The 288,358-nt window shown below is 39.3% G+C and overlaps 1 protein-coding gene across 1 annotated transcript; it reads left to right on the top strand.

Moving 5' to 3' along the window:
* The first annotated feature begins 45,643 nt into the window (after nt 1-45,643).
* On the top strand, nt 45,644-283,225 carry KCNMB2 (potassium calcium-activated channel subfamily M regulatory beta subunit 2). The gene is made up of 5 exons (XM_043594871.1): nt 45,644-46,130; nt 248,447-248,569; nt 264,397-264,567; nt 266,958-267,153; nt 281,422-283,225. Exons 2-5 carry the CDS (start codon nt 248,514-248,516, stop codon nt 281,704-281,706), a joined length of 708 nt encoding a protein of 235 aa, XP_043450806.1. The 5' UTR covers nt 45,644-46,130; nt 248,447-248,513; the 3' UTR covers nt 281,707-283,225.
* The last annotated feature ends 5,133 nt before the right edge of the window (nt 283,226-288,358 follow it).

Genomic DNA, 288,358 nt, shown 5'->3' with positions numbered 1-288,358 from the left:
GTCATTATCTAAAGGCCAAATGCCACTATTAGCATTGCAAGCAAATTCAAGATGCATACAAGCATGGCAATATCCCATCCCTTATTATTCACTTTGACTTTTGTGAATTGAGAGCAGGCAGTGGAACTGGATGGAGTAAGACTGATAACCCTGCCAAGTGAGAACCCCCTGCTTTCTACCATCCTGCAGACACTGCTCATTCCCAACCTCTCTCTTGCTGTGGAAACCCTTTCTCTTTCTGAGAGCCAGTTCCAATTACGACTGTCCCTAAGGTAGGATTTCTTACTCTGAAACTCACAAAGAAGCTTCCGGAAATCTGTGAACTTCCTGAACTGAAAATATATGTGCATGTTTCTGGAGAGAGGACACATAGTTTGCAACAGATCTTTAAAGACGTCCATGATCCCAAAAAACATCAACAATAATTAATGTTTGCTTCAGTATCACTCAAAGTACCCACTCCTCCAGACTATTCCCCCTAATCATTTTCTTTCAAGGCACCTATCACACTTTATAATTAATATCTGCACAATTATGTGACTTTTATCTTGCATTAGACTGTAAACTTCAGAAGAATATGAAACATGTCTGCCTTCATCATTTTATCAGAACCTGGAACATTGTATATAACTTACAATATTTGCTGTGTGAATGGAAAATGAATGGATAATATGTGAATTAATGAGTATCCCAAACACTACTTTCCATAAAGCCTCCTACAACTAAACTTATATATTCCTCTTAATTTTCTGAAATTCCTAATTCTCAAGCACTTACAGAGCAACGCCAGTCATTTGGGCACTAGTTTTTGTTACCTGGTTATTTCACCTAAATAATTCTCGTGTACCCAACTGGCCAAAGAGCTCTTGGGGGCAGGGATGGCTCCCATTTCACTGCACTCATCATTGAGCAAATATTATGAAAGAATCAGTGCCATCTAATACCCCATAGCAAATCAGCCACCTTTAGTTCAATCTGTTCTACACTAACTTACAAAAATTAATAAAGTGTTAAATATGTGATCTGCTTCCCAGATTAATCATCACCTCCCTGACAGCCTGGAGTTTTCCTTCCACCCCAGAACCAAAAGGGTGGTGCTGGATCCTTGGCAGATTCAATCAGCTTTATGGCTGACCATGACATGGAGCCCAGGGTTAGGCAGGCAGAGCCTGAAAAAAAATATGTAAATGGGAAAAATGTTAAGACTAGTCTGAGTTTTCTTATCTCTTTTGCTTTCCAACAGCTTGCAAATCCCCCACTATAGAGGGCTGAAGATCATCAAACTAATCACCCCTGGGCAACCTGAATTGGCATCCATTAGGGCTCCTTTCCCTACTCTTATAGCTGTACTTTGACGAGTTACTTTATATCACTTCATCCCAACAATGTTTTCTTCTCAGAAACATTCAATATTAACTACATTAACATTCAATATGGGTTGGTCCATATCTTTTTCATTTACTTCCCAACTGCTGTTCACCTTTAGGACAAGCCCATACACTCAATCAGGCATTTGGTCTGGCTGACAGGTAAATTTTGGACAAGTTAGGAAGAGGAGGACCAAGATGGATGGCTGTATCTGGATGCCCAGAAGCTCAGGCAATGGGCATATTTCATAACTCAATCAACAAAGACCTGAAGGCAGCATTTGTCCTGTATCATTATTTATGACCAAGAATGCAGGAGAAAAATGCATTAGCTTATGAACCAGAAGAGATCCTGTTTAATATCCTGGAAAGAAGCAGTATTATAGCAACTATAAAATTTGTATTGTTCTTGTGCCTTTGGATGCACCATGCTTTCAGAGTTAGAACATGGCAATGGTACAATTCCTTTGGGGAGGTCATGAAATTAAGCTGCATGTCTTTATATATATATAACCACAACTGTATCTAGAAAAGCAAATAACAGCACACATCTCCAGGTAGAACAGTGTGCTTTGCCACAAAACTGTCCTAGTGTTAACTCGTTGTGTCAGCTTGCTAGGGCTACCATAACAAAATACCACAGACCAGGTGACTCAAACAAAGGAAATTTATTTTCTCACAGGTCTGGAGATCTGTAGCTAGGAGACCAAGATCAAGGGGCCAGCAGATTTGGTTTGGTGAGGCCCCTCTTCCAGGGCTGCAGATGGCCACCTTCCTCACAGGGTCACCCCTTAGTCTGTATGTTGTTAGTGTTCTAATCTCCTCTTCTTTAAGGACACCATTCTATTGGATTAGGGCCATGTTACTTTAATTACCTTCTTAAAGGTCTTATATCCAAATAGTCACATTCTAAGGCACTGGGGTTCAAACTTCAACATATGAGTTTGGGGGACTCATAGTTCAAAACACTCCAGTTCTCTGGACTAACACTATCTCCTTTTAATCAGTCTCTCCACATTTCCAGTATGTTTTCCATCTAAATCATACCATGGCCATAAATCTTTCTTAAACACAGTTCTGATCCTGGAATCCTCCTGCTTAAAAACTAATTCCCAATTGCCTGTGGATTATAAAATGAAGTCCACATTCTAGCTAGCCACACAAAGCTCTTTCTGGTTCCAGGATTATGTGTGTCTCTTCTATTCCCAAACTAATTGAACCCCTCCTTCTTCCCTGTATAGGTCTCTCACTTTACAGACTATAAGCACAAGCTTCCTTCTGCCCACCTCCACCCCCATTCCAGACACATCTACTTCAACCTTCCCACACCTGCCACCACCCTCCAACACCACTACCATCATTTCAATCTTTCTAAATCCAATTCCTATGCATTTTTAAGAGAATTCTCAAATCATTCTTCCTCTAGTGAATATATCCAATATCTCCAACAGAAAGCAACCTCTTCTTATTCTAAACTCCTCACCAAACTTAAGGAACAATATAATGTAGAAAGAAATATGTTCTCTTTAGAGAAGGGATCTAGATTAGTTTCCTGAGGCTACTGTAACAAATTACTACAAATTTGATGACATAAGAAACATAAATTCATTCTGTCACAGTTCTGGAGATCTTAAGTTTAAAAGCAAGGTGTTGGCAGGACCACACGCCCTCTTGAGGCTCCAGGGTATAATTAACTTCCTTCCTCTTCCAACTTCTGGTGGCCACCAGCATCCCTTGACTCACAGCCACATCACTCCAATCTCTGTCTCCTCTGTGGCCACGTTACTTCCTCTTCCATCTGTGTCAAGTGCCCCTCTGCCTTTCTCACATAAAGACACATATTGGATTTAGGGCCCACCTGAATAACTGGGGATTGTTTCCTCATTTCAAGATTCTTAATTGTATTTGCAAAGACCCTTTTTCCAAATAAAGTAACACCACAGGTTTGGGGAGTTAGGGCATAGGCATTTCTTTTGCGGGGAGCATCATTCAACCTACTACGAATTCTCAAGTCTAAGCTATCTTTATATCCCCACAGTGTCTTACATAGTGGGTGTGCAACAAAATTGTGGAATGGATGAATAACAAGTAATGCTAATTCAAGCCTAACCATTCACAAATTATTCACTGAATGAACAGACTGTTAGTCTGAAATAACACAATCAGTGGATGCTTTGGTGTTGCCAAGATAAAGCTTTTAAGCATTGCTGATGTAAAAAAAAAAAAGCAAAGAAAATAATTGGTGGATTTCGGATATAAACCTGTCAGCCAGCTAAATTAAGAATTGATACTTTTCACATCCCTTTAAATTCTTTATTTAGAGACTTTTTGCTTTTCAATCAAAGGGAATTTTTCCTATGTTTCGATTAATATTTTTTCTCTTAGTTTCAGTGTTTTAACTCCTGCAGTGTCAGGAGTGCTACAGTGCCTGATGGCATTATTCTTATACTAAATAAAATGAAATGGACTCTTATTAAGTTTTAGTTCCATAGGTGTGTGAAAATCTCTTGCAAAGCATCAGATTTGTATATTTCTGGTAGTAAAGTGTAGATTACTAGTAAAGTGGTATAAGCGGGAAATGGGCAAAATGACTGAAGAGGAGTGGGAGGTACAGGCTTCCAGTTATGGAATGACTAAGTCATGGGGATGAAAGGTATAGTATAGGGAATATAGTCAGTGGTATTGTAACAGGGTTACATGGTGATAGACGGTAGCTATACTTGTGGTGAGTATGACCAGAGTTGTCCAATCGCTATGTTGTTCACCTGACACATTGTGTGTCAACTGTGCTTCAGTAAGAAATAAAATATCAAATTTAAAAATAAAAAAGAATAAAATATGGTATCCTTTTCCATGAAATAATCATTTATTTTATAGGCAGAGATTGTAAGCATCACATATCGCAGCTTGTGGTAAATGGTTTTTAAAAATACTTTTTTAAATACCTATTTTTATGCTAACATAGCTACATAGCAAATAGGAAAGGCCTGTTTAAAACAATACCTTTAGAGTGGTCAGCACTTCATACTCCAAACTGTATTCTTGTGCTGCATTATCTTATTAAACCACATAATAACCCTGAAAGGAAGGTAAAACCCACTTTATTCAAATATCTAATCACTGACAAGATTCTTTTCAGAATGCATTCTTGTAATGATCAATAAAATCCCTTTCACAGAGAACAAATATTCATCAGGGCCAATAAGGATAAAGAGCTTTCTCTCTCTCTCTCTCTCTCTCTCTCTCTTTCTACAGAGCTTGTTAAAATCCAAGGTCTCTCCATTCTGCCTCAAGATAAAAAGACTCGCAACCTAGAAAAAAGCAATGGAAAGGATGTATCTTTGAAATAATTGAATAATGACTTTTAGAGTTGGAAAGAGTCTTAGAAACTCTGCAGGGGTCAGACTTAGTTGAGGCTCAAAGGAGTTAAGTGGGACTTGCCCAAAGTCACAGGTTTTCCTGGACAGCCAGAACTGGAACCCAGGTCTCCTGATTCCCAGTCCTGTAAGGATGTGGCAACACTCAGATGTGTTGAGGTACATCACCAGAATGTACGGAACAGATGGTGTGATCCTGTAGCCCTTGTGTAGTATGAGAGCTCAGGAAGAGGGAAACCCCAGGGGTGTGCTGGAGGCAACAATAACAATAGCAAGCAAAGCCACTGATTACCACCTCTTCCCAGCTCTGTGCTTGCTGCTGTCACTTTAGTAGTGGGGGTGGCCAGGCTGGGAGAATCTACACCATGGACACCAGCAAATGCTACAAATTAGGTCTTTTTTGGAGAGGTAGACGGGTAAGGACAGCCAGTGGTTAATCATTCACCAGTATACCACTGGTGAAGCCCTCTCGCCTTCCTCAGAACAATGTTCCCCTTTGATTTCCCAGACATACCAGAAAGCAATAAGCCAAAATACTATTTTTCATTCTTTTAAAAAATTTTTTAATGTTTATTTTTGAGAGAGAAAGAGATAGAGTGCAAGTGGGGAAGGGGCAGAGAGAGAAGGAGACACAGAATCTGAAGCAGGCTCCACACTCTGAGCCATCAGCACAGAGCCCGACATGGGGCTTAAACCCATGAACTGTGAGATGGTGATCTGAGCCAAAGTTGGATGTTTAACCGACTGAGCCACCCAGGCACCCCTATTTTTCATTCTTTAAGATTTGGATATGAAAATAAACAACAACAAGGGCAGCAACTATTTATGATATACTTACCGCGTGCCAGGCATTATCCTCAGGGATTTACTTTTTACATGCCTTACCACTCTTTAAACCTGCAAAACGGCTCTTGAAGGTAGCTATGCTTATTATCCCATTTTAAAAATGAGGAATTTAAAGCCCAGAGTAGCTATGTAATATACCCACTTTGGTTGATGATAAATGGAAGAGCCAGAATTGAGAACCAGATCTTCCTCCAAAGCCTCTGTTCTGTCCCCAATATCATGCCACCTCTGAACCTGTCCCTGTAAGCCATATTCTTTGAAATAGTAATGATTAGCTCCTGTCAACTAGTACCAGATGTTGTGATAGGCCGTGCAGAAATACACATAATCATTTTGCAGAGTGTGTGTTATTCCCATCTTGCATGGTGCAGATACCTAAACTGACGATCAGAAAGATGAAATGATTTGCTCTCAGTCAGAAAGCGAGGAAGTGGTGGGGTGGGGTGCACCAGGCCTGCACATCCCAGATTCTTCGCTTCCCAAGCTGCCTTAAGCAGCCCTGTAAACAGCCATAAAATGTGATGACATTTGGGGAATGTGGCTAAGATGCCAGCGCTGTCACCTCGCCCCAAGTGTCACCTTTTGGCTATTGTTTTCTACATCACAGGCAGTTCTGATGCATTTTGGACTCCTACAAGACTGAGGAAGTTAATAACACATGTAATCCAGAGCTGTTGAAATAAAAGAGCTCAACAGATTGACCACTGACCATGACATTTACAACCCAAGGCTCCTAAAAGCCATCACTGTCATTCATAGACCTTTATTTTCACTTGGAATTATCATAAGAGAAACCTTTTTCTCTTACTTATTAGAGAAAGCCTCAGCTCTCAGACCAAGAGTGAGGATGCTTTTTAAATTCTTGGGCCCCCAAATGGCTTTTTAGGTTTGAATTGCATAACCCAGTGGAGTAAAGGCTTCAAACTAGAATAGCAAAATAAACTTTATACTTGTTATCTGTCATTGTTTCCTGCTTTACTCCAAACCTTCTGTTGTTGAAAATATTTTTAAAGTAAAATGAAAGTCCCAAACCCACACAAACTATACAAAGTGAAGCCAAAAATGGTTGTGATTAGTTTAAAAAAATCCTTCACAATAAACTATGAAAACTGATAGGACCAGTTAGAATGCAAACAAGGCTCTACCAATTTCAAAACCCAATATAAGGCATTAGGTGTCCAATGAAACTCAAATCCACCTCTCTAAACTACTTCAAGCACCTGGATAATTTGCTTGCCTGTATTTAGCTCCACATGGTGCCCCGGTATTGTACTCGTACTAAAAAATTTGCCGTAGTAACTCATCATCTATCTAAGAAGATAAAGCTAACATCTGCAAAACCATCACAGGACAGGCACACATTAAATGGTATAGTCCTGACTGCAAATGCTTCAGTATAGAAAACCAGTGTGTGTGTGTGGTCGATTTGGCTCGAGTAGACAGGAAATGTTTAGGGGGGAAAAACATGGGCAAGAAAAGGACCTGGGTCTTTCATGGTGAATGTCATTACCCAAATAATGGGGAAGCCATTCCAAGTGGAAGAAAAGGAAAAACCAAAATTCTAGAGATAGGATTGGGCCTACTGTAATCTGGGAACATTTTTCAGATGTTTTTTTCAAGGTGATAAATAAGAGTAAAAAGGGAACGTGGGGCCAATTGGAAGGTCACGCACAGGAGTTTGAGCTTCAAGTGGGAGGCATCTCTGACTTACTCTAAGACTTTATGAAGGAATCATATGATGGAAGTGGTGATATAAGAAAACTCCCCTCTGCCTCTGCCACCCCAGGCTCCACTTGGGGGTCTCTCATTGCTTCACTACCATGAGCCGATCCCAGCTGAGCCAGTTTACAGGCGCTTCAGCAGATAGAACAGCTGTACCCTTGGCCCAATCTATGGAAATTCCATCACATTCTCAGCACTCTGACACTGAATTTTCCAATTTTTCTCTAACCTGCCAAAAGAGGTGGGTATCTGCTGATGACGGTGGGTTCCCATGGGGCCTTCCATCCTTGGGCGCCCCCTAGATGTGATGCCTAAAGGCTTCAGTCTGCCTTGACAGCTCCCCTCGGCAGATGTAAGATGATATTTACCTTACAGATATTTTAGTGTTCAAGGTGTTACAGCTTAATGTGCTTCCCCTTGGGTGAAGACTGCCTGGATTCACCACCTCTGTTCTCCAACCACCCACTGAATCCCTGCCATTGGACTGTTAGTGCCTGTCATATACCTGTACCATGACTATAAATGTTGTGTCCTTGGAATTGTCCTACCCCATTCAGCTGCATCTCAACTATCATAGATCACTTGAGCTATCAGGTCAAGAATTCTAGATCCATCCCACCTGGAATGCCATTTTGTCACCTGGTTAGCCTGGTAAACGTCTATTCATCTCTCCAGTCTCAGTTCAAAAAGCCTTCTCCCACCCCTCCCTTGCTCTGCATGTTCTCTGTCTCTCTCTCAAAATAAATACTAAAAAAAAAAAAAAAAAAAAAAAAAAAGGAGGTAAACTGGGTGACTCAATTGGTTAAGCATCTGACTCTTGATTTCATCTCAGGTCATGATCTCACTGCTATTAAGATCAGTCCAGTGTTGGACTCTGCACTGACAGTGTGGAGCCTGCCTGGGATTCTCTCTTTCCTTCTCTCTCTGGCCCTGCCCCACTCATTCTCTCCCTCCCTTTCTCTCTCAAAATAAATAAACATTTAAAAAAAAAAAACCTTCTCCTTCTCTCCATCTCCTCCTCCCTTTCACTCATGTGCCCTCCAGTATAGACTTCTCCTGTCCTCACTATGCCCCATAATTATTTCCACCATGTCAAGAAAGGTTGGACTGCAAACATGTTATATATCTATCTCCCCCAGAAGACTGTGAGCTACTAGAGGGCAAGGCCATAAGAATCTCTTCCCTGTGGCATTGACACCTCACACACGTAGAGGACAGATGCCTCAGTAGTGGTTCCAGAGTCAAGTCACAGCTCTGTTTTCCTCTCTACCTGCTCTGGGTTAACTGCAACCAGTCACAAGATAGAATAGTTTGGTCCCAGCCTTGTGAAGGAACAAATGAAAAGAGGCATTCTAGGGCAGCAGGGGACCACATTCTACACACTGCACTCTGCTCTACTCTGGTGTCAAGAAGATAACAAATGGCATGAAAGAGTATGTGCTTACTCCTGTATTGTATTTTAATTGTATTGTGATTTAATTATCTGCTTCCCTATTAGATTGTAATCTTCATGGGGTTCAGAACCATGTCCTATTCATTTCTGTGTCCCCAGGCCCTCTCAATACCTAAACCTCTGGATGGGTCCTGAGTCATCAATGGCTCCATGCTGAGGACCAGTCTCCACCTCCTGCCATCATTATACACTTACTCCCACATCCCCAGAGAATTAGAGGGAGAAGGATGCAGAGGTTTTGAGGCGGAAAGGGGTAATATAGATTGACTAAAGTGTCAAACTTCCAGAACTGAGACCTCTGTACCCCCCTGAGGCATAAACTCCAGAAATGGCTGACCTCTTAACTATAGTCAGCATCTGGAAACTTACATTTGATTTTAAGAAGAAAACAGCATCTTGGAGATCTGCTAACTTCAGAAATCCCAGGTTTCTACTGAGCACTGAGACAGGAGGGTGGCACAAGAGGAGGGGGCAATCTAAGACATTGCCTAACAAAAAAGAATATTTGGCTCATCTCCCAACGTCAAGAAATACGAAACTCTATCAGCCTAAAGAAACATTAGAAGTTTATGATGCAGAAACAAGTAGCTTGTGCATGATGCATTTCCAACTTCTGGCAAGGCAGCTATTAGAATGGAATGCTCTCCAATGGATGGGACCAGATTAGACTCCATTGCTACCAGCCAAACACGACTCGGAAAATTGGCAATTGCATGCAAATGGGAAGTGATTAGTATTACCTCTGCTGTTAGACTCTTCCCAATGGGAAGGTGACAGAGCATTCATTTGCAATCGACTATTAGAAAAAGCAGACATGTGTCTGGGTTGTCTTTTAAAGATGTTGCTTTGTCTCTGCATCTTTCCCTGAATAGTGTTAAATTATTCATTCATTGATTCAGCAACATTAACTGAGTATCTCCTTGTGCCAAGCAAAGTGCCCAACCTTGCAATTCAAAAATAAATAAGACAACACTTACCCTCAAGGAGTTTATAGACTAGTAGGGGAGAAGGGTGAATAAACAATTAAAATTACAATAATGGAGATATGCTCAGATGCTAGAAAGTTAAAAAAGTGGGGGGTCAGCTAAATAAGACTTTTTGTTTTCTTTGGAAGTGGGAAATAAGGTGTCTGGAAGGGCAGGTTTCCTGGCAGAATCTGTTGTTATGGTGAGTCCTAGGGTTTAAGAGTCAGCCAGGCACAGGGAGGTCAGGGGCACCTGGTACCAAGATGAGGTAGAAGGCCATGCTGTGGGAACCACAGCTCTTCAGACAGGATTGGGGAGCAAAAAAGGCACAGGGCAGCAGGGAGACAGGGATGAGCTGGCTCAATAGTGCAGTTCAGGGCACATCTTAAGAGATCCTGTTAAGGGGCGCCTGGGTGGCGCAGTCGGTTAAGCGTCCGACTTCAGCCAGGTCACGATCTCGCGGTCCGTGAGTTTGAGCCCCGCGTCAGGCTCTGGGCTGATGGCTCAGAACCTGGAGCCTGTTTCGGATTCTGTGTCTCCCTCTCTCTCTGCCCCTCCCCCGTTCATGCTCTGTCTCTTTCTGTCCCAGAAATAAATAAAAACGTTGAAAAAAAAAAACATTAAAAAAAAGAGATCCTGTTAAGATTTCTTTTTTACCTAAAGACAAATAGAGTGTTTGAAGTATTTGCTAATAACTCATTAACAATCTAACCATCTGAGTATGGAATATCTATCAGGGTTATAGTCTATTTTTGTTTGTTTTTGTCGGGGAGAAGGGAAATGGATAGAGAACATTTTAATCCCTTTAATATCAGTGATTTTAATCTCCTAGATATCAGCACTGCAAGAGACCTTAAAGATTGTTTAATTCAATCCTTTTATTTTACAGATGAAGAAACTGATCTCTACAAAGGTTAAATGACTTGCTCAAGGTCACATAAATAATGAAAGCAATAGAAACCACTTCTCTTTAAGTCCTTTGAGTATGTGAGAGAAATTTAGGAACGAGCTTGGCTCTCTATGTGCATCACTTCCCAGAAACCTAACCTTTCCCATTAAATCTCAATTTACGAGCTTTCCCTTCCAGTGCTGCCCTTCCTAACGTCTTCTCAGTATTCCAGGATTACAGCCCCTGTTGGGCTGTGAAACACCTTCCTACCTTCTTACCCCCACTCCACCCTGCCAGACCCTTTTGGGTCAAATCCTTGACCACCCAGGCATGGCTCAAAGCTATCAAGATGTGGGGATATCATGGCTTTGTGTACTTTAGTCCTCATTAAATCATTTTGCTGGGTGGGTTTTGTTTTGTTTTGTTTTTTTAGTATTTAGGTAATTGTCTCTGATTTAAACATTCCCTGATTTAAACATTCAGAGACCTCAGAAGATTTCTGAACCATTCCCAGCACTAGCCAGGGATCTTACCCTTTTCTTTAGCCCTCACCTCTTTCAAACTAGAAATTCAGTCTAGCAAAAATGCCAACATCTCTTGATCTGGCGTTCTTCATTTCACAACTTTGGGGACATCCTTACTATTCCTTGTAAAATTTGGTACTATACCATGGTCATCACTAAAAGGGAATTTAGTTTTAGTTTTATAAACTATATTTTAAGGAAGTGAGTCAGATAATGGAAAAATTAGGCCAGGCTGGCTTCCTTTGACAAATCTCATGTCAGAACCATGTTCAATAATAGTCTAGCAGAAACCCTCCTAGAATGATATGAAACTGTCCTTGTTTCCCTCAAGAAAAATCACCAGAACTGTAGCATATACTCACACTCTAAAGACAGCAGCTGTGAAATTGACCATCAAAACCTGACCATTGCCTTCACATTATCCCAGTGAGTGAGGGCTGGAGCAGGCTTAAGAGTTATTCAAGTTTGTACAGCAACTTGGGTTGTTTCTTCAAGTGTTACCTAACACATAGTAATAATCAAAGACTGTTTGTAAAATAAATGAAGAGTAAAAAGGAGACTTGCCAGACTTGAATTCCCCTGACACAGAAGTACACTTGTAAGCCCAGCATTGCAAATGCGTTCCTCTGAGACTGTATTTCTGCAAAACCTGTCTCTCGAGATCAGGGCGTAAAGTTGTTGCCCTGAACTTCTTTGCCATATTCACATCAGATGTGGGAGTCAAACACCTGACATGGAAACTTGCCTCCAGTTGCCCTCCAGGAGGAAGTGTTTTGCAGAGAGCCCATGTGCTCGTGTTCCTCACCACTGAGACCTCACTCCCTGCTTTCAAAAAATCCTCCAGGGAAAACATTTGCCAGGGATTTGGATTGGTTAATAAAATGGAGTTCCTTAGCTTTTCCCTCAGGCACTATGCTCAGGAAATCAGGTACTGATGAGGCAGTTTCTTTAGAAATGTGACTCCCCAGAATTTTCAGTGAGGAAGTCCTCTCTTGCCTGGAAGATGCTAACCGTTTTTTCCCCACTGGTTTAAGGCTCAGCCAAGATCTAGGCTTCCTCCCAAGTTAGAGACAGTCCCAGGTCATCCTAAAATTCAAATAATGCAACTGTGAAGGAGCAACCAGAAAAATATAAGTTAATACAGGGTGGCAATGGATACAGTTTAATACACCATGGAGTACAGATGTGTACGTATGGAGGCTGGCAGTGGGGTGGGGAAAATGCGGAAGGATGAGGCTGAAGCATTAGGCTGTTGCAAGATCACAAAGTGCCTTGAATACCACATAAAAAATTGGGGATTAACTACCTCTGTCTTCAAACCTTCTGTCTACAGTGCCACCAGAGAATCCATAACACTTTATTACTCTCATTGGTCTTTCCCTACTAGACAATAAGCAACACAAAGGCAGAGCCTGTATCCAAGTTGTGTTTTGCTCTCCTGTGCTAACAAAGTAAGCAAGGTAACCATTTCACAAATACTAGCTGATAATCATTACTATTGCCAAAACTCAAAACAATGGTTGTTTTTGAATAAAATCAAGAGTGAATGAATGAAAAACCTGTCCCACCCCATGAGATACTCAGGTTTAAGTGTTTCTCATAGCACTGTACATACTCTATGTAAGTAAACCAGAAAAGGAAGTTTCATTGACCTCAGGATACCTTTGTCACCATAAGAAGTTCACTTTAGTCGTGTAGGACAGACAGCAAAATTTCAGTCAACACCATTTGTTCATTGACTTTTCCAGTACAATTAGATTAAAATGGGAGTTCATGGATTTTGCTGTGCAGCTTGTACTAACCAGCTCCTGGGAGAGTATTAATGAGGCTTATTAATCCTATGGGTCAGTATAAATCTAATGCATACAATATTTTAAATCAAATTTCACTCCATATACTGGTACAGGATTCTCTTCTACCTTGGAAAATAAGAACAGACCTTATAGACTCTCTCCATGCAGGAAATGTTTAATTTCCAACCCAGCCAAAACAGAAATAGCCACGTTCTATGATTTTCCCATATTTGGAATTTTAACTAATAACAAATAATCATAACAATAACATAATAATCACAATCACTTTTGCACATATGTTATGTATTAGAAACTGCTAGGTGCTGTTGAATGAGAATATTATTCCCATTTTCCAGACAGAAAAGCTGAGTCTCAAAAAAGTTCAAGTATTTGTAGAAAACAAGCTAGGAAATGATAGAGCCAGAAGTAAATCCCTTAATCTGTCCAGTCCCACAGCTTGAACTGTTTTTGTTATAGCACTTCCTTTTTTGCACACTTTTATGTTCTTTGTAACAATGGGCTGCATTCAAGTCAACAAATGTGGCCAGTATCTACTATGGTTCAAATTGCAGTGAGAATACAAGGAAATTCACAGGCTCCTGATAGCAAGGATTTGGGTATGACTGAGGAGTGAGTTTGTTTGCGATGATATCAGTATAACATTACATGAGTCATTTGGCTAAATTAAGTTTAAAGGAGAGTTGTAGTTTGAGAGAAACAAAGAAACACATGGAATCAGAACAGGTGCTTTCTTCTGTCCTATTTACAATTTACAAAAGATTACGATCTCATCAAAAGGAAAAGTCAACAGGTCTGCCATTAGGTATACAATAAATGGCAACCTGAGATACATGTTTCTTGTGACCAGCTCTGATATACTTCCCCTGACAGAGAGACAATAGGAACTGGTTACAGGACTGGGGGAAAGGGGTGAACCTGCGCGCATGCGTGTGACAGAGAATGTATATATGAATGAGGTTGGGGGGCTTCTGTGTGTCTCCAGTATGTCTACATGGTTAACAATAAATAAAAGAGCATGTCATCTATGAAAACCCGATCAGTTGAGGGTTTGAGGAGGTTTTTGTAAGTTAAGAAACCCAACCACAATAAAAATATTTTACATTTGTCCAAAATTTTGCAGTTTTTTAGTATTCCTTCAATTTCCTTACCATTAGAACCCATTACTTCTTACTCATATTTAAATTGTTTTAAGTAATTTAACCCAAAAATATAATTTTTGGAAAGAAATGTAAAATGTAGGCTAAAGAGCTTAGAACAGAAGGTCAAGAAACTTAGATTCAAATTCTTCCCCAGGATATTTTTGAGTTGGGACCTTGGGCAGTTAGCCTAACCACTCTACCCATAATTGTCCTCCTTTCCAAAATAAGGTTATTGTAAAGTGTAATAGACTCCTGGTTGATTAAATGAAAAGGTAATCAAATAAAACAAACCTATTAGACAACATTTTTCTGTCATAAAATACTAAATGACATTAGGGGACTAGGGTTTTTTTTATTTATTATTTAATATGGAAGATTTTAATCATGCCCAGATTAGAAATAGCTCTCATTCAATAAAAGGATTTAAATGATGCTATAAATCATTCATGAGGATTTCAGCTCGGTTTTCCATATCATTAGAACATTAGCCAAAAAGGCAAAATTAAAATATAAAAATATATCTATTTTACTGGCACTATATATTTCAGAAATTCTTCTCATCTACTACCCGAAAAGAGTAGGGTGGGCTGTAGTTATTTCTAATGAGACTCTTAATGTATTTATTAAATAGTGGTCAGAATTTTGATTTAAATTAAAAAAACATTTTAAATTTTAATTCAATTTCTTTAAAGCAATAGGAAAACTTTTAACTGTATGTTAGCAACTGGATTCCTTAGTTTTTTAAATTCCTTAGTTTTCTAAATGGAAGCTTTGAAAGGGAGATGGTACAGGGTGATATTTAAGGCATATGATTGGAAGGTTATCAATAAAGTCTCAACCATACATCTATCCTCACCCAAATTTTCTCTTCTGTTCTACTATCTCTTTATTGTCAGGAATTCATTATTTTTCACTAAATATTGTACCCTGCCATAGTCTTTTGCATATTTAAAAATATCTAGGAGGGCCTCACATTAGAGCTCAAGAAGGGGAGTTGGAAAGAACCAACCAGTCGTTCCACGGGGGTGAAAACCTGCATTTAATTAATCACTTGGAAATACTGTCTAAAGTCCCATATTAAGAGGAACGAGGGAGCCAGACTTCGGTCCTGTGGGCACTACAGCCATGCCTGACCCACACTGTCTAGCGCAGATGGTGGACAAGGGAGTGGTGAGGGACAGGTAAAGCTGCTTTGCTTAGACTAACAGTGGTTGCCCAATGTCGCTCAACCAATCTAGAAGACAAAGAAATGAAAAGCAAAGAATATCCATCTTTCTAAGCTGCAGATGCACTGTTCTTCTCCCCCTAATGTTTTTATCCACATCACATTTTCATTTCATTTCATCAGACCACTTTTTACTGTGACCATGGGAAAAGGGACACTAAGTAGCAGAAAGAAACGAGGGGGAAACGTACACCTCTGAAAGTTTGGCCAAAATAGTTTTGTCTTGAGTTGGTTGAACCAATCCATTATATTTTATTTCAAAAAAAGATGGCAATGAAACTCTAAGACAGACATATAAACTACAGATTCCTATAGAATTTCATATCCTGAAACAATGGAGCAGTCTCAGTAAATACAGAGAAGCGTCCTTATGGCATTTCCCATGCAATTGATCTATGTGATTAAGCCAGAGAATAAGTGAGAACTACTGCATACCTCCAATTTGTTGTCAGAGGTGGAACATATGGGAGGGACATGTTATGAGCAAAAGAAGAGGAAGCCCTGTATCTGCGTCTCATAAAAATGGCTTATTATTGATCTACACATAAAGGTTTCCTATCTCACTTCTGTGCGTGATTAGGTGCATTAGCTGATTTTGCAAGATAGACTCCTGTATCTCATTGAGGAGAATCAATTCGCTTGTCCTATTTATTTAACAATAGCAATCCACTTAATCATGTACAGGCCTGACTCAGAGCTTTTATAAGTGGCTCACATTTATTCTGCCTAAGAAAATCAAAAGTCCCCAGTTTCAAACAGTGTTTTATTTGCCTCCCAGAACCATTCCTTAAGACTTGCTAGAAAGAAAAACTGTCCCCTGTGGAGATGTTTGATTCGGATATTATACCAACCCTGAGTAATAAGTGACACAGGAAGAAGGCTCCTTTGAAAGCCCTTTAGGGGAGGTGCCCTGTGCTCGGCATGCCCAAGTCACCCCCGGGGAAGTACCTCACTTAACTACATGAAGAAGCCTTTCAAAAGGACACATAGTGGATTGACTGGAAGAAAATAAGTTCTCATATACAATGTCACATACAATCTTTTAGCATTTAAGCATAAGCATAGCAAACGTCGCAACAGCCCCAAATAAAGATCTGTTAACTTGAAATGTTAGGTGAAGAACAAATTACAGATAACATCATATCATAGTTTGGTAAGCTCTGATAGTAAAATATGGACTTGAATCCAGGTTCAGTCACTAATTAGCTGTGTGGGTATAGAGATATGGCTCAACTTCCAGGACACTATTTTTGCCTAGTATCTACCATGTGAAATAGTTATCAGCATAGAAGTAGTCTGTATGTAATGTGTAGCTCACGGTAGGTAATGAATGAATGAATGAATGGGCAGTATTGTCATTATGATCGCAGTAGGATTGCCAGTGCTTGTGTCCATTCCTAGAAGATAAGGGAGGCTCTGTATTGGTCTTGATGGGTCAGGACCCCTTTATTCTTTTCTTTTCCAGCTCTGTGCCTCCTTGAGTTGAATGGACCCTGTCTCAGCTTCAATCTGATACTGTTTGTAGTTCAGCGTTTACAGTTAAGCAATGTTTGACTTCAGCTATACAAGTGCATTTCTATTTTCAAAACCTTTATTTATAGGAATCTTCTCAAAAAAAATCTAAGTAATGTAAAACAGGTTGAAGTAGAGCTGTTCTGTGGACATCTCCACAACCCCAACTTGCTTTCCTCGGTGTTCTCTAAAACACATGCTAAACCTTTAGCGATATTTGAAGTATGTATTGTGGTTCTCAGCCAAGATGGTAGTAACCTTCAAGGGACATTTGGAACTATGTGTGGGCTATTATGGCTGAAATAGTGGTAGGCAAGGGCACTATTAGAAGTGGGAGGGGAGGGGCGCCTAGGTGGCTCAGTCAGTTAAGCGGCTGACTTCGGCTCAGGTCATGATCTCGCGGTTCATGGGTTTGAGCCCCTCATAGGCTCTGTGCTGACAGCTCAGACCTGGACTCTGCTTCAGATTCTGTGTCTCCATCTCTCTCTGCCCCTCCCCTGCTCATGCTCTATCTGTATCTTTCTCAAAAATAAATTTAAAAAATCACGTTAAAAAAAAAAAGAAGGGGGAGGGAAACAGAAAAGCCAAACATCTTACAAAGAGAGGGATACTCCCTCACCTCAAAGGACTATCACTTCCCAAATGTCGCTAACGCCCCAGTGAAAAGCACAAAGCTCTATCTGTTCCTCTTTCTTCTTGCCGGAGGTAGATGAATCACCCCCGTGATACCTTCCACACAATGTCCTCTGCTGAGCTCTCCTTTAGTGTGAGAACTGTTGCTTTAGCCTGGAACAAAAGTCTACTTCCTAGGTCAAGTTTTACCTGTAGACACTTGCAGCCTCAAAATTGTGACTGCCATAGCAGGGCTGAGCAAAAATCTGAGGCTGAGAGAGATTAGGTCTTTCTCAAGGTTATACATTTAAGACAGAGGACCTACATCTATTGGACTCCAAAGATCACTTTTCGACATTCCAACCAACTGCCTCTCAAGCAAGTGACACAGATCTCCAGGTCATCAACAGATACTTCATGCTAAACACTGTGGAAAATCCAAAATAAAATGAAGGCACAGTCTGTGCTCACAAGCTCACAATCTTGTTAGGGCTATGAGACTACAATTCTGACACCAGTTCTGATGTGTGGGTTTTTTCCCCTCCCACCGAACAATTCTCTGACACTAGGTGGAGGTGTCCTACAATTCAACTCAATTCTGACACTACCTGGACATAGCATCAAATTCTGCAGGTTAAGGGAGTCAGTCTCAGGAGAGGGCCCCCAGCACTGACTTCAGACACCCCTTGCAAATCCAGATTGTCACCTGCACTTCTGAATGATGGGCTATAAATTGGAGGTTCCATCTTCTGCCCCAACTCCCTGAGTTTGATTAACTTGTTAGAGTGGCTCACAGAACTAGACAAACATTTACTTACTACATTACCAGTTTGTTATAAAAGGATAGGACTCAGGCACTGCCAGGTGGAAGAGATGCATAGGGCGAGGTGTGGGGAAAGGGGACAGAGCTTCTGTATTCTTTGAGACACCACACTCCCCAAATCTCCACATGTTCACCATCCCAGAAGCTGTCCAATCCTGATCTTTGGAGTTTTTATGGAGGCTTCTTCACACAGACATAACTGATTAAATCATTGGCCATTGGCAATTGAACTCAATCTTCACGCCCCTTTCCATGGGGGTGGGGGAGAGCTGAAATTACAACCTTCTACTCACGTGATTGGTTTCCCTGGCAACCAGCCCTTAGGGAACCTAGGAGCTTTCCGAAAGTCAAAACAAAAGACCTTGATTCTTTCATCACTTGGAAATTCCAAAAATTTTAGAAGCTCTGTGCCAGAAACAGATAAAAACCAAATATATATGTTTCTTATTATAAATCACAAATTCACAGGGACACAGACCTTGGAAGCACAAATCCCAACCCTGGAAAACTGCTATATGCCTTATGAGCTTAAAGGTTGTAAAGATCAGTCTGAGCAGGAACCATCCTGAAAAAAGATACTTTTTCCACTACAAGAGAAGGCTTGGATTAAAGGGCCAGCAAACTTTTTCTGTAAATACCAGACAGTAAATATTTTAGGCTTTTGTTGGCTACACAGTATCTGTGATAACTACTCAGTTCTGTAGAATTAAAGGAATAACCACCATTGCTACATGTAAGAAAAAGGGCATGGCTGTGTTCCAATAAAACTTTATTTACGATAACAGATGGCAGACTGGATTTGATCTGCAGGCTATACTTTGTCAATTCTTGGATTAGACTATAGATTTAATTACCACTTTTTTAGTCTTGGCTTCAAGACCCTTCCAATTGGACTGAAATCTACCTTTTCAATATCTCTGTACTCCTCAATAGGTAAAAGATATTAAGGAAGAAGTTCTACTTGGGTTCCATGCCCTACATAGAGAAAAAGCAGCTTGGCTAGGACAGAGGATCCTGTTGAAGAGTAAAGAGACTGAAACATAAATTTGAGTCCAATGGCAGAGTGCCTTGAGAGTTAGATTAGGGGATTTATACCTTGACCTATAGGCCATAGGGAACATTCTAGGAATTTAAACAGGAAAAAGAGATATTTTATAAGATTAGTATTTTTTTGAGATCAAGGTTTTGCTTTAACCTCATAGAGGTCAGTAATACTTACTACATTTGTGACAGACATGGAGCTGCACTACCCAGATACCCGTCTATAGAAGCACTTGGTGTCCATTTGAGGAGAGTATTCTGCAGCCAGGCATCAACTGTCAGTCCCTCAGGGCCTGCCTTTACTCAGAGAGATGACTTACCGGAAGGAAGTCCTTCCCGGGAAATCCACACCGGATGACTGAGAGAGGCAGCGTATCAAGTCCTCTCAGAGAGACATGCTGAAGGGCATTCTTTGTTCCACAGCTTGCTGCCAGGTTGTCAGAGGCTTTGTGGGGCCTGCCCAGCGCTGCTTCTTGTACCACTCCCTTGAAGGTATACATTTTGTACCCTTTATGGGTCAAATCGAATACCCTTTAAATTCATGTGTTGAAGCCCTAACCCCTAGTACCTCCAAATGTGACTTTATCTGAAAATAGAATCATTGCTGACATAACTAGATCTGATGGGGTCATACTGAAGTAAGATGGGCTTTAAAGCCCACATGACAGGAGGACGTATAAAAGGGAAAAGTTGGACACAGAGACACACACGGGGAGAATGCTACATGAACCTGAAGGCAGAAATTGGGATAATCCTGTCACAAGCCAAGGAATGCCAACATTGCCAGAAAACTGCCAGAAGCTGAGACAGCATCCTGGAACAGGTGTTTCCCTCAGCCTCACAGGAACCAGCCCTGCCACACCTGGATCTCAGACTTAGAGTCTCCAGAACTGTGAGACAATACATTTGTATTATTTGAGCCACCCAGTTTGGGGTACTTTGTCATGGCAGGCCTAGGAAACGGATACACACCCCAAACTCCATCTCAGTGTTTACTGCCAGAGAGGCCACCTTGTGACAATATTATTTTAATACAAAAACAACCTGAAAATATTAAACAGAAAGGTAGCATGCCCTGAAATAAAGAGTAAAAAAAAAAAATCTTAACGAAGATTTCACATAAACTTTTACATTCATACATCAAGTATAAAAGTTTCCAATTATTTTCATTTATATTATGGAAAGGGTGTGTGTGTGTTAAAACAAATAAAACCAGAGGCCAGAGCAAAAGATGCAGAGTCAAGAATGTGGGAGTATAATTAGCAGCATAGTAACAGTATTTTCCTAAAATGTCAAAAGTATGAGTTAAGCAACATGAAATTGTTGATCATACTGAGTATCTATAGAGAGAAAATAAATGTTCCAGGTAAGAAATTCTGCATTTGTCTACTTATAGATAGAAACCACTGTGTTCCAAATTGTTTAATATATTTAAATTAAAACTTCCTACTAAGTTCATTCTGCTAGAGGCAATAGTGGAAAATACTTTGTTTGTTCTAATACATATTTAGAGAAAACCCAGTGCAACAAACTTTTTTCCCTATAACAAGACGATGTCTTCAAAAGTTTTGTATGTGACCCGTACTTGCACTTCTATTACCTGGCAGGGACAAAATCCTATTACCATGGCTCCAAAGGCCTAAGTTTACCCTATGGTCGCTCAGATCAAGGGCTAACATGGATGAAAAAAGTAAGTAATAGAATGCAGCAAATTAAATATAGCTGTCTGGATTCTATCTCAAGTCCACTTTAGACGAGCATGTGGCCTTGAGTATGTTACTTCCTTTCTGAGTGTCCTTGAAAATTGAAGCTTGAATCAGATAAGCTCCAAATTTAGGTGGTTCTCAGATTCTGAAACAGTGGACAATGGGCAAAAGAAAACCTTGAAAAACGTGTGTACAGGATTTAGGAGAAATGCTTATACCGCTGGTATAAATCAAGGTTTTGCTTTAACCTTCACAGTCCGTCACAAGCACCCACACGCTGGCTTGAGGACCTCCACCGCCAACATGCACAGAAGGAACTAGATGGCTAATCTTACATCTTGACCTCCCATGATCATGTTCTCTCCTTTGAAGGGAACATAATGGAAAACATTGCTTGTAACAAAATAGATTTGGGCTCCTGTAGTATTTTTATCATAAACAAGAGGTTCTTTTGAGCAGATAACAAATTCTGTAAGATTTTTTTTATCCTGGCCGATAAAAGGAAGAGGACAATGTGAATTACAGCTCAATAAAGCTGATTAGAAAAAATAGATGGTAATGCCTACCTAAAAAGGTCACCGTGGCAAGTGACCATGACAGATGTGAAGAATCTGGGCTTCAAAGGTACTCAACAAACCAGCAGCTACTACTATTTCTTCATGATAACATATGTTGATGTGAGCATTTTAGAGTTTTCATTTCTTTCACGAGCATTTGCTTCTTTAATTTTCTCAACAGAATTAATGAGTCTAGGAAGCAAATAATGAAGCTAGGGAGATTTCTAAGAATATCCACAGAGCACATAAAACCATGAAAGTATCTTCTCTTTCCCCCCCCTCATGCCTCAGCTGATTGGGGAAATAAATGCATCTTCAGTAAACACTTCTGGCAACAGATGATATTGCCAAGCATTGTATTATGCCTCCAAATGTCTGAGTAAGTTAATTATCTTCATGAATATTGGTAATTATTTGAAAAGCGTGCTTCTGAATCTACTCGTAGCATCACCGAAGACTCAATCAGGAGGGCAACAGTCTATCTGCACTCAAAGAGGACCTGAAATGGGTTATCTGCTATATGTGTACCCTAACCTTTCACATGAAAATAAAGTGGTTGGTAGGGAGTGCAAGTTCATGTTAGTGAAGGATTTTGAGGTCTTTTAAAAATCATGGAGTAGTAGACCTGAAAAAAAATTCAGACATATAGTCACTTAGTCCACTCCTCATTGTATTGAAGTAACTAGGGTCAGAGGGATTAAATGATTTACCCAAGGCCACAGCTTTATCGCAATGCAGCTCAGATGAAAATCTACATGGCCTCACTTCCAAAATAGTGTCCTTTCCACATACCACCTTGCTTCCATGTGGAAAAAAAGGAGGAAAAGATATTAATACATACTTCATGTTTTGGCACCACATTAAAATATGGATATAAAATCTTATCATATAACTATGTGTATTTCCTTTCATCCTCACCTTGATGCTAAAGAAAGTGAAAACAAGCCAGAAGCCATACATATGCCCTAAAGAACCCCGTGATATCATGTGAAGAATACAGGCTTTGGCTCCAAAAAGATATGGGCTTAATGACAGCTCAGTGTAACTTTGAGCTGGTTCCTCAGCCACTATGATCCTGTGGTTCAAATGCAGTGGAGATAATACCTATCTTGAGGGCTTAACAAGGGAGCAGAGATTGCACGGATCCTGATCCGTAGGTATCAGGTATAGTAGGTATTCAATAAGTCTCAGTTATTATCATGTTTGAGGCCCAGTCACGGTTCAGCCATTTGGTTCCCTGGTGCCTCCAGAGAGCAACGTAGAGAACACTTAGAGTGTAAGACTGAGAAAAAGTCTGGGCTCAGGTCTAACTCCCACCAGCTGCCATAGTTAAAAGACCTTGGCCTTGCTCTCACCTTGGCTCCTGTCTCCACCAGGCTGTGAGCTACCCTGGGGATACTTTTGTTTCCCCAGTGACTTTCCTAGGGGCTTAAAGGAGTTCAAATCAGTCTGTAAGTGATAAAAGGAGAACATACCACAGATGAGTCTAGAGCAAAGGCCACCTGTCTGTCCTGTTACTCTGTTCTGTCCCTGCAAGTCTCCTCAGGGAGGCATTCTCCTAACTACCCTAAAGACCCCTGCTCTGAGGTGTCAGGAATCTTGTCTTCATGTTGCTCTATTTCTGGCATATGCACCCCACACAGAATCCCACAGCCCTCATGTGTCCAATTTCACCTGAAAAAGTCACAATTTCTCAAAAAAACAAAGAAGTTCATGTGCTTAAGCAATAAAAATACCTGGCTTGCTCTCTCATTTCCTCCCCATTTCCAAATCCCAGATTGCATGCTTTGGTGTGATTTGAAAAAGCTGTTCTTAACAACTCCTCCCCCTGCCATCTCTTTATTCAAAATACAGCATAACATTACTAACCAAAAAGACATCTGCCATCTGGTGAAGTCCTATTTTTACTGTCAAGAAAACCAAAATATTAATTACCTTAAAATAGTAACACCTTTCCTTTCCCCACTGATTCTTTTGATCCTCTTTTGTAAACTTCTCCCAAATATTACTGTTTGTCAGAATCTGTGTCTTCACGGTATTAGAAAGTGACGGTCACCCAAATACAAATGGCCATGGATACTCCTGCAATTTAATTGTCACCCATGTGTTTAAATAAAGGCCCAAGACATGTATTGAGAGATTCAGAAAATAAATGGTAAATGCAGTGTCTAGATTCACATAGAATTGGCTTTCAATCTTCAGGGCTGCTATTACAAAGTAAAAACAGTGAAGCTTTCAGCTGTTTTGGGCTCTTCAAGAAATTTGACAATTAACACAGTGAAAACCTTTAAATGTTTCCCATCCTAAGAGGTGAAATTTGTTTTTAAGGATAAGGATTTAAATTCTCCAAAACAGGATGAACCCCACCTGCTAGAAAATGCCATCTTTGAGCTTCTCCATCATCACCATTGCTCATCACCATTTAACATTTACTACGTATCTCAAATTGTACTAAGAGATTTACGTGTAGTAACTCCTTTAACAATAACTCTACAAAGGAGATATAAAGTCAATCTTACTTCAGAAATGAGGAAACTGAAGCACAGAGCGGTTCATTCCCCGGTTATGAAGCTAGGACGTGGCAGAGCCATAATTCAGATTCAAGTGAGGCTGGTTCCCAAGCTTGAGCTCTAATCCCTACCACAGGCCTCATGAAGGTCTTGATGTCTCTGACTAACAAACTGTAGCTTCTAGACTCTTAAAAATTAAGATATAAGTTAAAATATCCATAACTCATTTGTTAATAAAAGAAACTAATAAAATCATGAGGCACTGTGGAAATCCTAACATTTTAAAGCAGACATTTAAAACATTTTAAAGCATTTTAAATCCTAACAATTAAATCAGAACGTTAATAAACTTGTTGAGATATCTAAGAGTCTAAGGTTTAAAAAAATTAACTAATCTGTGCTTTTGAAACTCACTGCTCAGAGGGGAGTCTTCTCTAACTGTCAGGGGCTGGAGGTTTCCTGCTGCTGATGTTTGCTAACACCCCAGTCAGCCTGCTTAGGAACATGTTGACAACACCGAAGACAGCTGAATGCACTCATGAAAAGATAAATATTAAAAACAGGTGGGAGGAAAGGAGGACGGTTTTTGTTTGTGTGTGTGTGTGTTTTTTAACACATACCATGAGGCAAACAAACGATGCGGTTTGTTGTTGCTCTATTTCCGAACCTAAAATGCTGGTGGATGGAGGGGATCGTGTCTTAGAGACCAATATCTTTCAGAGACAGGAACAGATCATTAAAATCCTCAACAGGCATCAAACGCTTCATTCAAATGACAGCAGCAGATCACCTGGAGACAATGCTATAGTAAAGATTTTTTGTTTCCCTCTGATCAAACTTACTATGAGAAAAGAGACTTACAGAATCAAAAAGACACATTTATGTATTACAGCCTTGAAAACCACAAGTGCTGGTGTCACATCGCTCTCCGTTATTAAATAAATATGTGACAGTATGAAAATTTCTTCACTCATTAAACTTTTGGATCATTTCAGCAGAGGAAGCCTCTAGCAGGGTACTGAAGGTGGAATCGTCTCCTTCATGCTGATTCTGTCTCCATCATGGACCCTCAGGAAACTGGTCCAAGCCAAAGAATAGTAAGGCCTAGAGTTGAGCATGAAGTAATTAAGTATCTTAGAGTTGAAAGGGACTCTGTGTAGCTCTTCCTCTGTAGGTAAAGAGAGGAAAGCCTCAGCCTAGGTGATACTGGCTAAGACTTCCTCCTTATAGCTCACTGGAAACTCTAAAAAATTCAACTTCGAATATAACTCCCTGAATCTGTAGGGTATACACGATAGGGCACGCAAAGTGGGAGAGGCTCCTTCTTCAGGCTAAATATCAGACTTTTTTTTTTAAACCTATTTACATAGATTTTGTGCCAATATACTTATCTTCCTTCCTTCGTTTAATCATCCAATAAATATTTATTGAGCAGTCACCATGAGTCGGGGCCCCTTCTAGGTAATGAAAATACGAAGATGAAAAAGATTTTATCCGTAACTTCAAGAAGCTCACATTTTAATTCTATCTGGTGTGATTAATGAGCCTTTAACAAAAAAAGGTACAAGACACAGAAGACGCAAGCACAGAAGACATAACTCTACCCTGGAGGGTCAAAAAGGGCTTAACACAACAGTGAGGACTCAACTGAGGCCTGAAGGGTGAGGAGCAGTTCGGCAGGCAGGCAGACAAAAGGGAACGGAAGTGTCCAGGAAGGGAGTGAGCTTGCACAAGTGGCACAATGCACAGCACCCTTACGTGTGGGAAACTTACAGATGCACGAATGCAAGAGATCACAGGGGCTGAAAACCAGATGTTCTTAAAATATTTTAAGTATTTCTAAACAACTCACAAATGCTTTTTTTAATAAAGTAGATTAAGATGGTTGGGTCTATAGAATTCACCTTTTAGATAACTGCACTGTCTCATATATAAATCATCTCCATGGCTCCCATCAGAAAGAGTAAAGGATCTTAATTAACCCATTGCAAACGTAATGAGGGTAAAGTGTCTTAAATAAATATTTACAGGTATTTAATCAGAGACAAACTCCTGAGCCAAGTTGTCCACAGGGCTCCCCAGCCTAGTCACCCAAATGTGGCCTGTCCAGGTGTTTCTGTAAAAGGAGCCACACCTTGGGGTTTCACTCCATGCCACCTTCCTGCCCTGCAGCGCTTGGCTTGCTCTGTAACTGCAGCACTGCATTGCTGACTCACAGGCAATCTGATAACTACCCAGGACCTCTCACTCTCTTCCTGCGTCCTCACACATAGCCAGGTCTTTCCCCGCCATAAACATGGGCACATTTGGGCCCTCCCTCCTCCCGTGTCTATCTCTGCTCCCAGTTAGATACAACTCTATTGTGTCTAAGTTCGTTTGTAAATCACCAAGGTCACTTTGGATTCTGAACCTATCTTTTGTCACAGAAGTAAAACCCAGTTTATACAATCTTGTCATCAGTATACTTAAGTAACTTAATAGTCACTGGAGTATTTACTGAGTCATTGACTGAAATGTGACTTACTCTGGTCCCCATACTTCTTCTTATTGAACATCACTTGTTCTGTCCCTGGACTACCATTTATTTTCAAGAATCATTCTCAGATTGTGCTTCTAGTCAGATGTTAGAAACATACTCAGGAGCTGCACCTCTGTTCTTAGCCATAATTCCATAGAGGTTAACATTATGTTACAAAGGTCAATTTAAAAACATTACTAAGATCAAGGGAAATGACATCTACAGGAAGCAAAACTATCCTCTTGCCTTCAATGAGATTAGGTTTTTCAGATAGTGCTTGATATTACTAAGCAATAACCATAATACTAACTATCATTTGTACAGTGCTTTAGAGTATTAAAAGGACTTTCACATAACTAACTTAAATGGTAACTCTGTGAGGTCCCATTTAATAGAGGAGAGACCAGAAGTTGACAGGCTGTTGTAATTCACAAGAAAGTGGCAAAACTCAGATTTGAAGGCAGGTATTCCTAGGCTAAATTCTACATCAGCTCAAGGGTTCTGGAGAAATAAATTTTATAATAGTTTCCTCTGTTAAAAAGGTTAAAGGTTAGGGCTATAATTTGCCATTTTATCTCACTCATGTTCCCATACTTCTATTAATTTTCGCTAATTGGGCTAATATCCCATCCACAACAGGTACCTATCCTAGTGTCCTAGGATATAAGTCAGCACAATTTTTCAGACAAGAAACATAACCAGAGAACAATCTTTGAAAATAATGCTAGGGTAGGGATATATTAAAGTGATGTTCAGTAGAATGAAATTTTATGATCAGAGTAACATTTGAATCAATGACATGCCAAAGAGTTCAGGGAAAAAATATGTAACATTTTTACAAATCTTTCTTTGGGTCCATCTTTACTCCATTTTTGTTTCTCCCCTTCAGTTGGCTCTCTCTATTCTTTTCCAAAGAACTGGTCTGTATTTTTTTTTATCATGTTCAGTTTTTAGTACATTGGTTATAAAACACCAAAGAATCGTAATTGAAAAATGACAAATGAGAATGAGATGTAAAAAAGATTTTTAAATTTTAAACAAAAAAATTTTAGAGAAGAATTAAGAAATGCTAATATTATAAATCTAGATTTTCATAACTTTGAAATGAATTCTTGGTTTCTCATATTTCTCCCAAAATCAGTTATGATTTGGGGTATAGTCATATAGCAAACCTAATTCAGTTGCCTGATGAAGGTCTTTTTCAAATTTTTAACTTTCCACCTTTTTTTCTGAAGCCAGTTTCTTGTTGGTTCCATCAATATCAAGGGTTCCTGTATAAAAGTTGCTGAGCAATTTTTGCCTAATGGTTCAACTTCCACTTGTCCTACTTTGTTTAGCTCTACAAGGACATTGGCAAATGCCAGACTCTTCTGGATGCTGTAACTCTAGCTTCCAGACATGATGTTCCCAACCACCTTGCCATCACTATTAAAGACCTTGACTCTTCTTCTCAGATTAAAAAAAATAAATTAGCCTCTATTACTTTGATAAGTTTTAACTAGTTGGCATAAAAGTTTTTAATATCATAGGCAAAAAAATGCCTGTCCTAGATGATGAAGAAAGTAGTATAGGGTCCCAATAAAGGTACCAGGTTTTCCAGAAGAGAGGTGAATAATTCAGTCTCTAAGCTGCTTTTGATAACCCCCAAAAAGGAACAGCAGCAATTGCTATGTGAAGGCTTTGGAGAAATTACCAAAACAGGTAGTGATTGTGGGACTCTCAAATAGAAGTAAAATTTGAAGTTTTCTAACTCATTCTAGGCCCTGTCAGAGAGATAGTGTTTAATCAGTAATCCATCCCTCAACAAATGGAAGGTCAGCAGGTCATTTGGAGCTCAGGAAAATGCACAACAGGTGGAGAAGGTGAGGTAACTTCCCAGTAGCCACATGAGTCTCTTTGAAGCCAAGTGGATTTTATGACCTCACATCAAGGAGAGCAAGAGTGTGACATTCCTTTGGAATTATTCTATAAAATTCTTTATAGACAGCCTGATTTGGTCAGATGCCTCCTGCATATATGAACGCCAAGGACTCCCATTTAGTCAGAACAAAAAGAGAGTCAACAACCAATTTTGCAAAGGAATGCTCCAATTATTTATTTGTTCTTAATTTTTTTGTAAACTGCCATATTTCCATCTTTGAGGGATTACTAAAGCCTTGGTTAGGCACAGAAGGCAAATCACTTTGATCATCTCTTTGGGAGTGCTGAATATAGCTTGTGTGACCAATAATTTTTGCTAATGATATTTAAATGTAAAAAATTAATATCATGTGACCTAAATGGGTACATTGAATATGTCAAAATGAGCAGAGGCTACAGCTTTCTTCTTCATATTGCTTCACACTTTATCAAATCCCCTCTTATTTGGTTCTCACACTTTATGAGGTGGCCACACTATGTTAGTACCTCCATATTACAGATAGGAAGGTTGAATGTACATGACTCTCCCAAGGAGCTGTAGCTCAAAAACGGGATCCATGACAATGAAACTCAGATTTTCCAACTACAAATCCAGTGCTCTTATATTGAACTAACCTTCTAAAGAAGGACTACTGAAAATTTATTATTAGAATATTCCCTGCCACTGCTTTCCTGCATTCTTTGAGGACTCACCACAGTGGATATAAGGAGTTCAAACTATGGTAGCTGGTCAGTCAGGCTGAATGTCTTTACTGAGATATATAAACAACTACAATGAAAGGTGGCACATAATAAAATAAGAATATGAGAAGAGGAAACCCTAACTCACTCTGGATGGAGTCAGATGAGACTTCCCTGAGAAAATGGTCCTTGAAATGAATTTTGAAGACAGAGGAGTATGATATTGATTTCCATATGATACATTTTACATACTCATAAACTGGATAACTGAGTCTGAATTACATAGATTAAAAATCATGCAAGTTGACTGGAACTAGACAAAAGCAATTAAACCTAAGCTACTAATTGCAAAGCATATTAGCTATTCTTCATTCCCCTTGGAGAAGTAGTATCTGGAGCAGATGCTTTGAGGAGTGGTCAGTCAAACCATCAACAATCTGATAACTAATGGCCAGACAAATAAAGGGGACGGCAAAGTCATGTTTACAGGAGAACAAGAAAATCCTGCACACCTGGGCCGTGCTAACAGATGGCAGAAGCTAGAATTAAAATAAATAAATAAATAAATAAAACCTACAAGAAGCAGCACTTCTAGCAGCTGTAGAGTCAAGCTCACCAACTGAACTTCCCTGAATCCATTCAGGATTAATTTCCCGTTAGACTGTTTCAGAAACTGAAGTTAAGTACTAAGGTGTATAGGCTACAGAGCAATGGTTGTCCAAATGTTCAAGAAGTCATCAGCCAAGGAAGGCATCTCAGCAGGACACCAGAAAATTTGTATGAAACACCATCTGCAAGGTAAAGACATCTTCTGGGTCACTGAACAGAGCTTCTGTAACATTTCTTCTGCCTCCACACACACCACCCCCCCCCCCCCAGTCAGCACAAAATGGCCAGAACAAAGGAACAAATAATTTTGCAGATATGGACACAACTGGCAGTTCAGGAAGCAGAACCTAAATAAAATGCATTCACAGCATCATTCACCAACTAGGCATGTGGGTCATAAGACAAAAGAGAAGCCATCTATATACAGAGACACAGGTTATGTCATCATCATGAGTGAGCCTCTCAGCAGGAAGTCACGCCCATCACTGTTACCAGGAAGAATAAAAGCAAAAGAAGCTAAGCAACAGAATCCATCATATTCATGGATGAGTTCATCTCTTCATACATGAGTTCAGTTCACTTTTATTGTGTATTTTCTAGGTGTCGAGCACAGTGCTATACACTGGATGCACAAAAGAAAACAGGGCCCCATTTCTTTGCCCACACATTATTTCTCAAGAGCAGTATTAGAGAAATGCATGGGCATTTATGGGATGGTAGGAGCTGGATCTTAAGCATGAGGACTTGCTCAGGTGAAAAATGAGACAAGGATGAGCTGGCACAGAACGCCAAAGAGGACAGCATGGGTGTACTTAATTTTGTATATGCAACCTGTCCAATTCTAAATTTTTTTAATGCTTATTTTTTTTTTGAGAGAGCATCAGCAGGGGAGGGTCAGAGAGAGAGAGAGAGAGAGAGAGAGAGAGAGAGAGAGAATCCAAAGCAGGCTCCAGGCTCTGAGCTTTCAGCACAGAGCACAATGCAGGGCTGGAACTCACAGAACTCACAAACTGTGAGATCATGACCTGAGCTGAAGTTAGATGCTTAACTGACTGAGCCACCCAGGTGCCCCAACCTGTCCAATTCTTAGAGGGTACTGTCATTCACTTAAAATAAGTTCTCCTAGGCATCACAATCCCAGACTTTAGCCTCTATTACAAAGCTCTAATCATCAAGACAGCATGGTATTGGCACAAAAACAGATGCATAGATCAATGGACTAGAACAGAGACTCCAGTATTGGACCCACAAAAGTATGGCCAACCAATCTTTGACAAAGCAGGAAGAATATCCAATGGAAAAAAGACAGTCTAACAAATGGTGCTGGGAGAACTGGACAGCAACGTGCAGAAGAATGAAACTAGACCACTTTCTTACACCATTCACAAAAATAAACTCAAAATGGATAAAGGACCTGAATGTGAGACAGGAAACCATCAAAACCCTAGAGGAGAAAGCAGGAAAAAACCTCTCTGATCTCAGCCGCAGCAATTTCTTACTTGACACATCCCCAAAAGCAAGGGAATTAAAAGCAAAAATTAACTATTGGGACCTCATGAAGATGAAAAGCTTCTGCACTGAAAAGGAAACAATCAACAAAACTAAAAGGCAACCGATGGAATGGGAAAAGATATTTGCAAATGACATATCAGACAAAGGGCCAGTATCCAAAATCTATAAAGAACTCACTAAATTCCACACTCGAAAAACAAATAATCCAGTGAAGAAATGGGCAGAAAACATGAATAGACACTTCTCTAAAGAAAACATCCAGATGGCCAACAGGCACATGAAAAGATGCTCAACGTCACTTCTCATCAGGGAAATACAAATCAAAACCACACTCAGATATCACCTCACGCCAGAGTGGCTAAAATGAACAAATCAGGAGACTATAGACGCTGGAGAGGATGTGGAGAAACGGCAACCCTCTTGCACTGTTGGTGGGAATGCAAACTGGTGCAGCCACTCTGGAAAACAGTGTGGAGGTTCCTCAAAAAATTAAAAAAAGATCTACCCTGTGACCCAACAATAGCACTGCTAGGAATTTACCCAAGGGATATAGGAGTGCGGATGCATAGGGGCACTTTTACCCCAATGTTTACAGCAGCACTTTCAACAATAGCCAAAGTATGGAAAGAGTCTAAATGTCCATCAGCTAATGAATGGATAAAGAAATTGTGGTTTAGGGGCGCCTGGGTGGCGCAGTCGGTTAAGCGTCCGACTTCAGCCAGGTCACGATCTCGCGGTCCGTGAGTTCGAGCCCCGCGTTGGGCTCTGGGCTGATGGCTCCGAGCCTGGAGCCTGTTTCCGATTCTGTGTCTCCCTCTCTCTCTGCCCCTCCCCCGTTCATGCTCTGTCTCTCTCTGTCCCAAAAATAAATAAAAACGTGGAAAAAAAATTAAAAAAAAAAAAAAAGAAATTGTGGTTTATATACACAATGGAATACTACTTGGCAATGAGGAAGAATGAAATACGGCCTTTTGTGGCAACGTGGATGGAACTGGAGAGTGTTATGCTAAGTGAAATAAGTCATACAAAGAATGACAGATACCATATGCTTTCACTCTTACATGGATCCTGAGAAACTTAACAGAAGACCATGGGTGAGGGGAAGGAAAAAAAAAGAGAGAGAGGGAGGGAGCCAAACCATAAAAGACTGTTTTAAAAACTGAGAATAAACTGAGGGTTGATGGGGGGTGGGAGGGAGGGGAAAGTGGGTGATGGGCATTGAGGAGGGCACCCGTTGGGATGAGCACTGGGTGTTGTATGGAAACCAATTTGATAATAAATTTCATTAAAAAAAATAATAAGGCTTCCTATTAAAACATTTAAAAGCTCACCTCTAGATTTCCAATAATTTTTGCTTTATGAATTTACTGATTTACATTTTTTACTTTGTAGGAGAGTAAATATAGGTTTATGACAATTATTCCTTCTTTATAAATTATCATCTTATTATAGAATTTTATCATTATCTAATGTTTCCTTTTATCCTGTGTACTGTTTCTAAGTTTAAATATATTGATTTTCATTAATATTGCACCCCCTACTTTCTTTTAGCTTGTATTTGCTTGGTATCTCTTTTTCAACCCTTTAATTTTCAAGCTTTATCACTTTGATTTTATTTTCCTATACATAAGATATATAGGGGGCACTTGAGTGGCTCAGTCAGATGAACGTCTGACTTTGGTTGAGGTCATGATCTCACAGTTTGTGGGTTAAACCCCTCATTGGACTCTCGGCTGATAGCTCAGAGCCTGGAACCTGCTTCGGATTCTGTGTCTCCCTCTCTCTCTGCCCCTCCCCGTTCTCACTCTGTCTCTTTCTCTCTCAAAATAAATAAAGGTAAAAAAAAAAGTCAAAAATAAATAAATAGGATATACAGAATTTGAATTTGTATTTAATCCGATCTGAAAATTTCAGTCTTTTAAAGAAAAACTTCTATTTACAAATAATAAAATAACCAGTATACTTAAAATTTATGTCTTCCTTTCCACTTTATCTTATTTATTTTATACTGGTGTTTCTCCCTTTGTCCTTTGCCATTTTTTGTTAGTTTAATCAAGCTGTCATGTAGTGTGATGGGTTTTTGTTGTTAATTTGGGAGTTTTACCGTACCATTCCATTCCATCAATGATTATTCTCTCCTCTCCACACTATTTTTATTTTTTTTTTAAGAACTTTATTTTTATTTTTGAGACAGAGAGAGACAGAGCATGAACGGGGGAGGGTCAGAGAGAGGGAGACACAGAATCTGAAACAGGCTCCGGGCTCTGAGCTGTCAGCACAGAGCCTGACGTGGGGCTCGAACTCACGGACCGCGAGATCATGACCTGAGCTGAAGTCGGACGCTTAACCGACTGAGCCACCCAGGCGCCCCTCCACACTATTTTTAAATACTAAATATTTTTCTCATCAGGACATTCTGTTTCCACCACCAAGATGCTAGGTTACTCATCCACATGGCTCCTCCTCTGTCCCCTGTAATAGGAGATTTAAAATACTTGACTCTCTCCTCGTTTCCTCAAGAAGGAGTCCTTTGGAATGCTTTTTACTTATCCTCTCGCTCTCCGTTCCAGGCTTTTATCAGAATTCCTTTTTCAGCATGACCATTCTGCTTCAAGTGTGCTCACAGAGCACTTTCACAGTGCATTGCTGGCCAGCCTTTCCCTAGCCAACTGTGCGGGTATGTTTGTGCAAGTGTGAATGTGTGTATCAGGTGTCACCGCTTACCAGGTCTTCTGCCTCCATTGGTCGTTTGGCTCTTTCAATGAATATTCATTTACAAAACAAAGATCCACAAGAGTACTACAATTTTAGGATGATCATGAGAAAATACTGTCAAGTCCAGCCTGCAACAGATTTCAAATCTTTCTTCTACTCAGGGAAAACACTTTCTTGGTACTTAAAAAAAAAAAAATCCCTCCTTTTCAACTTTTCCTTCTTCTGCCCCCGTAACATCTTTTGTTAACTGTTTGATTTGCTGGATTCAAGCCCCCAGGTCTCATATCTTTTTCTGCCTCTGTATTTTTTTTTCTGTGCCTCGAATATATCTTGCACTTACTTGATCTTCCATCATAATGGTGACCAGCCAAGCGTCTCTAATATCCAGCAAAATAGTTTAGATAGAAAATCATGTATTTAGTGTGCTCTTGCTTGCCTGCCTTCTCTCGCACACTGTATAAATATATTATCATTTATCTCCTCTGGAAGATGTATTTGACTTGGCATTATTCGGTTTGTTTGAAACTATCTTTTTCTAACTACTACATTCTCTTAGGGATTTGTTATTTTCTTTGTTGGCTGATTGGGGCTTACATATGATCCTTGGAGAACCCAAGTAGCAGCACTCCTGGGCATGTGGTCTCTACTCCCATAGGTCTTTGGTATATAAGTGGGCAGTGAGTGCCTCCTTGGGCACCTGAAGAAAACCTCCTTGCTTTCAGATACCTTGTACTCTCCCAGGCTCACGGCCAGAATGGAGTCAATGTGCACGTTTTGCTGTTTCTTTCCTTGGAATATAAAAAACAAAACATTCCAACAAGGACCTTCCCTAGGAATTCATAGATCCCCTGGGTCATGCCTTCCAGGATATGCTGTTTTCTTGCCCCCACCCCATGACTTCTAAAAGTCAGTTTTCAGTCATTTAAGCATTCCATGGAGTTTTCTCCACAGGACATCCAGCAGAGCTTAAGGCCATACCTGCATAGAACCATTAGCTGATTGGAGAAAGGAATGGAAAAGTGAGCTACATTCAGCTTACTGGAGTCTTAGAATCTCCTCTTCATCTATACATTTTTGTACTTGGTATTGCTTTTGCTAAGCACATTGCTTACTAAATGTGTGCTCACCATATATTTCACCATTAAGTAACTTTCAAATCAACATCACAGAAATTAATATCACTAATAATGAACTATCAAATAAAAATGAATAAGTATTAACATCCAAGTTACTATGAAAATAAAGAGAGTAGAGTTCACCACACACAAAAATAAACTCAAAATGGATTAAAGACTTGAATGTAAAACCTGAAACCATAAGACAACTAGAAAAAAACATAGATTTAAGCTCCTTGACATTGGTCTTGGCAACCATGTTTTGGATTTGACACCAAAAACAAAAGCAACAAGTACAAAAATAAACAAGTGAGACCACATTAAACTAAAAAGCTTTTGCACAGGAAACAAAATTGTCAACAGAATTAAAAGACAACCTACTTAGTGAGTGAAGATACTTGCAAATCATATATCTGATAAGGGGTTAATATCCAAAATATATAAAGAACTTCTACAACTCAATAACAAAAACAATCTGATTAAAAAAATGGGCAGAGGGTTTGAATAGATATTTTTTTTCCAAAAAATACATACAGATGGCCAACAGGCACGTGAAAAGATGCTGAACATCACTAATCATAAGGGAAATGCAAATCAAAACCACAAGGAAATCACCTCGTAACTATTAGAATAGCTATTATCAAAAAGATAAGAAGGGGCACCTGGGTGGCTCAGTCAATTAGACATCCAACTTCAGCTCAGGTCATGATCTCATGGTTTGTGGGTTAGAGCCCTGTGTTGGGCTCTGTGCTGATAGCTCAGAGCCTGGAGCCTGCTTTGAATTCTGTGTTTCCTTCTCTCTCTGTCCCTCCCCAGCTCATGCTCTGTCTGTCTGTCTGTCTCTCTCTCTCTCTCTCTCTCTCTCTCTCAAAAATAAACATTAACAAAAAAAATTTTTTAAGATGATAACAAATATTAGTGACTATGCAGAAAAAAGGGAACCCTTGTACACTGTTGGTGGGAATGTAAATTGGGACAACCACTATAGAGGTTCCTCAAAAGATTAAAAATTGAACCAGCATACAATCTAGCAATTCCACTTCTGGGTATTTTTCAGAAGAAAATCAAAAAAGATACATGCACCCCCATGTTCATTGTATCAGTATTTACAAGAGCCAAGACATGGAAACAACCTAAGTGTCCATCAATGGATGAATAGATAAAGAAGATGTGGTGTATATATACACAATGGACTACTACTCAGCTATAAAAAAAAAAAAAAAGGAATGAAATTTTGCCATTTGTGACAACACGGATGGACCTTAAGGGCATTATGTGCTAAATGAATAAGTCAGACACAGCAAGACAGATACCATACAATCTCACTTATATGTGGAAGCTTTAGATTCTCACACACAAAAGTTAGAATAGCAAATCTTACAGAAACAGATTGATGGTTGCTGGAGGTGGGGGAGTGGGGAGTGTAAAAATGGGTAAACAAGTCAAAAGGTATAAACTCCCAGCTATAAAATAAATAAGTCATTGGTGTGTAATGTACAGCATGGCAACTATAGTTATTAATATTGTATTGTATATTTGAAAGTTGCTAAGAAAGTAGATCTTAAATGTTCTCATCACAAGAAAAAAGTCCATAACTATGTGTGAGGGCAGCCGTTAACTAGACTTACTGTGGTAATCAGTTTGCAATATATACATATATTGAATCACGTTATACACTTAAAACTAATGTAATGACGTATATCAATTACAGCTTGATTTTTTTTTAAGTTAAAAAACAGCAGGGTTAATCTCAGTCTTTTGAAAACATAACTTTAGCAGCATTATATTTCCTTTGCTACCTCTTCTTGGTTCAGATATACAAAGCCACCACTTGTGGTCATACAGTTTTCCTACTTTACCATTCTGGGGCTACCATTCATTTCATAAAATCCTAGGTTGTTTCCCTTTTCTTTCTAAATATTGGTACAATTTTCTAGTAGGTGATTCACAAATGACCTGATGAAGGGGTAGTTTTTTTTTTCTAATTTTAACAAACAACCATCTGGCCATGTTCATAGTTAAGATTTTACCAAATTATCTTCTATCCCATGAGCTTCATCCTCCAAAGGAATGGAAAAGGTAATGTTTTGAACTTAAAGACAATGTCAAGCACTTTGGAATGGCTTGCTTGACTTTTACAATGCAATGCATTTTAGTAAATCTAACCAAAACTTTCTTTTTAGTTGGTGGAATTCTGGAGATTTTTTCCTTTAAAAATTGTATCATTGGTATTTAAATTTCCCTGAAGTGATGACTTCATGGAATGCTTATCCAGTGTTTTCTTGCACAAGAAAAAAAGGCATTTTCCATCTTTATAATAATAAACCCATATTTTAAACAAATTTTGGGTACAGTCTACACTTTGATTTTGACCGACTGCAGCTTTTCATTACACATTTACTAGACATAGTCGGGTAATGTTATCAGCCTTGTTGCTATCAAGTGCTTTGTGATGCACTTTAGGGATGTCAGTTCTGACACATGTCTCAGTGATTTCAGGTTATTCTGAATTTCCTTCATTTTCTTGCATATTTTCTGATATTTCAGGCTCACTTAAAAAGAATATACTGTTTTTAACTGTCAGTGATCCCGGTTGAAAACATAATTTTAGAATTGGTATACTTTTAAAAGATAAATTAGGAATAGCATTAAAACCTCTCTCTTTCGGGGTGCCTGGGTGGCTCAGTCAGTTAAATGTCTGACTTCAGCTCAGTTCATGATCTCTCAGTCCATGAGTTCAAAACCTGTGTTAGGTTCTGTGCTGACTGCTCAGAGCCTGGAGCTTGCTTTGGATTCTGTGTCTCCCTCTCTCTCTGCCCCTCCCCTGCTCATGCTCTGTCTCTCTCTGTCTCAAAAATAAATAAAAACAGGGGCGCCTGGGTGGTTCAGTCGGTTAAGCGTCCGACTTCGGCTCAGGTCATGATCTCACGGTCCGTGAGTTCGAGCCCCGCGTCGGGCTCTGTGCTGACAGCTCAGAGCCTGGAGCCTGTTTCAGATTCTGTGTCTCCCTCTCTCTCTCTGACCCTCCCCGACTCATGCTCTGTCTCTCTCTGTCTCAAAAATAAATAAACATTAAAAAAAAATTTTTAATAAATAAATAAATAAAATCATTAAAAAATTTTTTTTAAAAACCTCTCTCTTTCTGTCTACACACACACACACACACACACACACACAATCTGAGTTACTTCACTGGCAGGAATTAAAACATGAACTATGTAAATTTAAATTGAGATTTGGTTGAATGAAATTTTGGCAGGATGTTGATCTGATTTGTGTGGGGGTTATTTTTGTATGTGTGACATCCAAAAACTACCAATTCTTAGAAAGGTGACAAACTCCATTTTCATACAAGCCACAGAGATAGGCCTCTTCTTACTTACCAAGAAGTCATATGCTCACACCCTTCTGCATCAGCATCATCAGTTCTAAGGATATGTTCTCTGTTCATTCTGATGAATGCCTCCAAGAGGACTTCCTTAAACAAAGAAAATTCCAGATTTCCACTGATTTCCATTTCATAAAAATATTCTGTTTGCTAAGCTTATCTAAAACATTCCAGGTTTGATGATGTTGTGAAAGCAATTCTACTTACTCATACATGTGCTAAAAACTTGACAGAACACAAAAATTCAGGACTCCTGCCACCAAAATCTTTAAGAAAATTGATTTTCAGAAAGACACACCAGATTTAAATTGTGGATTTGTGAATACGACAGATTCGCCCGGGTGTAGCAATACCCCCAGGTTTCAAGGGCCACAGTTGGGGAGATTTTGCTCTGAGCAGTAAGAGCAACATGAGCGTAAGCCTTAGAATTTGCAAAATTCATTTTCCCTCTCATATCCCACGACGGGAATACAAACATGTCCACGTCAGGAAACTGAAACCGAAATTCTAACATTAGGAACTCTCGTCCTCCCCTCCTTTCTTTCCCGTCTTTTTATACGGCTCCTGGCTTCCAACCCAGTCCCAAAAGCAAAATGAAAGTGAAATAAACTTCTCTGTGTGAAAGAGAAGAACAAAGCCTCCTCGTCTCACCAGGAGGACTACCCTGCCATGGGGAGGGTATGACGTGGTAGAACCATGAAAACAGTACAACCTTTTAAGAGAACAGCTTAGCAATGCACACCAAGAGCATTTTAAATGTTCACATATTTCAGACAAATGATACAAATATGGAAATCTATCCTAAATACATACAACCAGAGGTGTTAGAGCAAAATTTATGTGAAAAGGCCTTCAGTAAAGTGTTATGCTAAAGAAAAATACTCCAAATAATCTGTGTGTTCAATGACAGGCTTTTTTTTTTTTAAATAAGGGAAGATCCACATGACAAAATACATGCATCCATTAAAAAAGATTTGAAGATTTCAAAGTAACATGGAAAATGTGATAATGTCAAAGAGAAAATTAACATAAAAGTACATATGTAATATAATCTTAGTTTTTAACTACTAATAATGGAAATTGGCAGGGTGTTCAGTGGGTGGATGGACTAAATGAGTGATGGGCATTAAGGAGGCCACTTGTTGGGATGAGCACTGGGTATTAAATGTAAGTGATGAATCACTAAGTTCTATTCTTAAAATCATTATTACACTATGTTAACTAACTTGGATTTAAGTTAGAAAAAATAATAGAAATTTTCTGTGGATTATAGGACCACAGGAGAATTTGATTTATATTTTCTATATGCGTAATTTGCAACCAGGAGCAAATGAGCATATGTCACTTTTTAAATCAGAGTTAAAACTGTATTTTGCATATAAGGAGAAAAAACGCAACATGCAGTGAAACCACTATCATATCCAACCTTGATAAGATACCCTTGCTAAAAGCAACCTCACAAATACATTTCAGTATACAAATGTATTTGTTGACATCCATTTTGCTCATTCTTTGTCTAAGTAAATTATGAAATACTGAAATAGTTAAAACTTTCCTAGAGGTCTAGCATGGAGTAAACACTTAGAAATTCTCCAGTCAACAAAGACGTAATAGATTTATTAGGATTTTCCTATAGTTCTGTACTGCAGGACCTTTTACAATCCATGTTTACACACTAGCTAAAAAGCAAGCATTTTTTTTTGTCAAGGGTTTCTTCCCCCACCCTAAGAATCTAGCAACATAAAGTGAATTAAAATATACAAATGAATATAAACACCAACATACATGTAAATCTTTGTCCTTTGTACCTAATCTCAGAGTCTTCTTCATATAAAGGATTTTTTTGTTTTGTTTTTAAGGAAGAGGTCTTTTTTTAATGTTTATTTATTTTGAGAGAGAGAGAGAGACCGAGCGAGCAACCACAACTGGGGGAGGAACAGAGAGAGAGGGTGAGCGAGAGAATCTCATACAGAGCCTGACGTGGGCCTCAAACTCACAAATTGTGAGGTCATAACCTGAGCTGAAGTCAAGAGTCAGTCAGACACTTAACCAATTGAGCCACCCAAGCAGTCCAAAGACAAAGGTCTTTTAATTAACTTACACTGAAAGCAGCAGGTATTTTATCTAATGCTATGTTACGTAGAAAGTACATATTACTGTAGCACATAAGTCGTCGTCGTCGTCGTCATCATCATCATCATCACAGCGACTAGCAATCAGCTTCTCATTGACTGCATATAGATCCACTGTGCCCTGAGTGCTACAATGCCATATAGAATACGTTTCCGGTAAGCAGGAAGACTGCAGCTACGCCCTGGGAAGTTGGAGAATCCAAATGAAATAAAACTCCAACAATTGTCAATGCTCTATTTTATGTTTTATTTTTAAGCTGATTTATGTCCACTACTCTGACAGGTTTCAGAAGGATGGAGACACGGCCCCAATAAACTGTCTGCCAAATGCAATGGCTCAGCCAAAGAATGATAGCCTCAAAAAGTTGGGTTAAACTAGCTGCTGCCAGTGGTCTTTCATGGGCATCCAAGCAAGGCTCCGGCATCTCTATCTGTGCTTGCTGGTGGGAGGGGGCATGCTAGACAGGAGTTTTCTACTCTTCTGGAAATTCAGATAAATTAATTGATGTGTGTATTATATAATTATCTACCTCCTTTTCCCGTTTCAACTGTAAGCATACAGAATGGTAATTCACTAGAGCCTGCAGAAAGTTCTAACTGCTGACAGGAAGGGGGAGGAGTTTCTGCAAGACCTTCCCTAATGTTTAAGTAGACAGAAACGCAATCAAAGAATCCAAGAAGAGGGGTGCCTGGGTGGCGCAGTCGGTTAAGCATCCGACTTCAGCCAGGTCACGATCTCGCGGTCCGTGAGTTCGAGCCCCGCGTCGGGCTCTGGGCTGATGGCTCAGAGCCTGGAGCCTGTTTCTGATTCTGTGTCTCCCTCTCTCTCTGCCCCTCCCCCATTCATGCTCTGTCTCTCTCTGTCCCAAAAAGAAATAAACGTTGAAAAAAAAAATTAAAAAAAAAAAAAAAAGAATCCAAGAAGATGATCCAACTCATTGCCTTACTAGGTGGGTTTGTGCTTCCAGGCCCATAGATCAAAGAGTCCTGTTCAGCTGCTGCCAAGAACATGAAATTATATTCAGTGTCAATTCTGTAATTAGCAGAATTGTGACAATCTATAGTTTACCTTTTAAAAAGGTTTACCCACTATATCTTAAAAATGGAAAGAGCTGTGATACAAAAAGCAAAAATCCAGGCATGAACATATGCCAGATGAAAAGAAAAAAAAAATACAGCAGGAAACTCTTAGGATTTTAATAGTTAAAAAAATTCTCCTAGTGCTCATATTTCTGAATATTTCTAGGAGAAATATCAGGAACTAGGTATAAATTTTCATGTAGTAAAAATTACACTGGATTATGAGTGAGAAGACATACGTACAGGTTATGTGATCTTGGAAAAACATTTCACCTCCCTCACCCTCAGGCGCTCCAAAAGGAAATGGGACTATTAAAATTGGCCCTGCCTCCCGATAACTTTGTTCTGACGATCGAATATGATGTATGGGAATATATATAAATGTGAAGTTTTCAAAACTATCATTTTACTACTAAATTTTTTTAACCTCTAATCGGAAGGAAAATCTTTATGAAAAGTGATGTAGACCAATGAAAGGCACCTTATTGTGTCCTGGAAATCAGACACTGTGCTTTAAATGTCACATTGTCTTCCACTGTTTTAATTTTTTTCTAGGGCTAAAATTTCACATTTATACTGGAGAATGCCTCTTGCATGGATCTAAACTTGGACTTCAGAGTGAGTCAGCTTCAGCATTCACAGGAATATAACAGGAAGGAAGTGGTTTCTAAAGTAACTTTCCTGTTGTTCCTAGAAAAAATAGTCACAACAGAGGAAAAGCAGTTACTCTATTATTCAGAGCATAAATTATATACTCCGAAATATAATTAGCACTTGTATCTGCAACAGATAGCTACACTTTCTGGTTATGTATCTATCAATTTTTTTTTATTTTAATAGTGATGACTCATAATGAAATTATGCATTCATCGTTCCATTCATTAAACTGTTTAACTTACAGGCTGTGCATGTAAACTGCAAATTCTCTGCATATGTGATCACAACACTCTCACCCAGGCTCCGGTTCTCAACCTAATATTTGTTAACATACACAAATTCTTTCCAGAACAAGTTTTTTTTTTAATGTGCATTCAGAAAGCAGATGCTGTTGAAAATGTTATCAAGTTACAGATGCACAAGGTACTCTTGCTGAATGTGTTTGGCAATATAGCTCTGAAATATCACTTCAGTTCCTGCCTTCTGCTGCCCCAAACTTCATTCTCCAGGGAACCATCCAAAACAGCAATGCTAAGAATTACTAAATTCAATCCTCAGATCAGCTGTTTCTGAAATGGTAGTACATGCTTTTCAACAAATTCAGCGTAAGTTTTTCTCTTGTTGAAAAAGGTGTGAATTCCGAACACTTTATTATCTGAAACTTCATTAAAGGGGGAGAACGATAAAGCAACAGTTATTGGAGTGGGATCCAGAAAACAAGCAGCAAGAAAGAAATTCTGTCTTACATGATTCAACAGGAGAAAGTCTCTTCCACTTACCCCTCTGTCTTCCCCAGCCCCACCTCCTTCTCTTCCTGCCCTTCCTTTACTCCTCTTCTGTCCCACTGTACCCCCTCCTTCCTGGTCACCCTCTTTCTTCCTGCTCATGTATAACTAGCACTTATTTTAGCATTCAGTTTACAAAGAGCTTCACTCCTCCCTTGTCACGTCTCATGCCATTGTCACTTCAGTCTTACAACAGACATGTTAGCATCCCATTTTACACAAGACCCCAACCAGGCTAACAGAACCGAGGGTCAAAAATCAGGGCTCCTTATTTCAAAGGCTGGGTCCTCTTCTGACACTATGCCACCTCTCAAGAAATTCCTTCCTTCCTCCCTCCCTCATAGATCGCTCTCCCTCTTCTTTCCCTCCATTCAGCTCCCTTTCCACATTCCCTGCTCCTCGTCCATTACCTCCACCAAACTGCCTTCCACCCCACCCCACCCCATACCCATCTGAGGAGTCCTTTCAGTAACCCCCCTCATCTTCAGAGAGATCGAGTGACCTTTGCTCTGACAGGGACAGAGTCTCCCCAAAGCACCACAAACTGTCTCTGTCCCAGACCCACCCTCTCCTTTCATCCCAGGAACCAAATCTTGTCTATTTGTCTCATGAAGGAGTATCAGCTATTTCCTGAATTAACCACACGTAGGATTTGGAGGGAAATATCCAACGGAGGGAGTTTTGTGACTCTCTCCCCACCGCTGCAAATCATACATGGTGTGGTTAATGGTGTTTAGATTGTCATATACAGTCATTAAATACTTTCCTACATTTGAAAAAGATATTTGGGATATTCAATTTATAATATTACTCTCTCATCATTTTTAAAGAGTATATCATAAATCCTTTCTCCCTGATATAATCCTTCTTCCATTGCAAATTTTTGGATGATATGCCTGCCTACATAAAAATGGGATTTTCATAAAATCCTGAAGAATTGCCTCCCAACAATTTTATTTTGGAAGTTTTGAGCTCTCCCTTCAAAGGTGTCAGTTACTCCAATTACGAACTATGAAGCTGAGGCACTCTAGATGATAATTTTGTATTCCCAGACTCCTTACAACTGTGAAATTTTAATTACTCTGGTAAGAAATAGTTTCTTGTGTATGATCATGAGGCTGGTGAAAGATGTTGGACATGGAATACAAAAAATATATATATATATTTTTCTCTATTTGAAGAACTGCAAATGTGGAAATGAAAAAATAAAATCTTCTCTGCCCCCCCCCAACATTATGGAAACAGTTATTTACTGAAATTCAACTTAGATTTTGGTTTTGCCTCAGAGAAACCACTACAAGGATGCTCATTCAGAATGAAACATGGCTATGGTTTGTGATGCAAGGAGATTTCCCCACTAAATCACGCTTTATTCCTGAGAAGAAATTGTGACCAGTCAAGTAATAACTAAAATTCACATACAACCAAGGCACATTCAAACTGACAACCAGGAATTTGAAAAAAAAAAAAAAAAGGGCAGAAAAAACAAAAAAGTATCTTTTTTTTTTCTTTTTTTTTTTTATCAGGCATCTAAGCAATTCAGGTATTCGGTTCTTACATATAATCAAATAATGGAAGCTGTGATCATAATAGCATTTCCAGATAACAGAACGACAAGTAATTAAATAATGGTGATTTACAATCACTCCCTTTGTGATTTTGTTTGGTAGTAGTTTTGTGTGTTCATTAATCACTCCTTATTTTCAATTCTATAGACCGACATAGTACATTTCCGTCAGTCCGTATTCCATCTGCCGCCCTTCCTCAGCCCCTCTGCTGGAGCGACCACTCGGTTTCCATAGCAACTACTACATAACTATTGCTCCTGGGATAGCAGGAGGGGAGAAAGAACACTATAAAAAAAGGACAAAATCTGGGTAGTTGAAGCATAACGCATTCTCTGTGTTACTGTGAACTACCAAGAACTTTTTTCTGTTTCCTTATTTGGAAAAGTACTTAGCAACTTTTCCGAGTAGCATTTCCAGCCTCATATCTGACCAATGGTAGGAAATCCTCCTTCCATCTTCCACGATCATGACTGCCCAATGTGGATCCCCCCCTTCCCCCCACCTTTCCTTCTTTGCACTTTGACAGGAGTGCACACATGATTGCTTCAAACTGTAACACAAAGCTCTGCAAATCCGCATGAAATAATGAATGTGCTCATTGATCCATTCAGTCCATTTGATACATCATTTGAGATTTTGCATATATGCATACCCTGACTCCTACCTCAGTAATAATGAGAGCATTTCCCATGGGGACTGATTCTTTCATCTGACTCCAGAGAACATTTATTTTTGTAACTGGGAAGAGCAGGAGTCCCTTGCTGGGAGTGAGAGAATTGTTTGGGGAATCCTAGAGTGTTTTTATCCCAACTCCACTTTCCATGTAAAAATATCTTTTGCACAAGGAATTCTTCCTCCTGCAGTTATAGAGGATCTGGAAATCTGATCCAGTAGGCAGGGTGGTGTCCCTCTCGGTCTCCCAAGGAAGTCTGAGTCCTCTCTCCCTTTTTAATATGAGAATTCGAAAGCAGTGGGAAGTGGTGTTGGACCTATCACAGCATTGCTAACAGACAGCCTATTACAGTATTTAATAAAAACAGAAACAGCATGCCTATCATAGGCTAATAAATCCTACCTCCTGCACGCTTTAAAAACAGTATGAAGCAGCTTTAACGGAGCTTCTGATAACTAATTTCAAGCATGGCTGTCTAGCGTGCCTGTCACTATTGTCCTCCCAAACTCTTTCAGACATTTTGAGCAGAGAGTATTAAAGCTATGAGTTAGCAAGGGTTGTGACATTAATGGTCCAGAAAAGCTTTAGGCACGAGAGGCAATGATGATTACCCGTGGCTATTTGGAGGACTGCACTGGATCGCTGTCATTAAAAATTAAGCGTGGCTTTTGAGGAAGATGTGACAACTACCGGAGGTAGGATTTGCATGTAAAACAAAGGAATCTGTTGCTGTTTTGGGCTTTTGTTTGCATTGTGCGGTGCGGGTCGTGAATTGCAGCCAGGTGCGGAGTGAGAGCAGGAAGGGGAGAGAGGGGAGTGGGGAACGGATGGGCTTAGAGCAAAACACAGTGGATAGTATTATATTTTATGGCAGAAATGCCTCGAGGACAAACTGGCTCCAGGCTCGTAGCCTGCTGAGTGTGCATTCCACGTTGATTTTGCCTTGGAGTAGAATGCTTAGAGGTCACGGAAAAAACAGTTTGTTTCTTATCTGTGGTGCCAGCTGGGCTGTTGGTAGGGTTGAGTGAAGACTTTGGTAGGTGGGAGGCATAAAGGTCTAAGAAAAATAAAGAATAGGAAGTGGTCGTTAAGACTGGAAACCTGTTAGATAAATATTTTATTCCCATGGCCAACATGCTTTGATAGCCAGAGTCTAATTTTTAAAAGGGGAAATTGAAAGATTACAACGGATTTCCCTGATAAAGAACTACTTCGGATTTATTATAAAAGAAAATTGGGTACCTTCGTCCATTTTGCATAGGGAAAGGCTGATCCACACTGTTTGTGTTAATGGTTTTTGCTAAAGCAGAGCAAGAGTTTTAGATTTAAAGAAGGGGCTTTTCTCTCTGTTCCTGCTCCTGCTTTTAGACTACTGCCGGGCTGCAGATGGAAATAGTGATTCGTTAGAGGTTATGGACTTGGCGTTTTACCTTTTTCCTTTCTTCTTCTTCTTCTTTTAATGAATAGCATAAAAGCATAATTCTCCTTGAAAGATGAGAGGGCAGTTGGGTTCCAAAGTCCAGCAGATAACGAGTGGATTTGCAGAGGAACTTACACTGCTTTGTACTTTATTATAGGACTGGTATAGATAGCTCAATCAGAAAAGGACTTGTCAGGAAATCATAGGTTGAGATTTTTAAAGCAAAAATATAATGGTCAGAAAATAATGTTTCACCAACTTGATCTCTGGTGCAAGTTTCAGTATTTGTCATTGCATATGACCCTCAACGTGAAGTGGCAGAAACGTAGTGAGTGAATTTCTCAGTGCTCTTGCGTTATTTCCCTGATGGACTTCACAAACTCCGAAATGTAAAGATGCTGCTTTAGATCTTGAAAAAGCCTATGTTCTGATGCATTGATTTGATTATAATGAATAACAGAGATACATAGAATAGTACATTCATAAAAGAATGTGATATTCTTCTAAAACTTTGCTATTGATGCAGTATTAACTAGGAAAAAAGTGAAAGACAATTATAGTATGCTTGTTTTCAGGTAAATATTGGAGTTAAGACTAAGTAGGGCTTTTCTCTTTTCTAATGCAATTGAGTTTGTACATTTGGGAGCTTCTGTGTATATACTGCCATTCACAAAGTTGAAATCATTGCCCTATAGTGTATGACAATACACTATAGCCTAAAGCATATAGCTTGAAGTTGTGTGTCTCTTTTTCCTGACGAATATGATTGAACCAGCCAAACTCTCTTGTCTAGTTATGTGACCAAGAGCATCAGTCCATGAAATGACTATATAGAATTTCTGATGCAGTTGATGACTGTGACATAGTTTTCTGCCTCTACGTGGCCAGTGGAATGTGTGACCTTGACCTTGTAAAGTCCCATTCTCTAGCCAATTGTGCTCCCCAGTCAAGAACCCATACATGAAAAGAGAGCTCGCAATACACAGAAACACACACACACACACACACACACACACACACACACACACACTTTACATACTGCTGTCAGAAGTATGACAACTGAATATTATTTCTATTGTTTGCATTATTTATTTGAAAGAGATTTTCACTGGCTCTGGTCTTAACCAATATCTTCTGAATCTAATCTCAAGTATTTATTTTAGAGGTAATCCATGCCATAAAACTTGTCAATAAGAGAAATTATTTTGCTATCATCATGCTCATAACACTTCACTGATTAACTAAAATATCCTTTCAAAATGTTCGCAGATATATGGGAAAAGTTCCTATATTAAATCTTGATGGTATATGTATCTAGAACTTCAAAAATATAGGGGAGATATGGAATTTATTTTCTTTGTAAGCTGTAGGGAAAGGCAAACCAAGTAATTTAGTCAAAACAACCTACTTTGTGTCACAAATTCATTTCATTACCTCTTTACATCGATAGATATCAGCCAAAGCATTTATACATATTTTCCCCTTTCAGTTTCTGCTACATCTAGCAATGAAAAAACCACCAATTCTCCAGCTGTCCAGGAAAACAAGTCCGAAATCCACCCTGAAGTAAAAAATAGGCAAAGCTTTAGTCAGCCTTGTCTTCTCAGCCCCCATGCATAGCACAACCAATGTATCCGTTACCAAGACACAACTCACCAAGTCCACAATCGCCCTTACTGTGTGTCTCTCTCATATACACATACAGCCATCATTTGACTTTATTGGTTGATACTGGACCAGACATTTCTCAACCTAGCACCATCTTCTCTTTGATCGTCTCTCTCCTCTCACCAAAACAGAATGACAAATGAACCTTCCAAGAATAGTTTTACTATTATATCCAATTCAAAGACAGACTATAATAATGTATCTACAATATAGTCCTCATTTATATATATATATATAAATATATAAATAAATATATATATAAATTAGGACTATATTGTGTGTGTGTGTGTGTGTACGAAAAAACTAGAAAAAAGTATACCAAAATGTTAGAAGTTATCTTGGTGTGTATTATTGGTGCATTCTATTCTCTTTATTCATTCGTTTAGAGTTCCTAATTTTTTTTCAAAAAGCAGGTATATTCATAGTCACAAGGAGACATATCATACAGGTTTCTTTATCTCCTTTTATAACCATGTTGCTCATTTTCCCCATTATCATACTTCATGTCATCTACTTTATCTTCACCCCAAATTCTAAAATCGTTTGTCAGTCCAACCAAAACCGAAGAGAAGTGCTATTCCCCTATCAGAGCCCTTTTCTCCTTCAGTTTCTTGGCATGTCATGAAAAACTCAGCATTATCCTTCCCAGTAGACTGACTTCTTAGCTCAGATTTACCAGAAAAAGAGTGTGTGTACGTGTGTGCCCGCGCGCACGTGTGTGTGTGTGTGTGTGTGTGTGTGTGTGTGTGTGTCTGTGTGTTTGATTTTCCCTACTTTACAGGCAGAGAATTTTCCAATCTCTTTTGCTGGCTCCTAATTATCTTCTAAATCTTTAAAGGTTGGAGCGCTCCATGGCTCAACTATACATCTCTTCTTTATCTCTACTTACTCCCGAAATGAGTCCAACCTCATGTCAGGACCTTAGAAACTATCCATACACAGGCACGTCACAGATTCTGATCCCTAACCTGGACTTACATATTCAACTATCTATATAACACTTCCACATACATGCCTTATAGGCACCTCACACTCAACATGTTCAAAATCAAATTCTGAATTTCCACACAAAATGCCATCCTCCCATATTTTTTCCCATGTATGTAAATGGAAACTCCATTTTGCCACTTGCTCAGAAGAAACATTTTGGAATCCTCTTCGAATCTTTTCTTCCCTTCACACGTAGCAGAAAATCCCATTGCTTCTACTTTCAAACTGTACCTGGAATGTAATTATTATCCCCACTGCTACTACTCTGGGCAGGTTACCACCAACTCTCAGATTATTGCAATATGTTCACCATTCTTGGCCTTTTGCTTCTGTCTCCCCAGATCCTATCTACACATTCCATTCTGTATCCAAGACCCGGTTTGTTTCCACATTGAACTTAAACCATAGTATCTTCTGCTCGAAAGTGTCCAACATCTTCCCATCTGACCACAGATAAAAGGCAGATCCTTACAGTGGTTCACAAGCTACGTGTGATCAGCCCTGGGTTCTTCCCTCACTCCCTCTGCTTCCATCCTCCCTTCAGCACTCTTTAGCCACACTGGCCTCCTGACTTTTCCTCAAACCTGCCACATCCTCTCAAACCTCAGAGCCTATGCCCACTGCCTGGAAAACTTTTTCCCTACACAGCTACATGACTCAGACCCTCACTTTCTTCAGGTTTCTGCCAAATGTCTCTTTATCAGAGAAGACTTTCCTGTAGGTCTTTTAAATCATACCCTCTCACAAGCTTCCTATTCCAAGTCCCAGGTTTTTCTCTGCAGCATACCAGATTATCCCCCAACATATTGTATGTTGAGTTTTTATTGTCCGTCTCTCTCCTGCTAGAATGTAAACTCTAGAACAGTGACTTTGTTGTGTTCCCGGATGTATCTATAGCATCGATTGTCATATGAATGAACAAGCTGCTGAATACAGGAACTGAATGTTTGTCCCCATCAAAATCTATCAGTAGCATTAGGCCCCAGGCATAAGCTTGTCAACCTCAGGGTCAAAGCTGTGTCATAACACCCTGTTGCTTTTTCCAAAGAGAAAGATACTGAACACCTTGAGGAAAGTCAAGGAGATTTATCAAGATGCTTTTCTTTCTTCTCTCTACACAGGAGGGAAAAAAATATCACTGATTCCAATCTATGTCAAAGCAAATAAAAATTCAATTTGCCTGAATTTGATCTTATCTGAAGATGACCTCTTTTTTGAAAAGACATCTTCACAGATCTGTACCTATAACTATGGACATAAACAGGGGTGCCTGGGTAGCTCAGTCGGTTAAGCATCCGACTTCGGCTCAGGTCATGATCTCACGGTGTGTGAGTTCGAGCCCCGTGTCGGGCTCTGTGCTGACAGCTCAGAGCCTGGAGCCTACTTCGGATTCTGTGTCTCCCCACCTCTCAGCCTCTCCCCTGATCATGCTCTGTCTCTCTCTGTCTCTCAGTAATAAATAATGTTTAAAAAAAGATTTTAACTATGGACATAAACATTATCTATATTTTCTCTGCCCTCTGTTGGTGATAAGGGAGAAGATGAAAAAACCAGGTTAGAAGATACAGGTGGGCTCAATACCCCTTTTTGAACATACAAGCCCCAGTAGTTTATTTGACACCAGGAATCAACTAACAATAACTAATGCTGGTACTAGTAACTTACATTCATTTATTGCTCTCAAAACAGCATGGTCAACCTCATGGTATCGTTAACAGTGACTTCCCTAGTATTCATAAAGTACATGTCTTGAAATAATTAAAGTATAATGAAATAATGTTATTGTCCAAATTGGGTGGAAATAATAATGCCCAATATTTCTAGAATGTCTGTAGTCTATAGAGGTAGAGTAATGTGAAAAGGGCACAGCATCTAAGACAAGCATAGGCTGTAGGAACAGATAGGCTTGATCTGGATCTAACCTCCTCCACTTCATGGCTATGTGACTACAGGCAGTTTTTAAAAATTGTACTGAGCCTCAGTTACATCACTGGTACCTCTATGGGTTAGAGATTAAACTCGACCATGTAAGTCAGTGCCTCATGAGAGTACTCTGGCGCAGAGGAGACGCTTAAAAAGTAATAGTGTTCTCATTGCTGTTGTCATTTTATCTTCACAGTATGCTTTAATAGTACATATTATCCTTTCCATTGAACAGACAGCAAAACTAAGCTGTAAAGTTAATCAAATGGCTCAAGGTCAAAGAACTAGTAAGCTATCAAAATTTACTCTTCCTTTAGCCACAGAGACTCTTCATAAACAGAATGTCAGATTAACCTTCTTTAATGTATTTAGTGCCCAAAGACTGCCAGTGATTAGAGGAGTTTTTTTTAAAGGTAGAACCTGAAAAAAAGCTTATTTTCTTTCCTCTGTGAACAATGTGAGTGGCTTCATGTATTCCTTCCCTAAACAAAAAGTAGACTTAAACTCCTGAGAAACAAGTTAAATGAACCCTAATGTGCTCATTAAGAAAACCTTAATCTTTAGACATGCTGCATAATGGAGTGTTGGTTGGAACACCAGCTTCACTGTCCTGAATACCTAGGTTTGAATCCCACTTCTGCCCACTGCCAGTTGTCCAAACCTTGCTGAGTCTCCTTTTCTGCAGCAGAAACATAGGTTGAAATAACATGTCATTCCTGGGGTTGTGAGGATTATATGAGGTAATCTATGCATAGCTGTTAGCCCCATGCACGTGCATAGTACAGATTACCTATATTCACTTCAACTATTATCTTAGATGAAACTGTAAACATTATATGTGTGTGTATACACACACACACACACACACACACACACAATGACCCTGACCCTGAGAGATTTGGCCTGAAGTATCTCCTTTAAGTCTTATTTCTTGGAATTGCAATGCCTCCGAAGTCATCCCGTAGCTATCATTTGAGAGACACTTGAGCACTAAGGCATCATGTAAAAGCTCAGGGTGTTTGAGCACCTGGCCAGCACCAGAAGCAGAATTTCCTGAAATGTTTGACATTTGCTTATTTCTGATTAGACCCAAAATCAAAGAGGAAATTCTGGACAAATCAAGAAAATATCTGCTTTTCTGAGATACCAAACCCAATTTTACAGATTCATGTTAAAAGAACTTTATCCAAGTGCCTTCCCTCAGCTTTGTCAGGCTCCATTTTCAATATCTCCCTTCTCCACTCTGTCTGTGACTACATGGGCTTTATTGTTGCTAAACTAACCTGATAAACACAACATTGTATAATAGGACTTCAGTGCAAGACATGCATGAAATTGGCAATTAGCATCATCAATTATTCTAGATTTAACATTACTAATTTCTTAATGCAAAGGAATTCGATTTTTTTAATTGCTTAATAAAAATTAGCACCTCCAATTAAACTATTGGAAGAAAGTCTTGAATACCAATCTACTACATAGGCTAAATTTTTCTTTAATCAGTTTTGAACTTCATCTGACATGAAACAACTTCTCCAATTTCAGATTCTTGAAGGTTGGTTTGTAACACTAATGATCAGATTTGTGTATTTGTGTTTCCTTTAATATTTTGTCATTTCTCAAATTCACCTCTTTAAATGTGACTAGTCCCAACAGTACTCTCTCTCTCCAACAGTGTGGATGTGCCGTTGTCATAAAAATGTCACAGATTTTCAAGCTTTGATTTTTTTAACTCTTCACAGGATATTGTTCCCTTTTGCTCCAAGAATACTCTGTGTATGGTTCTGCCACAACCCTTAGCACACTGTGCTGTGATCTTTCGTTCACTAATCTGCCCCCCTCTTCTCCAATTAGATTGTAAGTCCCTAGAGGTTAAGGACTGGGCTATAGTCACTGCACTATTTCCAGGGCCTGGTAGAGTTCTTGGCAGTAATTAATGCTCTATAAGTATTTTTTTTTTAAGTTTATTTATCTATTTATTTATTTTAAGAGACAGAGACAGCACAAGTGGGGGAAGGGCAGAGAGAGAGGGAGAGAGAATCCCAAGCAGGCTCCACGCTGCCTCTGCCAGTGCAGATCCCAATGTGGGGCTTGAACCCACAAAGCCAGATCATGACCTGCCCTGAAACCAAGAGTTGGACACTCAACCAACTGAGCCACGCAGGCGCCCTGCCCTGTAAATAATTCTTGAATGAATGAATGAATGAATGAATGAATGATGTCTATAGCATCCAGTTTGACCTAAGATGGGTTAATGACCAAAGGAACAAATAAACAATGCACCTCAGAAAGAGGGCTGCATGGAACTATTTTATAATAAGAAAGCCCTGGACCCACCTGTGCTTGCTAACTTCTCATTCACTTGCCCTCTCAACTCTTCTCTTCATATTCTCCAGCTTATATCAGATGTTTCTTTGACTGTTTCCCCATCCCTCCTCCTCTCTTATGTCTGCCCACAGCCACTACCTTATCTTTCTAAAGAGTATGGTGGAGCCTTTCATTTGAAGCCAACTTCAAGTCTGACAACCTCAGACAGCAAACACCTAAACCCTCTCCTCCTCAAAGCCAGGGTGACAGATGAGCCTGGGTGAGAATTTCAGCTCAGGGGGAGGGAAAAAAATAAATCAGCTGTCAAAATGTCAAGCGTGCTGACTTCCTAGGAAAGAAAGAGAAGATGCTTATGTGACCAGACAGCAGGGCTTTGGTTTACATTTGCCAGAATTTGTACTAAATAGGGAAAATGTCAAATGAATCCCACATGCAGGTTCCTTGTCACTTTGGTGTTTTCCTGAGTGTGAAATTAAAACTCCAGAATATTCTGGATATGGAAGTTCATTTTCAGTTTTCAACAAATCCACTCAATGAGTAAATCAGAACATTTAGGCAAGTAGTAAAATATGGAACTAACTTTTAAAGTATAATTTTTAGCCCAGATAATTAGGCTACAAACTCCTTGAGAGCAGGTACTACATTTTTATAATTCTTAGGTGAATAGAACTGTATGAAATATATAAGATTTTTTTTAATAACTTTTTGATTGTCTCCTCTTCACCCTATTCCCTGAGGTAAAGCTGCACTAGAGAAATCAGGTAAATGTCTTATCATTATTTACCAGGCTGCATGACTGGAGATGTAGAGTTCTAGAAACCACACAAATCTTAATTGCACTGAATCCCCTTTGTGCACTGTGGTGCAGACAGGGCTCTTCTGGAAGAGCAAGGAAAAGGGGGCTTGTGAGTTCTGATGTTGCCTGTTTATCCATAGAATCCTATTATTCACAGACATCTGTCATGGGAAATAATTTATAAAACCAATCCACGTAGGATCCTACCAAAGGAGGATTCAATTTGGAATTTTGTCAAAATAAAGCCCTGACTATACTACATGTGTCTGGGGAAATTCCACTGTACATGTGACATAGCTCAGGATATTATAAATAGTGAGTTTGGCTAGACTTTTTAAGTCTTTTTTTAATTATTAATTTTTTCACTGGAAATCTAATAAAGGTCAAGCATTAGACTCCATCACTGTTATCCACAAAAGTAAAATATCTTTCAAAGTGAAATTCTCAGGAAGTTAAAAAAAAAAACAGGTCATTCAAATGCAAATCTAGAATCTTTGTTGCTTCACAAAGATGCAGAGGGTCATTCTGGCTACACAGCACCCAGTACTTTATGAGGTAGAGAGAAGAAGCACATGGTAAATATTGCCCATGAGATAATTCTTGAATGTCTTGAGTTTGGCTTTGTACAAGCATTTGAAAATTTCTGACCATATGAAGTATTTGTAGCCTCATCAAACTGAACTGCAGTTTCCTCAGAGGGATTGTATTCTGTAGTAAATCTGGAGCCACTGATTGTCTCTGGATTTGTTTTTTTCATTTCCTGGTATATTCCAAATGAAGAAATTCAGGGAGAAAAACAACAACCTGATACCCGGAAGAAAATAATACCTAACTTTAGAGGCAAAACTCTACCAGGATTGATCCAGTTTCTTTTCTCTGTGGGGATAACCAATGACTGCTTTAACCTCACTTCCTAGTGGTTTTATTTGATCCTGTGTGGTGCTTGGCAACAGTCATGTGGGGCTTCTGTGTAGACAACTCAAGGTAACTATTTGCTTTAAAAACATAAAAATAGAACAGTACAGGACTCGATTCTCTGTTGGAATGAATAAAAAAAATGTTGAGAGAGAGAGAATGTTCATATCCAAAGTAGAAGGAAGGCTTGGATAATAGGTTACCAAATTTGAAAAAAATCTCTTTGGGTATATAAAAGGTAACAATAGCCTTGGTACAAAGAAAACTGGCCAAAGAATGGCTATTACAACCTGCTTCTCAATCTTCTCGGCCTATTTCTCCCCTGACAAGTGGATCTGGTGTCTGCTGAACAGAAACTGAGGAAAACATGGTATAAAAAAAGAAGAGATACGCTCTGTTTTATATGCCTTTACAAAAAGTTGCCTTGCATGTAACTTTGATATCATATGGTGTTTAGTTTATCGAGAAGAAGATTCTTACCCTAGACCAACATACTCAGGCGTCCACATTTAAAAATATATATCTACTCTCCATTCTGCTAGCCTTTAATTGATCAGTCCTCATTTCATGTTGGCATTGACTCAACAACTCATTAATTTATTCAACAAATATTTACTCAATATTCACTATGGACTAGGCACTACGATGGGTATTGGGGTCACAATGTTGAGCCAAATCAGAAATGACCCCATCCCCAACCATGGAGGTTACAGTCCTGAAATGAGAAAGATATTTTTCTAATAGTCACTCAAATAAATGTAAAATTACAAATGTAGTAAGTGCTAAGAGATTGTTTAATTAGAGAGATTAATGTAGTCAAGAATGTCAGGGAAAGCTTCTCTGAAGAAGAAAGGACTAAGATGCTAAATGAGGAAGCAAGGGAGTGAAAACAAGAAAAAGCAAGTGTGAAAACAGCAGGGATTAGAGCAAAAGCTTTCTAAGCAGAGCAAAGAATGTGCAAGGCAGAAGCACGACCCTTTCACTTAGTCAACATTTATCAGGTGCCACGCCTGTGTGCAGGAGAGGGAGGGAATTTCCTGCCCTAATGGAGCTTATGCTCCAGTGAAAGGCAATGAATTTTTAAAAATTAATGAATGAAACAAAAAAGGAAGCCTGTTACAGAGAGTAAATGGGGACTGTGCTCCAAGGAAGGGCCAGTGTGGCTGGAGGCAGGAATCAAGCAGCAGGTGGTTAAGATGAGGCAGAAGAGGCAAAAAAGAGTCTGGCTAGGTAAGCCCTCACAGGCCACGTGGAGAAGTTTGCTCATTAATGTTAAGAGCAGTGGAAAGCCACTCAAAGCATTAAGCAGGAGGCTGAGAAGATATTTGTGCTTTGCAAACATTATCTCGGCCATTGATCTGCTGCAATGTGCTGATCAAAATGGAGATGACCAAGTAGATACAGAGAAGCTAATTTAAAGGCCATTGTAATAATCCAGGTGAGGGTAGTTTAGACCAGGTAGCAGCAAAATGACAGACAAATGGCCAGAAGGATTCATCCATGTTCAAGAAGTCAGATCAGAGTTGGCGATGGGCTAAATCTGAGATGATATGAGTAAAGGAGTAAAGGAGGAGGTGTCAAGGACAATTTTAGATTCCTAATTTGAGTAACCCAATAGATGGGGAGGTTATAGAACCCTGGAACATAACTAGAACTCTCTTGGATCAAAGAACATTCTGAAATTATAGTCTATACTTACTTCCTCCATTTCTTTGCTCCCCATTTTTTTTAAAGCACTGGTGTATGAATTCTGACCACACAGCTTTCCTGTGACTGCCCTCTTTACCCTTTATCATCTAATTTGGCTTTTTCACAGACCTCCTGACCCTCAATTATTCTATAGTATTCTAATATATATTATATATTTATATATATTACATATATATTTATATACATTACATATATATATAATATATGTGTATAATATATATAAAATCTCTCTCCCTCCCTCCTTAAATAGATAGAGATAGAGATATGAGGGAGGGAGAGAGAGATTGCTTTTTCTCTTAAAATCCTCTTTCCTTGATTTTTTAAAATTTTTTTTAATGTTTATTTATTTTTGAGACAGAGAGAGACAGAGCATGAACGGGTGAGGGTCAGAGAGAGAGGGAGACACAGAATCTGAAACAGGCTCCAGGCTCTGAGCTGTCAGCACAGAGCCCGATGCGGGGCTCGAACTCAAACACCGTGAGATCATGACCTGAGCCAAAGACGCTTAACCGACCAAGCCACCCAAGCGCCCCTCTTTCCTTGATTTTAATTATGTTTTCACTTCCTAGGTCCCCTCTCACTTTATAGCTCTTTCCTAGCTTTCCTCTTTGCTGGATCCTCTTTTTCCTTTTCTTATTTTTTGTTATACTTTTTCAGTAATTGAAAATACTGTCTTTACTTTCATCCCAAACTATCTCTCTGGCTGTGACCCTGCTCCCCAACCCAGGTCCTACATTGCCTGTCGCCTGGTAGACCTTTCCCTGTGATGGCTGTCTACACTTCAAAACTCACTTAGCAGAGCTTAACTCACAGTAAGACCTAATGAATCTACTCTGCCTCATATATCTATTCATTGTGCTACTGATGGTCCAGGTTCTAAAGCCAACTATTCTTTGAATCCTTCTCCAACTATAGACTCAATTGGCCTGAGTCCTATTGATTCTTCCTTCAAAATTCTCTTGTGTATCTTTTTTCCTCCCTATACAAATAAAGCCCCTTTGTTCTCACACCTTGGTTATTATGATAGTTTGGCTAACCAACCTCCTAGCCTTTAGTCTGATTTATTTTTTCAAAGTGCTGTCCTTAAATCACTTCCATAAGAATTACCTGGGGAGCTTTTTAAAAATATCAATTCATGTGGCTACCTGTATTTAATCAGAATATTTCTGGGTAAGGCCTGCAACTTGAACAAACACCCTAAATAGATCTATCATATATAAATTTGGAAATAAAAATGCTCTAATCTCTTCCCACCTTGTTTTCTTCCTCATAGCCTTTCCTAATGAGTAGTTCCAAAGCCTGACCTTGATCATGGAACTTCCCTAATCACAGCTCTTCAGTGGCTCTCACTCAACCAAGCAAATCAAGTCTCCCAGGACAGGACATCACAGTCTTCCAGTTTTTGATGTCCACATAAAACACCGGCCTAATCTTTATCTCCCCTCTCTCACCCTGTGATAAAAGTGAATTGTACTATTGTACAATTGTACAATTGTACAATTTACCACCCCTCATGCCTCTGTCCTTTGGCCCACTGCACTTTGAACACCCAGGAAATGTCTCTCTTCCCTTCCATTTCCACCTGTCAGACTTCTACCAACTCCCCAATGACCCTTTCTCTCAACCCTTTCCATTTTCCTTTCTCTCTTTCCATTCCTTGTCCTCCAAGCTAGAAAGGACCTCTCCAGGCTTTGAGGTCTTCCAGCACGTTTTACATTTTGCTACTTACTCATTACACAGTTTTACATCATTTTTCTTTTAATTCTACTTACAAATTTCATGAAGAGAAGAATTAGATTTTTTTTTCAACGTTTTTTTTTTTAATTTTATTTTTGGGACAGAGAGAGACAGAGCATGAACGGGGGAGGGGCAGAGAGAGAGGGAGACACAGAATCGGAAACAGGCTCCAGGCTCTGAGCCATCAGCCCAGAGCTCGACGCGGGGCTCGAACTCACGGACCGCGAGATCGTGACCTGGCTGAAGTCGGACGCTTAACCGACTGCGCCACCCAGGCGCCCCAGAGAAGAATTAGATTTTATAAAAAGACACACTTCTGGAATAGGAAGAAAGTTGACCAGGGTTCAAGATCCATCTAGTGCACATACTTGGGAAAAATCATTTAACTTCTCTGAGCTTCGTCTCTGTTAAGTGGGATAGTGTCACTTACATTATAGGACTTGGGTCAGTGTAAGTTGAGGTGTCTTGTAAAAAGCTGAGCCATAGGAAATTGCTTATATTCAATTATTTTCACTTGCAAAAATGGAAATTTCATTGTATCTAGAAGTCCTCCTATGTTTTAGTACACTTCCCTTTAAAATATCATTGTAGGTGTACTTAGGTGGCTCAGGTGATTAAACGTCCTACTTCAGGTCACCATCTCAAGGTTTATGAGTTCAAGCCCTGCATCGGGCTCTGTGCTGACAGCTCAGAGTCTGGAGTCTGTTTTGGATTCTGTGTCTCCCTCTTTCTCTGCTCCTCCCCTGCTTGCTCACTCTCTCCCTTTCTCTCTCTCCCTCAAAAATAAATAAACATTAAACATTTTTTTAAATAAAATAACATTGTGTACCACACTGTGCTTTGCATCCACTTAATACATTAGCCCTTTTGCCCAACATATATGTGTATATTTGTATAATATTATATACATATTATATTTTCATTATATTCATATAATTACAATATTAAAGGAAAAAGAGCCCAAAAGGGCACTGCCCCAACACGGAGTTGGCAAACTCTTAACCTACCTCCAGGCTTACTCTTGCCCATTTCTTTTTCAAACCAGGTGAACAAACAGCAATTTTAAAAATAAGCTAAAGTAAGCTCTTTCCTAATAAGAGAGTGCTGTTAAATAAAGGTCAGCAGGAAAAGTAACAACACTCATTGTCTCTTGTTTATGGTCCTTCTGGGCATCACACAAACTTGCTCAAATTCCTCTCCTGAGCATGACCTTACCTAGAGTTGATTGGACTCACATTATGCTCCCCCTGACTGGGATCTTTTGTCATCAATCAGAACAGCAATGAGATTTTCAAATGCAACTTTTTTTTTAATGTTTATTTTTGAGAGAAAGAGAGTGAGCAGGGGAGGGGCAGAGAGAGACACACACACACAGAATCTGAAGCAGGCTCCAGGCTCTGTGCTGGCAACACAGAGCCTGACTTGGGGCTCAAACTCACAAGCCGTGAGATCATGACCTGAGCTGAAGTCAGAAGCTCAACTGACTGAGCCACCCAGGTGCTGCTCAAATGCAACTTCTAAACAAAGTATGCACTTTTGGTGTCTTTAGCTATCTTTCTCTACCCTTGCAAGAGTATGGAGAAACCTCTTGACCAATTAACCCTAAGGGAACTCTGAGCTTGAGAAGGTCAGTGTTATATTGGTTATAAATGAACCAGGAAGATGTTGATGTTTTCACATTCCAACTTAGTGTTAACTCTTCAGATTTATCAGCCCAAGGAAAGATTCTTTGTCTAATGCTCCCTTTGTTAAAAAGTAATTTGTCCCACAAGTCATTATGCTAAAGGATGTTCTCAAGGAGATTATAGATTATCCAGGTACTATATCAGGTTCCAGGGGCTAGGAGGAGACAAATGCCATCAGAAAGGTACGCAGTGCTTTGGGTATCTTCATACAGAAAGATTACAAATCAAAGCTAAGAAAAGGAAAAGCTCCAAGAAGAAGCGTCAGTATTAACTGGGTTCCAATCTACCTCTCTCTCTCTATTTTTTTTCTTTTTGACACTTATATGCCAGTTATGTCCCATTGAGCAAGTTAATTAACATCTCTGTGCCTCAGTTTCCTCCTTCATAAAATGAGGCCTTCATACCTGCCATGCACGGGCAGGTGGCTAGCGTGGTGGAGCAGGAAATAGCCTTTCAAGAAATGGTGCCTGTTGTTATTATTAAGGTGGGGGCCAGGTAATCATGTCAAATGCTACAGAGAATTCAAATAGGCAGGGCTTTGGATTTGTGATTTGCATTTGACTAATTCATTGGTGAAAGGAGAGATCACTTTCCAAAACAAGGTTAAGCATCAAAATTAGGTTCAGTATCATTAAAAGACTGAGCAGATGGTGAGGAAACAGGCCATTCTTTAAAAGAATTTTTCCCCAAAAAACAAAGCAAGAGTGAGGGCAGTTGACAAAGAGCCAGTAGGATGTAAGAGTGGTATAGACTCCTTTCTTTTGAGGAGGGCCATGAGGGCCTCTTGATAGCTGGTGAACTAGCATCTTACCTCATTTTGTGCATTACACATGGAATTCACACTCAATTAAGCTGAGTCCCATAACTGTGTGGTGGGCATCCTCATGAAATGGGAGTTTTAAGACAGGGAAACGGAAGCTCAAAGACACTAGATGTCCTGTCCCAAGTCCCACAGCAAGTAATGGCACAGCTAGCCTCTCAGCCAGTGCCTCTGACTCTAGATCCAAGGCCACACTGCCTCACCTAACTACGAATACATCACCTTTCCTTCTGGAGATTGGTTCACCGAGACATGTACATTTCCAGAGAGGATCTGGGGGCAACAACCATGGAGAAGTAGCTGTTCATTTCTCATATGGTTCCTGTTAACAAGACCTTTACATGATAGGCACTTGACATAATATCTTCTGTAGCTTGTGAACCCCTAGCAAGTTCAAGGTATTATGCTAGGCATTTGATATGCGTTTTCTCATTTTCAGCTCAGAACAGACCCTAGAAATGAGTGTTCCTCTTATTTCCATTTTATACTTGAGAAAACTGAGGCAACACGACTTGAGGTGGCAAAGCTGCGGTTCAAGAGAAAGCCAGACTGACTCCTCAATTTTCAAGCACTGAAGTTGACACCTGCTGGCCATTTGACACATTTTCTGCTCAGGCACCAATCTGCACAGGCCCCAGTTGTACAGGCCCAGACTGTGAGGTCCCAAAAGGGTCATGCCTAGAACCCCAGGAAACAGAGGGAAGCACATGACTCGCATACAAAGGTCTTGCCAGCAGCTGACCAGGGCAATCTGCTTTCCTGTGGATTAACATCTATCTCTGCTCTCTCTCCTTACCCATTAAGTAAACGCCTAACGCACGGTGCTGGCCCTCATCCAGATGCTGAGCAAGGTTTGCAGATAGGATTCTAAATGGTAACTATGGAAGACTGATTTGACAGTGTCCCCCCCACACGCTTCCACACTGAGAAGTAGTAAAAGGGAAAGGAGAGCCACGCAAATGAGCACAGTTTTGTAACAGACCTCACATATATTCCTTAACGTAACCTCAAATTGTTTCTCTATTTTTTCTGCAGTCTTATCCTTTGAATAACAAAACCAAAAAATGATTCCATTCTTCTGCCGCCGATTTCTAAGATAATTTGCGTTGACACCACATTTCAGATAAAATATAAATTATGTCCCAATTCTCTCTGCATAATACTCTCCACAACCCACTATAGATCAGTGGCATTATAAGCTCTATTTCCTTGCCATCCCATTTTCCCCAAATCGGCCTTGACCTCGTCAATGTAGTACATGGGCTACTTTCCTATATTATCACCTTTCCTCAGTCGAGGTAGAATTTGGATGACAGGTCCTTCCATTTCTAGAAGCTGTTGTTGCTGCTGCTGCTGCTGCTGTTTTGTTGTTGTTTGTAACTATTTTAACTCAAGAAAATATAGTAATTTTCCTGGGGTTTGCTCTCCTTAAATTGTAGATATTCAAACGCTCTATTACCAGGAAATTATTATAATTTGTATTCGAAAGCAATGACCTAATAAGTTACACGTTTTATGCCTCAGTAGTCTGCTAGATTTGTGAATAAATGCCACAGTCAATTCTGACAGCACCTTTAATGGTGTGCAGATTTCTTTCTTCTTTGCTAGGTAGTGCAGTTTGATGTGATCCATATTTCAAAGGCATAATAGGAGCTAAGGGGTTTCTTACTGGTAGTTCTTCAATAAAGATAAGCAGAAAAAAACTCTCCTATGCCCAAGTGTTCTCTTGGCTGGATCTTTATCACTGTTTGTCAACAAGCTTCCACTAATGTGACATTGAATTAATTCATATTTGCAAAAGCAAATCAATTTTAATAAAAATTTAAAGTGGAATTCAAACTGAAACTTCCACCTGAAACTTGAACTTCTAAATTTCAATTCAGCCAAAGTCAGTTAAGATTTATGACAGATATAGAAAATAGGAGGAAGAAAACAGATTTCCTTTATTATCCTAACCTAAGTGCCATCTGGCACCATGCTAGGAAAAACAAAACAAAACAAAAACAAGAAATCTAGTTTGGGGCTACTCTTGGTCTGGATGTGCTTATAGGATTTGATGAAAAAATTCTGCAAGATGAACTAGATACTGGCCAATGCTGACTTTTAGGAATACCTGTCAAAAGCAGAATAAGGAAGCAGAAGCATGGGCAGGCCACTCAGAGACAGAAAGGACAGAGCTCTTGGCTGCCAATAGGAATGTCACCCAGCACTGAGCATTTTCTGATCAGCTTCAGAGATTCTTTTGGTACCAAGAGATTGTTCAAATCAGTTTACCCAAGAGTAAATACTTGAGAGGGAGTAAGGGTAGGTGGAGAAGAAAGAGTAGATAATTGGAAGAAATCGTTGAAAAGGAATATGCCAGAGCCAAACTGTTTTATCAGAAATTATTAAAATTAATAGTGGCTAAAAAATTTTGATTACTTATTCATGAGTCAAGCACTGTTCTATGTTATCCCATTGACAAACTTACAAGTAGGTTTTATTATCTCTATTTTTCAGATAAAGAAACTGAGGCACAAAGAGGTCCAGCAATTTGTCCAAAGTCACACAGTTAGTGTTAAGGCCTTCATTCAACCTCAGATGATCCAGTCCTAATTCCGGAGTCTATACTCTTAATCACCATTGCCAAGAAATTCCAAAGCAATGTGCATTTAAAATAATAACTTTCAGACCATTAAGGTTGCAGGTAAATTTAAATGAACATCTTTTTAAATTTCTTTTAAATGTTTATTTATTTCTGAGACAGAGAGAGACAGAGCATGAGTGGGAGAGGGTCAGAGAGAGGGGGAGACACAGAATCCGAAGCTGGCTTCAGGCTCCGAGCTGTCAGCACAGAGCCCAACGCTGGGCTTGAACCCACAAACCGTGAGATCGTGACCTGGGCCGAAGTCGGTTGCTCAACCAATTGAGCCACCCAGGCGCCCCTAAATGAACTTCTAATAAGAATTCAAACCTGAAATATTTATCAGAACCAGATCTTGAAACTACAATTGGTAACAAAACACCATGCCTTTTCCTCATCTGTTGTTACAGTTACGAAATAGAACTTGAAATCATAATATGATTTGGAGAATATATAAAAATTTATGTTTAAAGAAAAATTTTTTTCTTATCAAGGTCGCATAGAATTTGTTAGAAAAAAACAATTCCTCAGGGCTCCTGGGTGACTCAGTTGGTTGAACATCCATCCGACTTTAGCTCAGGTCATGATCACATGGATTGAGGGTGTGAACCCTGGGTCGGGCTCTGTACTGACAGCTCGGAGCCTGGAGCCTGCTTCATATTCTGTGTCTCCTTCTCTCTCTACCCCTACCCTACCTTCCCCTCTCTCCCTCTCTCCCTTTCTCTCAAGAATAAACATTAAAAAAATTTTTAAAAAGAAAAAGAAAAAACAATTCCTTCCTTTTCGTCTGATTAAGAAGCGACCCAAATGCAAATCAGTTTAATTCAGTTCTTTTAAACAATCAATTATTGGGCCCCTTTTGAGAGAAGGCACTTAAGCTTTTGCTTCTCCTTAAAAATAAATAACTCAAATTCACACTATTTCCATGAAATAGGTATAATTTACATTCAGAGTCAGTAGCCTAGTAAGATAAAAAGATTAATAAAAAGACTAGAAGACATGCTCATTTGCCCTCAAATTGCTTGCAAACTAATACTGATTACCCCTTAAAAGAAAGTACTGCTCAGTTACCAATAGCATCTGGGGGTTGTATAAAGGACACACGTCCCTGCCCTCTGCATGTGACTTTAACATGGATGGGAGTTAGCTAGAGGGGACCTCACAAGGCCATCCAACAAATTCTTTCTCAGCACTTAGCTGATCAGAACATACAACCAAGTCCAAGGTTCTTGTCATTTTAATGGGTGTTTCTTGGATACAGTGCCTTCAGGGAGGAAAGAGAGGAAACGAGTGGTGGACTGACAGACCAGAGGAGCTGGCAGAGCATGGGAGTAACTTCCCACATGCCCACTGAAAGCCCTCCACACTGCCCGCTACTCAGGCTCACTCTACACCTGGGAAATTACAACAACAACGAGAGTCCAAACAAAGAACAAACAGAATGTTTTACTCTTTTTCAGCAATAAAATAGCTCTTTGCTATCTCTGAGCCTTTCTCTAGCCAAGGCTCTTCTTCTCTGGCCCACCATCTCCCAGCATGTGAACACAGGGTGGGACTTAATTGAGGGACTCATGTAGTGTGAGGATTCTGAGGTTCTCTATCTAGATTTGACCCCTGTTCTTCCATTACTAGCTGAGTTTCTTTGGCCAAGTCACTTAAGGTTTTCAGTATGTTTCTGCATGTGTCAAATGAATTCCCATAACATTGACCTTGCTTGTTTGTCGGGATTTTGAATGAAATGACATTTATAAAGTATGTGTTGGTATGATGAGTGATCAATCCAAACTAGTCATGGTGATAAAGGATCACCTGTGTTCACAAAGCCTCATGCCACATTAAACTTTATGGTGCATAACCATTTCCACTGTATTGTACGTGTGTGTGTGTATGTGTTCTTTACTCAGATAAATTGTAAGTCTGTTGTTTTAATATTAACTCCATCCAAAATGATATGGTCTCTGACAATGAGAGGTTATAATTAAGTAATGAAAACTTCACACACAGTGATGTATTAAAGAGAATTATGTGCTAAATCTCATACTAGACCCACAAAGTGCTTTGGGACCACCAAGAAAGGAAAGGCTAATTTTGACTGGGAATTTGGGACAGCAAATAGAAGACTGGATATTTGATCTGTGGCTTTAGACAAGAGCTTGGATAAGAATTAGAAGTGAAAAGGAGGAAACAGAGGTCTTAAAAATTACAAAGGTAAGAAAGACTCAATTTGGGGGGCGCCTGGGTGGCGCAGTCGGTTAAGCGTCCGACTTCAGCCAGGTCACGATCTCGCGGTCCGTGAGTTCGAGCCCCGCGTCAGGCTCTGGGCTGATGGCTCAGAGCCTGGAGCCTGTTTCCGATTCTGTGTCTCCCTCTCTCTCTGCCCCTCCCCCGTTAATGCTCTCTCTCTCTCTGTCCCAAAAAAAATAAAATAAAAAAAAAACGTTGAAAAAAGAAAGACTCAATTTGGGGATTCATGGGATATGAGGAGTGAATAAGAGAGAAAATTGACAGATAACCAGACTTTTTAAGCCCAGAAAAGTGGGAAGAGAGTGTTGGTTGGAGTTCAGTGGGGGATCACAGAGAAGGAAGGGAATTGGTGGAAGAGAAGGTCAGTTGGAACACATGAGTTCAAAATGGAGGAAAAACATCCAGATAAGAATGTCTCCTTGTGAAATATAAATTGCAACTCAGGAGAGGGATGCAGATTTTAGAGCTATTTTCACAAATGTGATCATTTAAACTTAGGTAATCACTTTGGGGGAAAGAACAAATCAAGAATTTAAAAGCAACTGGGATACAACTGTGAGAAGCAGCTACACTTCAGGGCCACTTTAGAGGTATAATTTTAAAGGAAACTTTGGGGACCTGGGAAAGAAACCAAGAGAATTCAGAATCACAGGAGCCAAGGGAAGACAGAATGTCACAGAGGCAATGATGATCAGGAATGTCAGGCCCTGCAGAGAGCCTGGGGACGGTGAAGACAGAGGGACTATTTTGGCCATTGTGGTGACCTCAAAGAAAGCTATTTCAGGACTGACCCGGAGCAGAACAATTGAGAGGGTGAAGTGGAAGGAAAGAGGATGCAAGGAATCATAGCTTGAGGGACAAGAGAAGGTGTTTTATTAAGATAACAGAAGGCTGAGCACATTTGCAGATTGACCAGAAGGAGCCAGTAAAATGGACTAAAGCTGAAGAATAAACAAAGGCTAATAAGTGTTTCAAAACCTGGGAGCACTGGGTTATCAACCCCTGTTGAATGTTAAACTCAGCTAGGACCCTTGCAATAATACTTAGGCCTAATTCTGATATGCAGAGATTCTGGTTAAATTGTTTTGGGCTAGAAAAGGTATCTGTATTATTTATTAGTTCTTCCAGGTGATTCTAATATGTATCCAGATAGAAAAACCACTGACTCCGAAGAACTGGACATTGGATTAAAGCCACAATAAACGTTGCTTTTGCTTGACAAAAGGCTCTTCTTCCTCTAAAATGAGTTATGGTACTATTGGGGTGGAGGAGTAAGGATTAATTAAGAGCAGTAAGGAAGGATTAATTAAGAGCAGAAACATTTTGAAGAAAGAACTTGGAAGAAATAATGGATGCTTTCAGTCTGAAAAAGTAGAATGTGAGACTTAGAGGAAAGGGTGGGAGTGACATTGCCATGAAAGAAACTTCAAACCCCAAAGAACAATAGGCTTCTACCAGGGATAAATGAGGTAATTGTCCATTTACTGCCTCCTCCTTTCTATCCCTATCGGTGGGCCACTTCCTGACACAAAAAAGGAATTACTCTTTCCTGTTCCTCTTAGGAAAAGGAGAAGAAAAAGAATTTGTAAACAGGAAAGATCTAGAAAAACAGTAAAGTTACAGAGCCTTAAGGAAAACTTGTTTAACCAGGGGTATCAAAAGTGAGAAAAGCTAAGCTGTGGACTCCAATCCCTGTGAAATCTCTTAGACTTTGCCATGAAGGCATCTTGGAAATCTCCTTGCCCAACTCCTCCCATTTAAATGAGTGAATTACAGGGCACCTGGATGGCTCAGGGAGCTAAGAGGCCGACTCTTGACTTTGGCTCAGGCCATCAGGTCATGATCTCACAGTTTGTGAGATTAAGCCCTGTGTAGGGCTCTGCACTAGCAGCACAGGGCCTGCTAAGGATTCACTCTCTCCCTCTCTCTCTGTCCCTCCCCCCCTCCCCCCCCCCCCGCTCCCTCCCTCTCTCTCTCAAAATAAATAAACATTTTTAAAAAAATGATGAAGGGGCGCCTGGGTGGCTCAGTTGGTTGAGCGTCCAAGTTCTGATCAGGTCATGATCTCACAGCTTGTGGGTTCGAGCCCCATGTCGGGTTCTGTGCTGACAGCTCGGAGCCTTGAGCCCACTTAGGATTCTGTGGCTCCCTCCCTCTCTGCCCCTAACTCATTCGCATTCTGTCCCTCTCAAAAATAAATAAACACTAAAAAAATTTTTTTTTAATGATAAATGAATGGAAATTCAGAGGGACCAGACCAAACAGCATATTAGTACCACCAAGGGACCCTGAAACAAAATCCTTTATTCCCACACCAGAGCCTGCTGTTCCTGTGCATTCTGCCTCGTGACCTCTGTGGTTGAGGTCTCCAGTGAGGAAAATGGTCACAGCTCTTCTGTGAGGATTAATAAGAAAATCTGTAAATTGTTTTTAGCTTGTTGGGAGAGAAAAAAAATGTTCAATTTCTACTTTATTGCTATTATTATGTGAACCAGATTGAATTGCTGTGTCTCTTAAGAGTTTCTTACGACTAGTGTGAAGTTTCCCATTTTAACCTAAGCCAATTTTAAACGGCCCATAGAATACAGACAGAACTGTAATAATTCAATTGCCACACTCAGTACATTGTTTGAAATACAACCGAAGAGGAGAATGGAAACTTGCAAGCTTGAAGCAGGAAGATGGAGCCTGTGAGTGTGTAAAAAGACATATCCTAGGTAATGAAGAAGGGGCGGTGTGTGGTGAGAAGGGTAGTGTTCACCTGCACTGCAGGGCCTCAGTACGTGGACCGTGGCCATAACATGCAAGGGCCAGTGTTGTTCATTTATAAAGCGAGAAGACTAAACTCAGCTACCTCTCAAGTCCTTTCCATTTCGGACTGTATTTTAATTGTTGCCATCATCTTCCACAAAAATATCCTGAAATAGTTTAAGACAAATTACATAGAATATCTCATGGATCATAGTTCCAGGGTTGTTTTTTTTTTTTTTTTAATTAATTTAATTAAATAAATGTATGTCTCAGCTTCAGATTTCTTTTGTAAGGCAGAGGAGCACTGGAGTAAATATTCTTCCCTCTCAGCTCTGTGCTTCAGGGGCCTCGTCACCACCTTTGGTTAGTTGCACCAGGCACTAGTCTAGTTGCTATTTACCCTGCACGGCTGAATGCTCTGTTCCCACTTCCCGCACAACCAGGGAGGGCACTGACCAATGAGCACTGTGTCTTGGTACAAACATCCCTGAGCACCTATCTCTTTTCCTCCTTTTCTTGGATCCTACCCCAGTGTGCGGTGTGCTCTTGGGTCATCTCAGGAGCCATCTGGGCCATGTTGGGGAGAACTGAGGGAGCAGAGTGCTGACTGAGTGGCATGCACTGTAGGTAAGCTAGAATCTCTCAGAGAACCGTATTTATTTTGCATTCACCCTTTTGAATTAGCAGAGGAATTGGTGATAGTTACTATGTAGAAAGAAGCATTAAAGAGAATGGTATCGGATTGGTTGTGTCAGAAAATAGCTAGAGGATGGAAAACTAGACAAGGCAATGCTTCCTGACTCTGGAAAGATTTGTAGGACCAAAAACTCCAGAGTACAGGGAGCTGATAACTTGTGGGAATGCTTCCTTTCATAGGGAAGTAATTTTTCTTCTCTCTTGAACTCAGGATGTTTCTAGATTCTAGTGTATATTTTCTCATTTTTTACAATGGTGTGGGGTTCATTCACAAGTCACAGTTGCAACTCTAATATAATGGAGTTGTGTGATTTTTCTCAGCCTTTTAAATTTTCAATTATTTTATTACCAGAATTCTCTTCTGTTTGATCAATTTTCTGAAAGAAGCTCCATCTAAACATGCAAACAGAATTGGGGAATAGTTGCAAACATCTGGACAACTCTAGAAAAGGTATCTTAATTGATTATTTTAGACAAGTCTTTGATCTTTACTAGTATTAATTATCCAAGAATGTGTTGAGATCTCTAATTTTGCATATGTGCAAATGGTCTCACACAAATATATTTGACAATAGTGTTACTTTACAGGAGATTTTCTTCCTCTGCAAACTAAATCAGAGTAATTTTAGTTATGAGAAAATATATACAAATTCAAACTGACAGCAATTCACGGATCCCTAATATTCCAGTGTGCTCTGGTATTTGTCACCAGCTTTGTAAAATGATTATTAATAGTCTGACTGCAAAGTTGTTTAAAAAACATTTCATTTCGGGGTGCCTGGGTGGCGCAGTCAGTTAAGCGTCCGACTTCAGCCAGGTCACGATCTCGTCGTCCGTGAGTTCAAGCCCCGTGTCAGGCTCTGGGCTGATGGCTCAGAGCCTGGAGCCTGCTTCCGATTCTGTGTCTCCCTCTCTCTCTGCCCCTCCCCCGTTCATGCTCTGTCTCTCTCTGTCCCAAAAATAAATAAACGTTGAAAAAAAAAATTTAAAAAAAAAAAGAAACATTTCATTTCAAATTAGGCATAATCTTTTTCTTTCAGATTATACAGATGCATTGTTAAAGCCCTTTCCTCCTTCCCTATATTTGGTTTATTTTCTCTGTTTAAAAAAAAAAAGGAGAAAAAAATATATAATGAGGAACAAAAGAACTTGGAAAGAAGCAAACAAAAGTTGGCAAGTAATTAGGAAGTTCATTTGACTATCTTAGATCAACAAACAATGCTTTAGGTCTTTCCAAAGCACTTTGTACCATTTGGTTCAAATGCATTCCTCTGAGTGGCTAATTTTTTAGCAACAACAGAGGGTGTTCAAGATAAGGCAGGGTGGCAACACCAGTAACTGACAACCGATTGGGAGGCCTTTGTCTAAGAACCTGCCGTGAACAGGAAACACTGACAGTCAAAGGAAGGAAGACTTCTATCTGAAGGACACTTCTCACAAAAACAAATAATTCAAAATTACATTGAAGATAATGCTCCAGGGAAGTGATTACTATTCCCAACTTTACTCTTAGGATTCTTCCTCAAAAATTTAGATTGCTGTTGTGGGCAAATGGGCTACACTGAGCCACACAAACAGAACTCAACCAATCAGTCAACCAGTAGTCAATCAACCAATAAAATCTAAATATTTCAGATCCAAAGCCTAAGTTTCCTTCCCCTAAATGTGTTGAGATACTTGGTTTTTCTAACGTGCTTTGAGCAAAGAGACTTCATTGGCATAAAATAATAAAGATTTTAAACATCGGCTCACATTTTTTTTTGTTTGTTTTTTTGTTTTGTTTTGCTTTGTTTTTCAATTTCCCAACCGTGGAGCACTGGTTTTAAGAGCTGTCAAAACCTACTCGTAGACTGGTTTACTCCCACTGGAGAATTCTGAAAACCTTTGACTGCTTGAAAGGATACCACCACCTATGGTATCCCTAATAAAGGCCCCGCCACAGTTATCCACAATTCACCAAGGGCAAGGCTCTCCCATGAACTCCTCCATCTTGACTCCACCTGCGTGAGTGATGGCCTTAGCTAACATTTTTGAGCAATATATGTGAGGCATGTGCTAAGTGATTTCAGTCTTGACTTTTAACAGAATCTTGGAAATAACTTTATGAAATAAGTGCTATTGTTATCCCCAGATGAAGACACTGAGAGTTAACTAAAATACCACAGCTAGTAAATAAAAAACCAAGGTGCAAACCCAACACTGCCTGACCTCGAGTCCATGCCTTTATCCATTACACTGTTTCACCTCCTTAAAAGAACATTATTCTCATGATGTTTCTGGATACCCAGACACCCACAACACAATATTAGTTCTCTGAGGCTAAAAGCCATGTGCAATATATTGCCTCTGAATTACCACAAAGGCCAAAGATAATGCTAGGGACACAGTAGGTACTTGCAAAATACTTACTGAATTCACAAATGAAAACTCTTTGTTCTAAAAACTCTGTCTCATTGTGCTATGAAATGGAGTATGAATCCATAAAATTTTAGTTATAAGGATAATGTTATTTGAACAGAACAAGATGGCATTATGAATAATAGATTTCAATCTATTAAGCACAGAGCTACAACCAGTTTAACAGGATAATGTAAGGATTATTATAAGATCTTAAGAGATTACTGTAAGTGGCACATGATCCCCTTTGCTATCAATCAACACAAAACAATGCTGAGAAGCAGGTTTTGTTGTTTATTTGTTTTTACCTGGAAGTTGTATGGAGTTGTATGACTGGACTAGTTAGGACAGCCTGGTTCTATTATTGGTTCTGAAACTAAATGATTCTATGGCTCTCAGAGAAGGCTGATCTCTTCAGGACCTAAATCTCCACATGGTTAAAAGCAGGGGAGGATCAGATTAGATGATAGATAAGGTCTCACAACTCTAAAATCCCATCATTCTGTAATATTGCTACATTAGATTCCACTGTTCGTGTAGCTGGAAATGCTCACATTGTAATTTTTACCTTTTGCAAAATGTTTTCAGGAAATCCAAAGACATTTTATGACAAAACTCAGTATGGAAAGGAATACAGCAGCCTTTTAGCCACAAGCTGGGATGCAGCAACTCGTGTGTGTGTGTGTAAGGGGAGAGGAAATGCAGTGATCCGCTCTGGTGTAGACAAGGTCAAATCTAAAATAATAGCCCCAAGACTCACTGTACATAGAATTAGTGACTGCTCATGTATAAATACAGAGTTTCTAGTAACATCATATATAGCATATATAGCACAATTTTATATATATAGACGTGCTGGCTTCCATGATCTACCTCCCTGTTAATTAGCTAAATTATGGTAGTTAACTAATGTGACCTTTCTGGATCTGGGTTTTTCCACCTGTAAGATGAGAGCACTGGATTGGACATGTTGCCTAGCTCTAAAACAAGTGGTCTTACTGCAGTAGGAAAAAATATATTTGGTTATGAGGGTCACTTGCTGCCTTCTTTGGAAAGTAGTTCCTGATAAGTAGAGGCTCTGATGTCGGCTTGGAAGACAATAGTTGTGAGCACCAAGTTTGGCACAGCTAGCCCAGGACTAAGTTGCTCTGTGTGATTAAGGAAAAAGATTGAGAAGCCCCAGAGAGGGGATTCTGGGAAAGGATGCAGGAAGCAGTCAAGTTAACCACTGGTGCTGAAAGAAGGGATAAGGAAATAGGAGACCCCAAGAGCTGTAAAGCTAAGAGAAGAGACCTGAAGGGGAAGCCTGGGTTTTGAAAACCATCTCTTTCCCCTCTATCTCTAAACTGCCAAGAAAGTATATACTCTTCAATAATGATTTGGTGCAAGTAAATTTTTTATTCTGAAAGTAAAAATGATTAAATCCAGCCTCGGAAGCGGTGTGGAGGAATGGCTGATATATGGGTTAAAAATGCATTTCAAGAAAATTTGTTGTAAGAGATATATCCAAGTTTACAATATTAATAGCACTGTAGGATGAAGGATCCCCTCTACTGTGCTGTGGCCAGATGGCATCTAAGTTCAGTTGTGGATATTGTATTTCAGCAGGGGTCTCAAACTCAGACAACTCTAGGGGCCAAGTTGAGTGAAGCCATAACTAAAACAATAGGTGCTACATAGAAACCTGGAGCTGGAGAATGCATATCCTGTGGAAAGGCAGTCCATTTTCTCTTGCTTTTTCTGTTTTATTGAAAAACAAAATAAATAAAAAAGTGTGCCAAGCAAAACACATCTGTGGGCCAGAACCAGACAGCTTGCAATCTCTGAGAGAGTCATTAACAAATCAGAGGACATTCAGAGGAGAGTGGTCAGGATATAAAATAATTCAAAATCGTGTGTTATGTGAACAAGTGAGTGATCTGGAATTCCTTAATTTGAAAAAGAGTAGGCCCTGGGGAACCTGGTATGTGAAGGCTGGTTTACAGACAAGGGATTAGAAATGTTTTATCTTTCCTTAAGAGCTGGAACCAGAAAAACAGGGGCAGCCATTAAGGATCAAATAAGTTAATATTTATAAAGCGCCCACAACAGTGTCTGCACAGAGTAAGCAATGCAGAAGTGTCTATTATAAAATAAAATGCACTGGATATTCAGAGCTGTCCAAAGCTTAACTGAGCTTAAATGAGGTGGGTGGCCGGAGGGTGGGCACCTTGTAGGGATGATTGAGGGCCAGCACACTGACAGACAGAAAATCCACTGAGACTTGAAGACTATCAGTATCCAGGTCTGGATGTTTCTCTAAGGTAAATTGTAAACTTGGATTCAGTTGTATGTGCATGAAATATGAAAGACATTTCTCCTCTACTGGATGGCCATGCATCACATCTCACTTCTCAGACAAATATACAAGCATCAACTGAAGTACAGGGGAGGTATATACAACCATATAAAGTGAAGGAGGTCTCAATGGAAGTGTGGGCGCTCTGGAACAGAATTGCCAGAATGCCCCCAGAGACCTCCTACAAATAAGTGAATGGCTTAGACACAATGAGAGCTTCAAAATTTAGCATCTACCAATCTCTCAAACCCTCCTTTATGACTTTTTGTCAAACCAAACAGATGTGAGCACTTTCATGTTTGATCACTCAAAATAGAATTCCAGGTCTCAAGACTCTAAATTACATGGAAACAAAGAGGCACAACAAAAGACCGAGGAGACATTTGCAAAATACTTTTAAAATACCTAAATTCTGATTACAATGGGCATCATGTGCAAAGAAGGATAATGACCAGTATAAAGACAATAGTGACCAGACCTCTTACTCAAGTAAGAAGCTCAGCACTGATGTAGGTATGAATACTGGAGTGCTGAGAACACCGGGTATGACCCAGGTGGGAAAATTGGACTTCTTTAATAATTGCTTCATTGTTGCTTTGTGCAAAATGGAGCATTTGGAGAAAATAAAGATTTCTGGAGTATCCACTTTTGGTCAGGCACAGTGCTAGCTACTTTACCTGTGTTATTTTATCTAATTCTCAGGTTAACCTTAACAAAAAGGTAATTTAGTGCCATTTTATACAAAAGAAAAATAGAGTTCAATTTAATAAATTCATTCAGCTCTTATATATACTTTTGAGGGATTATAAATCAATAAAAACTTTTTGAAGAGTAATTCAGCAGAATCTATCAAAATTTTTAAGGAGCAAAATTACTACCTTAGCAATTCCATTTGTAGCCATTTATTCCTCAGAAATACTTTCACAAGTGTGTAAGGATATTATGTGCAATTGTCTTCATTGTAGTATTATTAGTAATGTTGGACATCTGAGGACACCCAAGTATTTTCTAGTCAAATAACTTAGGATACAACTGTATTCTAGAACATTTTGAATGCAATAAGAACAATGAAAAAGATGACATTAAACTCATTCAGAAGGATATCTTAGAAATATTTTTGAGCATAAAGATCAAGATACAAAACGTATGTAGCAAAGTCAACTTTTTATTAATAAAAAGTATATAAACCTGTATGTACATAGTGGAAGGTCTGGAATCATATAAACCGAGTGACTGGTAGTCATTACATCTAGAGAAGGAGAATGAGGAGCTAGGGTGGAAGGGACCACTTTCTACTTCCTGCTCTTCTGTATTGTTTCCACTATTTATTTTTTTTATAATCTTTTAATGTTTATTTTTGAGAGAGAGAGAGTGTGTGAGGCAGGGAAGGGGCAGGGAGAGGGGGAGACAGAAGATCTGAAGCAGGCTCTGTGCCGACAACAGAGAGCCCAGTGTGGGTCTCGAACTCACGAACCGCGAGATCATGACCTGAGCTGAAGTCAGTCGCTTAACCGACTGAGCCACCCAGCCGCCCATATTGTTTCAACTATTTTAGACAAATATGTGCTGTTCCATTTTAAAAAAGAGGGAAAGTCATAATGAGCCCAAAGTCACACAAGCAGCAGCTGGCAGTCAGAATTCAGCACAGTGCTTCCTCCAGAATCAACTTCTAAGTTTACAATTTGGGAATTCTCCCTTCTTGAAATGAGTTTACTCTATCTAGGGCGGAAAATGATGCAAAGTAGAATTACCTGGGAGAAAAAGTGAAAAATTTCTAGGGAAAATCAATTCAAGCATGGATGGAGGCCATGGCAGCAACTATAAATGCACTTCCCTGCCAAAGAATACACCCTTCCAGACATGGAGAGCTATGCTAAACTGTATTGTGTCACATCAGCTTGTTCTCCCGAGAATGCAGCTCTTTATAGCAGCTCCAACTACTCTAATAAGTTGCCCAAGCAGACGTGGTCAGGGACACATAGCTCCCACTGATTACACCCCTTCCACATACTCTGTCAACATATTTATATCTCCAAATTTGAACCTTCAGCATCTCCTCTGGCTTTTCTCCGATAGCATCATGCTGAAAATCAGGGTTCTAGTAAATCACATCTCTATAGCATAAATTCCATGGCAGGCAGAAGAACTGGATTTTTAGAAATACAGTGTTTAACCACACTGTTGATTATAGATACTAATAAGATACAGATTTCTGAAACAAGGCAACCAGGACTGAGTAGGACATGAATATAAACACCCAAAAATATTTCCAAAGTTCCAAGGATACCAAGAGTGGACAAATAAAGTGGTAGTGAATGATCTCTTTAGAGCAGGGTGGGCTCCTACTAACAGGAAAATATCATGAGAATCACTCCATCATGAGAGTCACTCTTAGCTACTTGTCGATGTAGGTTCAAATACAGATGTAAGTCACTTCTGGAAAGTTCAATGGTCACAGCATTCAAGCAGGCAGCATCTAGATACACCACACAAATACACACGCATGCTTGTACACACAAACCTACCTGGCAATTTTAGCTCAGAGAAAATTCATAGAGAATAACATGTAAGTCACTTAAAAATATGTATCCAGGGGGACCTGAGTGGCTCAGTCGGTTAAGCACCCTACTTGGGCTCAGGTCCTGATCTCCCAGCTTGTTGAGTCTGAGCCCCGCATCAGGTTCTGTGCTGACAGCTCAGAGCCTGGGGCCTGCTTAGGATTCTGTGTCTCCATCTCTCTCTGCCCCTGCCCCTTTCACACTCTGTCTCTCTCTGTCTCAAAAATAAACAAACATTAAAAATGTGTTTTTAAATGTATCCAAACCCAAATGAAAACAAACAGGTCGGCCCAGCTGGCTAATACATCCTGTCTCCTCCCAGAAAAACACTGTCTCTCTGTTTTCTATTTTGAACCCAATGTCAGAGAGGAACAAAGTGTTGAATAATTAAGAAAAAAAAATCAGACAAACATCAAAACCCATGCCCTTGCCTTGTATTTAGATAAGAGTATACAAATTGAGAAACTTCATATGAATGTTCCTCAGGTGAGACGATTTCAGCAAAATCATTTTATTATAGATGCATTTACAATGCAAACTGCAGATGTCATCAAGCAGACTTGTACTTTAAGAGGTGTACTCATATTCTACAGATTAACCACCTAATGGCTCCACAGGAAAAATTATACCAAAACACATTGCTGTTTGCATAATTGAGAAGCATTCATTTAAAGATAAACTTCATGCCTCTTGTAGCTCTAGGTACTGAGGATGCATAATAACACGTAATCACATGAATTAATAAGATTACTTCAAACCTTTCAGCACTTAACAGAAGTAGTTAAGTCATTTTCCAACCAACACATCATGACTATATCGAAAATCTCCTTGGCATGTCACCATTCTGGGTTTTCTCATTCCCATCTTTACCCTTGCCAATATTTGACCAGAGGTAGAAAGGTCAATGTAAATAATCAGAGCTTCTGAGTGTGCATTTTTGTGAATATATATGTCTAAGTAGCTCACTTAAGCAAGGTATCGTTTACCCATTAGTCAATATTATCTGTTTGAAATTTACCTAAGACCTAGAAAATAAGTGGGAAAAGTCCTGAGCAACCAAAAGAAATGTCTACAAGTGAGGATAAAGTAGACCATATATGTAATACATCTAGTGGCTTATAGAAGGTATTTGATAAATGATCACCCTATTATCACCATTATCATCATTATTGCCTCTACATGGATACAGAGGGCCTGGGATCAGTTATCCTAGAAAGTGATTTAAAGCAGCTAAGAAGCAATCATCTGAAATGGAGGACAGACACATTTTGCCTCTGCCAGGCCTACTTAAAATAGTAAAAGAGAGTTAGCATTCTGACAATAAGGGAGAAAATTATAAATGTCAGACATAAATCAAAAGAAAGAACAGCATGAGGCCATTTGCACCAGGACAGATAGTATAGAGTATCTGAAGCCAGGGAGATCATCATTACATCTTTGCAAAGCACACCTTTGATGTTCTTAATCATGACATTGTGATAAGAATAACAGCCATGGAGTCAGATCTGAGTTCAAATTCCAGCTTGGCCTCCTTGTGGTTTTGTGATCTTGGTTAAGTTACTTAACCATTCTGATCCTCAGTCTACTCCTCTCTTACATAAGGAGTGTATCTCTTCCATCATAGGAGTAGTTCTAAAGGAGATGTTAAATATAAATGGCTAACAAAGGGATTGCCACACGGAATCCGCTTATTAAAAAAATAATAGCTATATTGTTATTATACTTTGCTTTGAAAAAAACATGGAAATATATAGTTAACTTTTAAAGATCCCTTTCAAGCAGTTTAATGCTATAAATCAACTGTGTCACTTAAGGGAATAATTTTCAGTTATCTAAAAAGTGAACATATGGAAAGCCTATATGATGCTGCTATGAATATGAAAACTTGGTTTATAACACAATATATAATCAGACACAGATGAAGAAGAAGATATGTAATCAAAAGGCAGAAAGAATAATGTCTTTTTTTTCCATTTTATCTGGGTCAAAGTAAGTTCACAAATGTCTCAGACTTAAAAAGCTGTTGAAAAATTATTGAAACTGGACCAATCACTACACTTCTGTAAGTGTAACTATGCTAGCTTGCAAGTATATTTCTGCTGTTTCTTCCATGACATTTCTCTGTTTATTCATTTGAAATCACAGACAAAATGTGAATCCCTCCAAATACACTCTTATAAATGCCAGTGAGACCTTGAGCATCCACAATGGCTGACAGAAAAGCTCCTCTTTGAAAGAGTACAAAACCTTCTGATGACATTCATGCTATGACCATGGGCATATTCAATCAGTTTAGTAGTCTTAAGAGACTTAAGAGAAATGGTAAAAGGGAGAAAAGTATGGAATAACCAGTGCCTCTCCAGCTTGAAAGACACTCAAGAAATCCCTATTGAACTAGTAAATATGTGAATCCTAACTGGAATGCACAGAGAAATCTTTATGATAGATAAAATTAGGACCTGATTCAAAAGAATGGAGTCTGTTATTCAGAACTCACAGTTCAAACACATCCAAGCAAATATAAAATGTATTGGCTCATATAAGTAAAAATGTCAGAGGTTGACTACTTTTGGCATACCTAGATCTGCTCAAAAATGTCCTCTATTCATTTCTTGGCTTTTCTTTCAGATTGGCTGCATCTTCTAGAAATTGCTCTCCATGTGTTAATAGATAGCCACCAGCAGCTTCTGACTTACATAGACTTTGCCCTCAGAAGATTTCAAACATCCAAATAATTACCCAGAAATAGGTTCCAAGTGACTCTGCTTAGATTTGACTGGCCCTGCACTGATCATGGCATTCTGATTTGCCACCTTGGTTCATGTGACCACATCAGGATGGGGTGTGTGTGTGGGGGGGGGGGGGGTAGTGCCAGAAACATATGATGAGAGAAAGGGGCAATCTCCAAAAGAAAGATGAAGGAAATCTAAAGTAATAGATGCCAACTAGAGTCCCTTACTGTAAATTATTTTAATATCCTCTGTTGGTTCCTTCCTTGAGCCTCAATAATATTATAGTCAGTGGTAGAGCACCTGAGTGGCTCAGTCAGTTAAGCATCCAATTCAGCTCAAGTCAAGATCTCGTGGTCCGTGAGTTTGAGCTCAGGCTCTTGGCTGACAGCACAGCCTGAAGGCTGCTTCAGATTCTGTGTCTCCCTCTCTCTCTGCCCCTCCCCCACTTGCTCTTTTGCTCGCTCTCTCTCTCTCTCTCTCAAAAATAAACATAAAAAAATTTTTAATATTATAGTCAGTGGTTTACATGCCCTAGACCTTATTAGGATTTCAGCTTTCTAAGCGTGGAGGATATGTTTTCCTCATAATATGGTACACTGAACATCATGAGTACTCATTAATTTAAAGGGATAACTTATACACAATTGTATAGTGTAAATAATTATATAATTGTATATTTGTATATATTTAAACTGTAAACTGTCAAGAATTATATAAGTATTTACAGCAGGAGACTTGTCTTTGACCTGATATAGTTAAAAACATCATGGGACACCTGGGTCAGTTAAGCATCCGACTTCAGCTCAGGTCATGATCTCAGTTTATGAGTTCGAGCCCCGCATTGGGCTCTGTGTTCAGAGCCTGGAGCCTGCTTTGGATTCTGTGTGTCTCTCTCTCTGCCACTCGCCTGCTCACACTCTGTCTGTCTCTCTGTCTCTCTCTCAAAAATAAATAAACATTAAAAACAAAATTTTTATATAAATAAATAAAAATAAAAACATCAGAACCTCTATCTTAAAATTCAGTGATTTTAGGAGATGATGCAGGACTGCTTCTGGCAATGGATTCTGCACCTATGCTTCCTTTAACTTGTATCTTTTTATTGCATGGCATTTTTCCTTATTCACACAATAATGGGGCTGAAGATAAAACAAAATATCATGTTATTACCTGGAACTATACCTCCTATAGTACCCATTGTAATATTGTCTCCCCTTCCTGACATTGAACAAGATACCCGAAATGTAGCCACATCTGTTTTCCTTTTTGGTAGTTATCACATCTAGGCTGGTTTGCATTGGTTCTTTCTCCAGTAGATGATGTTTCTTTAATATTCAGAGTGAAGTGGTTTGTGGCCCCTCAATTTATTTTCAGCCCTTTACAAGACATTACCATCTTGAAAGTTCAGTCTCTCACCAATTTTTGTAAAATTACATTCCTAAGATTCTCTCTCAAGGTTTTCTGGTTTTCATGTATTTACAATTATGGTAGGAAGACAAACTATAACCCTCCAAGGGAAGACGATGTTTTAATCATCATTTTTTAATCTCACACACACACACACACACACACACACACACACACACACGTTCCTAAAAGTGCATTTGTATTTAGTCTTAGAAAGGAAAAAGTGAGTGGAGAAAATGTGAAAATATTTCAGTAAAGATAAGACTGGAAAGTCAAGTTTCATTAAAATGAACACAGCTGCAATACAAGTTCACTATAATTAAAATATTTCCAAGTTCTCTCTGGACAGTGACCAATAGCAATGATGCGTTTTTGCTCTTGCTAAAATAAAAGTTTCTTTTGTTAACAACTCAGAATAACAAAGGCTTTATCCCTCAGTTCCTAATTGTCACTAGCTATTGTGGAGGAGAAAAAAAGCCTGAAAACTTGATTCTGGAGCAGAAAGTAAGGGAAAGAGGAGCAGAATACACCAGCTAATACAGCAGAACCCTCCTCGCAAAGAAGTAACAGTCAAGAGAAATATAAAATGCATCGGTTTTCTTGTTTACAAAAAGAGAAAGAAATAAGTAATAGAATCCAGGGACTCTGCCAAGAAGAAAAGGAGCTTTGACCAAAAAGATATGCTATCTTACAAGTTACACAAAAGTTTTACTTATATTACCTCAGACAGTGTAACTATTCAAGAAAGTTATGAAGTAGATATTATATTATCACTTTGCAGATTAGAAAATTGAAATTCAGACTTTAAGTGTTTTTCCCGAAAGAGAAAGACAGCCATCTTCTGATTTCAACATTTTGTACTCTTTCCATAACACCATTTCTGCCTCTGTTGCTTCAATAAATTAATCATATGCTTTAAAAATACTGAAGCCCTGTATACCCTTTGAATAAAATCTCTAATTTATTACACTTTCATTTTTCTACTTTTTAGTTGTCCCACATATATATGTCTAAGTTATAGTTATACTTCTCAATAATTTTTGCTATAGCTCCTCTTTTAACTGGAACAATCTAAAATGTAGAGGACATCTAATAAGTTGTATATTGAGGATTAGATTAGATATAAATTATGGTTATGCAATAAAATAACCCCAATCTTTTCATATGATAGGCATTTAGCACTATCATATAAGAACTGGAAAAAGTGTGCTATGCGGTGAAACGTGTCAGCATTGCCTACAATCAGATAATATAGATCTAACACAACTTTATCATCAATTTGCTGCATGGATGAGTAAGGCAGAAGGAAAATCTGTGTAAATATTCAAGCATGAAAGGCCTCATGAGTTTGCCTCCTAATTATAAAGGAAAGAAAGATCGACTTAAAATATTCAATAGATATCTCCATTTAAGTTCACCAAACTAGTGAGAAAATGGCCTCAAAACACGAGTTCCATTACTTCAATTATCTTTATGATACAGGCTATTCTGAACCTTTACTAAATTCAGTACATTGGACAGCATCTTGGTTTAAAAAAAAAAAAAAAAAAATAGAGAGCCATCTACTGGCCAGGAACTTAAGCGATCTTGGTACAGTAGTAGATGGAATTTTAAATCTTCAGATTCTAAGATGAAGAAGAAAAAGAAAATTCTTTGTGATCCTTTAGCCGAGAACAATTTTTTTCACCATAGTGGGGTCTCTCTGGATACTCATTCTAGTTTCCTCAAACAAAACAGCCAGTTCCCACAATCCTGAGCAAAGTTAACTGACAGAGCTCAACTATGCCTCTTTACTTGGGCTCTAATCAGGTCTATATTATCCTGCCATAGTGATTACTTTGTGGATAAAGAGAGCATAAAAAATAGCCAAGCTGGGGGCGCCTGGGTGGCGCAGTCGGTTAAGTGTCCGACTTCAGCCAGGTCACGATCTCGCGGTCCGTGAGTTCGAGCCCCGTGTCGGGCTCTGGGCTGATGGCTCAGAGCCTGGAGCCTGTTTCCGATTCTGTGTCTCCCTCTCTCTCTGCCCCTCCCCCGTTCATGCTCTGTCTCTCTCTGTCCCAAAAATAAATAAACGTTGAAAAAAAAAATAGCCAAGCTGTTGAGTTTTCCAGAGTTGCAGATGCTTTGAAGTTCTGCTGGAAATGCTTTGAAGTTCCAATTCTAATGTTGCTAATCTATCTTCCCAAACAACCTCTAATAATATGTTAAATAAATATTTGGTAGTTGAATATTTGTAAGTGAGTTGAACTATGCGGATATGTGAACCTACAATTTCCCTATGGATATAATTTATAGCCTAATTGAGCCTAAATGAACAAGTAATACAATTCCACCCAAAATTCTCTTTCCTCTGTACTAACCTATTATTCCTTAAAATTTTTAATTAAAAATAAACCATGTGTACTGACCCAACCACCCTTCCTTAGTATATATTCCACGTGGCTAGTCCTAGAATATGTCCTATTTGCTTGGAGAAATTGTCATTGTGTAACACTCATAACAGTAACATTTCCAATCCAAGCACCATCATTAATAATAATCAATTCTTACATTTGTATTACAGAGTGAAAAACAGAACAGAGAGAGGTAAGCCTGGAGATAGATAGTTTCTGGAGAGATATCTATAAGCATTTTCAAGAAAGTTTTTCTAATAATGATTTATGATCTCTTGCTTTGGTATCCCTCAGGATTCCTTGTTTTGAAAATATGTACAAATTAAATACTTTTGTACTTACAATATTATCTCAACAGATTCTTTTTTTTATTTAAAAAAATAAAAAACACAGATTCTTTATTTATTCTTGGGAGAGAGACAGAGCATGAGCAAGGGAGGGGCAGAGAGAGAGCAGGACACAGAATCCAAAGCAGGTTCCAGGCTCTGAGCTGTCAGCACAGAGCCCGACACAGGGCTCGAACCCACAAGCAGTGAGATCGTGACCTGAGCTGAAGTCAGACAATCAACTGAGCCACCCAGGCTCCCCATCAACAGATGCTGACAGTGACTTTATAAGATAGTCAAGGCAGGAATTTCTTACCCCATTTTAAGGATGAGCAAAGTGAGGATCAGAGAAGTCAATTAACTTTTCAAAGTCATACGGCTAACGTGTGTTAGAACTGGGTCTCAGGCTCAGTTCCTCTGACCACTATTCCTCATGTACCTATGGACACACATATTGAAAACACCTCTTCTGTGAAGGTAGATAATCCGCTTGCCTCTCTTTTCCCTTTTGTTCATGTGCTCTACAATGCATCTTTATTTTCTTCTGAAACAAGGAATAAAATAGGCAGCTAGAGAGGTAGGCATTAATGTGCTTTCTGGAAAGGTATTTAACCATGTGCTTAAACTTGTTTTAGCCAATACTTTCTGAACTTTAAAACTGCATGTGAATAATAATAGCAATTGATAGCAAAATATTATTTCACTTGCAATTGCTGTTTTCAAATGCTCTGACGTTTATCAACTTGAGAAATTATTTCACTAGCCCAGCCTTACTCCCCCAACCAATTATATTTTACATAGTTAAACTCCAGCCTTGCTATTACATTATTTTTTGTAAATTTTTTAATGTTTATTTATTTTTGAGAGTGAGATAGGGACAGAGCATGAATTGGAGCGGGAGGAGGGGGGCAGAGACAGAGGGAGACACAGAATCCAAAGCAGGTTCCAGGCTCTGAACTGTCAGCACAGAGCCCAATATTGGGCTCAAACCCACAAACCATAAGATCATGCCTGAGCTGAAGTCAGATGCTTAACCAACTGAGCCACCCAGGTGCCCCCTATTACATTTTTAACCCCTCTCTACTATTGCTCCCTACTACCCCCCCCAATAAACGATAAATTTCTCAGAATGACTTTATAAGCCATTCATTAGCTAAGTTTCCTTCCCTCTCCAAACTCCTTCCCCAACACTCTCCTTTCTCTTTCCAGGTAATTGAACAACTGTGCAGTTACCCAGTATAGCCCATATCATTGTACATTATCATGCCTTTGCCTATAATGTCCCTTCTTTCTAAAAGGTCTTATATGCCTTTTCTATCTGAAACTTAGTTCAAGCATGTGTCCATAAAATTCCTTGAGCAATCCTCCCACTCCTTTACAAAAGCAGGGTTGATAATGCTTTTTTTCCCCCTTCCTTCCTTCCTTCCTTCCTTCCTTCCTTCCTTCCTTCCTTCCTTCCTTCTCTCTCTCTCTCTCTCTCTCTCTCTCTCTCTCTCTCTCTCTCTTTTTGTGTGCATATCTCAATTATAGAAAACTATTAAGTTCTACTTTGGCACCTAACATAGGATTTTATAGTCGGTTGTTTGTGTGTCTTCTTCCACGTTTTATCTTATTGCTCCTGTTCCTAGCACAGTACATAGAAAGATACAGCAGGTGCTCAGTGTTTAGTGAATGATTAAAGAATGTGTAAATACCCCATTTAACAGAGTAGCTAAGGAAACAGATATTCACCGATTTTTTTTTCAAGGGCAGAACCATCCAAACACCTTATCTTGTCCTTCCTATATCCTATTTTAACTAATATTCATGTAAAAGTATTAAGGATATCAAACATAGGACCTCAGCATATAATAATATAGTTGTTTAGAACATTGTACCTAGTAAGAACAGAAGGGGAGATTTATTTATCTTATGCAAAATTCTGGTGCTATCATTATTGCCCTTGAGCAAAAATTGTAATCTTGTGCATTTTTGTTGTTGGTTTGCTTTTATTCCCCCCTCTTCAGTTCTGAATGTTTAAAAATGAAATAGGATGAAACCAAAGGGAAATCCTAGGATTTTTGAGACAAATGTGGATCCCATGGATGATAACCTTATTCACCCCAGACTCAGTCCTCAGAATACCACTTACATAGTAGGAAAAGCAATCACCAAATCTGAAGAACCTCATGCATAGTCGGAGAAGTTATAATTTTGAAGAATAAAAATCTAGACAAAGGCTTGGATTAACTAAAATAAATTTGTCTGGAACTAAGTTTACTAATTTTATAATACGTGTTCTAAATGTTCTTTTTTGATCATTTATTTAAAAACCAATATGGCAATTCTTATGGGATATTTTCCAGAAATTGTTGTGGACTCTATGGATTATAATACAAATAGAGTCATAAATATAAATATTTGAGAAAATATTTATATATAAATATATTTGAGGAAATAAATATTTAAAATAACTACTCCAAAGTTTATTTAAGATCTAAATCATTAGAATACTTAAGTGCAATCAGAGATCATGGAATGGATTTATAGTCAGTTTTAAAAACAGATCAATATTTGAACAAAGATTTTATTTAGCAACAATATTATATGAGGCAGGATACTAAACACTGTGAGGGATGAAATAAACAGGACGTAGTCTCTGCCTTCTAGATGCTTAGTACCTAGTAGCAAAGGTAAAGCATTTACACAGATAAAGACTGTGATGCATGCTGAGAATGAGATCAAAGTGGTAACAAAGTACTGAAGAGAGAATTTCCCACCTAGAGGAAATCAAGAACCACTTCATGGAGAGGAGTTGCTGTCAGGAAAAAATAGCAAAATACACATTAAAGCACTCCATAAACTGTAAAATCCTGTTCCATCATTAGATGTTTTTTTTTTTCTTTTTCCAAGAGCAGAACGGAACATGTTGCACTCTAAATCAGACATCAAGAAGGAAATTTGGATCAAGCACTTTTAGATGTAAAAACAGAGGTCTACTAAGGGCACAGGGACCAAGGAAACACATCATACCCTAGACAAGGAGATGCCAGACAAAGCCGGTCCTCCTGGAGGAAGATCTGGAAGCAGAAGCTTATTTGGAAATCCAGATAGCACTGAGGACCTGATCAGTAGGGCTTGTGCCTTTTCACTCCTTGTCTCCATCACTTTAATTTAGCTCTTTACAGGGCTTCTCTAACCACGTGAGCTTTCTTTCTCCCTTACATATCTTTTCTCTCTCTGCTTTGTAAGCATTTCCCTTCATCTTCTACTTGTCCGTGTATGTATGTGTGTGTGTGTATATATATATATATATATATATATATAGAGAGAGAGAGAGAGAGAGAGAGAGAGAGAGAGAGAAGAGAGAGAGAGAATATGCTTGCGTCTTTTCCATACCAGTCCATTCAGATATCCCTGTAGAGCTTAAGAATTGCACCCCACCTTTGAGTCAGGTTCCAACCATTGTCCAATCAGTTTTGGTCAGGGGGAAAGGAATAGGATTCAAAGGTGACCATTTAGTTCTCCTCTTTCATACATTTATTCTTCAATCTCCCATTGTTTTATGTATTTGATACAATGTAAACAATTTAAGTCTCTGTCCTCATGATGCTTTTATTCTAGTTGGATAATAAAAGTAAGAAAATAAGCAAGATCGATTCAGTTGGTGATAAATGCTATGGAAGTATTAACATATATAATAAGAATGACCAGGAGTGGGGTGGGTGAAGAGATGCTAATTTGAGCTGGGTGGTTACAGAAGGAGGTGATACCCCATGAGTGGAGGAGTATAGTCAGTAGTGTGGTCAGTAGTGAGTTATATCATAATACCATAAGAAAATTACACCAAGACTGCTAAGTTAATTATACCAGTCCTCCTCCCAACCAAGTTCAAAATTAACTTATCAAGTTTAAAATATATATACTAGCCATTAGGAGCTATGAAGAATCAACTTACAAATATATAGAAGCACAAACCAAGATAATAAAGTGACTACCCAGTGATATATTAGGTTAATCAGGTAGGATTCCTACTCCACAGGATTGGTTGATAGGGATGTAAAGTTAGTTTTAGATATAAGGGATAATGGCCTTACTATTATCAAGTAGAGAGAAGGAAAGGACAATGAATCCCAAGCCAGGTAGACATCGATCAATCCCACTTGGTGGAAACTGTGAGTAATCCAAAAATGTTTACAATATATACTCATGGTAGTCAATGGAGAGAACATTACCAAGACTGAACTTCACTGGGAAAAAAAACTTTATATGCATATATTTATGTTATCCCTGTTAGAAACATTATTTAAAATCAAAAGTGCCTTCACTTTACCATTTTTTTAGCCTAAGTGCACTGTAATTTCCACACCAGTATCTCATAAAAATATAATTTTTGTCAGAAATTTTTCCTCAATTTACAGGTTACATTCTCAGGTCATGCCACCATTTTACATCATCATAAACTCATATAAAAACAGGTAAGTAGCATGACTAAAATATTTTAATTGTTTTTTTATTATAAGCATGATCATGTAATTACCAGATCATGGCTTATCTATCTTTACAAATACTGGTAGAAATTGTTCAATAGGTCACTTTTTTTGACAGATCTTTTCCCACATCCATCACTAATTTCCCCTCACCAGTTAATTTATGTTGAGCTTTCCTCTGCAGAATAATATTTTTTTCTGCATCCATCCTTTACACCTTCCAGAATAGGACTTTTCATATGAGTTGGTTTATATTTACATTTATAAGAAGTAAACAATAATTTCTCTTGGGAAGCAATGTGATGCAGAGAAAGGACCTGGATTAAATATTTTTTACCATAAATTAGTTGAGTGGCTATAAGCAAATTATTTAACTTTTCTGAAGCTCAGCTCCTCAATGGTAAAGTTCATGATTGAAACAGATGCTGTATGTAAACTCTGGAGCACAAAATAAGAACTTAATGAACTTAGTCCTCTTTCAAGGTGGCATAATTTTCTATATGTCCAATTGATTATAGGAGGAAAAAGACATAATGTACTTTGAGTTTGATATAATATTGAAGCTCAGTATGAAGTTCAGAACATGAACAGTCTTAAAGTGCACATTATTTACATGGTGGATAAAATGGCTACCTTAGATATATTAAGACATATTAAAATGCATGTTTCAGAAATAAAAAAGTTATTCTAAAAATTGCTATTATATACTTACAGGTAATTGGCTGTTTAAATATGACCCATTTGCTATTTATATTTCACAAAATAACATAAGCAATTACATTATATTCTTTGGCTAATTTTATACTAATCATTGGCTAAACATTATTTTCTCATCTAAACCAGAATTAAATTATGTAAATATAAAAAAGTAACAATAATGGTAAGTTTCAGTCTCTTTTTGGCTAGGAATTTATCAAAAATATTATTTAATTCAGTAGTTGGAGATGATGTCAGAAATTTTTCCAGTCAGAAATTTGAACTATTATTTTCCAATATGACTGATTCACAAAATATCAAAACAATAACAATTTGCCTTTTTTTATTTTTTTAAAATTGTTTAAGTTTCTTCATTTTTGAGAGCAAGAGAGCATGAGCAGGAGAGGGGCAGAGAGAGAGAGGCCGACACAGAATCCAAAGCAGGCTCCAGACTCTGAGCCGTCAGCATAGAGCCTGACATGTGGCTCAAACTCACAAACCACAAGATCACCACCCAAGCCAAAGTTGGACGCTTAAGCGACTGAGCCACCCAGGTGCCCCACAGTTTGCCTTTGATCAGATCTCTCACCAGAATGACCTCAAGAGGCTAGATTTGGAAGCAGAAGATAAATTTCCTTCTTGAGGCTTAAATTTAGCAGCTATGTGATCCTGGAAAGTTACCTAACCTTTCTGAGGCACTCAATCATAAGAGTGGGCATAATGTCTGCTCTCCTCTCTTCAGTGCTATTTTGAGGAACAAATAAGATGATGCACATAAAAGCACTCAGAAAATTCGGAAACACTGAAACACAATGGAAGAACCTGGGCAGAGTCAGTGGCTCCTTTCTTTTTGTTACCATAGCAGACTGTTCACTGCACTCCATAGTATTAAAATTATCTGTTTTCATGCCTGAAAGTGATACAATAGCAGGAGGAGAGTAGAAACCTGGGGTCTGTGAAGCTCCAGACTAAACTGTCTGCCCCCAGCAGCCAGGAAAACCTGGGTCGAAATGACTTATTTTACCAAAACCAGTGTTATCTTTGTGATGTCCAACTTCTGCAAGGGAACTAACAAAGGAGATGCACACAAAACAAAAGGCAGCTAAGCCAACAGGTTGTCCTAGCTGATGGGGTTAGCACTTCTGCCTTAAGACAATGAAAGGGATAGCTCAGGATATTAACATCCCAACCAAAAGACAAGTTTAGTGGCTCCAATAGTAGCCCACTGTCCACCATAGAAATCCCTGAACAATAATGAAAAATTGGTCCAAGGCTGGAGTAGTAGAGGATTTTTACATTGATAGGCCAAGATAAATTGGTGAGGCTTAGTGGTAGACAATGCAGAGTACTTTGCCCCAGGCAATAGTTGTTCTGATGTTACAGGGGAGAGCCTGCTCAATCTCTCACACATTCTCTCTCCCTCCTTCGCTCCCCAAGAACCAAAGTCTCTATTTTTTTTTTTAAATCCCTATTTCCTGATTTGGGACCAATGGTCAGATTTCTACTGTATTAATATCAAGTAAGCAGGACCCACTCAAATGTACTCGACAGAAAGACCAATTGATTATTACACCTGCTCTTTTCCACTGTCAAAAGTTGCAATCCTCCCCCTCCAACCTCCTCAAAAAACAAACAGAAACCATCTGAGACAGAGCCATTGTGTATATATTGTATTTGTGTGCACCTATCTACAATGTTCTTACTTCTATTAAGGAATGTTTGTCGGCCAACATTTTCAGATTTAGCAGCAGGAACTCTTCTTGACAGACTAAGAAAGGGTCTGCAGAGGAAAATTCATCATCTGATTAAGGCTTTCAAGCCAATTAAAACTCTCTGGACAGGATCCTCTTTCCTTCACTTAGATTTCAGTGAACAGAAAGTAGATTATCTCTCCAGGCAATTATCAGCTCTGAAAGTGCTTGTGGTTTTAAGATTTTGGCAGAACTTATTGAAAACAGCATCCTCATAATACACTTGTTCAAACACCAATTTCAATGGCTCTTTTGTTCCACATGATGTATGATGAAATTTATAAAGGTCTGTTTTCCCCCCTCAGGGTCATTTTTTTTTTCCACAGAGCCAATCTGCATCACTTAAGTCCAAACTATTATATTAGTCATCCTTTTCACTAGAGAACTTCTTTTTAATTGCCCATATCATGGCCACCATGCATCAAAGGTAGGATCATTATTTTCCACTTATTTTCTCTTCTGGAGACCCAAATTCTTGGAGGAGGAGTTTTTTAGGGATGGGAAGAGGTGAGTGGCTGAGACTGGGAACAGATTCCAGCAGTAGCAGCGTGATCTGGGTCTTTAAATATGCCAAGCCGGGGACACTTCCTACAGTTCTGTATTCAGGGTTCAGTCTGACTTGTTCTCCTTACAGATGTAGGGTAGACTGACTGGGACTTGATCCAGACACTCAGGCATCTGATGGAAGCTGCCTGAATAATTTTGCATTTTTAGTATTAAAGCAATAGGATACTAGTTTTCTGGGGCGCTGTAGTCTCGCTTAAAACATGTATAAACTGCTTTATTAGCGATTATAGCACTATTGGGAGAGAAAACAAAAGTGATCGTTTATATGATAATGTGAGCTGATAATTTAGCAATGATTCATTCTCATAAATGCTCCAACACTTTCATGTACGTTTATTACTTAGTGTGTATGGTGGAACAGAATATCTATCCAGAAAGTAAAACCTTTTATACAACCATCTTTAATTGATTTTTTTTTCTCTATATGGGAGAGCAGTATATAAAACTTCTTCAGATTTTAGGGTCTAAGGACTGCCACAGCTCCCCTTCTCACTGTTTCTCTGCTGTGTGCCCTCTGCCTCATTCAGACTAAGGCAGCTGGCATAGGCACATTCATGGACCAAGAGGGGTTTGGGGAAGGGAACTCAAGTTTGGAATGGGGGATTTGACTAGATGGAACTAAGTTTCCTCCAACCCAGGCTTTCTCCTGCCCAGAGGGGTAGAAATAATTTCTAACTGCAAATACCAGCAAAGATCCAAATTAAAAGAGAATTTTATGATATGCCAATGGACAGGGCTGGGACTGGGGGAAGAAGTAATTGTGGTAACAGGTCAAACAGATTGAGGATGGACTATTTTAGCCAACATTTTATTTCATCTTTAAAAAAATCTGGGTTTTTAAAAATCAATTTCTGATTGATTACAACCTTTCTCAGAAGATGAGAAAGGGGTAGGGGGCGGGGGCTTTTTTAGAAGCACATGAAAAGAAAGATGAAAAACTACTGTCTACTAATGAAAGAAATAAGATTCATACAGGGTAAAATTGTGTAGTGAAAAACCTACCATATTTTTTTTTCAGATAGATCCATAGCCAAACACAAATATATTTTCTCTAAACATTTTTCTATTTAACGTTTTTCTAGTAGCCCAAATAATATATGACACGTCCTCTGTGTTATTTTCACAAAAGGTAACCATTGCCAACATGTTGAGTATGGTTTTTTTTTTTGCATTTACATATATTTTGTGTCATAGTTTTATTTATTTTTTTTGCAGTCAAATATGCCAATCTTTTCCCTTATGGTTTCCAGCTTTGATGTCAAAATTAAAATATTATTCCTTTATACCTTTTCTAGGACAACATAGTTTTTTTTTTTATGTTTAGAGTAGTAATCAATCTAGAATTTGTTTCGGATGATGTCAGAGGAATACTCTTTGTCTTTTTCTCCAAACAGGTCTAATAGTCTCCTCTCCCTTTCCTGATTTACAACGCCACATTTATCATATAAGCATAGTAGATGGTATGGAGGACATAATTTGCACCCTCTTCTACTCCATGGGTCTATTTTTCTGTTCCTCTACTATTATCATCTGGGTGTTAACTTCTTCAGTTTTTGTACCACATTTTTCTACTAGGGAAAATCTTCATTTAACCATTTTTAATAAATAACCTCTAATAAATTTTCTAATAGCGATGGATTATCCCAGGCTAAGCTAAGGCCTGGGAAGTGCTGGGAAATACAGAATGGAAGACAGAATCCTGGAATCCAAGGATCTTTCTTTCTCAAAAAACAGAATTCTGTGGGTTGACTAGATTCTCCAATGATCCTTTCTGTCTGAGGGTCCAGGTGACTCTGCCACTAGGACATAGCAAGGAACAGAACTCCTGCAGAAGCCAAGGAATGTAGTCTTCACCAGATTCAGTCCCTGCCTTTCAGGAGCTCATAGCCTAGCAAAAAAAAAAAAAAAGGCACACAGATAGAAGAGGGTCTCGTTCTAACAAGGAGCTGAAGGAGAGGTTAAAATCCCTGCCACCATCACCTGAGGTAAAAGCAGAAGTTTCCTATCAGTGAATAATTCATTTCACTAATGGAAGAGAGAAAGGACTTCCAGGAAGCTGCTCAGGGAGGTGACAGTAACTAAACCGACCCTAGGAGTGTGTTAGCCGACCCCAGATGAAAGCTTCTTTGTTCACTGCTCACCACACATTCCTCTACAGAAGCAACTTGGTCTTTGTAGAAAGGAGACTTCTGTTAAAATAATGCCATTTATTAAATGTTTATTAGGTACCAGATACATACACACATATATGTGTTACATACACACATATATGTGTGTACACATATAATTTTTCATTTTTGAATTTACATGTCATATAGTTTACACACGATTTATACGTGCATATCTTCGTTTATTCCTGATGAGCAGCCTAGAAGGCAGCTATTATGATTTTCATTTCACGTTTGAAGACGCGGAGGCTGAGCTGCCCCCAACATCATCGCACTACTTCTAGGCCCCTAAGCAATTACCGCACTACTCTCAGCCTCAGGATCCTCATGGAGAAAACATGAGGGTCTATGCAAAGGACTCCGGTGAGTAATTTATGAGATAACGGCGATAAAACATGCAGCGTAGGGTCTGGCACCTAGAAAGTGCTCAACAACTAATAACTGTTCAGGTCACACAACTAAGTGGCCAAACAGACCTATGCAAATAAAGTGATTCCCCTCAGGCTCTAAACACTAAATACGCATTAGGTTGTTTTGTTCTGTTCTCTAACCATTTTCTATAGCTTTAAAAAAAAAAAAAAGGCCCTTTATAAAAATAAAGGCAAGTTTATCTAAAAAGAAAATGATCCAGGTTGGTTAAGCGTCTGACTTCGGCTCAGGTCATGATCTTGCTCTTCGTGGTTCGAAAACCTTGCTTTTCGCAGGTTCGGGCCCCACCTCAGGCTCTGTGCTTACAGCTCAGAGCCTGGAGCCTACTTAGGATTCTGTGTCTCCTTCTCTCTCTGTCCTTCCCCCACTCGTGCTCTGTTTCTCTCTGTCTCTTAAATAAACATTAATTTTTTTAAAAAAATTTAAAATTAAAATTAAAAAAATGAGAAGAAAATGATTTAAAAGATAAGTTTTTTATAAACACATGTAATAGGTTTTTACTCCAACACTGCAACTGCTCAGCTTTCACCATCCAAGCCCTCCAGTCAGGTCAACAGCAGGTTTCCAGACCCCAGATTTCTGATAGAAGCACTAAAAAACCATTCAACTTTGCCAGCACACTTGGTTCTGCCTGAGCCCACATTCAAACATTGAAGCCTGTGTCAATCTAACTGGATGCCTCCTCCACAGCCCCCAGAAATCCCCCGCCCACAGACCCCACATCACACCCTGGGAACTCAGCCCATGGCCTTCATTCAGCGATCCCCATCAGGACCATTCACATCTGAAAAAGGACTGTGTGAGGCCTCCTGGAAAGGCAGGGACCCCTTCAATTCAGTTTTATAACCTCGGCCTGGAGTGGCCATTCCATAAATTATCCTGGTTAATTGGAGTGGCAGGGTGAGGTAAAAGCCTAGTCTCAGGCCATTCCCTAAAGCAAGATGCCCGAAGAAAGTCCTAACACATTAAGTTGTTCATTAGGAGCTACAATCTTTTGAATGATCTTTTTATCTAAATCTACAAAGAGGTGCAATCAAGTCAGATCTGCTTCCATGTCAATAACATACTAAAAGCGACTGGCAGACTGGCACCCCGCAAGTGTGACAATGAGAGAGGAGGGTTGGCTTGAGATTAAAATGCCATCCTCTTAGATTCAAACCTTGGGAGTGTTTAACCAAAAAGTACGCATCACCTTTCTCATTGTTCCCTCTCTTTCCTACTTCCCTCTCTTGTTTGGTGCTAGAAGGTCATAGAGACAAAGGGGCAGTTGAGAGGAAAGGGGGTGAAGGGATATTTTCAAGAAGATTGGGTGGGACAATTTTACCTGTCCATTTGCTCCATTTGTTTTTTTCTCCTCTTCATAAACACTATTACATTTAAAAACTAAGCATCAGTTTGGTTGACATTGAATTTGGGAAAGGAAGGAGCTTTCAAATTTTTGCATTTTTCAAAAATGGAAACTTTTTTTTTGTACTTATGATTTTGTTTTCTGTCATACCATACCATATAATATAATTGCATTGAATTACGGCAGGGGGGCAGAATTAAGGAAGAAAGTCACCCATTGTCCCACTATTAAGAACTAATAATAGCTGACCATTTACTGAGAATTTTCTATGTGCCAGACACTTCACCAAGAGCTTTATATGTTACCTTGTTTAAGCCTCACAACAACACTACAGAATAGGCACTATTATTATCTCCTATCTATAGTTGAAATTAAGGCACAGAGTAATTGAGTTGTTTGCCAGAGTCACACAGCTTACAATTGGTTAAAACAGTTTGCAGAGTCTGATTCCAATGCTTCAACCACCCTACTTTCATCTAATACTTTAATCACTTTTTAAAATAAAATTGTTCCTTGAACAACTCAGGAGTTAGGGGTACCAACCCCCTTGGCCCCATGCAGTTGAAAATCCACATATAAATTTGGATTCCCTAAAAATTTAACTACTAATAGCCTACTGTTGATCAGAAGCCTCACCACTAACATAAGCAATTAACACATACTTTGCATGTCATATGTATATATACAGTATTCTCACAATAAAGCTAAAGAAAATGTTAAGAAAATCATAAGAGAAAATACATTTACAGTAATGTACTGTTTTTATTTTAAAAAAATAAAATAAAAGCTATGTAGAACTGGACCTGTGCAGTTCAAACCCATGTTGTTCAAAGGTCAACTGTAGAGTTAACATCATACTACACTTATCGTTTTGGAACAGAACTAGTGCACTCTTTTTCCCCTGAACAGGCAAATTTCCTAATCTCTAACTGAAGGGGAAAAAAGGCAAGTCTACTAACTTTATTTCAATGTGTTGGGTGATGCTGCATGAGCACTGAAAAACAGCCTAAGATTAGTGACTGACAGCAAATTGCTATGGGATTTTGTAGAGGTAACTTATAAAACATGGTACATTCTAGAATGGAGAAGAAGCTAATGTCTCACAAAACCCCTCTGAGGAGTCTTTATTTAAAGTAATTCCCATCCTCTCACAGTTAGTCCCACACACCTGAGAACTGCTAGAGGAAAACTCTCAAACTTCCCCACATACCATCAATATGCAATGCTAAAATCAATAAAAATTCATTTGAGGGGTCAACAGAGGTACGGATCTGCCTAAAGGAAGAGCTGACTGTGATGTTTCACAACCTTGTCTTCAAATTGCAAGGATCACCAGGTTTTTACTGTTTTTCCCTTTTCCAGAGTTCATTCTTGTTGTAGAACCATAAACTCTACCCAGGGAGCTTCAGGGTATGCATAAATGAGGAGCTTATGGCTTCTCAACCACAGACTTTCTTAGGGGGAGGGAGCACTCCTATCTTCCTTGTTTTAGACCAGTTCCCTAAAGAAACCCAGGGAAGAAAGCAGCACTTAGCACTTCTTAGGAACACAAACAGACTGGGTGAGTTGTTAAAATCTGGCTCCACCCCTTCTTGCTATGGGCAAATCCCTAACCTTGGTCCCTCACTGCTCTCAAAAAAAGAAGGCATGGACTCAAATAGTGCTTTTCTTTTGAGGCCCCAGGGCTCTGATGTAGGATATCCAGTCAGCAGCTTGGGAAGATCAGGCCAGCCTTTCCCTGCACCCTGGCTTCATTCAGAATGGCTCTGCCTTTATCTTTTTATATCTGGGGGTTCTATATAAAACTTTGTTTGAAAAAAAAAAGTCTGTGGCTACAATTTTTTTTTGGTGGGGGTGGGGGGGTGGTCACCAAATTAGATGATTCCTAAAGTCTGTTTCAGTTCTATGCAATTTTTCTGTAATAACCCGGTTCAAGTTTGTGTATTTCATGTGAACCCAAAAGACTACATCTTTCTCATGTCTGTAGTATACATTGTTTTCCACAGGCTTTTTTTCGGGGGGGGGGGAGCATGGGGCTTATTGCTTTTACCGGCAATATTCATGGAGGGTCTGAATTATCTCAATCACACCCGCACCTATAGATCATGTTCAAGTTACACATTGGCGATCTTCCACTCAGTCCTCATACAAGCATTTCCAAAGTCATAGTTTGACCACATTATTTCAGACTCTGGAAAACCAAGAGTCCTAGGTGGCACACAAAGTTCAGACTGCCCAGCCTCTGCCTCCCCCAAAGAAGGAATCACATCTAGTTCCCGAAGACACAGGTTCATTGAGGACATGGACATTATTCAGTGTTTATCTTAGACTCTTTTAAGGAATGACACATATTTGAAATACATCAAAATTAGGAGAGCTTGATACTGAAATTGCTGGAAAGGAACAGCTAGATTTGCAATTATCATGTTATGTTGGCATCAGCCACAAAGAGCCCCGTGATGGTCTATGTGCATTTTCCATAACAATAGATGTTAGTAGAGATTTTTTTTAAAGCAGTATCGATCAGTCTAGAATCTGGGTAATATCATAATCCTAGATGGTGTATATGTCTGTGCCTACATATTTTGTTTAAGTCACTTTCAAACTGTAGTTCATAGACCAGCTCTACCAGCATCATGGCAGGGAGGTATTTTTGAAAAGCAAAGATTTCTATTGAATCAGAATCTTACAAGAAGGGCCTATATTGTTAGCATGTTCTCCAGGCCTTCTAGTGCATACAAAGTTCCTTTTATTTTGTGTGTGTGACTCCTTTGCTATAATATGGCCTCAGAAAACCTCATTCCTGTGTTCCAAATCATTGTCCACCGCAGTTATGAGGTTTGGCAAGTCTTCTTGCCACTCAATTTCTGTTTTCCTTTTAAATAACATATGGACAACAGGGTCTCTGGGGTGGGGGTGGGAGTGTTGTAGATGATCTCTAAGGTCTCTGCCAATTCAAACGTGCTATTCCTGATGCTATTTGGGTTAACTTAAGCTTAAAGGCCAGAGCAGTTTATTACCTTAGGTACTTTTCAGTTAGAGCTAATATCCATTAAATGGCACATATTCAACCTGGAAAAACAGAAACTTTTAAAATATTTATGTACATATTTATGATGTGTGAGATGGCAAATGATACATCTGGGAACAAGTACCAGAAATGAAAAAAGTGTCTGATAAAATAAGCAAACCAATAAAAAGTCATATATCACCTGACTCAGTTCCTCCTAGAGGGGCAATTGAATGAGATTTGTCTCGAAATCCATAATTAAATATACTATAGAGTCTAGCCAGAGAACACAGTTTCAAAAAAACATGAGTTGGTCCTTTATGAGTCTGCTTTTTTGTTGAATTAAGTTAAGGTCCCTAAACTGATTTCCAAGTAGTTTGTTGAGTCATTGATCTGAGTTTTTTGCATTAATATCTACTCTGAAAACCAATTGATGACAAACTTCTATTGATTTTTAGACAAAGCTTATTATTATTATTTTTTTAACCCGTGGTTATTTAATGTCTATAGTGTGTCAAGTTCTACTTCCTGAAATACTCTTGATCATCTTGCACCTACCATAGATTGGGTCTTTCACATCCCTTGTCTGGGGACACGTGGGTGGCTCAGTTGGTTAAGCATCCTACTTCAGCTCAAGATCTCATGGTACATGAGTTCGAGCCCTGTGTCAGGCTCTGTGCTGACAGCTCAGAGCCTATATCTTGCTTCATTCAGATCTGTGTCTCCCTCTCTCTCTGCCCCTCCCCTGGTGCGCTCTCTCTCAAAAATAAATATTTTTTAAAAATTTTTACTAAAAAAAAAAAATTCCTTATCTGGGCCATTGCCATATACTCCCCACAGGTGCCCACTTTCAGTACATCTTTCACTCTAAATTCCTACAATACAACTCTTATTATATCACTCTTCTGCCTAAAACTCTTTATGGGCTACCCATTACCTATTGGGAAAAAGTCTAACCTCTTGGACATTGCATACCAAACCACTGATTACCTGGCTAAGCCTATATCTTCATATAGGCTCACCCCCAGGGGCACTGAAATTCCAATAATACTAAGTTCTTTGAGGACCAAGACTTTGAAGTTGCTGTTCTCTCCTGGGATGCCCTTCCCCCTCCTTCCTTATGTACCCAACGTGTGAAATGTTTGATCAATAGTAGAGAGGCCACTGAGGCAAGAGCAGAGTGAACAAGGAAAAACATATTAGGAGATAGGGTGGGAGGCAGAAAATAGGGCACATCATGTAGGACCTTACATTCAAATTAGATGGAATGTAGTGGAAAGATCATAGCAAAGGAGTAGCATGATGTATTTTGTACTTCAACATAGAGTTCACTTTGGCTGCTATGGTGAGAATGGTCTGTGGAAGCAGGGAAGCATGAGAAGAACAGAAGCAGGGAGATTAATTAGGAAGAAATTATCTGAGCAAGAAATTAGTTTGGAAACAATGGAGACAGTGGAAAGTAGCCAGAGTCTGAATATATTTGGAAACCAGAGCCAATAGGACTTGCTGATGAATTCATGTAGAGTGTGACAAAAGATAAAATCAAGGAAGACCTCCAAGCATGAAATCAGAGAAACCGGAAAAATGGAGTAGCAATTTATTGAGATATAGCAAAAGGAGTACATTTTCAGGGGATGGTAGCAGTCTTAGAGATGTTGATTGTGAGATGGCTATTAGACACACAAGTGGGGATGTATTGTAGGAGGTGGGATATAGGAGTCTAGACTTCAAGGAAGAGGGTGCATCTAGAGAAATTAATATGTAAGTTGTCAATTGTAGGCATTATTTATAAGTGAGTATAGATATAAAAGAGGAATGTTGGGGTGCCTGGGTGGCTCTGTTGGTTGAGCATCTGACTTCGGCTCAGGTCATGATCTCACATTTCGCGAGTTCAAGCCCCACACTGGGCTCTGTTCTCACACCTCAGAGCCTGGAGCCTGCTTCGGATTCTGTCTCCCTCTATCTGTGCCACCCCCCCCCACCCCCCACCTCGTTCATGCTTTCTCTCTCAGAAACAAAAAAACATTAAAAAAAAAATAAAAGAGGAATGTTAACACATAAAAACACTTTAAAAAGTGAGATGAAGGGTACCTGGGTGGCTCAGTCAGTTAAGTGTCCAATTTTTTATTTTGGCTTAGGTCATGATCTCATAGTCGTGAGATCAAGCTCCGAGTTAGGCTTTGCCCTGAACATGGAGCCTGCTTAAGATTCTCTCTCCTTCCCCCTCTGCCTAATAAATTTTTTTTAATTGTTAAAGTGAGATGAATGGATAATTAATTATACTGAGTGAGATACCAACTTGCAGAGTAAAGTAAATAATACAAAAGTCTCATATCAGTATCATTCAAGAGATTTCATTTATTTTTTTCTCTTATGGAAAACTTGTTGGAGATTCTCATTTCCAAGACATAGAAGTAGTGGAATTATTTATTAGACTATTCATTATAGGTATGGTGAACACAATTATCTGTTTGAATATGGAATTACTGAGTCTTCTAATTCTATACCTTAGTGGTCATATGTTTGTAAAAAAGAAACAAAGATCAATGCATCTATATGATGAGGTGTTGAGTTTTAGATGAGTATCACACCCAAAAGACATGTTTGGGCACATTAAAAACTTCTCGTATCCTTACATGATGCTTTACAGTTCATAATCTGTATCAGTTTTTACAGTTTACAGTTATAAGCGTTATCATACATTATCTCTGTTTGAATCTGAACCTCATAAATCCATATAACTAGGCAGGTGGGAATTATTATCCTCTTTTTAAATTTGAAGAAACTAGGGCCAAAGAGGTAAAGTAATTTACTTGAGTTGAAAAATGGGTCAACCTGGTAATCCAACAAGTACCGACACCACTCTGTAGGTCACCTCCCTGAGGAGCCTGAGGTCTTCCCCAGATTTAACTGCAGGCCAATAAAACTTTCACAGGATGATAAGCAGGGGTCCTTTTCCATCTCATTGTGAAGACTAAACATAAATGGTCCTTACTGTATACCATCCAGCAGGTCAGCAACACTATGTATGTCTCAGATCTGGGTTAAATAATCTCCAGAACCACCCTCAGGCATGGAAACTTGGGCCTTCCAAAACAGCACCATGGGAGAGAAAAATGTGCCTGAAAATGTGTCTGGACCTGTCTTCCATTAAACTACCTCACCCTCTGGTCAAACCTTGCCACTTTTTTGCTTGGATTTGTACCCTCAGATGTTGAGGCATACATTTCCTTCCCACTCAGATTTGACATTGCTCCATTATTAGCTTCCCATCTTGGACACCTTCCCTTTATGAACTAAGTTTCTGAGTCCTACCCACACACTCGCCTGCATCCAGTTGCAGATTATCCATTTTAATAACCTCTCCTCAACAACAGTGCAGAATAAGAACAAAGTGCATTGATTTTACACTTGCTACACACTTGGCCTTTCCCATGTTAACTATACAATAATTCTAACCAGAAAGACACTTTCTATTTTACAAATGAGGAAACAAACTCAGAATTACATGACCAAACGCCAATGGTCACACAGCTGAAAATAACTGGAAGAATTGAGATAGGAACTCAAGTCTGTATTACTCCAAAGTCCAAGCTCTTTTCTTAATTCTGCACCACCACCTCCCCTCATCATGACGCTGTCCCACTCTCCAGGAGAAAACATCAACGCAAATTAAAATATGGTCTGTTTTTTCCTTCTTGATGAGGTTAATTGCTTCTCATTTCTCCCTTACAAGATCCCTGAAAATATTACATGCTCTTCTCCCATCCTCTTTCCTCTTGCCCTGCTGCTGCCACCACCACCCTGGAGATTGTCAAAACCTTGTTAGAACTACTGAAGTCCAGGAATGAATCAGATACCTTCAACAACGGCCAGATTGAAAAGAACTTCTATGTGTCTAAAAGACAAAAGATCCAATTTCGTATCAGGCTCCAAATCTGTTTCTCAAACAGCTCCCATAAATCTGCACCAAAATCAAAAGATGTGATTTATAAGAGAACCTCTTCCAGTTAACACATCTACTCCATTGTTTGCTTCAGATCAAGGTTTCTGTGTGGCTTATGGCTAGAGAGAAGAGGGTCAGTGGAGTTTCCAACCTGAGGCTTAGGCTTCACAGGTGTGCCTGCCAGTATTTTCTACACAGTGCCAGACATCCTGTGGACACTTGGCACTCAAAGGAACAGGGTTAGTCACACAGTCTCAGGCTACCTGCCCTAAACAGGCACCATGGGGAAGAGTTCAGGTCACAAGCTGACATTCTTATGCCTGTTGCCTATAATGGATTTTTATCACATCATAAAGGAGCTCCTTGGCCAGTTGGAAATCATTGCCTTGCTGAATCAATTATGACTGCAGAGCACTTTGGAATGTTATGTGGATTGTGATGTTAATAGGTACAAAGATATACAAGGTGAAGCTCAATAACCATTTCATTAGTGTCTAGTTTAAAGTTTGTTTCCAATATCATCACTATGACAGAGAAAATGACCCATAGGACACAGTACTGGAAAAAGTAAAGCTCACTTGTAAGTGTTCTGGCATCTAAAAGCCACTTGCCTCTCCTCAGCTTCATTCCTCATGAACTGTGCACAACACTGAGTTTGCACAGCCAGGCCCACAGAATAGTCAAAGGAAAAATTTCGATTGGGATAAAATTGGAATGCAAAGCATGAAAGTGAGGACAAAGTCACATTGTCATTTCCATTACTAACATAGTGATACAACAAACACAGCATTCACCATGAATTGCATAAGACTCCTGAAACAGAAATCTTGGAGGTACTCGAGTACCACCATGTCAGTAACTTCGCATAAATAATTTTGACTGATGTGCCATCCACGCTTCATTTTCCAGACTGCCATGGGGAGTGTTTTTCATGGTTATGGGCAAGGTATTTTGACACTGACTTTCATCTTTCCCCCTCTGACCAAGCTTTACTAGTAAAAAACTGACCCTTTTAATAATCTCCTTGACCACAATTCCCTGTTTTGTGTTGGCTCTGCAATATTTCCAATTTTAAATTCTAGGGACAGAAGAAAAGATATGGAAAGTAAATCATGAAGCCTTAACAAGAAATCAGATTTTTAAACTTTTGGAAGGTGGATAGTGTGATAAGGAATCTAGAAAAACTAGAAAACTATAAGGATAGTTTGACAAGGAATCTAGAAAAGTACAGAATAACAGATGAGGTGTAAGTTTCTCGTTGGAGTCTAACACCAGCCCCAAAAATCTCTACGGAGTACACAATCTTGAACTTACATTACCTGACCTTTTAGCTCCACTGTCTCCATCTGAACCCCGGAAATTGCTCCAGGCAGAAGAGGGTCTGGTGGGATGAGCTTTGGATTCATAGAGGACTCTGGGTTTGAGCCAAGAGATAACTACACAGCAACACTTTTCTGAGATGCAAAATATAGATAATGATAAGTCTGTAAAGCACTACAGAATTTGAGCTTGTATATAAAGGTAAAGTGAACAGGCTTTTTAGAAATCTGTTAGATGTTCTACTTATGCATTTGTCATTCATTCATTCTGGTAAGGAAACTTATCCAAGGGATACACATCAACAATAAGCCAAACATTTAGCAAGGGGGAGATCAAAAGAAAAAGCTTTAGTTGCAGTAGAGTTCATTCACTGATCAGTTGAGAGACAGAGGAAAGGGTAGGGGAAGGAAGAAATCAACATGAAATTAGTGATACTTGAGCTGTGTTTTACAAGGTGGAACACCAATCTGTCAGGGATAGAATGGAAAAAGCCAGAGTTACAGGGAGCAGCCCGAGAAGGAAGAAGGGATTAGAGTGTGCATGTGCCCAGGGAACCTCATGTGATCCAAAATGTGCAGGGCTATGTTGAAGTTAAGCATAATTGGGGAAAGATAAGATTCTCAGAATCTTGTCAGGCAATGTTAAGGAGTGTATCCACTTTCTTCTAAGTCAGTTGTTCTAAATTCTGGTTGCACATCACACTTGAGGAGCTTCTAAAATATACTCAGATCCATCCTAAGAGATTCAATTTATTTGGTTTGGGGAAGGTCCTGAAGTGGCATTTTTCAATGATATCCAGGTACAGCTGGGGCTGAGCACAACACTAGAGGGATGAAGTTATGCCAAGAATGTTTAAGCAGAGAAATGTCAAGGTCACTTCTGTGTTTTAGAAAGATAAGTCTAGCAGATGTGTGGAGAATTGGAGAGAGGTGGAAACTAGGTAAAAACTAACAGTCTGTTGGAGCAGTAGTGTTCAAACTGTGGTTCACCAAAATTCTAGGGATTATGGAGTTTTTGCAAAGGTTATAAAACATTTGCTTTCAATTTTTAAAAAAAAACATTTCTTTTATTACTGTTAAAAGAATAATTGACAAAAACGCAAACGTGACATAAATGAAATTTAAACACAACAATGGGTGAAATTATGTTTCAAATTTAATTCTGTATCCTCCTGAGATCTTTAATTAGTGAATAGCCTGGAATTATAAGGCAAGTTGTTTTAAAAGGTGGGTAGGGAGAGTCACCAGGTGATAGTATTTTTTTTTTAATATCATACAATCAAAACAGAACATACATTGAATGTTAAGAATGAATGGCCACCCAAGACCCCAGAGTTCAAATATCTGTGTTTCTCAAACTCATTCTTGTACATTGACTTTTTTTTCTTATGCATTTACTTTTTGAAAAATTGTGGCAAAATACACATACAATGAAAATTACCATCTTAACCTTTTTTAAATGTACAGTCCAGTAGTGTTAAGTATATTCTCATTGTTTGCAACCAATCTCAGAACTTTGTCATTTTGCAATTGAAACTCTATTCCCGTTAAACAGTAACTTCCTATTACCTGCTACCCCCAGCTCCTAGTTGCCCCCATTCTTTGTTTCCGTGAATTTGACTACTATAGATACTTCATGTAAGTAGTATCATACAGTATTTTTCTTCTTGTGACTAGCTTATTTCACTTAACATAATGTCCTATCCATATTGTAGCATGTGTTAGAATTTCCTTCCTTTTTGAGGATGAATAATAATCCTTTCTAGGTCATTCCACGTGTTGTTTATCCAGTCATCTATTGACGAACATTTGTCTGGCTTCCACCTCTTGGCTACTATGAATAGGGCTGCAGTCAACCAGGGTGCACAAATCTCTCTTCAGGACCCTGCTCTCAATTCTTTGGGATATATGCTCTGAAGTAGGATTGCTGGATCATATGGTATTTCTATTTTTAATTTTTTGAGGAATACATTGACTTTTAGTAAGTGAAATCTCCACACCCTTATAAAAAGCAACTTTGTCTATTTTATAAAATAGAGTTCTGCATAAGAATTTATTTAGAGAAGTTAATTGGGGAGGAATCTGTTGCTAGAGAGAGACAGAGAGACAGAGAGACAGAGAGAGCAGACCACAGGGCAGAAATGCCAGGAATAGAGAGGCAGTAGCAGGAAAAGAAAAGAAAGGTGAAGTAGGTGATTGTGTCAAGGTCTCTGGGTCTCCCTACCCCCTGCTACTCTTTAGTGATTGTGGCCCTGTTGGAGTTGGTGGGGGAAGGTTGGAGTTGGTGCGAGAAGGTTCTGGGTTGTGTTAAAGTAACACAAAACTCCTTGGATAGCATAAACTTCGGGTCAATGAATGTCCCTGTCCACAGCTGACTCAGAAGGAAAGCTGCTATAAGGATTATAGAAAAGTGAAAAACTGCATTATTTTCCTAGCCTTTTCTCAGTAGGCCCTCATTTTAAGTCACAGAGTAAAGAAAATATACAGAAAGTGTCCTCATTCTATTTTGCCTGGGGGCCTTGTCTCCTCCTCCGTTATTCTAAAATTGATAGCACCACCAGTAAATTCTGCACTGTGCTTTGAAAAGCAAGTTGCCTAAATTTTACACATCAGTAGAGAAGCTTCCTATCAGAAGAAGTGGAGAAGTAATAGTGGCACTCTCAAGCAATTAGTTGGGGCCAGATAAGAACAAAGGCAACAAAGGGAAAGCTATTATGCAAATATCTGGTCAGTAATTGCCTGCCTACCTTGAGTAGTCTTGGCAAAGAATGGAGAAGAGAGTGGCTGACTTGAAGGGTTTCTGCCAGACTGAATTATTAGATGTCTCTATAATTAATAACAGGGTTCTGCATACTTCTTCCTCAAGAGGCTTACTGACTGTTTTGATGTGGTTGGAGGGAGGAGGGTGTAAGAAGGATGGGTTGAGGATAACACCCTGTTCACCAGCTCAGATGCCTTGTCTGATATGGCAGAGGCCTGGAACACAGGGTAAAGTGCAGGTTTAGGGAGTCTGAAGAGATGGGCAATCTGGAGTAGGTACAACCTGTAACTATAGTGCAGAATGAAGCCACAGAGATCCAGGGTTCAAACCAGAATCATTTGTCCAAAAATCTTTTTTGTGGATCACCGACTATGCACTTGGAACGATCCTGGTTGCTAAGAGAGCTTTAGCGAATAGAACAAACATGGTGCAAATCCTCAGGGAGTTTCTAGAGGATGTGCCAGGCAAGTGACCAGCAATTATGGTAAAAAGGACAATGAAAAATAGATGTTGCCACAGAGTGCCATGGGACATTTAGGCCAAGCCCCTATAGAATTCTGGTGGAAGTGGTATCTAAGTAGAGCCTGAGAGGTAAGGAGGACTCGGCCAAGTAAAGAGGAGGAGTGGGTTTCAGGAAGAGGAAGCACCATATACAAAGGCCCTGTGGCAGGACAGAGGCCGACATAGTGGGTAAGTAGCTCAAGTAGGATAATCATGAAGTGAATCAGGCCATGAGGTTGGTGAAGTTCTCACACTTCAGTGAGCACCATAGCCACCTGGAGGGCTTATTAAAGCACAGACAGCTGGACCCACCCCCAGAGTTTCTGATGTTTTAGCTCTGGAGAATCTGCAGCTCAAACAAGCTCCCCGGTGATGCTGTTGCTGCTGGTCTGGGGGAACCGCATTCTGAGAACTAGTAATATATAAAATACAGTGGAATTGGCAATTGGCACATCGCCCTAGAAAGTAGCTCTTATGGTAAGAAATGATTGCAGCCTGGACCAGTGGTAGGCGTGGTGATAGGCAGGTATGGAAACTGTAGAATTGACAGTTCTGTGACTAACTGCTTATCAAGGGCAACGAGCTGTTGAGAACATGGAGCGGGAGGATCATGTACTTCCTGAGCCAGGGGAAAAAGAGGAGCAGATCTGAGGCAGAAAAAGGCATTTGGGTCTTGAGGGTGTTGCTTATGAGTTACATAAGTAGAAGTAATAACGGAATAGATGTTGTAGCAAAGGTTTGTCAAGTTGGTGGTCAAATATAGGTTGTTCAAGAGCTAAAAGGAATAGCAAAATAGGCTGGAGACACAGGCTAAGGTCCTGGGAAGGTATAGCATAAGCACAGAGACAGAGACTGAAGCTGTAAACATGGCCCAGAGAGAGCATGTAGATAAAAAGAGAATCCCAAGAACAAAATGCTGAAAGAAATTAAAATGATAATCTGAGGTATGAGCACAAAGAAAGCAAAAAAAAAAAAAAAGTCCAAAATGGTCAGAAAGAGGCAACCAGAACTGCCCAAGAAATGCACCAAATACAGAGCATTTCCAGGAGGGAGTGATCTACAAATGCAGAGAGGGCAAACAAGAGAGGGTCACCACATCCACTGGCTTTAGAAACAAGGAAGCGTGGTGACCTCGGAGAAGGCGCTTTAGGTGAATGATGAGAGAAGGAACTGGATGCAGTGCTGGCATGATGGCGTGTTCTGTGCGGTGGTGATCCTCTTGTAGATTGGAAATTCTACTGCAGGTTTAAGCACCTTAATTCTATGTACAGAGACCTTTGAAAATGTCATGCCTAGGACAAAACAAATTCAGAGGCTGGCAAATGAAACTGACATCATACATATATTGGTCTGAAAGGAAAGAGTGCTTGCAACATAGTTCAAAGCCCGAGAACCAGAGTTCTCACACCGAGGAAACCCAGAGCCATCCCAAGGTGACCATGGCAAGCCTTTTTCTGGAGAAGCCCATCAGACTAACCCAACAACTACAGCTTGGCACAATTCTCTCCCTTGAGGGCATCTTGTTTCTGGCTCTTTTCCTCTCACCACATCCTTAGCATGCCCTCCTCCCTGCCATCCCTGCCCAATAGTCTCCCCCTTCTGGGACCAGCCAATGGGAGTGCTGTTCCTTGCTAAGCATAAGCGCCACCATAGAAAATTAAACCATAGGGTGGACAAGCAGCTAGAGGGGAGTGTGAGAGTAGCATGGAGACGAGACAGGTGAAGTCAGATATGATCGAGAGAAATTACGAAATTCATTCCCAAATACAGAAGACTATGCCACAGACAGGCTAACTGAAATAATATCCAACACAGAAGCAGGCTGAGGAGAGGCCATTAAACCTGAGGAGACACAGCGTAAACCAGAAGCATGCATCTTTTATAGTGTATGGCCAGCACTTTGGAGTGTCTGAAATCCATATTCCCTTCTCTTCATGACCCAAGCTTACCCTATTGTTTTAGTTCAAAAACTAGAGTAGGATTTGTAATGTTTTATGGATATTTTAGCAAACTAAAATGTAAATGCAATGTATCAGTTTGGGCTGAGGAGATATGATTTTCAAACTCAGAGCAATCCAGAAAATCTCTTTTTAACCAATACCAGTTAGCATTCATTCCCTTTACTCAATCACTCCTTTGATTTGTTAGTGACTAATGATATTTATTTTGAAGTCACTTGCCTTCTATGAAAAAGCCCAAAATCTACCCTGTTGTGTCTAACCATTTAATCTATCAATTTCCGAGTATGTAAAATTACTCGATTTGATTAGATGCTGTCTAAGGTGCTGCCTTGTCTAAGAATGCTGGAAACAGGACATGGAATACTGAGAACTCTACAAGAATAGCTTATGACCAGCAGAATCCTAGGGTGATGAAAGCTTAGACATTATCAACCTCAAACTGTTTACTTATCTATAAAAAGAGGCCCTAAAAGATTTAATACCTTGCCCACTGTCAAGTAGCTTTCTGGGACCAGATCCAGAGTCAGATTTAAGACCAATACTGTTTCCACTTTATCATCTTCCTCTACAGCATATGTATCTTCACCTTAAAGCCATGAACAACACGAAGTATTGAACACAGAAACTCAAGGGTGAGTCAGGTGTGAGGAAAGGGACAATAAAATGGCAAATGGGATACATCTCCTAGAAGAAAGATCTTTGAATTCTAAAGAATATGAAATGTATGGTCCACTGAGGGGAAGTGGTTAAGATAAATGAAATCAAAAGACAGGAAGGATCACACATTGGGTATGTTACTGCCTGCTTAAACCCAATGTTTTTGTTTTTAAAATGCCTTTGAACCTCTTCAAACCTTTGGTTACAAGAGCCTGCTAGATACTTGTGCTTAAAGTGTCTAAACTTCAGGACTAAAATTAGAGCTGTGCATTTCTCATTCTCAGCAATGGAGGTATTTTATTACAGTTGAGAATTTATATATGGGATCGCCAAGGCAGAGAATAAAGTAAATGTCATTATCACTTCAGTTCAGATTAGTCCTTCAGAGTTCATGCAGAAAATGTGTGTGTTCATAGGTTTCAGCTTTGCTAATTGATTTATCAGCAAATGCTGAAGACAAAGAAATCATTCATAATTTCTGAGGGCAAACTAGTGAATATCTAACATGAGAAATTTCCTTCTGTGCTCTGGTTAAACTTGTTAAAACAGTTCTTTAAAACCATATTTTCTTTAAAAGCTTTAATGAAAGGGCCAATCAATGTGCATGGGACCCATTTTCCTACTCGCTTGCAGGAATGATATTTCTGTGGTAGCTCTATGGTTCTCCTTTAAATAAAATTTTAATATGGATATGGTAGGAGACCCAGGGAATATAAAGGGGGTAAGAGAGCTTAAAAATATAGGTCCATATTATGAATCACTTGAAACAAACATGAAAATACATATTGCAGAGAAATAAAATTATAGATAGTCATGGGATATAGAGGCTCAGAGGGAGGTAAGAGCAAAATAGAGAAGATAAGAAAATTAAATTCAAGCTTCTAAAGGAAAACAACAAACAGCATAAATTCTTTGGGAAAAAAAAAACTGGACTTCCAGGAGATTTTTAACCCAGGAAAGTGAACAACGATGTATAAGAGTTTACAGTTTCACTCGCAGGCTGATAAATGTCATTTGACCTGTCAGGACCTTGTGTACAAGTTGAAATGCTCAAATGACCTGTTATTATGTTGTTAAAACAGCTGTAAAATATATGTAGGGTTGGTTTTATAATTCCCATTTCACAAATGGAAAAATCAAAGAAGAGAGTAAGCTTTCAGGATATACCTACAAATTCATACCAAACCACATGTGAAAATGGAAAATGGGACCTAGATATCATATCTTCCAACTCATTCCTTCTTCCCTAGACCAGTCTAGAATGGATAACCAGCAAAATAATTCCATTTTATTCCCTAGAGAGATTTTGGGACTAGACAGACCCCCATCCATCTCACTGAGGAAATGTGGTATAGGGCAAGGGAGGAAACATGTTTTATTTTTTCTGTTTGTTTAGATACTGGCTTTCTTTAAGGTTATTTTATTGTATGTGTGTTATTTGTTTCTACATTACAAATATAACAATCATCCAAATTTCTATGATGCAGAATTAGCTATTACTAGGACATCAGAATTTTTACTTCTAATTGTGTTAGTTTTAAAAATCATTTTGTTATTCTAAAGAAATGTGATCACTATTTTTTAAAAAGTTAAATGCTTTCAAAAAATACAAGGGTGCAAGTTTTAAAGTAACCAAAGAGAAAACTGATTACCAAGAAGAAATTATCCTTGACATGAAGAAATCATCCTTGATGTTTTTATAAGAAATGTTGCTATACATTTCAATGTATACCAACAGAAAAAATGGTACATAGGTTTTAATAAAATTACAATCATTTTATAGGTAGTATTTTTAAAAGTAAATTTAGTTTTATTTCCTAGAGTTAATATGTAATCAAAAGCATAAAAAACTTTTAAACAATAGCAAATTATGTTCCACTAGTTCAAATTCTTACTTTTCCACATTTAAAAAGAAATAACCCCAAACTCAAGTTGTATACATTAAATACAAGTAACTTTTTGGACTTCTGGGTGGCTCAGTTGGTTAAGTATCCAACACTTGATTTCAGATCAGGTCATGATCTCATGGTTCGTGGGTTCAAGCCTCATGTCGGGCTCTGTGCTGACAGCATGGATCCTGCTTGGCATTCTCTCTCTCCCTCTCTCTCTGCCCCTTCCCCAATCTCCCTCTCAAAATAAACAAACATTTAAAAATAAATACAACTTTTTACATGTCAAACATGCCTCAATAAAGTGGTTTTTAAAAATTAGCAAAAATAATGTAATTTTTTTCACTTTGTGGGGCTTTCTTGCTAGCCATCATCATCATCATAAATATTGCTGTTATTTCAGGCTCACCATGTTTCAGATACCATGCTAAAGTTCTCTTTACATGAATTACGTTACTTTATCCTTACAACCTATCTGACCACAGCTGTGCACTGAGCCATCCTCCCAAATTCTTTTCTAACCTTACCTAGTTTCAAAAAAAAGGACAGACCAAGTACATAACTACCAAGACAGGCCTAAGGAGCCTCATTGTTGCATTCAGGGGACAAGCATGGAGAGTTTTGACACTTTCTGTCACTCTGTTCATGCCTCTTTCTCACTTATGACTCACAAGGGAGAAACAGGGAGGTTAAGAGAAGATAAGCTTTCTGACTGACAAACAAGAACATATTTTTGTAAAATTAAAGTTACTAAAATAAAAATCAGAAAAAAACATTGGAAAAATCTGAATGTCCTTGCCATTTTCCAATCTTCCTACTTCTTTTTACAGCCTTTCCCTTGCATATTTTGCTCTCTTCTAAATTTCATCACAGAGAGAAGAGAGGTAAAGAGAATTTAAAATGAAATTTAAATCGGGATGTCTCCTAAAGGAAAGGAAGTTCCTTTGACTGTGAGTGTACTAAGTGGCAAGCCCTCACACGCATATTATCTCCTTTAGTCCTATGGCAAGATGAGAAAAATTTTCCCACTGTTTGCATGAGAAGTTGGGGCAAGGGAAGATAAATGACCTGTCCAGGAGCACACAGCCAATGATGGAGCTGGCATTAAAACCTAGATCTGTTAGATCTTAAAGTCTATGTCCTAGAAGGATTTCTCTACTAAGAGGAGGAAGCAATAGTCATCATTAATTCTCTCAGCTAATACTTACTGTGCAGCTACCTCATATTAGACACAGTTTAGGTTCTGAGGATACAGGGTAGAGCATTCCATGGCCTCTGGCTTCAAAGAGTTTGCAGTCTAGTTAGGAAGGGAAGCAAGGTTTGAGGGCCTCATACACTATCCTCCACCCACTACAGAGATTACAGAATACTTAAGGTATGGAACTGCTCCTTTCCCCTAAGGATAAAAGGGGGGAATCATATGGATATTGAAATGCAGAGAACACAAGTGTCCTCAAGCAGCCTGCTCAGTTGTGGCCAAGGGACTAGAAAACTAAAAAGCATTCAAAGTACAGAACATGTAACTTGGTAGAAGATGGCTGCCAAGTGGAATTTCCAAAGATTTCCAGACTCTAAACACCAAGAGGACAGGATTACTCTTGGACTTGCACTCAAGTTGGGAGTAACAAGATGAATTAAGACCACCTCTAAGACATTTTATTCTGAAGTTTTTTTTTAGAGCATCAAACAACTAGGCCCAAAGGTATTTTTGCTTGCAACAATTAGGATAGAAAGGCCTGAGGTCTAGAGTCTACAATTATATATGGAAATAAGGGCCACAGAAAACAGAAGCCAATTTAATTGGCTATCCTTTTCAAACCCAACTTTTACTAAAACTTCCAAGCTCCTTCCTTGACCCAACAAATTGCTAAAAATGCAAATGTGCATTTCCTGCATTTTACTGAGTCTAAGGATCTTTTTCTTGGGGTGTGGGGGAATGGAAGCCTTTTGTTTTTCATACAAAGAACTATAATTTCCTTCAGGGGCAGAGAGAAGACCCTTTATGGGAACACTCCCTCCCTCCATCCATACTACACACTCTTTTCCTCAGATGAGAGCAGATGAATCATGGGAAAATTTTCTAGCAAAATAAAAGGAACAATCAGCATTTATTGAGCATCCACCATGTCCTAGGCACTGTTGAGAGAGCTTTAATGTATGTCTCAGTTAATCTTTACTATGACCCTAGGAAACAGGCATTCTTTATTTTTCAAATTTGTTTATTTTAAGAGAGCAAGTGCTAGCAGGAGAGGGGCAGAGAGAGAGAGAGAGAGAGAGAGAGAGAGAGAGAGAGAGAGAGAATCCCAAGCAGGCTCCACACTGTCAGTGCAGAGCCCAATATGGGGCTCAATCCCCCAAACCATGAGATCAGAACCTGAGGGGCAAGAGTCAGACAGACGCCTAAATGACTGAGCCACCCAGGCATCCCAGGCATTCTTCTTATGGATAAATAAACTGAAGTTCCCAGCAGGGAATGGTTACATGTATTATGTAGTATATTCCTACATGGGAATATTATGCAGCCTTTAAAATAACATTTTGAAAGAATTTTTATGGAAAGGATAGTATACTGAAAAGTATATAGGAATTAAGTTCTCAAGCTGTACAAAAAATATGGCAAAATCTAACAATAGTTAGACTGTGTGATGGTATTAGGGATGACTTTTGTACTTTTCTACATGCAGGTTTTTAAATTTAAAAAAAATGAATTTTTATTTCACTGAGTATTTTTAGAGGAAAAATTACATCCAGGAAACACAACCAAAAAACCATGGCGTCTCAAAGACAAGGACATAACTTCTGGCTGGCACAATGTAAGATGGTTTCATGGGAAAGAGAACATTTGTTACAGTCCTAAAATATAGATAGGACTTAACACAGGTCAGGACAGGAAACAAAGGGGCAAGAGAGATACATTCCAGGCAGGGAAGAGGAGGGCAAGGTTGCTAAGAGTTTGGGGCATGTGAAAGGTAGTTGTGAGAGAAAAGACCCAAAACAGGTAGATGCCACTGCATGCTTGGTGAAGGAATCTGGGGCAGGCAATGACAAATATGACAGGCAATGGCAAATGTTTGCAGGGGTTTTGGTAGGCCAATGCCATGATCAAATAAATGCTTGAAGACCTTCATCTGCCTCGTATCTGCCCACTCACTAAAAGACCACTCACTAAAGACCTTCATCTGCCCACTCACTAAATGGGAGGTGCAAGAGAGTACACACAGGAAGAATACTTACAAAGTCATCAAAATAATTTAGGCCTGAGATACTAGGCCTCAGATTAGCATGATGGCAGGGGGAATGACAAGGGAGGAACAGATGAAGAAGCTCTCCCTCCCACCTCTCCAGGCTAACTTCTACCCCTGGTTCTCTTGCTCCAACTGACCACCTCTCTGTTCCTGGAAGTCACTGACAGCCTTCTTGCCCAGGGTCCTTACACAGCAGCTCCCTCCACCCTTCTCCTTCTAACACTTTTGTTCTGAGACTTTGGGTCTCAGCTTGAATATTTCTTCCAGGAGTACTGGCCTACCAGCCCCCTCTGCCAGTCAAGACGAGACCTTCCTGTTTTACACCTTGCAGCACCCTGCTTTTTTTTTTCCATTGTAGTTATCAGAGTTAATGGCTAAAAGCTAACATTTATTGTGTATTTGTGATGTCAGTTACTGTGTTAATTCCTTTACAAGTATTATCTTCAAAATAACCCCATGAAGAAGGTATTAGTATTCTTCACTATTTTCTGATAAAGGAACTGAAGATCAGAGAAGTAGTTAACTGCGGAATTTGGAAGTGACTGCTCTCACCCACCAGATGTACCAGCTCATGTATGGGGGGATAGCTTGAAATAGTGATTGTTACCATCAACACAGAATTTAGAGCTGAGAGCCTGAGTAAGTTCTTTTCTTGGCTATACCACTTACTATCTGGGAGACCCTAGAACAAGTTGTTTACTCTCTTGACTTCAATTTCCTCATCTGTAAAATGGGATGACATTATTGCCTCTCTCCTAAAATTGTTGGGAGGATTAAATAAGTTAAAGGCTTAAAACAAGACTGGCACATAGTAAGTTTCATATATCTGGAAATTATTATTAGTTGTGTGATAATTTCTTTAAAATGTGCCTCCTCATCTATTCTGTAGAGCAGAATCTGCCCATAAGAATAAGAGGTTGTACTTATTGCTATATTGCCTCATGCCTAGCATAGCACCCAGACACAGTGAGCATTTGGTAAATATTTGAATGAATGAACAAATGAAAGGTTGAGATCAGACAGTGTACCACCTAACACCACCCCATGTGCAGAGTATTTTAAAACTTATGCATATTTCACTATTTTGTTTAATTCCAACCACAAACTCAAAGGCAGAGAAGGAACTGTTACTCCCATTTTACCTTTGAGAATGTTGAATCTCAGGAAGCTCTTTGCTCAAGTTCATATAGCTAATAAAGGGTAGAGCCAAAAGAAGAGCCTAGGCCCCTGACTGCATGAGGCCATGGAGTGCCTTAAAGACAACCCAAACGAGAATCATCATGCACAAGGTTAAACCAAACACCATGGATGACGCTTTCCTGGGTTGACCCAGGTCTGAACCCTGGCCTTGCCGTGACTCCTAATAACCTCTCCAACTGCTGCCTCAGCTTTGCTCTGTATCATCCTCTGAGGTACTTGCTGCTCCCTCCTTTTCCAAGCACCCATTATTGACTTCACTGCTCGCCTCAAATCTGAGTACAGCATCACAGACCAAGCCTGCCCCCAAGAGTGCTTTCATTGTCTCATAACAAGGTAGGGAGTTCTTTCTTTCTTGGCTGGATAGGAGAAGAAATAAATTAATGAATTAAGTAATGAATTAATGAGTTATAAGCCTGGTTAACTGGGAGAATAGTGGCCATGTTAACACAAACAGTCAACTTAAGAGGAACACAGAATCAGTTCAGCATAGACATGTCAAGTTTGGAATACCAGTAAGGACTCTAAGTGAACAATGGATAGCTAACAACTGGAAGTGGGACTAGCACTCAGGAGAGATGTCAAGATAGAACTGTAGGAATCATCTGTGCCAAAGGAATGGTTGAAGACAAAGAACCCAAATCCTGCACAATATCATTTAGTGCAGACCTTTTCAAACCATGTTCCATGGTGTCCTGGTATTCCTTAGAGGAAATAAGAGACCATCTATCTGCCTGGGCTTGGGGCCTCAGGGCTTGCTTCAAACAGCATAGGATCACATTTATCTGACTCATATTGACTTTCAGAGTCAGTATGGGAAGAAGGGAAGAAAGGAAAGAAGGAAATTTGTAGCTAAAAGTTTGAAACACTGACTTAGTATGTATTCTCTCTCCCCATTCTACATTCTACTACCAAGGCATCTAATAGCATCTCTGTCCTCACACAGATAGATACATAGCAGGGAAATTGTTAACTTGAATTTTAGTTCTGATAGTGAAGAAACCCTTGGTACAAGAACTCTAACTGAATAATATTCAGTGACTCATGTGTGATTTAGAAAATATTTTGATGTTCTAACCTGGTTCCAGTCTCATGAATCAGTTATAGGTTCAAACCAGTCCACTGGGGTATAATAAAAAAAAATTGTTTCATCCATCTCTCAGTTCAGTTGAAAATAAAGGTAATAATATTTGGATTTAAGATTCAGAAAGTGTATATAATTTATTTCAGGTTTTCTTTCATAGTTTCAATCTATACCCACCTCTGTTTTGCAAAAAGAAAAAAAAAGAAATGCCCTATAGATGACTACCAATCAATAACAGTGGACTGTATTCAAGACTTCCACTTAAAAAGTGACATATCAGATGGGGCATCTGCGTGACTTAGTCAGTTAAGCCTCCGACTTCAGCTCAGGTCATGATCTCATGGTTCCTGAGTTCGAGCCCCATGTCAGGCTCTGTGCTGACAGCTCAGAAACTAGAACCTGCTTCGGATTCTGTGCCTCCTTCTCTCCCTGCCCCTCCCCCTCTCGCACTCTGTCTCGCTCTCTCTCTTAAAAATAAACATTAAAAAAAATTTTAATGACCTGTCAGAGCCATCCATGATGTTGTGGGATAAACCCCAGCTAGCCCTTTCCTTGAGTGTTGGGTAAGACATGGGTCTAATTTCACAAGGGAGAACACCTGCCCAGAAGCTCTCCTGAGACAAGGTCTTACATCGCACAGATGAAAAATTACATCAGACACAGATGCCCACTTTAGAGCTTCAGGTTTCACGTGGGTGAGTACCTACTTGTTATTTCTGTCTAGGCCCAATTCCCAGAGATGTTAGCTCACCCAAGGCCCCTCCTCCACAGGAGACTTAAACCATGCAAGGGCAAATTTAAACTGCTTTCCTTTAATCAAGTCTCAGAGGGGGGGGAAAAACTTTCCAATGTATCTATTTCTCCTTACCCTTGATTGGTTGACACCAAATCCATGAACAGCTCAGTGTTTTTAAAAATGTTTCTCATTATTGCCTTGGATTTTTGAAAACACATAAATTCATTTTCGCAGCTGTAAAATGTCTGCACTAAAACATCTGACTAAAGAAAATAGCTGAATTCCACTGTGGAAAATGTGTAATGTTGCCTGGGATCAATTTCTCCATTTTAAACATATTCATTGAGACAATACATCATTTGTTCAGTGTGATCCATTTGACCTCTATGTTAGTAATTTGCATAATACCTTGAATTTGGGGGCTTTCAGAAGAATTCAAGTAGCTATCCATTTTCTAACCTATACTAATAGTTCTATCAGGAATATAGAGAACAGACATTGCCACAAAGGAGGCAGTGCATCACGGGGCCTCGAGCAGTGTGCAGCAGGGGAGAGGTGGGAGCTGGAATCAGACAGCCTTAGGTTCAAACCTCAGCTCTTTACCAACTTAGTTGGTAAACTTGGGCAGGTCCCTTAGTTTTTCTGAACCTTCTTTCTCCTCTGCAAAATGGACCATCATGAGGGTTTAAAAAGGTACTGTGCCTATCAACCTGGCACATTACATGTTCAATACACATTTGTTTACTTTTCTATCCTTCTTAGATAAATCAGGGGTCATCTGTTCATGTGCCTTGAAATGTATTAACTGCAAACAGTAAAAACTTGACATGACATAGTGAGACTTTAGTTTACCCAAGGATCCCACAAAGGAAGTAGAAAACTTCTATTCCTGGCAATATTCGCTCTGTACAAGATCTTGCAAAAACAGCAACAACAACAAAGGAAACCTGAAATCAGAGAGTCTTGAATTTGAACACCAGTTCCTCCAATGGCTAAACGTCAACCTGAACAAGTTATTTAACCTTCGCGAGCACTTGTCCCTCATTTATAGAGTGAAAATGGTAATGAAATCTCCCACAAAGGATTGTAGAAAGGATTAAATCATGTAAGTGTCTGGCACATGGTAAGCATTCAACAAGTGATCATTATTACTGTCCCTACATTACCTCACACTAGCCAAAGATAAAACCCAGGATTAGAAAAGCGATCTATAAATGCTTAGGTCTCCTTTTTAAATTAAGTACGATGAATATCATCTTATTGATTGCCTCACTATGGTTTAGAGCTCCAGTTAGCCAGGTTATTTACAAACTTTGATATTTGTTTCATTTTCTATTAAAAGCCTAAGCTTCTGAAGTGACCAGCAAGAAAAGTTGAAATTCTCATCTTTTGGTTACCAGATAATGCTTTCCCTTAAATGTATAACTCAAAGAAAATACCATAATCAATTTATGCTATGTCAAATCATCAATTTTGTCTTTGAAACTAGTTTGAGGTTTGATTGTGTGGCTTTGCCTATCTGTTTAGGGAATTATAATAGAAAGTCCTGGGAGGATATTTTTATGTCTGACCAGGGCTTCATCACTCAAGTGATACAGAAACCCAAAACCCCAGTCCTATTTTTAAAGGAACTTATCACATTTGTTCTCCTAAGAGTATCAGAAAAATGGTATCTCATTTTGACTTATTTCACTTTTATGATAACATTCGCCAGGAAACAACTTTTCCCCCAAATGTTCAGACACCTCAACTTTGTCCCTGAAAACTTTTGTTAACTTTCTTTCATCAGGGTGACCATTTGACTTACAGTCACAGGTGGAAAAGAACAGACCCGCAGCTGCTGATTATGCTCCCCTATCTCCACCTGTATTTCATGAGCCATTTCAACCCTGATTATGCTAATCTGATAACATTGTATTGGAATAAGCTGTTGCTTCTCAAAGACTACGAATGATATTATGGGGATAGTACCCAGTGCAATCAAATATTCTGCTCTTGTATTTCTGTCACTGATTTTCCAAAGAAAAGCCAAGAATATAAATTTTGACAGAGGAAGAAAAATGAAACCTGAACATCCAGAGGACAGCTGTAATTGTGTGGAAGCAGCTAGTGTGAACCTTCTGGCCAATGTCCATGAGTGTAAACTAACCATTTAGCTAGTTTTAATTAAGAAAACAGCTTAAGCCCAAATTAACTACATAAGATCTTCCTCCATATTTTTAATGCTTTCAAAATACATTCAAACTCATACTTCTAATGTGAGTGATTTTAGAGCTTAGCTATTATGTGTCTTATATGGAACTCTCGCTGGCACTGTCCCCACCCTTTCTCAACACCCTTCCTCCCTCAAATTCTCCTTTCTTGGATTCTGTGCTTAATGCCAAAAGAACACAAGAAGTCAAGAGCCCTTGGCTTTCCTTGTTAATACTAGACTCTATTCCCACCTCATCTTGTAAACAAATATTTCTTGAAAAGGAAACCTATGAACAAAAAAAAATGCTAATTCTGGTTTCTGTCAGTTAAAGTGCATTTATCATTTAGCTTTCTATAACACAGAACACAAATCAGAATAGATGTGGTCAAATGCTGGAGAAAGTATGTTAGAGCCATCATTGCTAAGATTAGAGAATGAGATTTGTGGGTTGTGATCTAGCAATATTCTCAGGGAATTACAGTTTAAAACCATAGAGAAAATGAGGAGTTTTTATAAGTGCCCAGTTCAGGGTATGGTTCAAATAAATCAAAGCATCATTATTGGGAGATATAATAGACTTTACCAGGGAAGGCAACTTTCTAACTTTTGTGTTAAGGAACATGATATAGTCTCCTGAGATTTGGGGAAGGGAAAATCATAATAGAGAAAGGGAGATGCTCAAATGCCTAAGTCTTTTGAACAATTTTAGTTGGGTTACCCTGGACGGAATACTTTCAACTATATGTATTTTTTAACCATTATATTTCTATCTAAGAAAACACTCCCAGTTTTAAATTGCTCATAGCCAAAAAATAATAACTACTTTCACTATAAGATCTGTCTACTTAAATACCTTCTCTTAAACCTTATTTCAACACATTGTTTATTAGCTGAAGTAAATTTAATTAGTTGCATTTAACATATGTGAAGAATATTTTCACTCAGATCACTCCTTATATCTTTTAAATGACTTCTAATTATCTACATTATAACCCCAACTTTCTTACTCCAAGCCCAGTTAGCTTTCCAAACTTTGACTCTTTGACTGCCTTCCTGTATTTTTGGTACCAGCCATATTGAGTTACTCACTGTTCTCTAGAGATGGTCCTAAATTTTCCTGCATTTATACATCTGTTCACACTACTTTCTCCCTCTGGATTTATCATAAATAGGTTCTGTGGTATAGAATAAGCAAGGGTGAACTAAAAGCAATTCTGTAGGAAAAATTTCCATAGGCAGAATGGCTAATTGCTCCTGAAAGGGAGGGTGGTGAAACACAAATACTGTATCAAAATTCTGAGAGTCTGCCTCAAATTCAAGAGGAAAGTGCCAGGCCTATCTGTAAGGTTTGATTTGATTGAAGTGAGTAGGGGAGTTTGGGGAGCATAAGAAACATTGAAGTCACACTGGGACTCTCTGTCAAGAATCAGAAAAGTGCAGAACCATATAAACAGGGTCCTTCTCTGAGGAATAAGGCTACTAATAGTCTGAGATCACAGTCATCTTTATACATTGCTATGTAACATTTATTGAGTAACTGCTACATGAACAGCTTTGTGATAGACACTGATACACAAATATAAATAAGACAAACTCCTTGACCTCAAAGAAATATGGAATGAACACAAATAATTCAAGAAGTAAATGAAAAGCCAAGAACTGTGAGGTTGATCTCTTGCAAACAGCCAATGGAATTCCAAATTGAATCTCCTCATTAAATTTGGGCCCATTTAGAGTAAGGCAAAATGCTCTACATATCTCTGTACTCTAAAAGGGCAGTTCTGCATTATAAGCCAGTATACAATAACCAGCATATGTGCATAATGGTTCTGAGAAATCTAGAAAGAGAAGATAACATTTATACAATACCTCCAATGTTACTTGGCATTACCAACAGATTCACATTTACAGTTAGGCCAAGTACAGTTCTGAATCTCCAGTGCTAAGAGAAGAGCTCACCCTATCCCAGTATCCACCATATTGCTTCTCGCCTGCTCTTATAACCATGTATGAATGACCACAATGTCCACTTCCCTGAAATTGCTTTTAAGAGACTACCTGCTACCATTGAACCATCTGTGCTCATGTTAAGACCATGACAACAAGGTGGTGTCAACAGATGGTTTGGGTGGGCTTTAGTTCCCTGACAATTTCCAGCAAAATTCTTCTGGAACCCACTGCCAACTAAACCTACAATCTAAATTAAAATGTATGTTTGAACATAAAATCAATTTCAAAAGAAGTGTCCTAGCACTCCAAACAAGATTGCTATCCCCAATCTCCTCCGCAAAGCGACTGTTAATTCCAAGATCATGGACTACTGAGTTACACTGATTCCAGTCACAGAAAGAACAACCTTTTTCAAATTCTTGGCTACACTTTGTCACCTGCACCCCAATCAGGCTTAGGCTGGGTGTAGAATATCACAAAATCTTTTTTTTAGTTCCATTATTTATTTTGAGAGAGAGAAAGAGCAGGGAAGGAGCAGAGAGAGGGGGAGAGGGAGAATCCCAAGCAGGCTCCACACAGTCAATGCAGAGCCCAACATAGGGCTTGATTCATGAATTGTGAGATCATGACCTGAGCCCATTACCAAGAGTTGGACAATTAACCGACTGAGTCATCCAGGTGCCTCTCACAGATTCTTTCTTAAAAATAGTTGTGCCCACTTTGGGGTCCTGATAACTATGCTATGAGCTCCAGATATTAGTTTGAGCTAAATTCAAGCAAGTGACGGTTAACACAGATATTATGTCATTTCCTCCATTCTTTTCCTTTCCGTAACTCTACCTTCCCAGATACAAACAGAAGCTATTATATGTATCAGTAGATGCAAATTGATGTTGTAGATGGGGGCCTGAGCTTCGATCTGCCAAGGAATATGTTCCATAGCATTAATGGTCTGTGCTCTTATAAGGTCAGAAATGCTACAATAGTTTTTAGAAAAAATTTCCATGAAAGCCTAACAAGCTCTAGTGTTTTAAGAAGCAAATTAAAATTACTTGAAAAAGTAAATTCTTTTTTGGTAATGCTGGATGTGAGGCATTATTTGGAAGCAAAGAAATGAACCAAAAAACTCAATAAGACTACACAGCATCTCTAAGACAGGGGAAGTATTTCCATTGTCTCCTAATAGAAGCTTAACTCTCAAAAGGATTCAGATAACTGAACTTGAAGAAAAGCTGAGACTATTTCTACTCTTCTTAACATGATCCTTGGAGGTGAAAATTACTTCTCACTCACAACCCAACCCTCTTGGCCATCTTCCCACTTGAGCTTCACTTCTCTCTGTGACTGATAAACGTCTCAGTACCTTCTGAGATTTCTGGTAAAGATGTCATTCACAATGATGCTTCCTGCCTCACCTGGGCCAAAAAGAAACTGACAAGTTATTAATGTTGTCAATCACAGCTACACTGAGAAAATGGGCTAGAGGACCCGAGTTTCTTAGCCAAAGGAGCCTGTATGCATTTTATCCCTTGACCCACAACAAGACAACAAAATACCCAGCTGTCTCTGCCTGTCCAGCTGGCATTCCTTGATTCCCTTTTGCTGCCCATGTTTAGGAACAAATAACACATGGTGGACACTGGATGGATGAATGGCCCTTCTGACTGGAGTCAGGGTATTTAAATAATGAGAAAGGGAAACTCAAATCTCAGCTACGAAACTTCAGCTATGCTATCTGTTGCAATTCAAATTAAAGGGTTTGGTGAGAAAAGGTGGGACCAAAGCTACAGACTAAAATTCAACTTAGGGATATCAGCTTCTCTTGCCACTCCCTTGGTGAACTAATTTGGATTTTACTAAGAGTTTATTGTTTTAATGTAATTTTCAATCCATGCAAGCACACCCAATGTAATATATCTAGATACTGACTCTCCTATGGAGAAAAGAGCAATTCTAGACACTGTGTCATGTTCATGCATGGTTTCCAGCTTTGCCTGGGAAATGTTTTCCTTTAAAATAAAAAATATGGCCTATTTGGTTTGCATTCACCACAACAGGTTGACAGTGCAACAGGTTTGGGAGCAATTTAATTGAAATCATAAATTATTCCGCATCACCTGGGAGGCAAGTCTTCCTCATTCTGATGCTTTTGTTTCCTTTGGAAACAAAACAGCACGATGCCTCAGGAAATGTACACACCTCAAAACAGAGGCTGAAAACATAGGACCCTGCTCTGACTCCTGGGTGTGTCCCTCTGCCTTTATGTCCATATTAAACAAGAACGTTGTAGCACCAAGAGTGCCTAGATCAAGGGGAAAGGCTGCACACAGAGTAGCTCTTAAACCCTTGGGAGCCAACTAAGACCCATAGTTTGGTCCAATGCTGCAAAACCCAATGGTAGTCTCCCTAAGAGGCAAAATGAACAGCTGCCATCTTTCTGACATGAAGTCCTAGGGAGAAATGTTGAGAAAGGCAGAAGAGGGGCAATTGAGATTAAATTTACAGGATGCCTGAGGCTCTGCAAACCTCTGTTTCATTGGTCTCATCAGGCTGTGTGAAATCAGAGATGGAGGCAGTGGAAGACACAGTGGCACAAGCCTGAGCCCAATGGAGAGGACCATCTTCCCCTCTCCTGCCCCCCTGTGAAATGGATTGAGGCTTTTGGACTATGGGGATCAAAAGGAATGGACCCGTTTTGGTGTGCGATTGGTCAGCTTTGGGACATAGCAGAAGACAGCAGTCTAGATATGGTAGTGGTCTTCTGCAGTAGAAAGCCTGGAAGAAAGCCAGCAGTACCCAGAGGACAAAGACTTGATTGGGCAAGTGCTCAGCAGCCTGGGAGATGGGCCAAAATACCTGCTTAAGGAAGGTACTTTGCCAGTGTGCTTGAACTGAGGAGAGCTAAAAGCCAGCACAATTTGGATACAAAATACTGATTTTTCTTCTCCCTACCAGTGGGCTGGTGAAGACTGGAGACAAACAGGTTACTAAGACAAGTCTCCAATAGACACGGGATTCTGGTTTTCTTTCATTAAAATCTCCCTTACACAGGTGCATATACAAAAACATATACAGATGGTACCCAATTACATTAGTTCAACTTACATTTTTTTTTTACTTTATGATGGTGCAAAAGCAGCATGCATTCAGTAGAAACCTCACTTTGAATGTTTATCTTTTCCCAGGTTAGCAGTATAGTGTATGATATTCTCCCACAATGCTGGGTCGTGGCAGCAAGCTGCAGTTCCCAGTCAGCCCCACAATCAGAAGGATAAACAATCGGTACAGTTACAATCACTCTGTACCCATACAGGCATTCAGTTTTTCACTTTCAGTACAGTATTCAGTACATTACAGGAGATTTTTGACACTTTATTGTAAAATAGGCTTTGTGCTAGACACCTTACCCAACTGTAGGCTAATGTAAGTGTTCTGAGCATGTTTAAGGTAGGCTAGGAAAAGCTATGGTGTTTGCTACATTGGGTGCATTAAGTGCATTTTGGACTTATGATATTTTCAACTTACGATGGGTTTATCAGGACATAACAGCACTGTTAGTAAAAGGAGATCTGCGTGCATGCTCACACACACACACACACACACACACACACACTCACCTACCTTCCTCACAATGAGCTCAGTTTTTATGCCACACAGAGGGAAAGGCGAAAGACAGCTTTAGATATAGCTATAGTGGAATAGCTTTGAGGAGCACTATTTCCCAGATTTCCATAAATTAATACAGGTATCATTTGGCAACTCGCAATATTTTCCACACCAGGTTCTCATCGCTCATGACAGCTCTTCCCAGTCTTCCTTGTCAAATTCCTTCTTCAACCAGGCTGTGAGATCAAGTTAGAGAGCTGGGAAAACTTTACGTCTAAATACACATTCTATGTCTCTTTCACACACCAGTCATTCGCCCAGAGTCCATATGACCACACTTAAAACATTTATATTTTGGCATGAAATTTTCTTTCAGTTTATAATCATTATAAATATCACTGAATGATAAATAACAAATTATTATAATTATAAAACTCAATACTTCAATTATTATTCATTACCTAATTCATGGTCTTAGCACCACAAATAATTGTTACTGCTAGAGTTTGATAATTTTGTTGGCATCATTGTTAATGAAATACAAAAAGGATATTCCACCTGCATACCTCATAGAGTTTATGTAATTTTTTTTACCAAGCTAATTTTGGACGTAAGATTTGGACTTTACATCCAAAATTAGATATAATTAGTTAATAGTTTGAGTATTTCATGAGGTTGGGATCTGTGACTCAGGTATGACATCAAGGATCTTATTTCTTCTCAGTTTTCCAGCCCCAACCCAGGGATTCACCACAAATTACTTCCCACACCAAACATCCCTTTTATTTCAATAAATTACGTTTTCCAGAAATATCATTCATAAATGCAAACCAAGGGACCGGTGTCCTAATTGTGAGAATATGGTGTGTTGGGGACTTTAAAAAACATATAAAAAAAAGTGCACTCCCTCAGCCTCTTGCTACCTTGAAGTTCCAGTGTTCTGTTCATCTTCATGTAGAATAAATATGCACAATTAGCTTTGTAAGTTGAGCAAGCCAGCTGGAGCCTCCTTTCAAGAATCATCTTTCTCCAACAGCGGGATCTCTTCTGAGCATTGCTGTTTCTTTTCCTGGGGTCAGGAGTTGCTTGTGATGTAGGGGTGGGCAGAGGTATCTTATGATACAGGGCAGCTTTGGAGAGGGGTATCACATGAAGCAGAACTCCACTGGCAGAGGGGGGGTGAGCAGATCTCTCATCAGTGTCTAATAACCTTCAGAGACTACTTAATTACATTGATCTTCAGTCTCCTCATCTTCACAGTGAAATTATAGAATGAGAAAACTTCTGAAGTCTCACACTGATTTTAATACTATATGGGTTGGTAAATGTAAATGATCTAGCATATGTAAAATGAAGGTCACACACAGAGAGATGGTTTATGAAGAAACCACTAGCAAACTCACAGAGGGAAGCTGGGGACACTAGTCACTCACAAGGATGACAGAAGAAATCCAAGGATCATAATGACCCTTGCATACAGTGTTTGTTTTCCATTTCTGATATTCTATTTTCCACTCCCCCCTTTCTAAAATATTACTAGACATTCTACTTGGAGGTGCTATAAGGTGAACTGCATCCTTGTTATGTCCCCCAGTGACTTCAGTATTTCTGTCAATGCCACGTATCCTACTGTTTCTATCAAGGGTTCCCAGCATTCTCTTACCCACATAGCCTTGAAATGTATCAGACTTGTCTCAGTCCCTGGAAACTCATCCAAATATGGCTCAATGCTGCCAGGTCTACTCCCACAATTTACTGCAGATATGTCCTTTTCACAGTGAGCACCTTATTTCAGACCTCCTTGTGGATTTCCACAATACCTAATTCACCTCCTCACCTCTTCGCTCTCTTGCAGTCCAGGCTATAATTGGCCACCAGAGTTATTTCCCAAAGGGCAGGTCAGAGCCTATTATTCTTAAACATATTCAACTGTACCCTTTACCTAGAGAATTCAAATTCTCTAGACTGCTTTTGATTCCCACAACTCGATTTCAACCAAACTTTGTTTCCTTCTAATCTCTTTCACATACACTACCTTACTGAACTCCCTCATCCTTCCTTTATATTTTCCCTGCTTTTATTCCCTTCTAGATCACCTTCACTATTATCTCTGAGTGTCTAAATGTACTCTTGGGTCAAGGCACCAATCAAACACTACCTTTTCTCTAAAGCTTTTCCACATCTACCTGCCAGAAGCAACCGTTTCTACCTCCCAACACCTACAGTATTGAATCTACACTTCTTATTGCACTTCTCACTTTTTATGTGAAAATATTTTTTAAAGAAAACTCTTGACAAGATTGTAAATTCCTTGTATCAATAATGTAGTACCTTGAATATGTTATGGCCCCAACTCATATATAGATTTAAGGTATTGAATGTCTCACCAGAGGAGACAGATATAAATAAATTATATTTTAGCCAGGAAGTATACCAGAAATAACATATAGATTAGAGGAGCAGTTTAGATAGGCTGTTCTGGTTTATGCTAACAGATTGTGGTGAAACTTCTTCCACACAAACCTCCTAAAATACCACTAGTCAGTCATTTATTTATGGACTTTCTAAGATTCAAGTTGTTGGTCAGATTTTTTTTTATGTCTATGAATCCAATAACACATTAAAATGTATTTTGCTGTTTTCAACAGAAGCAAGGTCATGTTGGAATAATTCTAGCTGACATGTATTGATCCTTTATTATGTACCATGTAATATGTTAAAAGCTCATAATTATCTCAATTCACACAGCACTCTGATACAATCATAGGATTTTCACTATTTTTCAGATGGTGACATTGAGGTATAGATATGTGAAATAAATTGTCCAAGATTAAATAACTAATAGAAATCCCAGAAAATGAGCCAAAGTAACCTGACACTGGAATCTACCCACTTAACCATTATACTATGCCACCACTAGAAGAGAAGAAAGAATATTAGCCTTGGAGTTAAGTGTTTAACTCTGCCTTTGCTATTGCTATTAGTTGTGTGATCTTGAAAAAATTACTTATTCTGAGACTCCCTTAACTATCTATAAAATGGCTAAAATACCACCTACCTGGCAGAGTTCTTAATAAATAAAGTAATATCTCTGTAACTCAATTCTAGGCTCCTTACCCTCACGAGTAACTCTCCCCTTTGGGAAAAAGAGCTCCTTTTCAGCCTGACCCTAAGTTGTCCATTCTCCTGCTGCATGTTCCTTCCTATATTTCTACTCTCTGTGAGTCCACATCACACTAAGGCCTTCTGGAACATTAAAAAAAGAGACCCACTAGAGCACATTTACATCTATATCTACCACTTCATTCTATAGATCAGAAGGACCTTTGAGGTTAAAAGTTTTCTCTATTGCACAGAACATTCTTCTATTACTTCCATATGGAATGAAGGATGCAATCAGTGAGCAGTGTGAGGATGTATGAACCTCATGGCTAAGAGTGGGAGAGATTTCCTCTTGCAGTTATATATGTAACTGTCTAGTACAATGCCTGACATAGAACAAGTGCTCAATAAATACAAGTTGGCTTCTCTTGCCCAGGAAGAAAAGTCCTTCACTCCTATGGACTTTATATATCACCACTTACTACAACCCAATGAAATGAGTACCAGATGTAATTTCTGTTGATAAGTCTTAAAACCTTGAAAAGTTTCCTCTTTTTGTTTATATATGCTCTAAAATTCACTTGGGTTAAATATTTACTATTACAACAAAAAATAATCTGAGTCACAGAGCCAAAGTTCTCATTTTTTAAATAAAGACCAACATATACGGGGTGCCTGGGTGGCTTGGTCAGTTAAGTGCCCAACTCTTGATATCAGCTCAGGTCATGATCTCATGGTTCATGAGTTCAAGCCCTGCATCAGGTTCTGAACTGACAGCATGGAGCCTGCTCAGAATTCTGTCTCCCTCTCTCTGCCCCTTCTCCTCTCCCACCCTCTCTCTAAAATAAACTAAAAAAAATAAAAATAAAGACCAACATATCAATTTTTCTTTCATGAAGTGTGCTTTAACTAATGTAGCTAAAAACTCAGCACCAAACCCAAGGTCACCTAGGTTTGCTCCTAAGCCCTCTTCTAGAAGTTTTATAATTTTGTCTTTGCATTAGGTCTATGATCCATTTTGAGTTTAATTTTTGTGAAAGATATAAAATCTGTGTCCAGGTTTGTTTGCATATGGATGTCCAATTAGTCCAACACCATTTGTTGTTAAGACTACCTTTTCTCCATTGCATATTCTTTTCTCCTTTGTCAAAGATCAGTTGACTATATTTGTTTAGGTCCATTTCTGGCTCCAATTCTGTTCTATTCTATGTATTCTATCTATGCTATGTATCTATCTATATATCTGTTCTATGTTCTGATCTATGAATATATTATTTCACCAATACCACACTGTCTTGATTAACTTTATAGTCAGTCTTAAAGTCAGGTAGTATAAATCCTTTTCTTCAGTATTATGTTATTGATTCTAGGCTTTCTGCCTTCCCAGATAAACTTCAGAATCATTTTATCAATATCTACAAAGTAGCTTTCTGGGATTTTAACTTGGATGGTGTTAAATCTAAAAATCAATTTGGGAAGAATTGACATCTTAACAATATTGAGTCTTCTAATCCATGAACATGGAATATCTATTTGTTTTTTTTTTTAATTTATTTCATCAGAGTTTGTAGTTTTCTACATATAGATCCTGTACATATTTTGTTAGATTTATACTTAAGTATTTCTTGGCAGGGGTGGGGTGGGGTGGGGGTGAGGGTGGGTACCATTTTAAATAGTACTATTTTTCTTTAATTTTAAATTCTATTTATTTATTGCTGGTATATAAGAAAGCAATTGACTTTTGTATTAATTTTGTGTCTTGTAACCTTGTTATAAACACTTGTTACAGGAGACCTTTTGTCAATTCCTTGGCATTTTCTTCACAATCATATTACCTGTGAACAAAGACAGTTTTATTTCTTCTTTCCCAAACTATATACCTTTTATTTTTTTGTTCTATTGCAGTAATTAAGATTTTCAGTATGATATTGAGTAGAAGTGATGAGAGAAAATGCTTGCCCTATTCCTGATATTAGAGGAAAGCATCCAGCTTCTAACCATTAAGTATGATGTTAACTGTGGGTTTTATATGCATATTCTTCATCAAGTTGATGAAGATAAACTATTCCTAGTTTGTTGAGTTTTTATCATAAGTGAAAAGATTTCATTTTTAAAAACTCAAGTTTTGCTTTAACTTTTATTTTTCATCACTGTATATTTCCAAATTGTGCTTATTTATCCATTTTATTTTTATATGCTTGGCTTTTAAAATGGTATAATTAAGCCATCTGGAGATTTGTAGAAAATTTACTGAACAGCTAGGATCTTGCTCCCAGGTAAAATAAATTACCGCAATCATCTGTAATATCATACAGCAGTTTATTCTAAGTACCTCTAAGATTTGTTTGAGGAAAAACAATTAAGATAGAGCTTCTTCTGGTTTGGGGGGGGGGGTTGTTTGTTTTTTTTGTTTTTTGTTTTTTTACAAACATGACTTTCAGCAAGTGAATGCTGTAGGAATACATACTTGGGATACTTTGACATTGAGATTTTGAGAGACAAATGATGAGAGACAAAAAAAAAAAAAGCAAAGATTTCTTGTGTTCTAAAAAAGGGTTTGCTTATCGATGAGCAACATCAGTCTGATACAATGGATGTTGAATGAATATCAGAGTTCTACCCAGGTTCATTCATTAAGTGTTTTTTCAGTCTTAGGCAAATCACCTGACACTTGCATAGTTTTGTAGTCTCATTTGTCAAGTGCAATGACAATAATAGTGTCACCACCACTGTGTGCTCCCCACACACCTCACAGTATTTATTCAGGAACAAGTAAGAATATGGAAAACTATCTTTTATAATTTTCAAGCACAATAGAAATGGAAAACATTATTATTATTGGAAGTTTAAGTTAGGAGGGAAAAGTTCTGACATTCATCAGATTTTTACACTTAAACCCCATGAATGCACTTTCGTTTTCTGTGATTTCGAGTTTTAATTGACCTTCACTGCCAGGTAAAAAAATCACATGAGGTTATCAAGCCACCAAAGGCTTAATTCACACATAGCACTAATTTCAAATCTGGCCTAATCATACCACATACAAATAAAGTTTCTTTATCAGTCTTATATAATCCAGTTCATCAGTCAAATGAAGTGACTGGTCATCTAGAGGGATTCATGGTGAATTTGAACCAGTAGGTCAGAATATTTGACTCTTCTAAATGCTATAGAAATAACCAACTTCAGCTTTCCACATTCACACAAAATATTTGACAAAGTTATCTGCAGAGTCAATTATTTCACATAGCTCATGCTGGATGGACTCCAACCATGTGCCAGATGCCATGCAGGAAATATAGAGATAAAAAATAAAGGTTTGGGGGTGCCTGGGTGGTTCAGTCAGTTAAGCATCTGACTCTTGGTTTCATCTCAGGTCATGATCTCACAGCTTCTGAGTTCGAGCCCCATGTCAGGCTCTGCGCTGACAGCACAGAGCCTGCTTGTGATTCTTTCTCCTTCTCTCTGCACCTCCCCTGCTCTCTCTCTCTCTCTCTCTCTCTCTCTCTAACAAATAAATAAACATAAAAAAATAAAGGTCCCTGTGGTACATACACACCATATAATACAACTCAGGATAAAAAGGAAAAAAAACTACTATAAATAACCTAGATGAACCTCAATTATGCTGAGTGGGGGGAAAACGCCAATCTTCAAAGGATACTACTACATTATTTTGTGTAACATTCATAAAATAAAATAATTATAGAGATGTAAAATGGACTAGTGGTTGCCAGGGTTAGAGATAGGAGTAGACAGAAGTGACTATAAAAAGGTAACCTGAGAAAGTCTTGTGATGATGGATAGTGCAGTTGAATGTCTTGATTGGAGGAGTGGTGGTGGAGCCTTCCATGTTTAAGGCTAAACATGTAATAAAGATGTACAGCACGATATAAACATATACAAGTGCATGTATAACTGATGACATCTGAATAAGTTCTAGTGATTATACCAATGTCAACTTCATTTTTTATACTGTATTATAGTTGTATAAAATGCTAACATTAGAAGAGACTAGGTGAAGGGTGCACAGTATGTCCCTGTACATTGATTTGCAACTTCCTATGAATCTATAATTATTTCAAAATGTAAAGTTTACAAAAGACAAGGTTTCCACAGAACGTACAACACCAAAAGTGAACCATAATGTCAACTATGGACTTTGAATAATGACAGTGTGTCAATCTAAGTTCAGCAATTCTAATAAATGTACCATTCTGGTGGGGGATATTGATAATGGGGGGTAGCTGTGCATGTGTGGGAGTAGGAGATTTATGAAAAACTCTGCACCTTTCCCTCAGTTTTTCTGTGAAGCTAAAACTGCTCTTAAAAGTCTTAATTTTAAAGAATCAGAAAAATTCATGATATATGAAAATCATATGAAATGTAAACAGTAGTGTACATAATAATAAAGTTATTGGCACACAGATAAGTTCCCTGCCCTTCAAAGAGCTAAAACTCTGATCTCTTTAACCTCTCCAGTCTGTAGGAACCAATAGGTTCAGATCACAGAAATGCCTCAAATTTCAGTCCTTCTAGCCTAACCCTCTTGGGTCTTGCCCTATTATTTCTGGGAGCCTTCAGCAACTCCTCACATGTGATGCCTCCTTTCTCCTCAAACTGCATTGCTCACCAAGTCACCACTGCCCAATTCTCAGAGCTGTCTTTTTCAAATATTATCATCCCTGAAGAGCTCAGACTTTGTTCATGAAGGTACTAGAGGAATAGGCAACTGTTTTCTCCACATCTCTTTGCCCTCTACACTTTTAGACATCTAAACAATAGCCTTCTCACAGACCAATGTCCCTCGGGACAAATGAGCATGTGAAATAGAACCTCAAGGGTCCACCCAGTCCTACCACCTCACCAAATGTGCCTGGTTGTCAGGAGTCCTTTAGGGTCTGACAGGAACGATAATGCCCAAGTCAAAAATAAAGTACTTAAGCAGAGTATCCAATCAGGGAAGGTGTCCAAGAAGGTAGTATTTGACTGAGACTTTAAGGTAAAGGAGAAACTCTCCAGATTGAAAGCCGGCAAGGTAGAATTCCTGGCAAAGGGAACCTCTGGACAAAGAAAGAGAAGTGGTTTATTACTGGAGTGTTGATTTGGGGGGTGGTGGGGGGGTGTTGGAGAGGAGGATTAAAACCCAGCCTGGCTGATTTCTGAGGCCCATGTTTCCTGTAGTACCATATGACTGAGGGGTGTGCTCAGACACAGCTACATGAAAACCACCATACTCTGTCACACCTAGAATGTACACCCCTCCTGACACACCTAGAACTCAGCCTATCTGGCATGGCAAGTTATTCTCAGCACTGGAGCAACAACGAGATGACTGGGACCAAGAAGGTGCTGCTTCTGCCCCAGAATGCTCACAGGCTGTCCCTAAGCTAAAATTACATGTGTATGCATCAACTTCTTCTCTTGGCTTTAGGTCAGTTTCTGCTGCAGACCCATCCTGCCTTCCTTTTGCATCCTATCCCAAACGGGAAGGCAGAGTAGCAGGCAACCATAGTGCTGTAGAAATACTAGACTTGGAACCAAAGTTCTGTATCCCTTACAGGCTATGTGCATTGAGCAAGTTCATTCTATTGAGTGTTAGTTTGCCCATGTGTAAAAGGGGGATAAGAATCTACCACATAAATCTCTTGTCAAGTTAAATGGAGAATTATATTGGAATATGCCTTTCACAGATCTTTGCCCCTAATAGATAAGCTCTTGGTTTTGTAATTTTCTTTTTTCTAATGGTAGTTCCCCTCTTGTTCAGGATCCAAGATTCTCTTGTGTTCTCTCACTGCCATTCATATTTGGAATTCTCCTAAAACAAACCCCCTGAACCAACAATTCTAGTACCAGTCATTTCTTCGCAAGGGGGAAGAAACACCTGTAGGAGAAAGGGAATTAAGACCAGAAATTAAGAACTCCAGCAATGAAGGGACAACATCAAACCAACTACCTCTTCAGGTCACTGATGAGGAATCACACCAAGAAAGCCCTAAAGGCCAGTGTAGAAGGACACTTCAGGGGAAGCGGGATTTTTTTTTATCCAGTCACTGGTTAGGAGGGCTCTTGGTGGAGCACAATATCACTTCTTAGTAGAACTCCTGTCCTGCTGGGCAGACCTGAGAAAACTTGTAGCCAAGATATATGGTTACTTCTGGCAGGCATTTGAGCATTGCTCACAGAGATGGGGAGGGAGGAAATAAGGCCAAGCACCAAGAATGAAAGCATCTGGAAACAGGTGTGTGTCAATAGGACCAATAAGCCTTTGTGTGTGTATTTACCTTTCAACAGAAGGAAAAGTATTAGATATTGAACAACTTTAAGAGAATTTCTGGCACTACTTGAGTGCAGAGACAGGTGTTTTATGGGGTCCTCCTGGAACCGCAAAAGGAGGACACTTATTTATTCCAGGTAGAAGGCAGGCTCTCCATTTGTGGCATCCATCTGCATGCATTTCTCTGAATCCAAAGCTATCATCACTTTCAAAACAGTTGCTGATATGAACACAAGAAAATGTGGTGTGTATCACAAAAGGTGACCACATCTAGAGGAGCAAGCCTGAGAACATTTGTTTCCTAAAGGCATCCATCTCCCTGACTAGATGATAGTCCTGGGAAGGCAGTTTCAAGATCACAGTGAAATCAAACAGCTGTAGGGCAGAGCCCATGGCACATTACCACCTGTTCTGGGCCATAGACTCCATTAAGGCTCTGGAAACAGACAGACAAGGATCTGGCAATGGCTCACTATCTGTGACACAGGTTGTAATTATAATCAGGCATGTTAATTTGTTTCCTCCAAATTATAAAGCTTGGTTTAACTCCTGGCTTCATTTTGGCCCAGACTTAGCATAATTTAGCTATGCAGGCCAGAAGAAAGTAGGCTAACTCTCCGAGGGGCAAATGGCATCTGTTCGTCTGACTTAGAGATGGATACAAAGGTAATAGTTGCAAGGCAGTGCGTGTTGATGCTGTAGCCCAGGGAAGACAGGACATTCCCTGGAAAGAAGTCAGGATCTACTATTATGAGCACCTCTGATGCCATTCCTTTAAGCCAGCAGATCTGAGAATTAGTCAGATAGAACTACAGAAGGGACAGTGGTAGAGGGCTCTCTGGCATCAATCTCCAAAACCACAATTCTAGATAGTAAGTTAACAGTGTATCATGCTGCTAATGAACTTGGTCTGGCCACGGTGACAAAGTTCATTAGAGAACATTTATCTTCCACTCAAGAAGGAGAAAAATGACTTCAATTAAAACTATGCCAGCACCACAGATATGTTATCTTTATTAAAAAGGCATTTTTCAGCAGAATTTATTACATATTCACCTAATTAATCTGGATCCACCTCTCCATATATATTATTGTTGGATAAATGCAAGTAAGCTCTAAGGAAAACAAATACAATCTTACAGCTATACTTTAATTCTAAGTAGAGATAATAAAGAACTATAAAGTATGTTTACATTTCAGTTCTTCCAGATCAATTCATAATCTATCCAAGATCAGCATTAAGGCCTGGCATGCCTTTTGGGTAATCGTTCTGAGTTGCATGTATAATGAGGTAGGTGGAAGAATAATCCAAAGGGAGAATATTCCTCTTGGGCAGCTGAAGTTTGTTACGGGTGTGCTTTTCCCATGTTTCCCCTTTTATATTCTAGAAATACACTCAAGGCAAAATTTGGAGACCAAAATGTATGGGGCGGGGGAGAGAAAGAACATAGCTACTTTCTATCACGATCTGGTCATGTCCTGTAATTAAGAGACCTCTGGAATCAAAACAATCTGAGTTAAAAATCCTAGTGCCATCACTTATAAACATGGAAAAGTTATTTAAACTCTCTGAGCCCAAGTTTTGTAATCTACAAAACACAAGTGAAAAAGCCTACTTCAGACTGCTTTGAGAATTGAGAATATGTGCTACTTACTAACACATAGTAAGTGCTTAAAAACTGTTAAGTAGGCTTCACTTCATGTTGTTTTTGATAAACAACTCAGTTTTATTTTATCAAACATCTCTCATGGGCAAGTCATAATGTTTTAGGGTCTGGGGATACAGAAATGACTAACAGTGACATTATCTGACTTCCTTAAAATAGGGAAGAGAATCATTAAATAAATCCTGACTAATAATTCATGAAGAAGATTGTTATTTTCAGCCAAATGATAAAAGACATAGTGATTTATTATTTTCAAACAAGAGGATCAGTAATGCCCCAATATGTAAAAATAATTCATTTCATTTATAGTATATTTTCCTTTTGTTTTTATTTTGATTTCAGGTGCACAAAATTGAATTAATACTATTTCTCAGCTCATGACAGACTCTCACCATGAGTTCATGCAAGGCTTTATTTTTTTCACCTCTCTTATCAACACCCCCACCCCCCTCCTCACCATAGGCACAGACTCCACTATTGATTATGTGTCCATTCACCCTGCTTCCACCCATCCACTTAGAGATATATGAATTCTTGAAATGTATAAAGTGTTCATATGTAATATACATATGTAATATACATAAAAAGTATTAGGTTATAAATAAGTTGTTTCTCTGTCCTCTTAACACTATTCTTAAATGAAATCTTCCTATTTTCATGTAGATCCTAGTGCTCTTAGTATTCCCTGGTATGTATAAATCACCTTTATCTGTTCTCCTAGCATTGGGCACCTAACTGCTTTACATCCTGCTGCTATAAGCAGTTTGACAATCATCACACATGTATCTTTATGAATCCGTTAAAGAGTTTTTTGGTAAATATACATACCGAGGCATTAAGTTTTTGCATACTTATGGTCACTGACATTTTTGTACCATTTTTCGATTCCATATCTTTGCCAAGGCATGGTATTATTTGATGTGCTAACATTTCTCATCTGATGGGTATAAAGTGGCATTTAGTTGTTTCAACTTGCATTTCTCTAAGTAAATGATATTGTGATATTGTTCATATCTCAATATGATTTTATTAGGTTAATTGTTTCCCTCAGTTCATGGCACATAGGTATCTCGTGTTCTAAATTGTCCATTTTTCTATTAGGTTTCCGCTATTTCTTATTGATTTGTAATTACGTGGCTTAGATATTAATGTTCTTTGTTTTACACAAATAACTTCTCTTGGCTTGTCATTTTTCACAGTTTTAACTATGCTCTCCTTCATTGAATACAATCTGTGTTTTGTTGTCATTAAACCCTTCACCTTTGATTTTTATGTTTTAAGCTCTTCTAGTCTTGTTCAAGAAATTCTCTCCAATCTAAAAGTTACAGATAATCTCAAACATACCCTTCCATTCTATTTTTCTTTGTACTCTGATTCAGAACTGATTTTAATTACAGACATTTTACATATGAATCAGATAGGGTTCAACTCCCCCCCCCCCATATGATGAATCAATTCTCCTGACATCATCTATAGAGTAATTGATCTTTTCTCTGCTGGTTTGTGAAGCTATTTATAACATACAACTGAGACCTTGTTAATACATTTTAAGTGTTTAAATTTAATAGTGTCATGTGTCTAATATTGGGTAAGAAAATCCCCCCGTTTCCTTTTTTAAAAATTAGCCTAGCTATTTCTAGACCTTTAGTTCTCCAGATACTATTTAGAGTCAACTTGTATATTCAGTTAAAATACCAGAAAACTTGACATCAGTAGATGAGAGATTAGTGACACCTTCACAAAAACATCCCATCTACAAACATAGTGCTATCACTCCATTTATTCAGATCTCTTTTATAATATTTTGTATCTTATCCATAGTAGCTCTATGCATTCTTTGTGAGAGTAATTTCTATGTAGATGATTTATATTCATAGCCCTTTGATAATGCTACATTTTCTCTACTTTTCTATTTGATTTTTGCTAACAAAACATACTAAATTATCCTTATACCCAGTAAATTTACTAACCATTCTTATTAGTTTTTATAGTTTATTTGCAGGTGCTTTTCCATTTGTTATGTAAATGATGTCATTTTCAAATAGCAACAGTCCTCTCTTCCTCTCCAATCCTGACTCCTCTTACACTCTTCTTAGTGCATAGCCAGAATACCTTTGTTCTGTATTGAGCACTAGCAGAGATGGTGGCCATCCTTATCTTGTGCCTGAAGGCATATCCATTAACTATGATGTTGGTCATAATCTTTTGGCATATAATTTTTTATAAAATTAGTAAATCTTGGTTCTCTAAAAGGTTTTTAAGTATCATTAATTTTTCGCCATTCATTAACCTATTAACTTACATTACTAAATTGTTCATGTCAACTCATCTTTATATTTCTAGAATTAAACCATGATTATGATTTTTTAAAACACAATGTTGGGTTTGGCTAATATTTCATCCCCAGTTTTTACATCAATGATAGTCAAATTGGCCTATAATTTTTGTGTGTGTGCTATGCATAGGTCTTGGGTCTCAGTAATACTAGCCTCATGAAATGTGTTTGACAATTTTCCCTTTTTCTATTTACTAAAATAAAAACTATCTATTTCTTATATAAGTTTGGTTCTCATCTGTGAGACAGGTTGAACCTGGAGGCTGTAGGTTATAGAACTAACCAATTCTTTTTTAAGCCAATTTTAACATTTTATTCATTTCTAGAAATGTATCCATTTTATTTCATTCAAATTTACTAACATGCAATGATTTACTATATTCTTTTTATTTTTTACTATTTTTCTCCTTTCATTCCAGACTTCAAGTATTCTCATCCTTTAAGTAGTCCTGCCATAAGTTGGTTTCTCTTATTTGTCTCTTCAAAGAAGCAGCTTTCGTTTTATTTATGCACACTTAAAAAATACTTCAAGCTGAGAGACAATAAAAGCATCTAATGTCAACACGTGAGGGACACTGCTAAAATAGTTGTAGGAAAATGCATAGTTTTGAATATATTTATCATAAAACAAGAAGAACCAAAAACTTAAACTGAATATTCAACTCAAAGGAGCAATGGAGCAAACCCCCCAAAATAAAAGAAAATAATGAGGTTAATGGCAAAAATAAATGAGATAGAGGAAAACAAGAAGTAGCTAAAATTGGCAATTTTTTAAAAGTGCTTTTAGATATATATATGACTTTAAGCTGTAGACCAAAAAAAAAGTTGTTTGCTTTCATTGTTTTGTTTTTACAATGTTGAGAATTTGGTGAGGAAAATCACAGAGGCAACCTGTTTCAATCAGCAAAAGGTGAAGTGGAGCTTTAATACCATACTTACTGAAAGATGTTGTGCCATACTCGTTGCGAGAGTAGCTCTATATTCAACCCAATGGGTTCAGTGTTTGACTCTGCCACTTTGCCGTGCAATCGCACTCAGGCTTTCGAAACCTGCTTTCTCATTTGCAAGTGGGGAGCATAATGGTTTCTACCTCAGAGAGCGGTCATAAGAACTAAATGGATAAAATAAAGTCTATCATGTGCTTAACATAATGTTCAGTAAATGTTAGCTCTTGGTGTATGGGTCTTAGTAAACTGTATTATATTTACATACCCCTTTCCATGGAAGAGAAAATCTTGGACAAACTAAGAAAGCATGCTCGAGTATTAATTTTAATTCTCCCATAAATGTGATAGCGCTGTGTAAATAAGATACCCAAATCCAGACTGGAAGTGGTATGATGTGGCTTCGGAGCACGAGTGAGAAATTCAGTGGCAAAGATCTGGTGCAGAATGATCTCTGGGTTTCACACGCACAGAAGTAGACAGTGGAATGGGGAAGAATATATCACAGCCCTAGCCCGGATGGAGTGCTGAGAAATCGAAAGAGAAAGCTTTTTAGAGTGACTGTGAAAGAACTACACACCTGACCAGGGCAGCAAAGCCCCTCCCTTGTTGATTTTCCCTGGAGCTTTTTCAGCCTCTTCTATTCTATACAGAATTCTCAGGAAAACACAAAATAAGACAGAGAGAAAATGAGGGAAGTGAGACAGCCCCCCAGAAGCAGTGACAGTACTGTTGTTTACTGATCTGAGGAGCGGGCTTTCCAGAGACGCAGGGAGGATATGAGTCCCTGGACTCCAGGCGTGCCAGGTATAGATGCCCTGCTGGGCCCTCAGTCCTGGGAGCCAACTTCCAAAGAAGCTGCCTTGGTCCTTTGAGGCTTTCCCCAGAGCCCCAGGCTGCAAAGTTATTTTTGTAAAGTGTGAGAGCTTCCTGAATTTCACAACCTGCCATCAGAATTCACGTTCCTCCAGGGAAAAACAGGAGGTCTGCATCCCAGCAGCTGTCGGCCCCCTTTAACAGGAGATGGAAGGGTAATGAAACCAAGGGGGACTGGTAGGTTCTCATAAAGGAGGCCCACAAAAGTACGTTGTTACCATTTTGAAACCGGTGGCAATGGTCTCCTATCCAGACATGCAAACGTGATAAAAGCAGGCTGACATGTAAACATGACCTAGAATGTTCCAACTAAGACCTCAATTATATTACATTAATATAAATTAGGGATCCATGTTTAATTTCTTCTGAGAGATCTTCACAGTCTACTAAATGCAAATGGAACTCTATTTCTGACAACTAAACTCCAGCAGGAATAAAAGCCAGGAGTTTCCAGAAGTGATTCTCTAGGAACCGTCAAGTTCTTTTCTTTAGTAGGTTAATAAGCATTAATGCTATTGAATGCGGAAATGAGAGGATACTGCTATAAAGTGGAAATTACCACCTGAGAATTCATCTTGAATAATGGCATTATAGCATATGTCAGGAATGTGTTCATCAGTCTAACAGAAAAGGTGACAGGGTGTTCTGGCACCCATCTCAAGGAATGCTGTACTCGCCTCAGCCCATATTCGAAGTCTCATGTGTGAGCTTTAAATAGCATATATCAAAATGATTAAAACGTGCCTTCCTTGGAGTGAAGGAGACAAGCAGCGTGCTCAGCTGAAGACATTTTAGAAGGAGCTCGGTAAAACCCAAATGCAGAGGCGAGCCTCTGAGGCTGCACTGGTTTCATACCTACTGCATGCTGGCCTCTGCTGTTTCCCTGCTAACTGCTCTCTGTCTCTCGGTTGTCACTCCATCTCTGCAAAATGCAAAACTAAGGCTCAAAGGGTAGAAGCAACTTGTCCAAGGCGACAGAGCCAGGGCCTGGCAGAGGCACTTACCCATTCTAGAGCCCTCCGGCTATGCTGCCCCAAAAGGGGCCCACACCACAAGGGACAAGGCCTCGGAATTCATTTGTGTGGGTTTGTGGAGTTCAGCCCTCATTGCTCTGCATCTTTGGAAGATGTGAGGGTTTGTCTTTAGTTGCAAGTTCTTAGTCACTCCAGCTTTGATTCCAGGTCTCTTGCTTTCAGCCTAGGGCTTACATTTTGGAGGTGGACTGACCTGGAAACAAACCCCACCCCTGCCCCATGTGACTTGGATCAAGCTAGGTCATCTCTCTAAGCCTTGGGTTTTCACCTGTGAAATAGGGATAGTCACCTACTCCACAGGAGTCCATTTTCAAATGGCGTAACACATAGCAAACTTTCCATCAATGAGTAAGGGCTGCTGTCATAGCTGTGGCCTGTCATCAGCGAGGCTGCTCACTTCATAATTAACATATTGTTCCACCCTCTCCCAAGTTCTTGACCTTGCCCTGGCCCCATTTTAACATTAATCCCATCTTGGAACTGGCATTTTAGAACCCCATCATTCATGGAAAGAGCCTAGGAAAGAGAAATAAGCAAAGCAAGAGAAAAGAGGGAATAGAAGGAAAGACAGCCACCATTGGCTCCAAAACTTAAAGCCTTGTCAAAAAGGTGCCATATTCCTAGCCCACTTCTCAAACTTCTCAAGTGCACACTTAAAGAAACAGGTTTTCCTCATGCTACCAAAGTGCTGGTGCAGTAAACTGCTAGTCTGCTCATCCCTGAGGAATTTCAAAGACGTCCATTCATGAATAACAAATAGACCTACATTATCACATCAAGGTAAAGTTACTTCATTATAGCCTCTCTTTCTTCTGACACCCAACTGGAAAACCTACCTTACCAAATACTCCAAGAACATTTTTCTAGCCTCTGTGCCAATCCCTTTCTTCCATTGTTTTCTCTTTCTTCTGAACATCTGTGTCACATTCTCTAGCAGTGGTTTAAAAGCTGAATCTCTTCACGGACTACTTGATGTGAGGTTGGTTGCCTCCCAGTCTAGATGGAATGCGTGCCAGACAATGGGAAACCAAAGGCCAGAGGGCCATTCCTTCTGCCTCTGTCCCTTCACCCCAAGCCTCCTGTAACCAGCGCTATACCATACACATAGCATATTACTCAGCAAATGCTGCCCAAAATAATAAGCTTAAAGGACTGCTCAGACAACTATACCAAAGCTTCGCATATGCCCAGAACGTTATCTTCCTGAATTAAGACACCTTCACTAAGTCCGGCTGGCATGCCCAGTACTGAGTGAGTAGGAGTCACATGCCGGGCAGACAGCTCTCACCCCATCAGACTATGTGAACGCCAAGTTACTTCATTAGGCAAATGCCTGAGCTTGGGCCTTGACAGAAATCCCATAGTGAAGTGAAGCAGCACTCAAAAGACACTCATTTCCTTCCAGCCCCTCCTGCTAAAGGATCTTTGCAAGGCAATAGACTAAGGATGTTTTTACCATTTCAAATAGCAAAGTCAGTTCATGCGTGAAGCACTCACTCTGGAATTCTGTGCATGTTTCCAGAATGGAGGCCAGATCTGATGTGACAACTGCCAGGTGAAAATCACAGAAGCATAATATTATGCAATTTGATTTCAAGGCAGAATGTTCTAAATCCTCAGGTTGCCAGCCAAACAAAACATCAGTGAATAACAAACCCTCATTTAGACATGGGTCCCTCACCTTTAAATGTTTAAATGAATGTTAAAGCTCTCAACATGTTTCTGAAAACTATAGTTCTTAAAAGTTCAAATTTCTCCAAATAACAATGTTAGTCAAGTTTAATGTAAATTTCATACAGCCTTAAAATGCTAGAGCTCAGATATCCACAAAATATTATTTGGTGAAATTCTCTCTGTTTACAGTAAAGAAATTGAGACTTAGAGGGACACATGGCTTGTCAAAGCTTACCACATCAGCTAATATCAGAGCTAAATGTGGCCTCAGAGTTGGTCAATACTATGCTCCACAGCTCAGTTTATCGGTCCACTCAGATCCATTGTGCATACCACATGGGCTTTGTGAACAAGCAAATCAATCTCTCTTGAAATGAGTAATTCCTATTTCATAGGGAAGTTATTTTAATTAAACACGACATGTGTATGTAGAAATGGTCCATCATAATACTTTATAAATGGTAGCCATTTCTAGGATCATTATCATTACTATTATTACTATCCAACCTGCTGCCCTCTAAGCTTCACATAATTTCCCATCAGATTAGTCAGGCTCACTGTGTTTTTAAGAATCCCCTTCTGAGCAGTGAACAAAGCCTAGAACTGATGTTCCCAAGATTAGCTAGGGTTCCAACAAGTTTAGGATAAGCCCCTGAGCACTAATATCTTTACCAAGTTACCTTCCCCTCTAGCCTATGGAAGCCTCATGGCCAAGTAGAAAGAGTATTTGGTTTTGAATCAGACAGTTCTGGGTCTTAATGTAGCTCTGTCACTTATTATGTGGTTGACCTTGGATTACTTAATTTTTCTGATCTTTAGTTTTCTCCTTAAGGGAGTAGTATCTACATTGCAGAGAATGTACAGAAGATTAAATAATGTAGTGACATCACCAAGATGGCAAAATAGGTCATTCCTGACTTCTCTTCCCCTTATAAGAACAACTAACAACTATTCAAGAACAACACACCTCTGAGAGAATCCTAGAAAATGAGACTGAAGCAAGCTACACACACATCCCACAAAGATCAAGACAGACTGCATTAGAAGGGTGAGAGAAGCGGCTATACATTGACCACACTGTCCCTCCATCAGGCCAGCACAGCACCAGAAGAGGTATCCCTTGAGCCTCCAGCTCTTCTAGTGAGAAAAAGAGAACCCACAGGAGGCGAACATTTCCCAAGCATTAGGGTCTTTATTGGGGAGCCCCTATTTTGATCTTGCACTACTGGGATTGCAGAGGAAGCTGCGAGACTCAACCACTGGGAATCACTGTGAGGGAAGTGGGGAGGGGCTTGCAACAGCTAGTACAGGGATCTTGCCAGAGCAAGTACAAACCTGCAGAGCCCAAGTGGTGATCCAGCAGCTTTGCTCATCTGAAGAACCAAATGGCAACTAGGGAAACTATCAGGGTACAGATCTGTCTAATTCATATCCTCAAATGGGGAGTTTTGGTGGCCCTAGAGCCCAGTTTGCCCATGCCCAGGTAAGGAGCAGAGTCACAGCCTCACTTGCCATGAAGAGTACCTTCCAGCCTCATCTGACCAGGAGAACTGGCAACAACTTCTGGAAGTTGTGTGCCTCAGCAACACAAGCCAAGAAGTGGATAGGCAGAGTTGATCACCCCACAGCAAAGCCAATTCTGGGTGTGGAGAATTCCAGTGTTATGCACAAGCAGAGGGATCAATTCATAGCCAAGGAGGAAGGTAGCTCCTACTCCCACCCCCCAGAATTGTAGCCAGTTTGGGAAAGAGAGTAGCCTAGAGCAGCCCCTCCCCTTTCTGCCCAGGCCTGGGAACTGAGCATAGCCACAACTGCTGTGGAAAGTGTCTTCTGACCCCATCTGACCAGAAAAGGTGGTGACAAGTCCTGGAAACTGTGTGGCCCAGCAGTACTCAAACTTAGAGAAGGGCAGCAGAGCCATTAGCTTGCAGAGCAAAGCCAGTGTATCTGTTTGGCCATAGAACTTGGAGTACAGGTCAGCATGAGTTGAGACAACAAAAAAGCTTTATTGGCTTTAGATTGCTTCTCCCACTATGCCCAGGCAGAGAACCTAATTCATAGACCTACTCATTGCTGAATATAGCCCCCTTAGCCTGTCTGATTGGGGAACCTAACCAGAGCATACAAGAAACTGTACAACTCGCCCAACAGCAATGCTTACAATGGCACTTGACACAGCTCATGGCTTCCCCCATCTACAGAGCAATACCAATGGCTTCACCTGACCAGGATATTCAGTATACACTCTGGCCCAACTTGGGCCCCCAAACAATAAGCTGTATAGGCGGCCCTGGATCCCCTCCTGCTACCCTGCCAGGGTAAGAGGCCAATTTATAGCCCCACCTACTACTAAATACAGTACTCTGTCACAACCATCTAGTAAGACTAACCAGAAAATCCAGGTAACTGTGAAACCCATCCTACAGCCTCACTTGGGTAGGGAAGCAAGCCAGCAGTCCTATCCCAATGTTCTCATACCCATCCTCCATTCCTGTCCTCAGAGCTCAAATAGTTCCCTTGCCCAAATATAGAGATCATAATAGCAGGTCTCACCCACCCAAAGACATTACCAGCAGACACACCCTGAATGGCATAAACCCTATCATGGTAATTGTTTCACAATATATGTCAATCAAACCATCATGCTCTATGCCTTAAACTTTTACAGTGATGTAGGTCAGTTGTTTCTCAATAAGACTGGGGTAAAAAAAGAAAACAATGTGTGCAAAATTCTTAGTACACCAACTGACAATGGTAGGCACTCAATAAAACCACCATTGTTTCCCTATTCCTGTGAGAAGACTTGATCTTGGGTTCTAAACTATTACCATCACCACTTGAGTGCTGACATGATGCCCAGCTCAGTTGTCTGAGAACAAGCTCTCACCAGGGCCCTTTCCCAAAAAGGACTGCATGGAAGCTGGAAACAGCTACCCACTTGACTCTGAGCATCACAAAAGCTTAGAAATTCTGGCAGCAAGCCTCTCATGGCTGACAAGACTTTCTCTCATCCTGGCCAATGCCGTAGGAACAGCGCGTCTTAGTTTGTTTGGGCCACTGTAACAACAGAAAGTTATTTCTCACAGTTCTGGAGGTTGGAAGTCTGAGATCAGGGTGCCACAACATGGTCAGGTGAGGATCCTTTTCCAGGGTTCAGACTTCTTGTTTTGTCCTCAACATAGTAAAAGCAACTAGGGAGCACTCTGGAGCCTCTTTTATAAGGGCACTAATTCCTAATCACCCCCCAAATGCCCCAACCTCTCAATAATATCACTTTAGGGGTTAAGTTTCAACATAAGAATTTGGGAGGACACATAGACCATAACACAGTTATTACCTATTCTAATGGAGGTTAAGTGTTAAATATCTTTTATATATAATCACGAATTCTCTAATAGAACCCATGGACTGGTTTGATGAATCTTATTTTACAGCTGAGCAAACTGAGGCACAGAGAAGTTAAAATGACTTCCTCAAGGTCAAAGAGGTAATAACTGGCAAGGCCAAGACTCCAAAGCCTGTTTGGAGTCTTATATGTCACCCAACCCTGTTGCATCTTATACACAATGCCTCACAATCATAGATCAAATCAAACCCACACCCAGCATCTGAGGACCCGGTGAGACCCATTACAATATTATGTTTCCTCAGACAGATCCTTCCATCTCCCTCAGTGGCATTCCATTGTCCCCTCAAAGTGTTATGAACTTACAGTGCTTTATATCAAGGATTGATGGTCTTTTTCTGTAAAGTGCCAGACACTAAATATTTTAGGCTTTGTGGGCCACACAACCTCTGTTGCAACCACTTTGCTTTCACAATGTAGTGTACAAGCAGGCATAAACAATACATGGACAAGTGAGCATGGCTGTGTTCCAGCAAAACTTCATTTACAAGAACAAGCAACTGCCGGATTTGGCCTATGGGCCATAATTTGCCAACCCCTGCTCTCCATGCTTGCTGCTCAAAGTATGGTCATAGACGGTAAACACCAGCATCATCTGGGAGCTTGTTGCAAAAGCAGAATTTTGGATCTCACCCCAAATCTACTGAATCAGAGTCTGACTTTTCAGATGATCCCCAGGTGATTCATGTAGGCATTAAAGTGTGCAACTCATTGAATACATCTTATCTTCAACTCATTGAATACATCCTATGGTCCAAGCACTATTCCAGGCACAAAGCATACTTGGTCTATAATGTTCACAATGTGGCAAGATGGCTGCTATCATCCCATTTTGCAGACCAAGAAACAGAAGTTCAGAGAAATTAAATAAGTCAAGAAGATAACAGCACTGAGATTTAGCTCAGAATTTTAAAAATCAATTATTGATATTCATCTCAGAAATGGTATGATCAAGGCCACACGGTATTTCAGAGACACTAACTCTGAATTATAATATTTTTTTCATCATTATAAACACAGGTTCTTATTCTAAAGGATTTAAAGTATTGCCTAGTCATAGAAATAAATTTTCACTCTCCTATAAAATCATAAAAATACAATACCCCTCACATACTGTCCTTTACTCAACTTTACCTAACATCAAACTCTGCAGAGGGCCATATTATTACTCAGATGGTATTTTTATATTTATTCCTTTTTAAATTCCTCTTCAAATTTTTTCTTAAAAATTTGAGGTAACTTATAAACACATAAAATATAAGATAAAAAATGAAATAAACAATGATATAGATTATTGAGGGCTATAAAATCTGCCCAAGGATGAGGACCATATACAAAATGTATATCAGAGTCTTATACCTTTTCTGTGGCATCTTACTCCAAAAGTGAAACCAGTGCTTTATTATCTGTTACATAATACAGAGAGGCCAAACTTGGGAAACACTTGCTTATCAAGCATATAATTTAATTTCTATTTGTTCACATATGAAAAGTAGATAATATCTCAGAAGTGGTATCAAGAAATATGAAAACATTATATCTCATGCCCAACATTAGTGAAATAAAATTATAATATTTCAATCACTATAATACTGATATGAAATATAATATTGTCATAATAACCAACATTTGTTGATCATTTGGTGTACTAAGACCTCTGCATTAACTATCTCATTTGATCTACACAACAACCCTAAGTTACTAAAACTAACCCTATTTAGAAATGATAAAAGGGGTCTAAGAGAAGTTAGGTTAACAAAATAGAAAATAAAGACAGATTACTTTTCATTCCTTAAGTTATTCATATTATTAGAAAGATTGATTTTATATAATTTCTCTCTAGGGACCTAACGGATACTTAAAGTGGCATCAGTGCATAAAAAGATAACACCATTACCTCACTGTGCATCACACAGGACTTTTAGAGTGGAAGAGCATTTGGGCTTTCCCTGTGGGCATCTGGGAATGCTAGTTATGGGAGAAGAGGGTCAACATCAGAAGAGCACTCTGGAGACAGTATATGGAGAGCTTTATAAGCCATACTAAGGAGTTAGAGAACTTTAATGTATGACATGATCAGATTGACATTTTAGGAAGATCTCTCAGGCCACAGAGAGAGGGTGGATTAAAGGAGCAGAAGATGAGTAAAGATACCAACTGAGAGGCTTTTGCACTACTCTGGGTGAAATGCTGTAAACGTTCAAGTACAAGGGATAGGAGGGATAGTTCTAAAGTCAAACAACCTGGACATTCACTCTTGTTTGCTACAGGATGGTTTTTTTCCTCTCGTCAAGAATGCCTGAATAACAGAATCATGGTAGTGGGGGGCATGGAAGTAGGATATAATGATTGGTCTATTTGTTCTGTAACTATCAGGGATCCTTTGCACCCAGAGGATTGAGAAAGGCTTCCCAAACCCTGAGATTTATTTCCTTTACTGCCCCTAATATAAACCTCCCACAGATGAAAGAAAACAAAAAGAAAGAAATTGCATTGTCATGTAAACAATAGTGGCTTCCTTCTTGGAAAAAATAATGGAAGAAAATTAATGTAGCATTAGATTAAGCTCTATTAGTATAATTATACAATGGCTGTCCTAAAGAGATATGTCATGCAGACAATCTTTATTGTCACAGAAAACAGTCTATACAAAAGAACAAAGGAGATGATTTTAATAAAACATTTTTCCCTAAGCAAGAAATGTGCTTCATGTATCATATATGAGAAAGGATAGCTGTTTGATATAAAATGGAACTGTGACCTTGCTGTAAGAGTGTTCATTACTTAATGCCACTGAAAATAAATTAATGGACTCCCAAAAGGTATGAAATGCATTCTGCTTTGTGGCATTTGTTTGCTTACAGAGAAGTTTAAGAGGGATCTTCTCGTGTGATTATTTAAACAAATTACTTCAAGGAATTCTCAGCCACCTTTGAGGTTTTGCCAAAGGACATTTCTCATAAAAAGAATCCATCTACTAGGGAAGTGATACAAGTGAAGTTCATGTGTGTCACTCACAAATTCAATAATTTGTGCTTTCAAATACAGCTATAGCTATTTTTTGATTTTTCTAATCAAATTCAACATTTTTTAAAAGCTGAGTTGTGAGTTGACAACCCAGCAAATGAATGGATTCCTTTTAAAGTTTTGATTTGTACTCCAAGTCTGAACTCCATACGTGACAGTAAAGCTCTTTATCATATAGAGTCTCCGTATCTCGTTTCTGGCCTTTCAAAATCACATACCTTATAGCTCCTTATCTTTACAAGCTACTTTATGGTTTATAAATTGCTTTTACATCTCATTAAGATGTTTTCAATGACCTTGAGGTTAGATAGAACAAATATTGGTATTATCATTAGGCACAGGAGCAATTTTAGTTTCAGAGTATCTAAGTGACTTGCTTAATAACAAAAACATATCTGATTGCTAGCAATAGAACAGCAAACAAAACAGGCAAAGTTCTTGCCCTCAGAGAGTTTGTCTTCTAGAGAATATTTGTCAATATATGAATGAATATTTAATCTAATGTCAAGACAATAATGATGAGACTGAAATCACACAAGTCATCTTTCTCAGATCTAAGCCTTTCTTAGCATCTTTCCATCAGTATAAGTCCAATTGAATAGCTGTCCTAGAACATTATTCCCCATTAAGCCTTTCAAGTAGGAGTCCAGCTAATCTTAATGGCCCATGGAGCAGCCATGTACATCTCTACAATTTAGCCCTACTTGTCTATTCAATGTAGATGTTCATGTGTCATTGGGGAGCTGCAGACCAGGGAAGTAGATGTCAGTGTTCCAGAAAGGTTACTTAAAAATGTGGTTTGTGGACTCAAGAGAATGGCAATTACCAGGCGCAAGCATGGTTCACTGAGAACAAGTCAGGCAAATCAGATCAACGTTACTGGCATCTGCAACAAGGTCATAAAAGGGGTAAGTGAAGATGATGCTCGAGACATATTATGTCTACGTTTTAAGAGCTACCTCAAGTCCTTTTTTAGGAATCAGGTGGTGATAAACCCGTCAATAAAAATTTCATAAAGAACATCAGTGAAATAAACATGTAAACACAACATCTTTGTGAAGAAACATGGCCTGCATGGCAATCTAGTTAGGTGGATTTCAAGTTAGCTAAATAAACCTACCTAAACATCATGGCCCATTGTTCAATTCACAGGAGGGAGGCACAAGGGAAGGCCTCAATCCTTGATCATGGTCAGTATTTTCCACAATTATTTAAATGAGAAGGTCAATAAAATCCTAATAAAATTCACACATGAAAAAAAAGTCTGAGAGGAAAAGCTCATGTACATGTTGGAGGGCCACCATCAGAAGCCTACTTCACTTCTAAGTGGAGGCTATAAGTCAGTTCCAAAACCTGTACCGAATGCCCACCGTAACTAAGCCACTGAAGAATGCTGAGGGTATCATCCCTGCCCTCCAGGCATTCCTGTGAGGAGACACTAAGGTCCCCATTATCATCCTCTCATGAGCTGACCTGTATCCCCCCCAAAAATCATATGAAGTTCTAACCCCCAGTACCTCAGAATGTGACTGCTTTTAGAGACAAGATCATTCATGAGATAATTAAGTTAAAATAGGTTATTAGGGTAGGTCCTAACCCAAGCTGACTGGTGTCCTTATAATAAGGGAAATTAACACACAGATGCACACAGAGGGAAGACCATGTGAAGATAAGGGAGAAGATGGCCATCTACAGGCCAAAGAGAGAGGCCTCAGAAGAAACCAACCCTGCTAGCATCTTGACTTCTGACTTCTAACCTCCAAAACTGTGAGAAAATTTCTGATATGTAAGCCACCCAGTCTGTGGTACTTTGTTATGGAAGCTCTAGCAAATTAATATAAACCTCTGTCAGAACCTCTACTATCCCAGGTCTCTGGTCCCCAAAGCCCCACTCGAGTATCAACCTTCCTGCCCAAAGTTCCCTTCCTTTCCCACTCCCAGGGTTGCTGCTCCCCCAGGCTGATAGAGCAGGGCAATAATTACTGTGAAAACTATTGAGGAAGAGGGTCCTCTTTTGCCATTGAGAGCTTTCAAGGAAGGAAAGAATGTATATATTCATATAAAAATAACATTATACATGGATCAGTCATGCTGAGTTAAATAGGACATAAATAGTTAAACTGACATAAATATCCAGAACATAACCCATTCATAAGACACAAATCTTCCCTTTGAATTTGCCAACTCAGGTGTCTATTCATTCACTGAATGTTTATTTACTGACCCCTTGCTCTGCACCAAGCCCTCTGCTAAGTCCTTTTCACATTTATCACTTCATAGAATGAAGTGTAGGGGCATATCAAGAGGAGATGGGGGCCTGGGGACAAGCAGAGCCTCCCAGGAAAATGGAAAGTTGTTGTTGAGGGAGTCAAAGGCATAGAAGGGTCCACAGTGTCTTCAAAGAAAGGACAGCAGCTTGCCATGGCTAGAGTAAAATGTGTATTGAACACTGGAGCAGGAGAGGAGGTAAAGAGATATATAGCAGTGGAGTGTAAGACCCGTTTCTGCCACACTAAGGAGTTTTGGACCTCATGCTGTACATAATGGAGAACTGACAGATGTTTTTTAAGGAAACAAGACCTGTGACTATCTTTAAAATTCTAACCCTGGCAGAAACAAGGTTAGATGGAAGTGGGAAAGGAGAAGTGTCAGGGGGCTGAGTTCAGAAGTCTTTAAAGACCTGAAATAATGAATCTCATTACTCATGAGGTCCTGAAGTTATGAATCTTCACAATCCAATAGTATTGCTCCAGTGTGTGTGTCTGAATCACAATTCCAACATACAGGTGTGTGAACACTGCATATTTAAAAGCTGGCCCAAATTTAATTCTGTTCACCAGTACTAAAAATAAAGCTACTATTACTATGTCTTCCACTCTTCAATAGCAAGTTATTAGAATATTAAATGGTTTACATATTACCAGGGTAAAAAAAATGCTTAAGATTTCATAAAATACCACCTTTCCATTACCAAATCACAGGAGCAGAGGTTCATTTTTCCCTTAGTAGTGAAGCTCTCCTCTCCAGGTCCAATTCATAAAAAGACATTTACATAGCTTAGTGGGGTTTTTCTCTCTTGCTTCTGCTTTTTATGAGAAGAGAGAAGAAATAGGAAAGAAATCCAAATCAAATAGAAAATTAAAGCCAAGTCAAAAATAAAATAAAAATCCCCAATGACTGGGGTAGTGAGTAGGGTGGGTGGTGTGATAGGAAAAAAGGAAACCACAAGGACTTGTAGGAAATATCTCTTTCAAATATAAATGAAGATGGATAGACACGTGACCCACAGGGGACTACAGACCACTTCCTACTTTATAAATAGCAGCTGCCACTTTGTGCTGCATTCCTAAAATAGCCTGCTCATCACTAAACAGAGGAGAGGAGAGAGGGAGGGTTAAGTGTGGAGGTTGTGAAGGCAATAAGTAGGAATGTTGAAACAGGAATCCTGTGAAGGCTGAGGGATGTCATGGGCACCTGCAGTGACCAGCGGGAGTGGAACTTAGTCATAGAGACAATACTGTAATTCAACTACTATTGCTTGAGCCCTTACTGTGTACAACATGGTGTGCTAAATTCTACAGGATTCAAAGAATGAGAAGCAATTCCTGCCTTCCAGGGACTTCTCATTTAAGAGGCATGACTAGGCAGGAACAGCAACACTTGAAATACCAGGCAGGATAGGATATCCGTCATGAGATATAAACCACTAGGTTCTGGGAGTCAGAGGGACAAAGGAAACACTTGAAGGATTTGGAAAACCATCATGGGAAAAATCATGTTTGAGTCCCTCCTATTTAAAGGATGAATAGGATTTTAAGAGGTAGGAACGATGAGGGCATGTGCAGTAAATGGATGCTGTGTCCCAAATGGAGGGCAAAGAGGCAACAAAGCACAGAGATAAGGCAAAGAGAGCACATATGGATACTGCTGAGAGAAGTTTTATTTTTTGATTTTTTTTGATTCTTCTAGACTTTCTGAGCTTTCCCACTGGAAAGTTAAGGACATAAAATGGGTATTACTCTATCCTCACTCACCTGGAGCCAAAAACATCACCACTACCAATACATACTTACTTGGCAAAGAAAAAGAAAATGCATCCCCAAGAGAGTCTCAAAGCAGCCTTTAAACCATTCCCTGCCCCAGTAATCCTCAAGGGCAGGGTAATTCTCTGTTGGTGGAGAGAAGTTCTGCCCTATGCATTATAGGATGTCTAGCAACATCTCTGGGCTCTACCCACCAGATAAAGAGAATGGGGACTAAAGAAGCAAGAGATGTTACATAAAAGAAAATTTTAAGGTAGAAGACATCTTAGAGGTAGAACAACAACAACAACAACTAACAATTTAATGCTACATGCTAGTGTTCTAAGGGCTTTATTATTTTTATGTTAGGTAGATTCAAAATTAGCTGAATAAATCTACCCAAAGATCATGGCCCACTGATGGTCATGGGAGGGCTACACAACAGAAGACCTCAGTCCTTATAAACTAGGTACAACTATTATCCCCATTTTACCGGTGATAAAACTAAAGATCAAAGTCCTATAGTTCTTAAGTTTTGAATCCGAGATTTGAACCAGGTCATCTGATTCCCAGTCAAAAAGCATAACCACTCTGCTGTATTGCTTCTAGTCTAAGGGCAGCTAATTTGCTAATCTGCTAAGAAGGAGGGGAAGCTTGAGGAGGTGATAGGACTTTCCCAAAGTCACCTGCCTATTGGGTAACTTCTCTGTGGTTAAAATCTAGGTCTTGTGGCTCACTCTTCAGATGTTTTTCTGCCTAGGGATGGATGCAAAGGAACCAGTTCCTCCTCCTGGGACAACTGTATGTAAAAGCAAGTAACAGGTGACAATGGAATTGCCTCTGGAATAAAAAGCAGTTTCAGATTCAATGTGATACTAGCATTAAAAGATTGGACCCCTGAAAGTCACCTGCCCACCACATACCCCCTCTCTCACACACACCTGTAAATACACAGGCTACACACACACACACACACACACACACACACACACACACACACAAGAAATAGAGCACTTGGCCAATGTCATCTTGAACCTGTAGAAACCTAAAGAGTATAAAAATGTCTGTGTTGGTTTCTAAAAATTTCTGGCCTGTTGAATGAAAATTTTCTTAGGATTCAAGTTTCCAATCCAGAGTAATTCTACTAAAATTCTAACTTCAAATACAAGAAGAGACACTTTTCAGTTGCTTTGAGGGCTGACATAAGATGTTTTGACTCTCTCTTAATTGTGCAACCTTGTGGCATTTAGAAAGAGAGAGGGTCCGAATACTCTACCGCTGCCCAACCTCTAGAGAGGCGGTCTGCCCACACATGACAGGTGTTCCCATCTGCTAGACAGAGAAAATGAGCAGTCTAGACTCATTATCGCATCCCCCAGTGTCTCAGAGCAGGAAGATCTGAGCTTAGGGAGAAAATACAGAATACAGACAGAAGGTGAAATTGATGATCCACAGCACAGTTTTCTGGTCAATCAAAAGGATGGGGGGTGCCTAATGAGGGACAGAAAAAAAGGCTATGCTAGCATGACAAAATATGCATTTTAGCTACTTCACCTTGCTCTGGGTCTGTCCTTGTTTCCCCGAAAACAAAAAGTATGAGAACGTTTCTTTAAGTGTGCCTTTGTGAAATAGTAGTTTTCATGCTTATATATGAGCATTTATCATATTTGTGTGCTCTAGTTTAGTCAACATGTGATTCAATAATGTAATCACTGACAACACAGAAGCAGGAACTGGCAACACCACTCAGTTCATTGAGTAGTTATGGAAACAAAGACCGTGCATTTCCCGGGTTGTATGTACAGAGAGGTGTACACCTTTGCTAAGAGAGCTCATGAAGTCTGCTCTATTAATAAAAAATACAATTATTCTTCCATCAATTTCTCCCTCAGTATGTTATCGGATCACTGGACAACATTCAGCTTGCTCCCCATACCGTTTTTCTCTGAAGGACTGTAGCCCAGGGTGGCTGATGTGAAAGTATACCACTCTGGAAACAATCCAGTCAAACATGAAGTTTTATTGCCTTCATGCATCGGTCACCAAGCGCATTCTATGTGCCAGGACTATACTGAGCACTTTACATGTAAAGCGCCATCTCATCAACTCCTTACCATATTGCCATAAGGGGGTGTTATTGTTGTCTCCATTTTATAGATGAGGAAATGGGCTTAAGTGTCTTTTCCAGGAGTATGTGGTTAATAAAATTAGAACCCAGTTGTGTCAGACTTCAGAATTCGTGTTCTTAGCCACCATATACTACATATAACAAATACATATTGTACACCCATTGAGCCACTATGCCAGCCTGCAAGGCTACTATGAGTAGTAATATCATCTTGGTCCTTAAAGAGTTTACAGTTGGGTTAGGAAAACCAATACATAAAAGAATGACTGCAATGTAACTGCTAGCCTAGAGGAACATAAAGACTCCTTATGGAAATGCAGAGCAGAGACACCAAATATGCACAAGGGTCTGTGCTAACATTGGTTTCATGAGTTCATATACCTATAGTGAAGTGCCTTTGTGAACAACATAAGATTTGTGCATGCTGAGGAAGATAACAGTGTATCTTAAATATTTTCAATATCATTAGCAAGATTTGGGAAATTCTTTAAATTCTTAGCAACTTTAATATTCATGTTGAGTCTTCACTTTCAGTTTCTGAAACTTCTCCACTCCCATGATATGGTCCTTCATCCAATCTCAGCCACTCATTCCTAGGGTCACACCTCCAGGCTTGTCCTTCCCCAAACCTGCAACATGTCCATAATCTAAATTTGAAGCATCCAACCCTCTGACCACCACCTCCCATCTCCCCAGCTCATTTCCTCTTGTATCTTGCCAAAAACCATTGATGATGGTTTGATACAGATGCCAAGATCTCCAATTCACTGATCATACTACCCTTTCATTGTCTCTTGCCTCCATGTCCTTATTTCACGTGACTTCTCTCTTACCAGCTGAAGTCCATCAACAATTTTTTTATCATTCTTTCGCCTGCATCCTCAATTACCCATTTCCATTACTACGTTATTTCATCACACTTGGCAAAACCTCAACCCTGATTTAACCCTGATTAATTCAACTTTCTACTTACTCTTCACTTCTACTCATGCAGTTGAAAATAGCTGAATACAAACATACAACAAAAGATGGCCTCACTTTTTAATTATGACCATAAACTTCAAGTGGCATTAGGGCAAGCATGTTATGTCTTCTCAGTCTATGCCCAAGTATAATATTCTTTCATTTGTTTTTTAATTTGAGAGAGAGATCACGCAGGTATGTGCACACATGTGTGGGAAGGGCAGAGAGAGAGAGAGAAAATCTTAAGCAGGCTCCACACTCAGCGCAAAGCCCAAGATAGAACTCTATCCCATGACTGTGGGATCATGACATGAACCGAAATCAAGAGTAGGAGGCTCAACCAATTTAGCCTCCCAGCCGCAAGTGTAATATTCTTCTATCCCATTTTATTATTTATCAACTCTCTCCCCCTACTGCTGCATCTTCACTCTCAGCTGATGATCTTACTTCTTACTTACTAAAAACAAAACAAAACAAACAAACAAAAAAAAAAACAGAAGCAACCATGAGAGAACTCCTTCAAGCTCCCACCATCATACTTCCCCATCTCCTAGCACCTGTACTCCTAAGTCCTGCCTTCCTTTCTCTTGCTACATATGAGCTGTTTAGGCTTCTATGAAAGGCTAACCTCCACCCGTGGGCACTAGATTCCATGCCCAACCAGGAAAGTGCTCCAACACTGCACCCTTAAGTTTTCTTCTCCATGGAACCTATACCATCACTTAAAGTCAGGCTACTCTTCTCCAACCCTTCAAGAACATTTCTTTGATTCCACTTCCCTATAGGAACCGCCTCATTTTCCTACTTTCCTTCAATTAAAGTTCCTCTCAAAGTTTGTCTGTACTCACTCTCTCCAATTATTTTCTTTCCTTTCTCTCTTAAATTCACTTCATTTAGACTTTGCCCAAATAATTCCACCAATTCTTCCTTCATCTGTTTGTTAGATCAAAATATCAACTCTCAGGCCTCACCTTACTTGCATCTCAGAAGTATTTGATAGCTGATTTCATACTTCACACCTTCTTTCTTTGCTTACTTAAAACCACCATTCTCTAATTTCCTCTTTGCCCCAGGGACCACTCCTTCCCAGTCTCCTTGGTCTATTCCACATCTCTACTACCACTCCTTTGCTCTTCTTCCATCCATTCCCTGGATGACTTAACCTAATATCACATCTTTCACATCTCACACATATCTGATGTGTATCTTCAACTTAACATTTTAAAACAAATGCCTGATTTTCTCCAAACCTATTTCATCCCCTTCTCAATCAATGCTAACTTCTCAGTTGCTCAAGCCAAAACTCTAGGAGACATTCTTGACCTTTTGCTGAGTTCCTGCATCTAAACCATCAGTAAATCTGGTTGACCTTACCTTCAAAAATGAGCCAGAATCTGACACCATCACTTCTACCACACTAATCCAAACTGCCTGCATCTGTCACCTCAGTTATTGCAAGGTTCCGTGTTTCTGCCTTCCCTCCCTGCATTACAGTCTACTCCCAACAAGACAGTGACCCTGTTAAAAGGCAAGTCAGCTCATGACACTCCTCAAAACCCTCCTCTCCCAGAGTAGAATCCCAAGTCCCTACATGGCCTCCCAGGTGCTTCACAAGCTGTCTGCCACAGCCTGAACTCATCTACTGCTCTCTCCTTTCTCAATCCAGTACATTCACCATGGTTTCTTTGCTATTCCTGGAATAGAGTGGCAGGCTCTGGCTTCATGACCCTTCTCACCTGATGCTCTCCTTACCAAGAATGCCCTCCTCCCAGAATTCCACATGGCTCAACTATTCTTGGAAAGACTCTAGCCCCTCACAATTGTGATTGCAGGTCCTAAATTTTCCTCCTTTCCTACCTACTATGTGCCTTGAACAATTATCTTTCAATAATACACAACTTATGTATTTATTTTACTAATAATTATAATAGAAGGCAATCTCCACAAGGGCAGAGAATTTTTTATTGTTTTGAATCCTAAGCAGAACAGGTCAGCATGTGGTAGGTATTCAGCAAATATTTCTTAAATGTTGAATGAAGGACAAAATAATTTTAAAATATGATTTTGATGTATTTTTAATTCATTCATCATGTCCTATTATAAAAGCTATTAGTACTTAAAAGCCTAATGAGCCTTTTAATAAGCATTGGTAAAAAGCCTGATGTATTTAAATTACTGATTAGTAAACACTAGCCAGACTTCTAGAACCTGCTGAGGTTTAAAATAATGGATTTTATTCTTCTAAGTTGAATCAAATTAGGAACCAACTACCATGTTTCTGAGGGCACTCCAAGGAGATCAAGGTGAAGTTAAGTTTAGAAGTATGAACTGCCAGTTTCCCACAGGGATTGATTTCTGTAGATGTCAGAACTTCTGCCACACCTGCTTGGGGTAGACTCAGGACAAAGCCTGAGCAAGGGCAAATGTGGGTAAGTAAAGACTGCAAGTTGGTATCTGAGCACTTTTTCCTTAGGTTTTTTTTTTTAAGTGTTTGTTTTAGTAAGTAGAAGTAATCTTTCATAGGTGCTCACACATTTTCTTGGAAAAGCTTATCTAAAAGTGGAATGGTCTGCTGTAGACCACTTCTGGAAACAAGAGAATAGACTCAGTTTAGGCACACCATGAACAATAGAGGCCAGGGTATAGAGAGTCCACAGCACCATTACAAAATGAAGAGTGATACTGAAAATTTCAGATCCAGTAGGTGGAGGAGGGTCTGGCCTCCTGTCAGGCAGGTAGGAGTGTGCTAGTTCTCAGAGGTTTCTCCGTGTGGAATAACAATAATCATAATATTGACCATTTATGGACCACATATTGTGTGTCAAGTCTATTAGGTTCTTTACGTGAATCATCTCACAGATGTTCAAAACACATATATTATCCCCATTCTAAACATAAGAACACTGAGACCCAGAAAGGATCATCAGCTGCCTAAATTCACCCAACTAGTATCTGATAGGATCAGTATGCAAACTCAAGTCTCTTTGATCCCAGACCCATGTTAATGCTCCTATACTAGGCTTCAGCAGAGGTTTAGAAAAAGTGCTCAGGCCTGGAAAGGGAGGTTAGGGTAAGCAGGCCAGCATCATGCTAGGGTTCAGTCCCCAGTAGGGAACTGGAAGCCTCTCAGGGCACAAGTCCAGCCCAACAGCTTGGACACACTGACATGAGTGACAAGAACTAGCCCAGTGGGCACACAGGACAAGGGCTTTACACCAGGCTTCGGGCTGCAGTCCAATTTTTGGCAGACAAATGTAGAAAGACCATGCAGACAGATGCACAGAGAGGTAAGGTTAGGGCTGAGGCTGATAGCAGGCTACCTCATGGGTTTCCTTTCTCCCTATCATCCTCCTCGTCCACCCATTTTTCTCCTCCAACCTCTACTGTTCTCTCCAAGCTCACCCTTTTGTCTCTTCAAAATGAGGGTCCTGGCATATTGTTCTTGGTTCTACCACCCCCTCCCTCCTGAGACCTCTCAGCTTCCCCTGATCACATCAAGTATCCTACCCCAAGTTTTTCATTAGCACCCAGGTAACAATAACCTATAGAGAGGCAAAACATAACCCATTTGAGGGTAAAGTAATCTCTCACAGCAAATGTCCTTCAGGCAGTCTGTGAGGTCTGACACAGCTCCTAGGTAGCAGAGTCAAAATGCTTATGCTTTAATCAATTTTCTCATGGTTTGTCTGACCCTCTTATTCCCGACCTTTCCATGCCAGGGAAAGATAATATCTCCCATTTGTTTAGCATGTTACAAAAACACTTCCAGCTGCATTATCTCACTGAATTTTTCCAAGAGTGCTGGAGGTGTTTTCCCTCAGGTCAGATGTAGAAATAGAGATTCAGAGAAGGTGAGTAGCTTAGTGTGGGCCATAGAGCTGTTCAGCATCAGGCAGCGGTCAGAGCCCAGATCCAACTGCCCCCTTCACTACAGCCAAAAGAGAATGACTCAACCTGCCAGAGATGAGTAGGCTTCTTTAGCCTAATTTTCATTTCCTCATGATAGGACCTTTGCTCCCATTAATAGACATAAAATCAAATTAAACAAAACCATTGCCAGAACTTAAGAGTAGGAAATCAAACTCTCTTGTGCTGACATCAATTCATAGAGGGCTTCTTGGCTCAGGGATTCTTCCCCATCCTCCATTTATTTGTAGTTTTATAAATGGTAGCACGTTTCCTGTGGATAAACACTGGAAGCTGTTAAGAAGAACATTTACATGGAGGACAACTTTAGACTTTGAACAATCAAAGAAATCAGAAGAATGGGGACAGTGGGATAGACAAGAGACAAGGAATGGGAAGGGGCTCTCACACAGAAACCCTGGCCCTGTAGGAAGTTAGGCCATGACTTCACCTGTTCTCTTCATGGGCAGCCTCTGTGTGGGACCAGATGAAGCACTACAGCCCCTCTCTCCTCCGGTGCCCATGGCCCCATGTGTTTGCTCTTCCCACCAGCTGCTCTGTGCTTCACTTCCCAGCCTTTTTCTTACAATCCTGGCCTATAGTCTATACACCATGTAGAGAGAACCAGGGTTTATAAGAAGTTATCCAAAAAGGCCTAAGAAAGAGGAAGAAGGTAGAAGAGAAGAAAACCTAGCAATACTACTCAAGAAAACCCAAACAGACTTTGTTTTGTTTATCTTCACAAAATGTGGCAGCCTAATAGGAATGATGGAGTAAAACAGGATTGCTTTGGGAAACATTTTGTGTAGGCTGAGCACCTCATTTTTGACATATACCTGACCACACAGAGCCAGCAATACATGAAGACTCTAAAGACTGCCCCACCAGGGATTCTTCTGACTGCCTATGTCAGAAGGAGAAAAGGAAGATATGCTAATTCTTTTTGTATTCTATGTATCAGGCACTTGAGGGATTGAGGAAGGGGAGACAGACATGTCCTGGAATAATGTGGAGACATACAATGTCCTGTTGCCACAGGATTCCCTCAATTACTGGCATGACTATGACTTTCTCGTCACCTTACAGGACTCAATTTAAATGGGACCTGGAGACCTTTCCTGACACCCTTCCTTTTTCTCTATTAATCACAGCACTGTTTACGCCTGTCTTAACACTTAATAATCTGTAATTGTTTTGTTCACTCATCAATTTATTTGTCTGTTGGCTGGCTCCCCCAAAAGACAGAAGCTACATTAGCATGTCTACTTTCATTACCATGGTGGGATATTATCGAGTAAGGGCTCAATTGTTATTAATACTCATTCATTCCACTGATATCTCTGCCATAGCACCTGATTTTCAGTAGATAATCCATAAATCCAACTGTTCTCAGAGCCTACAGTCCATCTGAATGTAAGGACACATGAAAATATATGATTCTACACAAGGCAGTATGAGAAACATGATTTAGATACATGCCCCACCTCACGCTGCCCCCCCCCAAAAAAAAGGAAAAAGCTGGTGAAGACTATGTTCAAGGATGTCTTGGGACTGGCAGGAGAGACCATACCACATTTCAGGATCTCTGGAAACAGGGGAGTTTTACCTAAGTTCATACCCATCTACTCTGTCCCCTTTGACCTCTAGGGTTGACAGTTAAAATAAAGAGGACTAAAAATCAGAACAAATGGTCTGACAAGTACCTACAAAGACATAGATTTGAAAACTCCCTGCTGCAATGAATCCTGGGCTATGACCTCACCATTCCAGAGCTCCTACCATTTTATTGTGATGTATATTTTCCTCATTTCTTTCCAACAAGGAATGGAGGCAGGGCAGTTTAAAACGTCCCTATTCACAAGATGCTCTGTCCTTAGAAATGTCATCTAAAGACATTATTCAGGGCTTTTCCCTCAAGTGGTTGGAAGAGAGCACAGAGTATGACTTTGGCATGAGACCATAGGAAAAGATGGACTGCGAGACCCCAAAGAGCTCTGAAGCATATCCATGCACACAAACCAGCAACTGATTGTTGGTCTCTCCCACTCCCACTTTTTTCTAAAGGAGACTGCACATATCCCCTAATCCCAATAAAGTCGAGGCAAAGCCTGTGGGAGAGAGATAAGGTTAGAGGGAGCTGGAGATGGAAGAAGGGTTGTGCCTTTTCTTTTAATCTAGCTCTACCAGTGCCTACCTAGTGAGGCCCCAGAGGTCTCTTTAAGGCCTGTCTGTCTAGAAGCACACTTATTCCAAGATTGCCCATGTCCTCCAGCTGTGTTGACAGCTTCTACACCTACTAGCCGGGCTGTCTGGAGGCTGGCTGTCACTCACTTTGGCTGTTCTTTATCCAAATATTTTTTTTCCCTTATTTTTGAAGAGTTTCTGTTTTATCACTTGGGGGAATCTAAAAGGCAGGAAAACAGAAACACAACTAAAATATTTAATATTAAATTTTACTGAAAAAGTATTAGAATCCAATTCTAATATCAGGAATTTCTAGTTTCTCTTGACTCTTGAAGCTACTGGGGTTATGTCTCTGACATCTCCCCCTAGGGCTCTCTATTGGCACTTATATATACCCAATCAAGGTGTCCAGAAAGGACCTACACTCTCCTCAACCAACTACCTCACCAGGGTCTTGCCTCTAATTCTCACCCCTATTCTCTCAGCAAAAAGTGTCCCAGTAAAGAAAAATTAACAGACTTGGAGTCTGAAAACTTTGTTAGACTATCTCTTCAGAAGGGGCCCCACATGCCTTCAACAGATACCCCCAAAGAACACCTGAAGTATCTGAAGTGTGTGTGTTAAAAGGTTTTCAGACTACTTGTGTGATCGTGCAGGATAGGATCAAGAAAATCAGTAGAAGCTCCAGGAATCAGACTGAGACTCTTCTAACAGTCCAAGCTCCCAGCTGCCTCACAAGACAATACTTGTCCCAAAGAGCTTGCCTGAGCAGGGTTCCTGAGCCTCAATGCCTACTGCAATCTCTAGAAGTTTTTAAAATATGCATACCTGGGCCCTACTCCAAATACAAAAGGATCAGACTCTGGGAATTGGAGGCAAGAGCACAGAACCTTGTGTGAGAGAACCTAGACTTAAGGCCATCCTCTCAAACCTACTAGACTTGCTGAATCTGAGCTTTGGTTTTCCCATTAGTAAAACGGGGCTAACAATACCAACTTTACAGAGTTGCTGTGAGAAGTAAAAATTAGTTATATATGCTTAATAAATGTTACTTTTTAAAATAGCTCACAGAGTCCATGGAATTCACACTCAGGTGTTACTGGGAATGAGTCAGAAGCCTAAAAACATCTGTAGATTTATTTTTTTTTTTTTTAATTTTTTTTTTCAACGTTTATTTATTTTTGGGACAGAGAGAGACAGAGCATGAAAGGGGGAGGGGCAGAGAGAGAGGGAGACACAGAATCGGAAACAGGCTCCAGGCTCTGAGCCATCAGCCCAGAGCCCGACGCGGGGCTCGAACTCACGGACTGCGAGATCGTGACCTGGCTGAAGTCGGACGCTTAACCGACTGCGCCACCCAGGCGCCCCACATCTGTAGATTTAACAAGGGTCCCCAAGAAATAGTGGTCCTATATCTGTCTAACCCAGTAATAGCTAATAAATGGATTTTCAAATATAGCACAATTCATAATGTATATGAATATGGATATTGGTTCTTACTCATTTGGATTTTGGTCCTGTTAACAGCCATGAAAATATAATGTTATGCCAACTTTATAGATAAGAAAACTGACCATTAAAAGAGTTAAGTAATTTACATAAGGTCACACTAATAGTTACCCAAAAATATAGGGTGAGAACCAACTTACACCTCCTACATCCTAGACAGGTACCATTATTTGCACTTACCCTGAGGTTTGTTACCAGTCAATGGTTTCAGAGGCTTATTTCTTGCCTTCCCATGTAAACAAGACTACAGACTGTATTTTATTTGCCTCTCATCCAGCTAGGCAGAGTCTTACAGTGGGAACCCAATTCATGTATGTTACTGCAATTAATTCATGTAATGGATTTTATAGAGAGCAACACTTTTTCCATCATCATAACCTCCAAGTTGGGACTTGGAACTTTACTTCTCCTCCCTTTACATCTCCAAGGCTCGTGATTCTAGTAGAAATAAATTGCAGGCCACAAATGTGAGCCATATATATAACTCTAAGTTTTATTAGTGGCCAAATTAAAGTGAAGTAAAAAGAAATAGCTAAAATTAATTTTTATTTTATTTAATGTATCTAAAATGTTGTCATTTTAACATGTTACCATGTGAAAATTATTAGTGAAATATTGACAATCTGTTTTAAGTATTAAAATTAAGTATTATTAAATTAAGTATTTTAATTTAAGTATTAATAAGTACTTAATAATTAAGTAACTTAAGTATTAAAATTAAGTAAAATTAAGAATTAAAATTCTGGTGTGTACTTTACACTTACAGTGTATCTTAATTCAGACTAGCCATATTTCAAGTACTTAATGGCCATATGTGACTAGTAACTATCATGGAACCACACAGCCTATATCGGTTTAAGCTTCACCCACCAACTGCTTCTCTTTGCTAATGACCCCAATTTTATGGGCTTATCAAACATTTATCAAAAATACTCATCTGCCATATTCTCCCATTCTTACCTAAAGAAATACACAAATCCTTCATTCATCTGGAAGGCTCTTGCTCCTTCCTCCTATACTTGTTTAGAACCTTGAATGCTGGACTGCTCCTCTAAGGACATTGTCTCTGCCTAATTCCACGTGGGTAGGAAGTCACAGACCATTGAAGAGAGGTCTAGTGATTAACAGGCAGAGGGATCTTGGTGAAGAGCAAGGATTGTGACATGAGGTAGGCCTGGGTTTACCTTCATGCCTAGGTTCTGCCATTAACTACCCTTGACATATGGGAGGGCAGGTGGGGCTAAAATCAGTAGCTATCAGGATTTTAAAAGCTCATTCAACAGACCACAATTAGCAATAACGATACTCTAGTTTAACCCGAGAAATCCATACTTGAAAATGCTTCTTTTAGTGGCTCTTTCATACACCCCATGGGATGATCATTTTCTTGTGACATTGAGGCATAGGATTAGCACCACAATATTAGCCTGTGAGTGTTAGTACCATCAAAAGGCAGTCAGAGATCAAGGCAGCTATTGCTCATCCTTGCCAAACCAGTCAGCCACATCAACACTGGCTCCATTTTTAAATGAAGAAATTAATATTTAATACTTCAGTAACCTCATTTTTACAGAACATCATCACACTGCCTTGCAGAGCTATTAGCATGCCGGTGGGATATTCTTGTCATAGAGTTATCAACTCCAAACCTAGGCAATTTTTATGTCCTTTCTATGAAGTTCATCAGTAGTATCCCCATAGTATGCCAAGTGCTGCCTCCTTTAAACGGTATCAGTCTGAAGGAACAAGCAGTGATAGGTAGAAACTGAAAGAAGAAAATTGAATTAAGCATTTAATAGTCCAGTCAATATTTTCTGAGTAAATTATCCTTTACCCTTTTAAATTACAAATAAGTGCCACTCAAGTTGCAAATTCTGGTTAAAGTGAACCCCCCCACCCCAAGCTTCGTGGAAAAAAACACTGACTACCACAACCGCATGTTCTTGTCAAGTTATTATGATATATGGCTTAAGACACCATTCTTAAAACCCATAACCCTAATAGGTTCTTCCATAACCCATTCCCATTTCATTATGTTAGAGAAAGAAATCTTGCTACTCCCACACTTTGCAAATACGAAACTATCACTTTTTAGTAATACCTTTTAAATATGTCCCTAGGTTCATATTTGTATATGGTATACAACTTTTAATTTGTTCATTTTTAATTGAAAGAACTTTCCCAAAACACAAAGAGAAAAGGCTAGTTACCAAGGAGATCCCCTGATGAATCAGAATGATAGCTAAACATACTATATCTGCTTAGTTCAGAAAACCTTCTGTTTAAAAGAGGAACAAATCATATCCCAAGCTATTCTGGATTGTGAATATCTACTGGCAAGAAGTACAGACAGCTTTTATTATTTTTTTTAAATGACAGAAGCAAATTAGCAAGTGCCTCTTATAGGAAATCTGAACAGATTTAGATAGACGGGGAACATCTCTTGAGCATGCTTGATTTAGGAAAACAAATACCATCCAAGGACAAAGTAGCCCAGTGGAGGAGACTAACAATAACACAAAGAGCTCTGCATTTCCATCCAGGAATCTGCACGAGGATGCTCTTGGAAATAGGAACTAAGGAAATCTCTACATCTTTGACTGCAGCAGTGAGATTTTCCAAAATCATGGCAGTGCCACTAAAAAGGGTTGACTCCTGATTTACCGCTCATGACGACAGTGAACTGCATGGATAATTGGGAAAGTCAGATCAGATTTTTTGGTTCATGGCTTGACAAAAGGAAGATTAATGTTCACATCCAAAAGTTTCTTCATTGGTTCTCATCATATTTTTGTAATAAGCCTCAGTCTGTGAGTCTGGAGTTTCTACATGGCCATACAATGGGAACCCAGTAGCTATTACTAAAGGAAGACTTCTGCAAAGAGAACATGAAAGGCAAGGCACATATCCAGTGGAATGCTCAATGCTGTTTGTGGAAATTAGAATAATGCCCAGGAATCATGTGAGTAAAACAATTATAGGAGGAGATATAAATAGCATTGCAGGTCAGGGAGGAAGTTTCAAAAACTGTAGAAGTGACTAGGGGTTTGTAACCTAAAGTCTGATTCAGAATCTCAATTTTTACTATTCAATTTATTTATTACTTTTTACTTTTATGACTATTTCTGTTCCTGAGCAACCACCAGAACATTAGGATAATGGTATAGTTTTGAAATTTTTAGTACGTATGTTATTCTTGCCATCTCTAAAAATCTAAATGAAGATAAAGGGAAAAAATCCAAAAATCCCTGTAAAAAGATTCTGAATAAATTACCTATTTTTAAATAGACTTTCTTCCTAAAGGTAAAACTACAGATGAATGTAATTGGAAGGAAAAATATCTTTGCCTGACACAATTGAAGTCTTACTGAGAACTTTGGGTCTACTGTTACTAAGGAAACTATCAATTAAAGTTTGGAGAATATTCCTAAACTTATTAATGAAATATGAGGGGAGAAAAGAGATGAGGTTTAGGGTGAGCAAAATTGGGAATCAAGAATTAAGTGGGCTACAAACTCTCTCTTTTGCTTTTGACATTTCAGATAAGAATTCTCAGAGCTTAGCAGTTTTGAAATGATAAAGAAACTAATGAGATTCTGCTCAAGTGAAAGATATTTTATAGGACAATAATTTGAGGGTTAGTCTTATGACATATATCTTGCTACGTCATCTCCAGAATAAAGCTGGTGGCAGCCGTTGTAGCCTGAATTTTTAAAATTCAAGCATATGATCCTATTTTTCAGACAACTTTATAACATTTGTCATCAAATCTTATTGATCTGTATCTATCACCTCAGACTTCAGATTGAGAACACACTAAATAACTTACCTTAATGAAAAGAAATAAGGAATTTATAGTGAGGACACACAGAAATAAAAGTCTTGGAGCACAAAAACAAGGAACTCTGAGGCTGAAAACTCCCTAACAATGTTTTTTCATTCATAACTGGTTACATTATACCTAAGAGTACCTGTCTCCGCAGTAATGCAGTTGTCCTATCTGCAATTCCAGGGACAATAAAAGGAGAATCCAAAAATAATAATAAATTACCTAAATGTGGAATTTGGAATGTTTTTTTTTCAACTACTGAACTTCCAACTCAAATTTCATGTCTATGTAAATTTGTTTGTTTATATTTGCATATTCTTTGATAAGGGAAAAAGGAAGTTGGCAAATATGAAACAATAGAGTATACTTAAATATAGTGAATTCCCTTTATATTCCCATCAAAAAATGTGAATACCAATGTCTATCAGCTTTTGCTATCAGTGCATATTCCTGTTTGAACAAACGTTTACATGTCTTTCACCTATTTAAAAAAATACTCTGTAAGTATTAAAAATACATGAAACAGAGAAAAAGAACTTTAAACTTCTCATTTTGGACTTAAGCTAAACAAAAGTCTTCAGAGCATTATTACATATCACAAAATTTTAAATGAAGGAACATTCACAAAATCCTAATATAAAAAAAATACTAAGTACTGCATATTATAATCTAAATTTCTGTTGTTCTAGTAAATCTGTGACATTCTCTCCTATAAAAGGGTAGTAAAAAATTCAGATTGACCTGATAGTGGCAAGTATCTTGGTAATTACAGATTCTTAAGATTATTTTTCTCCCATTTTATTGTGCTTGGAGTAGTGTTCAAAAGAGGAGATATTTCACCAGGAATAACATATAGAACTTATACAACACTTTAGAAGTCACAGGACACAGTCATCTAAATGATCTCATTTGATACCCAAATACTCTGAGAAATGCTTTACCTCTTCCTTTGTCTAAAGAAAGAAATATAGATTGAAGGCATGGTTAGGTGTCTATCCAAGGTCTTAAGGTTAGTTGAGTAGTGGGATCAGGACTTGAACTTGAGTCTTCTCCAGTCATATTCTTGCCACTACTCCACAATACCTCTATTGAAAAGATGAATTATTTCTAAATATTACTATGGAAACCTCACCAAAGGGAAAGGGGATATCAGGGGCCCCAGCAGCAGTTATGTGTAGCTGGATTTCATAAAGAAAACTCACGTGTTGACAGAGGTTGGAAATATTCAAGCACTTTCATTCTCTGTTGCTTTCTTTATAGCCTGTTGCACTTGCCATTTAAGTATTAAACTTAGCCAAACTGAGTTTCCTTGAATGGAAATGGAAATCTGTAGCATTCAGTGTTATGATTATATTCCCCTTTTTAAATACTATAGCAAAGTTTCTAATCATTAATCAAACCATGTTGCTAGTGCAAAAAACAAACTCCCAAAATAAACAACTTTGGAAGAAAGATCAGATATGCTAAAATACTTTAAAGAAGGCCAAACAAGTACCAAGAGACAATGGGCTGCTGATTTGGGGGAGAAAGCTCTAAAAATAATAGGTAATTCTGCATCTAATATAAAAGCATCTCTGAAGGAGGGGGAAGAGAGAAAAAGGAGAAAGAGAGAAAGAAGAAAAAGAAGAGGAAAAAGAAAATGGGGAGAACAGCAGAAAGAATAAGTGAGGAGGAAGAAGAAAGAGGAAGTAGGGAGGAATTGTCATAATGGCTGTAGATTTCTGTGTTCCAACAATGCACTCTCCTTTTTACTTACCAATTTGGGAAAATTAGCTTTCAGTTATCCAAATTATACACTATGCAAAATTTTAAGAACATATCATTGACATAAAATAGGATTTCCCATTAGAAAAAAATGTGGTCATATTCAATACTGAGGATAATTCACCCACAGGAAGATCCTCATGTGGTAGACTCAAGACTGGAATGAAGCTTAAGGGTCACAGCTTCAACCAATTTAAGGGCAGTATATGGAATTTCTGAAACATACCCCAAAAAAGGTGGAAGTGATTCAGGGATCTATTAAAGCCTTTGAGTTTGCAAAGTACTTGCATGTGTATAACCTCATTCAATCTTCATAATTCTGTGCAGGCATAATTATATTAATTTTACAGTGGAAAAACTAAAGCCCAAAGAGTTCATACTAATCACTTATGGCTGCAAGACTAGCTTAAAAAAAACAAAAACAAGAAAACAGGTCTTCTGGTACACAATTCAGTACTTCCATCAACTAAAGAATCCCATTTCACCGTCTAAAACATTTATCAGATTTAAAATTCTAGTTTGTGCCTAACCCCTTAAGAAGTAGGCAAATATTTTAGAAAGTGTATGGACAAACTTTCTTCCAGTTTACCATCCCCTGACTAGGATGGTTTGTTAAAGTACCTGAGCCCTGAAACTTCGATTCTTGAAAGGACTTTTCAGACCATACAGTGCTAGCCCAATGCCCTTCTTTCTCTAAAAAGGAATCATGGGTCCAAAGATGTGAAGAAATTTTCTGTCAATACACGGCTACTTCCTTCAAGAACATAATTATTCTCCAATTTCTTCCATTTCTAATGTAACAGATTTAAAAAGAGACCAGAGGAGGCACTTCCAGCCAACAGCACTAAAACAAAAGGAACGAGAGCTCATCTCTTTTCCCAACTCATCATCAATCACATCCTCCTGAGGAGTAATGTTTAAAAAGGAATGCAAGAAATTGCTTGTGTTTTTATTTATTTTTTTAACGTTTATTTATTTTTGAGACAGAGCATGAACAGGGGAGGGGCAGAGAGAGAGGGAGACATAGAATCTGAAACAGGCTCCAGGCTCTGAGCTGTCAGCACAGAGCCCGACGCAGGGCTCGAACTCACGGACCGTGAGATCATGACCTGAGCCAAAGTCAGACACTTAACTGACTGAACCACCCAGGCACCCCTGCTTGTGTTTTTAAAATACTCTTCAAATAGAGCCCTAAAGTCTTAGAGTGTCTGGCTATGTGAGTGTGAAACTGAGGCCCACTGAGCCATAGTATAAGAGCCAAAGGTCCTCCTCTTCTAGGATTTTACTGTAACAGCCAATCTAAACTCAATTAATGCTGCTTACATTCTAAGGTGGATTTTTTCCAAAGCAAAAACAGATCTAGTCTGATGATTTTCTTTAAAATTCTAATAGGATTCACTTCTATGTAACGACTAGTGCTGAAAATGGTGAAACAAGGGACAGAAACCTAGTCTGAGCCCATCACTGTCAAATCTCTATTCACGGAAGCCAATGGAGTTAGGGTACACAGACCACACACGCCTTCCTTACTGCAGGTGTCTAATCCCAGGGCCTGATATAAAGTGGGTACTTAATACATTTTTCCTTTACTCTTAAGTATCTTCAACCTAATGGGATCCTCAACTTTACCAGCTTTTTAAAAATATACTCTATAGATATACAGATAGTCATTCCTGCTCTATTTGCAGACTAAAGGAAATCTAGACAAAGAAAGGGATGAAGGTTACTTAATTATACATATAGTCTTATTCCTTTAAAGTTTTAGGATGGCTGAGAGGACTACGAAAAGGATGATTAAAATTAACAGAAAACAAAGAAGGAGAAAAAAGGAGGGAAACAAAAAAGGGACAGAGGACCAGAAAATAAAGAGGACAGTGAAGTCTGACCAATAATATTGATAAGCATTTACTAAGAGACTCCTAGTTTGCTAGGTACTGAATCCTTGATATTTTCATGTTTTTAACAGATATCCATACTCTCATTTTGTAGAGGAGGAAGCTGGAATGGAGCATAGGTCATAGATCTGGAAGGTTTTTGAAGTCGTGGTTTGTTTACATGCTTTCCACCATTCCATTATTCCTAAAGCTTTCAGAAAGCAAAGAGGATGTGGCTGGGGAGGAAAAAAGAAAAAAGAACAGGGAGATATTTAGCTCTCCATTTGTGTCCTTTTGGCTTCCAGATGGTCATTTTAGTGAGGTGGTCATGTAGAGACCCCAGTAAGTCCCTTTCAGATGCCCAGAAAAAAAAAAAAAAAGCAGTAGCTATTCAAGTCCATTATTCAGATTGAAAGTTACAAAGAATATAAATGTTTTAATCATGGGGAAAAACACTTATTCTTTAATTAATGGTACTCAGTTAATGTTGGACCAAAAGTTGTGGGGAGGAAAATACACACACACACACACACACACACACACACACACACACGAGCTCATTTATGAGCCATGAAAACTTTGAGAGTCACGCAAATGTATAAATGCTCTCCATATGTTTTGTTCCTGTGAACATGTATCTGCTTCCATGAATGTAGATCTTGGCTCTTCCATGTGGATCAATTCTGGCTATAGGCCCAAACTCTTTCTAAATACTGAATAATTCAAAGGACTTAATCTGTGAGTAATTTCAAGCATTTATTATAAGATGTTAAGATGAGAAATTGGGTGGTTTGAATGATGGTATAAATCAACACAATTCCCAGGGTTTTAAAAGCCCAAGGATATTCAGGAGGCAAGTCTAAGGTGTATTTCTTAAGCAATAAACGAAATGCCTTTTTTTTTTCATAGACCAATGAATGTCATGCCCTGGAGAAGAGAAGCCTCTCAATTTATAATGCTGGAATTGAGAAATACAGCTTTAGTAGTTGATGAAGTGCTTTTATGTTCAGATAATTTTATTTAAAATCTTCATCCTCCATGGAAAACAATTAAATTTCAAGTAGCATGGTAAAAAAAAATGGCATTTCCTGTATTTTTTATACAAATTACACTTTCATATAATCATCTCAGATGGTTCCAAACAGTGGTGGCAGTCCCCAAGGAGAAAGGTCACCTAATAAGAGATCATCTCTTCCCTGGTTTATGTCATTTGTAAAATGTTTCAGGCATCACCCAAAGGTGGGGTTCAGTTAACTGAATTAAATTTATAGTTCTGTATCCTAGACTCACTAGTCATATTTCAAGTGCTCAATTTGAGCCTTTTGTGTCTAGTGGCCCCATAATCGATCAGTGCAGGGTTATAGAACATTTCCATCATTGCAGGAAAAAAAATTCTCCTGGACAGAACTCTAAACAAATATTCTCCCTTTCATAGAGGCAAAACATTTATTTAAAAATACCTTGTCAGACAAGAGAAACAAGTGATCACTTTTCCTCTTCTCTTGCAATGTAACAACATGAGATACAAAAGGTTAACCGGCTTTCTCAAATTCATCATACCAGTTAATGTGAGGATCAAGACTCAACTCTGCCTCTCTTGCACGTGCTCAGTACCAGCCCATTCACAGGGTCTTTTAATTTAAGGCTAAGAATAAAGGGCATATTTGAGTGGCCACAGTGTTTTGCAATCATCATCAATTCCTAACTTCTAGAAAATGCAACTTCTGTGAGTCTCCAGCCTCTTCAGTTTCTGTTCTCCCCTCTCTGGGTACTGACCACCCTTTCGCCTTCTTCAAATTCAAATCCAAGTTACCATAAACCCTCCTTTGGCCACTTTTCCTAAGTCCTCTAAACCAAAACCCAGGCCCTTTCCCATAAATCTATGGTCCCAGGTCCCAGAGAACCCCATGCTCCCAGCCTCAGCCCTCAAGCTGGGATCCCAATCCAACCATTTCTGAGGAAAATGTACTGACTATATCCCTATACAATCCCTCTGGCAGCTTGACCTGATTTGAGCAGAGACCTAGCCTGAGTTTCTGACCTTCCTCTCGTGGTATCCATGCAGGAATGTGGACACACTCCCCGGTAATCACTGCTGAGTCACAGGCCTGTGACAGCCAGGCTGTCACTGTACAGCAGCACTTGGGCAGGTGGGAGATCTTAATCAGCCATTAGTAGAGACCTATCAAAAATCAAGCCTGGTTTGCCTCACAAGCCATCCCATTGGTGGGACTGGCCTAGCTGAGAACCCATATGAGATACTATGAATTGTGGATACATATTTCATTGCCTACATTGAAGTAATATAAATGGGAGGTTTTATTTTTGTAAAATGTAAAATTACCGGAATGTTAAAATTAGAGTTTAATCACACAGGAAAGAAGGTCTGAAAATAAGTTCCAGATACACACACCCATATAACATACACACACACTCAGAAGGGTTGATGTTTGTATTTGGGGAAAGACCAAAAACAAAACAAAACAAAAACTTTTTAGAGTTGTCTATAATAGTCTTATTTTTCTAACTTTTTAAAATTATTCATGCCTATGCTTTTGAACAGTTATTTAGATGTAGCATATCTAAAATAATTATTGTTAAAAGCAAACACCAAACTTAGAGTCAAAGCCATCTCTGCCAGGAAATAGAATGCCAAGTATCCTATAATCAAAGTTAAAAGGAATAAAATCCCATCCTCTTCTTCCAAAAAAGGTTTGCATAGAAAAGTAAACCCAGAAGCAGAAGGAGAAAAGTACCAACATGGAAGACACATTTGGACTTAGTACTACCACTAGGTACTGCTTCCCCTACCCCCAGTCAGACTACAGGAGACACCTTCAAGTGTTTAGGGGTAGGGGGAAACCTTGGCCCATCCGATCTCGTGACCAGCTGTTAGAGGTTTGATGTGAACATCCACTCCAAGACCCACACTGGTTAACGTCTATATTTCATGCCCCCACATCCTTGCCTTTGGTATCCATAGCCATAGACAGGAGGCATTTGCCTAGCTCTCAAATCACCAGCTGCTTGATCTTCAGCAAAAAACCTTTAGAGTACTAGAGATTCAATAAAACAAGTTAAACTTTTGATCAGTATAATTATCTGTAGCAAGATCATGATAATTCCAAGCTCATAGCATTTTTAGCAATGAAATGAGATAATATACACAAAGACCTTCCCCAAACAGCCCTTGACGTTCGTTTTGTGATTATACACCGTGCTTTGTATGTGTAAGGCCACATTAGCCACCCTCACTGACCTATCCCTTTCAGTGTATAGAAACAACCACACTTCAAAGGTCTACACTATTTCCAAATGAGTGCAGAGCAACTTTGACTAGACACATAGCTCTAGTCTGGTCTCCCCTGTCTTGTTAACCTCACAGCCTTCCACTCCCAATCCAGGCCAGGGCTACTGTACCATCAGGGACTTCAAGAAAGGAGAAAGTTGTTTTTCTCTGGCTGTGGTCACTATGGCAGCCCTAGACTTTTTCTTGTGATGAACAAGAACAGGTCTCTCTGCGGGCCCACCCCCACCCAGCTCTAATGCCTAATTTGCTCTCCTACCTCCCCAACCCCAGTCCTCCACAGGTTCACACTGCAGTCCACTCCAAAGCCCTGTGTCCCCAGGGTGACTCTGGGCTCCTCCCCACCAGGGTCCTCACAGCTAGCTTATTTAACATTTCAACACAAAACACAGCCACTGGAGTGCCACAGAGCAACCAGACCTCATTTTTTTTTCTATTTGCAAGTAGAAATGTAAGGAGAAAGGCCTGAGGGAGAATGTGAGTGGCCAGTAGCATTGATTTCCAGGGTCTAGTTTCAAGGTCTCTGGTAGACAGTGATAGCCTGTGGCTGAGTTGCAGGGAGCAGAGGCATCTGGCACTTACTAATCGTGAGACTCTGGGTAAACAAGGTCAATTTTTGATCATTAGTTTGCTCATCAATGCAAAGGAGAGAAAAGTCCCCTAACTCTTAGGGTTGTTGGGATGATTAAATGAGATACATTAGAAGCCCCCGGCACGGTGCCTGGCACACAGTGTGCTCCAAATAAACGATAGCAGTTACTGTCAGTATTAGTATTACTGCTAATACTACTACACGGAAGAACAGAGGAATTGCTACTGTTGCAGTTGTTACTCTGAAATGCTCGTGGCAAGATAGAGATAACAAGGGCAAAAACTTCACGGCTCCTCCCAGATACCTGTGCCAATTTTGCAGTAAATGTCATCGCTATCGACACTAGGCTGCACGTTAAAATCATCCAAGAGCTTTAAAACAATCCTTATTTAAAATGCCCAGGTTATATGCCCCATACCAATGGTCAGAATCTCTGGGAGGAGAATGCAGACATCAGTCATTTTTAAAGGTAGTTCTAATGTGTAGTCAAGTGCGAGAACCATTAGTTCCAATAGCTGCCTTAGGAGGGTTTCACCTGGCCTTGGGCTTCTACTGCCTTCTGTTTACACCTCTATTATCATTATCCCCATCTAGTTAATTCCTTATAAGTGTGCTCCGGCAAGTGCCTCTACCCCCACAAGACTACTTAAGACCATGGACCATGATTTATTCATCTTTGTAACTCCAGTGGCAAAGATACAGAATGATAAAGATGATAGCCAACGTTCATGAAATGCTAACCCTGTGTGCCTGCCATTGGGCTATGCTCTTTACAAATGGTCTCTTGTTCCATTCTCACAACGTGTGGAGTAAAATGCTATCATTAGCTTCACTTTATACCTGAGAAAATTGAGGCATTGAGAGGTTAAGAAACTTGCTTGATCAGGTAGTCAGACTCTGGAGCCTATACTCTTTTCCATTAAGTTAGAAACACCTCCGTATCATAGTGTGGACTTAGTGAATTTACCAACAAAAATAAAGGAGCAACAGTATCACCCACAATTTATTGACAGCTCCCTCTGTCCCATGATTTCGGCTGATCCCTTTACCAACTAGATTACATTATATTCTCACTAAAACAAACAAAAAAACCTACAAAGCAGGTCCTGTTATTCCCTTTTAGGAGGGGGGAAATTGAAACTTGGTAAGAGGTTAACTAATTGCAAATGGGGTCATTCACAGAGCAAGGTAGGGCACAGAACCCAAATGTGTGCGATTTCTGGCTATTACTAAACAATACTATATTATTTGTTAATCCACCAATGGATGAATGAAAGAATGGATGAAATCAGTGAATGATCTTTTCAAGTCTTTTTCTATTCTTGCCATCTTTATCAACATTCTTGGCAAGCATCCCTGATTTATAAGCAGCTTAACTCTTCTTACAGGTTAAAGGAGGGGGGAGAAAAAAGCAGTGTCCTAGTTCTATTTGGGAGAAATCAACACGAAGGAACGGAGTCTCTGCAATTCCCCAAGATTTGGTTCCTGAAGCCAGTTTGTTAGTTTGCAAATGGAAGTGCTGTCCCTGCTTTTCACTATGGTGTTTCATGTGTTTAAATTTTAAACGGGAGGCTTGACATCTGCTATGTGTATTGGAAAAACAGGAAGGCTGGGAACACTGAGCAGAAGATGTACTGGATATTTTCAAATGTTTCTGGTTGCTAGGCAACATACTTCCTGCTTTCCAGGCACCTTAGCTAAGTCACCTGCGCTTCAGCTCTGAAGCAGTCTTGAATTAAACTTGTAGCCATAGGCTGTGACACACAAAGTATTGAAACTGAACCACAGAAGAGGGCATTTGACTTTATACAGGTTTTCCGAGACTTGTCACTAGCAGCTGTCACAGTGCTAGATCAATAGCAAAAGACAAGTTAACACAATGTGTTTTTTTAACTCATTTTTTTAATACAGTAAGACTAACTCAATTAAACATCAGAAAGGGCACTTCTAAAGTAGTCAAAAGCATAAATTATGGATTCTAAATAATAGAATTCTGTTCATTAAGTTCGGTAATTTCAAATGAACAGACAGAATCAAATAGAGATTCTGTTTTAGTGGAAGTTGAGAATTCTTTTTAATTAACACATTGGTTTAATGAAGTTCTGGTACTTGTTTACCAGTCTCCCCAGGATTTTGTTTGTACTGTTCATCTAAGCAATTTCACGTAGCTCTTATTTCATCTCCAATGAGATTCTGGGAGAAAACTACTTCCACCATTTTTACAGATAAAGTAACAGATTATGCGGATAAGATGCTTGTTTAGAATTCATAGTTGGGTCTCAAAGACTTTCAGAGGAGCCCAGGAAAAAAAAAAAGCAGTTTCTGCCAGCACACTTAAATCCCAGCCTAGCCCTGGAAATGCATACTCCCCCTTTCTGATACTTGAAGCCTGCCCAAACCAGCCACTGGGGCCCCTGTCTATGCCTTGCTCTCAGATCCCCTGCCCTGGAAGGTGCCCCAGGGACCTGAAGTAATATAGTTAGACAAAACTACCATTGAATTACAGGGCACCCTCAGGCTATAGGAATCAAGGAGGGCCTCAGCTCCAGCTCCTTCTCAGAGCCCCAGATTACAAATTACAATCACTTCAAACGTCTCATTCCTGCCTTTCCCCACCGTCCTTTAACCGCACACATCCAAATTGGAGGAGGCAATGCACCACAGTCTGGGGCTCTGGAGAAAACCTTATCAGGACACAATTCTCAGGTGCCACATTCCAAAACTCAGTAATTCTAGATTCCAGATTTGCATGCCAGCTAGAGGAAAGCAGTTTTGTGTTTCTTCCCTGCTTGTGGGGCTATAACTCTGTGTGTGTGTGTGTGTGTGTGTGTGTGTGTGTGTAAGAGAAGCCATTTTGCATATGAAAGGTACTCAAAACATCCAAATTCTTCCTGGTACTAAATAGGGAGCAAAGTTTGGAAAGATTTCCATCTTCCCTAAGGATCTTGTTAATTTTCATATTAAACCATCTTATAGTATCAATATTATAATTCCCTCCAATGCTTCTGATGAGGCCCTGGCCATCACATGCTTCCTCTCTGGCTTCCATTCATGTATTCAACCCATATTTAATATTTGTTGAATGCCTAGTCTGCACAAAGAACTGGAGACAGAGTGATGAACTGCGTGGACGTTGGCCCTGCCTTTACCAAGATTCCTGTTAAAGAGACATTAATTGAGCACTTACTATATTCTAAGAACCAGGCTAGTCTCTTTACATCATTAGCTTATTTACAGTTCACTTACCCCTCACAGCTACCACATGAAGTAGATATCACGATAAATCCCTTTTCACACAAGGGAAAAGGGAGTCCATGAGAGGGAAGGAAACAGCACTTGCCAACATGGAATCAAAATTCAAATCCAGGTCTTCCAGAGCACAAACACTTCACCACCATGCCACAGTGCCTCTATTTTAATTGGGCACATTTGCATAGATTTTCACTGTGAAGATTAATGGCCACAATACAAACAAAACCCTTCACATCATTAACCCTTAACCTGGCATTTCATCTGCAGGCATTATTTTTATTCTCATTTTGCAGACAGAACTTAATCCTAAATTCCTGAAACTTCTATCATAGCCAGGTCCCCTCGATAAGTGCCAGACAGTCTTCCTCTTGCCCAGCCCTGCCTCTCCCCTGAAAACAGATTCCCCTACTATCTCCTAAAAACCAAGAGGCAAGACTTTGTCATTCCTCAAAGGAAAAGGAAGCCTGGTACATGGACACTGGGAGACCTGTTCTCATTCAGAGAAGCCCAGAGGAGGTCCCCATTCCCCAGTCTCTCTAGACTCAGTGTATAAAGCCTATCCCTGGGGTCCACCTGTTACAGTGTCCCCCCAAAGTCCTAGAATTGGTTTATAAAATTTTAAGATGCATCAGAATCGCCTAGAGGTTTTTTAATGTTTATTTATTTTTGAGACAGCGACAGAGTAGGAGCGGAAGAGGGGCAGAGAGAGAGGGAGACACAGAATCCAAAGCAGGCTGCAGGCTCCAAGTTGTCAGCACAGAGCCCCATGCAGGGCTTGAACTCATGAACTGTGAGATCATGACCTGAGCCAAAGCTGGAAGCTTATCCAACTGAGCCACCCAGGTGCCCCAGAGGTTTTTTAAATGCAGATCTACAGGCCTAACCCCTGAAGATTCTATTTTGGTAAACTGGTGGTAGGGGCAGGGCAGGATGCAAGCTTTCCATGAGGCATTCCATGGGCTTCTTGTGCAAGTTGTTGGAAGACCATAGAATAGGGCCCCGCTGCAAGATTAGCTTCACTTGGTGCTGCAAGGAATCTCTCAGTCAATAAAGCCCTTTCTTCCAGAGAGCCCGGGGTTCAACCCAAAATGCTAGAGAAGACTGAATCCTCAAAAAAAGGTTGAGAGTTCCACTTAAAATTAAGAATAGGCCCAGTATCACTTCCACTATCCTCTCCGGCCAGAAGAAATAAAGTTAACTTTTTTTTTTAATGTTTGCCATTTACTGAACCTTTTCTAAGTGCCAGGCTTGATTTAACAGAGAAAGCACTGGTTTTGGAATAAAAGGACCTCTTTCAAAACCATGTTATGTTTCCTTTAAGCCAATTGTTCGACTTCCCTGTCGAAACCTCTGATTTCACATTTGGAAAGTGGAAAATGTAAAATGCAGTGTAGTTATGAGGTCACTAAGATCAATTTCCTGGTCTACGGTGACATGCAACGAATGTTGGTTCCCTTGCTTCCACCTTCTCTCCATCAGACAAGGTGTTTGCTGCGGTCACTGTGACTAGGAAGTATTCAAATAGTCTGTGTGTCCCACCTTGAGGTTTGAGTGTAATTCTTCTATTGTGCCACTAAGTTTTAAAATGTTCCAGGGCGCCTGAGTGGCTCAGTCGGTTAAGCGTCCAACTTTGGCTCAGGTCATGATCTCACAGTTCATGGGTTCAAGCCCACATCTGGCTCTGTGCTGACAGCTCAGAGCCTGGAGCCTGCTTCAGATTCTGTATCTCTCTCTCTCTGCCCCTTCCCCATTCTCTCTCTCTCTCTCTCTCTCTCTCTCAAAAATAAACACTAAAAAAAAAAATTAAGAATTAAATGTTCCTACCATAGCATCCTTATTCAAACCAGGAGATTAATAGTGTATCTACTATCTCCAGGTCACTCTTCCCCAATAGAAAATAATAAGATTAGCATATTTATGAGGGGGGGTGGCTACCACCCAGAAGCTGTAATCTGTAGATGTGTATAATGGGTGGAACTTGGGACTGATTAAAAATTCACCTGTTGTTTTGGAAACCTATCCCAAAAGACTGTCTGAGTATTAATTAATAGCGTGTACAGTCTGCTAGAAGGAGGCTATGTTTGGGTGTTATATTGATTCAACAAATATTTATTAAATGTTACTCCAGTGCCAGCCACTGATCTGGGTGCTGAAGACATTATGTTGAAAGACAGAGACTTTGCTCTCATGGCATTTTAACCTACTGAGATAATGCAACTAACAAAAATGGACATTTATAAGATGTGTGCTATGTGTGAGGCCCTGCAATAGTAATTGTTCTATGTGCATGTTATTTTGTTAAGACTCTCATCAGCATTAGCTGCTTTCAGTATCTCCATTTTACAGAAGGGAATCTAAAGCACAGACAGGTTAAGTAACTTGCTCAAGGTCACACAGATGATAAATATCAGAGCCAGGATTCAGATTCACACGTGGTAAATATCAGAGGCAAAGATTGCTGCCTTAACCAGTGGGCAAACTGCTTCTTTAATCTGGAGTTTTAAATGGTATTTTATATTATTCAGAGAAATTTTATATTCTAGGCGCTTTAACACATCTATGAATTGGAAATAGCAAGTGGTAAAAAAAAAAATCACCATGTTTGAAATTAAAACCAAACAGAAGGGTAAAGCAGCTGTAAACCAGGAGGAAATAGACACAAGAACTCATTTTTTACATTTTTTGTCTTCAGTATTCCTTTTACTCTATATGCATATATTTCATTGGAAAAAAGAGGGAAGAGGTTGTTCAAATATGAACTCAGTACAAAAATAAAAAATAAATGAAAAGTGCAAATATGAACTCAGCCCATTGATCTTAGACAATGCTTAGTTTCCTCACTGTAAAATCAGGGTAAAATCGTAGCCTTGAGATAATTGTTGTAAGGACACATTGAGATAAAACATATATAGCGAGCAACATGCAATGATTACTCTGTAAATGTTAGAGCTTCTTCATCTTGCAGTTATAAATTTTTATTATTATTCTTTCCTGGTGGACATAGGCAAATACTCAAGAGAAACTGTATCTCATCCCCAAGAAATTTTTGAAGTCAAGTCACTATTCTAAAATTACAATACAAAATCAGCTTGTCTTATGAAGTTGGTCCACATGAATGTTTAAAGAGCATTCAAGATAAGAAAAATAGTATTATAGCTAAAAATGAAGAAAAGGACTTACCTACTCCTGAAGTCACCTACTCTTGTAGCAAAAATAGTCCTTGGAGCTCACTTTAGAGATCTGGTTGAACAAATCCAGAAACCAAACCGCAGACAGGAGTTGCCTTGTACAAAGTCCCACATCCTGCTGGAGGCAAAATACTTGGGACCAGACTCCGGCTGTGCCACACTCCCACCCTTCACCCTGCCTCCCACCCCCCCGACTCTCTACCCCACCCTCAGGAACATGATCTCTGCCACAGGGAAGGGCTTCCTCAAGGCTCATCAGCAGTGCCCTATAATGCCACCTGAGGAGCCATGCTCTGAGACCACCCTCATACAAACCCTAGGATAATTTAAAGGAAGGAGACTTTTTGATGTGTGTTTGTTTGCAAATTGGCCCCTATACACAGAGGGCAAAGAGAGACAAGGAAGAAAGCCACTCCAGCTTGGTAGGTGGCAGATTTCACAAGCAAGGGAACTTACAAGACGTATCCTGCACCCACAAACAAGATACATAGATTGCTACACTCACCCACAGGCCTCTTAAAAGCTTATATAGAGGCCTTAACTGGGTTCAGTCATGAATACCATCCACTTGGTCTCAAGAACCCATCATTATCTCAAAGCAGCCTTTTTAAAATGGCTCCAGCTGTAGAAATGGTGGGCAAGAACAGGTGCAGGGGAGGAGCCTCAAACTGCCCAGGTGGGCTTGTGGGTCAACTGGAGGTCACATCCTCTCCATGACCTCTTCCAATAGTGTGGTCTAAGATTGGCCATCATTAGAAAAATTTCAGCACCAAAGGGCAAACCTGTATAGAAGTCCCCAAGTAACAGAGACCCCAAAATGCACAAATGTCTGATCACTAACCTTGTAGAAGTATTTGTCTATATTGTCTTATTACAGTCTGCTTTTTTAAAAGAAATATAGAAATTCCCTCTAGATATGATAACCTTATAATTATTTTTATTTAACTCTCAAGGTCTCCACACGTTTTTGCATTACCCATGAGGAAATGGAAACCTTCAGAAAAATAGCTAGTAGACAGAAAAACGTGGTATTAATTTACAAAAGATTCCTGGTTATGATTAAATTGCACTGTCCTTTCAGTAACACACACATACACACGTGAAAATATGACCTTCCTTCTTCAATTCCCAAATCCAAAATATTTCATTTCAATGTTTATTCAGCAAATATTCCTTCAGAGTTGCTAGTATTTGGTCCTATACTGGACATAACTTACAGTCCTTGCCTGGAGGGGTTCACTGTGGGGAAATACCCTCAAACAGCTATATTACAAGTGCTCCCAAAGACTCTAAAGGATTGGCACAGAGTACTGAGAGCAGGGAAAGGAGCAACTTTCTCTTCCTGAGACAGTGGGGGAAGGTGTCACAGAGGAAGTGACTTTGAACCAGGTCTTGGAAGACCACTGGGAATTTGCTGAGTGATGATGGAGAGGGTACCTGGGACAGAGAGACCAGCATATGTAAGCATGTAGACTCTGGAGAAAGCATGATGTGCTTATGAATGACAAAGAGGAATGGTGAGCAGGAGTGAGTAAGCCATGTTTAGAAAGGTAGGTTACAGTGATAGCAAGGTTCTTTTGGGTCAGGTGAAAGAGTTTGTGCTTGTTAATCTGCAGGTGGACAGTTTCGCTCCAGTGGAGGCTTTGAAGCAGCAGTGACAAGATAAGGGCCATGTTAGTAACACCTAATGTTTGTCAGCCTGAGATACAGCTTTTGCACTTGAGGCTGGGTCCCACTTCTCTTTGAGAGATTGACTGTGGAAAGCACACCTGAACCAGAGTCTTCCATCTAGAAAGAACACATCTTCTGTTTTCTGAAGCTCTTCTTCTCTAATCCTGAAATTCCGTATGTCTGCCCCGGCATTTCTATAGTACTGAAGAGGAAAAAAAAAATTTGACCACTTTTGTTTATTTTGGAGGTAATTACAGAGAGATTTTGAAGGTTCCAGCCTACTTTTTCAGTTGGAGGATTTTAAAAAGAGAGTTTGGGGCTGATTTGAATAATGGCTTGTGTTCCCAAGAGCTTTGTGCTTTGGTAAGCAATGTTGGCTGATTATTGCCTCATGCTTTTCTGAAACTGCTGCCTATCTCCTTTTAGAGCTCTATTCTAGGGGGATTGCAAGAGCCACAGAAGAGAATTTAACTCCTGAATATTCAGTTCACTTGGGGAGAAGAGATATGAAGAGCAGTGGTGCAGTTTTGTGTGTTGGGTTGTTTCAAAAAGTTGCTGGTTATTTGAGGCAAATAGTGAAAGATTCTTTCTATGAATTCAAGTGGAAGTTTTGTGTGAGCCATTCCTCTGAAGTCTACCTTCTCAATATTTTGACATAGGGTCTGCCTCTGTCTTTGAGCTAACATGGTTTTCAGCTAGACTGCGGTATTCATTTCAAGGAGGGACAAGGTAGGACCTGCATCGGGGGCTGTCTTTCTGTTTTCAAAGTCCTATTATAAATCTAGTTTATTTGAAAACCACACCATGCTACTGTGGTTGGATTTATTGCCATACCCAATAAGGAACTGCCTTTGACTCACTGAGAGATTATTAAACACTCTGTGCACTTGGAATTTTTTAGATGCTATGTTCATTTAACCACTGAAGTTTGGTTTCCCACCCACCTCTAGTTTTAGTCACACAATTTAACAAAGGGCCCTTGGCTTAGTGAACTTCCCTTTCATGGTAGGATGACAACTAAACAGAACTGCCCAGGACCCTGAGTAGACAGGGGTTGAATTTTCAGGAAGCAAGTCAGAAGTCTACAGTGGTACCTCAGCCCTGCTTGAGGTTTGGGTAGAGATGCTGAAAATACCTGAACTTTTCCCATGCTGTATGACCGTTCTCTGTCAGTGCCCTCTTCCCATGAGGTGTCTGTCCCTACTGTCAGTTGTTCCCAACTGATTCCACACATCCCTCTTACCAAGGTATACAATTCAACCACTTCCCAATGGTCTTTCAAATTAACCATGGAGTGTTCATTCCCAAGGGAAAGAGTTCTGCAGTTTGATCCACTATACTCCAGCCATGGTCTTGTCTTCTTCTTCTACATGTGATATTTCTGACATTTCTGAATGCCTAGATAATGTACATAAAAACAATAATATCAAATATTTACCGAGCACTTATTATATGTCAGAGACATGCTAAACATCCATATGCTATCTCATCTTTCTCCCTCATGGATAGTCTTATGAGCTAAATACTATTATTCCCCCCATTTTATCAGTGAGAAAACTTAACCTTAGAAAGGTAACTCACTTGTGGTCACAGAGCAGGTAAGGCCCAGAACAGGAATTAGAACTTGCATATCTTTTTTTTTTTTAATTTTTTTTCCCAACGTTTATTTATTTTTGGGACAGAGAGAGACAGAGCATGAACGGGGGAGGGGCAGAGAGAGAGGGAGACACAGAATCGGAAACAGGCTCCAGGCTCTGAGCCATCAGCCCAGAGCCCGACGCAGGGATCGAACTCACGGACCGCAAGATCGTGACCTGGCTGAAGTCGGACGCTTAACCGACTGCGCCACCCAGGCGCCCCTAGAACTTGCATATCTTAATACCATGGCCCTTAGGAACATCTCAGGGGCAGAGGTTTTCCAACACTGGCACGTTAGTTACTACAGGGGGGCCCAGTGCTCTGTGGATCAGGTCCTATTTGACCCCAAATCAGAGACTGAAGAGCTCCCAGGCACATTCCCCATCCCTCCACGATTTGGCTCACTTTAAAAGAAGAGTTCATACTCACAGATAATAGTAGAGTCAGTCTTTCTCTTTAGGCATTGCTTTTAAAAACATAAAACCCTACTTTTTTGGAGTAAGTTAAATGATCAGCTTGTCAGGCTCATGTTGGTGTTTCACATTTGGGCAAATTTCAGCAACTTAAAAAAGAAAAAAGATGAGCTATTCAAATTCCAACATGTCTAACCTAAAATACATCTATGTCAACATCAAGATGTGTCCAGATATAAATGGAAAACTGAAGGAAAGAAAAACAGTGTTTCTATTATGTTTGCTATTCTCGTATCTAATATGACTTGGGTTTTTAGACTGGGCACCTGCTCCAAAACCATAGGCTCCAGACCACTGTATTCAGGAACAATTTACTTTCATGCTGCCTTGTGTCACGTTTCCACCGGTTTCTAAGTTCCTCACGCCTTGCCAGGCCTTCCTACTCATATCTTGCATCCTTTGCCTGATCATGTCTTTCTCAGGCTGTCATTGGTTTTCTTCCTTGGCTATGCTTGCAGGAAGTTTATTCCCAGGCCTTCCAAATATTGACAGAGCCTAGTACAACCTCAGTATAGGAACTTTACCCAAAGTCTAGCCTACAGAGTCCACACTCCCTATGGGTTTGCTTCAGCTGACTCCTCCAGAGAGAATTGGACAGCTGAAGTTAAAAAGCCCCTGCTCACATCAAGCATGGTGACAGCTATCTATGCCTGGGAGTTAAGGTAGCTTCAGGGAGGCATCTCCGCAACTAATACAGTAAAGTAATCCCTTATACTTACGTGGCCCTTTGAGGTTTACAAAGCTGACATTATCAACTTCCGCAGCAAGCATTTACTGAACACCTGCTGTATGTCAGGCACTCTCCTAGACTAAGGGAGGCAAAGATGAATAAGACAGCCTCAGGACACTGTGGAAAGTATGAGATCTGTCCCTTCTGGAGATAACCGGATCTCCTCCAAGTGGTGATGAGATGAGGTGTAATTCAGGCTATGGACCCCCAAAGACAGGGTGGGCCCCTGAACTACTAGCTCTCACAGCCTTCAACCAAGCCCTGTGAATTTCCCATGAGCATCCTACACCAAGCTGGGCCTACTCAGTTGTCTTCAAATTAGGGCTACTTATGGAGCACAGTGTGTGACATTTTAGCCTAGTTTCTTGCATTTTCAACACTTGCTTTATTCTTTCCCTTATAAGGATCGAGTGTCGACACTCTCCTTTCAGCAGACTGAATCCTGCACAGGGAAGCTGGCACTGCTCCAAGCAGGCCAAAGTCATGGGCTTTCCTCTCACTAGTGTCTTTTCACCACAAGGGAGTTGTAGGACCTTTCAACATTCCAGTGAGCTCTATTTCAAGACCCTTCTCTTCAGGCAGTGGTGATGCCTCGTTGACCGTGATCCCCAGTGAACAGGTAGGGAAGGTCTTGCTTTATGACTCCTAGGTGACAGCCTGTGTGACTCCACTCTGGGCCTCTGAGCCACTTCTGAAGCGATTAACCCTGCTCTCAGAGGGCGGCTGACAGCATTTGGCTTCATTGTATTCCTTCTCAAAGTTTTATTTCTTTTTCTTTTTGATTTTTTTACCTTCCCAAACCTGTTTTCCTCCAGTGGCTTGGGAATGCATATGATTTTCAAGTGGAACAAGTTCACGGTTTTTATGTTTTCTCATGTTCAACATCAAAAACACGATCGTAAACTGGAGAACTGCAGCAGATTTGTCTGCTTCTCCCATCTGGATGTCCAAATAGTTCTTTCCTTCTTTTGTCATACAGTGAATATGACTATTTTTGTGTGTTTGGTATTTGGTTCTATGAATCTTAACACATGTATCGATTCATGTAACCACCACCACAATCAAAATAGGGTTCTCTCAACCTAATGAACCTTTGTACTCAAATCTTTGCCTCACCTCTGGCCTCTGGCAACCACTGTTTTATAGTTTTGTCTTTTACAGAATGACATATAAATGGAATCATATAGTCTGTCACCTTTTTAGTCTGGTTTATTTCAATTCACACAATGCATTAGAGATTTATTCATGTTGTTGTATGCATTGTTGGTTCCTTTTTATTGCTGAGTAGTATTCCATTGTATGGATGTACCACAGTTGTTTATCCATCACTTGAAGGATATTTAGGTAGTTTCCACCTTATGGGAATTATACATAATCTTCTATACACTTTTGCATGTAGGTTTTTGTGTGAACATAAGTTTTCATTTTTCTGGGGTAAGTGGCCTGGAACATAATTACCAGGTCATATATTAAGGAACTGTCATACTGTGGAAGAGTGGCAGTACCATTTTCATTCTGACCAACAATTTATGAGAGTTACAGTTTTTCCACATCCTGTTAGGCACTGAGTATTAATTGTCAGTGTGTTTCAATTTTAGCTATTTTTTTAGATGTGTAGTGCTCTTGTATTTTAGTTTTAACTCGAATTTCACAAGTGGCTAATGATGTTGAATATTTTTTCACATGCTGATTTTCCATCTTTATATATACTTTGGTTGTGTATCAAGCCATTTTGTCTGTTTTAAAAATTAAGTATTTGGGGCAGTCAGAGGAGCATGTGGCTCTTGGTCTCAAGGTTGTGAGTTTGAGCCCCATGTTGGGTGTAGAGATTACCTAAATAAATAAAACTTTTAAAAAACTTTTTTGATTAAGTTATTTTCTTAATGTTGAATTTTGAAAGTTCTTTATACAATCTGGATACAATTCCTTTGTAAGATAAGTGATTTACAAATATTTTTCCCTAGACTGTAGCATGTATTTTCACCCTTATAACACAGTCTTTGGCAAAGCAAAACTAATGAATTTTGATGAGTTTTGATGAATTTTGGTATCATGTCCAAGAGTTCTTTCCTTAACTCCAGGTAACAAAGATTTATTCCTGTGTTTTTCCAAAAGTTTATTAGTTTAATCCTGTAAGTTCAGGCCTATCATTCATTTCATGTTAATTTTTGTATAAGGTGGTATGAAGTTTAACTGATGTTCTTTTTTTTTCATATATATGTCTAAGTGTTTCAACACCTTTGTTGAAAAGACTGGCCTTTCTCCACTGAATTGTCTGCACTTTTGTAAAAAAAAAAAAAATCAGATGACTATATTTGTGTTGATCAATTTCTGGACTCTATTTAGTTCCATGTATCTATGTACCTATCCTTTCATTAATATTACAGTGGATTGACCACTATAGTTTTACAGTAAGTCTCAAAATCAGTAGTATAACTCATCTGACTTTGTTTCTCATTTTCATAAGTGTTCGGGCTATTCTAATTCCTTTGCCTTTCCATATAACATTTACAAGCAGATTGTCTGTATCTTTTTTTTTTAAATGTTTATTTATTTTTGAGACAGAGAGAGACAGAGCATGAACGAGGGAGGGTCAGAGAGAGAGGGGACACAGAATCTGAAGCAGGCTCCAGGCTCTGAGCTGTCAGCACAGAGCCCGACGCGGGGCTCGAACTCACAGACCATGAGATCATGACCTGAGCCGAAGTCTGAAGCTCAACCAACTGAGCCACCCAGGCGCCCCCAGATTGTCTGTATCTTGAAGATACTCTGCCAGAATTTTAACTGGAATTGCATTAAATCTCTGGATCAATTGGGGGATAATTGATACCATTACCATATTGGGTCTCCTAATTCATAAACTCAGTATGTCTCTCCAGTTATTTCTGTCTTCTTTGATTTCTTTCATCAGTGTTTTGTTGTTTTTAGCATACAGAATAGGTACACACTATTTAGAAGAGAAAAGTAAAGCCTTTGGAGATTTTCCTGATGTTTTCTTGATGTTGGTTTCTAGTTTAATTTTATTATGGTCAAATAATATATTGTGTACTATTTCAATTTCTTCCAATTTTTTAAGGTTTGTTTTGACCTAGAATAGGATCTGTCTTGGTGAATTTCCCTTATGCACTTAAAAAAGAACATTTTGTGTGCTGTTGTTGGGTGGAATGTTCTATAAACATCAATTGGATTGAGTTGGTTGATAATACTGTTTAGGTCTTTTATGTCCTTATTGATTTGATGTCTACTATTCTGTGGATTACTGAGAGAAACTTTGAAATTTCTAACTATAATTGCTAATTTATCTGTTTCTCCTTTTGGTTATGTCAGTTTTTGTCTCATGTATTTTGAACTTTGTGGTTAAGTGTATAACTTTTAGAATTGTTATTTCTTCTTAGTGAATTGACTCTTTTATTATGATGTAATGCACTACTTTTTATCCCTGGTGATTTACTTTGCTCAAAGATCTACATTTTCAGATATTAATATAGCCACCCCAGTTTTTTTTTTATTAATAGTTTCATGGTGTATCATTTCTTACTCTTTTACTTTTAACCTACCTATATCATTTCTTTGAAGCAAATTTCTTGTAGACCACATATAGTTGGTTCATTTTTTTTTAATCCATCCCAACAATCTCTGTATTTTAGTTGGGGGTGTTTATAACATTTGCATTTAATATAATCATGGTGAATTTAGGTCTACTATTTTATTATTTCTTTTCTGTTTGCTTCCTCTATTTCTCATTCCTTGGTTTCCCATTCCCTGACTCCTGTCAAGTTATTTAAACATTTTTAGTGTTTAATTTACCTAATGTGTTTTTTACTATATCTCACTGTTAATTTTTTAGTGGCCAGTCTAGGGATTACAATCTATATAATTCTTTGTAGTCTATAGAAAGAATATTTATCACTTCAAATAGAGTGTGAAAATCTTTCCACTATGTAGATTTCATTATCCTTCTTCTTTATAATAGTTCTATGTATTACATTTGCACTTATTGAAAACCTCAGATGACAATGCTCTAACTTTTACTTTCAAGTATCAAACATATTTAAACTCCAGAGGAAAAGAATAGTCTCTCTACTATTTTTGTTGCTGTTTCCTCATTCCTGATGTTCCAAGTTTCCTTCAGGTATAATTTCTCATTCATCTGAATAATTCCCTTTTCTGATTCTTTTAGAACAGGTCTATTCTTTTGGTGTTCTTTTGCCTGAAAATTTTTTTTATTTCACCTTCATTCCTGAAAGATATTTTCAATGGTTATAGAATTCTGGGTTCACAGGGGTTTTTTTTTCTTCAAATATTTCTTGATCTGTTTTCTGATATACACTGAATGTGAATAACATTGAGATTTTTTATTTTTATTTTTATGGACCATAGTCTGTTTCATTTTGTCTTCTTATGAAATAGACATTCAAATATATTGTTTGTTTGCACTTCCACATTTGCCCTCAAGTAGGAAAGCTGCTATAGCAAACATACAATGTACACTTAGGATAATATGAGATACAAAGCACAAGACTGCAGCCTGTCACTATTTCGAGTAACTGGTTTTTCTCCCACAATTAACTGAAAAGACATATTGTCTCTCATATTACAGATCTAGTTTTCCTTTCACTGATTTTCTAATCCTGTTGTGATTACTCCTTCATCATCGCCCTGGCTAGAGACCACTACTTCATGAGTTAAAACCAAACAATCTTCATTAATAACATCTAGCATCTGCCTCCCTCACTGGGCTGCAAATTAAACAAGAATTAATAGGGGCACCTGGGTGGCTCAGTTGGTTAAGCGTCCAATCTTGATTTTGGCTCAGGTCATGATCTCTCAGTTTATGAGTTTGAACCTCACATAGGGCTCTGTGCTAACAGTGCAGAAGCTGCTTGGGATTCTCCATCCCTCTCTCTCTGTCCCTCCCCTGCTTTCTCTCTCCCTCTCTGTCTCTCTGTCTCTCTCTGTCTCTGTCTCTCTCAAAAATAAAAAAAATTTTGAAACAAGAATTAATAGGCTAATAATAGCAAAACCCTTGAATGTGTAGGTATTTATTGCAGTAATAGGAAATAGCCATATACCTTTTTAAAAGACCAAGAAAAATCAATTCTGGATTTCCCTTGAATCCATGTACCAGCTACTACACATTTTCCCCACAGAAGCTGGGGTTCCCATCTAGCATAGAATCCCTTCCTCATGTCTCTCTCCTCTCCCCGTTCACCTTGAGAATTTCAGTTTGGCCTTTAGCTCCAAATCAAGTGTCATCGCTTTAGGATGCTTTCCTTCACTTCCTCTTTTTTCATTGTGATAGGCAGAATAGTAGCCCCCCTCCAAAGATGCCTATATTCTAATCCCTGGAACCTGAATATATGTTACCTTACATAAGGTAAAAGCAACTTTGCAGATGTGAATAGATTAATTGAAGTGGAGAGATGAGCCTGAATTATTCAGGTTGGCCTAATCTAATCATATGAGTTCTTCAAAGTAGAGAACCTTTCCTGCCTGTGGTCAGAGGGAGATGTGACCAAGGAAGGAAGGTCAGAGAGATGCAACATTGCTGAAGTTGAAGATGGAGGAAGGGAGCCATGAGCCAAGAAATGTAGATGACATTTAGAAGCTGGAAAAGACAAGGAAACAGTTTTCCCCTAGAGCCTCCAGAAAGGAAGGCAGCCCTGCTGACACCTTAAACTTGGCTTAATGCCACCTGTGTCAGACTGTAAGCTAGAAACTATAGTACTATAAGATAATAAATTTGTGTTAAGACACTAAGTTAGTGGTAATATGTTATAGCAGCAATAGGGAACTAATACAACCCCCTCCAGTTTGTGTTAAATGCCGGCTCTATAAGCTCTTGTCACACTCCACGCATAGTGCTAACAATATGTACGTACCATTTCTCAAAAGCAGTGATACCATTGGCTTACTTGTCTGCTTCTTGCAAAGGACTGTGAGTGCCTTGAAAGCAGGTATAGACGTTTTATGTGAGAATGTGGTTATAGGTGAATTTGTTCATTCATCACACAAAACAGTTATTGAGCCATCACTTCACACCTGGCTCTGGGACAGGCTCTGATAATGACAATGCATATTAACATTGCTCTTTCATTCCAATTGGTCTCCTGCCTGTGATTTTTCATTAGAGAAATGGAATGAGCATCAGGCATAATAAAGATGGGTGACTTCACCCAGACGTGGACCCTGATGGCATTCATATCTTTAGATCCAGCAGTCAAAGGACATTAAAGACATATTTGTATCCACAAAATCTTTCCAGTGAATCAGTGAGGTTATTTTGGGAAATATGATGGGCCAAGGAGAAGGGGGGGGAAACCACAGAAAGGAAATGCAATTGCTTATTTTTCACACAACAGTGTCAGGGAGAAGGCATCAAGCAATGTTACCCATGACACCATCAGATGAATGACTATTTCTAAGCCAAGTTATGAATCATTGTAGCGCTGTCTTTTCAAGAAGCAAGAGATGAGAGCGACAGCATGCAATTCTTAGTCCATCATTCGCACCTATCTCATTCTCTTGCAAGCTTACCTAACCTCCTATCCACGAGGCTGAGAATCCAGGGATCAAGTGTCAGTGTGTAAGTACATATTTAGGCCTGGTTAACTCTTTTTTTTTTTTTAATTTTTTTAACGTTTATTTATTTTTGAGACAGAGAGAGACAGAGCATGAACGGGGGAGGGTCAGAGAGAGAGGGAGACACAGAATCTGAAACAGGCTCCAGGCTCTGAGCCGTCAGCCCAGAGCCCGACGCGGGGCTCGAACTCACGGACCGCGAGATCGTGACCTGGCTGAAGTCGGTCGCTTAACCGACTGCGCCACCCAGGCGCCCCAGGCCTGGTTAACTCTTGAAAAGAGAGGCTTGTGTGTTACTCTAGCCTACCACATTATTTCCCAGAAATGTAATATGGGAGAAACAGATAAGCAAAGAAGTTTTCTACTTGGTGCCAGGTTAGCAAATCTTGCACAAACATTGCAAAAACAAACAAACAAAACCACTTTCTAGTCAGGTTTGTTAACCAAGGGGACACTAGGACATGAGGGAAGGAAAAGAGAAAAAAGAAAATTCCTTAGTACTGGATTTTTATCGAAACTGACCGAAATGTGGCACAAGAGCAAGTGAGTGAGTCAGGCCAAATATATCATGGTGTCTAGGTCCTATCAGCTTCTCCTAGGCTGTGTTTCATGTACCGTACAATCAGTTTGGTCCCAGCTTGCAGTATTGATTAGGAAGATGGCTGAAATGATTGTCTCTTCCAGAGTCTCTTCCAGCAGAGTCAGCAGCTGTAAGCAGACCAAAATCCAGTCAGGTATTTCATTAATTCTCCACCTCTTCTTCTACTGTATTTGTTTGTTTAATCTCCAGTACTACCAATGATCTTAAAATCTCTTATCTCTTTAAGTCTTTCTCTTTTGGATTTCTGCTATCCTGACTTTTATACTTCATGTGGTAAGATTTTCAATTAGCCCAATGCTGGGCTGAAGTCAGCCAGGTCAAAGATTCCTTCAGAAAGTTCTTTTCCTAATAAATAGACGAATAAAACAACCACTCTGCAGAATATTACATTTTTAGATCCCATTTCCAGATATATTTTATACTTTTCTTCATCCCAGAAGGTTTATATATATATTTCAGCAGTCTGTAGATATTGTTTTTAAATAGTGGTCATTCCTAGACATCTCCTGGAAGATGGTTTGGTTTTTCTGTCTTCAAGACTTTTGCCTTCTTTGCCATGTGTCAATCATAGAAGGCTAAATTATGCTACAAGTAAAACAAAAACACAACAAAATCCCAGTGGCTTAAAACAGCAAGGGTTTATTCCTCACTCATGCTACATGTCCTTTGCCTATTGACAGGGGTGGGGGTGGGGGATCTCATTGTAGTCACTGGGAGGGGGGCACCCAGACTAACAAAGTAGCCGCCATCTTGCCATCTCAGTAGAAAAGAATCCTCTAGACAGTCTCAAACTGACAAATACGTAAATGCTCTAACCCAGTGTGATATACATCACTTCTATTCACAACTTGTTGGCTCCAAACAACCACAAGGAAATGAGGAAGTACAATCCAACCATTTTTAGTAAGTTAGAGATTTAAAATCTTTGACAACACTGATGACAGTCATGTGCTGCTGTAAAAATTTGTGTTTTGATGTGTCATTTGATCCACAATATCAAGTTGTATACCTTGCCCATTGTACAGGTGCTTATTATTATAATAACCTACTAGATATTTTAGGTAATTGCATGTAATAAACCAGAATACATCTATATGTTTCAGTTTTTCATATTTTAGCTGCTTCTCTCCTTGTCTCCATTGTCACTACCATCCCTTCAACACACACACACACACACACACACACACACACACACACACACCTCTTCTCCCACCCACACGGCTCATCTAGTTCTGAAGGACTCCAACAGCTTCCAAACCGATCTTATTTCCACCCTTGCCCTCCAAAGGCCATTTCCTCACATAGCATCCAGATTGTTTCTTTTCAAAAGGAAAATCAAATCAAGGTTTCTCCTACTTAGGACCTTCCAATTTCTTCCCATGTAACAATAAAATACAAACTCTTCACCGTGTCCTATAAAGATCTTCACCCTGCCTACCTCTTCAACCTCACCTGGCACCACTTCTCCTTACCCACTCTGTTCTACCCACATTTGTCTTCTTTTGATCTTCAAATAAGCCAAGCTAATGCATGCATCAGAACCTTTGTGTAACCCTTTCCTCTGCCTGGAACACTCTTTCCCCAATTCTTCACATGGCTGGCATCTTTGTCATTCAGTCTTATATTAATGCACCCTCTAGAGAGACTATCCCTGATCACACAATCTAAAATAGTACCCCCTCCAATGATTCAATGTTATTTATTCATTTAACACATATTTAAGTGTCAACTATGCATCAGAGACTGTTTTAGATACTTAAATATACTAACAAAAGAAATAGATATGCCTGCTTCAGGAAGTGGAGACATATATAACAAATATATTAAATAAGTAAGTTATATATTTTATTAAATGGCAGGAGGAATGGAAGGGAGGACAGAAGGAAGGAAGAGAAAGAAAACAGAGCAAAATAGATACCTACTTGAATAGGTTCCTACTGGCCAAAAATGGTACAATATTGAGCACTACTGTGTTTAAATCCTGCCACTTCTATATGATTTGCACTTCAGGATAATTGAAGTTGATGATAAAACTTTGAGGGGAAGTTTTTCTCTATAATCAGGGGCGCTTGGGTGGCTCAGTTGGTTAAGTGTCCCACTTCAGCTCAGGTCATGATCTTATGGTCTACGAGTTTGAGCCCTGTGTGAGGCTCTGTGCTGACAGCTCAGAGCCTGGAGCCTACTTCAGATTCTGTGTGTGTGTGTGTGTCTCTCTCTCTCCTCTTCCCTCAGCTCATGCTCTCTCTCTCAAAAATAAATAAACATAAAATATACCTATATGTATACATATATATGTGTATATGTGTGTCTGTATATATATGCATAAATAGGTATATGTATATGTGTGTGTATATATATATATATTTTTTTTATATTTTCTTTTTAAGTATTTCTTTTTAAGTATTTTTTTTTTCTTTTTAAGTATTTCAGCTAGAAGAGCCTGGGTGGCTCAGTCAGTTAAGCATCCAGCTCTTGGTTTAAGCTCAGGTCATGATCTCACGGTTTCGTGGGTTCAAACCCTGCATAGAACTCTGTGCCGGCAGCTCAGAACCTGCTTGGGATTCTCTCTTCCCCCACTTGGGCTGTCTCTGTCTCTTTCAAAATAAATTACTTTTAAAAAAAGTATTTTAGCTGATCAACAAAACAGGAATGATACAATTAGTGCATCACCATTATCCAAAATTTTGGTCTGGATAATTCTTTGTTCTGGGAGACTGTCCTGTGCATTGTGCAATATTTAGCAGCATCCCTGGCTCTACCCTCCAGCTGCTGGTAATTGTGTCTAGACATTGCCAAATATTCTCTGGGAGGAAAAATCGCTTAAGAACCACTGATCTAAGAAATGAGCATCAATAGCTGTTTACATGACAAAATAAGAGACAGAGATTATGTGCTCTCTGATGGAAATACAGAACACAACCCATAAAATAATCTCTCCAAAAAAGAAAAACAAACAAAACCTGAAACTGAATAAGCCTCCACATCTAACCATCAATATGCAGAAAGTACAGGGCACAAAAGACCATATTAAACAATACCAGAAGGACAATCAGCAAAATCCAGACCATCAGAAAAAAAATCTGTTCTTCATGACAGGATTGCAAGATAAAAAGAAAAAGAAAAAGTGAAGGAAGTAGAGAAGTAACTACAGATTAAAAGAGACAGCAAAAATTGGGGAAATGCAACAATAACTGGATTTTTGGTGATACTAAGTAATTGTTAAAATTTTGGTGAAATAATAATACTGTGATATGTTTTTAAAAGAAACTCCTTTTGTTAGAGGTAAATATTGAAACATAATCTTTATTATCTGCAAATTCCATATTTGCAATTTCTCCTACACGCTACAATTTATTTGGAACACCAAAATCAATACTCATAATGTTGTTGCAGTCACTCATGCACATGCACAGAGTGGCAAAATATTTGAGTCACCTGGCACATAAGCTTTCAAGTGAAGTCAAACAAGGAAATGGTCTACTTTCTTGTTTCAGCTTTTGTAACTATAAACAAGTGTCCTTTTCATGGTCTATTTAGTGCCACACATTTTTCACATTTTTGTACTTTTTGTGAGTGATTTTGCAGTTTAAAATGGCCCCCCAAGCATAGTGCTGAAGTCCTGTGTAGTATTCCTAAACACAAGAAGGCTGTGATGTACCATATGGAGAAAATACATGTGTCAGATAAACCTCCTTCAGGCATCAGTTATAGTGCTGTGGGCTATGAGTTCAATGTAAATGAATCAATAACACATATTAAATAAGGTGTCTTTAAATGGAAACACACATAAAAAAAGTTATGCACTGACCGCTTGACAAAAATGTAACCAGATGCTCATAGAATCCTAACCTGCTATTTCCCTTAGAAGCAATGGTTCTCTATTTGCTAATTCAGTGTTTGTAACAACTTTAGGGAACATAACAACAAAAACCAATGAGAATTGACTATATAACAAATGTAATTATATGATTTTCAGACTTCTACACTTTAATAATCTTCTAGTAGACACTTTATGTGTCCTTAAACACCCACCTAATCCATGTACATAAACTATATCATATGCGCATTTATAAATGTATATATAGTGGCTAAAATAAAATTATTAATAATAAAAAATAACAATTGACTGTATAACAAATGAAATTATATGGTTTTGGATTTGCTTCAAAATAATCTGGGATAAGGAGTAGTGGGTGAGGGTAGATGAAACAAGATTGGCCATACTGTATCATTGTTGAAATCAGGTGATAATATTTGGGACTTCATTATACTCCATTTCTGTATATGTTTGAAATTTTCTATAACAGAAAGTTATAAAAATAGAGCTAGAGTAAACTAGAGATTTGAGGAGGCATGCATCAGTTTACAATTTCAATTAGGAGGTCAGGATAAGTCTTCCTGAGAAGATGACATTTTAGAAACAGATGACAACACTGGCCAGAAAGCAATTTAACCAGAAGGAACAGTCAGTGCAAAGGCCCTGAAGCAAAGTGTACCTAATATATTCAAGGCACTGAAAAGGAAACCAGTGTGGCTAGGGTACAGTGAGCAAGAGGAGATAATGTCAAAGAGGTAATGGGAAGCCAAATCACATTGGGCCTATTAGTCCTCATAAGGGCTTTGACTTCTATTCTGGATTATACAGGTAGTCACTGGAGGGTTTTGAGAAGAGGGATGAAATGATCTGACTTCAATTTTAAGTGATCATCTAGCTTCTGTCGAGTATAGACTTTAGTGTAAGGAATCTGGAATGCAAGCAAAGATACCCAGAACACTATGACAATCCAAGTAAGAAAAGATGGTGGCTGGGGCCAGGAGTGGTAGCAGTAGAGATAGTAATAAGTAGTTGATTCTCAATATATTTTGAAAGTAGAGCTAGGAGGATGTCCTGACCAGTTGAGTGTGGGATATGAGATAAATAAAGGATCAAGATTTTAGACCCCAGAAACTACAATGAAGGAGTTTTTAATAACTCATATGGGGAAGAAAATATTTGCAAAATACTGGGGTATCTACCATTAGAGATGATTCAATTTTGACCAATAAAATGTTTATGAGTACAAATAAAACTGCTCCACATCTGACACATTTCACACACCCCTTTTACTACTCACAATGTCCCTGAGGCTCAGAGGGGCCAAAGCGCTTGTCTTGGGACACAAGACTAGTGAATAACAGAGCTTGGCTGCAAACCCAACATCTCTCTGGACACTAAACAAATGCCTTTTCCAAAAATAGCACAGTAACTTGAAAATCAGTATTTTAAGTATGGCAAAGAATATAACTTTCAATTAATAAAAACAGTTAAATAGAAATATTCATTTCCTGCCACATAAGAAAACTCAATTGTTCCTTAAAAGATAGCTAATCTAAAAGAATCAACCATTTAAAATGCCCAGGCCACGGTGAATGTTGGCTTTGTATCTTAAAAGGGGCTGTTTCTAAATTCTGCACTTACTTGCTAGATTGAGACTCCCTCATTCATGCCCACTTGGGCTTTCTTGTCTTTCTCATCAAAGAACAGCCTGTACTCTCCTTTCGGGACCTTGCCATTCTGCAGCTAAAGACGAATGTCTAAGACCAAGCCCCACGAGCTGTAGAAGCATCTGACCCAACACCAGAGGCTCATTCACCTCTGCCCACGCAGTAACGAGTTTGATGGATGGCTTTGGATGACATTCATAATGTGCACCAGCTTTCAGAAAAAGGGCTTCTAAAGGAGCCTCTTGGATATATAGACTCTGCAAGTTCCAGGTGGACATCAGGAATATTGTCAAGAATAAGTTGGAAAGTCAGGGAGACAAATAATACTAACAAAGTATTTTTTAAAAAAGAAACTAACCAAGAATATTTAATCTTTTAAATTAATTGGATTACTAGTGCCAAACAATGGTCTATGATGCATGAATGACACTGCCCAGGTAATTTTAAAAAAGACTGTAAAATAATCATAGAAATGCGTCTACCAGCTTCATTAAAGAACGGTAGAAGCTGACGTAAGACCAGAACCCAGGTTATTCCCTTCCCACACTGTAACCAAACATTATTACAGTGGCATTATGGCAAACTTTAGCTACATCTCTTCCCCAAAATCAAGCTGCTAAAGGATCTGAGTATACATCTTACAAGTTAAGGAACTAAAAACAGTTTTTCTTTGCACTTTAATGAACTACAGCCCGAAAGATTTGTTTAGGTCTCAAATTTCCTCCTCACTACTTTCTGGAAAATGTTCCTACAGTCACTATAGTACATTGTCAGTGGGGACAAAAATGAGACAAATGAATAACAAATTTAAAACATATCTATGATATAAAACATTTACTCAACAATCATTTGCTGCATAAATCCCATGTGCCCAGCAATTTCTGGACACCTAGAAAAGAAATGTGAATGTGACATGGTCCCTGCTTTCAAGAAGCTTTCAAAGTAGTGATGGTAAAAACAACAACAACAAATTATAGTTTAATATGAAAAAAATATATAGACTTATGCCTAATGGTTTAAGGGGGCTGCACATAAGATGTGAGTTGAGGGTAATATCAGGAAAGACAGCTCAGACATGACAGAATTACTCAGAATTAAATTAAAATTCTTCTAAGTGGATCCCCACTGCCATGACTTTTGCCAGTGAAACCCAAGATGCCCACTTTGAAGAGAGCTGTACAATAGGAAATAACCACATTTGCTGACAGTATTGTTATTTAGTAAAACCCAGCTAGGTGCCAGTAAATGTTTATCTACTGAATGGCCACAAACTGGGAACAATACCTTCCCACCCAGAGATCAGAAGACACTGGTGTTTCTGTCGGTGAGTAAAAGTTGGCACGTTTGCCCATTGACAAACCATTGATATCAATTCTTTAGTGTTAATCTCACCTTCACCACAACTGCCCCTCCCACCCCTTGACTCAATGAATGGCACCACCACCACCCAGGACAGAAGCCTAGGGGTAATCCTGACACTCTGCCTCTACTCCCATGCTAAGTCTGCTCTCTAACTTCACTCCCCCTTTGGTCCATTCATCAGCCCCTCCAGCATTGTAAAAATCCACATTCACTATCGGCCCTGCTCCATCAATCTATTCTACTATAAAATATCAGCAACATGGGAGTTTTCAAAATTTAAATCTGATCCTGCTGCTCCCTTGCTTAACTGTTACTAATTCTCCATTGCCTTCAGAATACTGTCCAGGATTCATGGCCCCAAAGTCCCATGTGGTCTGGCAGCTTCAGGTTGTACCACCCTCCCCTTCATTATTTGCACTCTAACCCATTAGTATTCTCCAACTTCTCCCAAGAAGCCAAACTTCCTCCTGCCTCGGGGCCTTTTCATATCCCCTTTCCTCTGCTTAGAACTCTCCTACCTAAACCCCAGCCCCACTTTAAACCTCAAGTCAAATTTTACTTCCTAAGAAAATCTTTCTCTAGGTCTCCATAGTAAATCTTCCCATTACTCCCTCACCCCCACACCCCTCCATTGTGCCCCTCTTACCACTCTCAATCCTTACCCTTCACTGGGACATAAATATCTCTCAGGGCAGGGACTATCTGTATTGTCCACTTCTAATTCCATACTCTGTGAATATTTGACTATGTCTGTTTCCCCTCCTCACCAGACTGTAAGAGTCATGAAATCAGGCACCGTATCTAACCCATGGAATGCCTACGATAAATATTTACTGAGCCACTCTGTCTCTCAACATGCAGAGAGTATTGAAAGTACATGCCAAGGTTATATATTTCAATTTTTATAAAAATATATAATTTCAAGTTATCAGTTGATATGTAATTAGGAAAAGGTCATAAGATACATGGTGTGTACAGGGGGGAAAGGGGGCTCCAGAGTAGGGAAATGTCCTCAGATAACAGAAAAAGAATGTGTGCATTCATGCATGCGGTGGCAAGGGGGGTGTGCTATGGGCTATGTGACTTTAGGCTATGCTGCTTAACCTCTAAATCAGCTTCTTTATCTTTAACACTAGAAATAAAAACACTTTTCTGTCCACCTCAAGTGATATGTTGAAGGAGAGACTTCTATGTCCAAGGAAAGGAGCTCTATAAAAGTAACAGACTGTTATTGGATAGCCATGGAAATAATATCTTATTTCCACTGTTTAAATGTTTCAATGAATTTGCCTCTGGGGGACAACTCCAGATTTTTTTTCCTTGCAGAGCTAAATAAATTGTCTAGTTGGACAGTCTAGGTCTGACCAAATTTTCCAGTGAATTACCAAGGCTGGCAGAAGCTCTCCGTAGGGCAGATGCCACTTCACAGGACATTACCTTTTCCTTGCATTCAAGAGTGATTGGTGAGTATAGTTTCTAAAGGTGGAGAAGCTAAATATTCCTGACCTCCAAACTGATGCATCCTTTGGAAAGCAGTGTGCTATTGAAACAAAGTCAAGAGGAATAAGATGCCCTTAAAAAATAGGGGGGAGGGGGGCATCACAAATTCAAATGCTTACAGGGGCAGGCAGATAACTTAAAGGTGATAGGCAGTTGAGGTGAGTAGACAGACACCATAGCATACTAGAGATGAGGGGAACACATAAAATGTTGTCCCATCCCCAAAAAAGGGCATATTACTATTAATTATCCTAGGGAAATAGGTATAAACCAGGCTATCCCAGGCAAACCAGGACATATGGTCACCCAGACTAAGAAGTATGACTGGTTGGTTCCAGTTAATGTAGAACACCAACCTACCATTGACAGGTCTTCCCACTTTTCAGGAGAATCAAAAGATTGGGGCTTTTTATATAAACTTATCTTATTTTAAATACTGGAAACTACTTTTAACACTGAGTATACCACACAAAACACATATTTAGGCAGCCAGCTTATTACCTCTGTCTTTAAGGATTTTCTTCATCATTACTCACCATCATCACTATCAGTAGAATTATTGTTCTCCAAAGAGACATGTCTGTATCACCTTCCACTGTACAGAAAGAATCTTTTGTGAATATATTAATGAGCATACTTATGCTAACCACCCACCATCTGTGCAACAGATGTGCTCAGATGTATTACCTCATTTAAACTGCCCAACATCATGAGGTAGGGATTCTTATTATTCTCAACTTTACAGGGGAAAAATCAGAGGCTCAATGTAACAAAATGATTTAACTTCCCTAACAGTAGACCAGGGATGCAAAGTCATCAATTTCTTACAAGTAACAAGTTCAAAAGAACTTAAAAGGGTACAAAACAGAAGACAAGGACAGAGAGCAGCATTAAAGTCGAAAATAAAGGAATGAGAGAAATAATCCTGACTGTCTGATATATCTTAAGGTCTTGGTTTTTGCTGAATGAATGAACATGCTTGTGAATTTGCAGTCAAGGCATTGGAATCTGCTTCACGAAACAGAATGTATTTGGAGTTAGACACACCTGTACTTGAACATCATCTTCGCTGTATACCGGAATATGAATTTTGGTAGTTATTTAACCTTTCTGACCTCAATACCTTCCCTAAAACTGGACATAATGTCTACTTACAGGGCTGTTTTAAGAAATAATTGGAGCAGCATGCATGAAACAACTAGCACATAATAAAAACTCAATGAGGGTCACCTGGTTGGCTCAGTCAGTTAAGCATCCATCTCTTGATTTCAGCTCTGGTCATGATCTCAGGGTTGTGAGATCAAGTCCCACATCAGGCTCGGCACTGGGTGTGCTCTCTCTCTCCCTCTGGCCCTCTGCCCTACTTGTGCTCTTGCTTTCAAAAACAAATAAAATGAAAACACTTAATGAATGCTTACTTCTTCTCCCAGCCCTCTTGGGAGGAAGAGGAGACAATCCTTGTTTTTCTTTTCCCATTGATTGTATTTGCTTTCTATAAGGGCCTCTTAACCCTCATCAAATCTGTCTCTGTCCATTCTTCTTGCTTTATTTTCCCCTCCTTAACTGACTCTGGTTTGCCCCTAAGAATAGGGCTTTCTTTCCTGTTTCTCCCACAAAGGCTCTTCCCTCTACAATGCTTTGTCTCTGGGCTGGGGTTGAAAAGAGAAGGTGTTGATATGCTCTGGGCTTGCTGTTTTTAAGATAAGGATCTACACCCTCCATTCAACTATGAGAACGTAAGACCTTCAAGAGCCAGCCTCCTGTTTTTGGTCAGACCTCCAGCCTAGCTTGGGGTCAGGCTGACAGCAGACCATCAGTACATACTTGATGAGTGAATCAACTTGCCTTACAAATGATTTAAATCTCTCTTTTATAAATCCAACTCCACATCTAACCAAGGCTCATAGGCTAGATTTAGAGTTGTCCAGTGATTATAGAGAAATTCAACATTACTGGGTAATTAACAAGCACCTGTCCAGCACTAAAGATTATTATGTGAAAAAATAAACCTAAGTTTTAACAAATTCATCTTTCTTAAATATTGTAGATGCACTGATTTATAGATATAATGGGCTGGTAAGAAGAGTCTAACCAACTGTTAATATCCATCATAAAAATACATTTCACTGAGGAATCATAGCATTGAAAGTCATAGAACACCTTATAAAGGCAATTTCACTGTCAGTATATATTTCATGGGGTACAGCCATTAAAATTACTCTGCAGTAAATGATTAGGGAAATTAGGTACATTCACTTAGGAAGATTCAAATGCTACTCACATTCATAAAATCTCCAATGGGATAGCACACTCTTCCAACAAGTCAGGGGCCTTTATCAGATGGGTTCTGCACCTGCACACCCAGGTCTCAGCTATAGTAAAATTTCTCTGATCTGACACTCACTCTGTGCTTGTGGAATCATGACCATGGCAAAACAAATAACTCCAATGACATTGGATGCTCCTCAAAATTTACTCTTGTCTGACCCCTACTGCATCATTACTCAACTCATAGGAATAATGATCATTCTTTGGTCAAGGTGAAAACAAAAGCAAATTTTTAAATTTTCTGAGATTGGGGCAGAGATACCAATAAAGGCCCATTAAGGCAGGTCTGTCAGCAGCATAATTAACATCTTAGTTGAAACCTGAGGCTCTTCTCTCTGCCTCCCCACACAGCAACAAGGCATTCATGGAAAGCCCTTGTGGAGGCAGCAAATCACAGTATAATGGAGGAAATGTCAAAAAATGCCCTAAGTGATACAGGAAGACAAACATACCTGTAGTACCAAGCATATGGCTGGGGATGGGGGAGTCCCTGAACGGGTTTTGAGTCAATTGCCTCACACACTTTGCAATATTGTTTCAGTATGGCTATGGGGCACCATCTCCCATCACTGTGCTCTGGCATATGCTGGCCAAGAAGTAGCCAACGCCTGTCCTGCCAAGCGGGCACTGGGCAGTTGAGGCAAAGGCACCGAGCCTTGTCCAGGCATGTCTCTCAGGCCTGTGTGGGGTTCAGGGCAGGGTAAAACAAGTGAGTTTTGGGGTGATACCTTGAGGAAATACTAGGGCTAAGCCTGGTTGGCAAAGTGAGTGAGATTCCTAGGGGGAAAGCAAAAGAGAAGACAAGCCTTGAGACAGGACCACTGTTTGCTCCATAGCAGTACAACAAAGCATGCAGAAAGGGGCCCAGGGGCCCTGTGGCCATAATCGGGCACAATGTTCTCCCTGCTCAGCACATGCCCTCTCCCTAAAGTTTCAGCCCCTATTAAGAAGTTATAGTTATAAGTGTCTAAATATGTTAAAATAATAAATCAACTCCAGAAATGAAAAACATATATTGGCTAAGTTTTTTTCAAGACAAAACCAAAAAAAAAAAATTATGATGGTAATCTGTCACAGCCATATCAGAGATCAGATTATATTGACCCCCCACCTCCACCCCAATACCCCCTCCCCATCTCCTCTTTCTAGCTCGATCCTCCAAGTTCAGAAATTCTCAGAACAGCTGGGCTTTCTCATCTTCTGAATTTTCCCCAAGGAAAAGCAAACATAGACTCTCAAGTGCTAGTACAAATGACGTGAACCCCCAGGCTCCTGCCGTGTTGACAAAATTCTGCAGGCGCAAATGGACTTGTTTGGAAAGAGCCCTGCTCACTTTAATTCTTTAATAGTGACATTTTCCAATCTCTGCATCGTGTCAACCACAAAGTTCTTCTGACAGGAGAGTGTTCTGACAGCAAACTGTTTTAGCAGCCATGGGGGGGAAAGGTGGAACACAAACACAAAAGCCTGCACAGGAATACAGCCCAAAAGGTTGACTTTTCATTTACTTCTCTCTCTCGAGCTCATGGCGCTATAAGCTCCAGCATTAAATTTTAAGCATTTAATGCAGGAGGATCAAAGGGAAGCCAGAGAAGTGTTCAGATTCATCGACCACTGGTCTTGCTATGAATTTTCAGCAAGAAAAAGAGGGCCATTGCTTGAAGAGAATGCAACATTAGTCAGAATGTAAAACATCTATTTCTGGGGATTCGTGAAATGATATCATTAACAGATTTTAATTTAGAGTGCATAGACATGTGACCCTCAAGAAGGTCAATATTCAGTAGCGAATGATGTGCTAGGGTGGCAGAAGTTAAATCTTATTTTAACTACTAGCAGAGATGGAAAGAGACTGTGATCTCTGAAATTACTATGGTTAGGATGAAATACACTTAATGTAGCAAGTTAATAACACAGTATTTCACATTAAATGAAGCTATAATGGGCCTTTTATAGTTAGGCATGCCTGATAAATTGTTGACATGATAAATATGGAATAATAACCTGAAATGCCTTTTTGCTCTCTTAGTCCTTCAAATAAAAGAAATCCCAACCACTAGTTTTATGACTATAATACAAATCCTCAATTTTCTGGCAGAACGTCCTTTTCTGTAACTATACAGATTTGTACATGAGAAATTAGTCTTTGAAAGAAAGCGAATAGTGATATCAATCATTAGAAGGAAGTAATTATACTCCACATTTGTTTAATGCATCACAGTTTTTCACTCTGTCATTCAATGAGTATTTCAGGAGCCCCTACTATGTGCTATACTAAATGATAGGTAGATGGTGAAAACCAAAACAAAGCGACCCCTATTTCATCAATCCTAGAGAACGAGACAGACAAAGGGTTGGTACTCACTGGCTCACCTCATCCATTCCTCTTTGTTGCTCACTAGAGCTCTCTCATGACAGGGGATACTTTCTAGAAGGATACACAAGGATCTCATGGTACTCCAAAACCAGGAACAAACATGGTAAGGTTTCCTTGGACTTGTAATTGGACCCAGGGCAGCCATAAGTCTCCTCAAGCTGATTTTGCTCTTCTTTAAACCAATTTCCAGCCATCTCTAGGACTCAGTCACGCTTTGCCCTGCTCTGCTTTCCTCTTGTTGGGACATATAAATTACAGAGAGGCAGTAGAAAGTCATGGTCAACAAGCAGACTCTGGAGCCAAAGAACCCAGGTTTAAATGCCAGCCTGCTTCTTCCTAGTTATGTGACCATGAAGACGTCAGTAATATTTCCATGCCTTATTTTCCACATCTTTAACATGGAGATATTAATAGAACCTACCTCACAAAGTTGTTGAAGGATTGACTGACATAAATCAATATACAGCCTGTGGTATGGTGCTTCTCAGTCAATAACAGTTATCACAACACTGACATAGGATGTAGCAAAGTGCCAAGTAGTGTTCTAAGGGTTTTCCATGTATTAATTCATGTAATCTTCACAACAATCCTATGATGAAAGTACTATTATTATCTTAATTTCACTGAAAGGAAACTAGCACCCTAGAGAAGTTAAATAAATTGCTGATAATTATATAGTGTATGGGAATCCACAAACTCCAAGACCTGTAGTCTTAATGACTGTGCTACCATAATAACTGACTCGGTCTTGTCCTTGAATCTGTAAATCTTTTCTTGATCTCAATGTTGCTCGATTGAAGTACCCTTAACTTCCACTCACCATGACCTGTCTTGGCCTCAATTCTATTTCAAATCTCATCTCATCTTTTCATGACAAATCCCCTCAAAGTTTGCTGGCCCACCTTATGTCATTATCCACCCAGGGTCAGTTTGCTGTGGCTGTAGGCAGTAAGTGTACTTATTTTAAATAGGGCACAGATAAAGGGGGCTGTAGGCATGGCAGGAAATATGACTGACATGTCTAATGTACTCATTATGCAGGTACAGCAATTGAGGTTTTAAAAAGTCTGATGACTGGGGTGCCTGGGTGGCTCAGTCAGTTAAGCATCTGACTTTGGCTCACATCATGATCTCACAACTTATGAGTTCAAGCCCCACATCAGACAAGATCCTCTGTCTCCCTCCCTCTCTGCCCCACCCCAGCTTGCTAACTCTCATGCTCTCTCTCAAAAATTAATAAACATTTAAAAAAATAAAATCAAAAATAAAATAAATAAAAACTCTAATGACTAACCCAAGCTCATTCTGTTGTTACCAGAGGTAGGACTTCGATCTGGGATTTTTGACTTGGAGACTAATGAAACTTTCTTATTTCCTCTGTGATATTTCTGTGTATATGGAGGCCAAAGTCTGCCTGGCTTGGAGCCATCACTTTATTCAAAAATAACTACTGCCAAAACTATATTCACCAATATCAGGTAAAAAGTAAAGAACTAAAGAATATTTCAGCTATGTCTATACAATGGAGCTTAGTCTATGATAAAAGTACTTTGCTCACCTGATATAATAACTTCTCTCTAGTAAACATTTGCTCTTTTTCCTTCTTGATTCCTATATCAAGATTCACTGTGTATATATTAAAGAGTGAGAAACACTTCATAGTTCTATCAACACACAGTTCTTACCAGTTCAAACATTACCAGATGCCATTTGGGGAAGGAAAGGGGAGCTGGAAGGCAACAGAGGCTCCTAGAATAATCTGCCAAAATTCAAAGTTTAGGAAAGAAAAATGATGACTTATGAGTGAGGGTAGAAAATTGGGCATCATAGGGTAAAATCCTTTTTTCTACTGCACAGTAGAAAGTTTTACACTAATTGATTCTCCATTAAGAGATTAGACTTTTGTCTATACCCTTTCTCCCAGGCCCACAGGAAATACTCTGAACTTTATGCTTTTAACAATTTTAGATTAATGTCCACGAGTGGAAACTAGCTATTGAAAATTAAGAATGGAACATTTTATGTGAAGTTACCTTGGAACACAAAACTATTCCTTAGCTATCCTGAGACCTTGTGTCTTGGTGACACCAGGTCCATTATGTTGAAATATTCTCCTCTGTTAGGAGGGGCAAGACATGTGCTTATATTTAAGAAACTGAAGAAACCTTTCTCTTACTGACAAGTAGTAGTGATTGCAACAAACTAGGATCCCAATTTAACAAACAAATGTTTCCAGTGATCTCAAGGGGAGCAACAACTTTATTAACGACTTTCCTAATGGTTAAGTGCTATTTATCAAATTACACACAGAAAAGGGGTAGTCTAATGGAGAAAGCATCACCCCAAAAGTCTGGCAAACCTGAATTCAAATCCTTCAACTATCTTTAATTTAGTTTCGTTTTCTGGGCTTTAGTTTCTTTAACTATAACAATGGGGATGTTAATACCTATCACACAGTTCTCATGAGGAACGCATGTGATATATTCGACTGCCTAGAGAGGAGAAAATAAAGGTTATTTCTTTCCTTCCTTCCCTCCTGAGAAACTCCTTATAAAACAAATTTCCACTAAAACAGTACACTTTGGCATCCATGATCATTACCTGACCTCAAACTGTAACACCTAGCATAGAGATATAAGCGACTTATCCTAAGAGAATTCCTATCATAACAATTCTAATCCAATTTGCTCAGAAGCAGATTACAACTTCCCTTTGAACCTTCCCACTTCTTCAATAAAGTAGTGAGGATGTTTCTAAAAATAATCATCTGCTAGTTTACAGTGAAAATTTCATCTAGATACTGTTCTATACCATCTGGTCATTTTGCACCCAGCACACCCACCTCTAGCTCCTCAGAACAGTTCTGTGGAGGGAGGAGGCTGAAGTCTTTGAAGATTGGGTGCTGGCACTCACTAAGAGTTTTCATCATTTGCATCTAGGAAATGCTTAAAGCCATAAACTTGGGTAATTAACTCACTTGGCATTGCTCAAAGTTCTGAGTGCAGAGAATTAATTAAAGGCAGCATTTCAAGTGCTTGCAATGGGTAAATTGGGGTGAAATTGTGACAGCCGAATTGAACAGATTGGAATATAGATGTGTCGGGGCAGAGGTGTCTGAGAAATGTTTCTAACCTCTGGGAAAGCTGATTAAATTTATCATCTCAGCATTTTGTTCTGCCTTTAATTTGGTGATGACATTCAGAGTAACTATGTAAGACTGTAGACATGGGCTCTTTCCCAAGGGCACCGACATGAAAATCATAGCAGAACTATAGCAGAGATTCCTCTAAATATGACACATTGTACTTGAAGGCCAATGGATCTTGGATAATCTCAGGGAAGTGCCAAATAAATATTGGCTGTTAAACTCTTAAATGTTGCTCAACAAATCTTGATGCAGGGGCACAAAGAGCAGATTAGATGTATTCTTATGAAAAAATAAGTAGGAAGACACAATTTGTACTAAACTGATAGAGAGAGATACATCCATTAACCATTTTTAGAGAGCAGAGATGGAAACTCACTCATTGCTGAGGAAATCACTTAGAAAAGAGGTTAAATAAAAATTAAAATAATCCACTCTGCCATTAAGATCTCATAGTCTTGGGGCGCCTGGGTGGCGCAGTCGGTTAAGCTTCCGACTTCAGCCAGGTCACGATCTCGCGGTCCGTGAGTTCAAGCCCCGCGTCGGGCTCTGGGCTGATGGCTCAGAGCCTGGAGCCTGTTTCCGATTCTGTGTCTCCCTCTCTCTCTGCCCCTCCCCCGTTCATGCTCTGTCTCTCTCTGTCCCAAAAATAAATAAACGTTGAAAAAAAAAAATTAAAAAAAGATCTCATAGTCTTAATAGGCAATGACCTTGACAAAAAAAAAAGTGGTTTAGAAAATAAGACATGGAGACTTAGGGATTTTGAGAAGGAGGGGGAAAGGAGATAAAGTTTTGGTACTGTTTTTTTCTGAAGAAGAATGTAAGGTAGCTGATGTAGTAATCTCATATAACTACTCTAATCTGTAGCAGCCATCTACAAAAGACCCACTTCTCAATCAACTCACTTTCTAGACATTCTCCTTTGATGAGGGCAATAAAATGGCCAGTCAGCCATTCCAAGCTGAAGGGGAAATCCAACAGCACCTTATTCCAGGGCCTGATACATGAAGCAGTCTCCTCATAAAATTTGTCCCACATCTCCACCCTCATCTAATCCCATCTGGGTTCTAGGAATCTTTGTGGAGGCTTGCCTTGTCATTCAGCATACACTGCCCAGAAGGTCTCAGATAGACTTCCACACCCACACAGATCTTAGAGTCAGGTTTTCCAGTAAGAATCCTGATTCCACACTGTTCTTCAGACTGTGAGAGTTTATGGGTTTCTTGCTTGGCAGAGCTTCATTAGGTAATGAGAGAGGGAGAGATCCTGCAGAGATTAATAGTTATTGATTCCCCAGTGTAACTTCCTCATCAACTCCAGCAGACAAATAATATCCTTCCTCATGTAATGCTCATGTTCTTTTCAATTCTGCCTGCATCCACCACGGCACTGTTCTTTCAATGGATCTAGTTGCTATTTGAGAGAGGAAGAGATCCATCTGCCCCAGGACAGGAAACCATTCCCAGCTATGCTGCCTAGAGCCAGAGTGAGTTTTGCATGACTGATGTGGACAACTCATTTAAATAAATAGTTTGTCCTTTTTTGCCTAAGGAGCATGGAGGTCATTTATTCATTCTCCATTCACTGAGTCAACAAATATTTGTTGCCTACTATGCTTCAGGCATGGTAATCTGCAAAAGTGAGGCTTTTTTCTATACTGCAGGAAGACTAAAGCAAGGGAGTACAAAGAGTTTAGAGACAAATAAAAATAATAACAATAATGATAATAAAACTATTCAAAATTAAAAGCATTTACAAGGTACTAGTAAATTGATTATCTGTTCTGGAGCAACTGACATCATGGTAAAAGTGCCTAATGGTACAATGGGGAAGAAGGGAAGATAAATGTTCTTTTGGAGAGTATTCTAGAATTTAACTGCACATGTGTTTCATTATGGAAGACAATCAGTCCTGAGATTGGATGGCTCAGGCCAAATCTCAGTCACATAAAATGACTTGCCAAGGAGTGCAACCATGAAGCTAACCAATCGTTACTTCTTCTGAGCTTCTGCTATATGCAGCCAGTGCTTTGAAGGTGTTATTTCTCAGCCCTCACAGCACTCACTGAAAGTAGGAATCAGAGGTAATAGCTTTCTTTTGATCCCCTATACCTGCATGTTAACTGGCAAAAGCAAATTTAAAGTCAACGAAAGCCCCAAATACAGAAGATAGCTCATATTGTAAACGGTCACTGCCTGCCAAAAACCAACAACCTATATGGGGAGTAGAGCTGTACACATTCAGAAAGCTAAAATTACAGGAAAACTATGCTAGGTGGTACATGGCTTCAAAGATGACGTAATGTTTTCCAAGTTCAAGGATCTTCCAATCTGTTGTGGAAAAGGCATATCAACCACCCTGTAACACAAAGAATGTCTGAAGAGAACATAAACTATAAACATAGAGTTGTTAGAAATGGCAATGAATTCTATCTTGGGGTAATCGGGAAATGACATTTGAGCTTGCCTTGAAGAAGATCAAATATTTTAACAGGTGGAAAAGAAAAGAAATTTTTTTTAAAGAAGGTAGGGCATACATCCGTGGGACATGGGAACATATGATCCATTCCAAGAACTGTAAAGAACCCAGTGTGGCTACAACATATTGGGTTACTGTGGAAGTATCATGGGAGATGATATCCAAAAAGCAGGTTGAAACCCAGTAGTGGAGTGCCTTGACCACCATAGTAAGAAGTTTATGGTCTGTCTTAGAGGAAATTAAATGCCATTAACGCCTTTTTGTAAAAAATGTTTTTAATGTTTATTTATTTTTGAGACAGAGTGCAAGCAGGGGAGGGGCAGAGAGAGAGGGAGACACAGAATCCAAAGCAGGCTCCAGGCTCTGAGCTGTCAGCACAGAGCCCGACACGGGGCTCCAACTCGTGAACTGCAAGATCATGACCTGAGATAAAGTCGGAAGCTTAACTGACTGAGCCACCCAGGCACCCCCATTGATGCCTTTTAACAGGGAGGGATATTAACATTAACAGCAGTCAGAATAGAAGGGAAGGGGATATCTTTAAGAAACACTTAATGTGGGGCGCCTGGGTGGCCCAGTCGGTTGGGCGACCGACTTCGGCTCAGGTCACGATCTCGCGGTCCGTGAGTTCGAGCCCCGCGTCGGGCTCTGGGCTGACAGCTCAGAGCCTGGAGCCTGTTTCGGATTCTGTGTCTCTCTCTCTCTCTGACCCTCCCCCGTTCATGCTCTGTCTCTCTCTGTCCCAAAAATAAATAAACGTTAAAAAAAAAAATTTAAAAAAAAAAGAAACACTTAATGGGCAAGACTTAGCCACAAAGTGAAGGAGGGGGAAACTGTGGATGAGGTGGCATTGTCTAGCTTGGGTACTAGAAAGGGTATATTGAGGGCAAAAATAATGTCAGTGAAAAGTCAGTTTGGGGTACAAAAGATCATCTCATACAGTCTTTTGGGAAAGAGACTAGTTATGGGCTAAGCCTATAATCAGAAGTCACCCAGAATTGGCCTAAGTGTCATGGCCCCACAGGTAAGGATCAGAAATCAGGGACATTGTTTTTCTAGTTCTCCTACAGCTGAATTTATCTTTTACAGTAAGTTTGCTCAACTCTGGTCAGGTGCTTGCTCCCCATCTGTACTTGAGCTCCACCATCATAAGTAGAATGCTGAGATTTCTTTCCCCCAAAATGCTATATAGGATGTCAGCTGTAATCCTGTAGTGATAGTTCTGTCTGGAGCAAAAGCAGTAGTAATGACTTAAACCCATAAAAGTGCTTTACACTCTTTAAAACATTCCAACACTCCTCACTCATTCATTCAACAACCTACCACTGATGTGAAACCACGGTGATTATGAGTATGTGCTAGAGAGCTGGGCTGCCTGTGTGAGGCTCTGCCACGCATCCACTATGTGACCTTAGGTTACTTAACTGCTCCGTGCCACTTTCTGATCTCATCTGTAAAATGTTTATAATAATAGTGTTGTGATAATGGCTGAACGGGTTAATTCATGTAAAGCATTTGGAATTACGCTTGGCATTAGTAAGTGTCCAATATGTGGTCATTACTTTGCACAGGGTGTGTTGATGGATGCTTTGAGGTAGTCAAGGGTAATCAAGTATAAAGAGTCAAGCCTCTTTATAGGCAAGAGACTCCATCGTGAAGGAGTTTATAAGTTGCTGGGAGAGAAGCAGATGGAATATAGGTAATCTACATCATTTGTAAAGTAACTCCTCAAGAACTCAGTTACGTATCTTTGTAGCTGATTCTACTACTCCCCCACCCCCCCCCCCCGACCCGATCACCCATAACCACCGAAGTACTCAGAATAGCACCTGGAATAAAGTAGGCACAGCTAATAAATGTTTGCTGATGTATTTATTATGTGTCCAAAGAGAAAAGCTAATAAAGTGCCCATAGAAATCAAAAAGAATGGTTCCCTTTTTGACAGCTACAAAGGAGGCAGCATGTGTGCTATGCTCAGATGAATAAGTGAGATCTGATGTTATGTCCTCACAACAGGCAGGGAACATAGATAGAATGCATTATATAATCTGCAATTAGTTTACAGATGATACTTTGTTACAACAAAGCATGAAGGTAAAGGGACTTGCCCAAGGTCATATCAACAACATCACGGAGTTAGAAACAAAGTGTGCCCCATCCATTTGAGACTGCATAGACCTCGAAGCTCAGACCTCTGCAGAGGCAGCCTGTTTAGCACGTTTGGCTCTCTTTCCGCATTACAGGCTATAAACTGACTAAAGTTCCTCTACCGTGGCCTCTGAGTAAATGGCCATTGCGTACCCCGGCTTCAGGCATCTGCTATGCAGCCATCACCCCGGTGATGAAATTCAGGCCCAGCGCAGAGCAGATGGACATTTCCCTATTCTGGCTGGCACACATTAGGCTCCCCCTGCATCCCAGAGATGCTAACGCCAGCAGCAGAGGAAGGGAAGCATGACTGACAGCTCAGAGAGCACCACTGCTGTGGCGGGCAATGTCAGCACCTCCTCCATCTGGGGCGGCAAGGACAGGGGACGTGCCTGGGCACCTGCAAAGCAGGGGCTCCCAATAAATGCTCCATGAAAGAACCTGATGTTTAAAAAATAAAAAGGTTTCAAAATAGACATGACAGATGTCATATTGTGAACTTTCTCATACTTATTTTGCAGTTTAGCCTTATTTTTTTTTTCTCCATCATATATTAGGGGTGGGAAATACCATCATCTTTTCAGGTTTGGAAACTCTAAAAGTTATAATGTTTGAATTTTTATTTAAAGCTTAATGTGGAATGACATCTGACTTCAGCTCAGGTCATGATCTCGCAGTTTATGAATTTGAGCCCTGCATCGGGCTCTGTGCTGACCTCTCGGAGTCTGGAGCCTGCTTCAGATTCTGTGTCTCCCTGCCTCTGCTCCTCCCCCACTCATGCTCTGTCTCTCTCTTCTCTCAAAAATAGATAAATGTTAAAAAAAATGTTAAGCTTAACGTGGAATGGGAAAATACCTATTAGTATCTTAGAAATATTTTTTGGTTGAGATCATTTTAATAACAAAAAGTCATTCTCTGTATGACTTATTTCACTTAGCATAACACTCTCCAGTTGCATCCACGTTGCTACAAAAGGCCATATTTCATTCTTTCTCATTGCCAAGTCGTATTCCATTGTAGTATTCACTCTTATGTGGATCCTGAGAAACTTAACAGAAGACCATGGGGGAGGGGAAGGAAAGAAAAAAAAAAAAAAAAGGTTAGAGAGGGAGGGAGCCAAAACATAAGAGACTCTTGAAAACTGAGAACAAACTGAGGGTTGATGGGGGGTGGAAGGGCGGGGAGGGGGGGTGGTGATGGGTATTGAGGAGAGCACCTGTTGGGATGAGCACTGGGTGTTTTATGGAAACCAATTTGACAATAAATTTCATATTAAAAAAAAAATAACAAAAAGTCAAAAACCTTAACCCCAGTTGGATCACCACCACCTTTTTGTATCAAGCAAGTAAAATAAAATGTCAATGGTATTGCTGTGCTATTTTTGAATTTGCTCAAACTATTTCAAAAATTTATTCATGTTCAGCTAAAACACAACCTTCTTCCAAGTTTCACCCAACACTGTTGTCAAATATAGGACTCCTCAAAATTAGCCTCATGCCTAAAGTACCATATTTCAAAATTTAACCACAGTTGATTCTGGGTGGTAATTTTCCTTTCCTCCTTTGCTTTTCTTTGTACCTATCAGCATTTGCTAAATTTTCTTCTATAAGAAAGAAGTAAACTTCAGGAAAAAAGAGAAACAAAGACATTGGCAGAAAAGTATCCAAGAGCTAAGCAACTCCTAAAGGGAGCTAGGGCTTTGAAATGGGTACTATGTTGATTTAAATAACAAATAGGATCTCTAAGGAAAATGTTTATAAACAAAACAATTCCTTAGAGATAAGCATCAAGTGGAAAAAGAAGCAAATATTGGCCATGAAGGAAAGGATCTTTATAAGAAGATACTTAGAGTTTACTTTTTTACTACTTATGCCATTTTCTGATCAACATACCATCCAATAACTTGACTTACTAGCAAGGATGTGTACCAGTTGAAATTCTGGGTTTTAGAGCCTTGACACAAGATATTGGACGATTTCTTTAACCTTAAATTCAGTGCAAATGGGAAGGTGTGAGACCTTCAAGGTGGCATACTTCTAATTACTAAGGTGAGATATGGACAGTTTCTCTGGGTCTGCATTAATTCTCAGTCAGAATGAGCTTTAACTTACTTTTAAAGAAAACCTTCAAGCTTGGACAAAGAAGCTAGGAACGGATCGTGGTGAGTGATACTCTTGATTCCCATCCCTTGCCTCTATAATATCAGTGTTGTAAGACTATTTCCTGTGATGCCTGAATACTACTGTATATTCTGCTCAGACCTTCATCCGGAATAAGCAATAGAAGTTTAAGGTCGGGTTGTTTAAAACATAGAAGAAATACAATTGTACTCATCTTATGCAATGCCATTTTGCCACAAACTTTTCTTAACAGGTATTATTTACCTGAGTCAACATTTCCTTACAGTCTATCCATATCCTATTAGTCCAGTTTTGATTTTGCAAAACAAAAAATAGCTCTTCATATGGGAAAGAGAGCAGTTGCATGGCAAATACAGCCAATATGGCTTATGGTTTTACCTTTTAGTGCCCAATATACACCACTTGTGTTACTGATCTACTAAAGTAATCTGTGAAAAATAGAATGTGTTACACCAGTATAGCACAATGAACAGTTTCACATCCCTTATGCATATGCATTCATTCAACAAATATTCTCACCTCCTAGGTGATGGGAAACATACCAAGCACTGAAGAAAAGCTATAAAAAATATAAACAAGATTGCTAATGTCATGCATGGACCCACTGGTTGAGAGAGAAACACAGTAAATAAATAAACAAATACACAAAGTAATTTCAGTTGTGAGAAGGATTATAAAGAAAAAAAAATTTTTTAATGTAATTTATTTTTGAAAGAGAGAGAGAGAAAGAGAGAGACAGAGCATGAGCAGAGGAGGGAGACACAGAATCTGAAGCAGACTCCAGACTCTGAGCTGTCAGCACAGAGCCCGACATGAGGCTCGAACCAACGAACCATGAGATCATGGCCTAAGCTGAAGTCGGACACTTAACCAACTGAGTCACCCAGGCACCCCATAAAGAAAAAACTTTAATGGTAGAAAGTAATTAGGAAAAAGAAGAAAAGCAAGTGGGACTCTCAGAAAGAGTGGTGATTCAAAGCATCTCTGGAGACATGATCTTGAGCTGTAAACAAAAAGATCAGAAGGATATACAGCAAGCCAAGAGGTAGGAGCAAAGCATTCTAGGAAGACAGAACAGTATGTCCAAAGGCTCCGAGGAGACATCATGTCCAGTGTGGCCGGATGAAGAAGAGTAACAGGACATAATAATGTCAGTGAGACTACATAGGGCCCATCAAGAGTTCAAATATCAAGAGCAATGGAAATCCTTTAGCAGATTTAGAGCAAGGAAAGGCCCACTCTAATTTCCCCTTTTAAAATACCTCTCTAACTGCTGTAAGGTGTAGACAATAAGGGTAAAAAAGGAAGCAGGGACATCAGAAATGAGGCTACTACTGAGGTGCAGGTAGAAGAAATGTTGATAGCTTAAACCAGGGTTGTAATAGTAGTAACAAAGAAAAGAAAACTGATTTGAGAGATAAATTAGATTATGGAGTACTCCATACAGAGTATGGAGATTATCTGGATGTGGGAAAGTATGGTGAAGTAAAGAAAGCAATCAAAAGTTATTTTTAAATTTTTGACTTGAGAAACTGGAGTCAGGAATGCAGGAGGTAAGTCTGGAGATATAAATTTGGGAATCAGTTAGCTATAGATGGTATTTAAAGCCATGGAACTGGATGAGGCCATCTAAGAAGCATAGATAAAGAAGAGAGTCACTTCAACATTTGGAGAACAGGCAGAGACCAACAAGCCACCCAAGGAGACTGAGAAGAAACAGTTAGAGAGAGAAAAGAAAAACCAAGACAGTGTGGTGTTATGGAATCCACAAGAGAAGAGTTGCTCTGGAAATAAGTAGCCAACTATATTGAATGCTGTTAAGAGTTCAGGTAAATTTAGAGTAAAGACCTGTACGTTGATTCTGGCACCTTAGAAATCATTGCTGACCTTGAAAAGAGGTTTTAGTGAGAGTTGGAGACTCACATCCTAATGGAATATATGAAGACTGAATGGAGAATGAGGAAGAGAAGACAATAGGTATATTCAACTCATTTGAAAAGTTTTGCTGTAGAGATAAGCAGAAAAACAAGGAGGTAATGAATGGGAGGTGCGAGATTGAGGAACTTTTTTTTCCATATGGAATATTCCAGAATCCTGCTAATTAGAGTGATTGTAATCATGAAAGCAATAAAAAGGAAGAGAGGTGGAGAACAACGGAAGGAGAGAAAACTTTGCAGAAATAGGAGACAATAGGATCCTGAGTTGAGAATAAAGGGAAAGATCTTGGCTGAGCGCATGGAGTGGGAATCCCATGAGGAAAAACAGGAAAGGTGAGAAAAGATGCCAGCAGATGTGCAGTAGTCACCCCTGCCCCATCCACACAGTATTCTTTCCACAGTTTGAGTCACCCATGGTCCACCATAGTCCAGAGGCAAATGATCCTGCTGACATATAGTCAGAAGGTCAATAGTAGCCTAACCCTATATCTCAACATCTATGCCATTCACCTCACTTCTTCTCATCACATAGGCATCATCTTACATCATCACAAGAAGAATGCATATAATATAAGAAGATATTTTGAGAGAGAGACCACATTCTTTTATTACAGTATTTTGTTACAATTGTTACAATTGTCCTATTTTGTTGATTTTTATTGTTAATCTCTTATTGTCCATAATTTATAAATTAAACTTTATCATCGGCATGTATGTACAGGTATACCTCATTTTATTACACTTCACAATATGCTTTTTTTTTTTTTTACAAATTGAATGTTTGTGGCAACCCTGCACTGAGAAAATCTATAGGCACTATGTTTCCAACAGCATTTGCTCACTTTGTGTCTCTGTGTCACATTATGGTAACTCTCACAATATTTCAAATTTTTTCATTATTATATTTCTTATGGTGATCTGTGATCAGGGATTATGACTCACTGAAAGCTCAGATGATGGTTAGCATTTTTCAGCAATAATTTTTTTTGAGTTTATTTATTTTGAGAGAGAGAGAGAGAGAGAGAGAGAGCACAAGCAGGGGAGGGGCAGAGAAAGATAGAATCCCTAAGGGCTCAAACTCACAAACCGTGAAATCATGACCTGAGCTGAAATCAAGAGTCAGACACTTAACCTAGTGAGCTGCTTAGGCACCCCAGCAATAAAGTGTTTTTAAATTTAAGGTATTTACATTTTTTTTAAAAAAACATGATGCTATTGCACACTTAATAGACTACAGTATAGTATAAACATAACTTGTATGTGCATTGGGAAACCAAAATATGACTCATTTTATCGTGATGCTCTCTTTATGGTGGCGGTCTGGAACCAGACTCACAATATCTCCGAGGTATGCCCCTAGAGGAAAAATCCTCGTATATCTAGGATTCAGCACTACCCACAGTTTCAGGCATCTACTGTGGGTCCAGTAATGTATCCCACCACAAAACTGGGGGGGACTACCACACAGGTCTATGGTAGAAGAGGCAAGGTCATCAGTTAGGGAATTGGAAACTGTGGGATGTTTGACAGGAAAGGTGAACATATGAATCATTTCAGAGAGAGAGATGGAACTCACTAGAGAACTGTAGGCAATGGCTGAATGCCATTTGAAATTTACAGTCATTATTTAATGTAAAACCAGTAAGTCAGGCTTTGTGATTTTCTTCAGCAAAGTTTGGCTGCCACTGTGCAGGAACAGTGAAGATGGATAGTTATTTTTACCCAAGGTTGGGGTTTAGTCCAACAAAAACAATGACAGAAAAGTGAGGCAAAGGATCTAAGGGTGTCTGCAAGGGAGGGTTATAGTGAAAGACCATGAAATACATTTAGATAATACAGAAGTAAAAAGAGGAGGTGACACATTGATGGATAACGAGAAGAGGCAGTGGCATTGGGTTGGGGGACCCAATAAGAAAAAAAAAAATGTACCAGAGAGAATCTTGGAATCAATAAGCTTTGAAACAGGGTTGTTGACCAGGGAGTAGGATGCTCAAAATCAAGATTCCTGAAATGGTGCTTACTGGTGATGATAAAATGTAGGATGAGTCAGTGGCTGAGGTGGAGAGGGAGATTAGATGGTATCTTTTGATCCTCAGCAATTTCTTGTAAAGGAATCAAGCCAAAAACACCACTGTGGGCTGGTGAAACAAATCTTTGATTTGGAAGTAGAAAACAGTGGGTCATGTTATACCTCTGCCATTTTCTAGTGGCATGATGGGTTCAAAAACCCCATAGTGCCTCAGTTTCTTCATCTGAAACATGGGACTCATAGTAACTAAGTCAACACTCACAAAGTTATTGTCACTTTTATTTTTATTAAGTTATTGTCACTTTTCAATAGAGTGACATATATCAAACTCATTTTAAACTAGGAAACCACTATAGAACACAAGTCATGATTAGGTTTATTTTATAGAAAAGGAAACCAAGGCTCAGGGAAATTAAGTGATCAAGGTTAGACAGTAAATAAAGGATCCAGAATTAAATTCCCATTATTTGATTCATAGTCCAGTGTTCTTTCCATCACACTATTTGTCATTTTGCCAAACATAAAATCTAACGCCCAGTTGTTAAAAGCAAATGCTTTTGAATATTTTGATCTTTGTGTAAATACACTCATTATAACAAGAAGCATGAATAAATTATAAGCTGATTTTTCATAAATTATCACCCAAAAAGTAGATATCCTTAATACCCTACCATTACAACATATTACTTCCTGGGGGAGTCAAGGATTGAAGAATCAGAACAACTAAGAATTCGGGGCATATTTTTTTTTAGTTTACTTATTTAGTGTGTGTGTGTGTGTGAGAGAGAGAGAGAGAGAACACACGCAAGTGGGGGAGGGGCAGAGAGAGAGAGGGAGAGAGAGAATCCCAAGCAGGCTCTGCACCGACAGCAGGGCTCAATCCCATGAACCATGAGATCATGACCTGAGCCAAAATCGAAAGTCAGACACCCAACTGACTGAGCCACCCAGGAGCCCTTAACGATTCTGAGCACTGTCACCCAATGCAGACTATCATAAGCCTGATGTGAACACAGGGAGCTTGTCTGGGTTTGATTACCCAGAATAATACGCATATATTAAAACTAAACTTTACCCCCAAAAAACGAAAAAAAGAACAAAATCTCTCTTCTGGCCCAGAGCATTGTAATAGTCATAGGATAAAATGGAAGCAGAAGCAAGGGGTGTTTAAACAGTTATTTAACTCAGACAACTGAGGGAGTATAAGTAAACTGTAATACTTTGCGTGACCCTATGAAATCCCATCAACGAGAACAATGAACTGAATTTAGAACAGCAAGAAAAAGAAATAGTATCTTTATTGCTCTTCTTTCACGTCTGAAATGAATAACGTAGTACAGGAATCCTGCCAAAATTACAGCGTGAGCACATCCAACTAAAACCCTAGCCTCCTGCTCTCAAACATACTTTGCTAATCAGGTAATGGTGGTTGTGCCCTCTTGTAAAGTAGACACCAAAGAAACAATCATCCCAGAGTGTGAAAGTGGACATGGACTCCTGGAATCCACTCTTTCTTTCCTAAAGGGCACCGTTGTGGCTTTTGCACCGCACACGCATTTTAGTAACTACGTGCTAGAAAAAGAAGCCTGCCATCCGCCGGCTACTCTAGCCATCCCATAAAAGGTCAGGAGAGAGGAGCCTTGTCGCAGCCTTGCTTTTCTGTTTTATAAAATAAAACCACCTCCCATTTCTTGTTGACTTTTTATCCCACCTTTTTTCATTTTTCTAAAGGGAGCATGAGAGGAGCTAAGAAAAGGATATTTTCTTTAGTAAACATGATTTAGCTCTCCTTCTGCACAACCTGTCACCAATTCTCCTCCTACAATACCCACCTACTTCCTCTTCAGCATGTGCCAGTCAGGCTTCCAGATCAGCTCTGCTAGAATCTGTTTGGCTGTGTGTATGTGTGTGTGTATATGGGGCGGGGGGGGGGGGGGGGGGGCTGTATCCTTTCTGGTTTTGTACAAGGCAATGCTTCTATTAATCATTGTCGGTTCCCTAATCCCCAGAACCTTTCAAAAATTGCCATTCTAGACGTTCCCCCTGTTTATCATACCCCCAAGCTTATCTCTGCTCCCCTCACATTTACTTAAATGCCCTTTCTGCTACTTCTGCTAAGAAGATGGCAATTGTAAAACACAAACTATCCTATCTTTCCTACTCCAAATATTCTATTCTATGCTCGACCTTCCTGTGTCCCCTTCTCCCTTCTTTATTCTCAATCTAAGACTTACTTTGGTCTCCACCAAACCATCCCTACCATATATCTACTGCAGTTCTTCCTCTCCACATCTACTTCTGCACATCACCATTCCTCTCTGCCTCTCCAAATTTTATGAAAACATAAAAATTCCTCTCAAATCCCACCTCTTATATAAAATCTTCCCATACCTCCTCACAAAAGGAGATACCTCCCTCTTCCAGATTCCTAGGAAAAATATATTTTAGGCAAGTGACTTGGCAATTCATTTCATTGCCTTGTGACAACTGCATTGTGATCTTGAATTGTCTTATTTTCATATTTTCTTATTTAATTTTGTTATATTACTTTCATATTTTATTATTTTATTTCTGCCATGCCTCTTCATGTGTTGCAGACAGAAACACAAACCAAACTCTTAAAAAGTAATTATTTGCATAAAACTCTTCAGCAAATGCAAAGATAGGAGCGTTTTGCACAAGGAACCAGTACTTTAAAACATCTCCTTCATCCATCTGCAACCCCTGTGAGTAGAACTAGGGATTAGATGTTAGAACTAGGGATTAGATCAGATTACGATAAGGTGCCTTAGTTATGACCACTGTTGCCTCATCTACCTTCACTTCACCTCACCCACAAAATGTCAGTCAAGAGCCACCTGACATGTCCAACCCAACACCTGAAGCTGTATGCAGGTCTGTGCCTCTTTAGCCCTGAGATGGAGTGCTTCGCATCTGCACATACACTCCACATTGGCTCAATCCATTGGACAGGACTTTTGTCCAGACACCTTCTCCTTTGATCTGATTTTGAATCACCAGGGGCTGCTGTGTCCACATTCAATTTGGCTGACTCTTGCCAGGTCTCTTTTCCCAGGGATGATCTTTCTCCATTATCTACTCCATGCAGGTAGGAATTTGAGTACAGATTTCCCCAGAACAATTCATTCAAAGATTCTTTCCGCAACTCTTTACTTAGCACCTGCTCTCCCCTGGACCTCAAACCTTGATGCCTGGGCCATCTGCCTCCCCAGTGGTGCAGCAGCCTCTCTCCCAAAGCCAGTTTCCCCCAATCCCTGAGTTGTCTTGGTTGAGAGTTTCTTCTGCCTGATCCTACTTCCTCTCCTTTTCCACCCATTTCACGAGACCAACATCATCCACATATCCCAGCCCAGGACACTTGCCACCGTTGTTTGCATCTTGCAAATTGCAGCAGCTTCAAGAATTTTAAAGCCATCAAGTTTTCAAAGCAACTTGAAGACTACATACTGCACTCAAAATAGGGACCTCAAATTGAAAAAGGAATATATAAGTAGATTTTTAAGTATATTCAGTATTTTTGTGTATTTGTTTTCTGTAATATACATTATTGAAAGTAACACTTGACAAAATGTTCTTGTCTGGCAAGATCTTTGGAGTTCCTGGACCCAATTTCTGTGTGCATGTGTGTGTGTGTGTGTGTGTGTGTGTGAGTGGGTGTGTGTGCATGCACGTGCATGTGTGGTGGGGAGGGTAGGAAGTGATTCCTACACAATATCAAGCATTTATCAGACACCAGCAAGATATTCTACAACTCAATTCAATTGTGATACTATCTACCTGGAGACAGCATCAGGTCTTACAAGACTGTTCTCTGCCTCCACCATGCCAGTCACAAGTTCCAAGTTGTTACGTGTGCTTTTGACCTACTGGCTACAAATCAGAAGGTCCCCAAACCCCCTCCTCGGGTTCAATTAACTTGTGAGAGTGGCTAAAACACAGAACTCAGAGAAACATTTTCCTTACCAGCATACCTGTTTATTACAAAAGGATATAACTCAGAAACAGCCAGATGGAAGAGATGCATAGGGCGAGGTGTGGGGAAAGGGCTCAGAACTTCCATGCCCCCCTTCAGGCACACCACCCTCCCTAAATCTCTGTGTGTGTCCTAACTTCATCCTTTGGGGGTCTTAGGGAGGCTGCATTACATAGGCAGGATTGAATAAATCATTTGGCCATTGGTGATTGATGGAAGCTCCAGCCCCACCCTCCTCCCCAGGGGTTGGGCGTGGGAAAGTTCCAACCCTCTAACCTACAAGGTCGATTTTTCTGGTAACCAGTCCCCAACCAAAGGTGCTTTCCAAAAATTGCCTCATTAACATAACAAAAGACATCTTTATTGCTCTCCTTACTTAGGAAATTCCAAGGGTTTTAGGAGCTCTGTGCCAGAAACAGAAGACCAAATATGTATTCCGTATTATAAATCACAGTATCTCACAAGACTAGTCAGAAAACAGAATGAAAAGCACTGCGGGAGGCATGAATTTTAAAAGGTCAAGAGGCACTGCTCTCAGGATCCCTGCCTTGCCACTTCATTTCTCCAGAGGAGCCCTCCCTTTACTGGAGACAATGAGCATCTACTTCTCAGGCTGCAGATCTGCATTTTCCTCTCTTTTATCCCACTGACCTGTGTCATACTTCCCTCCGCATAAACAAAGAGCCCCATCTCTAGCTCACAGAGCAAATAAAAAACTCAGCCAGACTCATCAATTCTGTGTTTCTAATTTTCACACATTTCTCTTAATTTTGCACAAGTGAAGCCTGAAAGAGAAGGACACCCAGTGATGTACGAACATTGAACAGCAATGTGACAGCAATAGCCAACTTACCCGGAGGCACTGTCTAATGTCCAAAGTAAACCAAACCCCCAAACACCACCTGCTCCGTTCCCCCGAGGAAGAAACAGTTACATTTACAGGATCTGTGAACATTAACCAGCCCCGCAGGATGATGTTGAAAAGTAGCCTGCCACCTGCAGTGCAAAGACTCCTCCAGTTTTCCAAATGTGCCTTCCTTAATTGACCTCATCGATTTCATTTTTCACCCCCTGTATGTCTGGTCTCTAATTTACCTTGAATTCATTAGAACCATTTAATTTTTTTTGACCATTACATTCCCATCACAGTAATATATCATGTAAATGCATTTCCAAGTTCTCTGAGAGTAAGAATACTTGTACTGCTTAATGAAAGTCCATTTTATCATGTCTTACGGTTTATTCGTGCATGACCAGTTCTTACACCAGTCAGGCCGAAATGCTGGGGTGGGATAGAAGTGGGGTCTGACCCACCAGAGGACCCTGATAGATGGTGCCATTTGTACAAGGCATTAGATCCATAATAACTGTGGAGACAGGCAACAAATCCAGCCAGTGGGGTATCCTAAAAGGTTCTCTTCATATGAATTGCAAATCCACAGTTAGCAATGATATTCAGAAGTCCAGGCAGGAAGGCAGAAAGTACAGAAAGACTTGATTTGGTAAAAATGTTGATTCCCTCCAAATTGGTCCAAAATTCAGAGTCATTCCAATCAAAATCAAAAGATTGTTGAAACAAAATTTGACAAGCTATATCTAAAATTCATCTAGAAGAGTAAATACTAAAGAATAGCCAAGAAGTTTTTGGTAGAAAAAAAAATGATGGACTAGTTCTCTCCTATATTAAAATGCACCATGAAGTTTATAGTAATCAACACTTTATTGATGCCAGAATAAGGAAATTATATAAATGGACAGGAGTATAATTTAGAAACAGATCCAGGAATTCAGTCTCTGATAAAGTTACCATTTAACAGAAAAACATCTGCTCCAAGTAGGTTTCTATAACTCAGTTGGTGGGTTATACAATTTACTGTCCAAATCAAGACAATTTAACAGTAAAAGAAAGTACCAGTGGGATGTTGGAACAATAGCCAAAAATTGGACTGTCAGATGCTAATCCAGACCTATGGTTATATGTTATAAATAGGGTTGTCCATGCATATTTATGAATAGCTCAGTGTTTCACTCTCAAAGGTTTCCAGTTTGGGCACTAAATTCTATGGTTACCCTGGTAATAGGGTCCTGGTCACCAGGAAGTTATTCACCAACTAAGCTCCAGGCTCTGAGAGAGGCTGTCACAAGAAGAAAGCAGGCCCCACATTCACAGACAGGGTCAGTGGATAATATTTAAGTTATATCTATAGGAATTTGGGGATAGCAATCAAGGCAGATATCTGGTTTTAGGGGCGCCTGGGTGGCGCAGTCGGTTAAGCGGCCGACTTCAGCCAGGTTACGATCTCGCGGTCCGTGAGTTCGAGCCCCGCGTCAGGCTCTGGGCTGATGGCTCAGAGCCTGGAGCCTGTTTCCGATTCTGTGTCTCCCTCTCTCTCTGCCCCTCCCCCGTTTATGCTCTGTCTCTCTCTGTTCCCAAAAAAATAAATAAACGTTGAAAAAAAGAAATCTGGTTTTAATGACTTAGAAACATAAAAGACAGGAGCATCAGGGTTACCTTGATACTGAGTGCCCAAGTCTGATCAAGAGGGACTGCCTCAGGCCAGTACAGCCAGAAGGTAGAGACCAAGGGTAACATTGTGCAGGGCCAGGAACCAGACAGGGCCTAGCGTGGTTTTCACTTACTTTTATCAATGTGTAAGTGTCACAAAATTTTCAGTGAAGTTGTTGAGATAGAATAACCATTCTTTTTTACCAACATAAAAAAATAAACCATCATAAAAATTATTCTCAGTATAAAAGCTCCAGAAAAGGGCATCTGAGTGGCTCGGTCAGTTTTTTGTTTTGTTTTAATGTTTATTTATTTTTGAGACAGAGAGAGACAGAGCATGAACGGGGGAGGGTCAGAGAGAGGGAGACACAGAATCTGAAACAGGCTCCAGGCTCCGAGCTGTCAGCACAGAGCCCAACGCGGAGCTCGAACTCACGGACCGCGAGATCATGACCTGAGCCGAAGTCGGACGCTTAACGGACTGAGCCACTCAGTCGCCCCATGGGTCAGTTAAGTTTCTGACTTTGGCTCAGGTCATGAGCTCATGGTTCCTGAGTTCCAGCCCCCTATTGGGCTGTCTGCTGTCAGCACAGAGCCCGCTTCGGATCCTCTGTCCCCCTCGCTCTCTGCCCCTCCCCCACTCACACTGTCTCTCTCAAAAATAAACACTTAAAAATAAAATAAAATAAAAGCTCCAGAGGTTAAAATAACACAAAATATGTGAAAGTAGTGCAGAGGGCTGCCAAACACCCCAATGGTGTCCGTACATATTTTATTACCACTGCCTTTATATAAAATAGTCATTGCTAGACACTTTACATGCATTATCTCATCTAACCACAGCCACCGCTCCACAGAGGTTTTTTGTTCACCTCATCTAAAAGAGTTGTGTGAGGCTTCCAGGAAAGATACCTCATGCCTTTGCTAAGTGATAGGGGCAGCACCCAGTGCTGTTTGCTGGTACTAGGATTGCTCTTCCAGTGAATGAATAGAAATGCCTATAAACATGAGGTAAGAGCAACAGATACTTACTCTTGGGAAAAACAATTGCACAAAATCTAGTCGGAGATTTGAAGAGCATACATACTCATTAACTGATAATTATCTGTCTGCTTGATCATTTATCTCTGTTCACCTGACAAGAGCAAAGCTGCATATGAATCTTAGAATCACCCTCACCTCCTCTTTTTCTCACACAGCCTACGTTCAGCTCTCAGCAAGTCCCGTCAGGCTCTACCTTCACAAGGTATTCAAGACCCCCACTGCTACCACACCACTCCACACATCCCTCCTCTCGGGTCTTGACTATTTCTACAACCTCAAAAACTGACTCTGTGCTTCAACCCTTGCCCTCTGCAGTCTGTTCTCAACACACCAGGCACAGCGATTCCAGGAAAATCTACGTTGATCATGCCCTTCCAATGCTCAAAGTCCTGCAATGACTCCCCATGTCACCTGAGCAAAAGCCAAGTGCTGGCCTAGCCTCCAGCCCCTTAGAGACCTAGCTGCCTGCCTCTTAACTCTCTAACTCACCTCCTGCCATCCCATCGCCGCCCAAATGCTCAGGCCACACTTGGCCTCCTTGCTGTTCTTCAAAAACAAGAGGCACATGATCACCTCAGCATCTTTACACTTGCTATTCTTCTGCCAGCAGGTGAGATCTCTTACCTCCATACCACTGGCTCAATCCCTTACTGCTTCACCAAAATATGGGTTTATCAGTGAGGCTTCCCTGACTGATGTATATAAATGATCAGGCCCTCCTTATCCTGTGTGACAGCCCCCCAGGCACTCGTCACCAATTGACATGATACATGTACTGGCTCATTTATTTTTCATCTCCTTATCCCCACTCGAATACATTCAGTTAAACCATATGGAATGGCCATTTGCATAGGTCAAAAATGGCCAAATATCTTCAATTTCATATGGTTTAATTTAGTAGCTTTATGAGGACCGGTTTTACTCCCTACTAAATTTTCCTATGTAGGTAACAATGCCTTGCATAGAAGGGTGTTCAATAAATACACATTGAAAAAGTGACTTGTTTGAAGTGAGTTTTAAGGAACCAGAACATGCAGGAACAGTCAGGTGTCTTATCTAACTGGTAGCAACCACTCTCCACCTTAGCTCAGTTTGGTCCTTGCTCACCATCTCCTAGGCCCATCAGGGATTTAGCCTCACCTGAACACCCCTGGGTGGTTTCTTCAGAACTCAAAGCCAGTGGCACCCATACAACTTGCCTCTATCACTTCAAAGACAGAGGTCGGATGACGTTTTTAGAAGGACAAGGTATCCATTACTTTTCGCTGCTGATTTCCATTACAACCCTTCCATATTCGCAAAGGGAGACCCGGTGTAGGCCAGGGCATCTTATAGTGTCAGGCAGGCCTCCAGAGCAACAAGCCCTGACTGCCCTGATGTGGGAATAGGGAAGAGAGAAAAGGCTGAAGGGCCCTTCTGTCTGCTCCCTCTGCTCAAGGCAGAGAGATTCCTGATATCCAGTCTTAACACTTGCTAAACACATTTTATTTCCTATTCATTATTCTCTGGCAAGTTACTCCTCTTTTACTGCTTTCTTACTAATCAATATGACCTTTATATATTTGCATGGTGATTATTTCTTGATAGCAGTATGTGCTTAATAATCTCAGGCCAGCTCGTTCCCCTTTTTTAATCTGAGTCCAGAATAATCAAATAGGCTTTACCCCTTTGTTCAGACACATGTCTTTTTAACAAAACAGGACACTCTTACACTCAGAACGTGATCTTTACAGGGGTACCTGGGTGGCTCAGTTGGTTAAGCATCCGACTTTTGATTTTGGCTCAGGTCATGATCTCACAGTTTGTGAGTTCGAGCCCTGCATGGGGCTCTGTGCTGGCAGAGCAAAGCCTGCTAGGATTCTCTCTCTCTCCCTCTGTCTGACCCTCTGCTGCTTACAAGTGTGTGTTCTCTCTCCCTCAAAATAAATAAACTTAAGAAAAAATAACATGATTTTACTGGACTGTAGTGAGAATGCCCTCATCTAAGAAAAGACCACATATGCATGTCCATTGCCCCTTCCTCCTCACTCTCCTCATTAACCCATACTCCAGATCAATGTCCCCCTTTGTGGGGGGTGGGCGCATGGGTGGCTCAGTCAGTTAAATATCCAACTCAGTTTCTTCTCAGGTCATGATCTCACGGTTTTGTGGGTTCAAGCCCTGTGCCCAGCTCTGTGCTGGTAGCATGGAGCCTGCATGGGATCCTCTCTCTTCCTCCTGCTCCTCCCTGCCCTCCCCACTCATGCTGTCTCTGTCTCTTTCAAAATTAGTAAATAAATTAAAAAAAAATGCTTTTAAATACTCAAAAAACAATGTCCCCTTTGGGACTCTAGAAATTTAGCAGGCACAGTCTCCTGAAAGTTTATGGTACCTCATCTTCCATTACTGAAATGATTGCCGACCTGCATGAAGTAAGGGGTTCCCCATTTGCCAGTTCTCATTTACAGTCAGAAAGCCATTACATTTTTCATTTCTGCCACAGAGCAAATATTCAGTATGCCCCTATTCAAACATATTAACTTAGGGGTTTTTTTTAGGACAGGGTTTTCTGCTTCAGCTACAATCCTAGCCCTCAGGGCTACTCCTTTCTTCAGACTGGATGTTGGAAAGATACAGAGTAAAAGAAATAAAGATGAGTAAGATAAGAAAGAGACCTACAGAGTACTTACTATGTCTGTCTTCCACCAAGCAATCTGCTAGCTATAACAGAATACCACAGACTGGGTGGCTTATAAACAACAGAAATTTATTTCTCACAGTTCTGGAGCCTGGGAAGTCCAAGATCAAGGTGCCAGCAGGTTCAATGTCTGGTGAAGATTCACTTCCTTATTCACAAATGGGCAGTCTTTTCACTGTGTTCTCACATGGCAGAAGGTCGAGGAAGCTCCCTGGGGTCTCTTTTATACAGGCAGTGATCCCATTGATGAAGCCTCCACCCTATGAACTAATCATCTCTCAAAGGCCCCACCTCCTAATATCATCATCTTGGGGATTAGGAATTACAAACATTCAGTCCATTACAATAACCAAGGGCCCTGTTTCCTACTCACAGTCTTGAGGAATGCATTAGATCCAATGGGGTTGAGCAAGAGAACACCTGGGGTTCACTGGGTCCTCTGCTCTCATTCATATACCAAGAGAGGTAGGGGTACATGAGGCCAGACCTGTGCCACAGACACTAAGGAAAGCACACACTGAGAAGACCCAGTTCTGGACTGGAAAGGAGACACATGTAATAGGCTTGCCAAGAACTACTTCTAGAAGTACAAGAACTTCCTTTTGTCCATTCAAACTTAGAACAACTTTGTCATCCTTCTCTTCCCTATTGAAAATATATCCAAGAAGAGCAGACAGTAGGGACAATAGCTCAAAATGATCCCAACAGTTTAGATGTTGTACCTAGGGCAGTTTTGAAGGTCAAATGTGTGTTCCTTCTATCTAACACCTTAGTATTTTCCTTGTCTCTTTGACCTTAATTTTAAATAGAAACTTCTCTGTAAGATAGCAAAAGATTTTAACTTCCAGAGGCTAATAGGCCTCCCAGAATCATCCTCATACAAATGCAGGGACAGAACTGCTTTCTGAATATTCTGTAATATTTGCAGCCGGACCCCAGAAATGCATCAAAGTTCAGAGGCACATACTGTTTCATCTTTGACTTTCTGGAGCAAGAATTCATACTTGATTCCCACAAGAATAAGTAGGCTATTAAAAATGGCCAGCACTTCACCAATCAATATTTGTTGCCAAGTCACCACGTTCACTATTGTGCGTAAGTGTTTGATTTCTTTTAAGAATTCCCATATTTCTGATTATGGCCAAATAAAAGGAATTAATCCTTCACATGCAGTATGCTACCTGATCTAGTATGTTTCTAACAAATATTGGATAAATTGAATGCATCAATGAATGAGAAACTCACAGAAATTGTTTAAAAGATAAAAACAAGGAGAATACTTTTTTAAGAGAGGAAACTAAGGAAAAATGACCTAACATTTGTATTATAGACAAAACAGACTCTTAACTCTTATTTTACTGGGATGTAAACTTCCTGTGTTTTTACACAAAAATATCAGATTCTTACAATAGGAATTCATTTTCTTGAGAGATAATCACTTACTATCATCAAACATACCATTTATACCAAATGGTCACCCTGTTCAAGTACTTGGGGAACATTTTGAAGTGATGAATATGGTTCTTGTCAAACATTATTCCTTATGTAAATGTAAATTCATTTACAACTGACAAGGCAATAAAGAAAATCAGAAGCATTTTGCTTGAGTTTTGACACAGGAAGACATCAAGGGCGGCGCAGGGACTTTATCCTCTGGGGCTCCCAAGAAGAAGAACAAAAGCCAAACTTCAGCACGTAGTACACAGCAGGACCTTCCGAGTTCCTACACACATCCACCGCCTGCAGCCCTTTCCTGGGTGTTCACTTGACATTTCCTTTATCCTTCCTGACCATCCCTGCCCTCCCCAAACTCCATCCCCCCTGCCCCTGCCCCAGAGCACCCCTCCCTTTACTATATTCCCCACTGTGGTAAATGATGCCACCATCCACACAGTCCTCAAGGAAAACCTGAAAATCCTTCTTAAATCTTCCTCCCATCACCTTTTCCCCCTTGAATCCAATCAGTCACTGAGTTCCAACCTCACACCTTCCAAACACTGCCTGGGTCTCTTCGTTCTTTACCATCTCCACTTCCTTTTGGGTCTTGCTTGGATTATTGCCCTCATCATCATGTAATTCCCTGCTTATCATTTCATCCCGCTCCAATTCATCCTCGATTCTAGCTTCAGAGTAGTGTTTCCAATATGTAAATAGGATCATGTGACTTGCCCCCATGCTCAAAAATGTGTGATGGATATCAAAATAAAAAATGCACACTATGATTTCATCATATTAAATGCAAAATAGGACTCCATCATCTTCCAGATAAGGACTTCTGCATGGCCTCTGCAAGACAGATGTGGAATTTCAGGATCTGACTCTTGATTTAATTCCCTGTCTGTATTAGTCAGTCATAATGGCCAAAAGTGTTAATGTGATCTCAGGATACATACACAGAAGGAGGTAATAGTTTTGCCATTCTCAGCCTAATCAAATGATACTAGAAATAATATATTCAGAAAAATACAATTGTACAGTGTTTAAGAGTATAGATTTTGAGTGTAGGCAGCCAGGGTTCATTTTCTTGGTCCTCTCCTTATCAGCTCCATGACTTTCGGCAGGCTATTTAAAGTCTCTCTGCTTCTGTTTCCTCATCAGTAAGATAGGAATAATAAGAATACCTATCTTATAAAGGTTCTGTGGCAACCAAATTAATTTTTTAAATATAGCACTATTAAATAATAAATTTTAGTATTGTTCTGCCCATGATACTTTGGGAAAGGCATTACCCAATGGAGTATGGCCTAAGGCGGGAAACAAGAAAAGAAATTGAAATCATGTAATGTGATAAACAGTTAGATAATGTTCAGTTTATAGTGAAGAAGTATTGGCAGGATATTACAGCTGACTGAAACAGCTGGAAAGCAATCCAGACACAGAACCAGGAGCAATATGGTACTCTAGGAAGGCAGATTACAGCTCAAATTATAGAAACATTTTCCAACAAATAGAACTGTCCAACAATGGGGGGAGGTTGTCTCCAGGGAAAGTAGATTCCTCACCAGTAGCGTTTTTTAATCAATAGCCAAATAACTCCTCCTTTAGAACATTCCAAAGAATTGAAGCATCAGATACAAGGGAAAAGAATGACCTCTAAGGATCTTATGAGTCTCAGATGACAAAGGGCTTAACATATCACTAAGCAGTAAATAGGTGTTTATAGTAATTGAATATTTTTGGTGAATTCCATATCACATAAATATTTATGTCACTAACACCAGCTTAGGTTGGTTTGTCATCTAGTTTCCCTCAATAAACCTGCTGTCCCTGTGCTGTGTAAACTCTAGGTCTGTAATACACCACAGCATCTGAAGCAATCTTCCTGGTCCCACAATTCATGAGGGACAAGTCTAGCCAAATGTCCTCAAGTGGCAGCTATCCTTGGCTACTGCAGCTACATTTCTTTTTGTTTCTTACAGAATTCTGTTCCTTGAAAGAAACAATGACTGTCTTTTCCCTCTACAATTTGTTTGCAGTGTTTATTTTCATTCACTGACGTGTTTTGAAAGCAATATGGCAAACATGAGTTTGAGAAGAGCTTTATTTTGGTCTTAGGCATCAGTTTATATAAGGTGAGAATGCTCAGAAAAAAGAAATGGGTCATCTTTTGACCTTGACATAATTGAAGCTTTGAGATAAATCCATTTGAAAGAGCTACCTGGTGGAGTTCCTTCCATGTGCCAATAATAAGTCTATTTTTAAAAACCAGGAAACAAGCTAAGGTATGCTTAATTGCCAACTGATAGCCACATAGTCAATAAAGGGGAAAGGAGAGAGTCACATGCCAATAAAGATGGAAAGCACTTGCCTCCAAGCCTGCCTCAGTTATGTCAGGACCCTCTCCTCACTTGTTCCAGGCTCGCTCCCTGCATCATAGAGCCAAACTTGTCTCAGATCTTGAGAGGATCAGAAGCCACTGTGTCATTCTCCATGATCCTGAACACCTTTCCCTCTTGGAAACACACTAAAGCCAGTCTTTGAATCTGAATATAATTCTTGACATTTGTATTTGTCCTTCAGTCTTGGACCTGCATTTGTCTGCTACCTCTGGACTAGCCAATTAGAATATTCCTCATTGTAGCCCTAGAACTCTTGACCCAAACTCCTGCCAACAGGTTGCTGGGCTGTACCTTACCACCATCAGCACAAGAGGGGTTTTCCACTGGGGTAACGAGACACACTGTACTGTGATCGGTTATGAAGGCCACCACATTAAAGCTGGTGCATAACTGGGAGACTATGCTGCAGCCTGACCTTCAGAAATTGGTAATGCCCATGGAGTAGACTGCATGAGAATGTGTGTCATGAAGGGGAAAAAATTAAGAACCACTGCTTTAAAGAAGAGCTTCATCTTGGGGCGCCTGAGTGGCTCAGTCAGTTAAACATCTGGCTCTTGATTTCACCTCAGGTCATGATACCACAGTTCATGGGTTCAAACCGCACATCAGGCTCTGTGCTGATGGCCTGGATCCTGCTTGGGATTCTCTCTCTCCCTCTCTCTCTACCCCTCCCCTGCTGATATTCTCTCTCTCTCAAAATAAATAAACTTAAAAAAAATTTACAAAAAGAAGGGCTTCATCTTATAATGATATTTAAGGAGCAAAAGGAAAAGTGCAATGATGTATCCCACTGCACCAAGTATCAACTCCCCTGAGACCTGGTTTTCACAGCTCTTCACACTCTAGCTACACAACATGGACCCTCAACTTCATGAAGTTCCAACCTCCCACCCAATCCCTACATACTATGCTCACATCAGAGAACATATTTGATTGCCCTTCCCAGAACGTCTGTCTAATATTCTTCCTCTTCTTTGCCTATCAACTTCCCCTTCATCTAGGAAGCCTTCCCTAAAGTTCATGTTTATATCACCCTCCTTAGAGTATTTAGAGCCTGTGAAATATTTCTTGGGTTTACTTACAGATAATGGAAAGCCATTGATGGATGTTAAACAAGGACATAACCTTACTAAAAGTATGCTTTAGAAAAAATAATTCTAGTGGAAATGGACTGCAATAAAGATTAAAAACAGAAGAGAACATGACTTATTCCTTTCATAGTCTGTAAATCAGAATCTGAATAAAATTCAAATGTTGCAATGGGTAAATATGTTTTTAAGTCTCATTTAATCTACAGGCTCCTTCTCTATTTTATCTTAGCAATTATTTATTAAGCGCTCCAGGGTATCTGTTCTCAAAGTCTCAGTTTCATTGATTGCGTCCCCACTATATTTTATAACATGTTCCTCTGTCCTCTTTGTTTTCTATAAATTGTTCGTTGGCTCCAGAGAATTGATAAGATTCAAGTTTGGTTATTTTTGTTTTTGTTTTTCACAAGACTAATTCATAACTGATACTCTTTTTTGATGATAACAGTCACTGATGATCAAAGCCTAAGAACTTTAGCTTCTTAAGAGCTGAAAAATGATGATAGTTTAATCTTCCTTCATTAGGTGAAATATTTCTATAAAGACAAACTTTACTTTAGCTATTTGGTTTCCCAGTGCTTTAGTTAATATTGGAAACGTAGGATGAGTGATTCTTTCCCTATACTTAACCAATTTTCAATGTAATAAGTTTGTTTCCTAGCATCTTCTAATGGTAACCAGTTGCCTTTTTAAAATAATACTGTGAAATCACAAATTAAACATATTTGTTATATTTCCATTCATTTTAGTTGTTATTCTGACTAATAGTCAGATTGTTCTATCTCTGCACTTTCAAGTCAGCCCCTAAATCCTTTTCAAATGATCCCGATAGTCTTTGATAGATGTCTTGCTACCTGGTATGATTCCTCTTGTATAGCTCCTGCCCTAGACCTGGCTTCAGCTAAGGAAACTTCATCCCTTTTAGGGACAATGCTGGCATTTTCACCAGCAATCTTGACCCACTCTGAACTCCTATTATATCCCTGCATCTCACCCCAACCCTATACCTCTAAGTGACTTGAGAATGAAATGAGGGTCTGGCTGGTCCTCATGAATAGGTTCTGGCTCAAAGACTGCTGAAGGTCAAGAATGTCTGTGACAAAAGTTACTAGGTGATAATGATAAAATAATGGCACTACATTTGAAGTGGCTATTGTGACATAACCACATCAAAATGTCCTGCTGTAAGACAGGTAACCAGTTAGCTATTCGAGGAAACCAGACAGACAGTATGATAGTGGAATCAGACTGACCTGGATTTGAATGCCAGATCTGTCATTTAAAAAGTTGTATGACCTTGGGCAAATTATTTAATCCCTGTAAGCCTCAGCTTCATCATCCATAAAATAGGGTAGTTGTCAATGTGATGCATATAAAATACCAGACTCATGACATGGCAAGTACTCAATAAATGAAAATGACGATTATTTTTTGTGTTTTATTTTTGTCACAAAATTGATGTAGTGACAGAGGGTAGATTCGAAAATAGTCCAAAACACTAGCCACTGTCCACATGTGCCTACTGAGCACTTCAGATGTGGTTAGCCTGCATTGCTTTGTGTTACAAGTATAAAACAGGCACTCAATCTTAAAGCCTTCATTTTCTTTTTTAAAACAAAGTATAAATTATTCTATTAATAATTTTTATTATTTTATTACATGTTGATAATATTTGGAGTATATTAGGTTAAATAAAATATATTCTTATAATTAATCTCTACTCTTTCTTTTTATTTTTTTATTGTGACTATTAGAAAACTTAAAATTACCTATATGGTTCATATTATACTTTCATTGAATAGTGGTCCTCTAGAGATAGTAAGAAATTATATAAAAGAATTTGGAGACTGAGTGGCTGAGGTGTGAGAGACAGGGAAATCACTTCTTTCGTTTATCCCTATGTGTTTAACATCTTCTAATATGAAGCAACTTTTAATATATGCTTTTTTAAATTTTTTTAATGTTTATTTATTTTTGAGGGCGAGATTGAGAACAGAGCATAAGCAGGGGAGGATCAGAGAGAGACGGAGACACAAAATCTGAAGCAGGCTCCAGACTCCAAGCTGTCAGCACAGAGCCCAATGCAGGGCTCAAACTCACGAACTGTGAGATCATGACCTGAGCGGAAGCTGGACGCTCAACTGACTGAGCCACCCAGGTGCCCCAATAAATGCTTCTTAATGGCTTGATGTCCGTTTTTTCGAGACACCAACCATATACACTGGCTGTTTTTCCCTGCTTGAAAAGAGGCAGTTTTTCTGGGTCTTGATAACAGATGTTGGACAAGGTAATGAAATCAGTTCCTTTCAGAGAGAGATTTACATTGATTAGTACCTATCATACTCCAGACACTTAACATGTCTTCTCACTTAATACCAAAACAATTGTTGGAGGTAGATATTACACCCCCCCTCATTTTTACAGGTAATGAAATTGAGATTCAGAGAGGTTAATTAACTCACCCCATATCACAGAGCAAGGAAGAAATGAAAGTGAGCGGTAAAAGTGATCCTATCTGCCTCCATGCTGCTTCTTTCCAATTTGGGTTGTTATTTAGGGGTACATGTGTAGGATTCCAATTTCTGACACTCGCTCATTTTCGGTGGTTTCTCTTAGTCTCCTGGGTTCTTAGTTCTTTTTTTTTTTCAACGTTTTTTTTTTTATTTTTATTTTTGGGACAGAGAGAGACAGAGCATGAACGAGGGAGGGGCAGAGAGAGAGGGAGACACAGAATCGGAAACAGGCTCCAGGCTCCGAGCCATCAGCCCAGAGCCTGACGCGGGGCTCGAACTCACGGACCGCGAGATCATGACCTGGCTGAAGTCGGACGCTTAACCGACTGCGCCACCCAGGCGCCCCGGGTTCTTAGTTCTTAATGTGGAAGCCAAAATCATATATGCTACAAAATGCAGGAGATGCAAGATATTTAAGCAATCTATTCCAAGGTGATTATATTATTTATGTTATAATTATCCTTAGCAATTGAATTATCACATCAGGCCTTTTTTAGACAATAATAAAAACATACATTTTAAAAGGAACTATATATCTAACATATATTCTCAAGAGTATTTCACCACAAAATCCAAGCAGTTTGAATGGGGTTTTCGTCAACTTGTGGCCTTCAAAAAGGAATCACTATTTCTGCTGCTGGTTCTTTTTTTTTTTTTTCTTATATCTTTAAGTACAGTTCCTTCCACCAAATCAAAGTAGGATTTAGAATTTAAAAAATATTTTCCTTTGCCGACTTAGTGCCTTTGTATCATGAAAAACTACTTTTATAATTAGACCCATTTGCCTTTTACCTGAAGCCTTAAACAGCTTATCTAAGAAAACCTAAAATCTCCAGGACTAATTATTGGCATATGTCCTAGAATATTTCTTGTATCTCTTCTAGCTAGTATTCAATGATTTCTTAGAATTCTGTCTCAAATCCCTTTATCAGAATAATGGTATTAATTTGGCATATTAGGTATATTAGTATATACAGATAAACATTTATTTATATACACATAAATAAATAGCTACATATAAATAAGTAGCTGCCAATAATGTCAGGTTCATTGTTGTAATTAATCCTCACAAAAAAATTTTGAAGATTACATCATATTCCCACTTCACAGATAAGGAAACTGAGACTCAGAGAAGTTAACTAATTTGTATCCAATGTAATATTGATAGCAAAAGGGCAGAAATGGGACATGAACTCAAGTTTACTCTGCTTTCAGAGCTCATGGTTTCTTACCACTATTCCATTTAGCAATTAAAGACAAGGATAAATCAAAGGAATAATCCTGTTGGCAAAAAGAAAGAGATAGGGCACTCAATTTGAGGCTGAGAACAGCAAGTTTAGAATGCTAGTTTCCTCCAGGAGTAGAATTTTACACATATTATCAGTAGTCCGTTCAGAGCACCTACTAGGAGAGACCATGGACTAAATAAAGTCCATTCAGTGATGACCACAGTTGGACCTATGAACTATATTCTCTTGCCCCCAAAATATCTCTCTCACCAATATGCTACAGCATCTAAAGTGTTGACGATCACAGCTCCCTCCTTGGGATAGAGTGGTGATTTAACAATAGAGTTATAAATGAGCTGTGTGGTGAGGCAGCATAGAGAGTGGGAGAAATTAGATAGAAGAGTCTGTTGGAATCCTGACACCAAGACAGGGTTTGTACCCAAGATGTCCCGCTCTACAGAAATGCCAAGGTCCACTGAAATCCTTTTCAAGAGTCATGGGGGGGATTTCATTCTGCCTCCTTATTTGGTGCTTAATTTCTCCTCCCTCTACTTTACTAGATTTCCCATGAGCATTACTGAAGACTTCATTTTAAAAATTAACAGAATGTAATATAGGAAGAAGTTATATCTAACCAAAGTGAAATTATAAAGCCAGGTTATAGGAATAGACCTTGACTGCAATTTTCCAAAGCAGAACGAAATAAAATTTTTCAGATGAAAGGAAACTTAGACTCATCTCCTTCATTTCTCTCATGTTATATATGAGGAACAGGAGGCCAGGAGGCAAAAGCGGTCTCAAAACCTCAAAAGAGGTTGAGAGAGCATGGGTTTTGGAGTTGGACAGGGTTGGTTCGAAATTCTGAATCATCACTTTATAGATCAATAGTCGATAGCTGTGACTTGAGACAATTTACTTACTTTTCTGAATATTGGCTTCCTCTTCTGGTAAGCAGCGAGAGCTCCCAAACAGATTGCTGTATTTCATGAAACAATGCATATACATGCATTATTTGTATAGGTCTGGAGAAGAACTTCATACCTTTATGTTTATTATTGGCATTTCTAGCTCTTCTCTATTAAAAAAAAACCTCTTATTATAGTTTAGCGTCCTTGATTTTCAACTGAAATAGAAGAATTAAACCATATTCACCAAGAAGAGATGGATGGTTTCAGCATAAATTTGTCATTTGTACCAATCTGAGGCACACGTGAGTTATGAGCAGGTTTTCTCACACCAGCTGTGTATGTGTGATGCCCAATAGAGTGAATGTTTAACAATTAAACTAGTTTTAAATATGTAGCATGGAAGGAATCAAACTGAACATCAGTTGTGATTATCTGCTTGAAAAGCTCATTAAGAAATGAATTATGGAATAGTGGACTAATTAAGCCCATGTAGAAATATGTGTTCCATTTCTGCATAAGACTCTTTTTTTTTTAAATGACTCAAACAGAAGGACTTGATATATTCGTATGGCAATTTGGAAAAAAAGATTCTATTTCCTCCAAATGAAAAACACTAACATTTACTGAGTGCCTACTCAATGTCATACATTATTTCAAATTATCTGCATGGTGAATCTTTATGATATCTGTTATTACTCCGATTTTCTTGATGAGGAAAATGAGGCTCAGAGAAGTTTAACAATGTATTTAGGTTACATAATTACTGTGTTGTAGAGCTGGGATTTCAACCTGCAACTAATTTCAAGGCTTTTTCATCTAAGCCTGGAGACAGTTATTTCTGATAGCTGTTGTGACTGTAGATGTCATGTACAACTTGCTTCATTATATGCACATGCGTAACAATCTTATCTGAAAGAGCCCCATGCACCCCTGTGTGGCCGATCTGGCCCCTCCTCTAGACTGTAAGGTCCATAAAAGGGGGGCCACCCATTTTGTGTTCAGCAATATATCCCCAACACCCAGCTCAGTGCCTGCCACATGCTACATCTTCAGTATTTGTTAAGTGAAGAACTGAATTCACTAAAAGAATAGCATTGAGTTCCACATCCTTTCACAGATGGCAACATTGAAGATAAAAGGAGTGTTTTGCCTTCATTCATACAACTTCTTGGCCACAGAGTGAAGATTAGAAGCCCAGAGCCTCAGAAATGCTATGCTCAGTGAGCCAAGTCACCAGCAGGCTAACGGACAGGTACATTATTTAAGTCGGGCTGTGTCCTCCTGAAGCAGAAGTCAAACACATCCTGATTACATGAGCAGCAGTCCAGTCAGCATACGTGACAGGTCACAAGTGACTCCTGCACCCATCTCCAGCCACAGGAGTCTGAACATTGTCAACCCGGCTGCTGAAAAGCAGTCTGCAAAAAAAATTCACAGAACCCATTTTCTCTTATTTGATTCCTCTCAAAAAGGCCATTAGTGTTCAGCGATACCCTTCTTTGCCTCTACAACTGAGCAGCGAACAGAGCCATTCACTCCATCTTTCAGGCATCAGACTGGGGAAGAAAGGTCTTTCACATCCCTGATAGGAGGTATGGTCACAAGGCTTTTCAGTGGTACTGACTAGTCCCCCAGATGATACTAACATTTAGGGGGCAGAGAGAGGAACAGGCACCCAACAACGAAACAGAAGGAACAGCTAGAGAGTGAGAAAGAAAAACAAGAGAGCCTTGTCCTGTAAGTCAAAGTTGTAAAGCATCTTAGAAGTAGGAAACGACCAATGATATTAATGTCAAATTCAGTAAGCTGAGCAAGTTAAATAAGATGTGAAGAGACAAGAAACTATCAGATATGCCCACTGGGAAGTCACAGCACCCTTAGAAAGAGCAGTTCTGGTAGAGTGCAAATGTCGATTTGTTATTCCGACTCCTCCATAGACTGCACACTCTCCTTAGGAGCAGATATGATGGCCTGGCACCCACAGCACCCAGTACGGTGCCTGGCACGTACAGGCATTTAACAAATGTCGTCAAATGGATTCATTAAAACAAGACGTCATAGTTTATTTTAGAAAGAAACATCCCAAAGACATTTAAAGCGGCTCTTAAGATGTACCAGTGTTTTCTACATTAAATCACTAGGTCTAAAATTATCACCATACATTTGGCTTCTCCCTCCAAAGGCCCTGAAGCCAAAACAACTCGGTTCCTATGGAGAACATATAATTTGCCGTCTGCAAAGATAGTCTCTCTCAGATTAGAAGCATTCCTAAATTTCTGTGCTTAGAGTGACCTTTCAAGTTGCTGCTGTGATGTCATTAGTGTTACAATTTTACACAAGATTAGGCATGTAATTATGTGTTAAATAGTTCTGCTGGCTCCTGCTTGCTGTTTAATAAAGCAGAGTGCGTTAAGAGTATCCCATATGCGTAGCTCAAGGCCACCGACACCAGAAAACGGCATCCGTCCGCTTGTTCTTCCCCTGCCTCATATGCTACTCGTCCTTGCAGCTGTCACCCCGAGGCCTCGGCACTGGTTCCAGTGGAGAAGCCACTGCCCAGAACAGTACTCAGAAATGTTAGTCTCCCGCTGAAGCTTCTAGAGACAGGGCGACTCTCCATAAAGGATTCAACTTAAATGAAATCAGAACCTGAGAGTTTGCAGCCGTGTGTCTCACCTGGGCTGCACATCAGAATCACCTGAAGCAGCTTTTATACAACATTCCAGTGCAAGGTCCCCACCCCAACGATCCTCACTGGCCAGGCTGGAGACCCAGTGTTTGTTAGACATTTCCTCAGGTGGTTGTAGTGTGTGGCCAGGGTTCAGGGACACTGTCTTTTGCTCTCCCGGCTTAGGATAGGTACCAGAAATTAACAGGAATGAGGAAGTACTTCAGATTTCATGATCTCAGTATCTCAGAAAACTGTTTTTCCTCTATTGAGTGCCACTGACCCATCAGAAAAAAAAAAAAAATCAATAGTCTAAATGTGCAAGTACCAAGCAACTTAATTGGATTTTTTTTTTTACAAAAAGATAAAATCCAGTTCATTTGCTATAAAAATTAATAACAAGGGGAAAAAGAAAGAAACTGATGTTTAGTATGTGCCTCGATCTTACTTTAGGTCCTTAGGCATCTGTTACTCCACTAGTCTTCCAAGCAACCCAGAAAAACAAATGTCACCACTGCCATTTTTCCAGTTGAGGAAACTTAGACGCCGAGGTGTTAAACTGACTTGTCCAAGGTCACACGGTTGGTAGCTGGTGATGCCAGGAGGCAAACAGACAAATAGGCCCCATCTGGCTCTCCTTGGACCATGCTGCCTTTCTAAAGAAAACCTTATTGGATTAAAATTCAGCAAGCAACAGAAACTTTTGGCCAAGTCAGTGAAAGAGACAGAGGGAGCAGGACAATCAGGAGAAGGAGCAGGAGGAGGTGCGAATGGGGGAAGGAATGACGACCTGTGCTGAGCTCGGGGTCGGTCAGGAAGGAGCTGCAGCTACACCCAGCAGCACTGAGCCACAGCACGGGAGGCCAGAGTCATACCAACAATTATGCTTTCAAATGGCTACTTGGACGGTCAGGCGGCAAACATAAGCTGCGTGTCATTGTGTGAACTGCATTGTGCCATAAACGTATGTAAGATGCAGCCCTGCCCTGGAAGGGCCTGTGGCCTAGCAGGGGTGGCAGATTTGCATACAAGCAGGAGAGCCATGCCTTGCTCTAACAGAAGTGGAGTACCAAGGATTGGGAGCAGAGCTGAGGGAGCTGCTACCGTGGGTCAGAGAAAGGCTTCCCAGAAGAGGTGACATCTGAGACAGCCCTGGAGACAAAGGAACTCCTTCACCAGGCAGGGAAGTGAGGCAGAGAGAAAGCTCGAACGGAGTCAGGGAGGTAGAAACCCACAAGGTGTGTGCGTGAGCAATGAAAGAGGCCCTTTGTAAGTTCCTGAGACAAGGAAATTGTCACATTCTCACAGACACCCTGTTTTCATTCAAGGCTGAGACTGGGTCTTTTAGGTTGCTGGGTTTTCGACCACATTCATCTGGAGTCACACGAGTCATGGCCCTGCCAGGCTCACTGCAAGTCCTAGGTCATTTCGTGATGGAACTGGATCCAGGCTTCCGCCCCCTGCCCACGGCCCGTGCCACCACTAACACACGTCTCTGCTCATGCTAGGATTCCAAATTGCAAAATTGTATAAAGTCTTTTTTTCTGTCTCTGTATCACTGTTCTTATCACAATTCAAATGAGATGTTCCTTGTCTTAGAACGTGAGTGAAGTTGAGGTAATTATTTAAGAGTTCAGGAGGACTGCCTTTGAGCTCAGAGAGCCTCCAAATCAACTTCCATTAACATATCCTGGGAGTTTCTTTGAAGCCTGGAAATTTTTTCAACTTCCAAAGAACCTTTATACTGTTGTCCTGAAAGCAGCTACTCCTTTTCAGTTTAATTAACAGCAAACCTAACAGGCTTTAAATAACAGTTTGTCTTTATGAAAGGACATTGGGCTGGAGAAACCCAATTCCACTCAGTGACCTAACCTGAGGAGTCACTGAGTCCCTTCTAACAAGCTTTACATGGTTAATTAGAATGAATATATCTTTCGTCTCCCACTTTCCATATCTTAAAACGACAGAGCCAGGTACATGCTAGAATAATGACACACAGTCTGAAAGTATCCTAAGCATATTAAAATCACTGTAGCTCTTTGCACTTAGAATGATTTCAAAGCATCCATAATGTGTATGGTGTGTCTATTAAATGCTGGCTAATAACCAGTAACAGGGCAGGAACTCACTAATTTATTGCTTTACCTTAACTCAAAGTGTGCCAGTTTTCTGTCTACTCCACCTCCCTAGTCCTTCCGGAGTGACTGAGCTGAGCAGAAGATTCCACTAGAGTCAGTGCTGAAGTAACTTCCTGGAAGTTTAAGCCAGTCCACATTCTTATGGAGTATTTCATTCAACTTAGATTCAAATCATTCTTATCTCCTGAAGGCTGACTGGCTTTGGTAATGGATTTAATCTCCATGCTATTTGATGTGTTTTACAGATCTTCAAAAAGGAACATAACTAACTTTCAGTATCTCAGATCCGAGTCATTTAAAGACCTAGCAGATTTGGGGGCACCTGGGTGGCTCAGTCAGTAAAGCTTCCGACTTTAGCTCAGGTCATGATCTCATGGTTCTTGAGTTCAAGCCCTGCATAGGGCTCTCTGCTCACAGCGCAAAGCCCACATTGGATCCTCTGTCTCCCTCTCTCTCTGCCTCTCCCCACCCCCACATGCGTTTTCTCTCTCTCTCTCTCTCTCTCTCTCAAAAATAAATAGGGGCAACTAGGTGGCTCAGTCAGTTAAGTGTCTGACTTCAACTCAGGTCATGATCTCACACTTCATGGGTTTGAGCTATGAGGGGCTCTGTGCTGATAGCTCAGAGTCTGGAGCCTGCTTCGGATTCTGTGTCTGCCCCTCTCCTGCTCACATTCTGTCTCACTCTGTCTCAACAATAAATAAACATTTAGAAAAACTTTATAAATAAATAAACATTTTTTTTTAAAATAGCTATCAGATTCAACTTCTAAGCCTTTCTAAAACTGTTAAGGGCTTCCATTCAGGTGTATCCTTTCTTCATCTATACTGGTTACCAAACCCCTGCTATCTCCATGGTCCCTGTTCCTTCTTGGACACTGGCCCCAGAGTTGCAGAAGGATATCTATTCCCAGACCTAGACCCAGATAGGCAGTACACAATGACTTGAATATGCTTGGATTCCTTCTACCATTTACTGAATCACAAAATGTTGGACCTGAGAGCGATCATAAAGGTTCTCTATTTCAAACTTTCTATGTTACAGATTAAAAACAATCAAGCCCTGGGACACTTGGGTGGCTCAGTGTGTTAAGCATCCAACTTCAGCTCATGTCATGATCTCACGGTTCATGGGTTTGAGCCCTGCATCAGGCTCTGTGCTGGTGGCTTGGAGTCTGGAGCCTGCTTTGGATTCTGTGTCTCCCTCTCTCTCTGCCCCTTCCCTACTCAAGCCCTGTCTTTCTCTGTCTCTCAAAAATAAATAAACATTGGGAAAATAAAAAAAAAACAAAAAACAACCAAGCCCTAGCAAAATTAAGTGACTTTCCTAAGGCCACACAGTTATATAGTGACAAAATTGGGCCTCTAACAAACCACTGACTCTAAGTACATGCTCTGAGCCCTTGCTGCTCAGTATTTTCTGAAGACATTCAACAACAGCATCACCTGAGACTGTGTTATTAATGCAAAAACTCAGGCCCTACCCCAGGCCCCACCAAATCAGAATCCACATTGTTGTAAAACCCCCAGGTAATTCACAAGCACATTACAGTTTGAGATTCACTGGGCTGAGATCATAATATGTCTTTCTTCAGAGAACATGAGAATTTGAGGCAAGCAGACATTGGTTTTGAAGCATGGCTTCACTTTTTCTAAATCTGAGCAAATATTTCAATCTCCTGGAAGTATCATTTGTAATCTGGAAATAATAGCACCATCCACCTTGCAGTTTTCATTATATAAGCACAAGGTGGATATATGAATATACATCTCAAGATACATGAATAAATAATATATGCAAAGTGCCTGGCATGTAGTAGATAATATATCGTATAATAGCTAATATTTCCAGTCTCATGCCTCCCATTAAAATAGTACTCAACCAAAAAAATGAAGTCATAAGTGATTGTACGTCATGAAGGAATCACTTTCCTTCCTTCCTTTGTTCTATTTGCTCAATATTATTTTAACTTTTATGTGATTATGATTTCTATATTTCATATTTCTAAATCCCTAGAAAATGACTATTATGCAGAAAACAAATAATAATAGCTAACTGCTTTCAGTGCTATGCTTAGAGATGAAAAAACTTACCCCTAAGCCAAATCCTAACCAAGAGAACACAACATTCGTCTAACATCCTGACTCTTGATCCTATAAACCTAGCCTCTAGGAACCAGAGAGTATCTGCTTCTGCTCCTGCTGCTGTGATTTTCTGAGAGACTCAAACACCACAGAATGCACCCACAGCTTTGGCAACAGCAGAGCATATTTAAAAGATGATGTTTTGGGGCCCCTTGTGACTCAGTCAGTTGAGCCTCCAACTTCAGCTCAGGTCATGATTTCACTGTCCGTGAGTTCGAGCCCTACGTGGGGCTGTCAGCTCAGAGCCTGGAGCCTGCTTCGGATTCTGTGTCTCCCTCTCTCTCTGCTCCTCCCCCACTCGTGTTTTGTCTGTCTCTCTGTTTCTCAAAAATAAACACTAAAAATTTTTTAAAATAAAAATAAAAATAAAAGATGATGTTTTGTCATCCAATGTGCACATCTGTCAACATCAAGGAAAAGAGTTTAAATAGGAAAGGAGAAATAGAATTTTAGTATCCAAATCTGAACCAAAATAGAGTGTACCAAAGAGTGTGAAACCATACCAAAATTAGATTTGTGGAGAAGGAATATGATGTTAACATCAATTAACCAGGTTTCCCTACGGCAGTGGCTCGGCTGTGGCTCTCCACCCTAGCAGTGCATTAGAAACAAGGAACCTTTTTAAAAATTGAATGCATATTTCTGAGGAAGGGATCTGGTTTTTAAAAGATTCCCAATTGATTTTCATATGCAGCCAAAGTTGAGAACCACTGCCCTACAGCAACAGAAACCTGGCCTTATTTAAGAGAGTCGATCCACCGAAGCTATTGGTTGCTACTGATACAGAGTTCCCCACACTCAAGGTAATGGATTTAACTTCAGTGTGTTCCCCTTCTAGGTCTTTTCGCCATTCCTCCAGGACTTCCACTGTAAGGAAAACAGCCCCTGGACCAACATCCTCTAAGATGTTTATATGGACCAGTGGCCGGACCTCTTCATCTTATAGACACGATGAGAAAAGGTAAATTACTGGGGACTCCGGGGCTTTTCAGAATCATTTAACCCAACTACCCAGACAGAGCGCCAGTAGGAAAGCAAGAGGCAACTGAGCTTCATGTTTGGCAAGTGTTAATGAGGAACGGGCACTACATTGAGGGAGTAGGGTTTCTGACACTCTGGCCCACCGCCTTGAACTCTCGGTGCTCCCTCCCACTGCATGGCTTTGCAAAGGCTATTCCCTGTCATAGATGCCCTTCATCCATGAACACACAAACCTATTCATCACTTAGCTAGCTCCAGCTCTGCTTTCAGAATATCCATTCAGTCAGAGCCTCCCACCATCCTCTTGACCAGCACAGACTTTGTAGTTCACAGTGAATCCCCAGCACCTACCACTGTTCCTGGCACATAGTAAATTCTCAATAAATACTGAACCAAAGTGATGAAAATTGCCTTACAAAGACATATGGCAAGGAAGGAAAGCAGAAACTATGAGAGGGTGAAAAGAGGATGGACAAGCCCATGCAGCCCTCAAAGTCCTTAGAAGAAGAAGTAGCATGGGGTAGGGGAGGAGTGGAGGAATGACAAGAAAGATTGAAAGGCAGAGCCAATGTAAATAAAAGACAAAACGACAATTTCACACCTCAGTCTAGCTCTCCCACTTGTGTTTAGGGAGCACATCCATTCATAAAATTCTCTGGCCATTTTTAAATATTTGCTTTCTCTCCATTTATTTTCTGCCGCTTCTCTCTTTTCCTCATTGACCTTATACTATTACTTGGGTTTGGTGGAGTTGGAAACCCAACTACGTACACCAGCATATTAAGCAACTTAAGCAAGGCTCATCTGCCTGCAGAAGCTGACAGAAACCAGACCTGATAAATGGTGCTGGACACAGGAAGGACCTGAAGGAGGTTGACTTGAATGCAGTTTTGAGAGCTGGTACTCTCATTTTTCCTTTTAAAGTCTGTATTACCCTACAGAGGAAATCCTTTGAAAAATTCCAAAAGCAAAATTGTTCTTCGCAGTAACTATATATTACGGCAAAAAACTTGGAAGCGACATTAGTATTCACAACAGAAAACCTGTTAAATAAATCATGAAATGCAATATATCACTTAGCACTTAAAAATACTTTGACATCATATTAACTGAAAAATCAAGTTGAAAAATTGCATACAATCTACGATTGCAGCCACTATATGTGTGTGTGTATCTACACACACACACACACACACACACAGGAAAAAGCCTGGAAGGAAAAACATGTTTTTTACTTCTCCATTTTCTAAATGCTTTGTAATATGTTATACTATCTTAATTATGGGAAAAATAATGATATGATGTTTAGGTAAAATTACAGCCCGGAGGCAACTAGTGTTTGAACAAAGTCCTAGTGCTCAACACAGCACAAGAAGATGGACTGAAAATTCACTATGTTTGTTCATCTGTAGGTTTCCACGTGCTTTTTCTCAGTGCTTAATCAAGTTATTTTTCATTTGCTTTCAATCCAAGTAAGTGAATCATTTTTCAGCAAGATCTTTACTGTAAGACTAAAACTCAGTGTGTCATTTGAAAATTCCATATTTTGCATATAATCTCGTTTCCTTAAAAAAAAAATCCCTGACAGTGATAGTGAGAAATGGCAGAGATTGTGTTGCTCTAGAGCAATATTGTGACTTTCAATGGCCAGCCTGTCTGAGATTTTAAAGGCTTCACTAGAGAAGGTGAAGCGTGACTTACTTCACCTCCTATTTATTCTCATTGAATAATTTAATTGTGTGTGTGTGTGTATATATATATATATATATATATATATATAACACGTTTTTACAAAAAGTTTAACACCAGAGAAGAAATTACTATGCACTATATGTTTTATATAAACTGCCCTCTTAATTTATAAGATAGAGATGATTGCGTCCATTTTACAGATGAGGAAACCGAGGCTCAGAGATTTTGAAATAACTTCCAAGGGTCCAACAACTGGCCAGTGATGGAATCAGAATTTGAACTCAAGGTCATATTCTCTCCCCTGCACCCAGAGCCTCCATTGGCTCTTTCAAACATGAGACATTTGGAACAGCAATGAACAGCCAAGCCCGCAGCGGGGGAGACTGTATTAAAACACAGCTGAAAATCGCATATCAAAGGAGACAGTAAACATGTGGATATGATATGTTGGCAATGTTTGTGCAGTTAAAGGGAGCCAATAATTAGCTTCATATTCTACACCATTAAAATTATATGAAACTCTTAAATTACTACTTTCATTTTTTTATTTTCAAGTTATGATTTCAATAACTATAAGATTTAAAATAATTAAACTATTGACTATAAGAAATAATTTTCAGCAAGCTTTATTTATGGGATAGGAATGCCAAGGCCTATGAAATCAATCTGCACGGTTTTAGCCTTGAAAGTCAAAGACAAATGGAAAAACAGCCAACGAACCCAGCAACGGAATCTGCCACTAAGCCAGTATCCTTAGTTTGATGTTGGTTCATTTGTCTGTACCTCTGCCTTGACCACACCTTCCTCTTCACTGCCTAATTCACAGACTCCTGCAGGATAAGACTCTGATTTTAAAACTGATTTGGAACAGCGTCTATTGTGCTGCTTAAGATGCTCTTAGTGGCAGTAATCATGGTGGTAATGAAGGTGATGATGGCTGATAATGAATCTAGATCATTAAGGTCCTCAAGTTAATTACTTGGAAATAAATGAAGTAGGTTGTCTGGCAGCACTGCCCAGCCCTGCTGGCAATGGTTCCACCTCCACTTTTTTATGCTGCAAAGCTGGCCTTTGTGCGCCAGGCTCCTGCAGCGATCCCAGGGGCCAGGCAGCCAAAACTCCTCAGCTCCACTCCGTGCGCCCTCTTCGAGAGACCACAGCCAAACTTGTTAGGACACTGGCTTCTCTGGGATTCCTCAAGAGGTGGAACATCAGGAAATAGCTTACAGACAGGCAGAGCAACCAAAGAGAAGGAAAAGTTCACCCCAAATCCTGAAACCAAATGTCTTATGGCTCAAGGGAAGTTAAAGTCAATTTTGCATTTTTTTCCCATCTGTTTAAATCAAAGCCAGTCCTTGTTCTGATCATCTGCTCTATGCAAAATACTGGTTTCTATCCTTATCCCCCATTCCACACACCAGCACTATGAAGGAATACTTTTTCATCTCTGAACAAACTTCTTGGTTAGGTGAGCTTAGTTTAATCCCAAAATTGCAGGCAGCAGAATAAAACAGCATCAACAATAACTAATTCAGAATTTAAAGGAAAGAGAGGTTATTGGCTAACGACAGTACAGCCAAGCTTTTATCAAATATTCTTTGGGTTGTTTTTATTAAATAGTGAACTGATATAAAGGAATATTCATCATGTTAACACACAAAAGATGATGATATATAAGCATCTGAGCACCCTTCATTAAGGTTAAAAAATAAAGCAATCAGAATTTTTGAAGCCCTTGTGGATGCTTCCCTAATAGCACCCTCCTCTCTACCCAGAGATAACCACCATCCTGAATGTTCTGTTTGTCATCCCCTTGCTTTTTCTTCAGGAGTTTATCACATTGGAATCTTTAAACAATATATTGTTTACTTCTGAATGTTTGGAGGCTTTATATCAATGGAATCGTGCCTTATGAATTATTCTGAAACTTTTTTCACCAAACATTATGTTTCTATGATTTATCAGTGCCAATGTGGGTAGCTACATCTCATTTTCTCTGCTGTGTAGTCTGCTCTGATATGAATATACTACCATTTATTCATCCAGTCTATTGCTAATAGACATTTGCATCATTTCTAGTTCTTTTTGTACCAACAATGCTGCTATAATCCCTCTTGTCCATGTCTTCTTGTACACTTTGTACAAATATTTCTTAGGATATGTACCTAATGGGTATATTTAGTTCAAAAGTATGTACAGCTTCTACTCTACCAGGTAATGTCATTGCTTTCCACAGCAGCCATTGTCATTTCATTGCTCTACAACCTTACATAGGGTTTTCAGACTTTGTTTTTAAGTGTATTTACTTATTTTGAGAGACAGAGAGAGAGCATGAGCAGGGGAGGGACAGAGAGAGAAGGAGAGAGAGAATCCCAAGCAGGCTTTGCACTGTCAGCACAGAGCCCAAGCTCAATGAATTGCAAGCTCATGACTTGAGCCAAAATCAAGTCCGATGCTTAATTGACTGAACCACCCACATGCCCCAGGTTTTCAGATTTTTAATTTTCACCAATCCAGAGGGCACTATGACTTCGATTCCCATTTCTCAGATTACTAATAAGATTGAGCCTGTTTCCTTTGTTCTTTTCTGTGAAGTGCCTGTTCAAATACGAAGTCAAGTTTTCTGCTGGATTGTCTTTTTATTGACTTGTAGGAATTCTTTGTAAAAATTTACATTAACCCTTTTGCTGTTTATTGTGTGCAAATAGCTTCTCCCAGTTTGTTCTCACCCTGTTTATGATGTCTTCTCATAAATATATGTTCTTATTTTAATGTGTTAGCATTTTTTTGAACATTTTAAAATCCCTTCCTACTCCAAGTTCAGTTTCCTTAATATTTTGTAGGTGTGCCTTTCACAATTAAGTCTTCAATCATCTGAAGTTGACTTTTGTGTTTTGTGAAGTAGACATCCAATTTTTTTTCTTTATGGATAACCAAATGGCCCAGCACCTTTTCTTAGATAGAATATCCTTTTCCCAGTGATCTAAAAGCACACATGTATCATATATCAGGTTTCCACACATGCATGGATATGTTCTTGGATCTCCATTTTGTTTCACTGGTCGACTCTGTCTACCTCAAACAGACACCACCCTTGAGCTTACAAACTTTTGCATTGTAAAAATCTTGGTATCTGACAGGACAAGTTGCCCACCTTGTTCTTTTATAATCAGAGTGGATTTGCTATCCCTAGATGTTTGTACTTCCATATAAATTTTAGGATCAGCTTGTCAAGTCATACCTACCCCGCTTGAAATTTTTATTGAAGTTCTTGAAATTTTATTGGAATTTTATGAAATCCATTAATTAAATTTATGGCAAATTTGCAACTTTATGTCATCGAGTCTTTCATTGAATATGATTAATCTCTACATTGATTTGTGTTCCTTAATATCTCCCAATAAAACTTCATAGATGCTCCAAAGAGAACTTGCACATAGCTCATTAAATTTATTCCTAAGTATTTTGATTTTTTAATGTTTAAATTATATTTTCAAAAACAAAATGAATAAATATAAATTATATTTTCTGCTTTTACAGGCATGTGGAAAAGCAAATATATCAACTTTTTTCAACTATACCAATTTTCTTTTTTTTTTTATTTTTTTTATACTGTTTTATTTATTTTTGAGACAGAGAGAGACAGAGCATGAATGGGGCAGGGGCATAGAGAGAGGGAGACACAGAATCGGAAGCAGGCTCCAGGCTCTGAGCCATCAGCCCAGAGCCCGATGCGGGGCTCGAACTCACGGACCGCGAGATTGTGACCTGAGCCGGAGTCGGACGCTTAACCGACTGAGCCACCCAGGCGCCCCTCAACTATACTAATTTTCTAATTAATTTTAATAATTTATCCATAGATTCTTTTGCATTTTCTTCACAATCATATCATTAGTGAATAATACATTTTTGCTTCTTTTTTTATCAATAAATATACCATTCATTTATTTTTCTTGCCATATTATACAGCCAGTAAACCACAAATAAAACACATAATAGTGAATATCTTTGCTTTGTTCCTGCTCATAAACATTTCACCATTAAGTATCAGGTTTACTATATTTCCTCTATTTCATCACATTAAGGATGTTTTTATTCCTGGGGCACCTGGGTGGTTCAGTCAGTTGAGCATCCAACTTCAGTTTAGGTCATGATCCTGCAGTTTGTGAGTTCAAGCCCCACACCCTGCTCACTGCTGTCAGCGCAGAGCCTGCTTTGGGTCCTCCATACCTACCCCCCTTGGCCCCTCCCTCACTTGCACTCTCTCAAAAATAATTGTTTAATTATTTTTATTTAAAAAATATTTTTATTTCTAATTTTGTAAAAGTTTTTATCATGAATGGATGTTAATTATTATCAAATATGTTTCTCTTCATATAATGGTAACCCTTTAATATGTTTATACATTACATTGATAATCAAATGATGACCAACATCATATTCCTGGGATAACCCCAAACTGAGAATGATGTGTTTTCACTTTTATATATTGCTAGATTTAGTGAGCTAACTTGTTTTTTAAATGTTTGCACTTATGTTTATGAATGAAATTGGTCCATGACTCTCCTCTTTGTGTTGTATGATTTGCTTTTGGCATCAAAATTTGCTAACCTCATAAATAGGTTGGATAGCATTCCATCTTTTTCTATACTCCAGAATGATTTCCATTATGAGGATATTTAAATTTTATGATTCAATTTTTTAATGATTTAGAACTATTCAGATTTTCTAGTTATTTCTGAATCCATTTCACTAAGTTCTATATTTAAAAGAATTTACTGTATATTTCAGTAAATTATGTATTTCAGAGTTTTCAAATGTCTTGCTATAAAGTTGCTTTAAATATCCTCTATTATCTTTCTAATCCATGTTGTATCTGTATTTATGGTTTTTTAATTCTTAATATTTATTTGGCCCTTCTCTATTTTATTCCTGATCAGTCTTGTCAGAGGTTGTATATTTCATTAGTCTTTTCAAAAAATTAATTTTGAATTCATTGATCCTTTAATATAATTTATCTTCTATTATTTATTATTTCCTTCTTGCATTTTCTTTTAATATATTAATATATATTAATTAATTAATATATATAAATATATAATATATTATATAATTATATATAATATATTAATATATTAATATATTTTTCTTAATTTTTATAACTCCCTAAGTTAGATGTCTACCACATTAATTTTTAGGCTCCTTTCTTACCTAATACAAGCATTTAATGTATTGCTTATTTAATGTATGTATTTACATTTAATGTATTTAATGTATGTATTGCTTTAGTCACAACCCATTAGTTGCTCTTTAGTGTTTTGTTATTATTCAGTCCTAAATATGTCCTACTTTATCATGTTTTATTCTATGACCCATGAGTTCTTTGTAACTCTATTTTTATCTCCATGTATAGAGTCATTCTAGTTATTATTTGTTACTTATTTTTACCATTATTGCACTAGTGCCAAATAATGTAGTCAATGTAAAAAGCAGTACTTCTCAAAGACTCTTTAGGTTATCAGGTTACCCTACCTTAGCTGAATGATTCACATAATTTTCTTTCCTTCTATTTTTCACTAATGAGTTTTTAATCAATTCCAATATGCTAATAGATCAGGTAAAAAATAAAATTAAGTGGCTACAATATGATTAAAAATTAAGAATTAAAAATTAAGATACCACTGGGAAATTGTGTGATCTGGTAAGTTAAAGGCAGGACTAAAAAGAAATAACTCCTACTTTTATCTCCATCATTTTGCTTTCATCCCTTGTCTATTACTCATAAAATAATATTTCAAGACTTCCTGGAAATTCCTGTGGATTGATAAGTTTACAATAACAGTAGGCTCATGGACAAAACCTCTCTTGTTAATGACTATATTAAATGTGACTACCATTTGTTCCCAAACTCAAAGCACATTTCTCCCAATGGAATGTACTTTAAAAGATTGGAAACAGAATAATTAAATTTATATGTGTACAGACACACATACACACACACACACACACACACACACACACACCTATTAGCTCAAGGAAAAGAAAACATGAAGTGTGGAAGTAATAGAAAAAGAGGATATACATATGAAGAAGCACATCTCAAAAACATGGAAGGCTTTGATGGACAAAAGGCAGAAAAATGGCTGGGTTTTTTTGTTTTGTTCTGTTTTCCTTTAAAGTTTATTTCTTTTTTCTTTTTTTAATTTAAATTTTAGTGAGTTAACATACAGTGAAATATTGGTTTCAGGAGTAGAATTCAGTGATTCATCACTTACCTACAATACCCAGTGCTCATCACAAGTGCCCTTCTTAGTACCCATCACCTGTCTAGTTCACCTCCCACCCACCTCCCTCTGTCGACACATAGTTTGTTCTCTATCATTAAGAGTCTCTTGTGGTTTATTCCCCTCCTTTCTCTCCCCCCCTTCCCATATGTTCATCTGTTTTGTTTCTTAAATTCTACATATGAGTGAAATCGTATGGCATTTGGCTTTCTCTGATTGACTTATTTCACTTAGCATAATACATTCTAGCTTCATCCACCTCAATGACTATTTTAATCAATGCCACTCCCAGCTCTGCCATATGAGATAACAGTTTTTGTGTTCCTGGAACAGAAATATATAGCAACTCTGCTCATTTCAGCTCACCTGACCCTCAGCCATCCACCGCCCCATAGGTTCATCCCCGAAAGGATGTAACAGAAGACTCTTTTCCTTGAAGTCTGGAAATGAGAGCTCTTAGTGTCTCAAAAATTTGAAGTCTTTCTGGAAGTAATACTAAATTTGTTGGTGGTAGAGTCCAATGGACACTGACAGAAAAAGGAAGACAGGAGCCTGCTCTAGCCATGTTTCCCTAATTTAGTTGGTTTCCATTGGTCATTTAGCTTCCTAATGCTGGCTACCTCACAATCTAAGCATACTGTAGCCATATCTAGCCCACATAAAAGGAATATATTTTGTGACCCTAATAAATCCAAGAGACTGAGCCTACAAAGATGAATGTGGTCTGGCTCTCACTGTTAAGCAGCTCAGTATTCGTTAGACCAGAAAGACATAAATATAAATATTCAGTATGTTAAGTATTATGTATGAGTTTCTTAAGTATCCCCCCCCAAGTAACTTCAGATATACATAATTGTTTACTTTTATTCATATCTTTCCCACACCCTCCAGGCCCCCTCACCTTTCACACATTCCGTACCCTTTGCAGATCTGTCTTCTTGCCCTCTCTGCTCCATCCAGCACCCTCACTGTCTTTTGTTTCTCTGATGAGAAAATCTCATTAAAATCCATGGTGTTACTTGTTCTGGAAACCAATGATGCTCAGATCTAAATTTTCATCTCCTCTGCCACTGCTTTTTTTTTTTTCCAGTTCCTCTTTATCTAACCCCTGAAACACTGGGAGAGTTCCAGAATCAGCCTCTACCTCCAGACTTAAACTTTTCTAAATAATCAACCACACTAACTTGAGTGATCTTCCTAAAGTACAAATGAGATTATATCATTTCATTCTTTAAATTCTTTTAATGGTTCTTCTGACTTAAGAAGACACACAAGATCCTTTACCTACGGCCCCTGCCTACCTAACCAGCTTGCTGCCTGCCATCCCCCACCCACCAGATCCTAGAATCCAACTATTCTCAACTACTCCTATTCTGTCACATTCTGCTAGATACTCTTCTCTTTCTAAATTGTTTGCTCATCAGAGACTCAGTTCAGTCTGCTATAGGACCCTTAACCATGGCCAATGAAATCAAGTTATGGCCTTCAACTGGCACACTTCTACACCACCTTCATGCTTACAAATCATAGCCCTAGTATCATTTATCTACCGTCAATCTGCTGAATGCCCAGCTCAAGCAATACCCAACACAGTGATAGCCAATTTGCCTGAAACCATTACTCACCACCCCCCCAAAAAAAATGAGTTTCTCAAATTTAGCTACGTACCAAAAACTTAGTATGCTCAATGTAATCCTACATAGTTCTACAGGTTAGCAGACTGCCAATCTGTGCCATATGCTGATTTCTCCTCTTCAATTTTCCCCCAGCAGAGGGTCCCACCATTTTTACCCAGATGCCTCCCGTTGCAATAACAGGACCAGAGCAGAGACAAATTAAACATTTTGTAAGATGATGTCATAAGGACAAAATAAAAACTTTTCAAATGAAACTTCAAAAAATCTTCAAAAAGCTGTTAAAATTCCTGTCCAAAATTAACTACCATAACCTTATAAATAGTTAAAAGAAATTTGGTTAATTGATAAAGTTAACAAATCAAAGTAGTCAACATGAAATTTGTCATAAGAATACCAATGATGCTAAAATGTTAGCAAAATGGCAATGACTCTAAAAAGGTTTTGAAAAAATTAATATAAACTGAGACTCTTCCAAATCAAATGCCAATTTTTGTTATATCTATTAGAAGAATATATTCACACACGTAGTCAAGAAAGATATATCCATGAATATATTCATAAGAATATATTTATAAAAAGACTCAGTCTCCCTAGGAAGCTTAACTTTAAAAAAAATCAAAGAGATCTTACAAAGCTGCTAAAAAGAATATATTCACAAGAAGAATTTACTTTTTGATTGAATGTGTTCTTAAAATATCCATAGCAAAAAGGTATCCGTATTCATTTACCATACTTAAGATAATACTCCTTTAAAAAGTCTTTGTTAAGTGTGTAAATGTGATAAAGTAGGCAAACTATTCATTTAGCAAACTGATCCTTCAGTAGATTGGCTCTTGGTGAATGAGCTGTTCACTAACTGATCCTTTGGCAAATGGCTGCAGCACACTGACTTGCTTCTCTTCTGTATTCCTCTCAAATCAATTTCAGTGGTCTCTTACCCAGCCCCACAGGACATGCCTTACTCACTTTGTATCCCCAGAACTCAGCACCATATATTTCATCTGATGAGGACTTAAAAATATTGACAAACAAATGAATTAATAAATAATTTTTACCCTGCCTTAACCTGAATATTTTCTCCTGGCAAGCTAACTATCAGGAGAATCTGAATTTAAATAGGGAAGGCTAGGGAGAAAAATCTTACACATTTTACTCTTTATATCTATGTTTGCATATAGATAGTCTTGTAAATAATTTGCTTATGAACTATAGCCTCAGTCCTAATACCAAACTTTAAGAAACTATCCAAATATGGAGTTTGAAATAAAATTATATTGTGCTGACTACTGTTGGGGGGGGGGGGAGGAAGCTTTATTGGATAATTGAAAATCCTTTTTTATGCAAGATATTTTATTATACTTGGATTTGCCTTGTAGATTAATTATGAGACTTTTGTTGTACTTGGATTTGCCTTGTACCTTTATTAATAATGCCCATTCACCAAAAAGATTTGGACAGAATGCCCCCTGCACACGTAGTAAAGACTATACATTATCTACTATTTGTTCTGTCAACATCTATAAATGTTGACTTATATCCACTATATTGATTCATAGTTCATCCTGAAGCCACGACTGCCTCAACAGAGCTCAAATGTACTGCTTTTCCAGAACACACCAAGGCTAGATCTGCACCAAGCTTAGAAATCCAAATTCCTGGAGCACCTGGATGGCTCAGTTGGTTAAGTATCCAACTCTTCATTTTGGCTTAGGTCATGATCTCATGGTTTGTAGTTTCAAGCCCCACATCAGGCTCTGCACTGACAGTGTGGGGCCTGCTTGGGCTTCTCTCTCTCTCCCTCTCTCTCTGCCCCACCTCCACTAATGCACTTGCTCTCTCACTCTCTCTCTCAAAATTAAACATTAAAAAAAAATTTTTTTTAAGAAATCCAAGTTCCTGCTCTATACCTACTGTTGTTGGACATCGCACATGTTCAAAACTGAATTTGTAGTCCTGCTCCATACTGATTCTTCCTCCCAAGACTGTACTTCATTGAACTGTACTGACCTTCATTCCCTTATTTCTCCTCTGCCCCCTTTCAGGTAGATTCATAGAGAATAAATGCAAAGAACCAAAGGGAGATGAAATACCAGCTCTGTTAGTGTTGGCACAGTAATTTCCAAAGTACAAGCTTTCCTGGTATGAAGCCAGAAACATAGCACTGAAGACAGCTTGGCATGAAAGAGCCCACCTAACTGACCACTTGGTTTCGGCTATGGATACTGCCCTCCCCCACTGGGGCTTACTACCTGGAGATAGGAAAGTCAAGGCACCCCAGGCCTGAACACAGACAAGTCCAAAAGGATTTTTAAAAAATTGTGCCATACATGAACAATGACATTTAAAGTCACCCAAAAGATAGACCTGGCCCATGACTGTCATGCTCTGGTCCACCTCATCAGTCAGATTAGTCACTCCTCACCTGAGCTCAGGACACTATGCTTGTGGGAGAATCTGTGATGCACCCTCAGCCTCTCCCTTCTTGGCCAGGGCAGCAAAAGTCCCTTCTTTGGGACCCTGAAGAGTAAGAACAGAAGAATCCCAGTTTTAACACGTTCTACCAATCCCCACTGATCCAAGCCAAGTACTTGGGCCTAAATCTAATCTACATCCTTCCACTGACTTCTTCATCATCCTCTACATTCTATCAATCATCAAACCCTAAAGTTTTACCTCTACATATTTCTCCATACATCCTTTTCTCTCCATGTATCCTACTTCAATCCTATATCCAGGCCTTATCACCCTTTGCCAACACTACAGTAACAATTTCCTAGTTCTTTCTGATTTGTTTTGTTCTATTTCTAATCTAATCTCCACACTGTAGCCAAAGTGATCATTCTGAAACTCAACTTTGATTATGTCACTCTTTGACTGCTTCCCGTTAACTACAGGATAAAGGCCAAGCTCTTTAGAAGGATTTACAAAACACTTCATGACCTAGTGCCTTTCCAAACTCACCTGCTCCATATCCCCTGTCCCACACTCATGTAATAGTAAAATGCTTATAGTTTTTGACAGTCGCCTTGCAGTTCCAAATCTTCATCCCTTCCTTCATGTGATTCCTTCTGTTTGAAATACCCTAGAGTCCCTGTCTTATTTGGTTAACTCTGATTCAATCTTGAAGATTCTGCTTAAGACATTACCTCCAGGAAGCCTTCCCTAACCTTAATGCCTATTGCTTCCTGTCCTGCTCCCTCCAGGCTAGAGAACTTACTTCCCTTCTGTACTCACTCTGTGAATTGCTCCATCATTGAATTCACTACCCTTTGTTGATATTTATTTTCATGCCTTTCTTGAGCAGGGGCCATATCCCCAGGAAATAGAGACTTCCAGCACTTGAGATAAATTTGTGGACTTAAACTGAATTCCTTGTTTTTCCAAATTATTCATTTCTTAATTTATCCATGAATTCAATAATAATTTACTGATAAATTTCATGAGTATGTCCCACTCGACTCATTCACTTTATTTTGGCTGAGTAATATCCTAATTTCCCAAATACCTTTGGCCTATGTGGAAACCAACCATTTTCCATCTTTAGAAATTCCAAAGCATATGAAGATCATTTGTCACCCATTTCCAAACTGTGATTTGTTTTTAAATTACTCATTTGAATCACTTTTATATGCTTCTTGTTCTGGTGACATAACTGACTGATTACACTGCATCTTTCACAGATATGGGCTGACTTATAAGTGATGTGGAGTGACAGCCTAATCCTCTGGAACCGTCAGACTACTGCTTTCTCTTTGCTGGCTTCCCTCTGCAGGAAATGCAAATTGTAAAGGCAGCCATCAGAATTAAATACATTTTGATAAATAATAGCCTAGTAACATCACATTACTTTTACAACAGGTCTATTTTTTAAGTTTATTTATTTATTTTGAGAGAGAGAGAGAGAGAGAGCACAAACAGGGGAGGGGCAGAGAGAGAATCCCAAGCAGTTTTGGTGCCAGCACCACAGAGCCTCATGCGGGGCTCAAACTCACAAACTGTGAGATCATGACCTGAGCCAAAATCAAGAGTCAGATGCTTAACCAACTGAGCTGCCCACGTGCTCCTACAACAGGTCTTTGAAGCCACTCAGTTTCTTCCTGCTTACTATTGGCTTTAGCTGCTAATGGGAAAAGATTTTTTTTAATCAAGTTAATAAACAGTCAAGTTTAAAGAGCTTTTATATAAATCTTATATTTTCCAAAGGAAATCTCAGGAAACAAATGGAGAAACTTAGAAGGTGGACGGTGGACAGTCTATGGAAGTCTAAGCACAGCAGCTAGTCTGGGGGCACTAGACTTGGGAACTGGAGAATAATGTAAGATATGAACTCTCAGGGCTTCTGGCGATGATGATAATGAGCAGCCCAGAGTGAGGGAGGGTGGAGGGGAGCCAAGAAGTACAAGACCACAGAAATATGGCTTCTATTTAGCTATGATTCTCCTACTACAATGGGCCCACTCTTTAAGGAAAGATTAAGATTTGTATAAACTACTTCATGAAAAGAACTTTAAATAATAATAAGCTAATTGGTTAATTTCATACTCTAATAACTAAATTAATAAATACTCTACCCTAAAACCTTCTGGAAATATATTAAGCTAATACACGTTTTCACACTTCTACAGAGAATCAAAATATCTAACAACCAGTCCAGAATGAACTAGCCAACCAAAAAGGATGCCACCCATCCATATCAGTAAGGCCATCCTGGAGCACAAACCTAAATAGAAGCCCTGAATATATACATAATTGTACAAGTAACAGGCATCTCTTCCTTGCCCTGCAAAGTTCCATTCTGGATTTCACTCTGGTTTCTTTTCCAAGCAACAAGAATGACTAGTGATAAAAATTTTTAAGGAAAATCTGAAGTTATTCTTGTGTATATTGGCTTTTTTGCCTGAAGCTAAAAAAAAAAAAAAAGCTCTAAGAGTTTCTGTCTCCATTTTCAGCTATTTGAAAGACCCTAAAGGCCAACAACAATACCCCTACTCCTGGACCCCTGCAATCCAAAACTTGCTTCTCAGAATAGAAACTAAAGGAAGTCCTGAGCTGCTCCTTCCCCAGTCACCTGCGTTACCAAATCCTACACTTCTCACATATCTCTCCAAGCATCCAGCACCCCAGCAATTTCTTCTTTTTTGTCTTCTCGTCCAGATCTTCTTTCAAATCCAGTCTTCTGCTCATAAGCTTTCTACATTATTCATTTCCCTGCCATTCTGTCCTTTAGAAATTCCTTGGAAGATTGTAGCAATTTTAGGATACTTTGATGCACCTGTCATGGAACTATAGCTTCCCACCCCATTTTCCAGTGGGAGCACTTGTAAAATGCTTCACGTCAGTCATTCTCTTGGATGATTTACTTATGTCATTTCATTTAAACATTACAATGCAGTTAAACATTATTCCCACTATGCAGGAAACTGGGAATCAGAAAGGATGAGGAACTTGCATTGATCACACAGGTAGTCAGCAGGGAAATCAGATTTTGAACACAGGAGCCAGTTTGGCCCAGTCTCATGTCCCGTCTTACTCTATGTTTCTGCTGTAAAAATTTTTAAAAACTACTAATAAAAGTAGTCAAAGTTATGCAGTCTGGCCCTTGACTGACATTTTTCAAAACTCACTCAAGTGTTTACATCTATGAGAAAAAAGACTGGGTCACTACTCCACATTTTCATACTGCTTATAAATCTCAAGCCAACAGCGCCCTAAGCTACCCTAAACTTGAGAAAAATGTTAACCAAAATAATTTTTGTCTATTACTACTGAAGGGAAATAAGGTATTAAGTTGATAGATTTCTGAGGTATACTGCCATTTATTTGAATTAATGCTCCATTAGGTATTCAGAGAGTATAAAACGATCAATAACGATCAGCTGGAGGTTAAATGGCAAATCCAAAAGCATTCTTTTAAGAGTTGAAGGAAGTGCTTTCTTTCTTCAGATTTAAGAGGAGGAAAAAGGTGCTTACACAGACATGGGCCCCAAGGAAAGAAGGGGGACTTGTTTCTGCTCAAGGTTGGTGCATGTGTGTGTTGGGAGATAGTTGTCACATGGTGGGATCCAATTGCATTCAGGTAGGTTTAGAGGGCTCCTCTAAAAAGGAAGGAAAGCATGGGCAGAAACTTACCCACTCTCTAGGAGTGTGCTGATTAACTGTGACTTCATGTAAGACTGTATTATTTTCAACCTCAGAAATATTTACCAAAAAATCAGGGACCACGACCTCCTGGACAAAAGGAAAACTGTCACAGCACTGAAAGCAGGAGAGGACCGGGCCATTCTCCTGGGACTGGCCATGATGGTCTGCTCCATCATGATGTACTTTCTGCTGGGAATCACACTCCTGCGCTCATACATGCAGAGGTAATGCCATTGGGTGGTTGGGACACGGTGGTTCGTCTTGTCCTTCTCCTTCCTCTCCCATAGCTTATCAACCCTAAAGTCCTCTTCCTCACCTCCTTTCCCAATAATAACTATTAGCAGTGACTGGCACGTAATATTTTTAATAATGCTACCAAATAATAATGATAAAAATAGTACTACCTACTATGTGCAGGAACTTCCCTTCCCATACATGACTTGCTTAACGCTCACACATATGTTATAAAGGCAGTATGATACGAATATGCTCCTTATAAGAATGGCAAAACTGAGGCTCAAGATAAATCTAATTTGCCTGATATCACACAACTCTAGCATATGGCAGAGGTAAGATTCAAACCCCCATCCCACTAATCCCAGAGTCCCTATTCTTGCCTCTTCACACCTCTGTTCTCCACCATCATTCTTTTCCAGCCCACACCCCTCTTCATCACCCCACATATTAGTGGTTCTCAACCGCACATTTAAACTTCCTGAGAAACTTTAAAAAATACTGATGCTCAGTCACCCCTCCCCCATCCTCCCAGAAGGTCAGATTTAATGGCATATAGTAGGACCCAGTCACCAACATCTTTCAAAGTTCCCCCAGGCAATCCTAACGTGCTGTCAAGGCTGAGAAATACTGCCATGCATCAACTTTTAACAGTAGCAGATTTTGAACTCCTTTCATTTTAATATTTGCCCTAGGTTTAGAGAATAGATAGGGAGGCAATTAAATACTGAGACAGCAAGTGTATTCCCCCTGAGTAAGCCACATGATAAATCCCCACAGCCTCTCTAGCTAACTGTTGTCCATACATTGGACAGTTTGAGCACAGGGGAGACCAGCATTGCTGTAACTAATGGGGAAAGTCTCACAGCGGTTTGGCTCAAAGGAATGAAGCCCTTTCAAATGAAAAATTGAGATTTCGATCTGAAAGAGAATCAAACCATTTTGTGGCATTCATTTATCCACCTAAATTAATACTTTCATTTTAGAAGCAAAGTCTAGCTGAAAGACAGTAATTTGCTAAAATTAAGGCATCATCTTTCCCATTTGTGGCTGCTCTGCTCTGTGTCTCTGATGCCTTCAGCTGTGCTCCTTCTCAATGAAAGCGCTGATGCCTCAGGCCTGAGTGTTCACTGTTTCCAAAACCGCTTTCAGATCTTCACATCTGTGCTTAGAACCATCTAAGACTTTTTTTTCCCCTTTGTATAAGCAAAATCTGACCATCCATATCCTAGGAAAATACAATTTGCCACGCCAGAGGGGGTCAGGGCCAGTAACCTGCCTCCGGCATAAAACTGTACATGAAAAGGGCAGTCAACACATGTCCAGCAAAAGGAAAGGGTATTCATCTGTGAAGAAAATGTGCTGTTTTCTGATCACAATGGTAATCAGCTTATACCCAGAGGCAAAACTTTGATTGCTTGTGTGTCTCTTCTTAATCACAAATGTTACCCTTGATCATAAAATTACATGTATTTTAGAAGGAAAACTGGCCAATGGGCAGCTGGAGGTTTGTTTACTTTTTCTTTTTTGATCTTTCTAATAGAGGTTCCCAGGGCACTGACATGAACCCATTATCTCCATGGAAGGGCCTCTCTTCCACTGTGTTCAAAGGGTGTCAGCGCAGTACCACGGAATAAGCCTGGGCCTTAGAGAAATGCCGGACGGGGCAGAATCGCCATTTCCATCGCTTTACTAGCTGTGTGCCCTTGAATGTTTCCTGATTTCTCTGACTCTCAGTAAACTCACCTTAAAAAAATTCAATACCCAACCTATAAAGTTTTGGAAATGTATACAAAACACCAATTAGGGTAAAGACAGATGCTACAAGTGATCGGTTTTGGTACAATGAAAGGGTGGAGTTATCTTTTCTCCCTTATTAGAAAGACCATACAAAGAAATGTATCACTGACCTCGTATCTATCAAGTTAGATGTCAAGTCCGCCCACCCCTCTGCCATCTTCCCTCCGCTTCTCTCTTACACCTCTGCTACCTACAAACTAGGCAGACACTGCAGAGGTGAGGACTGGGGTGTGACGGCTGACAAGATAGGAATGCAGGGTGATTACAGGTGTGATATAAAAGATGCCTTATGCTTACCAGTGAATTTGATAAAAAAGTAAAAATCTAACTTAAATCAAGCATTGGATATTATAGTACATCTGATAGAAGTCACTGGAAGTTTTCAGGTGCCAGGCAGTTTATCCATCTTTATATTGTACTTTGCCTAAAGCTGCTCAATTCAAAGGCATAAACTCTAACAAATAGATTGTATGATAGATTTGGATTCTTCAGGTTAAGGAGCTAACAGATGATCCCCTCTGATTATGCCTTCCTCGCCCTTAGTGTCTGGGCCTGTGTTTATTCTCCCCTCTCTCTGTAGCGTGTGGACTGAGGAGTCTCAATGCACCTTGGTGAATGCGTCCATCACAGAAACATTTAACTGCTCCTTCAGCTGTGGTCCAGACTGCTGGAAACTCTCTCAGTACCCCTGCCTCCAGGTGTACGTTAACCTGACTTCTTCTGGTGAAAAGCTCCTTCTCTACCACACCGAAGAGACCATGAAAATCAATCAGAAGGTAGGAGCTTGGCACACACACACACACACACACACACTGCATTTCGGTCACCCCCACAGAGCTCCTGCACTCGGCCCTCTGAAGTCCTCCCATGCCGGCATTTCAAAGGAAAATACCACTGGAAAGCGGGCCCTGCCTCATCCATTCACAGAACTATTTGACTCTTGCCTGGGAGACATTTATTTTCTGTGCATGTTGTGGACAGATCATTCCCCCATTTTGTGGTAGTGTGGATTTACCCTTTACTTTCACCTAGGAGAGTAAACATTCTATCATTTCTACACAAATAGACTAGGTCGTTCAAAGCAAACATGCAGCTTAGTCCAAGTGGTACAAGCCAAAACAAAAACAAAAAAACAAAAAAGAGGTATTCGTCATATACCTGAGAGCACTAGGGTAAAACTGCCTTTTACTTGCCATAGGGACATAACTTAATCCCTCAGAGCTTCAGCTTCCTTTTCTCTAAAAGGAGAAACATAACAATGACCATCTTGCAAAGTCATTTGGAGAATCAGAGCTGTGTATGTAAAGTGTGGAGCAGACCATGGTGCTTGGCACAGGGGAGACCTTCAATCCATCGTCACGGTGTGTGTGTCTGTGTTTCTCTCCTCATATGCACTAAGTTCAGAGAGGCTGAATTTTCTAGCGCCGAGATATTCAACTCCACAAGGTAGATGGACAACAAAAGTGTATTGTGTGAAAGCTGTACAGAACACTTGCATTTCTAAGGTCTGAGATGATGAGTAACGTGTCAGCAGGACCAACCTGCTATTATCAATGTTAAGTTAAATATATTGAGTATAGGATTTATGGTAGCAATTTAGATATGCCAAGACCACCTGATGTCACTCTCCAGTAGGATAACTGGCTCTCATTACTAGGATACAAGCCTCATGAACCGTACTGTTTCTGTAAAAACTTTTATTTCCATCACAATTATCAGCACCTAAATGATACAGGTTATATGTATTGAAAAAAAATGCAGTAGTTTGGAAATTAGACACTAGAACATAGGACCTGTTTTGTGTTATATGGACACAAAGTAAGAAAATCCACCTTGCATTTTGGCCACAATAACTTGAAAGAATCCTTGCAGATATCTCTGAGGACTGAACATAATGAATATTTCAGAGACCATCGTTTGAAAACGTCTGCTCTGATTTCCTTTCGTTTGTGGCAGCTACAAGTAATACCAATCCTAACCCTGTTCTGCAAATACATAAAGCTTGGCTCTTGCACAAGTGTTTGTTTTTCAAGATCTTCCCTCAAGTCAGATCTTTAAATCAAAACTGACCTGTAATGGCAAATGCCTATAAAACTCTCAGATCTCTGTGGAACTGGAAATTGGCCAAAGTTGAAGAGGCATCAAAAAGTAGGACAAATTTCCCTTTCCTCATTTTGACATTTTATCACTACAGCCCTGTGAATTCATTATTTAGGCTATAAACAGGGAGTGAACCTTCCATAGAAAGTCTCAGTTAAAAATTTAGGACCAGTATCTGTCTGTTGTCAGCATGATACTAGGTCATTGTTTGGTTTATTTGCCCCATTACCTTGTTTTTAACCGTGGATTATAACATACAGAAACATGCAAGAAATCAAAGAGTGCAGCTCAAGTATTTATCACAGAGACCACCACGAGGGTAAAGAAATAAAACATTTCCTGCACCACAAAAATACCCCTCACGCACCCTCTCAATAATAGGTTGTCTCTTGCCAAAGATAACAACCATCCTGACAATATGATAATTACTTTTTTAAATTTTTCTTTGTAGTGTCAGCACCTAAGCCTATATCCTGAAACATTACCTTTTAGTTTTGCTTGGTTTTTAAACCTGATATAAATGGAATTATACAGAATATTTCCCTTTGTGTCTGACTTCTTTCACATAATACTTAGGTTTGTTAGAGCCATTCCACTTGGTGAAGGTTCATTCATTTCCTTTACGGTATCATATCCCACTGTATGACCATGCCACTTTATTTATCCATTCTACTGTTGATGGACATTTTGAGTCCTGTACAGTTTGGGGCTATTACAAATAATTCTGCCATGAATATTCTTGTATATGTCTCTTGGTGCACAAGCATGCACATTTCTGTCAGATATAAACCTGGGAATGAAATATCTAGATCAGAGGGTACACACATCTGAAAGTTTAGTAGATAATATCAAATGGTTTTCCAAAGTGCCTGCCCAGCTACACTCCCACCAACTCTAAAGATATGAGAGTTTTTATTGTTTCAAATCCTTACTGACATCGCTATCATCTGCAATTTTAACTTTAGCTAATGTACTGATATTTCTTTGGGATTCTGATGACTAATATTGTCACGTTCCTTTTCATTTATTTATTGGCCATTTGGATGTTCTCTTTTGTACAATATCTGTTGAAGTCCCTTGTCCATTTTTCTATCAGATTATTTCTTCTTCATATTCATTGTAGGAATTCTCTATAACTAGATATGAACCTCTGTTGGTTGCATGCATTGTAAATAACTTCTCTCATCCTGTGGCCTTTTCAATTTCTTCATGATGTCTTTGAATGAAAGAGCTTTCTAATTTCAGAATAGGCAAATTTTTTTCTCAGTCTGTTTTTGCTGTTGTGGTGGTTGTTGTTTTCGTGTTTGGGTTTGGGGGAGGTTTTTTTGGTTTGTTTTGTTTTTCTAGTATTTTTTTGTCCTGTTTAAGATTCTTTACCTATCCTGAGTTCATGAACTCACTCTCCTAAATTATCTTCGAGAAATGTCATTATTTCTCCTTTCACATTTAGAATACGATCTGCCTGGAATTGATTTTTATGAAAGTGGTTTCTTTCCACTGCCCCCACCCCACACACACCCCCACCCTCCAGCCACCGCCTCCCACCACCACACCTGCCACTCCCCACCCACCCTCACCCCTTGGCTTCCCAAGACTTTATTTAAATTCAAGTTGGTTAGCATAGAGTATAGTATTGGTTTCAGGAGTAGAATTTAGTGATTCATCACTTACATGTAACACCAAGTACTCATCACATGTGCCCTCCTTAATGCCTATCACCCATTTAGAACCATCCCCCACCCACCTTCCCTCCAGCCTGGTTTCTGGGTTTCTCTTTCTTTCTCATGTGGATAGCCATTTGCCCAAGTCAATTTATGAAAAGACCACATTTTCCTCACTGGATTATTTTATAATCTCATTCCCCCCTTCTTTTCTTGGATGTTGTCTTTTGTATTAGTATTCTTTTAGGATTTAGCCTACAGATTACAACTTGTGATCTTGACTAAGGACATTAAAACATCTTAACTCCTACTTACTATCTTCCCAAGGTATATATTATTATTTTATTCTATACATACTTTTTTTTCTTAATGTTTATTTATTTTTGAGAGTGAGAGAGAGAGCACAAGCGGGGGAGGAGCAGAGAGAGAGGGAGACACAGAATCCAAAACAGGCTCCAGGCTCTGCGCTGTCAGCACAGAGCCCGACATGGGGCTCGAACTCACAGACCACGAGATCATGACCTGAGCCGAAGTCAGACGCTCAACCGACTGAGCCATCCAGGCGCCCCTTCTATATACACTTTAAATTCATGCAGACATTATTATTGTTTTTGTAGGTGGTAGATATTCATTTAGATGTGTCCTCATGATTCTCTATTTTTATTATCATTCATTCCTTCCTTTATCTCTGTTTTTCCATCTAGGATCATTTTTCTACTACATAAAGAATACTCTTTAGTATTTGCTTAGTGCAGTATCTGCTCTAACAAATTATCTCAGCTTTCATTTGTTTGAAAATATTTTAATTTCATTTTTATTCTTGAAGGATACATTCACTGAGCCTAAAATCTGAACTTGGCTGTTATTTTGTTTCTGCACATCAGAAACATTCCATTGTCTTCTGGTAAGCCTTATTACTATTTAGAAATCAACTCTCAGTCTAATTGCTGCTTCTTTGAAGCTAATCTTGGTTTATTTTACAGATCATTTTAGTTGGTTTTCTATAGTTTAACTCTTAAGTGGCAGAGAGTGCATTTATTTTTATTTAGCCTGCTTACTGCTTCCCAGGGCTTCTTTTGCTGTTCCTTGATGTTTTTCCTCACATTCAGAAAGTTCTCAGTCAGTATTTCATCAAATATTCTCTACTTTGATTCGCTCCTGTTTCTCCTTTTGGCACTCATACTGGCCATCTCTCTCTTTTTTGTAGCTATCCTCTGTTTAATCTCTCAGTGCTTCATCCCCAATACTGACCTATCTTCTAATTTGTAATTCATTCCTCAGCTTTGACAAACCTACTGTTAAACCTACCCATTGGGTTCTTAGTTTCTCGTATTGTATTTTTCATTTTGGGAATATCCATTTGAGTCTGTTTTATCATTTCTAGTTTTATGAAATATCTCATGCTTGTCTTTTAAATCCTTCAACATTAAAAGTAAAATTATAGTTATTTTAAAGTTTATCTTGATGACTTCAATATCCAGAGACACTAATGTGTTATTTTCTTTTCTTCTCTTGTATGTTTTCATGTTTGTCTTGTAATATCTGGTTATTTCTTATCAGGTGTCACATTTGCAAAATTATTTATAAAAATAATTTTAAGCCTGGGATGATGTCATGATGTCATCTTTTCCAAATAGTATTTCTATTTGTTTCTGCCAGGTTCCTGAATGTATGAGCCATACGTGATCATGTCATTCTGACTTCATAAACTGAGATATACAAGTCTGAATTGAAGTCTTTTGGAGATATACTTCAGGTTGCCATTATTCCTAGAATGCAGTCCCTTCAAGGTCCCAATACAGTGAATGGGGGGGGGGGGTCATTGGGGCCCCTACCTGATAGATCTTCAATGATGGTTCCTGCCCCTACCTCTGCAAGGCTGTCAAAAATTCTGTTCGGCTTTCTAGGCTTTCAGTCCCCTTCTAGAATCAGCACATACTCCCAAGGGAAAGGTGGCACCAAAGGTGGCTCACCCTTCTGGCCCCACAGCTCTTCATGCTCTGGACAGCTGTCCTCTGCCTTTAATCAGAAGCATATTTGGGGGGCACGTGAGTTAAGTCAATCAATTAAGCATCCGACTTTGACTCAGGTCATGATGTCGCAATTTGTGAGTTCAAACCCCGCGTAGGGCTCTCTGCTAACAACTCAGAGCCTGGAGCCTGCTTCAGATTCTATGTCTCTCTCTCTTTCTGCCTCTCCCCTGCTCGCACTCTGTCTCTGTCTCTGTCTCTGTCTCTCTCTCAAAAATTAATAAACATTTAGAAAAAAAACAAGTATATATATTGAAAATACAGTTACCTCCACATCAGAAGGTCATTAAACCACAATCTTCATGCAACATGGGGAGTATTCAGGATATTCCTATAGAAAACATAAAAATATTCTCTATGTGGAGCTCTCCTTCCTATTACCCTCCCACAAGCTTACAGTCTGCCCCAGAGTTGCCAAGAAATGGGCATCGTTTTATTGAGATACATAAGGCACCACTGACCATGTTTGATCTGAGAAAACAAGAGGCAAAAGGATATCAGTCAGGCTGTCTGTATCTTTGTAGAAAATATCCAAAAGAACTTTATTTTTAAATTTTCAATATTCTTTTTTTTTTAAGCCTTTAAACCCAGTGCCCAGCCTCTTGTCAATATTACAGTTGGAGCTGCTTAAGCTGATAAGCTGGCATGCTCTTGTAGGGCAATTGGCTGACTGTTCCTGTTTGCTGCAAGTGGGCTCAAGGGCCCCTGCCTCTCAAGGCCGCAAGGCCGTCAGAGGAATCACAGTGGCTGACGATTAATTCACTATGGTTGTTAAATTCCTCAATGCTGATCTCCTTTGGAAGTTTAAAACCTATTCTGCCCACCAGGGATTCTCAAAACATGACTCTGTAGTTTGAGAGTGGATTTAAAATGAAATTTGGTATAAAGCAAGAAAACGTATCCATTAAAGGGGTTCTGAACTCAATGCCAATGTGTCTGGGGCGGGAAGAGATGGTGTTTCCCACACCATCAAGTAATCCTCCAAAACCAGCTGAGTGTCCTACAATTCAACTCAAATCTGACACTATCTATCCAGAGATAGCATTAGATTCCTTATATTAAGAGCCTGTTCCAAAAGACTGCCCTCACCTCGAGTTCAGATGCCAGTCACAAGCCCAGGTTGTCAGAGATTCTAGCAACCCCTTCCTTAAGTTCAATTAATTTGCTAGAGTAGCTCACAGATGCAGAGACACATTTTGCTTATTCGATTCCCAGGTTGTTTTAAAATTATAGGACTCAAGAACATCCAGATGCAAGAGACATATAGGGCAAAGTATGGGGAAGGGCACAGAGCTGCTCCAAGCATGCCATTCTCCCCAAATCTCCATGTGTTCACCAACCTGAAAGCTCTCCTAACGCTGTCCTTTGGGTTTTTATGGAGGCTTCATTATCTAGGCATGATTAATTAATCCATCAGCCATTGGCAGTTGATTCACTCTCCAGCCCTTCTTCCAGGAGGTCAGGGGGGTAAGACTGAACATTCTAATACTCTAATCACATAGGTGGTTCTCCTGGCAGCCAGCCCCAATCCATAAGTGTGGTCCCAAAGTCACCTTATTAATCTAACAAAAGACGCCTTTATAGCTCTTATCACTTAGGAAATTCCAAGGGTTTTAGGAGCTCTGTTCCAGAAACAGGAACAAAGAACAAATATTTATTTCTTATTATAAATCGCAATATCACATCCATTCTTTGGTTATGTGGGATAGTACCATATTATATTATATTTTATGTACAATTGTCATAGGGAAGACAGCTATTATTGATGTAATAAGTTCTATAAACTAATCAATTATTTGCAACTCCAAACTCACCATTGTCCCTCACTTTGTCATCCATTTTGAAGCCTTTGGGGTTTACAAAATGCAGAGAATATACGTATCTAGATAGGGATTTCTCAACCTCAGCACTATCGATATTTGGGGATGTGGGGGCGCAGGGGATAATTCTTTGTTGTTCTGTGAGGGTGGCTTCTGTCCTGTTCAATGTAAGATACCTGGTCTCTGCCCCCTAGATGTCTAGCATCCTCCCCTCTCCAATTGTGACAACTAAAAATGTCTCCAGACAGTGGCAGAACAAGACTTTATGTAGCTTTGAATTTAGATGCTGTAAGATCCCAAAATCCTAAGCAAAGTTTGGAAGCACTGAAGTCCTCTACATTGTATTGGTAGGGTAAGGGTAAAAGGGAAGAAACACGAGTGAAGTTGAAAATCTAGACAGGAAAGAAAAGAATCCGATATTTGTCAAATGTCTGCCATATATAGTGTCCCCAGCACTATGCTAAGAACTTTACAAAAATCATCTCATTTAATCCTGACTAAAACCATACTCCTAAAACAACAGTCAAATTTTATCAAGAGTTTACAACGTTCCAGGCACTGTATCATATTAAATATTTTACATGAACTCACTTATTTTTTTTTACGTTTATTTTATTTTTGAGACAGAGAGAGACAGAGCATGAATGGGGGAGGGCCAGAGAGAGAGGGAGACACAGAATCTGAAACAGGCTCCAGGCTCTGAGCTGTCAGCACAGAGCCCGACGCGGGGTTCCAACTCACGGACCACGAGATCATGACCTGAGCCAAAGTCGGACGCTTAACCGACTGAGCCACCCAGGCACCCCTGAACTCACTTATTTAATTACAGCAGCAACCCCACATTTTAGGTACCACTATTATCTCCACTTTTTTCAGTAATGGAACTGAGCTCAGAAAATGAAATAATTTTCCTAAAGTCACACATTCGCTAATTAGGTCTGAATAAAACTCGAAGTCTCTTCATCTCATCCTGCTGTTAAAGAGGAAAACATGAGAGCATCCCCTTGAGAGGATGAAAAATCTAATTCTATGAAATATTTATCCTCTGATAATACATTTTAGTGCACAGGTGAGAATCCATGCCATTCCATCATATCCCAAGAGCTGCTTAGAATCAAAAGGCCATCGCACACAGGATAGAATTATCTGTGATCCATGAGGAAGGTCAGGGCTGTGTATTCATCACCAGTTTCCAAGAATAGATACTAAACAGATAGAAGTGAACCCTGAAAGGGGGCAGAAGACATGCCTGGAAATGTGACGTATGAAATCCCCATAATTAGCACTTTAAATTGAAGGATATCTATGAGACTTTTGCTGAAGCTACCTATGGACCAGAGATTCAGAAATGCTTTTATGACTGACAGAGTTTAGTCACTTCTTGCCAAAACTGAATTCTGGGACATCCCAGGGCACCTTTGTGCAGAAATGAAAGAATGTGCCCAAAAGGAGCCTGAACTAAGCATCAAGAAGAAAAGCATGGAGACATAATCTATTCTTTCCAACTGCTGAGAAAGAAGATCATGTCAAAGGGCAAGGTCAGAGGACGTGTCTGACTTACTCTAATCCTAACTGGATACACTGTGAACTGGGAAGGGGGATGCCTCTGTGGTTTAGCCATCTTGGTTATTGACTAATCTCAAGACTTCAGATGGCTTGTATTTAGTTAGTAGACTTCCTGGGTCCTTTTAGCTTCTTCTCTACTTCAAATCAGGCAGAAATGCCGTAACAGCATGGCAGCTCTGGGAAACACAAGAAAGGAACACTTCTGTCCGGAGGGACCTGTGTCTCGATACTGAAAGGAACATTAGCGCATAGCAGAGTGTGAAAGCTGTTTTCCTTTCCTCTTCCAAACAATTCAAACAGTCCCACTTGCCAAGATCAAGCAGACAGTAGATTTTGTGGGATTTTTTGGGATTTACTTTTTTTTAGAAGCCACGATAAGGAACAAGAAGTCTCAAAAGGGAAAGAAAACAACATCCTGACTGACTCTCTCTCTCATCTCTTTTGTCCATCACTTATATCCAAAAAACTCAAAAGTTTAAAATACACTTGTGGACTGGAGTAACCCAGGGCTTCCAGCAGGTGATCTTTATATTCTCTCAACATGCGGATCCTTTCTTCTTCTCCAGCACAGAACACAAACCCTGGCATGTCACACAGTGGACCAGCTTCATCACCACATGCAGGACATTCGTTGTTTGAGGACACGAGAAACAATTCCATCTGACTCTAGAACGAAGAATATCTATGTTTCACATGAGCAATCTTTATGTTTTTATCTCATGGCCATGGTGGGCTTAGGATGCCCTGGCTACTAACAAGTTCTGAGAGCAAATTCGTGGTCCCCCCTATGGAGGATATATCTTTACTGAAAACCTCATTAGCTTCATTCCTGGTCCCACTGTTATCACCCCATCCTTGCTTTATAATCTCTTCCTGTTTCTTTCTAATGATCTGCCTTGTATTATTTATGTTGTTTTTTAATGTTTACTTATTTTCGAGAGAGAGAGAGAGAGAGAGAGAGAGAAAACAAGCAGGAAGGAGAGGATGGGGGGCGGGGGCAGGGCAGAGAAAGGGAGACACAGAATCTGAAGCAGGCTAGGCTCCAGGCTCTGAGCTATCTGCACAGAGAGCAATGCAGGGTTCAAACTTATGAATCGTGAGATCATAACCTGAGCCAAAGTTGGATGCTCAACTAACTGAGCCACCAAGGTGCCCCTATTATTTATGTTTTTGATGCCTGTGTCTAGCATGCCATTAGGCACATTAGAGACATTCAACATTGATTGGATTTCATTAAACTTCTAACCCCTCTCTGAAATAAAACTCTTCTCTTTTTGTAAAAGAACAAATGAAGAACAAACCCTTCCCTTGAGGTGATACAGAGAATTGATAGCCCCTTTCCTACCAATATAAAAGAGAGAGGCTGGCCAGTGAGGTTACTCAGCCAAACCATCCCCTTCCCACTGCCCCCCACTTCTCCCCACACCTTTTATGTTTAGGGTGAAGGCCTGTCACTATTTACTTTATACATGCTTAGCAAAGCATGTCTAAGCAAAGCCCAACAGATAGTTCCTCAAAACTTCTGTCCATCATCAGAATAAAAATAACTCCAGTGATATCAAAGATTCTGGAAGTGAGGTTAATAAAAGCGAATTTTCAGCCACTTTTCAAAGAATTGTAGAAAATATGCAATGCTGGGTCTTCACTGCCATGTAAGGGCCACAAGACAAGTTGTCAGGACCCAGGTTTCTTCAGCTAAGAGAGGAAAGGCCATACCCCTGAGCCAGCTTGATGGTTTTCAATACCAAAGAGAATTTAAGGGATTTGGGAAAGCAATAAGGTTTGTTAACAAAACTCAGGATTGAGAACAGGTATGTGAGACTATGTCTTCCACTGAATGAGCATCTCAGAGGCTTGAAAGTTTTATATATTCATATGTTAAAACACAAAAGAAAGAATGACTCAAGGCCATGGTAAAAAAATTACCATATTTTTATTAGTACTTAAGTGTGTTGTGTGTATAAAAGTATAACTCATATGTTCCTTTATCATATATATCATGCAGAGTCTAAAAGTTAAATCTTTCTTAACCCACCCCTCCCACTAAAAAAAGAAACGATCTAAAATGCTGGGATTTTTATCTTCTCAATCTACATTATATTTTCCAAATAAACATAGATTACTTAGTAAAGTTTCCATTTGCTGAAATGCATTCTGCATATTTTAAACCAAACACAGAAAATGATCCTCCAAGCATGCGATAAAATCATAAGATCATTAAACCTTCACCCCAAATTCACACCAGCCTCAGGAATGTACACATGGCTAAGGTTGAGCCATAGAGACAGAAACCTAGAATCCTAGTGTAGGATTCAGCATAATATCAACTCTCCTGGGACACAAAAGCAAGGACCATAACATAAAAGCCATTGAACGGCACTCCCCTGTGAAAACCACATAACTAATAATTTTGCCCTCCTTAGAAGTTTCGTAGTTTAGTATGCAGCACTTGGTTGAAGACTTTAGAAGATCATGTGGACAATGTGATATTCCAATAAGAAAGTACATAAATGAAAATGTATTGAGGCTTTAGGCATATTCATCATTTGCTCTTCACACAAAGCCTGCCTGGAAGGCTCTGTTAACCCCTTTGTACAGATAAAGAAGTTGACTCTGAGGAGCCAAGTAAATTGCCTATAGAAACACAGTAACCAGATCTCCTGAACACAGCTTGAGCTCATTATGCTACCGCATGCATTGGTCATGACAAAAGGATTAATCAATAATAAAAGTAAATGAATGATTGACACTGGCAGAGTCAGTCCAATCTATATAGAACATGCCTTATCTGGCCATTCCAAACGTATATGAGACCCTGATAGTTTGAAACTTTAATAAGGAATACTAAACCTGTACTAGATCCTTCCTAGACAGTCTCAAAAGTACTTTATATCAGGACGCCTGGATGGCTCTGTCGGCTAAGCATCTAACTCTTAACTTTGCCTCAGGTCATGGTCTCATAGTTCGTGGAATCAAGCCCTGCATCAGGCTCTGTGCTGACAGCACGGAGTCTGCTTGAGATTCTCTCTCTCCTTCTCTCTGTGCCCCTCCCCTGCTCGTTCTCTCTCTCTCTGTCTCAAAATAAATTTTAAAAAAGCTTTTTAATACTTTACATCTCATTATACTTGAAAGAATCTTACCTAGTGACAGAATTATTGTCATTTGACTGACAAATGTTTCTTCAAAAAAAAATTTTTTTAAGCCAGATCAATTCACAAGAGCAAAAGAAAAACTCCATTTTAATGGAATACCAATTTTACTGAGATCATTTCAATAATTTGGTACTGTTAACCACTGAAACTACTACTATAAACTGTCTTGGCACAAAAATATACAGAAGCCTGATGCATTTATGATCTAAATTGGCTCTGTTCAAATTCAACTACAAATGGCTTGTCTGTGATGTCTTTAATGCTTTGCTTCAGAAAACATTTTTTAAAGCTATAAAGACATGAGGCAGCTTTGAAGAAGAAAAAAATAACAAAGGTAGGTATCTCCATCCTGCCTTAAACTCTTTTGATCCCAAAGGCATCCAACTGGTAGAAAATTTGTTTCATGGAGTCATAGGCTAATTTTGTACTAACTTGTAACTCACTGAGAAATTCTGCTTTTTTGGAGCTACTTTCAGACCCTTAATGTTGTTCTAGTGCCAGCTCTCTGCTGTACTCATATTTATGAGTGTACTCACGTTTATTCTTAGCTGATTACACGGGAAGGTGTCAACCAGCCCTGCTATGAGAACATTACTTTAAGCCTGGTTTACGATAAATACCAGCATACTCCATCTCCATTCTTAACTAAGTAAGAATCTTCCTGCTGTTTATAGTCAAAGAATCCAATGATTACAGCACTGTAAACAAAATAAGGGGAAAAGAGTAATCCAAACATACTCCATTAGCGAAACCCATTCCATTTCTTTTATATTTTTTTTCCTGTGAAATCTACAGGTCTAAATTGTTCTGGAATTCCAGAATGTACCTTAAAGGTCAACAATACCCCACCTCATTTTGTGTCTCCACACACAGTTGTGTGAGTTGTGCACTGCACAACCTTTGGGATACCAGTCACACTGTAAAAAGTCATAGAAGTGAATATTTGTAAGCACAACTTGTAAGTTGGTAATAGCAGTAAAATATGTGAGGCTTTTTCATAAAATAAGTGTATTAGGACAATTTTTGGCAGAAAAATAATAGTGTTCCAAAGAGGGGACACAGCTGTCTAATTTACACCAAAACATTATATAGATTAGCAGTGATCTTGTCACAAACCAATTCAATTCAGAAAAATCAGTTAAATTAATCATTTGATAATGTGTATAACAATAAGGCAGGGGTTTTTTTTTGTTTGTTTTGTTTTTTTTCCTGTTGAAAAGCAATTATGATAAAGAGGGGAAAGAGTTAGCTAAGGACTCACACATCTCCCTGGAAAGTGACTTAAATCACTGTTAGGGTGGCCAGTGACACAGGTGGCAAAGAATTGCACAGAGTGAAGCAACAAGCAAGACAAGCGTTTATTTACTCTTCAAGGGAGGAGAGAGGCCAGCCCACGTTTCTGTTAGGCTGGGCCTTTTAAGGGGTTTTGAAGGATGTGAAAGGGTTGCAGCTATGCTCTGGGGAGAGTGTGGGGCAGGGTCAACTCGTGGCCAGTGGAGCAAGCGGGGGCAGGTTTCTCAAGGGGCTCTGACTGGGGCTCATCTGGGATGTGTGTTGTGGTCAGGCTAGAGAAAAATATGTTTTGTAGTCGGGGTCGATTTTGTAAGAATGTAATGCCCTGGGATCTAGAAAAACAAAGAGTTAGGGCCTAGTGCAGATCCCTGTGAGTTTTGTCTGTAAGGGTGGCTGGGGTGGGAGGGCAGGAGGGGGTTTGAATAGATTTCTTTCAATCACTTTTTTCCTAACTTTTTAAAAAATCAGTTTTGTCACTGCCCATTGACAGGCCAAGGGAAAAGGGGCACAGAGATTTCATCTCCTTGAAGACTGTTTTTTAAATGAGGAAAAAATGTGTTCCAAAGCATATGCAATAAATAATAAAAACTGAGGAGTTGGGGCAAGGCAGGGAAGAAAAAGAGACACAAAGAAAGCAATCCAAGAATATAAGTATGTAGGAGGAAAGGAGAGACATGTAGAAGAGATACAACAGTAAAGATAAGAGAGGGGAAAAGTTTAAAGGAAATATAGTGTAAATTTTCAGAGGAGCGCTGCTTGAAGAGTAAACTCATTTGGTTCTGTTTTATTTTTCCCTGGCTTATGGAAAAAGTTGCTTTGTCATGCTATCATGCTCACTGAGCATGAACAATTCATCACGGCTCTTTAACTAGTCAGTTTCTCTACCCTTTCCAGGATTCTTTTTCAGCAACTCACCAGAGGTATAGCTATTTCCTTGGCTACTATAGCAAGGTGACCAAGGTGACTTGGCTGAATAAAGTAAGCCAAGCAAAAAGAGAATAAACTACTTTCCCTGAGAGAACTGGTAGCTTTTGATATTATATGGACAGCCATGGATAGACAAAAGACAGAAATTGACATTCTGATTCCATGGAAAAGTGTGTTCAGTAGGGAATAATTAAAACTCACCATGCTACTGTAAAAAGAATCCATTAGAGTCATCCAATTCTAATCAATAATCAAACTATATATGGGTGAACTATCTAGGTCCATCTGGGTCAGATACCTAAAAACATTGTCTTCATTACTGTGTGAGATCTTAGGGTTTCTGGAGGCACTGGTTTGAATATGAAAAGAAAAACCATCATGATTATTTCACAGCTCATTAAGCTGACCTCAATATCCCATCCCCTCCTAGAACCAGACATACATAAATACACAAAGAAAGTATCTTCTGGTGACAGTTTATCTCGTTTTCCACAGTGCTCCTATATACCTAAGTGTGGAAAAAATTTTGAAGAATCCATGTCCCTGGTGAATGTTGTCATGGAAAACTTCAGGAAGTATCAACACTTCTCCTGCTATTCCGACCCAGAAGGAAACCAGAAGAGCGTCATCCTCACCAAACTCTACAGTTCCAACGTGCTGTTCCATTCACTGTTCTGGCCAACATGTATGATGGCTGGGGGCGTGGTGATTGTAGCCATGGTGAAACTCACACAGTACCTCTCCCTGCTCTGTGAGAGGATCCAACGGATCAATAGATAAAAGCAAAAGGGATGAGATCATTTTCTTTAAAGCTCAAATACTGTTTTCTTTCATTCTTCACCAAAGAACCTTAAGTTTGTAATGTGCAGTCTGTTATGAGTTCCTTAATATATTCTTATATGTAGAGCAATAATGCAAAAGCTGTTCTATATGCAAACATGATGTCTTTATTATTCAGGAGAAGAAATAACTGTTTTGTGTTGGTTGGTTGTTTTCATTATCTTGTTTTGATGCTGGAACTAGTACTTCCTTCTCTCGTTCCGCCAAAACAGGGCTCAGTTATTCATTTGCCAAGCTTTGTGGAAGAATGTAGACAATATCAACGCGATAAGGTCTGTGTTCTCAATTGTTAGATCTCTTGAAGACATTTCTGCAATATTTTTCATCATTCATTGTTTACTAAAGCTGCAGCCAAAAATGTTCTTTCTTTTCTTACTCAAAACTGAGCCCTGTAGCAAGTGAAGGGACCAGATTTCCTAACTAAAGGATGTTAAGCATTTTCCTTATATTTCTACCATATCACTGTAAAGAAGGGAGAAAACCCAGACAGTTATTTCTCTTTTATTATTTTCTATTCATAACTTCAGATTTTTTAACTGATTTCCAAAAATAAGCTGTTTTCATCAACTGATTCTATAATCTCTTCCTGTGATTTAAATAGAAAATGAACAGAGCCCTTTTCCATTTAAGACCCTGCTACTGTGTGAGGAGATAACACTTACAAAGAGTTTCATTACCTGTGAATTGACTGAATGTTGAGTAGGTGCAACACTGCAATCCAGGAAAGTCTATGTCACTAAGATTTTTATGTGAAAATCCTTATTCTATTTCAAGTCAACTGTTAGATGGTAAAATTAAGATCCTACTTGCTGGCCAAGACTGGTAGACTGATTTCAGTGGGTAAATCTACTGTGGCAAATTAACATATTGCAATGTTACTCTTTGGGAATTTATGTTTAACTTAACGAGTATGTAGTCTCTCTTTCTGACAAGTGTTCCCCATTGGGATTTTAAAACTATGTGCACAGAATATTTGTCTCCTCTACATGTTTTATTTTTCTATTTACAATTCTCTTATTTTTTGCTAGATTTTATACACAGAGTAGACTTTTTTCCTAACACACACTTTAAATGAATAACAGCTCTAAAGGAAGACTTTGTTCACAATGCCATTTACTTATTGTGTTGAGGGGGGCGGGGTGGAATGAGGGATTGATTTTAAACAAAAACATTCCATCTTTTATTTAACATCAATATCAAAAGGGAAAGACATACATCTATCTTTCTCATCTATATTTAAGTACCCTTTTGTAATGTAGTATCAAAGTTTTCTACAAATTGGAAAATTTTACAAAACATATTTGTGGAATGAATAGTGAAACTAATCTGATGAAGTGGAAAATATCCTGTAATACTGTAATTCATAGTTTGACTTTCCATAAGCACATAAATCCTTAGGGTATAATCAGGACTTCAAATGTGTAATTAAAATTTAAACAAAAATCCATGATATCAGCAAGATTTGAATACCTCTTGCGTTCTGTTCTAAGCTGACAAGCCCATGGCGGTCCAAAAACCTATGATTCACTACATTTACAGCATTTAAAGAGATTATAAAGAAAGTCCCTTTGACATCCAAACACATACAACTTTCAAGCAATATTATGAATATTTGGAAAATATGATGGAAAATTCGACTCTTACTCTAAAAACATAATTCTGAAGATGATAGAAAAATCGTGGAGCTGAAAATTTATAGTCTTCAATATTTCTTGAGCTTCCCTTCAAGTAATCCAAAGATGACTTTAATTTTTTCTCAGACTTGTAATTAAAAATTCCCAACTAATGTTTCAGAGAAGAATGAAGAAATCTCAAAATAAAGACATCAAAAAGAAGTTAACTAGTGCCCTCTAAGTTCCAGTAAAACAACGGCCCCTTCAAGTAATTTAAATGTATCCACAATTAAATGCTCATTATTAAAGGAGAATGAACTGGGAATAATAATAATGTCTTAAATGCTTTGCATGGGTTAGCTAATTTAATCTTTATTACAATCCTATTGGAGGGAGCATTATTATTTTCCCATTCTATAGAAGAGAATGTTGAGACTTAGAGATGTTAAGTAACTTCCCGAAGGTTACACAGATACTCAAATGGCAGAGAGCTAAGAAAATACCCAGCCTGTACCTTCTCCCCCATTTCCATGGCTTTGGAGTATTATTGATAACACTGAGGAATGCTAAAGTTGGGAAAGGATTATAGGGGTAAAAGGTAAAGAAGACCACTGAGCTGGAGGGCAAAGATGTCTTTCAAGACATGGTGACTAGATGACTTCAGGCTTCTCAATTAGTCTCTTGACTTCTTTAATTATAAGATTAGAATGTGTGACCAGCTGATCACTGAGTCCCCTTTTAACATTAACATTTCATCCTAGGTGTATGGAAGGAAGGATGAATACCATTCTCCAACCTTCATAGCACAGAACTGATCCTCAAATAGAACCTACACATATTTGTCCATGGATTAAAAACGGCCTCCCTGCTAATATTCCCTATAAGCCACATGTCCCTTCTTTAGGGCCCAAAACTTTATTTACACCTCCCAGAAGCAGAGCTCTGAGTCTCCACATTATTCAACAAAGATGATATCCCTTACAGAATACCTATGCTTCCAAATCACTTTCATTAGCCAATTGGCATATCCCATCTAAAACTTTATTGATTTCAAATTCCCTGAGTTGTAATTATATTAAAACCCAGAAAATGGTAAATATACCAATGATTGCATGCAAATAGCCATAATAAAAAATATGGCTTTCTACAGAAAGCCACTGATGAAGTGCTGACTGATCATAATGATGGTGTAGGCAATCATAAAATACCTCTTATATAGGCCACGTGACATTTAGGGTTCCAGCACATTACTCTTTTCTCATTGCTGTAAATAACCAAAAAAAGTGATTATGCGTGGCATTTATATAACAAATATTATTTTCAGTATGTCAAGCCATAAACATCACATTTCAGTGGGTAAAACATCTTGACACTGTAATCATTCCATTGACATTAACAGAGAGATCTGTTAGGACAGCAAAATAATATAAGCAATTGATGCAAGTGAGTTAAAACAATAATTTTAAAGCGACGATTTGTCATTCACAAGCACAATTAAATTTCCTCCCCTCCCCTGCCAAAATACCGAAGCAAACAATGCTCCAGCAAGCAAGGGAATTTTTGTCCTGATGAGGAAAAGGGGGTGATTAAAGGTTGGACATTGTTCCTCTTCTTCCAAATTTCTACTTTTTTCCCTTTCTCTATGTAAAACATTCAGTAAGAACAACCTCACAGTTCTGCGGTAACCACTCCAATGTATGTACCATGTGAGAAGTTTGACTCAAGGAGCAAAGTTTCAGGACTCTCCTGAAGAACCTGTCAGGGTGATGTGCACAACAGAACTAAGCAGACAACTTTTTAGGTGAATCTGTTCCACCTTTCCATAATGGCAGCAACTGTAAGGAATAATACAAGTATACAACACTGCCTTCTCTCCTAAGAATGAGTTTGTAATTAACCAGAAGGGGTCAAGACAACGTATATGAAAAAGTAGAGAGAGAGAGAGAACAGTTAGGTCTCTAATCCACATCTGTGAGCATAGTATCTACAGAGGGTTCATATGAGGTTGACCTGGGGTATATATGTAAAATGCCTAGCACTGTATATAGCATATAATAGATGCTTACCAAGTGGCAATTATTACTATTAATAGCAAAATGTAGAAGTAGTATTAATAGTATTAATCATATAACCACTAGTAGTACATAGTCTCTTAGAGCTAGAATAGCTCAAAAATGTCGTTTTGCCCAGAACTCACAGCAATGCCTAAATCCCTTCTACAACATCCTTAGCAGGGATCATCTAGTGATAGGGATAGTTACTACTTGAATCCTGCCAGCAGTGGGATAGCTTACCAATTAATAAGACAATGCTGGAAAGTTTTCCTGATACCAGTTTGAAATCTGCCTCCCTATAATATCTACCCACTAAATTCACACAAAATCAGATCAGTACTCCTGTGTCACTAACTTACCCTATTAGTGCGATTTTATTAAAAAATGGAGGAGGGATTGGGGAAAGAGCAATTTTCATTTGTTTAGAATACAAAACCATGGAAAATCACACATTCAGCCAGGATTATGACATAAATGAAAATTTATAAATGACATCAACTCTAAAAGGTTAATAATATACCTATTAGAACCTACACATTCATAAATGAATTGATGAGCTAGCTTATCCCTCTGATGCCCATGTGAATTTTAATCCTGCACCATCTCTCAAGTAATTTCACTGTCTGAAATTCTACATTATGTTCTTATTCAACTCTGACACCAGACTAAGTTATCTAAGTAACCAGATTACTTAGGAGCATAGATATGTTCCTAACAAGACACTACTATAATTATGCAATGGATTCGCCTTGGCTAAAGTACCATTCTCCAGTGCAAGGCCAAGGAACTGGAAGGAAATGTCAATCTGTGAACTCCAGCAGTGACTTTATGAATTAACTGCTTCATTTAGGTAGGAAGAAAAGTTGTTCTCTCAATATAATCACCTAATTAGGGCTTCCAGAACTGTTCTTTAGCCAGCTTCTTCCAAAACAAATGTAATCCCCAAGCCCTTGCAAGTTGTAATGTGACTTGTTACCAACATAGTGTGATATCAGGACATGGAGAAGGCTCAAGGTCATCTACACAATTTCATCCCCTATTAGCACTGTTAGCAGTACCAGAAATTGCTTTGGGTAGAAATCACAACTTCCCTTCATAAAAATATCTCTGTCTCTCCATCTCCCTCTCTCTCTCTCTCTCTCCCTCCCTCCCTCTCCCTGTATCTCTCTGTTTCTCTCTCTCTCTCTCTCTCTGTCTCCTAGCTCTTTTTTTTTTCCGTTGGTTGTGTTCTTAATCTTCATACACCAGCAAAGATGGCCCCATGGTGACAAAATTCCTCATGTCTAAAACTGCAGGAGGAGACTAAGCCAGAACTCCGCTCAGTCCTCCAAACTGCCAGCTCTCTCTGTATCACTTGGCCACTACTGACCCACCCCCAGCCACTACGGAGCAGCCCACTGGGTGGGGTCAAGTAACTCCTGAAGGAAAATGGACATGTGAAAGAAGAGAAGAAGGGGTGCCAGGCCAGCAAAAACAACAGATATCCACTACCGGCAACCTGGACCAAGTGCTTCTGCCAACAGAGATTTTGGGTGAAGGAGAAAGAGCACTGCAGACATGAGAAAAACTCATGGGACTGAAAGAGTAAAAAAGAACTAGTACTCAGAATTTACTTTGCAATTTTTCTATCACTCCCCCAGTTATTAATAAAATTTAAAAGAAAAAGAAATTTCTGATTTTCATTCAATGAGAGATGCGGGGATACTTTGGTTTCAGCAAAGGACACAAGGTTCCCTTAGAAACAACTGATAGGGCAAGAAGAGGGAAGATAGGAAACAAATTAACTTAAAAGGGAGAGGATGATACGCCACGGGGAAAGGAGACTGGGAATTCGAAAATCGAATTAAAAAAACTATTGCTATTCATCCAATACTGAAGAATTTCTCTGTGTTTTTCTTAATGGCCTTGGATTCTTTGGACTGATAAATACCTATTTGGACTAGCACAGATTCAGTTGTCCCATTTGCTGCTTATTTTGGAATAAATTCATTTAAGGAGCATATGAAGAGAGGAAAGCCTGGGTTCTTTCTACCCACTAACTTTTTCACACATCATAACATTTCAGAAAATGATTCCTTCTTGGACCATACAGTGAGAGATCTTATCACAGAGATAGCAACAAGAAGCATCCACAACCTTACCTACCATCTGCAATGCCATGGTGACCTCAGCATCTACACATCCATATAACACTTTCAACTTAGGTCTGTCCAAACTCATCAGCTTCCTCCAGCTGGACAGTCACCAAAGCTCAGTCCTTTTATTTGGTGCATTAAAACTCCAGCAGTCAGTGAGGCAGCTGCAAACCCTGACAGTTAGCTCCTTCCAGTGGTGAGGAAACACAGCAGGCCACCCCTGCATCATCCTTGACATGACAGAAGTATCCTTTTGGAACAATTAGCAGTATGTGTATCTAACTGAACAATTAGCAGTATGTGTATCAGCTGCTGTAGCTAACATCTAGCAATACTGGGAAGAAATTACAGAGTTTAAGCCTGGGGACTCATATTGTATATAAAAGATATCCCTTCCGTTCAACTGTTGTGGCAAATACAAAATTTGGTGCCAATACTACAGTTAGATCCATCTCTAGAAAGTCATAATCAGCTGAGAAATTTCAGCTTTCCTAGAAAAAGAAAGTGTTCTAACTACAGCTCTGGCATCCATCAACAGAAATCTCGGGAGCCAGGCCCAGCTCCACCAGCTGAGGCCTCTCACAACAAACTGGGTTTGAGCTAACACCAGTTTTGAAGCTAACATTTCAAAGAGGCTTTCCAGGCCTCCGTTTCTTTAAAAATGCTATCCTGTCTGGCTGAATAAATAACTCTTTAAATACTAACAGCCTTCAAGTTAGCCTGGCAAGCATCCAAGGCTATTTAGAAGATTCTGCTTGGTATGTTTGAAAAGCCACGTGTCCAAATTGTC

The sequence above is a fragment of the Prionailurus bengalensis genome, chromosome C2 (assembly GCF_016509475.1).
Source record: "Prionailurus bengalensis isolate Pbe53 chromosome C2, Fcat_Pben_1.1_paternal_pri, whole genome shotgun sequence".
NCBI classification, from domain to species: Eukaryota; Metazoa; Chordata; class Mammalia; order Carnivora; family Felidae; genus Prionailurus; species Prionailurus bengalensis.
The sequence above is the reverse complement of the archived record's forward strand: the minus strand, read 5'-3'. Positions and strand labels throughout refer to the sequence as shown.

Bases quoted from the DNA above. Each gene is read 5' to 3' on its own strand.
- KCNMB2 (XM_043594871.1), top strand. From the start codon at position 248,514: ATGTTTATATGGACCAGTGGCCGGACCTCTTCATCTTATAGACACGAT. The intron at 248,570-264,396 runs GTAAATTACTGG...TTTCAACCTCAG, and splicing joins TATAGACACGATGAGAAAAG to AAATATTTACCAAAAAATCA. The intron at 264,568-266,957 runs GTAATGCCATTG...CTCTCTCTGTAG, and splicing joins CTGCGCTCATACATGCAGAG to CGTGTGGACTGAGGAGTCTC.